At 28.4% G+C, this 248380-nt stretch overlaps 3 protein-coding genes and 1 long non-coding RNA gene across 14 annotated transcripts; 3 read left to right on the forward strand and 1 right to left on the reverse strand.

Annotated features, from left to right (window-relative positions):
* The first annotated feature begins 6823 nt into the window (after positions 1-6823).
* LOC110282984 (uncharacterized) lies at positions 6824-172057 on the forward strand. Of its 2 annotated transcripts, XM_087164083.1 has the most exons (61): positions 6906-7178; positions 7901-8017; positions 10982-11071; positions 13436-13556; positions 16404-16642; positions 22244-22333; positions 25583-25786; positions 26740-26909; positions 27369-27441; positions 31213-33268; positions 34324-34476; positions 37728-37870; positions 40674-40814; positions 49474-49513; positions 52174-52227; positions 52577-52627; positions 55586-55714; positions 59007-59060; positions 61419-61547; positions 63060-63155; positions 73589-73639; positions 78083-78211; positions 78817-78927; positions 83815-83865; positions 86156-86284; positions 92329-92469; positions 95566-95685; positions 98412-98531; positions 100577-100696; positions 102352-102471; positions 102578-102667; positions 103393-103473; positions 104502-104600; positions 105407-105505; positions 109937-110044; positions 110396-110755; positions 112915-113022; positions 115002-115109; positions 135693-135800; positions 138316-138417; positions 139265-139327; positions 140053-140157; positions 140346-140384; positions 141776-141880; positions 143535-143615; positions 153089-153138; positions 154752-154789; positions 156088-156204; positions 157810-157965; positions 159032-159162; positions 160139-160240; positions 160593-160700; positions 161096-161197; positions 162770-162877; positions 163229-163330; positions 163685-163792; positions 164145-164246; positions 164989-165028; positions 165978-166043; positions 168302-168452; positions 170185-172057. In XM_087164083.1, the coding sequence occupies exons 3-61, from the start codon at positions 10994-10996 to the stop codon at positions 170302-170304; spliced, it is 8370 nt and encodes a 2789-aa protein (XP_087020209.1). In that variant the 5' UTR covers positions 6906-7178; positions 7901-8017; positions 10982-10993; the 3' UTR covers positions 170305-172057. The 2 variants fall into 2 exon arrangements, with proteins under 2 accessions (XP_087020210.1, XP_087020209.1); XM_087164084.1 differs by lacking the exons at positions 7901-8017; positions 153089-153138; positions 154752-154789; ... (12 more) ...; positions 168302-168452; positions 170185-172057 and adding an exon at positions 147447-147583 and having other exon boundaries at positions 6824-7178.
* Positions 124830-132996, forward strand: LOC147809423 (uncharacterized). Its single transcript, XR_015433755.1, has 2 exons — positions 124830-129002; positions 132848-132996. It is a non-coding gene; the product is annotated as an uncharacterized LOC147809423 (long non-coding RNA).
* A 612-nt stretch (positions 172058-172669) lies between the features above and the next one.
* LOC107438926 (uncharacterized) lies at positions 172670-225873 on the reverse strand. Of its 7 annotated transcripts, none has more exons than XM_071185703.2 (21): positions 225728-225873; positions 222709-222811; positions 218216-218278; positions 212580-213399; positions 206692-206770; positions 204868-205008; positions 204704-204782; positions 201308-201608; positions 199704-199849; positions 198090-198522; positions 194399-194575; positions 191854-192005; positions 190009-190110; positions 187412-187467; positions 187209-187325; positions 184980-185105; positions 182409-182665; positions 179729-179879; positions 177285-177353; positions 175663-175813; positions 172670-175056 (listed from the first exon to the last, which is right to left on the reverse strand). In XM_071185703.2, exons 2-21 carry the CDS (start codon positions 222745-222747, stop codon positions 174838-174840), a joined length of 3678 nt encoding a protein of 1225 aa, XP_071041804.2. In that variant the 5' UTR covers positions 222748-222811; positions 225728-225873; the 3' UTR covers positions 172670-174837. The 7 variants fall into 7 exon arrangements, with proteins under 7 accessions (XP_071041804.2, XP_015906828.3, XP_071041803.2 ...); XM_016051342.5 differs by having other exon boundaries at positions 212310-213399; positions 225728-225856; XM_071185702.2 differs by having other exon boundaries at positions 212310-213399; positions 225793-225834.
* LOC107438928 (uncharacterized) lies at positions 225859-241977 on the forward strand. Of its 4 annotated transcripts, none has more exons than XM_087164087.1 (7): positions 225859-226088; positions 229238-229317; positions 235285-237345; positions 238123-238293; positions 238934-239119; positions 239282-239362; positions 239792-241977. In XM_087164087.1, the coding sequence occupies exons 2-7, from the start codon at positions 229258-229260 to the stop codon at positions 239948-239950; spliced, it is 2718 nt and encodes a 905-aa protein (XP_087020213.1). In that variant the 5' UTR covers positions 225859-226088; positions 229238-229257; the 3' UTR covers positions 239951-241977. The 4 variants fall into 4 exon arrangements, with proteins under 4 accessions (XP_087020213.1, XP_087020212.1, XP_087020214.1 ...); XM_087164086.1 differs by having other exon boundaries at positions 225871-226092; XM_087164088.1 differs by having other exon boundaries at positions 226087-226200.
* The last annotated feature ends 6403 nt before the right edge of the window (positions 241978-248380 follow it).

A 248380-nucleotide genomic window follows, 5' to 3' on the forward strand; every position in this document is an offset into this window, starting at 1 on the left:
GAACAGGAAGCGGAGCCTTCTAGTTTTTTAATTAATTGTTAAATTATTAGTTTTTAACATGCATACTTAAAAAAAATAAAAAAACATTTTTCAGTATTAATAAATAGTAATTAAAGACTGTCATCAGATGGAATAGAACCCACGATCTCACAGTTTTGTGTTAGATTTCATAATCAACAGCCCCAAATATACACACCTGCCTTGCGGATATTTTTCTAATATTTTTTTTAAATTTAATAAATTAAGTCGTTTGGATACCTGACATTCTAGAAAAATGCTTTCCAAATTACAATTTTTAACGTTTATAACAAGTATCTTCAGTTCATTTCGAAGTAAACCATAATTCGGCTTATCTTATTCATTTTCAGCTTATGTATATGCACCAAAAATAAATTCAAAACTAGACTGTATATAACACAAGGACTGCAAATTTAACTGTCGAATATAAAACCTTATTTAAGAATTATAATGATAAAAAGATGAAAAATCTACATTCCTACAATTAAATATTTTAAAAATAGTCTGCTTTTAGGTTATAATGTTCGTAATTTCCTTAATAAACTTTAATCATAATGTCGGGATTCCGCCGATAGACGACATTTAATCCATTAATGAAACACACTAAAGCTTTATATCAGTTAGCAATTAGTTTTAGAATTACAATTCTAGAATAATTATTTTTATTATACACTGCTGGACAATTGCTAAGGACGGATCACAAATTGCAATGTAGCATAACATTAAGCAAGACATGAGGCCTAGTAGAATTAAATTTAGTTGCCTCACTGTTCAGACATTAGAATAAAGAATATTCATTGTTCTGGAAAGTACTAAAGCTATGAAACATTTGAAAGAAAAAAAATGTTCATTTGATGCCGCGCACGGAAAAATGGAACAATGCATCTAAATGTCAGCAGGCAACTTGAAGAAAGGTGTCAGTACGGGATATGTCCACCGTGGAGTGTAATGCAACATTCTACACGTCCTATCATACTTTACACAACATTATCCTGCAGCTGTTGAGGCAATTTAGCCCATTCCTCTGTCAGTGCACGGATGAGGGTGTTCTTTTTGTTTTTCGGAGGATAGTTTCGACTAGCAAGTTGCCTTCCCAAAGCATCCCAAACATTTTCAATGGGGTTTATATCTGGAGAACGTGATGGTCATACGAGGCGTTGAATACCCTCGCTGTCTAGACAATCCTGAACAGCGAGTGTTCGATGGCATGTTGCGTTGTCGTCCATAAAAACAAATTTATCACCGACAGCACCACGGAAAAGAGGAACATGAGGAAGTAGAACTTCATCAATGTATCGTTGGCCCGTCATAGTTCCATTCGCAACCACATGTAGGCGCGTGCGGCCATTGATCATGATACCAGCCCACACCATGACACTGCATGTCGGATATCGGTCCCTTTCCTGGATATTTTCTGGGCGATAACCAGTACCACTCTCGCGCCAGATCAGTTGGCGTCTACAATCCGATGACAGACTGAACCTACTATCATCTTAGAATAGTACGCATGTCCAGTCCTGTTCAGTCCAATTGTGATGCTCACGACGCCTTTGCAAACGGGCAGTACGGTGCTGACTGGTCAATGGGGCACACACAACAGGTCTACGGGCGTATAGTCCTCCTCCCCTCAAACGTCTGGCAACAGTTTTTCGGGAGATCTGCTTTTCTGTGGCAGCAAGAAACTGATTTGCCACCTGCTGAGCTGTGGTGCGCCTGTTCCATTTTGCTGATAGGACGATATATCTGTCTTCTGCAGGCGTCGTACTTCCAACACGACCTCCCCCGTACCGCCTACTACACATTCCAGTAGTTTCAAATGATTTCCACAGCCGTGAAACAACGCTGTGAGCGATGTCGAACTCCCTGGCAACATCTGTTATTTTTCGCCCTTCTTCGATCTCTCCAATAATTCGACTACGTTTAAAATCATCTAAGTGATATCGGGAAGACATGCCGAAAATTTCAAGTTCGTCAACTAAATCTTTCCTGTAAAACTTTGACTTGAAACAACAACTCTCCATACGCGTCAAAACCTTTAAAGCTCTTATCAGCGCTATCACGTGATGAACAGACGTGGGAAAAAAATTTGCAAACGCATACCTCTTCTTATTATATCCCGCACTTATTCTAATTTTCCACATTTTGCTTCCTTTCATTTTGTGATTGCTAGGGTTGATAGTGTTATCCGTCCTTAGCAATTGTCCAGCAGTGTAGAATGAAAGGTTTTAAGAGACAAATATTTGTTAATGTTTAGTATTTATTCAAAGAAAAAACATAACACATATTGAAATCTAACGAATAGCCCCTGATAAATTTTGTGACTAAAAAATATTGAAACCTGATTGATTTCCGGATTTTAGAAACGCCTTCTAGTTTTACTATTCAATCAAATTGGTTTCGATGTCTTTCATCCCACCTGTCTCACTAGTGATTCAGCATATTTTGATATCATTTTTGTTTCGTTCTTACTTAATATTGATTTGTTTGTGACAATTATTTTTTAAACACATTTTTGCGAGAAACTTAAAAATATAATATTGAGGGCATTAACTGAAATATTATTATTATTTTTTTTTTGTATGCTTCTTTTACTTATATCATTCACAACGACAAGCAACTGTCTGCTCTAAATACTGCTATAATGTAAAATGAGATAGCCAAACAAAACGTATGGAGTTACTTAAATTCATGTTCAAAAGTATTAATTGTTTTTTTGAATTGACAATTTTAGTCATCTTTTAGGCATTTAAAACTGCAGCATATCACATGAAAGTATTAAATATATCACACAATAAAGTAAAATAAAAGAGAATCATCGGATAAATTGACATCATCGAATGATGGAACATAGTTACCTTTTAAACAAATCAAATTTTTTTTCACCTTTTAAACTGAAAATTGCTTATTTTTAAATAATTTATTAATACTCAAATTGTTGAAAAGATGATATGATAACGAAGTTTTTTATTTTATTCAAGCATTTATTTATATTTTTTTATTTATTTTTATATTATTAAACTAAATGCACATGTTTAAAATAAAAACAAAGCTGTCAAAATTTCATATATAGTTTCGAATTACAATTTTAAGAAATTGTTTCGACTTTGATTTGGAAATTTAAAAGCCTCATTAATTAAAAAAATTGAGAAGCCTTATTAACTTTAGACACATAATAACAACAAAAATCAAGGAGTTAAAAATCGAAACGAATATGATCAATAAGCAATAAAATCATAAGCTAACTAAATAAATTAATTTTGTGTACGAAATATAATATTGCAAATTAAACATATTTCATATTTAGGGGAAACATGGAAAATTTGGTCATACAGGAGTTTTAAAAAGTTTTTTTCTCGTGCTTAAACATTTGTTTATCTGATGATCATTTGATTTCAATGCCCCATTAAACAAAATCCTATGTTGTTTCTGTCTATTAGCAGTAAGTAAATTAAAATAAAATTACATTTGTTATCTCAATTTCATCCAGAACAGACCAAATCAAGAATTTTGGCAGATAGGCCAGTCAAAGAAGGAATTGAATAGTGGCCCGAAATTTAAATAAATAAACAAAAAAATTCACAATGTATATATAAAAAACTGCGCAAACCTTTCACGTTTTCCCTAACCACAACCAAAATTGATATAATAAAAACATTTGCTTACCTCCAACGTGAAAGATTTATGTCTTCTTAATATCCAACGAAAATTTGATGTAGAATTTCCAATTCACGGATTCTCTTACGATTAATTTGAAAAATAACAAAATAAAATCAACTGCAAAAATTAAGTAAATAAAACTATTAGGCTAGTTGAAATATTTAGGATGATTAAAAGAAAAAAAGCTTTTATAATAAATTAGAAAACAATTTTCTATGAAAGAAAATTTAGAATTGAACGAGGTCCAATTTAAAGGCACTATGGAAATCTCAAGACAGAGTGACCCAAAGGAATTCTAAGAAGACTCTCCCCCTATTTACAGCCCAAGAAATTTTTCTTCCTAGAAATTTATGAGCAGAAATCAGACAAAAAGGTGTTTCTGTGGATATCTGATATTTTCGAAATTAGGAAAAAAGAGCCCCGTGGCAATATAAAGAAGCTAAATACATTTTCTCACAGTGTAAGGTGAGAAGGCTATTTGACAACTCTGTAGGTGGTAGCTACGAAAGTGGGGATATTAGATTAGAGTTTGAAAAGAATCCGACAATATAAGAAAGAAAATAATATGGATAATATGGGCTTCAGAGGGCCTCAGCTCTGAATAAAACTTTAAAAAAAGAAAAAAAAGTGGGGTTTGGGGTCCCTCTTAAGTTATAAATAATAAATGAGTTAGAATTAAAAAAAAAAAAAAAAAAAAAAAAAAAAAAACAATTAATTCAATGCGATTTTAGACTTTTGGGGGCCCCATTAGAACTCGGGGCCCTGGGCCAGGGCCCACTTGGCCCATCCTTAAAAACGGCTCTGCGTACAAGCCCACGTAAGAAGTATTGTCCCATCAGCACTCTATGTACATTGCTCTGCTCATAGCCTCAATTTGGCTGTATCAAATGCATGCGAAATAACTGGCATTAGAAATTGCTTAGGGACAACTAAAACATTATACGATTTTTTAAATACGCCAAAAAGATAGTATGTCCTATCTTCAGCAATAGAGGAGATGGAAACCAGCTCTAAGAGGGAGAAAATTAAACAGCTATGTGCAACCCGTTGGATGGAAAGATACGACTCAGTAACCGCTGTGGTGGAACTTTTCGAGCCTATCGTCGAAACACTACAAAAAATATCAGAATGGAAGGATAAGGAATCAGCTACCCAGGCTAATTCTTTACTGTGCACAGTATCTAACAGCCAGTTCGTAATATCTCTTTTGTGCATTTACAAAGTTTTCACCATAACAATCCATCTCTGTAGATACCTACAAAAAACAAGCGTAGATTTGATAGAGGCAGTGAGTCTTGCAGAAGATGTCATTAAAGATCTAAAATTATTGCGTGAAAATGCCACTGAAACATTCTCTGAAATATTCAGCTCTTCTTCTCTTACGCTAACAAGCATTGGATCTTTCACTTCCATGTAAATCCCTAGAATAACGGGAAGGCAGAAAAATCTCAATAATTATCCTTCATCGACACCGGAAACCTATTTCAGAGTTAGTGTTTTTATTCCATTTATATAAAATTTTATAACACAATTAGACTTAAGATTATTATCGCATCGTGATATTTCGAAAGGATTTCAGTGTCTTCTACCTGCCGATCCTTTCATTTGCCAACCTTCAAACATAAAGGTCTTTGAAGCACTAGTGGAATTTTACGCTCAAGATTTGGATACCTGTAAAGAAAGCCTTAAGTCAGAACTAAAACTCTGGTATAAAAGATTAAAAAGGATTAGTGAAGACGGAGGTAGTGTTCCAAAAACTGCGGCGGATGCTCTTGGAATGTGCAATAAAGATATAACACCAAACATTTTCAAACTCTTAGAAATATTGGTCGTTCTACCTGTTTCAACGAATGCAAACGAAAGATCCTTTTCGACTTTACGCCGTTTGAAGACTTATTTACGCAACTCAACGAGAAATAATAGAATGAATGGATTGGCGCTCTTCAGCATTCATAGAAAATTTAACCCAGCTGTAGAAGACATTTTAAACGAACTTGCAAAAAACCCCGTCGTTTGGATATTACTGTATAAATCAATAAATTTTCAGCGTGTTTGCATACTGGTTTAATTCCCTATTTGTTGGTAAGTTATTTTTTGGTTAAATTCATTGGTTTTCTATGGAATATTCACATTTATACGATTATTATTTAGGCAGCTGTTACAGTATGAGTAGTTTTTTCTGGCTTGATTCATTCCTACTTTTTAATATAAATAAAATATTTTACCTCTTATTATAAAAAAAATTATATTCTTAAACTTAAAAAATAAAAACAAAATTTAACTAAACGATGTTGCCTAAATAAAAAGTCAAAATTGTCTAGCTGTCTAAATTAGGGAAATAATAGTGCTTTATTACATACTCGAATTTCTTTTAGTAATTTCTGAAAATTATGACCCCCCCCCCCTTGAAAAAATTCTGCGTACGCCACTGAATCTATGTATACATAGATTATCATCGATTCAATTTGGAATTCTCCGGAATTATAAAGCAGGTAAATGTTATGATTTACATAACAATAAAAAATTTACTTGTAAGTAGTTTTTGTTAAATTTGATAATTCTCTACCGAATGATTTTCTACATCGGATTAATGATTTTCTACATCGGAATGATTTTCTACAAAGACTATAAAAAAGAAAATCTTTCTTTAAAATGAAATAAATTTTCATATTTTTTTAATCGTAATTATTCTTTATTTTAGTTTACAAATCATGATTTTTTATTGAAACTTTAAATTTTTCTATAAAAATTAATGTAATTAATTTTAAAAGTAATGTAATTAATTTTGCATATTTTAATGTTTGAAGTAATATGATTCAGAAAAGCATGGAATTGGAATGTAAAGTTTAAATAGATCTTTCATATTGGATCATTAAATTTAGTAGAGTGATTTCACGGGCGAATTTAAGATAAGAAGATTTAACTCGAATTTGAAGATAAGATACATATTTTTTTTTTTCTGGTTATTCACAAATATTTTTCCGATGTGTTCGGGATGTTCCATCTCCAAAGAAAAAGTGATTCCATTTTGTTTTTGCTTGAGCAAGAAAGAATATCAAACAATTTTCATTTTTTAATTTAATGAGCTACAATAAAGATGGCAGTCATTCGCCCCTTATAGTAGAGGTCGTTGCTTTCGCGAATCGCTAAATGTAAAAAAATTAAAACAACCCACAGCGATGCTGTTGTTGTTGAGTTGAACAGAAATGAGTAGCCTTAAGCGAACAAATGAGCGACTGCAAACCTAATATAAACAAACATAAAAAAACCAAGCTTCTTCATTTTAGAAAGCGAACTATAACATATTGCTTCTTTAAATGTCATTCATTAACTGTATAAAATTTTTATTTAAAAATGCGGTGTACGGTATTCTATGTCAGAGAAAAAGACATTGTTTATATCTTTAGTATATAATTCTGACACAACTTTGGTGTGGAAATATATGTTTCGATTTTGTGACTCATTTAGAAGATATTATTGTCTCATTGCGAAAATAATATTGAGTATATTTTTTTGAAATTAATTTGCATGATTAATTGTTGTTTAACATTTTAATTATAAATTATTGGTACATAGTATACGTTAAGAAGTTTAGAATCTGTTTTTCTATGCAAATAGTTAGCAACCACATACTGATTTTACGATACTCCTCTATTAATAAGCTGATGTATATTGCAGTCTGTTCTAAGACATTTTCTGCTATATTATGTAAACATTTTAGCTTTATATATATATATATATATATCAGGCCTCGAAAAACCTCAGAAATTTTACCCGTCTCGGAGGACGACTTGTCCAACAATGTACCCGTCCTCCTTTGAAACTAACCCGTAGCTTCTAAATAAATGCAAATATAATTTTCTCTTATTTATTACAAACATTTATATAAATTGCACAATGAATTAGTAGTTACTAGGATTACATTATACAGTGATGAAAGAAATACTAGGCTGCTAATAGTAACCTAGCATTTCTTTCATGAAATGATTTAGTTCTTTTATGAAATAATTTAAATGACAAGGATCAAATTATCTGTCAATTTATCCGAGAGTACTATGTTTTTTAAATGAATCAAATATAACGTTTGCCAGTTCCACAATCAAGCCAATGATTTACAGAGGTTTCTGCTCAGAAATCTGAAAGGGGTTTTCCATTTAGGTAGATGTTCATAAATGCATTTAACGCTTCTTGTTTCAGACCAGTACATAATGTTTTTTTTTTTTAGTACGTTCATTGCTGAAAAGCCCCTTTCGACCGCTGCAGTACTCCCAGACAGAGAAAACATCAATTTCACCATGCACAGAATGTTGCTGTATTTATAGATTAGAGGTTCATTTTAGAAGTGAGGGGCTAGACTCTTGTAAGATAACACAAATTGAAAATATATCACGACCATTAACGGGAAAATGGCCGTTAAGAAATTCGTTGTCTGTTGTGAATTTTTGACCGCCGAGGATGGGCTGTTTTTCAAGCCCTGATGTGTATATATATATATAACACATATTAAAAATGCTTTAGTTTAATTCGATTTCACTTTTAGTTGGCATAATTATGGCTATTTTTGTCTTCTTTTTGCAATTCAAAATTATTGTTTTGAGGTGATTCTTTGGCCCTTTGAAAATGAATAAAAATAATTAACGTATTATGTTACTCAATAATGCTCTTAAAGAGGTAGTCATAATTACTCTCATTGAAATTTTCAGAATGTGAAAATTTAGGGTATCTTTAACCACTTGTGAGAGAATTATGACCATCAGCTAATGCACTTTCTGGAATTGTTCACATTTTACCAGACACATTAAATAATTTTTTTTCTTCTTCACTTTTATCTTTATTTAAATATAGGGGAGATAGATAGAATCCTGACTTAACTGAAGACAAACAAAGTGGACTTTGTTAGACTATATTCTTCTTCAAATTTTTCATAAAAGTTGTTGGCAATTTCTGGAATTGTGACAGATTGGTGCAATGATAGAAGATGATTGTTTATTTTAAGGATAATTGAGTGTATCACCTCATAAAGCTTGTATGTCAGTCAGTCATTGATTTAATAACCTCAAAGACACTAAAATAACTGAAAATGGATTAAGCCAGTTCTACAAGTTTTGGTTCTTATTTATTTGTAAATTTTTTTTAATATTTTTTTTTTGGTTGGCCCACTTCTTGATTTTCTGAACTAACTTTTCCACTAATTTGAAGCTAGATTCTTGATTTTCGTGTGCTAGATATGGTTTCAGCTTCTTGCTGTCTCAGTTTCCTTTTTTTTTTATTACTTTCCTGCAGGCTATTTATATGTTAAGAAGGAAGAGGCTTCTTTTATATGAATGTTCTATTCTGCTACAGAATATGCAAAGTCATTAATTTTGAGTTAACGTGAAATATGGTCATAATTTCCCTGTACTGATAAAGAAATGGAATAATTATGACCACCATATATTTTTAGGTTATAATAATAATAATTGAAAATTATAATTATAAGTAGAAAAAATATCCAAGGCTGTTCATATACATAATTTTACACTAATGAAAAAAAATTTATTTTAGGGTTAAAAATCAACATGTGCCAAAACTGTTTTATGAAGATTGTATAATTTTTCAGATTCACTTGAATATTTGTTCACTACTTTTTTAAAATTTTTTTTACATAAGAACTATTTAAAGAGTCCTGAAAAAATATAAATCATTTTCTGAAATTCTTACCTTAGATAAGCATAACTGCCAAGTCTCCTGTTTTTTGACATAGACTCCTTATATTACTACTATCTCTTGTTTACCCATATATTCTCAAATTTCTACCTATATGTCGAATAAATTTACAAAAAATGTTCACCATTAAAATACATCTCTTTTTCCTCAACAGATGGTGATATTGCCAGTACTGTTGTATGTTGAGTTTTATTATACTTTAAGTAATTATAAATAATGGTTTAAAAAAATCCTGTTTAGATTTATACATAATTGTTACTTGGGTAAATATAAGTGCCTAAATTATTTTCAATTTCTCTTTAATTTACATAATTATGCATGATGTATCAAAACTTTACTCATAGCCTAAAAAATGTTGCTAGTAAAATCTCCGTTATTTTATTTCTATGTTGGCAAGTATGGATAAGTGTTTTATCTGTTTTTTTGTTAATTTTGTTTGTTCTTATAAATTCTAGCAAAAGTGTTTCTCTTGCACCCATGCCCTTTTAAGAACAGGTCGCCTACACCAGCCCTTATGTGTATATGTACTCCCAGTTGATGCTCTATAAAATGCCCCTGATCGACTGAAGATTAACAGACATTATAATTAGAGTACATTATATTGCCAGTGCACAATACCATAAATATTTTATCATAACTAAAAAAAAAAAAGAAATACTAGACTATATTCAATAATAAAATGCCATATTTTAGTAAGATACAGGATGCCAGTTGAATAATTGATAATAATGCAACTTTTTTTTTCTTAATGTTGATGTACTTAAAAGTACCAATTAAAGTAGAACATAAGAGGAAAAAAAATATTTAAATAAATAATCGGTTCCAAATAGCCATTTTCGATAAATAATATAATATGTGTCTAAATAAATGCAAAGCTACAGATTTTAACCTGAAAGTAAACCATGTAAGGGAACTAGCATTTTGCAGAAAGAGTGAAAAAAATTTCAAATCAGAAAAGAAAAGTATAATTGATTAATTTATTATACTCTTATTTACAAAAATACAATAATTATAATTTACAAAAATCATTAAAAAATTTTTGGTAAATCATAAACTTGAATTTTCTGCCTTTTTTCTTTGTGCCCTAAGGCAGATGCTAGGTTAACCTACTGGAAGATCAGACCCTAGAACAAGGTGTGCCTAATTTAAGCATAAATGTTATTAAATTCATAGTTAACTTTGCTGAGGGTATAGTAGTGGAGAATAAGTTAAGGTTATGTTATGTAATTAATCTGTGCATTAATAAATATTTATTACAAGCAGAAAGGATAAAAAAAAAGTTTTTTTTTCTTTCTAAACATTCATTTTGTTAAAAATATTTTTTATCCAAAGAATATGTTTGATTTGTTCATATTAAAAAAATTGTTCTCTCATCTATTCACATTTATTTTTCTCTCTAGATATTCACTTAAACTATAGTTATAAGAATACTTTAAGAGCTAATTCCTTTTCTTTTGTATAAGCACTTTAAGCTTTTAAAAGAATGGATATTTAAAATAATAATAAATAGAAACAACATTTTTCTTTCATATCATTTATTTTTAAAGAATTATATCTAGTTATATACATTTGAAAAACTAATAAGTATTTCTATTTTTAGACTGGCATTAAAATGCAAGAAAGTGGAAGTTTTGAACGCTGTGTTGTTAAAGTTGAAAACATTGAAGATGACTCAACACCCAAAATACTTGTAAGTATTTTGTGTTATAATTACTATTTACAAATGTTTTCTATTACTTTGGAAAAATTATCTGTTAATTACTAAAAGAACCTTTATAATTAACATATAAATTATTTAACTTGTTTCTATTATTTTATTATTATTAACTTTTATTCGAGCAGAATATAGCTTAGTTTTATCTAAATACTTGACATTTATTTTTTTTGCACTTGTTTATCTTCTTATTTTTGCAGTCTGAAGTAATAAATGCAATCGTAATGCGTTATTTGATCCTAGCTCAAAAATTCTGCTCATCTAACCTTTTTTTACGAAAAAACAGATCAAATAATTCAATTTGATGCTGCATTTCTTCAATGTTTACTTGACTATTAATTGCTCCCAAACAGTCCTCTTTTACCTTCAAAGTTCGTTTTTTAGTGCTAAGTCCATTTTACTCCTCTAGTTCCTCATTAAAATTATATGAAGATTAGTACATGGGGCGTAGCATTTTTAAAAAGTGCTTAAAGGTGCTTATTTTTGATATTCGTTTTTTAAAAGACCTTAAAGATGCTTTTTTTATTCGGTGTTTTTAAAAAGTACTTAATTTTCCCTTTTCGAAAATGAGTTTTTTTTTTTTACCATGTATATTTTTGCCACATATTCTGCAAAAGCTTGGTTTTTACATTGTTCTATTCAACGTTTTCACAATTCATTCAAACACTGGGCATGCTGGTATACCGTTGGTCTGTAGTGTATGAAAGCGCCAATCATTTAACATGTTTGATAAAATACTTGCAAACAAATCTTGTATGATTAAGATTAGTTGTTTCAAAAGTTTGAGCTGATCTCACTGTACTTCTTTTTAAAATGATTTTAATCATATGAAAAATTAATTATAAAAATTTTAAAATAGTGAACTGAGGGGTCATTTACGAATTGATTTGTTTACTTCCATTGCTACATTCTTAGCTGCATTTGAAATTAAAAAGAAGAAAAAAACTCTTTAATTAAATATTTTAGGTTCTGATTGAAGGATATTAAGCAAATTACATTTATGAAAAATATTTTTTCAAACTAATTTATATTTTATTTAGTGTAATAATTCTTTTAAATAGTAAATTTTATTATCATTAAATTTGTGATTTGAAAAATTTGTTTCTGCTGTTTTATGTTAACATGCAAAATTCAGCTTTCTTTAAATTTTTTTTCAAAAGAAAAACATGCTGTTGCAAATATGTATGATTTTTTTGTAGTTCTAAAATTGCAAAATTTGTATCCTAAGGATTGTCTATTAACTGTACAAAGTATTAAGGTATCTTATTTATCTTCATGAATTTGTGGTTTTAAGAATTTTTAGTACTCTTGAGTTATTTTGTGATTAATATTTTAAAAAAAGTATGATTTTAGGAAATCTTCACTTAAATATGTGTCTATATTCTGCATATTGTTAGTAAATGCTTTTACAAATCTTATATGATTTAGATTTATCATTTCAAAGTTTGATTAATTTTTTAATCATTTTGTTTAAAAACAACTGAAAAAATTGACAATTTAATAAGCCAGATTCACCAATGTGGTGTACTTAGGAACCATGCTACTTCTTTTTTTTTACATATATTTTCATAAATTATTAAAATACTATTTTTCTTTTAAATTTTTTGATTAGTGAAATATTGAAATTACTCATATTGATTCTTATCTTGAAATTGAGGAAACATTTTCTAATAAGTTTTTTAATAATTTACGAGCTTTTAAATTTTTTTCTAATCTTCGTGGTTATTGTGATTGCGTCCAATTAACATTTCAATGATAAATAACAATTTAACAGGGACCATTCACTAATTTAGGTATTTAATATGATTTCATTTAGATGCTCATTATCTGTCTGACATTAAAGAAACTTTGTGATAATTAGGTACTTTCTTGAGACAAAAATTGTACAGATGTGTTGAAGTCTATAAAAGACGAGAATTGTAAATGTAAAATACTGGATAGTGTTGTAAAAGAGTTTTAAAAAAAATTTTCTTTAATCACAACTTTTCCCTTTTTTTTAATAATTTATACAATTTATGTACCAAGCCTGTGCAAAATTAATAAGTTTTAAGAATTTACTCAAGAGACAAATTTATTTCATTTTTATTCTATACATCTTTTAGTTTTTGTAAAATTTCAGATATGCTTTGGTAAACTACTTTTTTCTTTTTTTAAGTTCTCTAAGTATACTCTTTTGCATGTGCCGTATAAGTCAGGAGAGTTTAGCTATATGTAGAAGAAATGATTTAAATAGAAATCATACATAATAAGTAGCTGTTGAATAAGAAAAAAAAAACTGTTTAATATTTATGCCTTTTATGCAAACATCAGTATAATCTGCATTATTTTTTGTTTTTTTAGGTTTCAAATTTTGGAAACTTTGGAGTTCTTTTTCTCTGTCAATTCTGCAAGAATTTGATGAAACAAGTTTTAAAATGTGAGTACTGTAAAAAAGAGCTGGATTGCAGCATGCAGGAATTAGGTTAGTACAATTTTATAAATTTAAGAATCCTTCTAACTTTATCCCTGCACTATCTTAACCAAATTCTTTAAATGAAAAAAATATTTTTCTGCTGTTTGTAAAAACAGTACTGATCTTACCATTCTTTGTTTATGGTAATGTTTGCAGTGTTTGTGATGAAATTTAATATCTTGAATGATTTAATATCTATTTAATATTTCTATTTAATAATTTATCTATTTAATATGATTTAATATTTATATTTATTGATTTAATATCTATGAATTTATCTAAATAAACTGATGTAGAATCTTTGCAAAAATAAAATTACCTAATTTCAATTTAATTATCACATTAACCCGTACATGCTTATAATAAAGTTCATTTTTAAGGTTAGTTAAAGAGTTTTCTGGTTCTTTTCTCTTCTATATCTTCAAATTTGTCATAACAATTTGCTTTTTAATTTTATTACTGTAAATGCTCTCAAACTTTTCTAAATATTTTTATTTTTATTATTTGTACTCAAGTAAATAGATGATTTATACATCAATCATATAGTTTTCAAAAGGAATCTAACTATACCTTTCATTTTTATGAAGACAGAAAATATGATTCAGTATATTAATGTCGGTCTCAACTTAGTAGTTTTTAGCTTTTTAATAAATTTAAAAATTGTTGTGCATCTCCTTTTAAAATATTCTTAAAATAGTAGTTAGCATTTAAAATTTACATTAGAAATTAAAAAAATACCACAAGGTATTCAACTATTTCTTTTTTGTATAAAAAAAGAAGCTGAAATTAATTTTAAAAGTTTTATTTCATGTTTTTTGTATTTCTTCATTAAATGCAAAAATCTTAAACTTTTTTTAAAAAATTAATTAAGGAAAATTATTAGTGTGCTTCTCAAAAATAACCTCTCGTAAAAAGCAAGTTAATGAAACTTTTTGTCATTGTTACTTATATCTTGATAAACAAAATTTAGTCATATAAATATTCTGTATACGCATTTAGAAAGAGAGAATTTGACCTGCATAGTAAGTAAAAAAAAAAAAATCACTTGAGAATTTATAAAATTCAAACAATATTTTTCTGAAACATCTTACTTATTAAATACTTACTTATTAAATACTTAACTTACATATTACTTATCAAAATTATTTGTTGATTTCGGTTTTCTATATCAGCATTTTTGTCAATTTCAGTTCAATACTTTTCAGCTACAGAACTATATTTATTACAATATTATTTCTCCCTTTTCGAATATTTAGTATATTTAATATTATAATTAGTATAATTAATATTATTAGTATAATTAATATTATTAGTATAATTAATATTTATAGTATAATTAATATTAATAGTATAATTAATGTTACTCCCTGTATTTTTAGTAGATACATGGGGCATAGCATTTTAAAAAAGTGCTTAAAGGTGCTTTTTTTATTCGGTGTTTTTAAAAAGTACTTAATTTTCCCTTTTCGAAAATGAGATTTTTTTCTTTACCATGTCGATTTTTGTCATGTATTATGCAAAAGCGTGGTTTTCGCATTGTTCTATTCAACGTTTTCACAATTCATTCAAACACAATGCATGTTGGTATACCGTCGGTCAGTAGCGTATGAGCGTCGGTCAGTAGTGTCGGTCAGTAGCGTATGAAAGCGCCAATAATTTAACATGTTTGATGAAATACTTGCGAGTTCGCATGTGCGCATACTGAGCTGGATGTGGTGAGATTCTTGCACTCTCATGTGAAACTCTGCTGCATTTTGCAAGATATTCTTAATTTCAGGCTTCATTTTGAAACCTCTTGATTTGACCTCTGAAATTGAACCAAGAAATCTCTCGATCTTCTTATGGTGGCTAATATAATCAGGAAAAGAGTTCTTGGTCAGAAACTAGTTATTTTATTATGATCATGTAAAGTCTTTGAAAGTTATTTTGCATTTTGTTAATGTATATAGTGTTAAAAAATATTTTTTAGGTGCTTAAAAAGTATTTTAAAGGTGCTTATTTTTTGTTGAGAGATTTGGCTATGCACCCTGTTAAAACTTTAAATTTTTGAAAAAGTGGCTGCTTGTTTTAAAAAGTGACCACTGTTGAAAGAGTTTTTACGGTTATAATTTTAGTTTAGAAATGAATTAAGCTCTAACTGGTACTGATTCTAGATTCATTTATATAAATTAAAGTTAAAACGCATGCAAACTATTTTCTTTAATTAATACAGGGTTACAAATGGAGTATGTTTGGCTATATAATCTAATGCAAAATCAGAAATCTCTCTACCTGCATACTTAACTGAAAGCATTCAGCCAAAATACAAGAAACCAAAAGCATCCAATCATCATGTGATTAAAAATTGACCTGATCGAGTCATAGTGCGGAAAGAAAAATAATGAATGGTTTAAAACATTAATATCTTTTTGGAAGAGGGATAACTTATGCTTGTTAATAAGTATCAGGCTTTTGGAAATAATAATAGTACAAACCAGTAGTAAATATTGATTAATTTATTAGAGTAGTCTGCTCTATTTTATTAAAATTAAAACATTTACTCTTATTTGTATAAGTTAATTCTTTGGTGATTGTTTCTGTATTTAAAAAAAGTTAAGACCAAAAGTAATTTAGACCAATATATTTTGTTTTTTTCAATTATAATTCTTACAGCAATAAATAATTTTTTTTAATGAAAGTATGGAAACTGTGACATTTTAATATTTGAAGAATAAAAATACTTTTATAGACATGAAATAAAGTGCATACTCTCTAGAAATTTATCTATGTATTTTAATCACAAAATTTCTATTTTGTGAAATTATTTATTATTTAACATTTTGCATAAATTATTTATTATTTTTATTTATTTTACAGATTCTATTGCCTTCGAAGAAGTAACTTTAAAACAGAATAGATGGCTTGAATATGTTCAATTCATGAGTTCAGAGTTGCCTCCTTCATATGATTTGCAGAATGAAACATTTAATCCGCAAGATCTTCCAAAATTTTGTCGAGTAGTGAATAGGATAGAAAATGAAATATTAAAGCACTGTAGAACAATTTCAAACTTATATTTTAATTTCGAGAGAAACGAAATCCTATCAAATAGTGATGTGAGTTTACTTTTTTGATTAAGTTTTTTGAAGTTTTCTGTGCAAGTTTAATAATTCATGCCTCATAAAAACTAAATATATCTATATAGAAGAAAAGAATAACTTAACCCATTACATTTATTAAAAAAAAAAAAAATAATTGGGAAAAGCAATTTTAATTTATCATTTTATAGATGTTTTTTTATGTCATATTAGAATAGTCTCCTTTATCCATTGTGTTCATTTCAAGATCCAAAAATGGATTTGCAATATTAAAACAAAATGTGGTTTATAAGATAGTGTTTTGAACTTGGTATTGTAGGATTTTCATTGCCATCATGGTTAGAGAAAAATTCCATATTCTGTAACAATTTTTTTTTTATATATAAAAAGTGTTTAAATTTTCTTGTTTTAAAAAATACAAAGGAATTGTAGCGTTTTTTTATGTCACTTCAAAAATACTGTTATTTATTTTACATTGAGTATTAATGTAATTTGCCAATTTAAATTTATAACACATTAATATATTTATAATGAATATAAAAACTATCATCATATTCAAAGTCTTTTTAAAGTGATGATTTCTTTAAAAGAAACAATTTTAAATTTTATTTTATAACCAGCATTAAATAGTGTACCCAATTCTGAGTTTACAACTATCAATGTTCACCTCCGTGGCTTTGTAATTTTGAACCCAACCCAGATAACAAGGTGATTCCTGTAACAAGCATTGGGTCAAACTAGCCTTCTCGAAAGACTCTTAGATAGAACTATCCCACATTTGCGTTATATGGAGAAATAATCAACAAAAACCACCCTGGTTAGCCCATCAGCAAGTGGATTTTGCTTCACTAGCCTTCTTTCATTGAAGATACATATATAATGTCAGCACTGTGGTCGCTGGGTGCCGGGAACAAAATTCGTATCAATCAGCCACCGCTGTGACTCAAACTTGGGTCACCTCATTAGGAGGGTCTATCCCCTGAGTCGTCACAGCTAAAAAAAGAAAAAATCAGTTAATTTTAACCAAGCTGATTTAAATCAACAAACTTAGTGAGCGGTAAAAAGTTGAACAACCTTACATGCCAGGTTTTGGGAAAATGGGGTGTAATTTTTGTTATCTAGGTCAATGAAATATTCTTTCTAATTATAAAATTTACATACAAATTGTACAAATTTTGATTTGTGCATATTTATCCATCTGATATTGATATCTAGCCAAGTGAGGTATTGTTTGCTATATATTTTTGTGACCCAACCGATGTGAAAGAAGTGAAATTAGAATCAATAGGATAAATAGCTAAGTAGTTTTAAAGATTTTATGCTACAACATAATTCTAGTGAGAGAAGAGTTTTTCCTTCTTTTTTCTCCTATCTGAATCCTGTCATGAAAGATCATGCAACTTTTTTCCCCTTAATAAGGGGAGGTTACTTAGAAATTTGGTTTGGTTTAAAAAAAAATCAATTTTTTTAAGCAAAAGAAAAGAATTATGTAGTGTAAAAACATAAATCTCTATACCTCATGTTATTTTTTTAAATCGATTTTTCAGATTTATGCAAAAACATCAAAACTAATACTAAATTTTAACTCTGAATTGTCAGTATCTCTAACTGTATCCAATGGCTTCCTCACTTTCATGATGAATTCTGATATCATTTTTGAAAATATGGAGAATTTCTTCAAAAGTAGTTATCAAGCTATTTAGATTTAGTTATAACTGTTACTAAATAATTCAAGATCGGGAGCAATGCAAATTCTTTGAAACCAATTTTACACTTAATTTAGGAAAGCCGAAATTCAACTTTGTACCAATAAAAGTGAACTTACTGCCAATAAAGTACAAGTGTAATCTGCACTATAAGATCATTTATTTTCTGCTAAACTCAGAATTATTTCTAACAAAAATAGACTTTTTTTAAAAAAATTCGAAAATTCATCTTGGTACCAATAAAAGTAAGTCAAGTCTGTTGATATCTTATAGTATTAAAAGTATATAACTTAAAACCTATGCAAATAGAATCTGCTCAATGAGATAACTTATTTTTTTTACTTTGTTTGAAAATAACTGAATGTACTTTTTTAACCTTTTAAACATCGAATTAAGAAAAGATTAATCGTACAACTTGAAAATCGAAAAGTATGCCACGAAAGCGTATCTAAAAAGAATAAAATAAAAAAATTGAGTGGAAAAAATTTAAAATATGTTTCTAACTATGTTCCATTTTTGAATCATTAGCATTTGGCAAAGCCTTTTTTTTAAATTATTATTTTCGAAGGAAAATAACAATGAAAGAATTTAAATAAATGATCACAATTAATGAACTACAGTTATTTTGCTTATTTTTACACTACTGAAAGTAAACTTATTATTTTTTTAATTAATTAATTTATTTTTAACTTATTTAAAATGCTATTAGCATTGATTACTGAGGTAAATGTATTCCTTATTATTTGCAATGACTTGCTATGATACAAATAAATTTTGGTGTAGACACTTTTTACATTAAAAACATTCTTTATGTATTTTTTTTTTTACAAAGACAATATGTTGTCTGCACAAAATAATGACTGCCTGATAGTTCAAATGAAATTTGAAACTGGATTCTTGATTTCAGTGTATTAAATATGGTTTCAAATTTTTGCTGTCTCAGTTTTTTTATTTTTTTATTTTCCTGCAGGCTCTTTAAAGGTTAAGGAGGGAGCAGGCTTTTTTTTTATGTATGTTCTAGGCATTTTTCTGCTACAGAGCATGTAAAGACATTAATTTTGAGTAAACGTAAAATATGGTCATAATTTCCCTGCACTGATAAGGAAATGGAATAATTATGACAATCATATATTTTTAGGTTATAATAATGATAATAGAAAATAATAATGGTATAATAATAATAGGAGTAGAAAAAAAATGTCATAGGCTGTTCATATAAATAATTTTACACTGACCACCAAAATTTTATTCTAGGGTTGAAATGACTTTGAATCAATGTGTGCCAAAACTATTTTATGAAGATTGTATAATTTTTGAGATTTACTTGAATATTTGCTCGATATTTTTATCTAAGAACTATTTAAAGATTCCTGAAAAATATAACATTTTCTAAAACTCTTACTGTTAATGAGTGTTTAGTTTGTTTTTTGTTAATTTTGTTTGTTTGTTCTTATAAATTTAAGCAAAAGTGTTTCTCTTACACCCATACCCCTTTAATAACAGGGCATCACCCCTTATGTATATATACACACAGTCTACACTCTGATAAAATGTTCCTGATCTACTGAAGATTAACAGACATTATAATTTGAGTACATTATATTATCAGCGCGCAATACCGTAATATTTTATCATAACTAAAAAAATACTGGACTGATTTCAACAAAACAATGCTATATAAACAATGTTATATATTTGCAAATGTTATATATATTTTTTTAATGTTGATGTACTTAAAAGTATCAATTAAAATAGAACATTAAATGTACAATAAGCATTTAAATAAATTATCTGGTTCCAAATAGCCATTTATGATGAATAATATAATATGTGTCTAAATAAATGCAAAGTTACAGATTTTAACCTGAAAATAATCCATGCAAGAGAACTAATATTTTGCAGAAAGAGTAAAAAAATTTTAAATTAGAAAAGTATAATTGATTAATTTATTATACCCTTTTGAAAAAAAAATTACAAAAGTCATTAAAAATTGTTTTAAATTTTTTTTTGGTGAATCATAAACGTGGATTTTCTGCCTTTTTTTCTTTGGTGCCCTATGGCAGATGCTAGGTTAACCTGATGGAAGATCAAACCCTAGAATGAACAGGGTGCGCCTAATTTATGCATAAATCATAGCATAAACGTTATTTTAAAATTATGTTTAGTTTTGTTGTGAGTATAGTACGAGGGTGTTTCGAAAAGTAAAGATACACCGTACGCCAGAGGAAAAGAAAAGTTTTGTCGAGCAAGTTGGCAACGCAGGTTTTAACCTTGAACCGTTAGCTTTCTCCTCGCGGTCGTTCGGCATTTCAACGTTGATTCTGGTAGGAGTAGGTCGTGTTTAAAATGGCTGCGGCGATTCAGAATCCCGCCAAATGCGAAGTGCGCTCCGTCATACGTTTTCTTCATGCAAAAGGTCAGAGACCAGCGGATATTCACAAAGAAATTGTTTCTGTTTATGGGAACTTTATGAATAGACAAAATGTAGCGAAGTGGTGTCGTCATTTCTCTGAAGGTAGGACCGATATTCATGACGAACAAAGAACAGGTCGGCCATCTGTGATCTGTGATGCCCTTCTTCAGAGAACAGAGGAAGCAATTCGCGCGAATAGACGTCTCAAATTGAAAGAATTGCGTCAGATCATACCGGAAGTGTCAATGACAACTCTTTATGAAGTTGTGACTGTCAAGTTAGGGTACAGGAAATTGTGTGCGCGCTGGGTTCCAAAAATGTTAACAGAAGAACACAAAAAGAAAAGGATGGGCTTTGCACTCGACTTCCTCACACGCTATGCAGAAGCAGGTGATGAGTTTCTTGATCACATTGTGACAGGTGACGAGACGTGGGTTTATCACCATACACCTGAATCCAAGCAACAATCAATGCAATGGCGCCATTCGAATTCACCCAAAGCCAAGAAATTCAAAACTTCGATTTCAGCGAAAAAAATCATGGCTTCTGTTTTTTGGGACAGACAAGGCATTCTTCTGTTGGAATTTATGCCTCTCGGAACGACAATTAATGCTGCTGCATATTGCCAGACTTTGAAACGTCTTCGAAGGGCAATTCAAAACAAACGCAGGGGAATGCTGACAAATGGAGTCCGCTTGCTTCATGACAACGCTCGTCCTCACACAGCGCTCGTAACCAAAGCACTACTCAAACAATTCAAATGGCAAGTTTTGGACCATCCGCCATACAGCCCGGACCTTGCGCCAAGCGACTTCCATTTATTCCTTTACCTGAAGTCACATCTTGGTGGAAAATCGTTCCACGACGATGTTGAGATGAAAGATGAAGTTGAAATGTGGTTCCGACAACAGGCGGCAACCTTCTATGACTGTGGGATACAAAAGCTTGTGCACCGACTTAACAAATGTTTGGATAACGGGGGTGATTATGTCGAAAAATAATAAATAATCGAGTTAATGAGATGTAACTGACGTTTTCAAAATAAATGTTTTTTTTAAGGAATGCGATCCATTGTATCTTTACTTTTCGAAACGCCCTCGTATTAGAGAATAAGTTAAGGTTAGGTTATGTAATTAATCTGTGCATTAATAAATAATTATTATAAGCAAAAAGGATAAAAAAAAAGTTTTTTTTTCTTTCTACACATTCATTTTGTTAAGAATATTTTTTATCAAAATATATCTGATTTGTCCATATTAAAAAAATTGTTCTGTAATCTATTCACATTTTTCTATCTAGAAATTCTCTTAAACTATGGTTATAAGAATACTTTCAGAGCTAATTCCTTCTTTTTTTGTATAAGCACTTAAAGCTTTTAAAGGAATGCATATTTAAGATAATAATAAATAAGAATAAAATTTTTCTTCCATATCATTTATTTTTAAAAAATTATATCTATCAATATACATTTGAAAAGCTAACTAGTATTTCTATTTTTAGACTAGCATTAAAATGCAGGAAAGCGGAAGTTTTGAACGCTGTGTTGTTAAAGTTGAAAACATTGAAGATGACTCAACACCCAAAATACTTGTAAGTATTTTGTGTTATAATTACTATTTACAAATGTTTTCTATTACTTTGGAAAAATTATCTGTTAATTACTAAAAGAACCTTTATAATTAACATATAAATTATTTAACTTGTTTCTATTATTTTATTATTATTAACTTTTATTCGAGCAGAATATAGCATAGTTTTATCTAAATGCTTGACATTTATTTTTTTTGCACTTGTTTATCTTCTTATTTTTGCAGTCTGAAGTAATAAATGCAATCATAATGCGTTATTTGATCCTATCTCAAAACTACTGCTCATCTAACCTTTTTTTACTAACAGATCAAATAATTCAATTTGCTACTGCATTTCTTCAATGGTTACTTGACTATTAATTGCTCCTAAACAGTCCTCTTTTCCTTCAAAGTTCGTTCTTTAGTGCTAAGTCCATTTTAGTCCGCTTTGTACCAACGTACTAATAAAAGTGAGCTTTCTGCCAATAAAGTGCAAGTGTAATCTTCACTATTAGATCACTTATTGTCGACTAGACTCAGAATTATTAAGAGCTAAAATAGACTTTTTTAAAAAAATTACTTAGGAAATCGAAAATTCATCTTTACCAATAAAAGTAAACCAAGTCTGTTGATTTCTTATAGTATTAAAAGTATGAAACTTAAAACATATGCCAATATAATCTGCTCTATGAGATCACTTATTGTTTTTTACTTTGTATGAAAAAAACTGAATGTGCTTTTTTAACCTTTTAAACATCGAATAAAAAAAAGATTAATCGTTTCACTTGAAAATAGAAAAGTATGCTATGAAAGCATATCTAAAAGCAATAAAACAAGAAGTTTAGTGAAAAATTTTTTGAATGTGTTTTTAACAATGTTCCGATTTTGAATCATTGGCATTTTTTTAAATTATTATTTTCGAATGAAAATAACAATAAAAGAAATTAAATAAATGCTCCCAATTAATGAACTACAGTTATTTTGCTTATTTTTACACTATTGAAAGTAAAATTGTTATTTTTTTAAATTTATTTATTTATTTATCTTTTTAACTTATTTAAAATACTTATAACATTGATTATTGAGGTAAATGTATTCCTTATTATTTGCAATGACCTGCTATGATACAAATAAATTTTGGTGTAGAAACTTTTTACCTTAAAAACATTCTGTTTGTATTTTTTTTACAAAGACAATATGTTGTCAGCACAAAATAATGGCTATATGATAGTTCAAGTGAAATTTCCTTAAAAAAAAAAAAAAAAAAAAGGAACAGTAAAAGAAATGAAAGAATTTTTTTTAAGAACTTAATAAAAATTACATTGATTACTGAGGTAAATGTATTCTTTATTATTTGCAACGACCTGCTATGATCCAAATAAATATCAAGCTTTAAATATAAATAAAAAAATTTCTTTTACTTTGTTATTAAAAACTCGCGTATAAAAGTATATTTATCTTGAGTATCAAACTACATAATTGTTTATAATTAAAAGACTTGATAGTTCTAGCACCATTTTAATTTAAAATTCTTTGTTTTGTTTATCAATAGATGTAACATTATGAATGTGAATATTTATAGATGGATAAAGAGGTTGAGAATTTATATTTTTAATAGGGACCCACTTTTATTAAAAAAGGACCCAGAAATAGAGAATTCTTAGTACCTAAAGACCCGCATTTTCCTCTTGCAGATTCACTGGTAACAGTAGTTTGTAGCTCTCCCTTTGCTTATGATTCATGGCAAAATTAATGGGCACTACACAATCACCACTTCTTTGTCGGAAATGCACCCTATTTGCATTTTATGTTTCTTTAACAAAATATAGAATTATGAATATTTTATAATATTTTGAAAATTACTTTATTTCATTCTTTTTTTTAATGTTTAAGCATTTTAAAAATGTACCTTATAGTATTTACCACTCATTGAGAAATCCTTAAAAAAATGCCTTTACATATTAAGTTATTTTAATTATTTAAACATGGTGCGTAGCATTTTTGAAATATCCATAAAGGTATTTATTTTTGATTTTCGTTAATTAAAAGCCTTTAGAATTGTTTTCTTTTCATGGGCTGTTTTCAAAACGTGCTTAATTTTCGAAAAATAATTTTTTTTTCTTTACCATGTCAATGTTCACTGCATATTATGCAAAAGCGTGGTTTAAACATTGTTCTATTTAACATTTTCACAATCCATTTCGGTTTACCTTCGGTTCGTAGCGTATGATAGCACCAATTGTCAATTATGTTACATGTTTGATGAAATACTTGGGAGTCCGCGTGTGCGTATACCGAGCTGGGTGCGGTGAGATTCTTGCACTCTCAAGTGCAACTTTGCTGTATTTTGCAAAATAATCTTAATTTCAGGCTTCATTTTCCACCCTCTGAAATTGAATCAAAAAATCTCTCCATCTTCTTATGGTGGCTAATATAATCAGGAAAATAGTTCTTTGTCAGAAACTAGTTATTTTATTATGATCATGTAAAGTCTTTGACAGATATTTTTCATTTTGTTAATCTATATAGTGTTAAAAACATTTTTCGAGTGCTTAAAAAGTACTTTAAAGGTGCTTATTTTTTGTTGAAAGATTTGGCTTCATACCCTGTTAAAACTTTTAATTTTTGCTGTATGTTTTAAAAAGTGACCACTGGAGAAAATGCTACAATTGACCACTGGCCAGTAGCAAAATTCCCCTTAATTTTGCCCTATAGCTTGTGGTACTTTTACACTGTCAGAGGCTTCTGCAGAAAGATGAGAAAATTATGATTTCCATGCAGTGCTTGTGATGTAGGATATACAATTAGATATTCAATGATGGAAGTATTGTTTTGTAAAGATTCATTATTTTGTGCTTGTGTATTTGTTTTATTTTATGCTGTGATTTAATCCTTATATATTACGTAGTATATACTATAATTCGTATTATAATAATTTTATAACTGGTGATAAGTTTCTACAATAATAATGCAAAAAAATTAAAACTCAAGAAAATTTTTCTTATGTATGCCGGCATTAATTTTTTTTTAATAAATTCCCATTTTTATGCATAGATATTCTTATAATTTCAACATTGGAAAGTAATGTATAAATTATGTACTACATTTATTTCTTTGTACAGTTTTGTTATTGAATCTGAAAGTCACAAATTTGTTCATATAAAGAAATTTTGAATTAGAATAAAATTACTATTATTTTGTTGTGTAGGCAGTTTCAAATATTATAGCTCTCCTAAAAAATTTAATGTATTTTTATTTTATTTATTTACAGATAATAAGAGTCTTTAATGATTGGAATAAATTTGTATCGGGATTCGACTGTAAAAAGAAAGCATTAACCGCTTTCATTAAAGAATATATTACTGAAGATGATTTTCAGGAGGCCATACAATTGCTCTGTGATGATTTGATTTTCACCGAAGAGTTACTACAGAAATATGTATGTTTGTCCACATTAGTTAAAATCCAATGTGAGGTAAATGACTTTTTAATTACATTAATAAATTTAAGCTTTTTTCATTTTCTACTTTTTATAAATTTTGAAATGTAGAGAAATTTTTTTTCTCAATTTAAAATCAAGAATAAGCTATAGCTTTTTATTTCTTATTAATCAATTCTTCCCAAATTATGTACCATGGCATCTTGAAGTGTCACCAAATTTTATCAGGAATGCTATGATCAAGGCATAAACCCAGACATGCATAAGTGGCTCAATTTTTATTTTTATATTGTCAATAAAAACTTTTTTAATGTATCTAGTTGCCCAAATGTTCATGCTTATTAGAAATAAATAAGCCAAAGGTAGTTTTATAACATTTTAAAATTAAAATCAAATAATAGGTTGATACATTTTTTACAACTAAGCAATTACTCAAATGTGATAATTTATTACTAAGTAATTGTGAACTTAGTTAACAAGAAGAAGATAAACATATTTTATCATTGTTTGCCCTCCAAGCATTGAGCCCCTACAAAAAATAGTGCTAAAATGTATTTATATAGGTAGTATATTTTTTTACATTAGTATTAAAATTTAAATTGTAATTTTATTAATTTTTGACGAATAAGTAATTATTTAAATTCGTTTTGCTATCCGTACATTAACAGAAAAGTGTGAACTTCAAATCTATAGACTGATCTTTTGTATAGCTAGTTTTTATCTTAACGTTCTTAATCCTTACATTGACCCCTAGGCAAAATTGTGAAAAAATTTCTTTACTATAGATTATTTTCCATAGATTATTTTCCAATGATATTATTCAATATCATTGGAGGAACTGATTTTTGTGTTACAAAGCTGTTGCAGAAAATTAGGAATGCCGGAGCTAATCCCCAGAGGGTTAAATTACCAAAATGAATGGTGAACATGTTAAGTTTACTGTTTAATTTTGTTTCATTTTATTTTAAAAATTTATTCTTGATTTTTAGGCTCAAAGAAAGCTTGCTATGGAGTTTCTCTCTGACCACAAGTTTTTTGAATATATGAAAAAATATGAATGGAAAGCAAACAATCTTGAAAATTGCTTGAAGTGTTATGTTGACTTTGATCGTTATAAGTCTCATGATGTAGTAAAAAAGTTAAAATTTCTTAACAAAAGGTAATTATTTTTCATAATTATTTTTATGCATTACTTATTTATGAATTAAATTTTGTTTATTGCAAAGATTTATTTTTGGCTCTTTTATAGAGTATTAATTGACTCATTCACTCCTTTCGTATTTATAAAATTATTATTCATGAAATATTGCTTATGTAGTAGAATTTTAATTATTCATAAATTAGGCAAATGGAAACTAGTATGAGTGAAAAATCGAGCAAACACGAAAAATTTGTCATACTCAAGTGTAAAAATGTTTCTATGCTGTACTATTCACATAAATTTTTAAAGCAATCAAATACCAAAAAGTAAACATTCCTTGTGTTTAGGTTTTTTATTTTTCATGATAAAATTTGTTTTATCACACTTTCGGTTATATCACACATTCTTCTTGTCTCTCAACTAGTGTGATGTTATTCAAAGTAATTTGTTGATTCTCAATAACTTTTCTACTTTTAGGTTTTTAGAACTATCATCAAATGTGCATAATATACAAATTAAGGCAGAAGATATACCACCAAGAAAAAATTTTGTAAGTATGAAAACTATTTTACAAATATTAAAAATTTTAGAACTTTTTTTAATACTTTAAGATTTATTTCTATATAACAATTTTTTGAAATTCATTTAAAAGCATTAATTACTAGTTTCACATACAATTCAAATATTAAATTTAACGGTCTAGTGCCGTCTAGTGTATACTAGTGTAGGTTAAACTTTTTTTTAAAAATAAATATTCCGCTTTTTCTGAAAATTCAGCCGTTGAAATTAAATAATTATATTTTTTTCGATTTTCAAAAATAAACAGAAAATTCAAATTACATAGCTGCCAGCCTTTCCCCATTTCTACTTGTTTTAGCTATATTTTCTCCTCTTTTAGGCAGAGAAGATAAGATTTTCTGCATTTTCCCCACTTTCCAGATGACTTGTATTTTCTTAATTTAGACATCGTCTTTTAGTCCAAGTCCGGAATCTGCTAATATCTCGATTGCCAGATTTTAATAAACATAGAGTTTCGTATTTACCTAATTTAAAAGTTGTGCATAGCAATTCTTATTCACACGAATTAAATATCGTACATTGGTTATTCTTATTTACGAGATTTAAAATTCCGAATATCTCGATTTGTATCTACGCGTTTTTAAAATCCAATGTAGCGATTCGTATTCATGCGAGTTTAAAATCCAATGTAGCGATTCGTATTCACGCGAATTTAAAATCCAATGTCTTGATTCGTTCATTCGGTTATAATATCAAACATCGATTTTCGTATTTATACGGCATTTAAAAATAAGGCTGTGGAATTCGTATTTACACGATCTAAAAATTACGCATTATGATTCATATTTACGCGATCTAAAAATTTTGAATCGTGATTTGTATTTACAAGATTTAAAAATTCTATATCGCAGTTTGTAGTTTCTCATTTTTAAAATCATGTATATCGAGTTTCCTCTATTCACGTGATTTCAAAATCCATTATCGTTATCAACTATCGTGATTCTTGTAAGAAGTAAGTTTTTTCTTGAATTGGTTGCCATAAAGGTGACTGTTTTTCTATCGACGATTATATAGGCAGTAGCTCTATATATGATGCCTATCTATAGCACGATTAACACTATATATAGGCATCACAACATCAGCAAAACTGGAAGGGAATGTATACAAAACATACATTCTCTGCTTGTAAAAAAAAATCTGACACAGGCAGGTAAAAAAAAAAAATATAGTAATATAAAACTTTTCCAAACTGGAACACCCCTCATTCACAAGCTGCATTACAGGCAATTTGACCTTGTTAAAGTTTTTTGTTGTTGCTTGTTTTGGGAAACATGAAGCATTTGAAGCAATCGAAAATTCCAGAAAAAAATTATTACTCTAGATATAACAAGCAAAAGCATTCACTTAAAAAGGGATTCATGAAAAAAAAAGTAAACTCAGCAAAATAATCCAAAATTTAAAAAATAATGTTGCTGTTATTCTTGCTATAAAATGAAAAATAATTATCTAAACAGTTGGTGATTATCATGTAATTTTTCAAACTAAAAAAGTAATTTTTGTATGTTAAGGAGTTATTATATATTTATACTTTATAGTTATTGATATGATTCACAGGTCTCTAGCTAGATTAGATTATAATGTGAACATAGTGATTCCAATTGTAAAACTTAAATTTATTTTCTAAATAATTAAAAAAATCTCATTACTGATATTTTTGTTACAAATTATGTAACAGTATTTATTAAAAGAAATTGAATATTAAAGTATGTTCTCAGTAGTTTTATTTTGCTAAACTAGGCAGATTCTCAAGTAATAATTGTCTACTTTATGTGAACTGAAGAAGAATATAATTTCTAGTTTTATTTTTCAATTGGTATTTTTACTTTTTACTAAATATTAAGTGTCTATGTAATTATACATAGATTAATAGATAAGTACACAATTTTATGTCAACACATAGTTATTTATTATATTAAATTGTCTGGAATTTCTTATTAAACGATTGCATGAGCGTAAAATTTTTGCTCGCATGGAAATTCAACTTTTTTGCCTTATGGCCAATCTCATCCCTATGTAGTATAAGCGGCATTGCACTTTTCCTTCCTAGGCCAAATGCTCAGCAGATGATGGCTATAATGATTTCATTATTTTGATCACACTTGTTATAATTATATTTTCAATTACTTTTATTGTAATTTATTATATCATTTTCATTAGTATTATAATTATTCATTATAATTATACCTGCTTGGAAGTAAACTTAAAAAACTTCCGGTTGAGTAAGGGTTAAGTCACTTATCATCCACAAAGAGGAGGGTATTTTTTGCACTGTAGGGTATTAACTTCGAAATTAGGAGAACAAGCATGAATCAAAAGGTTTGAAGATTGATTATTGAATTTGTTATGCAAAGAATGATCATAAATAACTATATACAGGGTCTCCATAAGCATCAATCCAAGCATGAATAAAAAGGTTTGAAGATAGATTATTGAATTTGTTATGCAAAGAATGATCATAAAGAACTATAAACAGGGTCTCCATAAGCATCATTCCAAGCATGAATAAAAAGATTTGAAGATAGATTATTGAATTTGTTATGCAAAGAATGATCATAAAGAACTATAAACAGGGTCTCCATAAGCATCATTCCAAGCATGAATCAAAAGGTTTGAAGATAGATTATTGAATTTGTTCTGAGAAGAATGATCATAAAGAACTATAAACAGGGTCTCCATAAGGTTAATAGGTGGCCAAATAGCAGAACTCGCATAATACTGCCTTAGAATGATGAATTTTTGATCATTAATTTTAACTGGACATCAAGTTTTTTAAAAAAGAAACTCAATAATAAAACTTTTTTTGTGTGTGGAAAAAATATGATTACTTTTTTTCACTTTACAAAACTGAAAAAATGAGAGTAATATTTTAATATTTTCAAAGAATGATCTTTATTAGAACAGTTTTAAAAGAATATATTAGAATAGTTTTAAAAGAATAAAAGAATATAGTTATTTCCTCAAACATCAGTTTTGAAAGAAATTGTTTTATTTAATATTTTTACCTATATATAAATGAATAGTTTTAAAGGAAGTATTGTGTACCTGTACATTGTAGCGTTAATTACTTTAAAATTATCCTTCGTGTTAGTTGTTTCCTCAAAAGCCATGATTATTACTAAGATTTTTTGAACACTCAAACTATTAAACTCTATTTTTATTAAACTCTTCATTAAATATTTAAATAGGCATATTTTGTCATCTCAGTTGCATAAGATTAAATTTTTCATAAAAAAAGAAGAAAATGGGGGGGAAAAGTGTGTGCAATTAAATTTATCAAAGAAAAGGTGAAATTTCAACGATTATATTTTAAAAAATTGTTTCCATTTTGAAAAAAAACATCAACTCACTAAAACTTATAATAAAGGGGAAAATTGCAGAATCGATCAATTTACAATTTCATTGATTCGGAGGTTCGCTTCTTTGCTGGTTCTCACTGTAATAGTTGTTTAAAGCATCCGAACAGCTGTTGCTTTTTTTCCCTTCATAGTAAGATTTCCTATAAATCATGAAAAATTGAAAAGTTTTATAAAAATAAGAAAGTAAAAAAACAGTCAAAGTCTTCTCTAGAATTAACTTTTATTCTTAAATGCAATTTTCTGGGTAAAGAATTAGTATTTTGTTTTTTGCACAATAAAATTTTATTTATTATAAAATGAAAGAATTTGTTTAAAACTGTTGGGAAAAAGTTAAGATGTGAATAGTAAAATACTTTTATTTATTTAAAAAATTTCTCTTTCTGTAGTTTAAACTTGCTTCCATGCAAGACTTGGATGAAGCCTTGAGAGAAGATGTTGGTGAAGCCTTGAGATTGCAACTTCACTTCTCAGATGAAAAAATGGCTTCAGACATTTCAGGTGATGAGGGAGAGAAATCTTCAACTGAGGAGGAAGAAAGTGAAGAATTCTCTGAAACTGAGAAAAATTTAGTTGAAAACCAGAAAATTTCAAATAACAAAGATGAGGTTTCCTCTGAAATGCATGAGTTAAATACGGAGGAAGAAAGTGAAGAATTTTCTGAAACAGAGGAAAATTTAGTTGAAAACCAGAAAATTTCAAATAACAAAGATGAGGTTTCCTATGAAATGCATGAGTTAAATACGGAGGAAGAAAGTGAAGAATTTTCTGAAACTGAAGAAAATTTAGTTGAAAACCAGAAAATTTCAAATAACAAAGATGAGGTTTCCTCTGAAATGCATGAGTTAAATACGGAGGAAGAAAATGAAGATTTTTCTGAAACTGAGGAAAATTTAGTTGAAAACCAGAAAATTTCAAATAACAATGATGAAGATTCCTATGAAATGCATGAGTTAAATACGGAGGAAGAAAGTGAAGATTTTTCTGAAACTGAGGAAAATTTAGTTGAAAACCAGAAAATTTCAAATAACAAAGATGAGGTTTCCTCTGAAATGCCTGAGTTAAATACGGAGGAAGAAAATAAAGATTTTTCTGAAACTGAGGAAAATTTAGTTGAAAACCAGAAAATTTCAAATAACAAAAATGAGGTTTCCTATGAAATGCATGAGTTAAATACGGAGGAAGAAAGTGAAGAATTTTCTGAAACTGAAGAAAATTTAGTTGAAAACCAGAAAATTTCAAATTACAAAGATGAGGTTTCCTATGAAATGCATGAGTTAAATATGGAGGAAGAAAATGAAGAATTTTCTGAAACTGAAGAAAATTTAGTTGAAAACCAGAAAATTTCAAATAACAAAGATGAGGTTTCCTCTGAAATGTATGAGTTAAATATGGAAGAAAATGAAGAATTTTCTGAAACTGAAGAAAATTTAGTTGAAAACCAGAAAATTTCAGATAACAAAGATGAGGTTTCCTATGAAATGCATGAGTTAAATACGGAGGAAGAAAGTGAGGAATTTTCTAAAACAGAGGAAAATTTAGTTGAAAACCAGAAAATTTCAAATAACAAAGATGAGGTTTCCTATGAAATGCATGAGTTAAATACGGAGGAACAAAGTGAAGAATTTTCTAAAACTGAGGAAAACTTAGTTGAAAAACAGAAAATTTCAAATAACAAAGATGAGGTTTCCTCTGAAATGCATGAGTTAAATAAGGGGGAAGAAAGTGAAGAATTTTCTAAAACTGAGGAAAATTTATTTGAAAACCAGAAAATTTCAAATAACGAAGATGAGGTTTCCTATGAAATGCATGAGTTAAATACGGAGGAAGAAAGTAAAGAATTTTCTAAAACTGAGGAAAATTTAGTTGAAAAACAAAAAATTTCAAATAACAAGGATGACCTTTCCTGTGAAACGCATGAGTTAAATAAGGGGAGAGAAAGTGAAGAATTTTCTAAACTGGAGGAAAATTTAGTTGGAAACCAGAAAAGTTCAAATAACAAAGATGACCTTTCCTGTGAAATGCATGGGTTAAATAAGGAGGAAGAAAGTGAAGAATTTTCTAAAACGGAGGAAAATTTAATTGAAAGCCAGAAAATTTCAAATAAGAATGATGACGTTTCCTATGAAATGCACGAGTTAAATAAGGAAGAAGAAAATGAAGAATTTTCTGAAACTGAAGAAAATTTAATTGAAAACCAGAAATTTTCAAATAACACAGAAGACGTTACCCATGAAATGCCTGAGTTAAATGATGTTGTTGAAGTTTCAGCTGAGAATTCTGAGTTTTATGATGAAGATGAAATTAAAGATAATTATGACTGTCCGATAGAAATAAAATGTTCCAGTGTAAATTTTGTATTTTTGAAAACTTTTGTGCAAGCTGAAAATATAATTTTTACAATCAGTAGTGATGGCCTAACATTTCCAATTCAATTAGAAAATGGTAAGTATTTTTGTGTGATAAATAAATTTATTAATTTATCAGTTAAAATTTTTTTTATTGTTATATTTATTGTTATTAACTAGTAATACATTTTATATTTTTACTCTTTAAAAATTGTCTTTTAAATAATCAATCTTCTGCCAAATATTTTTAAACATAATTAAAATTTTTTTCTTTAATGAAGATTTCAGAGCACTCAAAAAGAACTACTGGATTACCTCGGCTAAGAATTAAGCAGAAAGGAAAAAAGATTCTAAAGTAGGTCTTGACCCTCTAAAGGCTATGAAATCAATAAAAAAAGGCCAAGTCATGATAATAAAACGAAACTGAATTGTAATAATAAAAGGACTGATAAAACAACAAAAATGACATTTTTCAGATTTTTAAACTTCACCTACTTAAATAACTTTTATGTTTAACTTCCGTAAAATAATCAATTTATGTAATTATGCAGAACAGTGAGTATTTTGTTTTGTATGTATAACAATAAAAGACACAAAATTGGTGATTGTTGATTTTTACAGTTATAGTGAATATCAAAAATCACATAGTAACTTCGGTAAATGTCCAAAATATATGCTAGATCTCATTTGACATTAATTTGATAATTACAATAGCCTAGTATTCCCTACACAATTGTTTTTTTTTTTAAAGTCAAGTGCTTTTGCCCAGTTTCTTAGCACTGATGATTTTTCTAATTGCAAATTAAAATATGAAATAAATATATATAATATCAAGGAATAATTTACCTTCAAATTGGGAAGAACAAATATTTCAGGCATTTACCAATTTGATTGTTGACATTCATCAGTGAAAGTCTACATTCTCCAGATTTCAACCATTCATGGTAATATGCATATTAATATCAAATCGGATGTAACAAATATTTTGGGAATTCAACAAGGTGACTTTGTGATTGTTAATATTCACCGGTGGAAGTTGACAGTCACCAGTTTCAATCTTTCTCTGTGACATACATGTATATATGTATGAGTGTTTCTTAATATGCTTTTAATTTTTGAATATTTTATTTTATTTTTCTACTTTGGATTTAGGTAGTCAAACAATTTATTGTAAATTGACACCATCATTAGTAACTGCTATTGAAAGCGACGTTGATGAGCAACCAAACAAATTAGTATTTACTGTAAATGAGGAATTTTTTAATGATTTGAAAGAAAAAGGATTCCAAAGTGATGATTTTGATGGTAAGTTATTTTTTTGAGTGATATTAAAAAAATGTTTCATATTGTCTGACTGATTGAATTTTTTTTATTTTTTGTTTATCTCTCTATAATATAAAATGACATTTATATGGTATGTGCTATTTGTGTTTGATGCTACTTAAGCATGTGTTAACAATACTAATAAAGTCTACTAATAAATACTAATAAAGTCCTATGTGCACTTTGTGCAACCAGAACTTTGAGATGGACAAATATCATTTGTTCAGTTGTTCTTCATTAAATGAAGAAGATTTATTCAGTCGATATTGGCGAGCTAGGGAGTTGATGCAATTGGTACCCAGCGACTGATTCTCGTTCATGTTTAAGTGGTTCATGTTTTGCAAGTATTTATTGTTCTTGTTATTATATTGTTCTTGTATTCTTCAATGGTCCAGTTTTTGTTTTATATGCTCCAATCTCATGCATTTTCGATGCATGGGGGCCAATGATGTAAAGTCAAGTGCTTTTGCAATAATAATAATAATAAAAAACAATAATAATAAAATATTTTATTTATATCTGCATTTAATTATTATATTTTTTATAATCTTACAATTTATCTTTTATCTTTTTTTTAATTCATATTTGTCTATTTCTTAATTTCTAGAAGATGTGCCCAGTTTCATGATTTATCAGTATTATTATAATTTTATAGCCAAGATTAGGATAAAAGTAATTAAAAGTTTTTTTGAAAATAACCATAATAATCTGTTTAAAATGAGTTTGTTTTGTTTCTTTAATTAACAAGAGTTATCAAATTTTGTTTTTTGCAACCAATCTATGATAATATTTTTTCCTACTACTTAAATGATTTTAAAGACAATAAATGAAAAACAAAAGCAATTTCATAGAAACAAGAAATTAAAAATTAAGAAAAAAATCTCATCTTTACCAGTTCCAACAAGTTATTCTGAAGCTTAATCTTGTCTCCTTAGAGAAAATTAATAAAACATAAACTTAAGTCTGAAATGTCGTGAGCAAAAATTTTAAGTGGCTCAAAGACATGATGAAAAATTAAATTCATGCATAATTTGCATAATATCTGTATAGAATTTAGGGTATCTATGTAGAAATATGTGGAAGATAGACCTTAAAATTGAGCTAATATTAGCTTCGTAAATGCTGACTATATATATTTTTGTGTCATTGTACTTCTGTTTACTGATAGCTAGTTTGGAAAGTTGGCACCTGATTTCTATTTCTGCATTCATTGGGAGTTTTGCACCTTATTTGCAATTTTTTGTCAAATGATTATAATTTTACTTTGATAAAAATTTATTTACAGCGAAAAAAAATGTAAAAAATAACAAAAATAAACTATTTTATCACTCCTAAAGTAATTTAAATTCCTAGACTCCAAAACTAATTAACAGAGAGAAGTGTTGTTGTTAACTTTAGACATAAGAGTAAATTGTTACAAAAAGATCATAATTTTTCTTGATGATAGTTTTCATTAAAATGAATTAGGGTAAACTAACCAGTGAAGGAACACTTAAGCTTCGCTTGCCTTTTAAAAAATCATATCAATTTCAAAATTCGTAATTTTAGTTAAATGACAGTGTCAACATATTTGTTACTAATTGCAAATTATGTAAAAAAATTGTAGAGAACTTACATAATATTGTTTTAAAGATTTGGAGGTTCAAATAACAAGCAGTAAGAAGACCAAGTGAAGGAACATCTCTTACCAGTGAATGAACACCCAGTATAGGAACACTTAATTTTGGTTATTTTTTAATGCTCTTTCTGAATTTATAAGCCATACAAATATTTAAAAACAAGCCTATTCTTGAAATTGTAACATATAAATACTTGGAAAAAGTTAACTTTTTTTTGTAATCATGAATTGAAAATTAAAGTGTCAAAATATTAACACATACTGTTCATTCACTGGAAAATCTATGCCCAGTAAAGGAACATGCCTGTTCCCTCACTGGTTAAAAGTTGTTTTTCGTATTTTTAACATACTTTTGATGTGGAACATCACTAAAAGTACAAGAAAATTAAAGTTTATCTTTTATTTTCATTAACTTAGAAAAAAAAACCCAGTAAAGGAACACTTGTTCCTTCACTGGTTTTTCATCGTTTGGTGATCCAGTGAATAAACACCCTCATTACTTTATTATGCTATGATGCTTAAAAAAAATAAAACGTAACTTCATAAACTATATTTTGAACTCTCTCACTGTGAAAAGTGAGAAAAATAAAACTATTACATGCAATTAATTCTAATTCAAACATATAAATACAAACACTCACCTTATAATTTTTTTCAAAGAAGCAAGGTGTTGCAGAGATAATAACAAATTCAAAAAATTTTCCAGCGAAGTCTATTTAACCAGTTAATCCAAAACATTGCTAGATGACTTCCTATTGTTTGGCAGTAAGCTATTGTTACCAATCAATCTAAAGAAAAACTTTCAAATTCTTATTTTTAATCAATATATATGAAATGTTCCATCACTGGTTGGTTTACCCTACTTGGGGCACAAAAAGCCTTTTAACATGAAAATACGTAACCTTCTTGGTGCATATCTGCAATTGACTTGGACTATCTGTGATTTCTGGTGGATACATTTTTTTGTCTATTTAACTATGCAAACCACTCTTTTTCTATTTATGGTTTCATTTAGACTTTCTGTGATGTTTAATTGTTTATTCAGATCTAAGTTAGCTGATGGTGTTAGTTGTCCATACTTCTGCAAAATATACAAACATTATATGCAGCATTTTGCACACCCTTTTCAAATCTCAACGATGTCTGGCAGGAAGCCTTTTATGAATGACATAAAATACACTCCTGTCAATATTTTTGACACTGATAATAGTTCTGTTTGTCATATTAATCTTCCAATGAATGTTTCTAAGAATTTTTCATATTTTCATCATTATGTATCTTTTACCTTTTAATTTCATAATATGAATAATAACTTTACCGTGATTAATTTTCAAAATTTACTGTTATATGATTATTCTTTCATTTCAATTTTCCAACTACCTTTTTTATGCTCCAATTCTTGTACTGAGTAAAAAATTATTCTGCAAAATGTTTTTGTTTATTAAGTCTAAAATATATATAGATATGAAATATGAAATAAAAAATCTGCAATTTTTATAAAATATTTTATTAAAAAATTGCACTGAAGGAAGGTTAAACTATTAAGACTAAATTTTATTGCTTTTATACTATCTTTTACAAATTTAATTTTGCATTTTTGTTCTTGTCTTTTCAGACTCCAATGCTAAAGAAATTTCATTTGCAATAGAGGAATGGCCAGATATTCTGACAAAACGTTTGTTAATAGTGTTCTGTCAAACTGATTCTCTTCAAGATTTAGAAAGTGAATCAATTAATTCTGATAGTAGTTCAAGAATGGTATGTATTCTTTCATATCTCATGTGCAAACTCTCCGTAACTTTTATCAGGGATGCAAAATATATCCAATCACGCAAACGAGGTTTAGAGTAATTTCAGACAGCTATGGGGAAATTTTTGTTCGAATTAATAAAAAAAATTGCTCTAAAATTTTTATTAAAAAAAAAATGCTTAACAAAATTTTTCCCATTAAAAATATCCTTGGAGTGAAAGGAAGGATGACATTTATGAATGATAAATAAGTATTTATTTTATACAATTTGAGAATATTTATGTGTTTTCTTTTTTTAATGAAAACAAATTATGTTAATTGACTTCTAGACTGTTACATCTTGTAGCTAAATTTTAAAATGTAGTATTTTGTTAAATATAGAAATCATTAAAAAAAAGATAGAGAGTCATCATTTAAAAATTAAAATATAAATTTTTAAAGTTTATTTTAACATATTTTTAAAATTTTTTTGTGCCATATTAATTTACTTTCAAATAGAAAAGGAATATTTTCTGTTATGTTAAATATGACGTAAATAACTTCATCTGTCAATTTGTTTATGTATTAGTTTTTATTCCTGAAGTTTATGAGTGGGACCTGAAAATTAGTTTTATAAATTATTACTATTGGGTTGTTCGATAATTAATGTCGTTTTTTTCATGTTTTTCAAAGTGAATTTTTTTATATTAACAACAAACACTAATCAATGATATATTGACCATTCTGTTGGATTACCTTTTGCCATCTTTCGGTAAGTTGAAAAATTCCACGTTCGAAAAAGCTTTGGTTTTTAGAAGAGAAGAAAAATTTTTTTTTAAAAAATAATGTGTTCTTGGTAAATTAGGCTCTGAAAATTTTCTGTTTTTCAGAAAAAGCTTTTTTTTTTTTAACATGTTCCAATATCCAGAAAAATGTTTGTCTCCTCATTATTATTATAAGTCCTTAAAAAAGGAATCCCTAAAAAATGAAAGTTTATTGAGAATCTTATTGCAAGGGGAGAATGATTCTTATAAAGCGATTCCGACAAACATACTATGCTTTGTAAAGTAACCTATTTTATTTATTCTTTTTTACTTAAACTTAAGGCATTAGAATTTTTATTTCAAAACCCCTTTCAATTTTTATGCATTAAGAATGTTTTCATTAAAGAATGAACAACTTATTGAAATATGTTCTGAAAATTTCGAAAATTTTTTTGCCCAATTATGTCACAGAATATGTAAGTCTGTGCCTGTAACATTGCCTGTTTTTATTTTGAAATTCTGGCTCCGATGTTTTATTCTTACCAGGAACCATAAACTAAAAAATTTCTGATTATTCAAATCCGCTTCCAGCTAATCAGCTGAAGTTCTGGCTACATTTCCACTAAGGCTCTATCAATTTTTTATATATATTTATGTGGGCTTTTGTGTTAGTCTTTTATTTGAAATTGTTATTATTAAAAAGAAAGAGCTATTTATGAAAAAGAACACAGTATTTTAATTATAAAAACGAAAATGAGTTTTTCATAATAGTATGGTTAGTATCTCATAATTATTAGATGTTGAAAAAGGAAAAGTATTTTAATTATAAAAACAAAAAGGAGTTTTTCTTAATAGTATGGTTAGTATCTCATAATTATTAGCTATTAGAAGGAAAATAAATACTGCATAACTAAATTTAACCCAAAATTAAATAAACTATATCAGTCAGACACTGGAATTTGTAGAACCATCCAGAAATAATAAGATCAAAACTATTAATTTTTTTTAATTTTAGGCCTGAAAAATTTTAAGGATTGAAAAAGAAAAGATTATTTTTAAAGAAACCTTATTAAAGATCTCTGGATTATGGGAAAATTTAGAGCTTGTAAAAAAAAAAAAAAAAAAAACAACTTAAGTATAAGAAAAGCTTAGTATTTTTTACGAGTTAATAATATGTGTTTTGGTGTATGGATTATTGTGTATTTTTTAAAAGATTGTAATTGTTTTTTTAGCAAGAAAAAGCATGAGTAGATTGGGGTGCATATCATTAAACTTGTACATGTTCACATCAATGCACAAATTGCTGTCTCAGTTCTTTGTGTTCATTTTTTGAAAATTTATTTGATTGAAAAAAAATAACACTAAGCTTCTACGATTCTATATATAATTCTTAAACATATATCAAGATCTCATAAAAGTGAATTTTGCTTGTCACTACCACTACTTATTCAATTTTGAGCAATTATATGTTTGTCCCACTTTGGTGTTTTGGTTTGAAAAAAAGTTACATATATAATTTGAAAAATCTAAATCTGTTAACCAGTGGTTTTAAAAGTAATGTATATATAAATTTTTTTTTCTTGAAAATGGACTGATCTGGATGTTGAAAAAAGCACTAATTTACCTGCAAGCTTTAATTAAGGATCCAATTTCAAAAATATACTTCATTTTACGTGTAGATTATATGAAAAAAATTTGCGTGTTTTGCTTAAAAATTTTTATTTTACCTCTTTTTTTTTCACTTAAAATCATGTTGCTTTTGAAAATGCTTATATTGAAATGTGGTTGACTTTCTTAAAAAACTCATTTAAATTATTTTTCTTTGCTTCTATTTATTCTCAATGCAATGATTTTTGTAAAAATTTGGGTTGGGACTTATGGCTTAAATAAATATTTTAGGGTTTATATTTGACTGACCTTTATTTTCAAATTTAATATGAAGATAAATTTTTTTCTTTTTAAAAAAATCTTTTTTGTAATAAATTTTAGAATAAATTACTTGATACATATTTTTGTTTAATTTTATAAGTACTTTACTGCTCATAATATTATATTTTATATTCGTTAGAGTGATGTTTCTCCTGACATCAATCAAAGTGATTCAAATGATGAAACAGGTGCAGATTTAATATTTGATCAACTGATAAACAGCGATGCTAAACTTAGTACAGATAGTAGTAGCTCATCTTCCTCTGATGCTTCATCAAAAGTATTTCTATATTACTCTTATTTTTACTGAAATAGTTATAATTATTTTATGTTTGTAATTAATTTATTTACTATTAATTACTTCTTTACCTTAATGCATAGAAATTTATTTCCTGTCCTATGGCCTTTGGACAAAATTTTGAAATTTTGCCATTTGCCAGTTGTAGCATTTTTTAACGGTGGCCGCTTTTTCAAAATTTGCACACTTTAAACGATTAAAAAAGTTGTTGATATTAGAAATATAAGGCTTTTGTTTTGAAGCTTTTTTCAAAATATCATAAATGTTGTAAGGTTTCTTTCTAAAAGGAGAAACAATTTTACAAAACAAGTTTAAAAAAAATTTTTTTCTTTCAGAATCTTGTAAAATATTCCTAGTAATTCCGTATTTATTTAAAAATAATAATGCAATACACATATGGTTGCATTTTTAATAAAAAAATGAAGACTGACAGACGAATTTTAACCCACCATTTGTTATATTTAGTCACCCTGTTGCCAGTAGTGATCATTAATTTTATCCTTTATCTATTGCTGCGATTAAATGTTATAAAATATTGCTTTTCTATTATCAATTTGAATAATAATGCTTTTTTCTAAATGTTATAGTAGACTAACATCAAAAATTGACTAAATCTCATTTTGTGTCTTCTGTAAAATGTATTTGAAAGTAATTTAAATTTCTGACCCACAAAATCCAAAAGGAGTAATTGCAAAATAGAACATTTAGTCTTAATAGTTGATTCTAGTGACGAGTTTTGCTCCTTATAAGATTTAAAATGTATGCCTGATATCTCATAGTTTACATTTGCCATTTAAAATTTACCCACACATTTTACAGATTGTTTATGTTTCTCCCTCCTATTTTGTTTCAGAGTCGAGTTTTTTCCACTTTTTGGTAAAATTTCACTTTTTTCCAATTTTTTTAAAGAGAAAAAATCTTTTTTTTATTTTTGAAAATACTTTTCTTTCAAATTCCCGAAAAGAGATTTTTTTTATTTTTCTTATACTTTTTACTATGAGTGATGTAGGTGGGATTTAAAATTATATTCTCGTGATTTAAAATCACATATTAGGATTCATATTTACGTGATTAAAAATTATGCACTGGAATTTTTATTCATACGATTTAAAATTACACATCGTGGTCTGTATTCACAAGATTTAAAATTACACATTGTGGTCTGTATTCACAAGATTTAAAATTGCACATCGTTATTCTTATTCATATGACTTCTTAAAAAATCGACCATCCATATTTTTTGTTAATCATTGATAATATTCTATGGTTATTTCAGGGCTCGAAAAAACTCAGAAATTTTACCCGTCCCAGAGGACTGCTTGTCCAACAATGTACCCGTCCTCCTTTGAATCTAACCCGTCGCTTCTAAATAAATAAAAATGTTATTTTTTCTTATTTATTACAAACATTTATATAGCTTACCCAATGAATTAGTAGCTACTAGGATTACATTATACAGTAATAAAAGAAATACTAGGTTACTAATAGTAAAACCTAGTCTTTCTTTTATGAAATAATTTATTACCTTTATGAAATAATTTAAATGACAAAGGTCAAATTATCTGGAATGTCAATTTATCCGAGGGTACTGCCTTTTTTAAAAGAATCAAATATGACATTTGCCAGTTCCACAATCAAGCCTATGATTTACAGAGGTTTCTGCACAGAAATCTGAAAGGGGTTTACCATTTAGGTGGATTTTCATAATTGCGTTTAACGCTTACGTAATGTGTTTTTTTGTAAGTTCATTGCTGAAAAGTCCCTTTCAACTGCTGCAGTACTTCCAGACGGAAAAAACATCAATCCACCATGCGCAGTATGTTGCTGTACGGGATTTCTAGATTAGAGGGTCATTTTAGAAATGAGGCGCTTGACTCTTGTAAAATAACAAAAATTGAAAGTGTATCACAAACATTAACGGGAAAATGGCCGTCCGCACGGACGTCTGATTCGAGAAATTCGCTGTCTGTGGGAAATTTTTAACCGCCGAGGACGGGCGGTTTTTTGAGCCCTGGAATATTTGCCTACTACATATACTTTTTTCTGGTTCAAATTTCATATTTTTTTTTCAAACTATTTAAACTTGTTTTGTACATATATTTTTAGATTTCTGGTTTCAGCTTTTAGTTTTTTTCAAAATTTATCTCTGTTGATAGTTAGAAATTTAAACATATAAAAAAAAATATGAATACAGAAATGTTTTAAAGCATGTTTAGTAACATACAGCTAGTTTTTGTTTCATTTTGTGAATTAAATGATAATTTTTCTGAAAGCTCTGCCTCGGCTTAAAATATTCCTTTCAATTAGAGAATATGGAACATTTTTTGTTTTTGCTAATTTTACTTGTTTTATGTTTTCAATCATTATTTCAAATATTTTTTAACTTAGTTTAAAAGAATATAATTAAGTACTTAGGTATCAATATGTTTTCATGGGAAAATAATGTACACTGGTGTTTAAAATCAATAGAATTTTTATATTTTGTTAATAATTACTGAATTAGGAGAAAGATCTAAATAAAATTTATTATAAAGCCAGGTTGATATTGCAAGTATTATAATAATTTAACAATTATAATTCACTTATTTGCATCTGTGAAGATGTTAACTTATAATACATTTTATTTGGTCTGTTTACAAGTTTTAGCCATTTATTTATTTTATAACCCACATTGAACTGCCAACCCAATTCTAAACTTACCATTATCAATATTCAACTCTGCGATTTTGTAATCTGGAAGTGGATTCATATCGACCAGATAACGATGAGAATATCAGTCAATCACCTTATTACATTAGCCAGAATGGCTCAGCCTGGGTAAATTTTTGCCTTTATTTGTTATTTTAAATTGTGAATTCTAGCTGGCTCACTTACAAAAAATTCTTATCAATCTCAGGCTTGGTGAGCTTCCAGCAAGCCTCTATTTTCATAAATGGTCTATATTTTTTTAAGATGTTTCCTAAAAATCTCTTTTATCACTGAGAAGTCTCTGACAGTTTTCCTTTTCTCTTGTAGTGTAAAAATTAATCGTTTTATCCCCTTCAAATTTTCTGATTTTATCATTAAAATTTTGATTTGTTAAAAGTCAATTTTATAGATGACCCTATGCAACTCTGCGCATGATTAAGGTTAAGTATTCAATTGAATTGAAGACACCAAACTAAATGCATGGTTGAATTAAATATATTTATAAATGCACCCATGATTTAACTCATTTCTAAAAGAGAATTTGACAGCAGCTTTCCTTTTCTAGACATACTTATTGTCCAAAAATATGTCTGTCCTCACTCTGCACCTTAAAACGTTTGCTGTTTTTCTACTCTCTAACCATTTTTGCTGTCATCCTACTATTATTACAACCTTTAAATATCTTGGTTTATGGAGATTTTAATATTTGTTCCTTGCCTAACCTATTATATAACAGTTGTTGAACAACCGTCCCAATTTTTGGGTTTATAACTACTAATGTTCGACTCCATAGTCTTGTAATTTTTAACACAATCCAGAAGACAAGGGAACTCCTGAATTAAATATTGGGCAAAATTTGCCTTTTTGGAGGACTAATTGATGGAACTAACCCGCAGTTGTGTTACACGAAGAGGAAAACCATGTAAACCTCCCACCGCAAGGGGACTCTAACCCATGATTCATCTACAGCAGGGTTGCCACAGGTTACTAAAATGCAACTATTTGCTACTATTTTCGGCCTTAGGCGACTATGGCTACTTTGTTTGCCTGAGAAGGCTTACAAAGCAACTATTTTCAGGAATAGGCGACTATTAGGAGACTTTTTTTACTCTTGGCGAAGTTTTTTTCGCAAAAGTGAACGTTACTTTTCAGAACGTTAATAAAAGAAAGCAAACTTTTATGCAATCATTTATGTCCAAACAGCCAAACATTTAAATTTCCATTGGATTTAATAAAGTACTTGTTATACATTCTCTCTGAGGGGCAGTTTTGTTATTTTTAATTGTTTTTTCCTTCCATTAACATTCATATTTTATTGTAATTCGACTTTTATTTAGGTACCTATTTTCTAATATATTTGTCTAATATATTTGTCTATCTAACCTTTTATATTTGTACAAAACTTTTTTTTATTTTTAGCATAGTTAGGACTGGGCGATAAATCGATGTATCTCGAAATATCGATTTAACGACTTGTAGTGACTTTCGTTTTAGGCTGATTGTAGTGACTTTCGTTTTAGGCAATGCATCAGAAATTTGATTTGAGCCACCGGAATTAGATTACAATCGTGATTTAACGATTTAGTATGCAAGGATCCTTGACTAAGCTAACGTTGTTACCGCACTAACGAAGACAATTTTGATTTCGTCTAGCTGCAGAGATTTTGCTATTAAGATGATGTTAGTTTTGTGATGTTGAGTGACGAAGAGCGAATTGAATCAGAACTCCCGGTTTCGTGCGAGGATCAGTGTTGTAATATAGAACACAATGCATAGTTTCTTTATGTCCATTTTTGTCTTTCGGATTTTGCGTTTTTTGAAGATTATTTTCAATGAGACTTAAGTCATTTTGCGATCGTTGTGCATTTTATTTCGTCGGAAATAATTGTCGGGTTTCTTGCAAATTATTTTCAGTGAGACTTTTGCAGCGATCGTTTCGTTCTGCATTATTTCATACCATTTTTTTCTGTCTGGGTTTAACGATTCTTGTCAATTATTTTTAGTAGACTTACTGTTACTTTGCGATTGCTGCGCAATCGCTGTTATCTTAAATTTTCGTTCTGAACTCAATAGATCAAATCATTGATTTTTTTTAATTATTGTTTTTTATTTTAAGCGATACAATTTAATAGGGGTATTTTGTATTTAACTTTGTTATTAAAAGTTAGTTTTTTTAAATTTATTAAATGTAGTTAAGTATAATAATTTGATTGTTTTTCAACCAATAAATGCTCAGTCGTTTTTAATTATAAAAAAATTAAAACGAAGCTTACCTTTATTTAGTTTGCTTTTATTTTTGAGAAAATGAAAAGAAAGATTTAAAAAAATTTGGCTATTAGTTAAAACAAAATTTTTTAATTAAATAAAAAGTTAAGTAATGTTTTGACGTTTTTAATAATTTAACATTAGTACTTAAAGTATTTTTTTGAAATTTTTATTAAAATTCTTTCAATACTTGTTTGTTTTATAATTTGTTCGATAGTTAGTATCATTTTTAAACAAATAAATCTTTAGTCGATTTTATTTTCAAAAATGAAAATAATAATAAATAAGGAAAAATATTTGTACATTTATTAAGTACAGAATTTGACCATTAGTTAATGCTACTTTTTATTATTTTAAATAAGTAAATTAAAAAGGGTCTAATGATGATTCAAAAGCATGCTTTTTTTTCTAAAGTGAACATTTCTTTGGTTTGTTTTCCACTTTCGTTTTTTTTCTTCTTTTAATTTTTAATGCATGTACGTAAAATAATTTGTTGCAGTATTATTATTTTTAAACCAATAAATCTTAAATCATTTCTAATTTAAGAAAAATGAAGTAAAGCTTGGGTTTGCTTTTGCTTTGACTTTATTAATTTAATTGAAAAAATTAAGCAATGATATTGATGTCATAGTAGAATATGTTTAGAATTAATATTTTCTTTTGTACTAGATTTATTCCTTTTTTATTTATTTTTGATTGATTTAAAGATTTCCCATCGGTAATTTTTGAACATATGCTAAATTGCGATACATCACTATAGCGTGATGTCTAACTGACGATGTATCACGATTTAAAATTTCTGACATCACCCAGTCCTAGTAATAGTTTCTGACAATTTAGGTATAATTTTAGTTATTTGGCTACTACTTTTGATAATTTTTGTTCCTGTTCAGGCAACTATTTTTATAGTTTTAGGCAACTATTTTCATGCTGGAGACTACTAAAAGAAACTATTTTTGTTCATTTTTTAATGTGGCAACCCTGTACAGGGTGCGTAGCATTTTTAAACAGTGTTTAAAGGCGCTTAGATTCGCTTTTCGTTTGTAAAAGCCCTTAAAAGTGCTTTTTTCATTGGGTGTTTTTAAAAAGTGCTTAATTTTTCTCTTTTTCAAAATGAGATTTTTCCATTACCATGTTGATTTTCGCTTCGAATTATGCAAAAAGACGCAGCCCTATTCAATATTTTTACAAATAATTCAACCCCAATCTATTCCGGCGTATTGTCAGTCCGTAGCGTATGAGAACGCCATTCTTTTTACACGATTCAAAATTTTGTAATATTTGACAATTGTAAAAAACAATGCCAAAAGTTTTTTTGTTTTGTTGACATGACGGTTAAAACAAGATAAAACCGTCAATTGTCAAAAACTTTCCAACCCTGCCTAATTATTATATTTTTTTAAAGTGCTTAAAAATATTTTTTGAGTACTTGAAAAGTGCTTAAAAGGTGCTTATTTTTTTGTGAATAATTTGGCTACGCACCCTGATCTACCACTGAGGATATTAAACGTCAGCACTGTGGTCGGTGTGAACCGGGTGCGGAATTCGTGTCGACCAGCTATCGCTGGGATTCAAACCCGGTTCACCTTATTGGAAGGCAAATGCTCTATCTCCTGACCCACAACGACTTTTGTCTAACCTATTGAGGTATGAAATCAATTACTTTAAACCTATCATGCAAGACAAAAGTTTTCCTCCCAAGATTATTGATTAAATTTTTCATCGACTGGCTTCATGTGTTCCGTGTGTTGAATTCAAACATGTTGACTCTGTTTTTTTTTCTTCCATGAATCCGCTTCCAAATTACAATTCTTTTTTACAAAGCACAGATAACATGCAATCTTTATTCCAGGCAAGAAAATTATTTCCACGAACTAAAAAAAAAAAAAAAAAAAAAAAACGTTAACTTCTCAAAAAATTGGGGGGATTTATAAAATTTCAGATGAAAGTGGTCTTTTCTTCAATTGGAAACAGAACATGCACTGAAATTTTTCCAATAGGTGCACCAAATAATTCTCTGAAGTCAAGCGCTGTAGGATTTAAGTTCCTAAGTTTGATTTTTCATTGTTCACACTATTCTCAATTTTATTACACATTTTGAACTGAATTTTTAGACCTTTCATAGAAGCAAAAACAAAAATTTAATAGTTAAAGATTTAAAAGCTGCTTCATACTTATTAAATATTTGGGAATTTACTATTCCTTTAGCTTACTAACTGTCATTTTTTAGTGTCTGTATTCTTTTAACTGAATCTTTATCTCATTAGTTAACGTAACCTCTGTCAAATTACTAATCTCTGTTTGCCTTAATCTCTGTTCCATTTTATCCTACTGATAGAAGTGTACCTTACAACACTAAAATGTGTATTGTTTTTATTTCTCAAGCATTCTTTTTACACTCTAACTTAAAATGGATTAATTGTAAGAAATTCAGTTGATATTTTTTAAAATTAAAAAAGAGAAAAATATTCAGTGTTTTCTTTCATTATTAAATTTATTTGATATTTGTATAAATATTTGCATGCGTTTTTCCAGGTCTTTAAAAAACTTATAATTTTTGATTATTAGGTCCCTAATTATCTGCTATTTTGGTTCAAATTTAGTGGCAGCCTAGTTAAATTCAACTCGTTTCAGTGAAATCGGACCTAAAAATATATGTCTTATCTTATCTCTTATTGGGATGTCTTAGAAGCCTGCATGTACTTCATAAGTTGAGATTGCCCCGATTTTGTTTTAATTGTCAGTAAATATGACCCTTAGATTATGCTAGATGCGTACAAAAAGGAGGTACTAAATTAGGATCAAAGCAACAATAAACTGACAAGCATGCTGATGGTGCAAGAGGAGAAGGGAGAATCTTTCTTTTATCATTTTGACATGGATTTTCCGGAAAGTGAAGATATTTTTTTATTTATTAATTTATTTATATAATGGCCACTAGCTAGGAGTCTACATATCAGCTCTGTCAAACGTGTCTAAAATGCTCAAAAGAGGTCAAATACAACTGTTAATCCAATTATTTCCAGGGCAATTAGGCAAAAAATAGTTTCTGTCATGCATAAATATGTATATAGACGCACATTTACGAATAACGAGGAAGTGTTATATTAATATTTTCAAATAAACATGAATTTTCTGGCACCAGTATGTAGTTTGGCACAAGTACCAATATGCAGATTTGCCAAATGAAAGTCCAGCTCTGTTGCATCCTCACCTGGCAATCTGAAAGAGCCGAAAGGCAAATAGTTCAATGATGGGAATAATCTGTGACCAGATTACCTAAACTGGATTTGTGCATAAACCATGGTGCGAGGCTAGTATATCATTTGAGATTAACTAGGAAGGAACCAAATCCCTTGTTTGTTTGTTTTATATAAAAAAAATTAGTTACCCATTTCATACCTTTATGCTTTGACAGGGTTGTGCACTAAAATGCATTTGCATGCTCATGCATATCACCATTATGCATGGTTTGTAATCTTATTTATTACTCTTTATTTAAATCATACTAGTTTTGGAGTTATTGATCAAATATGCTCTTTTAATTGCAAGTGCATATTAATCTTTTGTGATTTATGATTTTTATTTAACATTTATTCTTATTTATCCACCATGTAGAAAATTTTATCTGGCATTGTTATTTAAGCTGATTTAGAGGTTATTTACTATTTTCTTTTTCCCTTGGCAGATGTACTTCTTTCCTCCATCACCGAAAGATAATTCTAAAGGTTGGTTATTTAGATTAAATAATATTAATCATCATACCTCATATATTTTGTTTTGTTTTGCTTGTAAAATTTGGCATTTCAATTTATTTTTTTATCGACATAATATAGTATTATTTAGAATATTGTTGCTGTGTACAGATGTAATCTTTTTTAATTTGCCAATATTACTCAAGACTGTAGCGCTTCGCGCTGTCGTGCCACAGGTCCATGGTTCGATCCTCGGACCAGGCAAGGTTGACTTAGCCTTTTATCCCTTTAGTGGGTCGATAAATGAGTACCAAGCATGCTTGGGAACTAAACAGTGGGGGTTCCGCGTTCGGCTGACGACCTAACTAGAACATCTGCTCCTGCACCCCAGAGCCCAAGGTCAAGAAAACTGAGATGGTCACAGTAGGCCTTGGCCCTCTAGGTCTGTCGCACCACTGAGTTTAGTTTAGTTTTACTCAAGACTATTTGTTTTTGACTTACTATATGAACTATACTCTTTGTAAATAGAATCAAGGTCTCAAAGTAACGCCTTATCTGTACTTTTCAAATTTTTCCCCTCTCTGTTACCATGACTCCAGCAAATCATGCATATTTCTTATGAGAACTTCTTACTCAAATTTAATTGCTATTTGAAAAATAGCAAGATTTGACCAATGTGGTAACAGAGAGTGGAAAAATTTCGAGAGTGTAGAAATTGCATAACCTTGAGTCACATATTAAATTTATGAAGAGTTATAGTTTGCTAAGACCTACTTAATTTACAGAGTAAATAAAATAACGCGATGCACATATGAAAACATGAGAAAAAGGAAAACATCAAAAGAATTACTGAGCTCAAAATTACCAACGAAGAAAAATGTAATTCTTGCATCGATCAGCTTCATCTGTAAATTTCAGTTTTTCTATTCTTTATTACTTTGCTTTCTTTTTGTATTTAGATATTTTATTTTCTAACTGTCGCTGAACAGCGGACCCAAATTTGAGTTTACGATGGTCCGTAGCCTTGCAATGTTGAATCCAATCCTGAAGACAAAGGAACTCCTGGATCAAGTATTGGGAGAAATTTTCCTTTCTGGAGGACTTTTTGATGAAATTAACCTGTATTTGCATTACATGGAGAAAAAAACCTTCCACGGTTAACCTGGTGGCAAGGGTACTCTAACCCATGATCCGTCTACCACTCATGATATTTTATGTTAGAACTGTGGTCTGTGCGAGCTAGGGGAGAAATTCTTATCGGCCAGTCATCACTGGGATTTGAATGCCGGTTAACTCATTGAGAGGCGAACGCTCTATCCTCTGAACCTCCACGGCTCCTTATTTAGTTATTGCTGATTTTTTGCAATTTTCATCGATTTTATGATTTTTTTTCTTGCTGTATGTGTCTATGATTGCTGACAAATAACTCTTTTGCTAAAATTTTTTAATAAGAATCAACAGATATGAAGGATAAGTTTAAATCTATCAGTTGACTACTCTTGCTGTCAAATACTGGCAATTTTAACTTTTTGTAGCTGTATATTGGGGAATTTAAATAGTTTTTGTGAAGTTAACACTTTTGCTAATTTTAGCAAAGCTTCTATGTTTTTTTTGGCTGAAATTAAAAAAAAAGTTAGTTTTTTATAATAGTTTAAAGTAGTTAGATAGTATGATTTTTGCAAATCAAGAAAAGTGTTTAAGATTCGGAATAATTCTCTCGTCAAACTGTGTAGGATGTTGTCACATAAAACTCTATAACTATTGTTTAATAAACAGGGGTCTGTTTAGAAGAAATTTAGGTCCGTTAACGGACCCTTCACAAAATATCTTTTCATAAAAACGGACCCTTCACAAAATATTTTAACTCAAAAACGGACCCTTCACAAAATGATCTTTCTTTTAATCGGACCCTTCACAAAATATTTTAACTCAAAAACGGACCCTTCACAAAATGATCTTTCTTTTAATCGGACCCTTCACAAATATGTTTATCTTCATTATTATTTTATTAATCGAATAAACCCTTTCCAGGGCAGAAAACAAGAAAGATGGATGTAAACGAATTTAGTTTTGTCTTCGGCAGACGATTCTTCCATCATTCGTCCGAAATTAATATTCTGCTTTCAGCAGTATAGGCTAAATATCAAATATTTGTATGTTGCATCTCTAATTTAGAAGCAGCAATTGTTGTTTATTTTTTAAAATTTTTTTTTTAATTATAATTTTACAGTGTTGAGCATAATCTTGTATGTCTTTACAATTTAAAAACTCCTTGAAAAAATTTTTTTTTGCAATAACGGACCCTATTTGCACGCATTCATAAAAGCGGACCCTGGTTGAAAGAATGTGAGTAATTTTTTCACAATTTCACGAAAAACGGACCTTTCACAAAATGTCTGGACAGACCCCTGATAAAGATTGATGTCAGATGCTGAACTTAATTTTCTTCTGCGAAATTTAAAATTAAAAGTGAATTATTTTACACAAATATTTTACATTTTTATTAATGTGCATCGATTGTAATCTCTTTTATTACATGGTTGCTTCTATACTATTTTTTGTAATCTCTTATTGATTGTTTAAAATCTGTTTTATTCCATGCTTACTTCTATATATTTTATTCAGAAAGAATTGTTAAAATTCATGCATTTTGAATTAAACATAATTATTAGCCATAAAAATTTTGTTTTCAGAAGCAGAGGATGATTTTGACTTGCCAGAAGAATGTATATCAAAGCCGTTAAAAGGTAACATTATCCATTAACCATTTGTATCCGATAATTTCTAGCATATACTTATGCAGTCAAGTTCTCCGACTTTTTGAAAACAAACTTTACAAAACGACTTTACAAAATTTAAAATTGAAACTGAATTATGTTACACAAATATTTTATATTTTTATTAATATGCTTAATTTGTAATCTCTTGCATTACATGCTTGCTTCTATACTATTTTTTGTAATCTCTTATTAATTGTTTAAAATCTGTTTTATTCCATGCTTTCTTCTATACTATTTTTTATTCAGAAATAATTGTTAAAATTCATGCATTTAGAATGATATAATTAATTATTAGCCATAAAAATTTTGTTTTTAGAAGAAGAGGATGATTCTGACATGCCAGAAGAATCTATATCAGAAGAAGAAGGTAACATTAATTAAAAAGAAAAGTTAATGGGTCATTTTATTTCTGTGTCTTTATTATTTGCACAGTTCATAGTTTTCCTGATACAAAATGTTATGCCTTTATTTGTCCTGATTTTTAGTGTTTTATACTGGTATTCCTCATATTTTTTTGTTGTTGTTCAGATCTTACAGTTTCGATGAATGCATAATTTTAGAAGAATCATCTGAATTTTTTAAAAATTATTTTCACTAAAAAAGAAATAATGAAAACTAGACTACTGAAAACTAGGGAAAATTAGTGGTTCTGAAAGTGAAATCTGTAACATTTTCCAGATAAAACTGAGTCAGCATAATAGGGCATTGCTTCTTTATCTTCTCCTCAGCTGAATGGATCATTGCTCAATCAGTATTGGAACAAAAAATTTCTTAACTAACCACACCCTTTTTTTCAGAGTAGTTATATTTCTTTAGTTATATGCCTTTTTCACAGGTCAGTAGCAGGCACCTGACCCTAAGTTCATGTACAGCAGGTGTCTCACACTTAGGCTATTGAAGAAGAGAAATTTTTTTTAAAGAAATAAAATCTTTCTTCCACATTTCTTCCTTTTTTTCAATAATAGAGTTTAACCATGTTATGCAGAACTCCTAAATATGCCTAACATAAAAGATAAATACTGCTGTGAGTATTCTGTTGCAACTGCTATTTTAGAAAATATTGTAAGATGTATGTATGTTCTGGTGTGAAATATGTTTATTTAAGGTGTAAAATATGCATTTGTTACAAATAAGCTCTTATTTTGTTCTGAAAATAATCTGTGATTATTGGAATTTTTTTAGAACACTTAAAATTGTGTGTTATTTTGTTATTTTTTTTACAGTTAAAAATGTCAAGAAAACATGGAAAAAAATATAGTAAAGATTTATGAAAAGAGAGGAAGAAAAATAATAATTTTTAAAAAATTTTATTATTAAAAAGTAGAAGAAAAAGAGAAAAATAAAATAATGACAAAATATAATCTAATCATCAGCTCCCTCGATTATATCCTAAAAATTGCGATTTCTAATATTGTATTCAATAAGCCAAAGCAAAGTATATATATATATATATAATTAAAAAGCGAAGAAGCTGAGACACCCCTTTTCCGTCTGAGTAGTGAGAATTTGTTTCCTGAATGCCTTTAACTTTCCGTAATTTTTATTTAAAATAAAAATGATTTTCATTATCAAAAAATATGATATAATAAAGTCGTATTGCACTCTTTTTTTTATATTGTTGTCAATCCTTTTAACGTTTATTGTTTTATTTTTATAAATTGTGTACATAGTCGCTAAATTAGGGATCATACACTAATATTTGCTTGCATAACTTTGGGACTATATTTGTAAGCATAGTCTTTTTTGAATGCTTGTATCACTTTTTTAATTTAATAATAATAAATTTATAATTCTTGAAAATTGCAAACATATAATCGTTAATATTTAGAGATTGTCCACCAATTACTCCTTGTTCAGATTTATAGTCATTTTTCAACCTTTCAGTCATCTTATGAAAATGAAACTCAGCATTTATGTTACCAAAATTTTTTCCTTAATATTACTGATTGCTAGTTAAAAATTGATGTTAAAGATAATCTTATTAACATCTCTAAGTAGTAATTTTTTTCTTTTTTACATCTAATCGCTTTGAAGCATCGTTTTTTTTAAAATTCTTATGCATTTCATTTATTACAAAATCAAAAGTACTTTTAAAGTAATTGTTAGTTTTTTTCTTTTTATTTTAGTGAACTTTGTGTCCAGATTGCAATGTATTCAGAGGTGCCAACTGTTATGATTTATTCGTAATTATTACGATTTCATGATCAAAATGACAGTTGTATGGTTGAGTTATAAACATTACAGTTTTTGAGATTTATCGTATTTGTTGAAAAGTCTTTTTCTCCATTATCTACCAATTGTTAAGAATTTTTTTTCTTTCGAATGAATTTTATCTGATTTTTTATTTGAATAAAACTTTTTATGTGATTAAATTAAAAAAGTAAGAAATAAATTATAATTCTTATAATTGAAAATTTATTCACTTGGCACAATTTTTATAGCTTTTAAATTAGTTCAAAATTTATAAACAATTAGTAGGGCTTACAAAAATGAATAACTATTTGTATTTTCAAAAAATATCTTGGATAACACAAAATTTGTCCCATTTTTAAAAGACGTGAAATTTTTTGTTATTATTAATATCGATTCCAGTTTTTTTTAAAAAATTAATATAGGATTTAGACAAAATAATGGAAGCACTTAGATACTAGCATATTTTTTGATATTTCTCAAGGGATGTTGACACTTTTATAAAAACAAATTTTGTTTGTTTGTCGTTTTTTTTTGTGTTATAACTTAAGAAACTTTCAATGAAGTCGAACGAAACTTTTGGACTTTAAAATTGATCCTAAAATTATTGCTTTAAAATTTGGGGGAAAATGGAATTAAGTTTGGGAGTTAAGTTTACTAATGGAATTAAGTTTTTCATTGTCTTAAATAGTGTAATTTTGAATGATAAGACAAAAACTTTATAAAATTGGGTTCACATTAGCTGAAAAATAAGTATTTCCAAATAATAAAAAAAGGATGAGGTATACTTTTTGCTGTGTAAACTAAAGAAGAAAAAAGCTTGGATATAGCACAAGTAAAAGAATAGAAATAGACGCTATATAGTTTTAGCTCCATAAACGAGTTCCTTTCTTAGTGTCTAAAAAAGTAATGTCATTTTCCATCATCAAGTACATTCCTCAGCATCAAACACTAATTTACTTGGTAAACACTAATTTACTAATTATTATTACTTAATATTTTTTTTTCTTTTTTTTTTAGTTGTGTTAAAAGTGTTTTTGAAAAAATAAAATTTTACTTAAAACCTTTTGTCACATTGAAGTTGAACATTGATGTGAATCTAATATCATTAAAAAAAATTTTTTTTTCTTTCTAGATTTTGCTGAACAAATTGGAGATGAAATACAATCTGATTGGCTAACAGAAGGTAAAAATATGCATCGACAATTTGATAATATTATATCCCATAATGACAGCGATGAAAATTATTTGATTGAAAGTGATGGTAAGTTAAACTACTGGTTACATTTTACAGGGTTTGTAGCTGTCCCAATCCTGCTGGTGAAAAATATTTAGTCCTGATTTTTAGCTTTTTGTATTGAATTTTCTACAAATAAAAATGTAAAAATCAAAAAATTTATTAGTTTAAATGTGGCAACCATCAACTAATTATATCCATGGCTCAAGCAAATAGCCTTTCCCGCAGGTTTCATTATTTTAAACTGTATAAAAATTCAGACCTCCATTCAGGAAAATGGGTCAATCTTGTAGCACCAGTCGCTCCCGATATGAAAACTCTTACAGTTTGCAAATGCACAGTGTTGGATGTAGAAATATTGATCTTGTGAGTAGACGTAGCACTTGGGTGATCAACACTGTTCTTACAAATTGAAACATGGTACTTTTACTTGCATTTCACACAACAAGCCTGTTCCTTATGCGCACAGCTCTTTTTTGTGTGCCCGCGTCCAGTGCACAAAAAGCATCTATTAGTAGCTTTTAATTTCAGTATTCGTGTGTCTGTAACAGAGTTGCACTGTAGAGGAGAATGTCAGGTAGTTTCGCAAAAGGAACCGAAGGGAGAAGGTTTCTTACTTTTAGTAATTGACTTGGAATTTACATTGAAGTTTTATAAGTTGGATTTTAAGGAATAATCAAGACATAAAACCTTTAATTTTGCTTGTTGTAAGGGCCCCCTCTACTACTTTGACGAGAAAATGTATTAGTTGTGTGATATCACCTACCGAAATGTTTTGGCGTTTTGCATAAATAACCCATAGGCTACAAATGTTGTCAGGGAATGCATATATAAAATTTTAGGAGATAAAACTCTATCGTTTGCATCAATATCTTCGCTCGAAGCACTTAGAGCCTGTAACCTTCTTTTGCATTCAATATAAACTTCATTCAGTGATGTCGGCGATGGATTGCGGATTGGTGTTAAATTTTCTAGAAAAATCCAAGTGAGATTGAATAATTCTATTTTTGTCTCCATATTTGTCCATGAGTAGCTTCTTAGTGGTTTCATATGTATCTGCAATAATAATTATACCATCGACCAATCATTTTGGTTTATTTTCTAAATATCCCCTGAGAAAGATATGTATATTAATCAACGATAAATTTGGATTATCAACTACCAATGTTTTAAATTGTTCCCAGAAACATTGCCAATGTTCAATGTCGTCATGAAATGGCTCTAATTTTATTGTCAGCAGTTTTACATTTTGTTGTGGTGACATAAAATTCGCATTTTCAATCGGAAAGTTAGTAGTATTTGGTGAATCTACACTCTCATTCTTGTTTTGATCATCTCTCATAGCACGTTTGGCATGAAAAATGGCACGCTTGGTGTTATCCGTATGCTCTTGGCATTGCGCTACATCAATTTCATATTCTGCATCCGAAAGTAATACGTGTATATCATTATCCCATATTTTGATGTCGTTAAGTATTTTGGCAAGACAACTACAAGTAAATTCAATATCCGCATTTAATGTAGAATTTAAAGTGTCGTTTAGTTGGCTAACGAAGCGAGTAATATTAGCTCGAATTGTTCTACGTTTGTGCTTCCATAGCGCCATTTTGTTTGCCAAATCATTTTGCATTGAAGTCGTTCTGGTTAAGTGGAGAGGAAATAAAAATCTGATTAAGTAGAAAGGAAATACAAATAAATTTACATAAATAAATTCTCACCTCTTTAAACACAGGAACGTAAATTTTTGTTCTCAAATCCTGGTCTGTAGAAAGGTTGAGTATTTTGGCACCATAATGATAGCTTTTACAGCAATTGTATGAAAACCATTTTCTTTTATTTCCACTGACTCACAGACAAAATACAAAAACATTAATAAAAAGAAAAAGGAAAAGTCGTTTGTTTACATAGCAAACAGCCAGACTTACAATTATTTTTTAGACTAATTCTCCATTCTCGTGATTGATGTCGCAACACCTAGTATCTAAAGAAAATTCAGTTTAGCTGATTTTTCTCTTGTTTATGTAGAATTCTCTAACTCATTTTTTGTGGTGCATGAATATAAATGGTATCGACTATAAATGATTCCCTGAATTCCTCTTTTTAGCTACAAATTATATATATATATATATATATATATATATATATATATATATATATATATATATATATATATATATATATATATATATATATACACACACACACTCAAGAGCCAAAATATTATGACCACCTCTTAATAACGAGTTGGCCCACCTTTAGCCCGCAACACAGCTGCTACCCACCTTCGCATGGATGCCACAAGTCCTTGGTAGATGACCGGAGACAGATGGTACCAGATGTTTAAGCAGTGGTCACGCAAATCCGAGATATTGCGACATAGTGGTCTTTGAACTCTGAGCTGCCGTTCCATGATATCCCAAATGTGTTCTATGGGATTGAGATCCGGTGAGTTAGGTAGCCAGGACATTAACTCGAATTCAGCATCATGTTCCCGAAACCACTTCAACACAATTTAAGCCTTGTGACACGGGGCATTGTCCTGTTGAAAAATTCCATTTCCAGCTGGAAAAACAGAGGCCATGTAAGGGTGCAACTGATCCTCAATGATGTTCAGATACCCTGTAGCATTCATGGTTTGCTCTACCACAACCGCGGGTCCCAGAGACGCCCAAAAGAACATCCCCCAAAGCAAAATACCACCACCACCGGCTTGTGTATGACCCACTGTACATTGAGGGAGCAACTGTTCGCTTGAAAGACTGCATATCCTGACACGGCCATCGGCATGATGAATGACAAGTCGTGCAGTTTCAAAAATACTTGTTCCGAGCCTTCGAGCCATTACAATCAGCCCTCTATCAAATTCGCTTAGATCCGCAGCCTTTCCCATCACACACTGAAGTAAGTGAAAGAATGATTCTTCAAACTGTCCAGCAACAGTTAAATACCATTTCCACTTGATCATGTGCCTTCCAGGTCGTCCAGGAGAGTTCATTGCAAAATGTAGGGGTGGTTATAATGTTTCGGCTCTTGAGTATATATATATATGTGTGTGTGTGTAGAGAGGGACAAAATGTAGAGAAAACATGCAACTGAATAATGTTACACAAATATTTTATATTTTTATTATTGTGCATCGATTGTAATCTCTTCTATTAAATGGTTGCTTCTATACTATTTTTTGTAATCTCTTATTGATTGTTTAAAATCTGTTTTATTCCATGCTTACTTCTATACTATATTTTATTCAGAAAGAATTGTTAAAATTCATGCATTTTGAATTAAACATAATTATTAGCCATAAAAATTTTGTTTTCAGAAGAAGAGGATGATTTTGACATGCCAGAAGAATGTATATCAAAGCCGTTAAAAGGTAACATTAATTTAAAAGAAAGTGAAATATGTCGCTTTATTTCAATGTATTTATTATTTGCAGGGTTCATAGTTTTCCTGATACAAAAAGTCATACCTTTATTTGTCCTGATTTTTAGTGTTTTATACTGGTATTCCTCATATTTTTTTGTTGTCGTTTAGATCTTACAATTTCGATGAATGCATGATTTGAAAAGAATCATCTGAATTTTTAAAAAATTATTTTCACTAAAAAAGAAATAAGGAAAACTAGACTACTGAAAACTAAGGAAAATTAGTGTTTCTGAAAGTGAAATCTGTAATGTTTTCCATATAAAACTGAGTCAGCATGATACGGAATTGCTTCTTTATATTCTCCTCAGCTGAATGAATCATTGCTCAATCAGTTTTGGAACAAAAAATTTCTTAATTAACCACACCCTTTTTTTCAGAGTAGTTATATTTTTTTTGTTATATGCCTTTGTCATAGGTCAGTAGCAGGCACCTGTCCCGAAGTTCATGTACAGCAGGCATTTCACACCTAGGCTATTGAAGAAGAGAAATTTTTTTTAAAGCAATATAATCTTTCGTCCACATTTCTTCCTTTTTTCAATAATAGAGTTTAACCATGTAATGCATAACTCCTAAATATGCCTAACATAAAAGATAAATACTGCTGTGAGTATTCTGTTGTAACTACTATTTTAGAAAATATTGTAAGATGTATGTATGTTCTGGTGCGAAATATGTTTATTTAAGGTGTAAAATATGCATTTGTTACAAATAAGCTCTTATTTTGTTCTGAAAATAATCTGTGATTATTGGAATTTTTTTAGAACACTTAAAATTGTGTGTTATTTTGTTTGTTTTTTTACAGTTAAAGATGTTGAGAAAACATTGAAAAAAATATAATAAAGATTTATAAAAAGAGAAGAAGAAAAATAATAATTTTTAAAAAATTTTATTATTAAAAAGAAGAAGAAAGAGAGAAAAATAAAATAATGACAAAATATAATCTAATCATCAGCTCCCTCGATTATATCCTAAAAAATGTGATTTCTAATATTAGGTTCAATAAGCCAAAGCAAAGTATATATATATATATATATATATATATATATATATATATATATATATATATATATATATATATATATATATATATAAAATTAAAAAGAGAAGAAGCTGAGACACCCCTTTTCCGTCTGAGTAGTGAGAATTTGTTTCCTCAATGCCTTTAACTTTACATATTTTTTATTTAAAATAAAAATTTGTCTTCCATTATAGTTTTCAATGTCAAAAAATATGATAAAATAAAGTCGTATTGCACTCTTTTTTTCATATTGTTGTCAATCATTTTAATGTTTATTGTTTTATTTTTATAAATTGTGTACATAGTCGCTAAATTAGGGATCATACACTAATTTTTGCTTGTATAACTTTGGGACTATATTTGTAAGCGTAGTCTTTTTTTAATGCTTGTATCACTTTTTTAATTTTATTTAATAATAATATATTAATAATTCTTAAAAATTGCAAATATATAAAAGTTCAAATTTAGAGATTGTCCACCAATTACTCCTTGTTCAGATTTATAGTCATTTTTCAACCTTTCAGTCATCTTAAGAAAATGAAACTCAGCAGTTATGTTACCAAAATTTTTTCTTAATATAACTGATTGCTAGTTAAAAATTGATGTGAAAGATAATTTTATTAAAATCTCTAAGCAGTAATTTTTTTCTTTTTTACATCTAATCGCTTTGAAGCCTCGTTTTTTTTTTAAATTTTTATGCATTTCATTTATTACAAGATCAAAAGTACTTTTAAAGTAATTGTTAGTTTTTTTCTTTTTATTTTGGTGAACTTTGTGTCCAGATTGCAATGTATTCAGAGGTGCCAACTGTTATGATTTATTTGTAATTATTGCGATTTCATGATTAAAATGACAGTTGTATGGTTAAGTTATAAACATTACAGTTTTTGAGATTTAGCATTTCGACCTATAGTATATCCATTTCTGTACTTTCTTTTGTGCTTTATTCAAACTTTTTCTCCCTGTTGCTTTCATTTACAATTTTTTTTATTATATTCCCTTCATTAGAAAAGTCTTGATTCCGACTAAGCTTTATACGTAACTTCAATTTTTAGAATTTTTTCATGGTAAATGAAGTGGCAGTTTTTAGAAACTTTTATTTATATGTTTTACATTTTGAAAGTCAAAAATAAAATTGTTATTTATTACTTAATAATTTTTTTTTGAATTTTTAGTTGTGTTAAAAGTGTTTTTTAAAAAGTAAAATTTTAGTTAAAACCTTTTGTCACATTGAAATTGTACATTGATGTGAAAGTACTATCATTAAAAACATTTTTTTTCTTCTAGACTTAGCTGAACAAATTGGAGATGAAATACAATCTGATTGGCTAACAGGAGGCAAAAATATGCATCTACAATTTGATAATATTATATCCGATAATGACAGAGATGAAAATTATTTGATTGAAAGTGATGGTAAGTTAACTACTGGTTACATTTTACAGGGTTCGTAGCTATCCCAATCCTGCTGGTGAAAAATATTTAGCCCTGATTTTTAGCTTTTTGTATTGAATTTTCTACAAATAAAAATGTAAAAATCAAAAAATTTATTAGTTCAAATGTGGCAATCATCAACTAATTATATCTATGGCTCAAGCAAATAGCCTTAACGCAGGTTTCATTATTTTAAACTATATAAAAATTCAGATATTTTATTTAAAAAAAAAACATTTTTTTAAATTAGAAAATTATATTATTAAAAAATTATTCGTTAATTGTTATCTCATTAATTAGATCTTCTATCCAAATGAATTGAGTGTAACTGATTTTCTAATGTTTATGCAAAGAACCTTAACTAACCTCATATATTGTGGTACCTGAACATAAATAGTTTTAACTGTAAATGATCCTCTGAATTTCTCTTTTTAAACTTTAAAGGTCGTTTCAACTAAGTCCTCTTCTTAGCTGCAAGTTATATATACCTCTCTCTCTCTCTCTCTCTCTCTCTCTCTATATATATATATATATATATATATATATATATATAAGTTCAAAATGAAGAATAAAACAAAGAAAAATTATAGACATATGAAAAAAAGGGGGTGGGAAATAATAAGTAAAAAAAAAAAAAAAACAAACAATATTTTATTAAAAAAAAAAAAGTGAAATGTTTATTAAAAAACCGGAAAAAAAGCCGAAAAAAAAAAGATATAATCTTTTCTTCAGCCCACACGATTATATCCGCAAAACAGAGTGCTTTATTTATTTTTTTTATTTTTTTTTTCTTTTTATTTTATTTTATTATCTGTTTTTACATGTTATATTTACTTTTTATGATCTATTTTTACGTAGTTATTTTATAAAAAAAAAATTTTTTTTTTGAGTGCTCACACTATTGTATTAATATATTTTGCTTTGGCTTTATTGATACAATATCAGAAAGCACTCTGTTTTGCAGATATAATCGTGTGGGCTGAAGAAAAGATTATATCTTTTTTTTTTCCGGCTTTTTTTCCGGTTTTTTAATTAACATTTCACTTTTTTTTTTTTTTTTTTTTTTAAATAAAATATTGTTTGTTGTTTTTTTTTTTTACTTATTATTTCCCACCCCCTTTTTTTCATATGTCTATAATTTTTCTTTGTTTTATTCTTCATTTTGAACTTATCTAATGAGTGCTGTTTACTTGCAGCTTAAGCGCAATAAATGTTACTTATTGTTTTTCTTAACTTTCTTAGTGTTTTCTTGTATTTATTTATTTATTTATTATATATATATATATATATATATATATATATGTTTCAAAATGTAGAGAAAACATGGAACTGAATAATGTCGCACAAATATTTTATATTTTTATTTTTGTGCATCGATTGTAATCTCTTTTATTACATGGTTGCTTCTATACTATATTGTATTCTGAAGGAATTGTTAAAATTCTAGCATTTTGAATTAAACATAATTATTAGCCATGAAAATTTTGTTTTTAGAAGAAGAGGATGATTTTGACATGCCAGAAGAATCTTTATCAGAAGATTCTTTATCAGAAGAATCTTTATCAGAAGAATCTTTATCAGAAGAAGAAGGTAACATTAATTAAAAGAAAAGTTAATGGGTCATTTTATTTCTGTGTCTTTATTATTTGCAGGGTTCATAGTTTTCCTGATACAAAATGTTATGCCTTTATTTGTCCTGATTTTTAGTGTTTTATCCTGGTATTCCTAATTTTCTGTTTGTTTGTTTTGTTTTGTTAAGAGCTTACAATTTTGATGAATGGATGATTTTAAAAGAATCATATAAATTTTAAAAAAATTATTTTCACTAAAAAAGAAATAATGGAAACTAGACTACTGAAAACTAGGGAAAACTACCGGTTCTGAGAGTGAAATCTGAAACGTTTTTCAGATAAAACTGAGTTAGCATAATATGGAATTGCTTCTTCATCTTCTCCTCAGCTGAATGAATCATCGCTGAATCAGTATTGGAACAAAAATTTTCTTAATTAACCACACACTTTTTTTCAGAGTAATTATATATTTTTTGTTATATGCCTTTTTCATAGGTCAGTCGCAGGCACCTGACCCTAAGTTCATGTACAGCAGGTGTCTCACACATAGGCTGCTGAAGAAGAGCAATTATTTTTTTAAAGAAAAAAAATCTTTCTTGTTGATTTCCTTCTTTTTTTCAATAATAGAGTTTAACCATGTTATGCAGAACTCTTAAATATGCCTTACGTAAAAGTTAGATACTGCTGTGAGTATTCTGATGCAACTACTATTATAGAAAATATTCTAAGATGTATGTTATGGTGTGAAATATGTTTATTTAAGGTATAAAATCTGTATTTGTTATAAATGAGCTATTATTTTGTTCTGAAAATGATCTGTGATTATTAGAATTTTTTTAGAATACTTAAAATTGGGTGTTATTTTGGTTTTTTTTACAGTTAAAAATGTAGAGAAAACAAGAAAAAAATATACTAAAGATTTATAAAAAGAGAAAATGAAAAAAAAAAAATTTTTTTAAATTTTTTTTTTTAAAAAGAAAAAAAAAAGCGGAAAATAAAATAATGACAAGATGTAATCTAATCATCTGCTCCCACGATTATATCTTTAAAAAATGTGCTTTCTAATATTGTATTCATATAGCAAAGTATATCAATATAATAGTTTTTTCTTTATTGTGTTATATATATATATATATATATATATATATATATATATATATATATATATATATATATATATATATATATATATATATATATATATATATATGTCATGTTACGTCTTTAAAGGCTAGATAACTGAAGAGACTTATACGGCTTCTGTTAAAAAGGCATTTTATTTCGTTAGATGGAGTATTGCAAACATTATGCGTGGGATATTTACATCAGGTTTCCCCCTTTACAGGGATTGTTTGGCTTGGCCCAGCTTTATCTAGCCATTGAAAATATGAGAAAGACACGCAATTTTGCCTGTACTGAGTTTTTAAAGTGAGATTCTGAGAGGGCGTGGTTGCAAGTATCTTCTTATCTGAATGAAACGTCATTCAATTTATAAAATTTAGAGGTTTTGATTCGCTAAAAGTATCTCGCCACTCTGACGGTGGGAACTTTCTGGGACTATCTTCATTTGACGAATTATTACCCATTAACTTCAGAAAATATCTTTTATCTGGCCTTATCTGGTTCATCTTGACTTTTTATGGCTCTTTGTGAGAGACCGACTTCTACATCTTAAACTTGATAAGAAACATATGTTTTAAGCTTACCAGTTAATATAGAATGACTCGTATGAGAAATTCTATATTACATCCCCCCTCCGAAAAAATTTCATTTACTATTAAATTTAGAATCTAGGGTAAAATTATGGTTAATTACTTGCAACCCCTTCCATCAGAATTTTCAATAAAATTATAAGAAAACACACATTAAATTATCAAATAAAAATCTTCAAGCAAAACAAAAATAACAAATGTAAAGTAAAAGCTGTGTACAAGAAAACATGCATAGCTATTAAGTATAACATTATGCAATGTTTACATCAAATTATCTTCTATAGGTAATGTATCAAAATTTACGCACACATAAACATATAGCAAAAACATAAACAAAAAGATTTAGAGTCTCTAATCTTATTAAATATTTTTTTCTTCGAAAAATTCTTTTTAATAACACCACAAAATGCTGTAAGTGAAGATTCTTTTTGCTTTTTAAGTTAATATAAAGAAAACAAATTAGAAATAATAAACTTAAAAACACATACACAGAATTTCATTATTCACATATATTTCTAAAGTGAATGAAAGAAATAAGAAAAGGACACAAATGTGTCGTTACTCTAGAATTTAATATTCTAGTATCGTTAAGGGCTTGTTACTGGATACAAAGTTGTAGTCCCCAAAAGAAGGAGAACAATCTTGTATCTCAGCAATATTGATACGGAAGATCCTATCTCAAAATACACAACAATGAAAAATATTATTTGTTTTTGGCTAGATCATATGAGAAATTTCATCCCATATTTATTTTGGATTAGGGTAAACACAAAATTTTTGAGGGGTCAGATCTTCCGTGAAAAAGGGATAACATGTTCAAATGAACCATGTCCATGACAATTTCATATCCTTAAATTTGTATAATGCAAAACAAATCATATATTTGTTTTTCACTTTAATATTTACATTTTCTATTTAATAAATTTTATTCATGATTAAGCTTTAATTTCTCTGGTTCGTAATATTTTCTTAGTTTAGAAACATGTACAATTTCTGTTTTTTCTTTAGTATGACTATTCTTCTTATTTATTTCGTAATTTACACCAGACTTTTTTTGAATGATGCTATAAGGACCACTAAAAGTTGGAGAGAGTTTTCTAGTGTTAGGATATTTAAACTCTTCATACATGACTGTGTCACCTGGTGAAAAGTTTATATCTACAAATCTAGAATCGTAATAAACTTTATTTTTCTCGTGGTATCTTTTTGTGTTTTCTATAGCTATTTTCCTAGCTTCTTCAAGTGGAGGATAAATATCCTCTTTTAAAGGATTTTCATATGGAACTATGCCATTTAATAAATATGCCGGCGGGAATTCCGTAACTGAGTGAGGAGTTAAGTTATATTCCTGAACCACTTCCTTTAATAATTTAGGCCACGGTATCCTGGAAGAATTTTCATTAATTTTGCATTTTAAACGCGTGATTATTGTTTGTCCTAATCTCTCTACTTTGCCATTAGTTTCAGGCCTATGGGCTGTAGTTAAAAGTTGTTTAACTTTATGATGCTTAAGAAATTTTTTGAAATGCGAAGATGTAAAAGCTGCATTTCTATCACTTAAGAGTTTTGCAGGTATTTGATTTTGAAAGATTTGATGGAGAAAAGTGGTATAAGTCTCTGTTGTAATAGATTTTGAAGCGAATGCCCATATATATCTTGTCATATGATCAATAATTAAGGTCAAATATTTCTTTGTTGAATTATAATGATTAAGACCACCAACACTATCAATTGCAAGCAAATCAAATGGTTTATCAACAGGAGGCATTGATTGTAAAAGCCCAAATCTTTTTTGTCGGGGCTTCTTATTTAATTGACATGTGTGACAATGTTTAATAAATTTAGTGATATCAGAAGTAATGTTTCGCCAATAATATACCGGAGTTAATAAATTAATCGTTTTTTGAATACCTGGATGTCCAAATTTTTCATGAGCAATTTTGAGTAATTTTAACCGTAATGAAAAAGGTACTACAATTTTAGTAAATCCTTTTTTACGAAGGCATAATACATCATTTATTTCTACAAATTTTCCAGTTAAATTGTCACATTTTTGAGCCTCTATTATTTCATTTAATTGCAAAAGATGTGATACTTGACCTCCATCATTGTTTACATTTACATTTGAATCTGGTATTTCTCTCGAAAGCATATCTGCTTCTATATTTGTACTACCTTTTGTATATTTTACAACGTAATCATACATACTAAGGTGTAAGGACCAGCGAAATAATCTCCCTTTAAGATTTTTAACATTTTTAAGCCAAAGAAGGGCTGCATGGTCTGTATGTATTGTAAATTTCTTTCCAAAAAGGTAGTGATGAAATTTATTTAAGGAGTCCACAACAGCGAGACATTCCAGCTCAGTGATGAAATAGTTCTTTTCATAATCTTTTAATGAGCGGGAGTGGAACGCTGCGGGATACAGAACACCAGATTCATCACATTATTTAAATACAGCACCAATACCATTTGTACTGGCATCAACCAAAATATGACAATCATGAGAAGGATTAAATATTTATAATATTGGTTTACTAGTTAAAGCTGATTTAAGAGATTCAAAAGATTTCTGACATTCATCTGTCCATATCCATTTATTATCCTTTTTTAACAAATTATTTAGTGGAGCTCGAATAGCTGCATATTTATCTATAAATTTATTATAAACATTAATGGATCCTAGAAATCTTTGCAAGGTTTTTACATTTGTGGGAGGTTTTAATTTTTTAATTACTTCAATATTACTATTATTTGGTGTAACAGTGCCGTTTGTTATTTCATACCCCAAAAAGTCAATTTTTTGTTTTAGAAAGGAACATTTAGAAAATTTTAATTTAATATTTTCTTGTCTACATATATCAAAAATTTGTTTAATATGATCTAAATGTTCAGAATAGCTGTTTGAAAAAATAATTATATCGTCAAAATAATTTGCAGCGAATTTAATTTTATGTTTAATAAGGATTCTACGAATAGTTCTTTGAAAAATGCTTGGGGCGTTTTTCCAACCAAAAGGTAAACGTAACCATTCATATAACCCATTGTGTGTTGCAAATGCTAGTTTTTCTGTGTCTTCTGGGTGGATTTGTAAATGCCAATAACCACTAATGAGGTCTATAGAAGAATAATAAGAACTTTGAGCTAATTTATCAATTAGAGATTCCATGAGAGGTAACGGCTCAGCGTCCGACTTCGTCACCTGATTCAATTTTCTAAAATCTACACATAAACGCGTTTTTTTATTTTCCTCCTTTTTAAATACTAATGTTACTGGCGCAGAATATGGAGAAGAACTTTCTTTTATTATATTATGTTTTAATAACTCCTGAATTTGGTTATCGATTTCTTCCTGTTGTTTCGGAGATGTCTTATATGGCCTTAAAGAGATCGGTAAATCCGAAGTCAACCTCACCCGTTGTGGTTCTATTCTAACTTTGCCTACATCATATTTATTCTTAGCAAATATATCCTCATATTCCCTTAGATTTCTGAGTAAATCAGAATTTTTCACATTTTCTATCGATTCCGTTTTTTCGTGGATGACGTTCTGATAAATTTCGTTTCCATTACCAGAATTTATCTCAGAAACATTCGAAATCTTTAGATCTTTTTTAACTTTTTCTTTTATCTTTTCCGTACAACGACTATTTTCGTTTACGTTATTTGTCACATTTATTTCTGAAATTGTTTGTTTAATGTTCCCTTTCACAGTTTCATTCTCTTTTTGTTTACTGTTACTAACACTTGTTTGCATTGGATTTTCAGTTATTATTTGTAAAGTCAAGTCGCGATTTTCCAGAGGTGAGAAAGTGATCAGTTTTCTGTTTCTCTGGGTAACAATTTGCTTTACACAATTTATAACGATGTGAAAATTACATAAAGATTGTACCCCTAATATGGCATAGTTTAGATCGTTGTTTAGTACTAGAAACTCAGTCGATCTAACCATATTACCAATTTTTAAATTAAGAGTACACTTTTTTGCAAGCGTTAATTTTCCTTTTGTTTGGATAACATTTATCCCTTTACAACTTATAACGGGAACATTCAATTTCAATACAATATGCTCGGGTATCAAATTTATTGTTGATCCCGTATCCAAGTTTAGCATTAATTTTTGCATGCAACTCGAGTTATCTTTTTTCTCTTTTTTATCCTTTTGTACGGATTGTTCACTTTCTATGTATCCTGACACAAGTAATTGATACTTATTGGTCTTTGATTTTCCAGCTTTATTTTTACTCATAGCCGGATTATTTGAACAGAATTGCCCCCAGTGATATGCTTTTCGTATGCCTATTTTTTCGCAAAATTTACACGGTCTGGGCGGCAAATCTCGCATCTCATGTGTCGCCTGATTTTCCTCATTTTTATAATCACTTAATTGATGTTTAACTACCTTTTGCTTTAGTAATTTAGGAGTATTGTAACGTACGTCATTAATATGTATTTTATTTTTTTCTCTATCTATGCACATTTGGTCATATGTTCTTAGTTTATTTTTAAACTCATTTAAATTAGTTGACCCATATAATATAGTTTTATTTTCTACTGTATCGGGTATGCCATTAATGCAATATTTCATTAAGGATTGTTCATCCACATTATTTTGAATTGCAATTTCTTTTAATTTTAAAAAATATTCTTGCACTGATTCATGAGTAAGTTTTTTCCTTTTTCTTAAAATTTCATGAATTTCGGCTGAGTTATATGGAACAAGAAATTCCTCGATTAATAATTCTTTCAATTGAGCAAACGAATTAATATTAGGATGGTTACGAAGAAATATCAATGCATTTTCGCGTAAACACCTTTTTGCATATACAAATTTGTGTAAAGGAGATAAATTAAAAAATTTAGCCTGATCTTCAAATACTTCAAACCACCAATTAACATTTTCGTGTTTTTTGCCTTTAAAAGGGGAACAACTGTTTCAAAATCTGAAAAATCTATCCTAAGTTCAATATTTACATTTTGCGTTACATTTGAAATATTTTTTTCCACATTGGCACAAATTTCAGTATTATTAATATTATTAGAAGTTTGTATACTTTTAGAATTAACCGAATTCGGTTCCCTATATATTCCACAATTACTTTTAATATTTTCATGATTATCATTGATATTACACTCATTAATTTTTTCTTCTTTCTCATTTTCATATGTAAACTTTTTCAAAAATTTTGTGAACAATAATACAAGTAATAATAATGATAAAATAAATAATGCAAACAATAAGAGAATATTAACATAATATACCTCAATATTTTGAACCATTTTAGCTCATTATGTTTTAGAATTTTCATTTCTTACAATTTATCACATTTTTTCTTCTTTTAAAATTAACTTTAATGAAGAGCATAATTTAACGAACTACTTATAATATTCAATTAAGTAATAAGAAACAATTGAACTTCCTTTTAAAACTAAATAAAATTCTTATTTTTAGAAACTAAATGAAAATTCTTATAGAAATTGAATATTTTTCATAAAAATAACTTACCCATTTAGAAGAATAGCGTGTTTAGTTGTCATATTGCAAATTTATACTTATATATTAAAAGGTTTGACTTAAACATTTTACATGAAGACACGCGGAATATATTTACTACTTCCAGAGTTTTGAAGATAATGTTTATATTTGATTCTGAGCATTTGTAAGTCCAGATCCTCCATCCAGATGATTTCCATGATTTCGATGCAAGTGTTCTTTTAGATGTCGACACCTAGGTGAAGAACGTCACTTTGAACTGTAAAAAGATGTAATATGATTCTTCTCTTGGGGGGCTGGGGATTCTTCGGAGTTGAAATTCTCCATATGGCTTTTGATGATTCTTTGACTAATCCAGATGCGGTGGTGAACTTTAGCATGAATATTTATTGTGACAGAATCTTTTTCGATGGTTGTATTTCGACTTTCGCAGGCGATAAAGTTCCTTTTTTTTTTTTTTGTTGATTTGACGATCCACTTGCATATTTTTTATTTACTTCTTTTGCGGTGGGAACTATACGGAATTCAGCTTTCTTCATCCCATGCATCGGAACTTGTTGACATATTTGTTGTTTCTTTTCATCTTCTTCTTCGGAAGGTAAAACACATTCATTCTCTTAATCTTTTTTTTGAAGAGAAACGATGGATATGTTCTTTGCTGTTTATATCTGGGGCCATTATTACCAAACAAATTACTTGAACTGCCGGCTTGTCATGTTACGTCTTTAAAGGCTAGATAACTGAAGAGACTTATACGGCTTCTGTTAAAAAGGCATTTTATTTCGTTAGATGGAGTATTGCAAACATTATGCGTGGGATATTTACATCAGGTTTCCCCCTTTACAGGGATTGTTTGGCTTGGCCCAGCTTTATCTAGCCATTGAAAATATGAGAAAGACACGCAATTTTGCCTGTCCTGAGTTTTTAAAGTGAGATTCTGAGAGGGCGTGGTTGCAAGTATCTTCTTATCTGAATGAAACGTCATTCAATTTATAAAATTTAGAGGTTTTGATTCGCTAAAAGTATCTCGCCACTCTGACGGTGGGAACTTTCTGGGACTATCTTCATTTGACGAATTATTACCCATTAACTTCAGAAAATATCTTTTATCTGGCCTTATCTGGTTCATCTTGACTTTTTATGGCTCTTTGTGAGAGACCGACTTCTACATCTTAAACTTGATAAGAAACATATGTTTTAAGCTTACCAGTTAATATAGAATGACTCGTATGAGAAATTCTATATTACATATATATATATATATATATATATATATATATATATATATATATATATATATATATATATATATATATAACTATATATATAACTATATATATATATATATATATATATATATATATATATATATATATATATATATATATATATATATATATATATATATATATATATATAACTATATATATAACTATATATATATATATATATATATATATATATATATATATATATATATATATATATATATATATATATATATATATATAACTATATATATATATATATATATATATATATATATATATATAACTATATATATATATATATATAACTATATATATATATATATATATATAACTATATATATATATATATATATATATAACTATATATATATATATATATATATAACTATATATATATATATATATATATAACTATATATATATATATATATATATATATATAACTATATATATATATATATATATATATATAACTATATATATATATATATATAACTATATATATATATATATATATATATATATATATATATAACTATATATATATATATATATATATATATATATATATATATATATATATATATATATATATATATATATATATATATATATATATATATATTATATCCGATAATGACAGCGATGAACATTATTTGATTGAAAGTGACAGTAAGTTAAACTACCGGTTACATTTTACAGGGTTCGTAGCTGTCCCAATCCTACTGGTGAGAAATATTTTGTCCTGATTTTTAGCTTTTTGTATTGAATTTTCTACAAATAAAAATTTAAAAATCACAAAATTTGTTAGTTCAAATGTGGCACTCATCAACTAATTATATCCATGGCTCAAGCAAATAGCCTTACCCGCAGGTTTCATTATTTTAAACTATATAAAAATTCAGATATTTTATTTTAAAAAAACATTTTTTAAATTAGAAAATTATATCATTAAAAAATTATTCGTTAATTGTTATCTCGTTAATTAGATTTTCTATCCGAATGAATGTTAGTAGGTTCCATAGAAGTATTAGCTCCTTATTTACAGCTTGGAAAGTGGTAGCATTGTCATTATAGATGGTATGTGGTAATCCTCTATGACCCACAAATTTCTACAATGCTAACAGAAACTTATCTGTCTAAAGATGTGATACAAGTTCGAGATGTAAGGCTCTGTCATTGCACAGGTAAACAGTGCTATGTAAACTGAATCTGAAGGATTCAAAGTGTGAATATATGCAGGGCCGGCAAAATCTATTCCTGTGGTGAAAAATGGTGTAACTGGATTAATTATATCTGCTGGTAGAGGAGCTTCAATTTGAGTGCAGCAATTGCACATGACATCTTGCATCGTAAGCATTTATGAATCAGTTGTTTAATGTCCTGTCGGCCTCTTAGAATCCAAAAATTTGAAAGTAGCTCTGAAAGCACTATTCTGACACTTTGATGCATTTTGATATGTGTTTGATGTATTAGCAGACTTGTGAAATGATGAGATCCGTGCAGCAGAATTGGATGTTTTTGGGACTCTGATAAACTTGAAAAGTGTATTTACCTCTAATACGTATAATTTTTATTTTCAAATAGAGGATTGAATTCTGTAATGTTTGAATTCTTTGGTAGTGGCTTGGATGTTGATAAAACCTCATGTTCTAATGGAAATGACTCTTTCTGAACCATTTGTATCCGATAATTTCTCTCATATACTTCTGCAGTGTCAAGTTCTCCGACTTTTTAAAAACAAACTTTACAAAATGACTTTACAAAATTTAAAATTGAAACTGAATTATGTTACACAAATATTTTATATTTTTATTAATATGCTTAATTTGTAATCTCTTCCATTACATGGTTGCTTCTATACTATTTTTTGCAATCTCTTATTAATTGTTTGAAATCTGTTTTGTTCCATGCTTTCTTCTGTACATAACATTCTGATATAATTAATTATTAGTCATAAAAATTTTATTTTCAGAAAAAGAGGATGATTCTGACATGTCAGAAGAATCTGTATCAGAAGAAGAAGGTAACATTAATTAAAAAGAAAAGTTAATGGGCCATTTTATTTCTGTGTCTTTATTATTTGCACAGTTCATATTTTTCCTGATACAAAATGTTATGCCTTTATTTGTCCTGATTTTTAGTGTTTTATACTGGTATTCCTCATATTTTTTGGTTGTCGTTCAGATCTTACAATTTCGATGAATGCATGATTTTAAAAGAATCATCTTATTTTCACTAAAAAAGAATTAAGGAAAACTAGACTACTGAAAACTAGGGAAAACTAGCGGTTCTGAGAGTGAAGTCTGAAACGTTTTCCAGATAAAACTGAGTCAGCATAATATGGAATTTCTTCTTTATCTTCTCCTCAGCTGAATGAATTATTGCTCAATCAGTATTGGTGCAAAAATTTTCTTAACTAACCACACCCTTTTTTTCAGAGTAGTTATATTTCTTTAGTTATATACCTTTTTCACAGGTCAGTAGCAGGCACCTGACCCTAAGTTCATGTACAGCAGGTGTCTCACACTTAGGCTATTGAAGAAGAGAAATTTTTTTTAAAGAAATAAAATCTTTCTTCCACATTTCTTCCTTTTTTTCAATAATAGAGTTTAACCATGTTATGCAGAACTCCTAAATATGCCTAACATAAAAGATAAATACTGCTGTGAGTATTCTGATGCAACTACTATTCTAGAAAATATTGTAAGATGTATGTTTTGGTGTGAAATATGTTTATTTAAGGTATATAATCTGCATTTTTTATAAATGAGCTATTATTTTGTTCTAAAAATGATGTGATTGTTGGAATTTTTTTAGAATACTTAAAATTGGGTATTATTTTGGTTTCTTTTACTGTTAAAAATGTAAAGAAAACATGGAAAAAATATAATAAAGATTTACAAAAAGAGAAGAAAATTTTTTTTAAAAATTTTTATTATTAAAAAGAAGAAGAAAAAGAGAAAAATAAAATAATGAAAAAATATAATCTAATCATCAGCTCCCTCGATTATATCCTAAAAAATGTCATATCTAATATTGTATTCATATAGCCAAAGCAAAGTATATATGTATATAATTGAAAAGAAAAGAAGCTAAGTTAACCATTTTCCGCCTGAGTAGTGGGAATTCGTTTCCTCAATGCCTTTAACTTTGCATAATTTTTATTTAAAATAAAAGTTTGTATTCACTTATGGTTTTCATTATCATAAAATATGATATAATAAAGTCGTATTGCACTCTTTTTTCAGATTGCTGTCAATGCTTTTAACGTTTATTGTTTTATCTTTTTTAAATTTTATTTAATATTGAACAATTAATAATTCTTAAAAATTGCAAACATCTAAAAGTTCGAATTTAAAGATTGTCCACTTATTACTCCTCGTTCACACTTATAGTCATTTTTAAGCCTTTCAGTCATCGTATGGAAATGAAACTCAGCATTTATGCTATCAAATTTAGTTCTTTTTAATTTGGTGATCTTTGTACCCAGATTACGATGTATTCAGTTTTTCCAACTGTTATGATTTATTCATAATTATTACGATTTCATGACCAAAATTGGATTTGTTTGGTTGAGTTACAAAAACTACAATTTTTGAGATTTATCGTATTGTGTTGAAAAGTCTTTTTCTGCATTAGCTACCAATTGTTATAAAATTTTGTTCTTTGGAGTAAACATTAAAAAAAAGTAAGACTTATTGGTTACTTTTTTATTTGATAGTAATTTCATGCATAATATTATTAATATTAGGTATATACCTATATAGAATTAAGTAGTAAAGACACCGTAAAACGGCACTAATTAGAATTTTGTTTACAATCTATGTATTTTTGTACTTCTGATAGCTCGTTTAGAAGATGGCCTTTGCTTTACCTTTTTTTATCTCCTGTTTATTTTTGTGTAAATTTTTAATTTAGTTTGTGGTTCATGTATGATTTAGTTTTAAAGTACTTTTTTTGCACGTAAATAACTATAAATTATCAGTTTTTTTCACTTATTTCTATCTATAATTATATTCAGAAATCTATTTCCTACGTCCAGAAAAGTCGGGTTCCAAGTTTTATCACCATACGTAAGCATTCGTGAAATCAAAGAGTTTTTTAAAATCATTTCTGATCAACTTCTTTACTTTTTTTTAATTTTAATACATTGAGTGTTGCATTCGTCTTTTCTCTATGTTGCAGAGAATTAAAACAATATGTCGCATGAAACAAAATTTTAAAATTAGCATATGACGTTTTTTTGCCCTTCATTTCTCCTTCTTAAAAATAATCTAGTCTGTATGGTTCATTGTATAATTATTAATTTATTGTGTAATTATTAATTCATTATGTAATTTATAATTTTTATAAAATTATTTTTGAAATCTTTGAATAATTTTTATCGAGTTAAATTTCTTTACTTTTTACTAATTTATCCCTTTTTATACGAGAATAAGAGGAGAATAAGAAATCTTTTCTCCCTAAAAATCCCTTTGCGCCTCCAAAAAATTCCGCATGTTTCACTGTCCGACTAAAGAAAGAATTAATCAACAATGTCGCTCAAAAGCAAGCTTAATCGATTTTCCATTTGAGACCCTTTATGGTCTTTGGCATCATGGAGATTTGGCGAGTAATGATCTACATGAGCAGGTGTGCTTTTTCAATAGAGATCCTCCGCCTACTCCATTAATCGTTCAGGTAGGGGAGTAACTTTTTGTAGAGACCTATAAGACACCAGTATGGTTGTATGTATTGCACCATTAAAATGTCATGATATTATTCTGATTTTTTTTTTTTGTAAAGTGTTGTTCCATTTTTTTTTATTTTAAACCATTACAAAGCCTGTTTGTTGAATTATTTGGTAAACAAATAATTTGTATATATTTTTTCTAGATATTTTATTAGAAAAGAAAATTAGTTACAGGAAAATATTTAGTTTAATTTTTAAATTCTTAATTTTCATATTTAATTCAGTAATGCTAAAAGCTTTGAGTTTTTGGCCAAATTTGTACTGAAAAAGCCACTATGCACCACTTTCCTAATAATAACATGAAGAAACCTTTTCCTTTGAATCAGAGGGTTAAATTTTTTATCTGATTAAATTAAAGAAGTAAAAAATAAATCCTGATTCTTATAATTGAAAATATATTTACTTGGCACAATTTTTATAGCTTTTAAATCAGTTCAAAATTTATAAGCCATTAATAGGGCTTACAAAAATGAATAATTTATTTCACAAAATATCTTGGATAACACAAAATTATCCCATTTTTAAAAGACATGCAATTTTTGTTATTATTAATATTGATTCCAGTTTTTATTTTTAAAAATTAATATAAGAAATGGACAAAATAATGGAAACACTTCGATACTAACACATTTTTTGTTATTTCTCAAAAATTACATAGAAAATCCGTTTGTAAATTTAAAAGTGGAGTTTAGATTATTCATACATATCATTGAAGCTTAAGGCTTTTTGAGGTTTGAGGAACCGTCAACAAAAAACGAACGAAAAAAAATCTTTTTGAAAACCTTATGTCACAAAATATAGTAATAATTTTGCAAATTACGACTTTTTTTTGTTTATAATATGCAATAATTGCTCAAAATTTATTTAAGTATTTATGAGGATGTAGACACTTTTATAAAAAACAAAATATTTTTTTATCATAATTTAAAAAAACATTCAATGAAGTTGAACAAAACTTTTGGATTTTAAAATTGATCCCAAAATTATTGCTTTAAGAATTTGGGAAAAAATGGAATTAAGTTTGGGAGATTTTTCATTGCCTTAAATAGTGTAATTTTGAATGATAAAACAAAAAACTTAATAAAATTGGCTTCACAGTCGCTGAAAAATAAGTATTTACAAATAATCAAGAAAGGATAGGATATACTTTGTGCTATGTAAACTAAAGAAAAAAAAACTTGGATAAAGCACAAGTGAAAGTATAGAAATAGGCGCTCTATAGTTTTAGTTCCATTCTTAGTGTCTTAAAAACTAATGTTATTTTCCATCATCAAATACATTCCTCAGCATCAAACACCAATTTACTTAATGTTTAGGCGCAGAGGAAAGTTTTTGCTTTAGAACCGAAACTATAGTATGTCCATTTCAGTAGTTTCATTTGTGCTTTATTCAAACTTTTTCTCCCTATTGCTTTAATTTACAAAAAAAAATTTTTTATTGCCTTTATTAAAAAAATATCGATTCTGACTAAGATTTATACTTAACTTCAATTTTTATAATTTTTTCATGGTAAATGAATTGGTAGTTTTTAGAAACTTTTATTAATATGTTATACATTTTGAAAGTCAAAAATAAAATTGTTATTATTACTTAATATTTTTTTATTTTTTTGAATTTTTAGTTGTGTTAAAAGTGTTTTTGAAAAAATAAAATTTTACTTAAAACCTTTTGTCACATTGAAGTTGTACATTGATGTGAATGTACTCTCATTAAAAAAAATGTTGTTTTTTCTAGATTTTGCTGAACAAATTGGAGATGAAATACATTCTGATTGGCTAACAAAAGGCAAAAATATGCATCTACAATTCGATAATATTGTATCCAAAAATTATGGCGATGAACATTATTTGATTGAAAGTGATGGTAAGTTAAACTACCGGTTACATTTTACAGGGTTCGTAGCTGTCTCAATCCTGCTGGTGAAAAATATTTAATCCTGATTTTTAGCTTTTTGTATTGAATTTTCTACAAATAAAAATGTAAAAATCAAAAAATTTATTAGTTTAAATGTGGCAACCATCAACTAATTATGTCCATGGCTCAAGCAAATAGCCTTACCCGCTTTAACTGTAAATGATCCTCTGAATTTCTCTTTTTAAACTTTAAAGGTCGTTTCAACAAAGTCCTCTTTTTAGCTGCAAGTTATATATACCTCTCTCTCTCTGTATATATATATATATATATATATATATATATATATATATACATATATATGTTTCAAAATGTAGAGAAAACATGGAACTGAATAATGTCACACAAATATTTTATATTTTTATTATTGTGCATCGATTGTAATCTCTTTTATTACATGGTTGCTTCTATACTATTTTTTGTAATCTCTTATTGATTGTTTAAAATCTGTTTTATTCCATGCTTAATTCTATACTATATTGTATTCTGAAGGAATTGTTAAAATTCTAGCATTTTGAATTAAACATAATTATTAGCCATAAAAATTTTGTTTTCAGAAGAAGAAGATGATTTTGACATGCCAGAAGAATCTTTATCAGAAGATTCTTTATCAGAAGAATCTTTATTAGAAGAATCTTTATCAGAAGAATCTTCATCAGAAGAAGAAGGTAACATTAATTAAAAGAAAAGTTAATGGGTCATTTTATTTCTGTGTCTTTATTATTTGCAGGGTTCATAGTTTACCTGATGCAAAATGTTATGCCCAACAAATTTAACTGTTTCACATAAAATCTTATTTTAAAAGTGATAATGATGAAATAAATAATAAATATCAAACATGATTCCTTCTTGATAATATTTTTGATTAAAAATATTTTGTCCTAATTTTTAGCTTTTTGTACTAAATTTCATAAAAATAAATACATTTAAAAATAATTGATGTAAAGAATAAAAAAAAGATTTGATTTTCAATCCAACATTCAGTTTATTTGAATTAATAATGCTAATAAAAATCACAGAATTTTGTACTTAAAACTTGGTGACTATTTACTAATTATATTTTTGGTATAAACAACTAGCCTAGCCTAACCTACAGAATTCATTATTTCAATCTATATAAGAATTTAGAAATTTTGAGAAAAAGTAACTTATTAATTATAACTTATTAAGAAAATTAACTTAACTCACCAGAGTTATGATTATTTAGACTAATTCTCCATTCTCGCTACTGATATCGCAACATCCTCCCCACCCTGGTCATCCTTGAGGATTGACCAGTTGTGTAGGTCAAGTTATAGTCTTTCCACCTGCTTATAACACGCATGTTCAAATTTCCCCATCAGGTCCTTTAATTTGATTGGTAAGCCAGGCTTTCTTCCACATGTGTCTGGGTCTGACATATTCTTGTAGTAGCACAAGATCTCTTCTGAGGATGTTGAAGAAGTTATGAATATTGTGAACTTGATGATAAGAGTGCAGTTGCAGCAGATATTCTTTGGACCATCTTTTCCAAAATATATCCCACCCGTCTTGTTGTTTGTAAAGTTTCATAAGTCTTGGATTGTTATTCAGATTTGTGGGTATAGTTATTAAAATTTTCTACCTGTTAGGAGATGTGCCGGTGTCAAGGCTTCTGTGTTGTCTTCATCTCTTTTTTCATATACTAGGGGTCTGCTGTTAAGGGCTCCTTCTATCCTATAAGGACAGTGGATATATTTTCTTTGTCTAATTTTGTGCCATGCCAAGAGATTGCTCTTTAGTAGGTTCCATAGAAGTATTAGCTCCTTATTTACAGCTTGGAAAGTGGTAGCATTGTCATTATAGATGGTATGTGGTAATCCTCTATGACCCACAAATTGCTACAATGCTAACAGAAACTTATCTGTCTAAAGATCTAATACAAGTTCGAGATGTAAGGCTCTGTCATTGCACAGGTAAACAGTGCTATGTAAACTGAATCAGAAGGATTCAAAGTGTGAATATATGCAGGGCCGGCAAAATCTATTCCTGTGGTGAAAAATGGTGTAACTGGATTAATTATATCTGCTGGTAGAGGAGCTTCAATTTGAGTGCAGCAATTGCACATGACATCTTGCATCGTAAGCATTTGTGAATCAGTTGTTTGATGTCCTGTCGGCTTCGTAGAATCCAAAAATTTGAAAGTAGCTTTGAAAGCACTATTCTGACAGTTAGGTGGTGCATTTTGATACATGTTTGACATATTATCAGACTTGTGAAATGATGAGATCCATCCAGCAAATTTGGATGTTTTGGGGACTCTGATAAACTCGAAAAATATAATTTACCACCAATATGAATTAATATATTTTCAAATAGTGGGTTGAATTTTGTAATGTTTGAAATTTTTGGCAGTGGCTTGGATGTTGGTAAAGCTTTATGTTCTAATGGAAATGACTCTTTCTGAACCATCTGTATCCAGTAATTTCTAGCATTGTAAACTTCTGCAGTGTCAAGTTCTCCAACTTTCTTGTCTTAAGATCTACAGTTCGAGATAAAGCTTAGATTCCATGCAGTAGCATGTAGCAGTCTAAAGTAGGAGTTGTAGTTTGCATCTATGATGGGTTGAAAATTAGGATTGGAAATGTTTGAATTTCTTTATTCTTTTTTACCTCCAAATTGTGAGAGCAATCTTTTTTAGAATCTGGCTAGCTTTCTGTGAGTTCTGTCAGCCAATTGGGTCCGTTCCACCAGATGTTGAGATCTTACAGTGTGGATGATGGAACGCCTCTTGATAGTTTGTTCGCTGGATTGTCTTGTTCTGGGCAATGCCACCACTGTGAGGAGTCAGTGTATGAAATGATTTCTGTTACCCTGTTGCACACAAATGTTTTCTATCTGTTGGGATTACCCCAAATTCAACCAAGGCTGACTTCAGAGTCGCTCTATAATGTGGCAATGGATGGCAACAATCCAGTTTCACCGTAAAAATATTTCAGCAGCCTGGTACCAATGACAGCTGCAAAAAGCTCTAAGTGGGGAAGACTAACTTTCTTTATAGGTTCAAGTCAAGTCTATTGCGGCTGCAAACTAAATGGATACTTTATTGATTATTATGAGAAGTAACTATGTACAAAACCGTGCCATAAGCTCTCTCAGATGTAGCTCAAAACACATGAATACTAAAGGAAGCAAGCGGTGAAAATCCTATGAAACGAGGAATTTTTTTTAGAGCAAATGGCATCGAGCTGTGCTGTATGTCACATAGTAGCCAAGTTTGTCGGCAGGATTTCATCCTTGTTGATTCCAAGAAGTCAGGTATCTTGAAAGTGTATCTTTCTAATTATCGTGAATGATGTAAACAGTCCTAAGGGATCGTATAAGCTTGCAACATAGTGGAACAGTGGCGGATCCAGCGGGGGAGGTAGGTAATAGGGGTCAAATACGATTCTCCACTTTATATCATCATGCTGCTTCTTTTTCACTGCATGGTGTGGCAGATAGTACATCGTGTTTTCAGTTTCATCTGCAGATGGGCAAACTTCAACATATCCTTGTTCAATGTAATTCAACATGCATTTTTACTACTGTGTCTTCAAAGATTCATTTGATGTCAGTCTTTTTTTAAGTAATTGAAATCTGTTCTCAACAGTAGATTTGTTTATTGGTATTGTTGAAACTGTAGCTTTTCAAGTTCATGATGCGGCCCCACGATTATCAACTAATTTAAATGGGTCACGAAAGTTCTTCAAAACAGTCAAATCATGTTTAGACATTTCTCTATCCTGGGAAGTTGTGATTCCAATTGTTTCCTTGTCCCAGAAGTAATGTACACTTTCATTGATAGGTTCTTGTTGAGTGAAAGTGTTGGGGTAGTTTACAGTAGCTACATTGAAAACTGTTAAGCATGATCGAGGTCCACTCAGAATCCACCCAAAATATGATAGAACCAATGCAAGTGATTCTAACAGCATAACTGGAGCTTCTGTGTTCAGTACTTGCCAGTATAAAACAGCACCATTCAAAACTTGTATAGGTAGATTTTGTGAGTTATTGTAAAGGTCAGCTAGTTTCATTCTTTTCTGGAATGCGAACTGTGAAACAACAGTTGGAGCAGATGGATGTGACGCATATTCATTGGAACTTTCAAATGCTTCAATATTAACTGAAGACTCATTCCAAATTCTCGATGGTAGAAACTTTACTTTTTGTCTCACGTAGGAAACATTTGTTATAGATTGAAATCCATGCACTTCCAATGGTTTTGTAGAAATAACTGTTAATTTCAAACTATCAACAAGATCATTATGAATGAAACTAGACTGGCTACCTCCATTCAGGACAACAGGTCAATCTTGTATCACCAGTCGGGCTCGATATGAAAACTCTTACAGTTTGCAAATGCACAGTGTTGGGTGTAGCAATATCGATCTTGTGAGTAGACGTAGTACCTGGGTGATCAACACTGTTCTTACAAATTGAAACATGTTGCTTTTTCTTGCATTTCACACAACAAGCTTTTTCCTTACGAGCACAGCTCTGTTTTGTGTGCCCGCATCCAGTGCACAAAAAAGTCTATTCGTAGCTTTTAATTTCTGTATTCGTGTGTCTATGTCTGTAACAGAGTTGCACTGTTGAAGCTAATATCCTAAAGTTTCGCAGAAGGGTGAAGGTTTCTTAATTTTAGTAATTGGCTTGCAATTTACATTGAAGTTTTCTAAGATGGATTTTAAGACATAAAACCTTTAATCTTGCTTGTTGTAAGGGCCATCTTTACTTCTTCGACAAGAAAATTTATTAGTTGTGTGAATGAATAACCCATCGGCTACAAATATCGTCAGGGAATGCAAATAAAATTTTAGGAGATAAAACTCTACCGTTTGCGTCAATATCTTTGCCCGAAGCACATAGAGCCTGTACCCTTCTGTTGCATTCAATATAAACTTCATTCAGTGATGTCGACGATGGATTGCGGATTGGTGTTACATTTTCTAAAAAAATCCAAGTGAGATTGAATAATTCTATTTTTGTCACCATATTTGTCAATGAGTAGATTCTTAGTGGTTTCATAGGTATCTGCAATAATAATTATGCCATCAACCAATCGTTTTGGATTATCAACTACCGACGTTTTAAATTGTTCCCAGAAACATTGCCAACGTTCAATGTCGCCACGAAATGGCTCTAATTTTATTGTCGGCAATTTTACATTTTGCTGTGGTGACATAAAATTGGCATTTTGAATCGGAAAGTTAGTAACATTTGGTGAATCTACACTCTCATTCTTGTTTTGATCATCTCTCATAGCAGGATTTGCATCAAAAATGGCGCGCATATATATATATGTTCAAAAATGTAGAGAAAACATGGAACTGAATAATGTTACACAAATATTTTATATTTTTTATTATTATGCATCAATTGTAATCTCTTTCATTACATGGTTGCTATATTATTTTTTGTAATCTCTTATTGATTGTTTAAAATCTGTTTTATTCTATGTTTATTTCTATACTATATTTTATTCAGAAAGAATTGTTAAAAATCATGCATTTTGAATTAAACATAATTATTAGCCATAAAAATTTTGTTTTCAGAAGAAGAGGATGATTTTGACTTGCCAGAAGAATGTATATCAAAGCTAAAAGGTAACATTAATTTAAAAGAAAAGTTGATAGTTTACTTCTTTACTTAGTATTTTATTTCTGTGTATTTATTATTTGCAGGGTTCATAGTTTTCCTGATACAAAATGTTATGCCTTTATTTGTCCTGATTTTTAGTGTTTTATACTGGTATTCCTCATATTTTTTTGTTGTTGTTCAGGTCTTACAATTTCGATGAACGGATGATTTTTAAAGAATCTTCTGAATTTTTTTAAAATTATTTTCACTAGAAAAGAAATAAGGAAAACTGGACTACTGAAAACTAGGGAAAACTAGTGGTTCTGAGAATGAAATCTGAAACGTTTTCCAGATAAATCTAAGTCAGCATAATATGGAATTGCTTCTATATCTTCTCCTCAGCTGAATGAATCATTGCTGAATCAGTATTGGAACAAAAATTTTCTTAATTAACCACGCCCTTTTTTTCAGAGTAATTATATTTTTTTGTTAAATGCCTTTTTCATAGGTCAGTAGCAGGCACCTAACCTTAAGTTCATGTACAGCAAGTGTCTCATGCATAGGCTACTGAAGAAGAGCATTTTTTTTAAGAAATAAAATCTGTCTTCTACATTTCTTTCCTTTTTTCAATATTAGAGTTTAACCATGTTATGCAGATCTCCTAAATATGCGTAACGTAAAAGTTATATACTGCTGTGAGTATTCTGATGCAACTACTATTCTAGAAAATATTGTAAGATGTATGTTATGGTGTGAAATATGTTTAGTTAATTAAACTTTCTAATAGTAACATGAAGAAACCATTTCCTTTGAGACTGAGGGTTAAATATTTTATCTGATTAAATTAAAAAAGTAAAAAATAAATCCCGATTCTTATAATTGAAAATGTATTTACTTGGCACAATTTTTATAGCTTTTAAATTAGTTCAAAATTTAAAAACATTAATAGGGCTTACATACTAATTATAGTTTAAAAAAATATCTTGCATAACACAAAATTTATCCCATTTTTAAAAGACATGAATTTTTTTGTTGTTATTAATATTGATTCCAGTTTTTATTTTTAAAAATTAATATAGGTGTTGAACAAAATAATGGAAACACTTCGATGCTAACACATTTTTTGATATTTCTCAAAAATTACATAGAAAATCCGTTTGTAAATTTAAAAGTGGAGTTTAGATTATTCATACATATCATTGAAGCTTAAGGCTTTTTGAGGTTTGAGGAACCGTCAACAAAAAACGAACGAAAAAAAAATCTTTTTGAATACCTTATGTCAAAAAATATAGTAATAATTTTTCAAATTACGACTTGTTTTGGTTATAATATGCAATAATTGCGCAAAGTTTCATAAACCTAGCTTAAGTATTTATGGGGATGTAGACACTTTTAATAAAAAATGAATTTTTTTTTTTGTCATAACTTAAAAAACATTCAATGAAGTTGAACAAAACTTTTGGATTTTAAAATTGATCCCAAAATTATTGCTTTAAAAATTTGGGAAAAAATAAAATTAAGTTTATGAGTTAAGTTTACTATTGGAATTAAGTTTTTCAATGTCTTAAATAGTGTAGTTTTGAATGATAAGACAAAACACTTTATAAAATTGGGTTCACATTAGCTGAAAAATAAGTATTTGCAAAAAATCAAAAAAGGATAGGATGTACTTTGTGCTGTGTAAACTAAAGAAAAAAAACTTGGATAAAGCACAAGTGAAAGTATAGAAATAGATGCTCTGTAGTTTTAGTTCCATAAACGAGTTTCTTTCTTAGTGTCTAAAAACCTATTGTCATTTTCCATCATCAAATACATTCCTCAGCATCAAGCACTAATTTACTTGGTGTTTAGGCACAGAGGAAAGTTTTTGTTTACAGAACTGAAGCTATTGTATATCCATTTCTGTACTTTCATTTGTGCTTTATTCAAACTTTTTCTCCCTATTGCTTTAATTTACAAATTTTTATTGCCACCATTTAATTGCCTTCATTTAAATGCCTTCATTAATTAATTTTTATTGCCTTCGTTTAAAAAATCTTGATTCCGACTAAGATTTATTCTTAACTTCAATTTTTAGAATTGTTTCATGATAAATGAATTGGTAGTTTTTAGAAGCTTTTATTAATATGTTATACATTTTGTAAGTCAAAAATGAAATTGTTATTGTTGCTTAATATTTCTTGTGTTGTTTTGAATTTTTTCTTATGTTAAATGTGTTTTAGAACAAATAAAATTTCGCTTAAGGCATTTTGTCACATCGAAGTTGTACATTGATGTGAATATACTATCACTAAAAAAAATTATTTTTCCTTCTAGATTTTGCTGTACAAATTGGAAATGAAATACAATCTGATTGGCTAACAGAAGGCAAAAATATGCATCTACAATTCGATAATATTATATCCGATAATGACAGTGATGAAGATTATTCGATTGAAAGTGATGGTAAGTTAAACTACCGGTTACATTTTACAGGGTTCGTAGTTGTCCCAATCCTATTGGTGAAAAATATTTTGTCCTGATTTTTAGCTTTTTGTATTGAATTTTCTACAAATAAAAATGTAAAAATCCTGAAATTTGTTAGTTTAAATTTAGCAACCGTCAACTAATTATTTCAATGACTCATAGACTTTAACAAGACTTTTTCTGACCGAGTCAAGCTTCAGGGAGTTCCTCAAGTCTCAATACTCAGTCCAATGCTTTTCTCTCTATATTTAGCTAGTATAGAGAAATTTTCACCCACTGGTGTAGGAATTGGTTTGTTTGCCCGACGACATTGTTCTCTGGTGCTCTGGTACCAATTTTATTGACATGGAAAGGAACCTTAACTCTGAATTGTCAAACTTTGCTTCGGAATTTAAACTCTGTTTTAGGAATTAAACATCTACATCTATAAACCGGGAGGAAACTGTCTATCTGCCTCCGCAATCCTGACTTCTCATCGCTCTTCAAGAATGAATTAATAGCAATTGAACAAGTCTTTGAAGCTGTTCTTAATGAAAATGACTTCGAGGACCTCTGGATCCTTTCGAACACTTACAGCTCTCTCCGACACCTCCACAACTGGATTGCAATTGGAGATCAAACTAGTATTTCTATCCTTCTCAAGCTCATTTCAAAATTTATTTTCAGTGGATCCCATCTCATGTTGACATATACGGCAATGAGCAGGCAGAGGTACTGGCCAAGGAGGGCTTCAATTTTAATCCTTCCTCTTCAACTCTTACCTTCCTAGAACATCAATCCATAGTTAATTCAGAAATTTCGAAGGGGTGGAAGATTCCTCCGTGCCATCACTGGTATGAGGGCAAAGAGCCAGGTTCTTCATTCACTCTCAATTGTGACAGAGCTTCTAAAACCGCAATTTCCAGATTAGCAAGCAGCCGCACAAAAAGTCTCTCGTTTTTCAAAGGCAGGAGAATCTTCGAGGTCTGCTCCAAATGTCAAACTGAGCCGGCTTCTTCTGAACACAACCTGGACTGTAGAGGACATATACTTATCCCCCTTTCTGGTCTTCGATTTTCTTAGGGTCAACGGTCTGATGTACCTTGTCTGACTTCGTCAGGCATTGGAGGATAAACCACAACAACAACAATGGCTCATACAAATAGCCTTACCCGCAGGTTTCATTATTTTAAACTACATAAAAATTCCAATATTTTATATTAAAAAAAATTAATTATCTATTTTAAATTTTTTAAATCGCAAAAAATTATTCGCTAATTGTTATTTTGTTAATTAGATCTTCTATCCACATGAATTGAGTGTAACTGATTTTCTAATGATTATGTAAAGAATCTTAACTAACTCATTTATTGTGGGACCTGAACATAAACAGTTTTAACTGTAAATGACCCTCTGAATTCCTCTTTTCAAACTTTGACTGGTCTTCCACAGAGCACTTTTTAGCTACAAATTGTCATCTTTTTTCTGGTTGAAAAATGCTGGGAGTCCTGTAGTTATAGTTATTTCTAATTAATTATGTCCATTATTTATTTGAGACTTTGGTTGTTTTATCTTTAAAATATTTAAATAAAATGTTTTAGGAAAACAATAATACCACTTGAAAAATATGTTTCTTCTAATAATGCATTATTATATGTAATAGAACTTTTTGATTCAAGTTTTTTTCGTAACCATTCATAACATTTATAACAGTTCAATTGCATTCTCATTTCAACAAAAAAATTAAATTAAAAAATATATTTTTTCTAATAACAATACATTGAATAAATTATAACAAGGATATGCATTTATAAAAAATTGCTAGCATTAAAAAATGAAAAATGTGTAAGTAGCAAAAAAAGTAAAGAAAAACTTACAGTATTTTTAGGGGCCAATATGGATGGCTCTGAAAAATTGAGACCTCTTGTTATTAGTTCCAAATTCCAAAAGCCACGTTGCTTTGAAAACGGAAACCTTTCCCTGTGGATTACGATGCTAACAAAAAAGCGTGGATAACCGTCACCATTTGGGAGAAAACAATACGGCGTTTAGACAGGCAATTTGTGAAAAAGAAGCCAAAAGTTGTTTTTATAGCAGACAATTGCACAGCCATACCAACATCCCCCAGTTAGCCTCGATTGAGCTTGTTTTCTTGCCTCCCAATGTGACCAGCGTTCTCCAAACATTGGATCAAGGAGTTATTCAAAACCTAAAAGTGAACTATCATAAGCTCCTCCTGAAAGACTTAATCGCTGCCATCGACCAAAAAAAGGAGTTTCGCGTTACTGTCTTGGATACCATTTTCTATGTGTACGAAAGTTGGAACATGGTATCCACCACATGCATAGCAAATTGTTTTCATCATGCTGGTTTTGTGAGTTTTTTTAATATTGTGGATGATGAAACCGAAGAAGAAGACGATATTCCTCTATCTGTTTTGACGGAAGATCTGAAAAATCGTGGCCATGCCATTGAAGGGGAGGCTGAATATGGTTTGATTGATGAGAAAATTGCCACTACTTCTGAAGCTGCAATTTCTGAAATTCTGAGCAATTTCTGAGTTTCGCAAATTGTGGACAGTGAGGACAATGAAAGTGATCTGTAGTTGTAACCCAAGTGGAAGCCTTCAATGCAATAAATGTCATACGAAATTATGTTACAAACCATGAGAGAGCTGAGGTACATTTTGAAAAGTTACAAAATCTAGAAAACATTGTTCGAAAAATGAAACCAAAAATGAGACAGACCTGTATAAATGATTATTTTATATAAAGGTAAGAGATAATGTATGTATGTACACTTTGGGGGAATTTGTAAACAGCTTTATTTTAAATTAAATTTAAAAAAAAAAAATCTAACTTTCTTTAATTCTTTTCTAATTCTGTTAAAATTTATTGACTTAAATATTTAATTTATTAGCTTAAATATTAATATATTTAATTTATTGACTTAAATATTTATTTTTCACTTGTAAGACCATTTTTAAAAATCATAATGTGTACTATTTACATGCTTAGTTACAAACTGCTAATGAATCGGTTAAAAGGTCACCCCGCTTTTAAGGTCACTTTTGCGATGTCCCTTAGGGTGACCTTATATTGAGGTCTGACTGTATATATATAGTCAAACCTCGTTAATTCGACACTCTCGGGACCTCTGAAAATTGACGAATTAAGCGGAGTGACGAATAAACCGGAGTTGTATAGTTTTTCAAAAAATTGGGAAAATACTCATAATTTAACAATTATTAGATACAGCAGCGAAATTTTAATTTCTTATAATAAAAACAACATTAAAGAATTTGCATTAAAACAATTCAATTAAAACTTAGAATCAGTAGAAAGACAAACAGTATGGTTTACATACTTACTTTTATTTATTTAGGAATGAAAAAACCATCAATACGGGTTTGTTTGGTATGGGGATTACTAAGAATAATTCTTTTTTCGACTTTGTACACAGAGTTCAAATCTTCCTCAGTGCCAGATATTGAAGAAAAATATTTTCTTAGAACTTCAATGCATTGCAGAGCTTCATTTTTGGAAGGAGGAACTTCCACTTCATCCTCGCTTTCACTCTCTTCAGATGCTGGAACATGTCTTTCTCGGACTTCGTTCGCGATTTCCGAGACGGTTAGTTCTGGAGATGTCATGAGATTTTGGTCAATTCCAAGGTATGTTTCCTCATCCATCACATCTTTGTTGCTTTCTTTAAGTTGCCTGAGCAATTCAGATAAAGGGACGTCATCATCTTCATCATCATTAACATCTTCTGATGAAATTGGACTTTCAACAAATCCAGCATGCCTGAAGCGGTTTTTGATGGTTTTATCTGTCACATCAGCCCAACTCCTGTGGATGTAATTTATGCCATCTAAGAGATTTAGTTTCCATTCTCTGCCTTCATCAATGACTTTAATCCAGTCTCTTACAAGATGTTTCCGATAGTGTCTCTTGAAGCTGGAAATTATTCCTTGATCAAGGGGCTGTAAAACTGAAGTGGCATTGGGCGGCATGTAAACTAACTCCACTGATTGAAGGTTTCTTACCTCAGTATGAGCTGTGCAATTGTCCACAATAAACGCCACTTTACGATTTGTTGCATGGAATTTTTTGTCAAACTCTTTCAGAGTTTTTTCCCAAACATTGGAGGTCATCCAAGACTTTGAGTTTGTTTAATATGATACACACAAAGACTTCACATTTTTGAAGCACCTTGGTTTTGCACTTTTGCCTATGACCAGAGGCTTAAGTTTTTCGGAACCATCCAGGTTTGCCCCTAGGGTAACTCGTTGTTTGCATTTCTTCCCACCTGAGCAGTTCTTTGATTGAAAAGTCAAAGTCTTGTCAGACACAAGTCGAAAATAGAGACCTGTCTCATCAAGGTTGAATACATCACAAGGGTTATAACACTGGAGAACATCTTTTAAGAGACCGTTTTTCCATTTTCAACTGGACGCATATCAACGACCACTGCTTCTCCGCACATCTTTTTGAAGGAAAGTCCATGTCTCTCTTTGAACCGTTCAAACCAGCCGTTGCTCGCCAAGAACTCCGAAACACCCAGTTCGTTTGCTAATTGCAAAGCTTTCTCTTTCAAGATAAATCCTGAAATTGGAATGTTTTGGGCTCGGACCATTCTAAACCATTTAACAAGGGCATTTTCAACGTCTTCGAAGGTCGAAACATGCATTCTCTTTCTCTTCTCGCCATCCTGAACATGCAAAGAACTTTCAATTTTATCTTTTAAGGACCAAATGGCAATGAACGTTGTGCGAGGGACTCCTTTCCGTTTTGCAAAAGCAGCCTTAGACATTCCAGATTGCTCAAATTCTCTTATTATTTGGAGCTTTTCATCCAATGTCCAAGATTTGTATCCAACTTTACTCGCCATGGCACTGAACCAAGGACTAGAGAGACTCGAGACACCACTGCACCGCTACGCTGTACTAAGTTTTGCAGGAGAGAGAAGAAAAGGCACACATTCCAAGATGCTCGTTTTCTGCCACCTCTTTCCTCCCCCTGCCGTTACCTCCTCGTAAGGTCAGAGATAAGGAGCATTATTGCAACTCTTTCTGCAAGAGGTGGTGGAAGGAGGGGTGAGACAAAAGGGCAGGGGAAAAACGCTTCCAGTGTCCGAATTCCAAGAACCAGTTGCCTAGAGCGAATGGCAAAATTAGCCAAGTGGAAATTTCCGCAAAAGTTGACTAGAGAAAAGCAATTTCCCAGTGAAAACATTCTTTAAAGTGTCATTTTATCCGGAGTTCATAATTTCCCCATGAGGTATTAAACGGAGTTTGTTAACACTGAATCCAATGCAAATCAATCGGGACTTGAAAAAAAGCGTCGAAATAACCGGTGTGACGAATTAAGTGAGTGTCAAATTATCGAGGTCCGACTGTATATATATATATTACTTAATGATGATGTTTGAAACCTAATGGAATAAAGTTTTTTATTGTCTTAAATAGTGTAATTTTGTTAGGGTAAAACTTTGTAATGAAGTCGTTTTCGCTGTCTATAAAGGAAATATTAATAAATAATCCAAAATGAATATGATATACTTTGTGCTATGCAGGCTAAAGCAAAAAAAAAGAAAAAATTAAATGAAGCATAAATAAAAGTAAAGAACTGGATACACTATATTTTTGATTCCATAAACAAGAAACTTCCTCAGTGTCTAATCACCAAATGAATTGGTGTTCAACAGAAAATTGTAAAGAAAGCTCTATTTTTTTAAAAAAAATTTATGAACTGGAATATCTGGATTGCACTTAAGTTATGTTCTGAACTTTAATTTTTAGAATTTTTCCATGGTAAATAAAACCATACACTTCAGAGAACTCTCGTTAATATGTTATAAAATTTAGAGTCAAAAATAAAAAATGAATTTATTATTACTAAATATTTCTTTTGTTGTTTTGAATTTTTAGATACATTAGAAGTGTTTTTGAAGTAATAAGATTAAACTTAAATTCTTTGTTACTTTCAAGCCATATATTGATGCAAATGTACTATGATTTAAAAAGAAACTAATTTTTCCAGATCTTGATGAACAAAGAGAAAATGAAATGCAGTCTGATTTGCTAACAGAGGAGGAAAATATGGATCTACAATCTAAAGATAATGAATCCAGTGATGACAGCATTGCTTCACCTCCTCAACATAATCTAATTGAAAGTAATTGTAAGTTAAATTAATTGTTACATTTTACAATGTTAGTAGTTGCCTTGTTATTCCTGATGAAAAATATTTTGCCTTTCTTTGTCTGATTTTTAGTTTTTTGTCCTGAATTATGTGTGTCTATAGAATATTCCATTTTTATTAACTTAACTAATGATAAAAAAGTGATACTGACAACGAAGTTTAATGCTATAAATTGTTAATAGAGTAATTGCAATGATATAGAAATGATTAAATAATCTATAATAACTATTTGCATTGATATTATTTAAACCAGCTGTGTTAAATACAGTCTTCAAATTGATAAGAAAATTAAAGAAATTTTGAATGGGGAAGAAGCGTTGAGAGCATTTAAGATGTCATTTCAACTCCAGGGGTCTCATAACCTGTGTGGTCCATATGAAAGGATTAAAAGACACCGCTGTGCGAATTATTTCAGGAGAGCAGTATCATTTTCTCTCTTTTTTTTTTACAAGGATATAGGAAAGTGACAAGAGAAAGATTGATTCTTTAGTAGTGAAATAGCTTAACAATATTTTTAGTCATGGATAAGGCAAAAAATAAACCTTTCAAAAATGGCAAAAAGTTGTATTTTTTTCCTTGCAATTTATAGCACAAATAGTTTTTTTCTTTAATTTAGAAAAAGTAGTGTCTAGTTTGAGGAGATAGAAAATAACGTTTCAGGGCCAAAATGACTGTCCCCGTCCGGTTACGGGAGTGTCCGCTTTGTGGAGAATGTACATAATGGTTTATTCCTAGAAGATTACCGGGGAATTAAAAATATGTCCGTTTTGAGAGGCGTCCGTTTTGCAGGATTGTCCTTAACAGGAGGTTCCACTGTGTGTGTATATATATATATATATATATATATATATAGTGGTGGCCAAAAGTGTGAACACTTTTTGAAAGTTTCATGTTTTTCAACTTTGTGTGCTTGTAGAATATATTAATTTTCACTTAAATACAAACGTTTATCTATCAAATTGAAGGTAATTTAATGTAGAATTTAATAATAAATACAGTATTGCAATATCTGTATCGCAAAAAAGTTATGCAACTATAAGTAAGATCTATCTTAGATTTGCATTTTTTTAAAGTGATACTTACACAATCAATACTTAGTAGGATAACCCTTATTTTTTAAGACAGCTTCCCAGAGTCTTTTCATCAAGTGAACGAGTGTTTGGAGTTTATCTTTCGTAATCACATGGTGCCAAGAATCAATTATAGCTTCAATAAGTTGTCTTTTATTGGATGGACGTTTTTTTCGCACAAGAATTTTCAAACGTCGCCACAAATTTTCAATTTGATTGAGATCAGGGCTGTTTCCTGGCCATGGTAATATATCTATCCCTTTATTTTGAAACCATGCTTTGCATACTTTTGCTGTGTGGCAGAGCTGAATCCTGCTGAAAAATAAATGGTACGTTGTTGGAGAAGAGATCCCTGATTGAAGGTATCAATTTTGGTTTCAGGGCAGTTTCGATGTATTTTTTGGCATTCAGGATGCCATCAATCACTTGAATTCGGCCCACACCATTTGCAGACATTCATGCCCAAATCATGACATTTGTTGGATTTTTTGTAGTTGCTTCAATGCACAGGATGAAGCGCTACACCTACTCTACGCCTCACGTATTTTCTACCATTTCTTCCAAAGAGCGATAGTTTACTCTCATCACTCTAGATTACTTGCTTCCATTGATTTTCTGACCATTTAATGTGTTCTTTTGCCAACTTAACTCGTTTTTCGCGTTGCTTTTGATTTAAATATGAATTTTTCCTTGGAATTCTAGCTTGTAGTCCAAATCCTGATAACCTTCTTCTTACTTTTCTTGAAATTACTGCAATACCATCTGCATTCATTTCACATCTAATGGCATCTGATGACATTTTTCTATCTTGAAGGCATAGCCATTTAATTTTTCTATCGGTAGTAGCACTTGTGCATTTTCCCCCCGGCCTGATTTGGCATCCTGAGTACCAAAAAATACATCGAAACTGTCCTGAAACCAAAATTGATACCTTCCATCAGAGATCTCTTCCCCAACAACGCACCATTTATTTTTCAGCAGGATTCAGCTTCATGCCACACAGCAAAAGTATGCAAAGCATGCTTTCAAAATAAAGGCATAGATATATTACCATGGCCAGGAAACAGCCCTGATCTCAATCCAATTGAAAATTCGTGACGACGTTTGAAAATTCTTGTACGAAAAAAACGTCCATCCAATAAAAGACAACTAAGTGAAGCTATAATTGATTCTTGGCACCATATGATTACGAAAGATGAACTCCAAACACTCGTTCACTCGATGAAAAGACGCTGTGAAGCTGTCTTAAAAAATAAGGGTTATCCTACTAAGTATTGATTGTGTAAGTATCACTTTAAAAAAATGCAAATCTAAGATCGATCTGACTATTTGTTGCATAACCTTTTTTGTAATACAGATATTGTAATACTGTATTTATTATTAAATTCTACATTAAATTACCTTCAATTTGATATATAAACGTTTGTATTTAAGTGAAAATTAATATATTCTGCAAGCACACAAAGTTGAAAAACATGAAACTTTCAAAAAGTGTCCACACTTTTGGCCACCACTGTATATGTGTGTGTGTGTGCGTGTATGTATGTTTTATTCTTTTGTATTAAATTTCTGACAAGGATTCTCTGTGCTTATATGTACTAACGAGTCTGCACTATGAGTTATAATACGAGGGTACCAAATTGAGTTCACCACTGCTTGATCTTAGACCGCTGGTGTCAAAAAGACTTTTTTTCATTTATTATGCCATCATTTCTGAAGATAAAATCACATTATCATGAATATGTGATCATGGGGTTACAGATCCAATAAATTCATTCAACACAAAATAGCAATCCATTTAACACACTGTCTGTATTATGTAGTAAACTTTCTTCAATTTTTTTTGTTGTTGCTATGTTTATTTTTAAATATATTTCAGCATTTTTGTTCTTTTGTTGACATTTTACAGCTCTATTTTCTGTTTCTTATTAATTATATAAGAAACTAGAACAATGCTAGTTTGTTTTCTTTTTAAAAATCAACATATTTTTTTCTGGTTTCTTAGATGCACAGGAAAGTATTTTCAATCAAACTACTCAGCCTTTATCACAATACTCTGCAACAGATGATAACGAGAGCAGATCTGAAGAAAAAGAATTACCTGCTAATAAATTAGAACTTTCAGGTATCATTTTTCAGGAACAATTTTTTAGTGCAATAATTATTTCTAGATTTGGTATGTTTAATAGAAAATACTTTTATTTTAAAAGTAAGTGTGTTGAGCCTTTTAGAATAGAATTTTATTCCCCTCATGGCTTTCTAATTTTGTCAAAACTTCTTTCCTCTGTAGTAATAGCTAATGGCATGAATTATGTATTCTTTTGAAAATTCTTATGTATATAAATGCGTGTGTGACAGTTGAGCCGACCTAGTAATAAATGCAAGCTGATGCAGGTTGGAAGTGCTATGCTTTCTTTATTATGGTATATTCATATATTAAGTATCATATGCACAGCTAGATCTGTGTTTTTTTCTTTTTATGTTAAAGATTTTCAGGGAAAAATCTTTCAAGTCATATTTACCACATGTTAATATCTATATATATATATATATATATATATATATATATACATATGTTCAAAATGTAGAGAAAACATAGAAAAAATTTCAGAACAATGAAAAAAGGGGGGGAAAGAAAAATAATAATAAAAATAACAAGAAACTGGAAAAAATGAATAAAAATCCGGAAAATAAAAGATATAATCGTTTCATCAGCTCACACAATCTGCAAAAAGGAGTGCTTTCTAATATTGTGAGAAGCACTAAAAAAAATTACAACAAATAATTTACAAAAAAATTACAACAAATAATTCTCACACTATTGTATTGATATATTTTACTTTGGCTATATTGATACAATATTAGAAAGCACTCCTTTTTGCTCATATAATAGCAGGATGCGTAACGTTTGTGAAAAGTACTTAAAGGTGCTTTTTTGGGGATTTCGTTTTTAAAAGCTTTTAAAGGTGCTTTTTTCAGCTGGCGTTTTTAAAAAGTGCTTTTTTTTTCGAATAATTTTTTCTCTCCCTTCAGTGATATCTGGTGGATCCCATGCATTTCACGAAAAATGGGGAGTTTGCTACGTAATCATTCACACGGGCTTCATGTCGTACCCACGTTATGACTTGCGCATGCGCGCACACCGAACCGAAACCCGAGTGCTTTAATTCGGATAGAGAATATCAGATCCTTATGAAATGTTTTTTCTTTTTAATTTATTTTAATTTTGTTCTTGTTTATTTTATTTTACTTTGAACACTTTTTTTGACGTAGGGTGTAAGGGTACTTTTGTTCTGAGTTCAGGGTCAAGTTGAATTCACTCGGTGATGTGGGAAAGTACTTATTGTTTTGATTTACGCCCGTTTCTTTCTTCTTTTTTTTTTACGCTAAAACTGTTTATAAAAAGTTTTTGTTTTTCAATAATATCATTGATTGAATATGAATTTTTTGAGTGCTTGAAAACTTTTGTGAAGTGCTTGAAAAGTTTTTAAAAAGTGCTTATTTTTGATTCGGAGATTTGGCTACGCACCCTGAATAGTGTGAGCTGATGAAAAGATTACATCTTTTATTTTCTGGATTTTATTAATTTTTTCCCCTGTTGTCCTGTAATTTTTTCCATGTTTTCACATTTTGAACTTATTTTATGAGTTCGATTTACTTGCTGCTTATGCTAAGTAAATAAAACTTATTCTTTTTCTTAATTTTCTTCGTGTTTTTTTTCCTTTTTGTATTTATTTATTATGCTATATATATAAAGTGTTAATTATGGTTATATATTAAAAGCAATTGAAATAAATTCAGAAAGTAAGATCGTAAACATACCTGAAAACAGTTTTTATTGAAAATAATAAATGAATGATATTTTTGTTTTGTAAATTTTTTTGACTGTTAAGTCAACCAACAAAGTATGCATTGAGTCCAAAGCAGGAAAAGGATTTTCGATAGTGAATGGTACCCCAACCACCCTCTATCTCTTTCAGGTGTTAATGTGATGTGTGTGGTCATGATCAGCTTGTAACATTGAAGGAAATGAAATCAGATAGGAATGTTTTATCTGTGACTTCTTAAGAGATAAGGGAGGTAATTCTAAGAAAGGAAGCTCTTGGGGTGGTCAGCAGTGAGTCTTCTCTTGTCAGAAAAAATGGCAAAATATGATAAAATAAGATTTTTTTACATTATTTGAAAATTAATAATTAATGGTGAAAATAAGGTTGAAATTTGGAGAAAAAAATCGTTTTACAATGGTTTATTGCTTCAGACAATATCGTAATATTGAAAGGAAGCTAACATTAATTCATATGCAAGTTCTTCGAAACCACAAAACATTATCATAATAGAGGGAGTTATTGTTATATAAGATATTGTAGTAGCGAGAGTTCACTGTGTATCTATCTATCTATCTATCTATCTATCTATCTATATATATATATATATATAGTATTAAATTTCTGACAAGGATTTTCTGTGCTTATATGTACTAAAGAGTCTGTACTATGAGCTGTAATAGGAGAGTACCAAATTGAGATCACCACTACGTGTTCTTAGGCCACTGGAGTCAGAAAGGTTTTTTTTTTCATTTATTATACCCAGACTTGTGAAGGTAAAATCTCATTATCATGGATATGTATATGTGATCATGGGGTTACAAATCCACTAAATTCATTCAACACAAAATAGCAATCCATTTAACGTGCTGTCTGTATTTGTAGTAAACTTTCTGCATTTTTTTTTTTGTTGTTAAATTTATTTTTAAAAATATTTTTGTAATTTTATTAATTATATATAAAACTATGAAACAATACTAGATTGTTTTCATTTTAAAAATCAAAATATTTATTTCTGATTTCTTAGACACCCAGGAAAGCATTTTCAATCAAATTACTCAGCCCTTATTACAATACTCTGTTACGGATGATAACGAGAGCAGAGCTGAAGAAAAAGAATTACCGTCTAATAAATTAGAAGTTTCAGGTATAATTTTTCAGCAATAATTTTTAGTGCAATAATTATTTCTAGATTTTGTATGTTAAATAGAGAATACTTTATTATTTTAAAAGTGTGTGTGTTAAGCCTTTTAGAATAGAATTTCATGTCCCTCATGGCTTTCTGATTTTGTCAAAACTTCTTTCCTCTATAGCAGGGGTTTCCAACTGGCGACTCGCGGGCCGCATCTGGCCCGCGAACTAAAATATATTTGTTGTTATTTTTTTACGGACAATTTTTGTAAAAAATCTATATGAGTTTAAAATACTTTTCTTGTTAATAAAAACCTAATCTCTTCGTTTCTGTGAAATTTAACATACCAAGGGCGCAAAGAAATTTATTTCTCAGGTTTTGCACCCAAAAAAATATTTATTCGTGTAATAATCGTGTACGTTGCTCTTTTTTTCCAATTTTTTGTATTTTGTGAATATAATTTAGCATGTGCGTATCAGAAATTTTCTCGAAGATATTCTCTGATTTAACTTTTTGAAACCACTCATTTTGGACGAAAATATTTACACACACATTTGTAAATTTAAAATGTAAATATCTGTTCACTGATGGTTGCAGCAGACAAGCCTCAATTTTCTTATTGAATATTTTGTGTGCTACTATGTAAGTTTTAATACCAAACTTTTTAAAATTTTATATCTTAACAATTAGATATCTGTTGCACATTAATTGTTTATTACATTGGTGCACATTACAGTTATTGTAGCCCAAATTTTTTTATTTATTTAATATTTTTTTAAATATTATTAATAACAATTAAATATTTTTAAAAATCTTCTTATTTTAATTTGTAATTCAATACTTTTGTTTTGTACAACTTGGTAAAAGACTGACAGTAATACTTAATGTTCCTTCAAACATAAAAGAGTCCTACATGAAATTTTAATAAAGTTGCGGCCCACCATTTGATTTGTGTTTTTAATTGTGGCCCCCGGCCTCATGTAAGTTGGAAACCCCTGCTCTATAGTAATAGCTAATGGCATGAATTATGTATTCTTTTGAAAATTCTTATATATATATTAATGTGTGTATGGCAGTCGAACCGACCTAGTAATAAAGGCAAGCTGATGCAGCTTGGAAGTGCTATGCTTTCTTTATTATGATATATTTAAATGTTGAGTATCAAATGCACAGCTAGATCTATGTGCTTTTCTTTTCATGTTTTTCAGGGAAAAATCTTAAGGTGTCATATCTACCATATGTTACAAGGGAAAAATTATTAATTGTTATTGCCTTTCACTATCTAAGTCACTTAGTTTTCCAGAATCTCTGACTTCTTAAGGAAAAAACTTATGATTATTTTCTCGAAAATATCGTGATTTTCATTTTATAATCTTTTTTCTCAATAGGATGTAAATTAATAATTATGTGAAAGAGTTTACTTAAAAAAAAATGAATTCAAACAAAAACATAATGTAAAAAGTGTATATATACCCTGGTGTAAGAAGTTAAGAGAATTTACAGACTTGGTTGATTGTCTCTAGAACTATTGCACTGATTTTAATTTAATTTGATGTGTACATACATTAATACAAAGCAAAGCCAATAACCATTCAACAATTGTAATACACATGCATGATCGTGTGTAACACTCGTTGGAGTCGGAATGTATGAAACAGCCGTTGTTGCATAAACAAAAAAGAAAAAATGGGCTAATTGGGGTATGGTCCCCTCTTACTGATATACAGGCCTTGCAACATGATTTCATACTTGAAATAAAGCAGTTTATCATTTCCTGTTGCACTAGGTCCGACTTGTTCAGCAACACAGTTTTCATTCGCTGGATCGTTGGAGGGGGGGGGGTAGCGAGTTGCAATTGCATGCTTTCTGTATTTGTAGTAAACGTTCTAAATTTTTTTCTATTGCTACATTTATTTTTAAATATTTTTTAGTATTTTTCTTTTCTTAACTAATTTATGGCTCTGTCTTCTGGGTGTAATTTTATTAATCATATATATAACTAAAATAATGCTAGTTTGTTTTCATTTTAATAATCTAAATATTTATTTTTGGTTTCTTAGACACACAGGATAGTATTTTCAATGAAAATACTCAGATCCTATTACGAAACTCTGTAACGGATGATCAAAGGATCAGAGCTGAAGAAAAAGAATTACCTGCTAGTAAAGTAAACCTTTCAGGTATCATTGTTTTATAGAATCTTGTCATTATTTCTTGCTATGATGGAAAAAGACAGTTATTTCTGTTTTGGATTATCAAATAGGTGTTACATTCTGTTTGAGTGTTATTGTTTCTTGTACTTAGATATACCAGTTTTAAAGTAACTGTAAAAATGCTGTAGAGATAAAAAAATTTCAACCAGCACCTGCAATTACCTATTTTAGAAAAACTGTTTGGCTGAAATTAGACTAATTCTTTAAAATAAAACAAGACTGAGCCTGTTAAGAATTCAATGTAAACTAGATACAATTACTATAATAGTCATTAAAAATATTTTGGTGGAATTCTCCAGAGAATTACACAAACACAACTAAAGTATCTCATACAAATTAACTTCTAAAAAGCTCTGGAACTAATCTCCATGTTAAATCAGTGATTTTTTCCATCAACCAAGAGCATATGGGAAAGTCTATGATACTGGAATGCAAAGTAGGGTTAGATCAAGAAACGACCATTCTTTCTGCGTCTAAACAGGCCTTTATCCTGTATCCATTCCTGTAAGTTTTCGATAATACGAGGTAGGCTCAGTCCCGTTCACTTCATGTTATCGAGACTCTACTGTATATATATATATATATATACAGTACAGATCCCGTTATCCGGAAATCAGAAAACCGGAAAACCAAAAAACCGGAACGAAATTCGATAAATTTTCCCGTCATTTAAAAAAAAAAAATTTTTTTTCCTCATAAGATCTTAGGATTTTTCTTTCTTTTTGGAAAGATGTTTACCTTACTATCATTTTGGAAATAATCATTAGTGTATTACTTCGTTTTTTCTTCTTTTTAAGATTATTTTCAAATATTATTTTTTTTAGTTGGGTTTAACAATTAAAAAAAAACGGTTTTTTGTAGCGATTCAGAAAACCGGAAAAATCAGTTATCCGGAATAGCGATGGTCCCGATCGTTCCGGATAATCGGTTCCCTACTGTATATATATATATATATATATACAAAGAAGAATTATAAAATAAAATAGAAATTAATTTTTTTATTATTCATTCTTAGAATAAATTCTAATAGATTAAATCTTAATAGGGTGAATTATTTTTAACCTATTCAGGACCAATGAGGGGATATAGAAGCCCCTCCCAAGGCTTACATGTTGCTACAGTATATGTACCAAAGAATATGTGTGCGCATATTGACTTAATTTTTAACAAGAATTCTAAAAACAAATACCTTAATCCCTTGAACGGTGGTGAACGGTAAAAGAAGCGCTTCTACATGTCCTCAAACTCCTTGTTTATGTGTAATAAAGAGTAGTGTACTAGTTACTGGAGTCAGAATGACTTGTTTCATTTATGATACTATTGCTTGTGACTGGAGAATCGCATGATCACATTTAAGTGAGCATTGTCCAGAAAGGGTTAAAAATCCATGAAATTCCTTCAACATAAAATAATAGTCTATTTAGCATTTTTTACTTGTAATAAACTTTCTACATTTTTCCTGTTGCTACATTTCTTTTAAGTACCTTTTAGTGTTTTTCTTTTGTTAACTTTTTTATGGCTCTGTTTTTTGGGCATAATTTTATTACTTATATATATGGAACTAAAATAATATGAGTTTGTTTTTATTTTAATAATTAAAGTGTTTATTTATTTATTTTTAGATACAGAGAAAAGCGTTTCCGATGAAATTACTCAGCCCCTATTACAATACTCTGTAACTAGTGTTAACGAGAACATAACTGAAGAAAAAGCTTTACCTGCTAAAAAATTAGAATTTTCAGGTATCATTGTTTTGTGAAATCTAGTAAAAAATATCAATGTTTTTTTTTATGATCCATGTGTAATTGAAACAATTATACATAGTATAGAAGATTATTTTTTCCTTAGTTACCCAGAAACATGGCTTAGAGACGAGTATAAATTCACAAAGGAAAGGAACTAGTGAGAGTGATGAAGATGATTCTATGACTCTTTTTGGTAATGTTTTTTATCTTCCTAATCTGTTTAAAAATATTAGCAGTTATTTTATAATTCAAATGTAATTAGCAACATTGTACAAACTATGGAATATTATCTAGTTGATTATAAGGTACACTCTTTGTATACGAATAAAGCTAAACAATGTAAATAAAATGCAAATCATGCTATACAAACAGACATTCTATAGTTTCGGTTCTATAAACAAGAACTTCCTCATTGTTAAATAATTAAATGATAGAGACACTCTAGAAGAATCTTAATTGTCAAACTGAAACTATAGTATGTCTGTTTTTGTGGCATTATTTGTGACATTTTCTATAAATTTAGCTTTATTTTTTAGCTACATTTGCTGTTTCTTGGTGTAAACGAGATTTTCTGAGTTAGCTCATTTATCTTCCTTTGTATTATTTCTATCATTCTGTGTTTCAGCACTGAGTAAAGAATTTTGATTATAGAACTAAAGCAATTTATTTGTTTTTTGGTATAATTAGTGCTTTATTCACATTGTATAGTTTCATTCAAAGAACAATAATATTCTCCAATTTATAATACAGAATTATGTTGACAAGAGCTGCAGAATGCGGTTGAAGAAAATTTTTGGATTAAAATCAATTGTACATTAATTTTATTCTAATTGAGTGTGCACTGGCTTATAATTATTATTATCAACTTCAATTATTTTTTATTTTTGTATTTTTAATTTCTTAAATTTTTTTTTCTAGGTTCTGGTGATTTATTTCCTGGTGGTGATTCTGAAATTTCTTTTCAAGAAGATGTTGTATCTCAATCTCCCAAAAATTGTGGTAAAATATCTACCTATCTCTCTCTCAATATGTATTTATTTATGTATTCAGTAAGAGCGTAGATTATCCACAGATGTATATTATGGGTGCCTAGGGCACTTCTTATAACAGAAATGGATAATCTGAAAAACTCAAAGTAAGGGACAAACACAAAAAATAATTTTTAAATGTATTTATACGTGTGTATATATTTATAAATATAATAATTTTTTTTCTTCATGCTATTAAGTGAGGAATGGAAGCCATAAATAATTATTGAAGTGAAAAAATTAAACATAGTTTTCATATAAAATAATTTGGTTCCACTACCTGCAAATTTTACTTGCATTCACCTATTATTCTATTATCCAATATGCAAATTGAATGGGGTTGACTGTATTAATCAGAATTAAGTTTATGTAATTCTTAGTCCAAATATCCTTATACATAGTTCAGAGAAAGTAGCTGGGTGGCGCAGTTGGTTTGTCATCGGCCTTCTGAACCCAAGTCTGTGAGTTCGATCCCCGGCCCAGACACCAGATTTTTGGGATGCAGAAAATCCTCATCGACCGTGTCGTATGATTATGCGGCATGTAAAAGATCCCTGGAGTGCCTTATTGGCTCTTGGCATTTCCAGCAAAATTAAATTCCTAGTGCACTTTAGCGTCCAAATAGAATCGCGGTGCTGCCATCTAGTGCGTCAGAAACTAGACGTCCATATTAACATGACCAACGGTATCTCACCCATTGTGGTGGTCCTGAAAGAGTGGATACCACCTCTGGAGAAGGTCACTAGGTCTGCTCATCGGCAAGACTGATTGTGCAGCTCATTGGAAATAAAAAAAATGAAAAAAACTTCAGAGAAAAGTTTTGATTATACAAGTTTACAAAGGAAAGACACTAGCTAGTTTTTTGTAGATTCTACCTAGCACTAATTTGGCTATCATATCAAATTTTTCAATTTTATTTTAAAAATATTATCAGTTATTTTGCATTTCACATGTACTTTGCATGATTGTTCTAACTGTATAATATTATTTTTTACCTAGATATTCAGGAACATAGTTTAGAGATGAGTGATAGTGGTACAAATTTACAAGAAAAAGAAATTTTTGAGAGTTTTGAAGATAATTCTGTCACAGTTTCTGGTATATTATTTCTATTCTTTCTGATTTTGATTTAAAAAAATATCGGTTATTTTATAATTCATGTGTACTTAGCATCACTGTACAAATAATAGAATATTTTTGATGAAGATAAGGTAAACCACAATGATGATGAAGATAAGGTATACATTGTAACTACATATGAATAAAGCTAAACAACGGGAATAAAGCACAAACAAGGCCACAAAAGCAGACATACTATAGTTTTGGTACAATAAGCAAAAACTGCCTCTGTGCTGAATCATTAAGTAATAGAGACGCTGGAGAAATTTCTTGATTGTAAAACTGAAACAATAGTTTGTCTGTTTTTGTAGTATTATTTTTTATTTGTGCAACTTCAATTATTTATAACACAAAGTAAACCTTGTTTTGATTTCAATAATATATATATGTGTATGTATATATATGTATATGCATGTATATGTATATATATATATATATATATGAATGTATATATATATATATGAATGTATATATATATATATATATATATATATATATATATATATATATATATATATGAATGTATATATATACATACATACGAACGTAGGCGGATGGATAAAATAATAGGAATACTTCTACGCTAATACATTTTTCATATTTCTCAAGTTTTGATTATACAAGTTTACAAGGGAAAGAAACTGGCTAGTTTTTTGTAGATTCTACCTACCACTAATTTGGGTATATCAAATCTTTCTAATTTTATTTTAAAAATATTAGCAGTTATTTTATAATTCACATATACTTTGCATGATTGTTCAAACTATATAATATTTTTTGCCTAGATATTCAGGAACATAGTTTAGAGATGAGTGATAGTTGTACAAATTTACAAGAAAAAGAAATTTCAGAGAGTTTTGGAGATAATTCTGTCACAGTTTCTGGTATATTATTTCTATTCTTTCTGATTTTGATTTTAAAAAATATCGATTATTTTATAATTCATGTGTACTTAGCATCACTGTACAAATAATAGAACTTTTTTGATGAAGATAAGGTAAACCACAATGATGATGAAGATAAGGTATACATTGTAACTACATATGAATGAAGCTAAACAACGGGAATAAAGCACAAACAAGGCCACAAAAGCAGACATACTATAGTTTTGGTACAATAAGCCAAAACTGCCTCTGTGCTGAATCATTAAATAATAGAGATGCTGAAGAAATTTCTTGATTGTAAAACTGAAACAATAGTTTGTCTGTTTTTGTAGTATTATTTTTTCATTTTTTATTTGTACAACTTTAATTATTTATAAGACAAAGTAAACCTTGTTTTGATTTCAATAATATATATATATATATATATATATATATATATATATATATATATATATATATATATATATATATATATATATATATATATATATATATATATATATATATATACAGTGGTGGCCAAAAGTGTGGACACTTTTTGAAAGTTTCATGTTTTTCTACTTTGTGTGCTTGTAGAATATATTAATTTTCACTTAAATACAAACGTTTATATATCAAATTGAAGGTAATTTAATGTAAAATTTAATAATAAATACGGTATTACAATATCTATATTACAAAAAAAGTTATGCAACTAATAGTAAGATCTATCTTAGATTTGCATTTTTTTAAAGTGATACTTACACAATCAATACTTAGTAGGGTAACCCTTATTTTTTAAGACAGCTTCACAGCGTCTTTTCATCGAGTGAACGAGTGTTTGGAGTTTATCTTTCGTAACCACATGGTGCCAAGAATTAATTATAGCTTCAATAAGTTGTCTTTTATTGGATGGACGTTTTTTTCGTTCAAGAATTTAAAACGTCGCCACAAATTTTCAATTGGATTGAGATCAGGGTTGTTTCCTGGCCATGGTAATATATCTATGCCTTTATTTTGAAACCATGCTTTGCATACTTTTGCTGTTTGGCATGGAGCTGAATCCTGCTGAAAAATAAATGGTGCGTTGTTTGGGAAGACATCCCTGATGGAAGGTATTAATTTCGGTTTCAGGACAGTTTTGATGTATTTTTTGGCATTCAGTATGCCATCAATCACTTGAATTCGGCCTACACCATCTGCAGACATACATGCCCAAATCATGGCGTTTGTTGAGTTTTTTGTAATTGCTTCGATGCAATCAGGATGAAGTGCTTCACCTACTCTACGTCTCACGTATTTTCTACCATTACTTCCAAAGAGCGATATTTTACTCTCATCGCTCCAGATTACTTGCTTCCATTAATTTTCTGACCATTTAATGTGCTCTTTTGCCCACTTAACTCGTTTCTCGCTTTGCTTTTGATTTAAATATGGTTTTTTCCTTGGAATTCTAGCTTGTAGTCCAAATCTTGATAACCTTCTTCTTATAGTTTTTGAACTTACTGCAATACCCGCTGCATTCATTTCACATCTAATGGCATCTGATGAAATTTTTCTATCTTGTAGGCATAGCCGTATAATTTTTCTATCGGCAGTAGCACTTGTGAATTTTTTACGGCCTGATTTGGCTTTATTTTCCACTGATTTCGTTTTTTCATAACGTAAACAGAACTTTTGTACACCAGAACTTCCCCAACAATGCACCATTTATTTTTCAGCAGGATGCAGCTCCATGCCACACAGCAAAAGTATGCAAAGCATGGTTTCAAAATAAAGGCATAGATATATTACCATAGCCAGGAAAATGCCCTGATCTCAATCCAATTGAAAATTTGTGGCGACGTTTAAAAATTCATGTACGAAAAAAACGTCCATCCAATAAAAGACAACTTATTGAAGCTATAATTGATTCTTGGCACCATGTGGTTACGAAAGATAAACTCCAAACACTCGTTCACTCGATGAAAAGACGCTGTGAAGCTGTCTTGAAAAATAAGGGTTATCCTACTAAGTATTGATTGTGTAAGTATCACTTTAAAAAAATGCAAATCTAAGATAGATCTTACTATTAGTTGCATAACTTTTTTTGTAATACAGATATTGTAATACTGTACTTATTATTAAATTCTACATTAAATTACCTTCAATTTGATATATAAACGTTTGTATTTAATTAAAAATTAATATATTCTACAAGCACACAAAGTTGAAAAACATGAAACTTTCAAAATGTGTCCACACTTTTGGCCACCACTGTATATATATATATATATATATATATATATATGAATGTATATTTATACATACGTACGAACGTAGGTGGATGGATAAAATAACAGGAATACTTCTATGCTAATACATTTTTCATATTTCTCAGGAAATACTTAAAGAATCATTTCATCTTCAGAACTATGTGTCAGAAATCATGTGATTTCTCATATTTATCAATGAAGTTAAAAGCTTTTTAAGGATTTGAAGGACCAACAATAAATTGCAAACGGAAAATTATGTTTTTGAACACCCTATTCTAAGAAATGTAGCAACATATTTGTATCTTGTAATAATTACTTTGGTTATTATATGCAATAATTGCACAAAATTTTATAATCCTAACTTAAATATTTATGAAGATATAGCCATTTTTGTAAAAAAACAAATTTTTTTTTGTCGTACCTTTTCGCTGTAACTTTAATAATATTTAATAAAATCAAACAAAATTTTTAAAGCTGTTTAAAATTAATTACAAAATTTTTAATTTGAAATTTGGAAAAAATTTTTTTGAAAACTGTGCAACACATTAGTAATTAAAGTAGTTTTTTTATACTGTGCTAGAGCGAAAAGAGTTTAATATTTTTTTCTTCATAATTCTGTAGTGATTCGTATTTGGCAACTAATAAAAAAAGTTTAATTTGTATACCTTTATAATTTAAAAAGTTTCCAGCAATTTTCTAAGTAGTTTTTGTACTTTTTAGAAGAAAGCTCAGAATTATAAGAGGTTTTCCGCAAATTTTATTTTATACTATTAATCAAGGTTTATTAACAAATGATAATACCCTTCTAATGATGGTCTATACAACAAAGTGTGGAGGCATTAGAAAGTAAAACATGCGAAAGGAAAGAGATTTTTATGGCAATTATCCCTAATAATGCTGGTATCTTTCTTAATAAATCTTCTTTAATAGTGCAAAATAAACTTTGTGGAAAACCCCTTATCATTTTAGCTTTCTCTTAAAAAGTTCGAAAACTATTTAGAAAATAGAGTTAAACTTTTTAAATTTTTCAGATATTCAAATCGCAACTTATTTTTTAGTTGCCAAATACAATTCCCTACAAAATTAAGAGGAAGAAAAACTTGTATACATTTTCCCCACGCATATGCAGGATAAAACCATTTTTTTTTAATTACGCATATCTTGCGCTTTTTTAAACAAATTGTTCTGAAATTTTTAAGCAATAATTTTGAAATTAATTTTAAGTTGTTTCAAAAATTTTGTTTAGTTTTATAAAAAAAACAACTTTAAAAGCTTTCACCTTCATTGATTAGTATAAGAAATCTAATAAACTAAAGGGATGTTTTTAAAATGTTTTATAGGGAATAAAATTTCACAAATAGAGTAATACTTTTTTTTCTAATCGCTTCAACGTAAGCTCCTTTATCATTTAACGAACCATTTAGTAAAACATTTCTTTGTGAAACAATGGGTTTCGTTAAATCAAAAACTCATAAAAATCTGTAAACCTTGACTGCGTAATATTAATTACAGGCTATTTTTTAATCTTCTAACGAGAGAATACTAATCAGTGTAATAAGGGCAAATTTTTAATTGAGAAAACGCTGCAATTTCTAACATTTTATGTATTTTTTTGTTTTTGAAGATAACATGCAAAAGTATTAGAGAGACTTATTAAAATAAAATGTAAATAAATAACTGATAACAATAATTAATTTATTAAGATTTAGTCTTCAAGAAAATAAGAATTGCATTATATGTTCAAATGTTTTTCACATTCTTGAAATTAATATAATGTCTTTTGCCCCAAAACAAATTGGAAAACTGGAATCGATATCAAATCTTTTCTTTGGAATATATTTAAAAAACAAGATTCAATGCTAAATTTGCATTAATTTATTAAAAAATTAATTCATCAGCAAACTTTTAAACAAAATTAATAGGAAACTGACTAAAAATAAGGAAAAATCTAAATAATTGTAAAAAATGATGGTAATAATTATAAAAAAATGTTCTATTAATGAAAAAATGACCAAACAAGCAAATAAATACATTTATCATCATCACAATCCTTAAATATGCCTTATCATTACCCTTTTTATGCATTTTTTAGTGTCTTCAATTTTTGTTAATTTTTTAATTTGATAAAAATTTTATTTCTTTAAGTATTTTTAGAAAATTTATTAGTCAGCTAATTTTTTTAAATATTTACTTATAGTTAAAGAGAAAGGAGTGAAGAGGAAGAACGAAGGCGACTCAGATATTTTAAATTTCAATCCAGATTATTCTAAACGATTATGTGTTGAAGTTTCATCTCTTGCTTTTGGTAATTATATAAATATACAGAATTTTCTAAAAAAAAACATTTTCTAAAGCATGCACTATTGTGCAGACAAGATTAATTCAAGCATGTGATCCCTTAATATTGTTTGTTATTGATATTTATGTTATTAGTTTAAATTAATTACTGACATTTTTTACCAATTTTGAACGTAAGTTAATGTATATTCTCTAACTTAATGCAGATAAGTATAAATTCCAAAGTTATTTGTGTTACTGATACGTTTTATGTTTGAATTTTAATTTTCTTATCATTAAAATTCAAATTTTTACTTTATTATTTTTTTTATAGTTTTCGATTTCAAATTTGTTTTTGTAATGTTTCTTGTTCTTGTAGACAATGAGGTTGAAATAAGAACAAGTGATGAAGTCGAGTCACCAACTTGTCCAAAGCAGCAGGCAAAGCTACCATCTCCAACAAAACAACAGGCAAATCCATTGTCTCCAACAAAACAACAGACAAATCCATTGTCTCCTACAAAGCAACAGACAAAACCAACATCTTCAACAAAGCAGCAGACAAAGTCTCCATCTCCAACAGAACAGCATGCAAAGCCAATGTCCCCAACAAAACAATCAATAAAGTTACCTACAATAGAACAGCAAGCACCACCACCACAATCCAAAGAGCAGCCATACAATTTTCGTTCATGTAAAACTACTGAAAATAAGAATTTTGCTTCATTAGATCCTCAGGGTAATAATGAAAGTTATAATTTTCATAATTTGACACAATCAACCTTATAGTATATCATTTAAGGAACTTTTTGAAATATCTTGTTTTACAACATTTTGAAATCACACAAATTTACAAATTTAAGACCACAATAGTCTGATCTAGATTTTTAAATCATTTAAATTACTTGCTCAAAACAAACTTAAAAATTGTGTCTTGCTCAATGACTTGTAAATTTTTTTTACGAAAATTCATTATTAAATGACATGAACTAATAAAATGTAATTTATAAATTTAGACTTATTTATAAATTTAAATGTTGTGTATGTTATCAATTAGTTACAGATTAATTCATTTTTTAGAAAGCTTTAAATTTTTGTGATTTTGCTTTTTTTTAAAAATATGCGAGGTTTTATTTAACAGTACAATCTATGAATTTACAAATTTTTAGAAACTCTCGATAAGTTTTTGTTCTTTTAAAATGAATGTTAAAAAATGGGGTGAAAATTTACTGTTGATTAAAAATTAAATTAAGAGTATTATAGACAACTAGTGGGCTGCGCCCCCTGCTCGCTAACGCTCTCCAACCCCCATAAAATTGCTACGAAATCTTATATGGTTTGCTTTGCAAACCAAGCTCGCTCCGCTCGCTACTGACTTAGGTACATTGCAAATGCACAAAATTCTAAGAATTCAAAACAATCATTCAAATCCATATAACAACTTTTTTAAAAAAAAAATTACATCTTTTTAGTAAATACTAAGTCATTAAAATAAATTTGAATTCAAATAAATGATATGTAATTCGTTAAACCTATTAGAAATGTGCTATAGTATAAAATCTTAAAGCGTAACAGCATGACTGAGACTCATTTTTCAATGAATAACTAATAACAATAATAAAACAAATAAATTTGTGATATAAATTAAAAATCGTCAAATAAATTCTTAATATATAAATTCGTGAAATAAAAGCGCTTTCGACAAGATACTAAAATAGAGATCTATTGACAAAGACTACTCACTTCTGCCTAGCTTAATAGTATGAGAATGGTGAGAATGCTCTGGTCATTTCAATTTCCGTTTTTAAAAGCGCTATAAGTTGAGCCACCTCAGCTAGATTTGGCATGTGAAATTTTTAGCGGCAATCACTGGTCGATTTTCTTATGTTGCCATTCGGAGAGTTGTAATGAGGCTTTTTTTTGTCGCCGTGTAAGAGAAATATATATCGAGATTTTGTTTTTGGCTACTTACTTATTCATACCATCTATTTGAAAAATGTACTGAAATTTGTTATCTCAAAAAGTAATATTTAAGAAAGGTATTTTCCTCTAATTTATCTAATAAAGTGAAACCTTTTGGGAGCAATTATTCTCTGTTCCACAGTAAAATGGAGGTTGGTCATTCTTAAGGGTTAACTCCATTGACTTCAAAATGTTTTTGAAGGTATATGATTTATTGCAAACGATTTTATTTTTGGAGTCAGTGTCATTTTCTTGGTGTTGAAACGCCACTTGCATTGGCGTCATGAAAACAGAATCGATGAATAAAATTTAGCTTCAATAAAAATGACAGCTACTGATAGAATTATTTGTAAAAGCAAATTTACCAATTATCAATGATAGAACTATGTTAAATAATTAAACAATTATGTTTTTGTTTAAGTTTGCATTTAAATTTATATCAGGAAAATTAGTTAGTTTTTAAAAACGAGAAGAGTTTTATTTGTTTCATGATGCTTAGTTTTTTCTAAAAGAACTTTTTTTTCTAATTTAACTTTCAAGTCTAAAAGTAAATTATTAATAGCATTGACTTAAGTGTACTCTGACTGCAACATCTGAGAGAAGACTTTCGATCACAGGCATATACCTGCTGCTTAATGAAGCTAATTATAAAACAAGATGAGCAGAAATTTATGAATCGACGTTATAAAAAAAATCCGCACCCCTTCAACTGGGTAAGTTCATCCAACAATTTATTAATTTTGCAACCAGATGAGCATACCACGTATTGTAAATGTTGTTTACCAGGAAGTGTTGGTTGAGAAAATTATTTCCCAACAGTAATTTTAATCCCTCAACTCTACCTAACTCAAAATATATTTAAAAGCCAATCCAGGGATAGTAAAGAATAAATTTATTTATTTTCTTAAAGTTTATAATTTTTTTCCTTACTTACAGATCATAATGCCACTGAGAAGCAACCACATATTCTTCGATCTCATAAAGTCTTAGAAAATGAAAAATCTGCAATAGATTGTATGTCACATGAGCCTCAAGGCAAGAAAAGTAATTTTAAATATTTTTTATTTATTTTATTCTTAAAAATCAAAATATACAAGTATATATAAGTATCTTATTCTTAAAAATCAAATCATACACAGAGATGTTCCACATTCTACAGGAGATTAAATAAAGTGGTAGAAGAATTATAAACTAAACTTTACCAATACCTTAAATGTCACACTACTGGATTAACAGAACAAAGTAGCATTTTAAATGTATGTTTGAATTATTTATATATTTTGGTTGACAAAATCATTTGAACCTTAATTTATTATACCTAGTATATATATTGTAGAGTGTAGTTTCTTCCTATGATAAGTAATAAAAATGATTTGAATCTTTATTTTTCTCTGTTGCATTGATATTTTATTAATCTATAATTTTGGCCTTTTAAAATGTTGTTTTGTTGCACTTATGTCTATCAAAAATGAAGTGAAAATTATTTAACTAAACTTGCTTTGATGCACCATATAACTATGAAAATGAAGATAGTGTTCCCTACATCTCCAGTATTTACCCTTTTAGATATCGCTTACATTTAAATCTATAATCATTATCTTTGTTTCAAACTAATTTCAATGTATTTTTCTATTTTAACTTTTATCAGATTTAAACCCTTAATCTTGAAAACCTAAAGTTATCAATCAGATGTAATAGAAAAAATTTAACTAAACCGTTACACTTTTTCAGTATTCTTTTACTTATTACTTTAAATTAAAGAAATAAGTATGTAAATAAAATCGTTTATTTATATTAAATCCTTTCAAATAGTTCAAAATAGTTTATTTATCTAATAGTTTACCATAGTTCAAAATTGTTATCTTCTCATTTGATAGTCATGTTATTTATGCATTTAAAAGATAAAACCCTCACTCAGTCACTAACTCACTCACTGGCTTATCACTAATAAATTCTCCCACTTTCCATGAAGTTAAAAAGCTGAAATTTTAAGCATGTATCTCTTCATGAAATAAGTATAAAGGATAAAGTTTTGTTTAGATATTTTGTAATTAATAGGGTAATTAGTAGATAATTACCCCTTTTGACAGTAATACTAAAAGAACATGTTATTACTCGTAAGATAGAAGTCTCATATTTGGGCCATGTGTTCCTTACATACTAAATAGAAAAGCTAACAACTTATTTTGATATTTTGTAATTATCAAGGTAAATAAGGGATAATTACCCCAATTGAAAGTTAACAAAAGCTTATCACAAATGCTGAAGTTTCAAATTTTGAAAATGTACTCTTTATCATATAAAAAGAAAAATTAAATTTTCTTTTAATATTTTATAATTATCAGGGTAATTAGGGATAAATACTTTAATTATAGGAGATAATTATCCTAACAGACAGTAATTCTAAATGACACATTGCTGTTAAGATAAAAATCATCAATTTTGGACACTGTTCCTTACCAAATTATAAAGTTATACTATAAAAAATTTAATAATTTTGATATTTGATAATCAACATTGTTATCAGAGGATAATTAGCTTAATTGACAGTAATGCTTAATCTGAAAGAAGACTTTCCATCACAGGCCTATACCTGCTTCTAAATGAAACTAATTATAAAACAAGATGAGCAGATGATTATGGATCGACTTTATAAAAAAATCTACAAGTAGTCTAGAATTTCATTTTATTAATGACATTAAATCAAATGTCAGTATCATATAAATGACATTAAATAAAATTTATTTCATTAATGACAACAAATGAAATATCTGAAGCACCCCTTCAACTAGGTGAGTTCAGCCAACAATTTATTTAATTTTGCAACCAGATGAGCATACCACATATTGCAAATGCTGTTTACCAGAAAGCGTTGAGAAAATTATCTCCGAACAGTAATTTTGATCCCTCAACTCTCCTCCTAACAACACAAAATATATTTAAGGGGCAATCTCTGAAAAAGGATAATAAAAAATAAATTTATTTATTTTCCAAAAGTTTATAATTTTTTTCCTTACTTACAGATCATAACGTCACAGCGAATCAACCACATATTCTTCGATCTCATAAAATCTTAGAAAAGGAAAAATCTGCAATACACTGCATGTCACCCGTACCTCAAAGCCAGAAAAGTAATTTTAAATATTTTTTTTATTTTATTCTTAAAAATCAAAATATATAGGTAAGTATTTTATTCTTAAAAACGAAATCATACACAGAGATATTCTACAGTAGATTATATAAAGTGATAGAAGAATTATAAACTAAATTCTGCCAATACCTTAAATGTCACGCCACTGGATAAACAGAAAAAAGTAGCATTTTAAATGTATGTTTGAATTATTTATATATCTCGGTTGACAAAATCATTTGAACCTTAATTTATTATACCTAGTATATATATTGTAGAGTGTAGTTTCTTCCTACGCTAAGCAATAAAAATGATTTGAATCTTTATTTTTCTCTGATGCATTGATATTTTACTTATTTATAATTTTGGCTTTTTAAAATGTTGTTTTGTTGCACTTAACAGTGGTGGCCAAAAGTGTGGACAATTTTTTAAAGTTTCATGTTTTTCAACTTTGTGTGCTTGTAGAATATATTAATATTCACTTAAATACAAACGTTTATGTATCAAATTGAAGGTAATTTAATGTAGAATTTAATAATAAATGCAGTATTACAATATCTGTATTACAAAAAAGGTTATGCAACAAATAGTCAGATCGATCTTAGATTTGCATTTTTTTAAAGTGATACTTACACAATCAATACTTAGTAGGATAACGCTTATTTTTTAAGGCAGCTTCACAGCGTCTTTTCATCGAGTGAACGAGTGTTTGGAGTTCATCTTTCGTAATCACATGGTGCCAAGAATCAATTATAGCTTCACTTAGTTGTCTTTTATTGGATGGACGTTTTTTTCGTACAAGAATTTTCAAACGTTGCCACAAATTTTCAATTGGATTAAGATCAGGGCTGTTTCCTGGCCATGGTAATATATCTATGCCTTTATTTTGAAACCATGCTTTGCATACTTTTGCTGTGTGGCATGGAGCTGAATCTTGCTGAAAAATAAATGGTGCGTTGTTGGGGAAGAGATCCCTGATGGAAGGTGTCAATTTTGGTTTCAGGACAGTTTCGACATATTTTTTGGCATTCACAGGGGTAGAAGTCCTCCTATATTTCCTATTTTTCCTATATTTTTACAAAAAGCTAAGAAAGCCTCCTATTTTTCCTTTATTTCCTATATTTTTCAAAATTGGCCTATATTTTTTCCCTCTAATATTTTTTTTTTTACTATAGAAGACAATTTTCTAGATTTTTCTTTCCTCAAATAGTCATGATCATTTTGAAATTCACTTGTCCTCAATACTGCTTAATGACAATGGGTAAGTGAACACATAGTGTTCTCCCCCCTTCCCTATCTCTTGTTTTAGTGCTTTCTAAGCTTATACTACTTTCTATGACTTTTTTTTTCTGAGTAGATGGCAAACTAAATTATGTTAATATTTTGCTTCAAAATGTTAACTTTCAATTAGATTATTTAAGTTTTTATTTTATTATCTTTGATTAATTTGTTTTTATATTTATTGTGTTTAATTTATAAGTACAAGTAGAAGATGCCAAATCATTTGACACGATTTCGTGATGATTGGCTTGATTTAGAGGATAAAAACAATGGTCAAAAAGTTTAGGACTGGTACCAAAAAAGGTAAAGATGATTATAATGCCTACTGTAAACATCAGTAATAGTGGCAAAATTCAGCTTTTGCAGCATTCAAGCTCTAGAAAACGTAAAAAGACTTATAATGAGAAAAAGGATACTTCTCAAAAGCGTCTCGTAATTGCTGCTGGCAATAGTGTTTGTTTGGAGCCAGGAGCCAGCTCTACTGAATCAAAAAAAGTATGGACTCTTACTTCTGAAGACAAAATATTGCAATCTGAAATTATATGGACAATCCATGTTGCCCTGAACAATTATTCCTTTTTTGTCGCAGGATGCTATAAAATAAGTATTTTCATCTGTCTTCCCAGACTCAAATTTGTGCACTGGGATGACCTTATGTTCCACCAAAGTTTCTTATTCTATATCACATGGACTTGGTCCTTACTTTTTGAAGCAAATCACCAACGAATTCAAGAGAGAAAAACCTTATTACTCATTAATGTTTGACGAGACCCTTAATGAGCAAAACTTGAAACAACTTGATGTGCACATTCGATATTGGTGCTCTTGTGATGGTGGTATATCCGAGAGATACTTGGGTTCAGAATTGTTGGGGCATGCAACTGCTCTCAACATTTTTAATGCAATATAATCAATTCTAAATTCTTGTGAAATAGATTTAAAGCATATAGTGATGCTTGGGTCTGATGGGCCGAATGTTAATAAATGTGTTTTTCAACTATTCGACAAAGAAGTTACAGAGATTGGGAAGTATGGATTAATAAATGTGGGCACATGTAATTTACATGTTATTCATAATGCCCTTGGAAAAGGTTTAGCTATTGAAGAATTTGGGAATATTATTGACTTTTTGGAAAACATTTATTCATGGCTTTCCTAATTTCCTTCCAGGAAAGAGGATCTCAAAAAGGAAATTGATAATTTTGGTTGTGAATATTCTAAAGTGTTGCGATACGTGAGCAACAGATGGCTTTCTGTTGTTACTGTCTGCGAAAGAATCCTGCATCTTTTGCCTTCTTTAGAGGAGTGTTTTATAGAAGATCTACCTAAACAGAAAAGTAGTTTGGTAAAGCTTTATAGATTTCCAAGCATTAAAAAAGTCTTAGAAGATCCTTTATTATCAGCTTATTTACATTTATTTACATTTCCTTATCAGTGTTGGATCAATTTTTGATAATATTTTAAAGCTATTACATAAAAAAAAACTCATTGATTCACACTTTATACAATGAGTTAAGTGATTTGATAATAAAAATCATGCGACGCCAATCACCATTCAACTGCGGAAAATTGTTTATATAATTTTTTTTATCGAATTTTTTATAGTGTTTTATAATTAAGTTTTAAAGTTATTCATATATCATCCGTGCTTTTCAATTTAATTTAGATCTTTTTTGCCCTATTTTTTATTCCAGAAAATCCTGTATTTTTTTCCTAGAAAATCCTATATTTTTTTCAAAACAATCCTATTTTTTTCTCATTGGTCACTTCTACCCCTGCATTCAGGATGACAAATCAGGCCGGAAAAAAAGCACAAGTGCTACTACCGATAGAAAAATTAAATGGCTATCCCTTCAGGATAGAAAAATGTCATCAGATGCCATTAGATGTGAAATGAATGCAGCTGGTATTGCAGTAAGTTCAAGAACAATAAGAAGAAGGTTATCAGGATTTGGACTATAAGCTAGAATTCCAAGGACAAAACCATATTTAAATCAAAAGCAACGCGAAAAACGAGTTAAGTCGGCAAAAGAACACATTAAATGATCAGAAAATCAATGGAAGGAAGTAATCTAGAGTGATGAGAGTAAAATATCGCTCTTTGAAAGTGATGGTAGAAAATACGTGAGACGTAGAGTAGGTGAAGCGCTTCATCCTGATTGCATTGAAGCAACTACAAAAAATCCAACAAATGTCATGATTTGGACATGATGTCTGCAGATGGTGTGGACCGAATTCAAGTGATTGATGGCATCCTGAATGCCAAAAAATACATCGAAACTGCCCTGAAACCAAAATTGATACCTGCAATCAGGGATCTCTTCTCCAACGACGCACCATTTATTTTTCAGCAGGATTCAGCTCCATGCCACACAGCAAAAGTATGCAAAGCATGGTTTCAAAATAAAGGCATAGATATATTACCATGGCCAGGAAACAGCCCTGATCTTAATCCAATTGAAAATTTGTGGCGACGTTTGAAAATTCTTGTACGAAAAAAACGTCCATCCAATAAAAGACAACTAAGTGAAGCTATAATTGATTCTTGGCACCATGTGATTATGAAAGATGAACTCCAAACACTCGTTCACTCGATGAAAAGACGCTGTGAAGCTGCCTTAAAAAATAAGCGTTATCCTACTAAGTATTGATTGTGTAAGTATCACTTTCAAAAAATGCAAATCTAAGATCGATTTGACTATTTGTTGCATAACCTTTTTTGTAATACAGATATTGTAATACTGTATTTATTATTAAATTCTACATTAAATTGCCTTCAATTTGATATTTAAACGTTTGTATGTCGAGCTCGAAACATCCAGTGTTTAGTTCCCAATCATGCTTGGTACTCATTTATCAACCCACTGAAGGAATTAAAGTCTGAGTCAACCTTGTCCGGTCCGAGGATCGTACCCAGGACCTGCAGCACGAGAGCGCGAAGCGCTACCACACAGCAACCAGGCGTCTATAAAATGAACTGCTTGGAGCAATATAGGTGATAAGCCACATTTTAGCTAAATTTAAGGTTTTTATATGAAGCAGTTCTTAAATATTGTTTCTAAACAGGTACTTTTCAAGTTTCTGCTTTTTCAGCACAATATACAGAAACATCTTACCTACTTTGAAATTGTAAGAATAATATGAAACTGAACTGCCTAGATTTGAATATGTGAATTATCATATACTCCCTAAAGCCCTTCTAACATTTTCAGTTCCTGCTAATTGACATTTGACTAAACTTGATATGATAAAATAGCATTTCGAACTGAACCTAATTTTCTTCTGTCTTGAAGAGTATGAAATGCTTATTTTGTGAGCTTAAATTAATTATTGAAATATTATTTGAACACAGAAGAGACTATTTAATAAACATCTAAAGTGGCTATGCTGTTGACCAAAGGAGAGTATTATTTAAATTTTCTGTTAATTTAAATGGAATCAAACTCAATATGTAGAGTGTACTGGGACTGTCGTGACAGACTTCTATCAGATATCGGGCACATTATAGAGATTAAGAATTGTGTAGCAACCCATGACTGGAAATATCATTGTATACTACATTGAGACGCTTTCCTATTATAAATATATTATCCATGTGCCTTTCTACCAATGCTTTCATTTATCTAAAATATCTTAATTTCATGTTAATTTTATGATTCCCAATTCTTATTGTCGAAAGTTACATTCAAATAGATTCAGAAATTACTGTTATTGTCATAATTTAATGATTTCGAGTTAACTTTCATTCTATATTTGTGATAGTTACCTATTCGACACTTAAATAATTTTCTTATTTTGTTGAGTGAAATAAATTTAATTTAAAAATTAATTTTTTTATTAACACTTTAATTTTTTATTTCATTTTTAGACTTATTCTCAATTATCATTGCATGCTTACTTATTTTTTTCTATCATGACTTTAATTTTTAGTTTATTAATCTTATCAAATTTTTATGTTTTGCTTATGACCTTGTTATCTTAAATACTCACAATCTCAAATTTTTTAGCATCTCATTGAATTTGAGATATCGTCATTATACTATTTATTATGTTACACCAGACTATTTTTATTGCCTATTATTTATCAATCAGCTGTTTTCTTGTGATACTGATAAAACTTTTTTTTTCATGGCTTTTAAATTGTTTAAACTCAACTACAAAACTGCTTTATTATAATAGAATCTAACTGAAATTATTTGGAACTTGACTCTAAAGCTTTTAATATACATAAATAAAAATCACAAATTCTACTATTATTTATCAATCGGCTGTTTTCTTGTGATACAGATAAAAAAAATTTTTTACATGACTTTTAAATGTCCAAACTCAACTTCAAAGCTACTTTATTATAATAGAATCTAACTAAAATTATTTTTAACTTGAAACTAAAGTTTTAATTTTTACTGAATATAAATGAAGATTACAAATTGTAGAAGCAAAACTCAACTAGCTCTAAACAAAATTTGTGTATTTTGTAAGTCTAACAGTGAGAGAAACATGAAATTGTATCTACCCTTTTAGATATCACTTATATTTAAGTCTATAATCATTATCTTTGTTTTAAACTAATTTCAATGTATTTTTCTATTTTAACCTTTATCAGATTTAAACCCTTAATCTTGAAAACCTTAAGTTATCAATCAGATGTAAAAGATGAAAACTTATCCTAACGGTTACACTTTTTCAGTATTGCTTCACTTATTTCTTTAAATAAAAATAAGTAAATAAATAAAATAGTTTATTTACATAAAATCCTTTTAAATAGTTCAAAATAGTTTCCCATGCAGCATGAAAGGGCAAATAAACGTTAAAAATCCGTTCGTCCGTTATAAGGTTTTGGGCTTACGTTAAAATTACGTTAATTTCACGTGATGATTTTCACCATTTCTTCATTCGTTAAAACGTATACGATAAAATTACGTTAATTTCACGTGATGATTTTCACCATTTCTTCATTCGTTAAAACGCATACGTTAAAATTACGTTAATTTCACGTAATGATTTTCACCATTTCTTCATTCGTTAAAACGTATACGTTAAAATTACGTCAATTTAACGTTATCAATTTTCCCTTTAAATAATTCGTTAAAAATACGTACTTAAAATACGTTATTTTAACGTGTACATTTTATCCATTTTTTGACCGTTTTTTAAAAACGTGTTATTAACGAAAAATTGACGTTTTGTTGCATAGTTATATTTACGTAAATTGTTTGGGATTATAAACGTAAATTTAGTGGTAAAAATGTTTCAAGCAAAAAGGATGAACCTGTGAGAGCCCAAGAAAGATAATCTTTTACGTCTCACTTGAATTCGAATAAACTGAACATTGCAGATTTTCATTACAATTCATATTTAATTTTTAATACTTATAATTATTTTTGTTTTATAAATATTTGCTTGTTGATAATATTGAGTCGGCTCATTATCAGTAACTGACAAGGGAACTATGAGTTTTAATTCTTATATAACTAAACTATAATGAAAATTAAGAAATTTTCCAAAATACTGAATAAAGTAAAAATTTTCCACTACTTGACATGCAACGAACATAACGTAAAAACACATTATACTTAAATTTAAATTATCTCTGTCCAGAACAAGAGTCGTGGTGTAGTGGTTACAGCGTTCGCCTCAAGGGTACGGCGTCCTAGGTTCGAGCCTACTCTAGAGTGGGATGTTAATATGCGAATACTAATAATTATTATTATTCAAAGATCTTAATTTAAAAAATTTATTTTTTGTTATTATGTAAAAATTGATTCACTATTTTTTTATATTGCAATTATCGCTCGCCATACGAGTTTTTAAAAAATAATTTATAATATACAATATTCTAATTATTATTTTCTACTTCAATCAACATTAAATAGAAACGATTATTTTTGGTTAATTTTGTTAACATTTTTTTATTAATTTCTTACTTTGCAATAATCGCTTACCGTATATAAGTTTTTTCAAAATAATTGCTAAGAAATGTGTCTACTTTTAAATTCCATGTTCTTACTGCATGAAAGAAACATTTACTTTATTTTAAAATACTGATTTAATTTTTTTTTCCTTCCAAAAACTTCATAAATTGTAAAAATAGAATTAAAGTATTTTGAAAAATTTATCAATCTTGATTCTTTAATGTATATAATATTTATTAATGAAAAAAAATACATATCAAATAACAGGTAAAAAGATAATTCTCATAATTAGTTTTCGTAATAAAATTTAGTGTGGGAAGTTTTAAAATATTGGTTGTTATTAAAAGACGTTTTTACACACAACAACGTTTTTACAAATTTATTAAATTTTGCTTTGAATCTTGAATTTTATAATCTGGAAATTGCTTAATTATAAAATCTTAATTGCAATAAGTAAATTATTTATGAAAATCATATATAGTAAAAAATAATATAAATTTATAAAATATTAAAAATAATATAAAATAGCATAAAATATAAATAATAATTGTAAGTTTTGTTGTAATGTCAGAAAAATAATTTTTTTTATAAGAGCAAGTAATGATAATTCTTTATTTCTTTGCAAAATATTATTTATGAGTGAGTTTTTGTGTATGTGAAATTGAAGTACTTTTAAAAATAGTTAGAGCGTTAGTTCGGTTTATTTTTCCGAGCTGTCAGTTTTAGGCTTTCTTGCATTGAATAGTCTGTTTTTTTTTTTTTTTTATCATATCGGGCAATAATGTTACATAACAGGGAATTTTAGTAAAATTTACCTAGGGACACAATGCTTGGAAGGTTTTAAATAGTTAATGAAGTTAAATAAATTGTTTTTAATTATTTAGATCATATAAATAAAAAAGAAAAGGAATTAAGTAAGGAAAAGAGAAAGTTCCTCAAAAATTGAAGTTAAGACCTAAATTTTGCAATGCTAATACATAGATCCTAAAAAAAAAAAAAAAAAAAAAAAAAAAAAAAAAAAAAAAAAAAAAAAAAAAAACACCTTTAAGAAGAAAAAAAAGGTCCCGCAGTGGACTGATCGTTAAGACACGGTTCCCAACAGATCACCGAAGTCAAACATCACTGGCTGCGGTCAGTGTGCGGGTGCCACTTGGATCAGTCTGCGCAGGGACCGAGGGTGTGCGGTATTGGTCCTCGTTAAACTATGCTACCGTAAAGTGCTCGACTTCGCGCGCAGGTCGTCGGGCTACCGAAGCGGGGGTGCCATCCCCTCCGCAGAGGATCAAAATTGTGATGGCATGTCTTCGGATCATCCTCCGGGATGTTTCCCAGACCGTCGCCAATAGCCCATTGTGCAGCTCTAGTGCGACGTAAATTAACAACAACAGCAAGAAAAAAAAGAAGAGAGAAATTAAATATTTGTTTTTTTCATATTTTGACATCAGTGCGACAAATTTTTTTCTTTGTTTTTTGACCAAGATTTTTTCATTTAGGCTTAGTTCCCGGTTAATAGGGGTTTTAAGGGCCATTCTAGTCCTTGACGGGGGCGGTGCTCGATCCTCGACACCACCGAGTACATGCGATATATGTGCTATTAAAATCTGTGGAATCGAGAGGCCTGTGGTCGATCGCATTGCTGTGCCAAATGTACAGGGATCTGGAGAAAATTTCCTACCCCTTCAGATTTAAGTCTAAATGGATGATAAGCCTTATGTACAGCTCTAGTGCGACGTAACTAAAACTCCTACCTTCATTAATTCGTTGACACATTATCTGTTTACACTGTGTTATCTGGGAATAAAATTTCAACAAAATCTTTTTAATGTATACATACATTGCTTTTAAAATGAAGACAAATATCAGCAAGCGAAAAAACAGATTCATAAGAATTTACTTTTTTTTAATTTTATCTAAAGCATTGAAGAGGGAAACGGAACGTTTAACGAAAATGGATCCTTCCAGCTGAAATTAAATGTAAAATATTTAATATATTATATGAAAATAACTTGATCCACTAGAAATGTTAACAACTTGACACCCTTTTTTACCCTTATTGTTATAATCAAGTTTTCAAATGCATGATATTACCTCTTTTTTTTTTCTTTTCTCCAAATGAAATCGTGATTTAAAAGGTGCCTTTTATTTAAATGTGTATTTTTTTATGTAATAAATATTTTATGAATTTTTTCAAACTATTATTTTTAACACGGTCATCACCAACAACTAAAAATGATACCTAAATCGTGAGACCATGCCTTTATGCATGCCAATTAATGTATGTAAAATCTTCACCTACGCAGACGAGAAAAACAAAAAATAAGCACGAAATTTGAGAAATAACATGTAATCATGATATAATAATTAAAATTAACCAGAGATAAATAAATGTACATGTTGATCCCATATTATGTTAATCGATAAAACTTTTACATTGGTGGATGTAGTTAGATTAAATCTTTTTGATTTGATGGAAGACCTAACGTAGAATGTATTCTACAATATCTTTCTTACTCTCATTTCAGATTAAATGGAAATCCTACAATTTATGGTTCATTGATCAGCCTATATGATGCACAAAAAAATCAATGTATATTGTTAGTTTTACAGTTTTAAAATATAACATAATTAATGTCTCATTTAGTTAAATTACTATAGTACGATCCTCTAATTCCTAACGATTGGATATGAAGTTCCTGGTTAGAGGAAGCAAAAAAGTGTAAAGTTTTAAAATAAATAATCACGTATTTTAAATAATCTTGTATGTCTTACGAATCAGTGATCTTAATTTATAATATTTATCTTTTAATAATAAATTATTGTTATAATAATTTTACATTTCCAGAGCATAAAACAGCAATTTTTATGAATTCATGAAAATTATAAAAAGCATTAAAATCGAGTTTTTTTATGTACAAGCTATTCAAATAATATTATACTAGTAAAAATAAAATACTATTATATCTCTGTAATGAAAATAACATTACATAACAATATAATTCCATTTTTCTTTAAGTCATCAGGTAAAATAGTAATAATTTTTTAAAAAAAGCTTGACAGTTTTATTTAACTTTTTTAAAAATATTATATGAAAGTTATTCTACAATGTAGCATTTTATTCCAGGTTTAATTAGAATAATAATAAGAAAAATAAGAAGAAAAATCAAAAATAGAGAAAAAATTGATTAACAATATAGATTCAAAAGTACTCTCCACATTGCTTTCAGTTATTTGAGTTTTTGTTTTACAAGTGGATTAAACGATACTAAGTTTCAACTTTTCACTCCTTTTCCGTGGGAGCAAGTTCTACACAAGGATTGCTACCCCTACACTAGCTACCCCTACATTTATTTACATTGTTGCACGCGTGTGTTTACATACGCCGATTTCAATGGTAAGTTCTTTTATTCCTTACTTTAATTATTACTATTTTAGAATGTTAATTCATTATAATGCTTCACTGTCAAAAAAAGTAAATAATTATTGTAGTTAATTCTGCTTGAAATAAACACAAATATTCTAAGCCTATCATTTGCGAAGTTTAACAAACTATGACAAAACGTAACGATTTTGGAAAAAAGCAAGAGAATTTGTTGAATCTCATTTACTGTGCTTAATGTAAAGAGACGAAATACAGACCCGTTATATACGATTGTTATGCAGTTAAGATATTTTTAATAAAATCATGAATTTTTGGAAAGTTTTCTGATGGTACCTAAGCTTAATCAAGGAATATTAATCTGAAATACTGAGTTAAACTAGTTGCGATCTTATGTAAAAAAAAATTCTATTTTAAAGCTTTAATTATCAAAATTATTAAATTAATGCTGCATTATTTTATTCACCTGACAAATTTTGTTGCTATAATAAATAACAATTAACAAAAAGTAACAATTATAAGCATTATTCTGAAGATAATACTTAAATGTCATTAATCATGGTTGACTTTACACACCAAAATATGAGTAGAGGGGATATTTTCCTTCTGTGATTTGCTGCGCCTACTATTGTGGATTTCAAACTTGCATACATTTATAAAAGAAAACTTGTAGAGGTTTGCCAGGGGGTAGTGGCTACAAGATATACCCTGTTGAGTTTCTTCCCATGTTTTGTTTTCAGTGTGATGATAGTCACTGGAAGTTACCAAGACCTGTTGATTATTCTGCCACAGGTGATGATAAACTAATTTTCCGGAGTGGAAAAGAATTTTAGCTAGATTTATAATGTAAATTTTTCTGTTTCACTAATTTTAGGGGATATTTCCATATATTAACCTGTCACACTAACTACAATAGCCAAGCTACCAAATAGATATAAACTTGAAATTTTTTTTGAAAAAAACATGAATGTTTGCCAAATGGTTACGAGTTATATCTTTCGAGTTGGTCCCTTTCTGTGATTTTTTAACTTTCTTTCAGTTTCTCCGATACCAGAAGTTGCCAAGACGTGCTGATTATTCTGCCATTGTTCCTTTTATAGAGATCTCCCCTGATTTTATGAATCAAATAAAAGGGGATGTTTCCCTATTTGAACTAGATTGTGCCAACTAAAAATGTTGAAACAAGAAAAAAAATATATATTTTGTACTTTGCAAAAATTTAAAAAGAAGTATGTAGAAGTTTTCCTGAGGGTTGCTTCAACTTATATTCTCTGAGTTACTCCCATTCTGAGATATTTTCTTAATTTTTCGTGGACCGCTGGAAGTTTATAAATATTTATCCATAGGTAACAACATAGAAATACTCATTAAACTTTTAATTCCCTATTAGGGTTACTTCTGTATTGTGAGCAGTTATGCCAACTGCTATCGTCCAGGCACCAAATAGATTTCTAACTGCTAACTTTTTAAAAGAATATGTAAAGGTGTGCGAAAGGTAGCTACGAGTTATACTCTTCAAGTTGATCTCCGTTCGTTAATTTTTTTTAGTTCCTCCTGGTTGCTGCGTGGAAGTTGCTTAGAAGATATAGTGATTATTCACCGGCAGATCATGATACGGGCATTTTTCTTACTGTTTTGCCTACTCAGTACGAGATGGCATTTTTATTAGCAAATGAGACGAGACAAGTGTTATGTGTGAAACAGTCCTATCATATTGTTATTAATTTGAGCTGTCTTATCTACTTACCTACTATTGTCTTATAAAGTATAAAAACTATTAGTTGTTGCATTTTTAAAAAAGTTGAGTAGTGGCATTTTCTTTTAACTTTACCTTTTTAAAGAACCAAGGGTTAAACACGCTTGATTGGTGTAAATTTTACAAGAGTATAGCAGATGGTTCTTCAACCAAAATGTTGTGGAAGTATCTTAACAAGCTATTGCAAGAGAAAATCTCACATGGACAAAATAGTTTTTTGACTATTTATTTTGCAACATGATATCTTTAAAAAGAAAAAAAAACACCCAGTTGAACATTTACTGGAAATTTTTCTTCTTATTTTTGAAACAGTTTTTGAAATTTATCAGCTAAAACGATATGGAAAATAATTGCAGTAATTTTCAATATTAAATTATCTTTAGAATTATTCTTATTCAAGCTTTTATTTAAATTTACATTGCTGTTTAAAACTTTTTTAATTCTTTTATAGTCACTGTATTCTAAAAATATGCCTAGGCAGAGGTCTGTCAAGGCCAAATTTACTACCGTTTAGCAGTACCTTCACAAATTCAACTTTAGAAAAAACATTAGTTTCACAAAATACTTTTTCTTATAATTTTATTTTTGTATTCCTTAAGAAACGATAAATCCATATTTTTGTGTTGATTTTTTAATGTAGTTTTTAATTTTTCACAAATTATGTCTAAATTTTCATAAAATAGGTACCTATCAGAAAAACCTAGACAGACCCTTGCTAGGTGAAAAAGTTCAATTAAAATTTTTATTGCTAAATTTTTCTTTTAAACAATTTTTGTCTTGGTTTTTACCTAGCTTTTTACATTTCTAAAAAACTTTGTTTTTATTAACTGTATGACACAGTAATTAAGAATGTTTCTATTGTCTTTATTCTTATCTGGAAAATATTAATAATTGGAAAGACTGAGATGTAAAGCTTTAAAATTTCATTTTGAGAATTAAAATAGATTTTTCTGTTTTACATTTGTATATAATCTTTTGTTTTTTTTAGCATTTTTAAGATAACACAGCATTTTAATAACATATTTCTAATAGATTATATTTTAGTTAATGTTGCTTTATGGATACTGCTTTACAAAAAATATTATTCTTAGCATGGAAGTTTTGTTGTAACAATTATGATAATTTTTTTTTCTCTTTCTATTTTACTTCATAACTTTATTTAGTATTTCTGGTTTAGTTTTTTGTTTTCCCTTTAGCCCATTCCACTAATATAGATAAGCATGGAGTAATTTCCAATAATAAATAAACTTATTTATTCGTAAAAAATATTTATTAATGAATTTTTTTTTAAAAAAATATTGCTATAAAAATATATTCTGCATTTCACCATTTTTTTTAGCTAACATTCTGCCAAACCATTACTCCTTACTTCTCTAGTTCTGAATAATAAATGTGCCCGTATAAACAAAACAAAATATGTTTGAATTATTTCTATGTTTTTAAACGTATTAACTGAATGAATTTTCTTTTTCATAATCTATTGATGTACTTCTGAGGAAGATCTTTGAATTCAGATCTAGCTTTGAGAATGAACCTCCATCAAGTCTCATTTGAAGGTACCTGAATTAAGTATGTCTAAAGAAATAACTGTATTTGAATTGTTTCCTTTTTTCTTGTGCTTAAAAATGGGTAAAAAAATTCGTGAAATTATAAACATGATCAAATCAATTGTTAAAAATTATTTCAGATTACTTTTGCTGATATTAAAAAAAGTAATTAAACATTGTTTACATAGGCTGCCCATGCTTCAATAACAACAAATAAAAGTACTCAAAAATTTGTCTCTTAAAATGAATTATCATATATTGTAAATATATTTTCCATGTACTGTAGAATCCTAATTATTTCATGCACAATCATCAGCCTTTGCACTATTCAACTAATTTATAATAGAAGTTTCTGGTGTAAGTTTCATCGTTAGTATCAAGTAGAATGGTAAACTGTTACTGTTTTTACCACCACTATTTTTGCTGTTCCAATGTTTTATTTCACTGACACTTAAAAAAAAATGTGTTTTATCTGCATTAAATTATTCTTTTTATTCATAGTCCTCCATAAGTTCAAACAAATTCTGAAACTTCTATTTTGCTTTTGAGAATTCTTCAGCGATTATGCAGATTGATGAATCCCTCAAAGGCTAAGGCTACTCAAACCAAACATTTGGCAAACATTAAAATGAATTATAAAATGAATAAACAACATCAATTAGAAATTCTCGGGGAATTAAGATTTATGCATATTGCTCAGTATTTCAAATCTCCGTGGCAGAATCGCAGCGAAACGGCGACATTGTTGCAAAATTTTACAGATCTCTTGCAGAAAGATTTTTCTCTTGAAAAGAAGAAAATATTACTTTTCTTTTTTACAGAAATATTTGAACATGCAATATTTGAATCATGCATTTAGATAATCAGTTTTTGACACGCTCAATTTTCACCGATAGTATCATAAATCGACGTAATGTTTTGATAGTATTTTCGGCAGTTATTGATATTGATTTTCATTTGGTTCTTAACCATCTTGATATATTTAAACAATATGGAAAACACGAATCGAGCATTTGAGTATCTATTTTTTAAGGCTACCTATTTTTTTTTTTTTAAAATTCTATTGAATTTTTAGAAGTTATAGATGTTGATTTCTCCTTAAATTTTAAATCAGATATTTTTTATACGATATTATTTATTACAACCTAATTTCAAAGTGTAACACGCTTTTGAGGAGTCCAATTTACGTAATTACATCATATATTTTTTTGGGGGGGGGGGGCAATTGCTACTACGGATTTCATGATATTTAATATTTTTTTATTGTGATGATTATTTACAAAATGCGAAGAAGCTAATAAAGTGTGTGTCTTCCCACCAACAAAATGTGAGAATATCACCCATAATATTTAAAAAAAATTATTTCGTGTTAAACTAAGAAAATCATCATTATTATTTTTTGTTAACACAGCATATTTGCCATTTTAAATTAGCAACATATATGTTTGTTTGTATTAAAAGTATTTTGCAATTAGATCTTAGTGCTGGAGAGTTTAGTCGCAGATAGCTCAAAAACATTCTGCCACAAGATTTCAAATTATCCTTGTTTTAATTAAAATAAGCCAATTGTATATATGTTTATATATATATATATATATATATATATATATATATATATATATATATTTTTGTGTACATCTGCAGTTTTCTACAATTCCGCATATTAGAAATTGAACTTTCAATATTGTTAACTTTAATCAATGATTTTATATCTATGACTATACATATGATATTTTCTATTTATATGATATATCTGTCTATGATATTATCACTTTATTTTTATAAAGTTCTTTTTTTTTCAATAACTTCTGCACTATATTATTATGCTTACATTAAATGAAAAAATTTTTGATTTCATACTGTTTGAAAACATCTTTTATTTAAATATCTTATTTTTCCAAGTGAATGTTTTTGTGTTTATTATTTGGTGTTGAAGTATTAATGATTAAAATGCTTTGAAACACGATTCATTGTGTATATCAAGGTTGCAAAAAATGCTTACTTTTCTCTAAAAGAGTTAGACTGACTAGTTTTCATCAATTTATTATATTTTCTTGCATTTTACTGTATACATTTAGCATACTTATGTTCCAACTTTTTATTTTAACAAAAACTATTAAGTAAAATTTATGTTAAATGTCTAATATTGCAGAAAACTTGTAAGTTAAGTAGTTCATGCAATGGAAATTATCACTACTACAAACTATATGAATTACAGTTTGACAAAAAAATATATATTTGTTTTCACATCTGTAAATAAGTTTAAAAAAATTTTGATATATCTGCTCTATACTTGATCAAAAAAATTTTTATTTTATTTTTTTGCAAGGGTGTGGAAAGTTGGTAATTTTGTTTTGCTCATATATATATATATGCAGCATTAAAAAAGATAATTTCTAATTAGTTCCAAGCATAAAATTATTATTTTTTGAAACAATTTTAAGTTTAAGGCTGTTCCTCCGAATTGTTTTTATAGTCCAAAATTGCTATACTGCATTACTCCAAACATTCTGTCATGTTGCTACAATTAACTAACACCATTGTGTTCCTTTCATTTAATCACATTTTTCGAAGAAATATTTATTAAAATATTTCTCCAAAAACTGTGTTTTGTGTGTGAAGTTTTTTTTTTGAAATTTTTTTATCCAGTCCTTTTTAAGTGGTTTAAACAAATAAAGTTTTTACTGCCCCCAAGCAACCTGATTGTAACACACTAGGGTCAAGGAACACAGAACCTATTTTTCCCACCCTTCCTATTTTTCCCACCATTACCAAGAATTCCGTTGTGGAAATGAATTTCTATATCACCAAACAGCTTTCTAATGTATTTTGGAGTAAAGTGTTACATTTTAGCAGCGATTTTACAGAAATTAAAGAATTTTCAAAATAACCATTTTTTGTTTAAAAAAGCTTTAACAGAGGCAATTGTAAAATGTAATTCTTCACTTGAACTAAATAATATATAGTTTAACAAATTACTGAATTTGTTAAAATTACTCCTTTTGTATATTAAAGATACTGTTAGTGTTAAAAGGCATAGTATTTTTACTGTTTTAATAAATGAGAAATTAAAAATTACGTAACTGAAACTAATCGAATTGTGTTTCTGAACTACAAAGTTCTTGCAAAATATTCTGAAGAGGAATGAAAATTGCAGCCAAGGAGCAATAAAAAAATGAAAAGAATGAGAGAGGAAAATAAAATTCTGATGATAAGTAAATAAACAGAAAGTATAGGGCAGCTTTTAGGAGTACTTTACCTGACAATGGGCACATGTCGTGGCAAGTACTGCGGTTATGAGAAAAAGTAATTTCAAATAGGAGTGTTTTGTGAATAGTTTTGTCTTGATTTTAGGTCAGCGTGGGTAAACCAATTGACACCTTTATTCCTTCATTGTTCCCCTATTAGAAATGTGCTCTTACTTGTTACCACAGCAGCCAACAGCACCAGACTAAAACTCTGTAGGAGTTCTCCTCAAAGCCACACGAAAAATAATTTTATGTTTTGTTTATAACTTACTGCTGGCTTCAATGTAAGATTTAGTTAGGATAAAAAAAAATTATGAAATATTCTAATTCAGATTTGTGCTGTATATGTATGTAATTTTGTTGTGTAATATGTGACTAAAATTTGTAAAATAGATTTTCTTATATCTAAGTATTTGGATGTACTCAATCGATATATACTTAGTAGAAATTCCATGAAAATAATAAACAGTTTTAATATTTTTTTAAAAATTTTTATTTAACTGTATTTTATCTAGTCAGTATTGCTTCGTTTTAGAAATCTACTGTTGGTTGTAACAATTTAATATTATTGTCCGGTATATTTTTTTTTCATATGCTAAAATATTTATTTGTTTTCCAGGAACATTGCAGTGAAGAGGTGATAGTAACAGCGGGATGGAAGAAGTTATGAATGTTTCAGATCTGTGGCGATGTGTTATAATTGTAAATCTATATATTGTAAATATATTGTATGATAGTTGTAAAATAAATAAAACTTAATAAATCTTATTTGATTTAATGTTTTTTTCTGTATTTAAAATTATTTAGTTAACTGCTCTTCTGGATTAAAAATTTTAGTTTTATGAACATAAGACTTAGAAAAATTGTAATTTTAGTAAGTAAACAAATCAAATGGTAAATTTGGTTAATATTTTTTTTTTTACTTCGTGTGTGTGTTAAAGTAAATTTTAGTCAAATTTTTCAAGCTAAAAATTAAAATATATGCATTTAAAAAAAAATAATGAACCCAAAATCATTCTAGAAGAGTAGATAATTTCCAGCAAGCAATTTGGAAACATGGACTTCAGGACAGCAGTAGATTTCTTAATTATTAATTTAAACAAAAAAAAAATATTTTTTTCCATATGGGTTTGGAAAATCATGTAAGTATTGAGTAATTTTTTCTTCTACCAATTCTTTATATTACAAACTTTTAGGAATGAAAAATGTAAAAAATTCCTGAGGGACATGAAACTTCATAAATAAACTAGTATGCTGCTGTGAAGAGGTAGAAAGATTTGCATTCCATATTCGTTGAGTTATAATTTGAATTGTAAAAATTTACAGAAAGTGTGAGATTAAAAACAAAAGCTTTTTCTAGGATTCTAAAAAAAAAACATGAATATAGGCTATTTTCCGTTATTTTAGTTTTAGTTCGAAAAGAATTAAAAGTTTTTTTTTAAATAAAAAGTAAATGCTATATTTTTTAGTGTAATTAGTGCAGCGTAAACATTAAAATACGGAATGGTTTCTTTCCTTCTTAGTTAAAAAAAAACAAACTTAAAATATGCTATTGTTAACAATTCGGTTAAAATTACGATAAATTGAAATTAATTTAGTTAAATTTTCGCGAAAAATTTATCAATTCACCTAGCTCAAAATAAGCGTTAAAAATATTGATATATAAGCGTTAATAATGCGTAAATAAAGCTCAAAATAAGCGTTAATAATACGTAAATAGTATGGATAAAATACGTTTGTATTTTGGTTAAAATAACGTAAAATGTACGTTATTTTAATAAAAATAAGCGTTAAAAACACGTAAATATTCTTGGTGAAAATAACGAATTTATAGAACCAAAAATATACGTAAATAGTTTGGTGAAAAAAACGTAAAAAATACGTTAAAAATTGGTTACGAAATTCACCTTAGTCAAAATAACGGCAAAAATCCGTCATTTTTACGTTAAAAACAGCCCAAATATAAACGCTTTTTTACCTAATTCGAGACTACCACTCGAAACGGAAATAAAACGTTTTAAATAAACGTTTTTTTGCTCTAAACCTTGTGGCATTTTAACGTTATTTTCACGTAATTAATACTTATCTCTGCTGCATGGGTTATTTATCTAATAGTTTACTATAGTTCAATATTGCTATCTTCTCATTTGATAGTCATGTTATTTATACATATAAAAGATAAAACCCTCAGTCAGCCACTGACTAACTCACTGGCTTATCACTAATAAATTCTCCTATATCCCATGAAGTTAAAAAGCTAAAATTTTAAGCATGTATCTCTTCATGAAATAAGTATAAAGGATTAAGTTTCGTTTAGATATTTTGCAATTAATAGGGTAATTAGTAGATAATTATACCCCTTTTGACAGTAATGCTAAAAAAAACATGTTATTACTCGTAAGATAGAAGTCTCATATTTTGGCCATGTGTTCCTTACATGCTAAATAGAAAAGCTAACAACTTATTTTGATATTTTATAATTATCAGGGTGAATAAGTGATAACTACTCCAATTGAAAGGTAACAAAGGCTCTGTGCTTTTCATCATATAAAAAAAAAAAACTAAAATTATCTTTTAATAGTTCGTAATTATCAGGCTGGGCAAGGTTGACTCAGCCTTTCATCCCTTCAGTGGGCCGATAAATGAGTACCAAGCATGCTTGGGAACTAAACACTGGGGGTTTCACGTTCGGCTGACCACCTAACTGGAACATCTGCTTCTGTACAGTAGGCCGTGGCCCTCTATGGGCTGTCGTGCCGCTGAGTTAATTATCAGGGTAATTAGGGATAAATACTTTAATTATAAAAGATAATTATCCTAACAGACTGTAATTCTAAATGACACATTGCTGTTAAGATAAAAATCTCCAATTTTGGACACTGTTCCTTACCAAATTATAAAGTTATACTATAAAATATATAATTTTTATATTTGATAATTAATATTGTTATCAGGAGATAATTAGCTTAATTGACAGTAATTGTTAATCTGAGAGAAGACTTTCCATCACAGGCCTATACCTGCTTCTAAATGGAACTAATTATAAAACAAGATGAGCAGAAAATTATGAATCAACGTTATAAAAAATCTGCAAACAGTCTAGAATTTCGTTTTATTAATGACATTAAATCATATATCAGTATCATATAAATGACATTAAATAAAATTTATTTCATTAATGACAACAAATTAAATATCTGATGCACCTCTTCAACTGGGTGAGTTCAGCCAACAATTTATTTAATTTGGCAACCAGATGAGCATACCACATATTGCAAATGCTGTTTACCAGGAAGCGTCAAGAAAATTATCTCCGAACAGTAATTTCGATTCCTCAACAGTAATTTTGATCCCTCAGCTCTCCCCAACACAAAATATATTTAAGGGGCAATCTCTGAAAACGGATAATAAAAAATAAGTTTTTTTATTTTCCAAAAGTTTATAATTTTTTTCCTTACTTACAGATCATAACGTCACTGAGAATCAACCACATATTCTTCGATCGCATAAAGTCTTAGAAAAGGAAAAATCTGCAATAGAATGCATGCCACCTGTTCCTCAAAGCAAGAAAAGTAATTTTAAATATTTTTTTATTTTATTCTTAAAAATCAATATATATATATATATATATATATATATATATATATATATATATATATATATATATATATATATATATATATATATATATATATATATATATATATATATATATATATATATATATATATATATATATATATATATATATATATATATATATATAGGAGCTTATATAAAGTGGTAGAAGAATTATAAACTAAATTTTGCCAAGACTTTAAAAGCCACGCTACTGGGTAGACAGAACAAAGTAGCATTTTATATGTATGTTTGAATTATTTATATATCTTGGTTGACAAAATTATTTGAATTTTAATTTATTATACCTAGTATATATATATATACAGTGGAGCATCGTTTATACGACGATCACTTATACGACGTTTACATTTATACGACGTTTTAGTGTGGTCCCAAATCATTCCTATTCATTTTAATGTAAAAATATATCGTTTATACGACGCACAGAATCGGTTATACGTCGGTTTTTAGATTTTGTTCACGTTTATTTAATTTTTTATTTTTTCTTGTCTATTTTAAAAAAGGGTGGAATTTGCCAACATGAATGATACAGAAAAGGGTGACAACAAGAATTCTTGGATGACGACCGTAATTTTTACTAGATGACTGAAAAAACTAGACAATATTATGAAGAGGCAAAAACGTAAAATTTTGCTATTTATCGACCAATGTCCAGCGTACCCATCGATGCTAATTATTTTGGAAAATGTAAAAGCTCTCTTTTTTCCTGCAAATTGCACAAGTGCGCTTCTGCCATTAGATTTGGCCGTGATAAGAAATCTAAAATTGCATCATAGAAAGCAGTAAGTTCAACTCGCTATTCAAAGCATTGTAGAGACCAATAGCAAGAAAATATAATTAAAGGTAACATGCATTCAAATTGCTCACTGCAATTTTTCTTCTTTGGTTATTTGTTTGTTTTGCTTTGTCTAATTTAGAAATGTATGTAAATCAACACGTTAAACATTAAAATTAACTGAAAACAGAGTTAGTTTCAGTTTTAGAAGTAAAAATCGATTATACGACGTTATCGTTTATACGACGTTTTTCGGTGGTCCCTTCGGCGTCGTATAAACGATGCTCCACTGTATATATATATATATATATATATATATATATATATATATATATATATATATATATATTGTAGGGTGTAGTTTCTTTCTACTCTAAATAATAAAAATGATTTGAATCTTCATTTTTCTACGTTGCATTGATATTTTACTTATCTATGATTTTGGCCTTTTAAAATGTTGTTTTGTTGCACCTATGTCTATCAAAAATGAAGTGAAAATTATTTTACTGAAGTTGCTCTGATGCACCATGTTGCACCATATAACTATGAAAATGAAAGTAGTGTGGCAATATATTTATAAAATGAATTGCTTGGAGCAATATGGGTGACATTTTAGCTAAATTTAAGGTTTTTATATCAAGCAGTTTAATACTGTTTCTAAACAGGTACTTTTTAAGTTTAAGTAGAAACATCTAATCTCCTACTTCGAAATTGTGAAAATAATTTTAATATGAAAACTAAACTGCCCAGACTTGAATGTGTGGATTATCATTATACTCCCTGAAGCCCCTCAAACATTTTCAGTTCCTACTAAAAGCTAATTTACATTTAACTAAATTTGATATGATAAAATAGCATTTTGATCTAAACCTAATTTTCTTCTGTCTTGAAGAGTATGAAATGCTTATTTTGTGAAACATCTAAAGTGGCCAAGCTGTTGACCATAGGAGACTAATATTTACATTTTCTGTTAATTTAAATGGAATCAAACTCAATATGTAAAATGTACTGGGACTGTTTTGACAAACTTCTATCAGAGATAGAGCACATTATAAAGATTAAGAATTGCGTAGCAACCCACGACTGGAAATGTCATTGCAGTGGTCTGTCTAGGTTTTTCTGAAAGGTACCTATTTTGTGAAAATGTTGGCATAATTTGTGAAAATTAAAAATTATATCAAGAAATCAACACAAAAATATCGTTTTCGTTTCTTACGGGATACAAAAATAAAATTTTAAGAAAAAGTATTTTGTGAAACTGCCGTTTTTCCTTAAGTTGAATTTGTGAGGGTACCATTAAACCTGGACAGACCCCTGCATTGTATACCACTAAGGACGCTTCCCTATATTAGAAATATATTATTTATGTGCCTTCCAACCAATAGTTTAATTTATCTGAAATATCTTAATTTCATATTAATTTTATGATTCCCAATTCTTATTGTCAAAAGTTGCATTCAAATAGATTAAAAAATTACTGTTATTGTCATAATTTAATGATTTAGCGAGCTTGTCTAGTTAACTTTCGTTCTATATTTCTGATAATTACCTATTCGACGCTTAAATAATTTTTATATTTTCTTCAGTAAAATAAATTTTATTTAAAAATTATTTTTTTATTATTAACACTTTAATTTTTTATTTCATTTTGTAATTTTCATTTTTAATAGATGATGAAGGTAAGGTAACTGAAGGTCAGTCAATTAGTCTTCCTCAACCTGCCAGAAATGAAAATGAAGAATCCATGTCAATTGACTCTTCAAGCAATAGTGGTAACTCAAACATTAATACCTCATTGCTATCTTGATTTTAAGATGGTAATCTTGTGCATGATAACCATCTTACATGAAACTTAACATTTTAATGTTATTCTGATCTTTTTGTTCATGAAACAAATTGATGTTCTGATAGTTGCATGATTATTCTACAAGCGTTCAGCAGAGGTTAATCAAATTACATTTTTGATAAAAACTCACTGTTATTAATCTATATTATTGACGGATTGAATTAACAAATTAAGAGTTTTTTTGCATTTTTAATTACTTGCTTCATTTCTATTGGAAATCTATAGACAAAATACTTAAGGTAATATTTCTAAACCTTAAGCAAATTGGTTACTTTTAATAGGAAGAAATTTAAAAAAATTCTTTAAAACTTTTTATTCAATAGTTATTTATAAAAATTAAAATAATTTAATCTTTAACAGAAGCTTTAAAACTATTGAAGTCTATGCAGTTTCTTTCAAATAGTAATGTTATTCAATGTAATTTATAATTCCAGTTATAGTCCTGAAGTTTTTATTTATTTATTTTTTAAAGTTTGATAAATGTACTTCTCAATTAAAATAACAGCAAGAAAAATATTTATATACATAATGTAGCTTATTATAATTTTATACGCTATTGTGTACTTTATGCCTACAATATATTTTTTTAATGGAAGATAGATTTGAGTATTAAAATTTAGTTCAAAAGGGCTTGACAAAAGCAAAAATATTTTAAAAAAATATTGCATGGAAATAAAAGTTATTTAAGGATAAATAAATTATACGTAGTTTAACTCTTGTTTTAAATTTAGAGTCAAGTGCGTATAAGTGCATATATGACGATGTTTTTTCAGGGTCAGATTTAGTAGTTGTCTTTGAATCACCAAGGAAATCAAGAAATACTTCTCCTAAAAAAGGTAATAGACATTTCATTATTGCTATCTTCAAGCAATAATACAACGAAAATTAGATTTAAAGCAGTGCATGTTACCCTTATTATCTTGTTAAGTAAATGTAAGTGTGAAGTTTTATTGCAATTTAATAAGATATAACAAAATTAATGATCATATTTTCTAGCATGGGTTTATTTTTATTTAAAAATTCTTTTTTTTCCCACATAGAATATAATTCTGTTTTGATTTAATATTTCTGTTCTCTCTTGCTTATTAAAATTTATAATGACATTTTTTACTCAAAAAAATTTTTACAAATTAGAAGTAATTTTAAATTTAATATCTATCATGACCAAGATTTAGGACAAATAGGATTTTTCTTTGTTTTTTCTTTATAAATCCTGCACTTTCTTATGTGCATGAATGAATAACTTAGAATAACTTTTATCTAAAATGCCTTATTTCACATACTATGATGATTCCTCATACTATGATGATTCCTCATATTATCCTGAAATCATGAGCAGTTTTCTTAAATTAAGCAAATCAATTGAGCTGATGATAATTTAATTTTCAAACGTAGACATGTATATCAACAGCAATATGCGAACTTGTTATTTATTTTATTTATAACTTTCAAGCCATAATACTTGGCTTGTTGATGTTTGTTGTCTTACGTCACTTTCTATTCTTTATTATATTTTGTTTAAATGTTTTATGTGCCTTTCTTTTTCTTTCTTTGAATGCAGATAATGATGCTGCTATAAAACAACCACATATTTTACGCTCTCATAAAACTCCAGAAAATGAAAAACCTATTGTTGAAAGTAAACTTACCATTCAAAGTGATAAAGGTAATTTGAAATTTCATTATTCAATTTTTTCACTGCATTATTTTTTTAACTCATCTGTGATCTAGATTTTTAAAAATGTTTTTTTTTTTTTTTTTTTTGCATAAGCAGTAATGAGCTAAAATTACATGACTAAGAAATTTCACTTTTAATTAGGAAAATAAAATACTGTTATCATATATTTTTTTCAGGGTCAGATTTAGTAGTTGGTTTTGAATCACCTAAAAAAGGTAATATACATTTCATTATTGTTATCTTCAAGTAGTATTACAATGAAAATTAGACTTAATGCAGTGCATGCTATCCTTATTAACTTATTAAATACAGTGGAGCATCGTTTATACGACGCCGAAGGGACCACCGAAAAACGTCATATAAACGATAACGTCGTATAATCGATTTTTACTTCTAAAACTGAAACTAACTCTGTTTTCAGTTAATTTTAATGTTTAACGTGTTGATTTACATAAATTTCTAAATTAGACAAAGCAAAACAAACAAATAACCAGAGAAGAAAAATTGCAGTGAGCAGTTTGAATGTATGTGACCTTTAATTATATTTTCTTGCTATTAGTCTCTGCAATGCTTTGAATAGCGAGTTGAACTTACTGCTTTCTATGATGCAATTTTAGATTTCTAATCACGGCCAAATCTAATAGCTGAAGCGCACTTGCGCAATTTGCAGGAAAAAAGAGAGCTTTTACATTTTCCAAATAATTAGTATCGATGGGTGCGCTGGACATTAGTCGATGAATAGCAAAGTTTTTCGTTTTTGCCTCTTCATAATATTGTCTAGTTTTTTCAGTCTTCTAGTAAAAATTACGGTCGTCATCCAAGCATTCTTGTTGGCACCCTTTTCTGTATCATTCATGTTGGCAAATGCCGCCTTTTTTTAAAATACACAAGAAAAAATAAAAAATTAAATAAACGTGAACAAAATCTAAAAACCGACATATAACCGATTCTGTGCGTCGTATAAACGATATATTTTTACATTAAAATGAATAGGAATGATTTGGGACCACGCTAAAACGTTGTATAAATGTAAACGTCGTATAAGTGATCGTCGTATAAACGATGCTCCACTGTAAATGTATGAAGTTTTATTGTAATTTTTTAAGATACAGTAAAATTAATTATATTTTCATATTAAAATTTGTAATGACATTTTTTATTGGAAAAAAATACTTACAAATTAGAAGTAATTTTAAATTTAGTATCTGACATGTCCAAGGTTTAGGACAAATAGGATTTTTCTTTGTTCCTTCTTTATAAACCCTGCACTTTTTTATGTGCAGTGGACAAAATAAAAAACATATTACTTAGATTAACTTTTGTCCAAAATGCCTTATTTCACATACTATGATGATTCTTCATATTATCCTGAAATCATGAGCAGTGTTCTTAAATTATGCAAATCAATTGAGCAGATGATAATTTAATTTACAAAAGTAGACATGTATATCAACAGCAATATGCACACTTGTTATTTATTTTATTTATAACTTTCAGGCCATAAGACTTGACTTGTTGATGTTTGTTGTCTTACATCACTTTCTATTCTTTATTACATTTTGTTTAAATGTTTTATGTGTCTTTCTTTTTATTTCATTGAATGCAGATAATGATGCTGCTATAAAACAACCACATATTTTACGCTCTCATAAAACTCCAGAAAATGAAAAACCTATTGTTGAAAATAAACTTGCCATCCAAAGTGATAAAGGTAATTTGAAATTTCATTATTTAATTTTTTTATTGCATTATATTTTAACTCATCTATGATCTTGATTTTTTTAAATGTTGTTTTTTTTAATATTTTTTTGTGTAAGCAGTAATGAGCTAAAATTATATGACTAAAAAATTTTATTAGAAATAGCTATATACTAATTAGTCTTTGTCAAAAAATTTTATATTTTGTCAAAAGTAATGGTTTGGACGCCGCTATTTTAAGCTATGAAATTAGATTCATTGTACTCTGTATAAACAGACCTTTTTCTATTAGATGGATTAGAATTCTTAACAATCAAAATCTGGGGAATCACAGCGGAATCAGAAAATCAAAAGTTTGAATGTTGTAGCATACATTTCTTCAGGACATAAATTAAAAGTTTGGATCTTTTATTGTTAATTGTTTTTGAGTGCATCTTTTGCTTTATTTCTAGAACGCTTTGAACAAATCACAAAATCAAAAAATTTGTTCATTAATAGTATTTATTATCTTTATTATTTAATTTACTAATAGTTGGAAAAATTTTAAAATGTAAAGTATAAAAATTTGTATGTCATTTTAATCTATGTAACTTTAAATCATAAAATTCAAAATGTAAAAAGAATCCATCAAATAGTTCTTGAGAAGTAAAAATTTAAAAATGCAACCTATTTGAGCTTTTAAAATAGACAAAAAGTGAAATTAACATTCAGGGGTCTGAATTTTCGACTGTTCTCTTGACTGACGTTTGGGACCATATTCCTCCTTTATGTTGAGCATCAAAATTTCAAATCCATTAAAAGAAAGACATGTTTATGTAAAGAAAGTATGTTTCCTTAATGGTTGAAAAAAACAAAAAAACGAAAACTTTTTTTGTTGGTTGAAGGACAAATCTATTTTTATTCATAATTTAAATTTTGAAATATTGTATTGAAATCTTAATGATTTGATGATAATGATTCAGCTAATAGTTTAAACGTCTAAAACAGACACAAAAATATACATTCTCTGAATAAACATGATCTTTGTTGGCTTTTGATCTCTCAAATTAAACCCAGCAATTTAGTTAGCAGACAAATCAAAATTTTGACCCTTTTACTGCTACTAATGCTTTTTGTCATATCCTTGAAATATATCTCTGAAACTAATTGATCAAATCAAAATATTTTTGTGCCAAATTCTTTAACAGTTTTACCAAAAGATAATTTTCTGTAAAAATTAATTTTGAATAATTATCTATTAATAACAGTTAAAAAAAAAGTTTTATTTTTTCAGCATCTTGCACAATGCAATTTTTTAATGTAAAACTGAATAGTTTTTGAGCTGAATATATTTTGACTGATTGAATAGTTTTAAGAAAGTATAAACACTTTAAAGAAATGTTTTTTTAAAATTTGTAATATCAAAAACTATACAACTCATTTTGACCAGTTTGCTGATTAAACTAAGTAGCTGAACCATATTTTCTAGAATATGATTATCTCCCACAATGTAGAAGTCAAAATTCAAAATCTCATTTTCCCCAAGAAATTTTGTAATTTAGATTATCATTTGAACTCCTTTATTGACTTTGCTTCAAGGGATTCTTAAATTTCACCAGGTGTGTTGTTTGTGTGTAAAAAACTAATCACTTGGCCACATATTCAGAATTTTACATATTTTTTTACAGGATCTGATTTGGAAGTTTTGTATGAATCACCAAGAAAGCAATCAAGCACTCAACCACTGAAAGAGACTTTATCCAAAAAAGGTAATGGGAATTTCATATTTATTGATAATTTTAAACATTTTACCTTTATAGCAAGTTTAACTTAAAGTAATGCTTATTTTACTTATGTGTTACATAATTTTAAAATATTATTTAAAATTATTATACAATTGACTGTCTCGAGGAGCCTTTATATAATTTCAAGTATTTTGATATTCAAAATCATAAAATCAAAAACCAGGATAATATGTAGGTATAAACTGATATTACTAAAGTTTTGTTTCTTACATGTTTGTATGATATTGTAGTAAATTTGTTATTAAAATGTTCAGTACAATGTATGCTAACATTTAAAAAAAAATATATACTAGTCATTCTTTGATGGACAATAAAACAAATTAACAACCTTGTTGAAATCAAACTGGGCACTTATTTGCTATTATTAATTATGCGAGCCTGTGAATTTTATTTGGGGAAGGGGGGAGTTTAACCAAAATTAAACAAACTTTAACTGTTATATATTTCTTTAATTTAAAGGAATAGACAGATCTTAAACAGTCAACAGTAGCTTTTGAAACAAATAGTACATTTAAGGCTATACTACTAATAATAAAAACTATACTAATGCATGTTAATTGTTAATAAAATTAAAATAAATTAATTATATTTATAGTTCCGTTTCATATTTCTGCATTCTTTTCAGAAGAAAAATTAGTCTAAAATAATTAATTGCTCTCCCTTTTACCATTCCTTAAAAGACTAGTTTTGATTACATATTTTTTTATTATTATTATTTGTCTGGCACCTGAAAAAGAGGCTGATTTTTCTGAATGTACGATATAACGAGGAACTATTACATCTCAGTAAAAATCCAGCTCACTTCTTAATATATAGTATTAGTATCTTAAATATTGATACCTGATATATTTGAGGTTGTTTTTAAATATTATCTATTATTTTCTGTTTGCCAAGTAAGTAAAAGAATAAGATATGCATTCTATTTTTATAAGTTCTGAATTTCAATAACAATCATCATTATCGTATATCATGTGATTTAAAAGAAAAAAACTTTTATTGTCAACTTAATATGTTATGTGTGCTTTTTAATGTACTTGAAAATGGAGTACCTAATTTATCCAAATGTACTATATATAAAGAGACTATTACTGCTCAATAAAAGTCCAGCTTACTTCTTAAACTTATATATATGTATATTGATTATTGATGTATTTGAGGTAAATCTTAAATAATTTCTATTATTGTTTGTTTAACAAGTCGATGAAAGAATAAATGTTCATTCTGCCTTTGTAAGTACTGAATTTCAATAAATATTTATCATTATTGTGTATCTTGTGATTAAATAAATCATTTATTGACCGCTTAATATGTTATGTTTACTTTTTAATCTACCGTACACCCTGAATAACTTTTGATCTAATGATTGGATCTTTACATTCTAAGACTCAATCTTAATATTTCAGGGGGGTAACTTCAAATATGATAATTAATTGGCGCAGATATTTTAAGTTGCAAAATCATACACAAAAACGAACTTTCTCTGAGTAAACATGCATTTTTTTCTTCAAAGGATTCAGATAAGCCAGGATAGCCTAGTTTGTACGGCACTTGGTCCATGTCCAAAAGGTTGTGGTTTCGATCCCCGCCACCCGAAGACTTCTCGTGTTGTTAATAGTGACTGATGCACCTTGAATCTGTCAAGTCACTGTATGTTCACGTAACAAATCATACCTCTGGGATTACTGATCTAGGAGTTCCTTGTCTTCTGGATTAGTTCAAAATTACAAGGCTACGGAGTTGAACTTTAGTAGTGTAAAACCAATATTGGGTTAGCTGTTCAACGACGGTTATAAAATGTAAAATAAAAAGGATTAAGATGTCTGACTTTCAAAATGTAGGAGGTAGCCTCAATCTGGGAAATATGGTCCGCCTAGTTTGGTTGAGAGGGATTCAAAGTTTGGACCCCTTAATGTTAATTCGCTTTAAAAAAACTTTTTAAGCAAATGGAAAAATTTTTGCGCATAATTATAAAATTCATTTGTCCAAAGATAATTTTGTGTAAAAAATGTATTATAGTAAATATTTTTTAATTTATTTAATAATGGTAGAAAAAATTTTGAATTGTAAGCTAAACATTTTTTACATACCTTAAAATGATGTAAAAATTTATAATCCTTAGAAAAAATTTCGACCATTTTTAAATAAAATAATTTTTTAATTCACTTAAAAAGTTCTCTAGATAGGGCGAAATAATAAAAAAATATTAACATTAATGCTCTCCTAACCAAACTATGGGGACCATATTTTCCAGATCGCGGCTACCCCCTATTGTGGGAATCTGAAATCCAAATCTGTTGAGAAAAAGGTATGTTTATTCAGAGAAAGTATGCTTTTGTGTCTGATTTCGCTAGTTAAAACATCGTCTGTTCTAATTAATTAGCATACTTGAGGTCCCCCAACCATTCAGATCGAGTCGTAGAAGGTAAGCATCCAATCATTGGATAAAAAGTTATTCAAGGTGGTTCCTTTTTACACCTTAATATAGAATAATTTATCAGAATGTGCGATATAACAAGGAACTATTACAGGTCAATAGAAATCCAGCTTACTTCTAAAGCTTAGAAATATTTTTTTTTCTTATTCAATTAATGTTTAATGTTCAACTTACTTCTGGTCAAAGTTACACATTTAAGAAGAAAAAGTTTGTATTTATATTTTCTTTCTAAAAGTCATGATGTACGACCATTTCAACCTGAGAAGAGTGCAGAGCATGAGAAGGTACTTATCAATTTTTTTCTCACTATCTTAAAAATATTTTCTCTCTTTCATAATTTTTTAATTGATTATTTAATTTAGAAAAGTTCTACAGAATTTTTCTAATTCACAATAGCAGTAGTAGTAATAAAAATCCAACATGTTTCTAGTAAATTATTTTTGTTTCAAAACCTAAATTTTTGAAACATGGTTAAATTAACAACAGTTATGTTTGTTAATTTTAGTTTATTTTAGTGGTTCATTGAAAAATGTTGAAAAACATTTCTCTATTTAAGTGTGTAGTAAAAGAAGATCATTATTTTTTATTATGAGGAGAACAACTAAAACTACCTTAGTACTTAGTTACTGATAGAAAGCAAAATTGGATTTATTATCTAGCATTGGATTTATTATCAGGCATATGGAAACCAACCCTGTTATGAACTATATAATTATTAATTTATGCATAGAAACTTGAATAATCTATTTTTATGCCTTGAATAATCTACCTTTGGCTATTAAAATCATCCATAATAATGAATAATTATTAGGTTCATCATTCTTATTATCCACTTTTATCAATAGTACTAATAATTGAAATAAGTGTTAATGATCCAATAAGTATTTTCAGAAATGGAAGCAATAGTAGTCGAATAAACTACACCTATAATAAATTATTTGATGGGAAAAAAAGAAAACTATCAGATTCTTTGAAAGATGTCTGGCTAATCAATGTTCTATTCAGTTGTATTTCATAGAAAATTTCATAAAATAAAAATTTACAGAAACGAAATTTTTCTTTTCTTAATTAACTGCTTAAGAGCTATTATTACAACTGTTTACTGCAACACGCATTTCATTCTAAGATAGTTGACACAAGCATAACCATACAATTTTTTTTTTATACATTAACTTGCTCATTTTTCAAAAGAAATTTCTGTTTGAACTGCCATTGTCTATTATAAATATTTATATATAATATGTTCTTTAAACTTATCATTATTTATCATAAGTTTATCCAATTATTCTTTTTATTGAAATTGTGTTTTTTATTTTTGTTCCAACAGAAATTGATGTCATTTTTTTTTGTTTTTGTTTTAGGAGACTAGGATACAATTAATATTCTTTATTTGAAGGATAGATGAAAAGCTATTATACAACTGTATAATTTTGAATTATTCTTAATGCATTTTGAATTCGACTCCTTCAAGCAGATGAAGTCATTATTTTGAAACTTTTTATGTATATTTTTTTTCCTATCTATTTATTCTGTTATTGATTTTTATTTGTGATTACTCTTAAATTAAATATTTATATAAATCTCTGAACTATTAAGGAGCTTAACACCAGAACAAGATAAGCCTCTATTTTTAAATCGTTGGGGAGAGTTATGTAGTTTATAAAAAGACAATAGGTAAACATAGTTTTCGCCCCTCTCTGTGTTGAGTTGTTGGTAATTGAAATGTTCGTCTATGACCGAATTTTCTATGAGCTTATATTCAATAAAGTATATGAGCTTATTCGATATTTGATTTAAAAAAATTTTTTAACTTGCTCTTAGGAAAGTATTAATATTATTACTATTAGTAAGTTAATGTCAACTATAAATTATATTAATTTCTTTTTTTATGCATGATTTGTGTTAAGAATAACTTACTTAAATTACATTTTATATTGTAACATAATAGTTGAAGAAAGAATTTTTTAAAAATACAAGGTGTTTATAAAGTCCCGGACCCATTTCGATGTTTAATAGCTCATAAAATAATAAAGATAGATTAAAATTAATAACATAAATGTTTAGATAGACTCAAAAAGTTTCATGACCCTTGTCAATGAATCTTCCATCCATCTTTCAGGAAAATGGTCATTCAAAGAACTACGAATGATGATACCCTAATGAGGTGGTGCACCATCTTGTTGCAAAAAGACAGGTGGCTTAAGCTCTTCTAGTTGTGGAAATACGAAGTTTTCCAACATGTCTAAGTATACGACTGATGAGACAGGAAGTTGGATTGAGCGAGAAGGTCCAATTCCTTGGCCACCCAGATCACCTGATATAACACCGCTGGCCTTTTTTTCTTTGGGGATTTATAAAGGACAATGTTTACAGGAGGATCGTGTCAAACATTGATGACCTAAAAGCCAGAATTACAACCGCAATAGCCTCTGTGGATGCCGACATGCTTGCCGCTACCTGGCGTGAAATTGACTATCGATTTGATATTCTCCGTGCGACGAATGGGGCACATGTGGAAGTTCATTGACAAGGGTCATGAAGCTTTTTGAGTCTATCTAACCATTTATATTATTAATTTCAATCTATCTTTATTATTTTATGAGTTATTAAGCATCATAATTTATCTGGAACTTTATAAACACCCTGTATATTTGAACAAAATATTGAAATTCTGCAAAACCATTATAAGAAGAGAGCTAGATATCTATATCCCACATGGACAGTCTACCTATAGCATCTTAAACCTCAAAAACTGCATTTTAACTATTGTACCTAATTTTTAACACAGCCCTGTTTATTTCTCAGAAAAAATTTATTGAATATTTATGCAAAATTCTTGCTCTAATCATAACAGCCTAGCTATTCACTGTCAAAAGTGACTGAAAAGGAAAAAGAATTAGCATTTAGGCTTACCTTGCTCTTGCTGTGGGCCGCTTAATTACATTGTACATAAATATAAATATTATTCTTAATGACCTACATTCTTCTGTGTATGAACTCAAATGATGAGTGGTATTTTCATGCTGCTTGGCAGTAAAGCTCAATTATGACAAGTCCGTTATTATGACAAGTTTGTAATTCAAGATCAAAATGTAGATATTAAAGTTATAAAAAATATTGTATAATTAAAGATCTGCTGTTGCAATATTTTTTTTTACTCTTTTATGAGAGCCATAAAAGAAAGACAAAATGAAATACATTTTTATTTATTTATGGTATCTATGTATAAAAAGAAAAAAATAAACAACTTTTTAGCTTTATGTTTATATGTAAACAAGCAATGACCCTTTTAACATCTTTCTTACAAAAGAAAATTTCTGATTTTTTTGGTATCCTGCTGCCTTTTTTAAAAGAAAGAGCCGAAAATTACAACTATCCTGCTATCGCAAAAAAATTTTTTATTTGAGAGAAATAATTTTTTTACTGCTAAAGTGAATCATATTTTATGAAAAAAAGCGAGAATGAAACACTTTTTTTATTCATGGTATCAATCCAAAAAAAAGGTACTAACAAAGGTCATTTAACTTTTTTATGTGGGCAACCAATGGCCATGTTATCTTCCTTCTTACATAAAATACCTCCTGCAATTTTTTTTAGTATCCAATTGCTCACTTTAAAAGAAAAGAGATGTCCCAGTGTTGATTGATAATAAATTATCATGGAGGAGACACGTAAAAGAGTGCAAAAAGAGAAGATTATAGGCTTGGTCTCAAGACTCTGGTATTACTTAGGGATCCTCACCTGATGTTCTGACCATTGTTTATGAATTCTATGTGAGACCTGTTCTAAACTATGGTAAAAAATTACTGGCCGCGGCTCCTGCTAGTCATTCCGACTAAGCTGTCAAGGTCCATAAAATAAAGCACTGAGATTTATTACCTCTGTAGCCTGCTCCACAAGTATCACTGCCTTAGGAATTCAAACTGGCTTTGAGGGTCTGAGGATATTTCTGAAGAGACAACTATCAAAACATTTGAAAAATGTAGGAGACTGCCTTTGCTGCACTGACAGAGATTTGTTCCGACTTAAAGAAAACTAAAGGGACAGAAGTCTTTCTTCCATAATGCGCAAGACATTATGTCTTACCAACAGTTGCGTTCAAAAGAGGACCCCCCCTGACTTTTAGAATTCAAACTATAAATCTCTCACTTAATGCTCAAACCAAGAAAAAAGATTACTATCCTTCCTCTTTTTCATGCCTATGCACTTGAAGTCATTGCAAATAGATTCATAAAAGATTTTTGGCTCCATAATTATACTAATGGCTGTTTTCATGAAGATTCTTTATTTGGAGCAGGTTTCTATTGTGAGAATTTGTTTGGAAGCTCATGTATAATTAGTATAAGAAGCTGAGATAGAAACAATCAAGCAGTCAACTACCCATCTGTAATACATCTTTTAAGCCATGCAGTGTTCCTTGTTCATTCACAATCAGTTATCCTTTCACTAACTTTGCTCTTTTAAAGTAGCTAGTTTTTTTTTATTGCTATTTTTACATTATATGTTATGTATTTGTTTATAACGACAAGATGATTATAATTCCTCTTGCTATTATGAATTGTTGTTATAATGAACAGTGTGGATGAATATTGTGTTTTTTATTTTTCAAAAAGAAAAGTGTGCTCTTATAGAACTGAAAAGTCTCATTGAAATTTGTAGTAAATATGAAACGTTAATATTCCATTTATATTCTTCCTAAAAAATTATAGTTTTTGTAAACTACATATTATTTTGGTGAGAAAGTTGATCTATTGTGTATATTTTGTCAATTATATCAATATTTCTACTATTAGTTTTAGTATCTTTTTTTAATCTTGTTCTTTCATAATTGTATTAATTTTTTATAGTAATTTTATTTTATTTAATTAAAACTTTTATATTTGCTACTACTCTAAGCTATATTACTAAGCTATATTACATTACTCTAAGCTATATTTATATTTTCTAGCCTATTGATCTATTGGCTTGCGAAAAATTAATATTTTTTAATAAAGCTATATATATAATAATTAATTGTAGTAAATGTAGTATTTTTTGCCGTATGAAGCAGCATATAAACATTGTTGGTTTAAAAATTCTCCGTAATAAAATAGTCTTAATTATTTTCCATATGCATTATTTTATATATTTTTTATTTTATGTGCTTTTCTTCTTTTGCTTCTTTTTTGCAGTATCATACTAAAAATATAAATTTTTTTTATTATTCATTGTCTAAATGAACTCCTGAAAATTTCTCTTAAATATAAAAAAGTTTAAGAAAATTTATTTATATATATTCACAGCCAAAAAAATTTTTTATTACATTGCTTCTCATTTAGAATATTTTTGTTTATCTTTCGTTTCCAAAAAAAGAATGAGTTTTTTTGTATGTGCGGGGTAAAATTCATGAGACATGAATGTAAACAAAAAATTAACTGAATAGCTGAGAAGGAAAATGTATTGTCAACATATTCATGAGAATGACTAGATTATTAGTGAAAGTTTCCATGTAGAGCTCTTGCATGACTAGAAAAAATAAGGACTGGACCTAATGAAGTACAGAGTCTTTTTAAAAAAATAAATGTAAACTTAGTTGAAGAATTTAACGTAATTTTATGTTTAAAAGATTGGATAAATTGTTCATAGGGAACATGTTAAAATGAGTATTATGGTTTTTGTTCCAATCTCTAAAACTATTTGATTTATTTTTAAATAAAAACTACCCAGTGTTTAAACTATGCAGCAGATTTTAAATTAAAAGATATGCCTCATTAAAATGTAACTGTGTAATTATAGTAAAGTAAAACATTCTCACAATAGCTCTTTGTGGGTGTAGGAATCATTGAAGTTTATGCCCCAAAATTTCATGCCCAACGGCATGAAATTTTGACAGTGTGGCATCATTGCTTCTTGATTGCTTTTACTTTTCTGAAGCTGATTGGACCTCGAGCTACCACCAGGGATTGAACCACAGTTCTACACAATAACAGCCGTGTGGTTTAACCACTATGTGATCACGGCTATATGTAATATTAATATTAAACATAATTGACTAGTCTAAATAAAATTTGCAAACTTTCTTGGAAAAACATTGTCCTTTAATTAGTAATAATATAAACAATGAACTTGTGTTATGTTTACAAATCGAATATGAATAAATATTTTTAAAATTAATTTTAAATATTTGAAGCTATCAATCATTGAAAAAAAGAAGTATGCATACTATACTAATGTATTCTGTATTTATAAATTACTAATAAAACTTACTGTAGTTTTTTTTCCTTCAAAAAAAATACAGAAGCTTGTATATAATATTTTATTTCAATACTGTATTGTAAATCATTGTTACTATAAGCAATAATTTTTAACATGTTGATATATTGTTTCTACAAATATACAATACTTTATAAATGCTTTATTAACTTTTCTGATGATATTAAATTAATGTACTATTCAGTGTATTTTTAGCTTTTGTATAGTTAGATCAGTCTTGCTTATTGATTAAGTAGTGCTATTATTCTTTTACTCTGGAATAAAGATTCTTAAACTACTGGTCACGTAGAAAAAAATCTCATTAACTGCCATTCACCCAAATTTATCATTTCACATAAGGGCAAATATGTTCTAGATATTTCCTAACAAGAAAACAATTTTCTCTATGTTTATTTACTGTAATGCTAACAAGGATATGCTTTTTTGGATGGTAACCCTTCAAATTTGACTTGACAGCCATGTTACTGTTGAATCGCAAGCACAGATCTTTGTTTAATGGCACTCAAAGTTATTTGAAGCTGGCTTCTTTCAGGCCTTTAGTAACAAAGTTTCTGCTTAGCGTGCAAGTTATTCATTGCCATCATAAAACATACTGGTTTTTGCCTATGAATAATGCTTTTTAAAAAAATGGATAAGGATAGTTTTAAAATGAATAATGTCTCTTAAATAACTTTTGTAACCTGTATACTATTTATTCTTCATTTTAGTAGTATTTGTGTTATTATTTTACAATTTATTTTTTATTTTTCAGTGGGTAAGCAGAAACAATCCTCTCCGGAAAAGCAGTCACCACCGTGGGAAGTAGGAAATATTTTTAATTTTTATTTATGTGAATTGCTTAATTTTGCTTTTCTTCTTGCATGTAAACATTCCCAAGTTTAAAGCATTTGAAAAAATTTATATTTTTGAAAACGAGCTGTTGAATTGTTTTAATACAAAATAATGTTTAAAATTGGTTGTTTTTCAGTGTAAATAATACTCCAGTGTTTTCAATATAACGCGAGAATCTCGCATATTTTTTTCTTTTCTCGCATTAAAAAATGATGACCGCGAGAAATTCGCGCATTCTATAAATCAATTTCAAAATTGGAGAATTTCTCGCATTTTCGAAAGAACTTCGAATTACGCCATTTAGAATAAAATCTGTTTCACTTTTCTTCCTGGATCTTTCATTATTTTCAACATCTGCCTCATTATCTAGCATCCCTATTTAACAGTATTGTTCAGAACCTTTTCGAACAACAGAACACAACCACGGAACCCCTTTCAGAACACATTTCTTTGAGAAAGGGTGAGAAATTCTCACTGTTAGTCTCACCGTTCCAAGTTATCTGCTGGATCGCTGAAGCATGGAGTGAATTCACCATAATAAAGTCATGGAAGAAAATTATTGATGAACTAGAGGTGTAATGAACAGTGATCTGGCCGAACACCGAATATTTGGCTGCCATATAGCGAGTTTTTTAAAAAAAAATCATTAATAAATAGTTTTTTTTATATATAAATAAATTTAGTCATAATTGAAAAATAATAAATACTTAGTTATATGTATGGGGTATAAAAAAAAACTGACTAACAGCTATTTAAAAAAATGCGTTATAAATTTGGGAAAAAAAAGAAATAGGAAAAAAAATCCTCTTAATTCTTAAAACGAAAATTTAATACTAAAAATAATATTTTCCTCAGTAAAAATTTTTCCATGAAACATTAAAAAAGATAAAAACGCCTATAAAAAAGATTATATACAAAAGCAAAGCAGAAAAAATATAAGCTGATTTTAATTTTTGAAAAAAAGTTTTAAAGCTTAACATTTAAGTTTTCCAATTACCGTATTTTCAAGAAAAAGTGATGATTAAAGTCCAATGTATATCTTCTTAGCTGCTGCATCATAATAAAAACGTCTACATAAGTTTTTTTTGAAAAAAAGCTAGATAGAAACTAAAACGAAAATGGAGGATTTAAATATGTATAAATTCTCAATTTGTCTTTTTCTCATAGCTATATTTTTCGAAAAATAGTGACCATAAAAGAATATTGTTAATTAGAAACGCTCTTTAAAAAATGCTGAAAAGAAGAAAACTTTTTAAAAGAAGAAAGAAACGGAAAAATATTGTTCTTAATTCTGAAATATAACTTCAAGGTTGAGAATTGCAATTTTTTATGTTACCATTTATCTATCTTTGTGTACAAGAAAAAGGGACAGTAAAAAAACAATGTGTATGAGAAATGTTCAAAAAAGGGTTTTTTGTTGAATTCACTCTATATTCTCTCTCTTTAGTACAAAAATTAAAGTATTGCAAATTTATGTTACTGTATTTTAAAACTTTAATCTTTTTAACTGGAGTATATTGTTTCATTTGCTTAGTTGTGTTTTTATAAAATCTTTAGTAAGTTGATATCTTCTTTTTTTGCAGGTAGTATTGACAAAAAAGTGTCAAGTTTCATTGAAAGGGTTTGTAACATCTACATTTATTGATTATTATATAATTATCTTTGTATCTGAAAAGGTTATAAAGTTGAGCTCTACTTTTTTTTAAAATTGAGAAGTAATAAATCTATATGTAGTAGCTAGTGATTTTAACAGTATACTGTTATATAACATGCATATAACAGTATACTGTTATATGCATTTCCCTTTTAAATCTTCAAATAAATTGCTGGTATTATGTTACTCAAACCGAAGTTTCTAAAATCTAACTATTCTCTGTTTTTAAATTCTTAATTGTAAAAGTAAAACAAATTTTTCACATTATATGTTGAGGCAAATTTTCTAGGCACTGAAAACTGATAAATGTATTAAATTTTCAGTATGAGCCAATAACACATTAATTAAATATTAAAATCATTGTTAGAAATTGCATTATTGTATATTATAAAAAATGCTTAAAGGTGCTTATTTTTGATTTTCGTTTTTTAAAAGCCCTTAAAGGTGCTTATTTTCGATTTTCGTTTTTTAAAAGCCCTTAAATGTGCTTTTTTCATGGGGTGTTTTTAAAAAGTGCTTAATTTTCCCTTTTCGAAAATGACCTTTTTTTTTAACCATGTCAATTTTCGCCACATATTGTGCTAAAGCGTGCTTTTCACATTGTTTTATTCAACGTTTTCACAATTCATTCAACTACGATCTATTTCAGCCTATGGTCGGTCCAAAGCGTATGAAAGCGCCAATAATTGTACAGGTTTGAGGAAATACTTGCGAGTCCGCATGTGCGTATAGTGAGCTGGGTTCGGTGAGATTGTTGCACTCTCATGTGCAACTCTGCTGCATTTTGCAAGATATTTTCGATTTCAAAATATTATTAGTAGTGCAAATATTTTTAGTAGTTTAATACAGTGCTTGAAAATTTTTTTTTGAGTGCTTAAAAAGTACTTAAAAGGTGCTTATATTTTGTTGAAAGATTTGACTACGCACCCTGTGGAATCAAACATTATTAATAATAATTTTTTATTTCTTTTTATAAAAGAATAAAAAGAACAATAAAAATCTACAGTAAGGGTATTGTAGAATAAGGATTCATCTTACCTATCTTTTGTCATTTATTTTATAAAATTAGATTAGAAAAAAAAATATTTTACTTATTTCAATTTTTTATGTGCACTTTTTAGATCAAAATTTTCTGAAATAATAAAATAAAAATGTATATTTGTGTGTATGAAGATTTCAAAAGTCAGAAGAGCAACAAAAATAAATATTATTTTTTCTATTTGTTGAAACTTAGCATTAACTGAACGACTATTTATTTATTTCAGTTTTACTTTTAAAGTCTGGCTTGACAAACAAAGGTCTTTTGAGCTAAATGATAGAGATTTAGCTTCTTTATCTCCTACTCGCTGGTTAAGAGGAAACATTATTGATTTTTACCTTCAGTAAGTTAGATATAGTTTTTAATTTAATATTGTGGTTAGAATATTTCTTAGGCACAATATTGGTGATATCTACTAATTTTATTATTTGAATAATTTAAACAAAAATATTAGTGATTGTAGTGATTGAAAGGAATTAAAAAATAATACATTAGGTGACAGTATCATGTCAAAAAATGTCAAAACAAGAGAATTTCAGTGAGAGGTTATAGCAAAGTTAGAGACAAAAACCATAAGAAATTTTATGAACTCTGGGCATAAAACATGACATCTGTATCTACTTAATCTCAAATATATTAATAAGTCAAAAATTTGCTCTTAAGTTTCAAAATTTTGTATTATTATTATGTTACTTAAGTTTCAAACTTTTGTATTATTACTATGTTACTTAAGATGTTCTTATGGTCAAATAATAATGTTTTTTTTTATTATTATAGTTTAAATTCTGACAAAAAAGAAACTAAATATGTAATAACACAACTAAATAAATGAAATACATTTAAAGTTTTTTAAATAGTGAAGTAATTATAGAACCTTAGGTAATTACTGTTCTCCTTAAATATATATTTTAAGTAGGCACAGTAATTACAAAACAGTAATTTTTGTCCAACAGATCAAAAACTATTTCATTTCTTAAATAATTTTTCAAAAATTGAGTTATAGACCCTTAGTGTTCTCTTTATGTACATTTCAAGTAGGCCCAGAAATTGCAAAACTATAATTTTTGCCAAACAGATGAAAAACTATTTAATTTTTTTACTAAACTGTCTATACTCAATAAAAGTAATTTTTTATATTTTGTACAAACCAAAATTCTTTTATTTGCTAGCAATTTTGTAGAAAAAAAATTTTGAAGCAATAATTACATTCAATAAAGTCACCCACAGATTTTTTAAGGTGCAATTAAACTTATTGACCTTTAAAGAATTGTTACTGCAATCAAACTCTACTGTTCTCTAGAAAAGAGTATCCTTTTTTAACATGGGAGTTATAGTCTATTCAACTAGAGTCATCTATAGTGCCAATACATTGACTTTTTTCATACTTAGGACAATAATTACTCAAAAGTTGGGGTCACATACAAAATTGTGTAAAGAACAAAAAATACAAACTATTCTAAGAATAATGACTATACAAATTCAAGTAGACATTCAGAATATGCATGCATTTATCTCTTGTAACACTTTTATAATATAGTGAAATACATAAAAAAAATTCAGTAATGTGTATGAGGGGGACATGGAACAGTTAATGACATTTTATCTGTATTTTATTTTTATAAAAATGTAATTTATATGCAAAATGTATCTGATGCATATTTTTTTTGACTTCTTGTGAGTATTTTCAGCAAAACATACCATTAATGACAATTCATATTTTAATGAGAAATTTTTTTTAAGGATTCATAAGTTAATGAATTAAGAAATAACCCTTAGGAATCAAAATTTAAGAACTCTCTCTGAATACATAATTCAATTATCAATCATTAGATATTGTCAATCATAGAGTTCTAGATCATTATCAAAAGATTAATTTTTCCCATTAGTTTTATCTTCTTCAATATTGTTTTTTTCGCTGCTTAAATTATGGATACTTATCTGTTTTTAGATATATAATTATGAAATCAAACTATCAAGAAAAAACTCATTTGTTCTCTACTGATTTCTATTCACTTCTATCAAGAAAGGAAAAAAATGATGAAGCTCTGGTACAATCTGTTACAAGAAGTAAAGCGGCGGCAGCAGCAGCAAAGCCTAGTGACAGGTAAATTGCATAAAATGAAATATATAATTTTATATCAAATCTTTAATAAAAATTATTCAATCTATTGTATATAGCTCTTTTTTTTCTCATAATTATATTTGAAGGCAAAAAAAAAGCTTGAAATTTTTGAAATTTCTCAAAAAATTATCATTTTTTAGTTGCATACTCTGCCTTTCTACTATTTTTACAAACTATAAACTTAGAGCCATGGTGGCTTAATCCCAGCTATGGCTGGTTGATATGAATTCTGCAGACCTCTTGCTCCAATCACAGTGCTGATGTAAAATATTCCCAGTGATAGATGGATTATGGGTCAAAGTCCCCATGATGCCGGGCTTAGTGTGGGAGGTTTGGATGGTTTCTCTCTCCATGTAACGCAAATGCCGGTTAGTTCCATCAAGAAAATTAGTTTCTCTCAATGCTTGATTCAGGAATTTCCTTGTCTTCTGGGTTGAGTTCTAAATTACTAGGCTACGGAGTTGAACGTTATAATTGTAAACTCAGAATTAGGTCAGCTGTTTAATCCCGGTTATAAAACAAAAACTTTATAATAAAAAAAACACTGAAAGGTAAGATTATTTACAAGAATAAACACTATTTTTGATTTTTTATAAATATTTTTGACAAACAAACAGAAATAATAAAGTTTTTTTCTTTCACTTAGTTCCTTCAGCAATGTGATCACAAATGCATAATTGTCCCTTAACGGCTCAGTTTCAAATAGCAACGGAGCCTTTCTTATACCGGTAGTGGTTGTGCACGTATGATTTTATAACGATACTTTCATATTACAAGCCGTATTAGTATGTATGGTTACTCCTTAGTACCTATACTCTTGGAGTATACCAGATTGGGGAAGCGCTTTCTCATTTTGCTGGTTCTGAAGGAGTTAATGTCTCATTCTCTTTCATGCATACTAATTTGGAAAGTTAACTTAAAAGTAAGATTATTTATATATAAACTATAGAAATCTTTTTACTTTCAAGTAGTAAATAACAGTAAATTTTTTTATAAATATTTTCATAATTTCAATAATAAATTATCTTATTTGTCTTACTACTTTTAGGCGTCCATGGACAAAAAACATTGATATCTTTTCACAGGACTTTATAATAATTCCAGCAAACATTGAAAATGTACATTGGATATTAATTATTATCACCTTTCTGAAAAATGTTTGTTTAGAAGAGCTAAAAAGTATGTATTTCTATTAATAAATATAATTCATAGCAAAATAGATAGTAGTATTATAAGAATAATTTGTTTTGGTATTAGTCTAAGGACTCACAATATTCTGAAGTTTTTAAATATTTTACTGAAAAATCAAGGTAAGCATCTTAATTATGAATTCAGACAAAATAAATTACAGCATCAGAAACTAGAATATTTTTAAAATTTCAGTAGACCTAACAAATGTTTAACATTTTAAAAATACTATTAAGTACTTACAATTAACATATCTGTATATTCTATACATGTATACAATATGTTATATTTAACATTTGTGGTACAAAAAGTAGGAAAGAATATCTAACTATTAATTTTAAAGCATTAAACGATCTTAATTACATTTGAACATGCAATCCAGTACAGTCAGTTGTATGTTTATGAGTTTAATTGCATTTTTTAATTGTGGTGTAGCTTTAATTATCTTATGTCAATCCTAAATTCAATACATTTCTGAAGTTTCCTTTCTTTTTCCTTTAAACTTGTTCATTTTGATGAAATTTATTTTCAGTTGCAGTGGTAAAAAATAATTTGTAAAACTTATCTAAGCAAAGCTCATAATATGAGTTTTGAGAAAATGTTTAAAATCTCCTATGTATTACAAACTTATTTTCAAATTAATGGAATTATGTACCAATCTCAGTGGGTAGTGGAAATCTGTCAAAGCAAGTTTATTTTTCCTGTTATAAAAATAAAAAAACATAAAATGTGGTAAATTTTTTTTAAAAGAGAAAATTCAGGATTTTAAAGTTTGAATTCACAAGGATAAAGTGTTCTTTTAGTGTTTTCCCTCTATTAAAATTATATTTTCACACAGTTTTAAGACCTGGTTAACTTACCTAGAACTATCTATACTGTATCTAACTAACTCAGCTTAGTATTGAATTTTAAATGGAAACTTTTTATGTAATCATGAAAATGTTTAAATTTTTTCCTTTAAATATAGGCAATGATGCTTCTGAAAAACCATCTCATATTCTGCGTTCTCGTACATCTTCTGAAAATGAAAAATCTGCATCAGTGTCAAGGGCCAGTCGAAGTGATAGAGGTAATTTAAGTTTTCATACATTGGATTAATACTTTACTCTTTTGTGAGTTTTGCACTTTAAAAATTTTTTTTCAGTTCTTTTTATATATAAAAAAAAACATTAAATAGAATTTTTTTTTAAAATCAGAAAATCAGGATTTTGAAGTTTGGATTGACAAGGATAAATGGTTCTTTTAGTGTTTTCCATCAATCATAATTATATTTTTACATAGTTTTTAAGACCTGATTAACTTACCTAGAATAGGCTAGAACCATTTCTACTGTATCTAACTAACTCAGATTAGTATTGAATTTTAAATGGAAAATTTTTATGTAATCGGGAAAATGTTTAAATTTTTTCCTTTAAATATAGCCAATGATGCTTCTGAAAAGCCACCACATATTCTGCGTTCTCGTACATCTTCTGAAAATGAAAAATCTGCATCGGAGCGTAGGTCACTGGCCACTCGAAGTAATAGAGGTAATTTAAGTTTTCATATATTGCATTAATACTTTATCCTTTTGTGAGTTTTGCACTTTAAAAATGTTTTACAGTTCTTTTTAAATTAAAAACAAAAAACATTAAATTAAATTTTCATTAAATCAGAAAATACTGGATTTTGAAGCTTGGATTGACATTAATACTTTACCCTTTTGTGAGTTTTGCACTTTAAAAATGTTTTACAGTTTTTAAATTAAAAACAAAAAACATAAATTAAATTTTTATTAAATCAGAAAATTCTGGATTTTGAAGCTTGGATTGACTTGGATAAATTGTTTTTTTAGTGTTTTCCATATATCATAATTATATTGAATTTTAAATGGAAACTTTTTATGTAATCATGAAAATGTTTAAATTTTTTCCTTTAAATATAGGCAATGATGCTTCTGAAAAACCATCTCATATTCTGCGTTCTCGTACATCTTCTGAAAATGAAAAATCTGCATCACTGTCAAGGGCCAGTCGAAGTGATAGAGGTAATTTAAGTTTTCATATACCGTAAACCGGGGCGAGTCTACCCATTTTTTCAGTTTCTCAACTTTCAAGTGGTCAAACTTTTGTAAATATTAAAAAAAAGGCTTTTGATAGGTGTTTCGGAATCGCTATTTATCCCACTTTAAAGCTGTGAAATCAATTTTAGAAAATATTAACAGTTACGCTGTTACTATATATTTTTATAGAACTGCTGACAAATGTCTGGTATGGGGCGAGTCTACCCATTCTACTAAAATGAATGTTAACATTGTAAATAATCAAATTTTACTATTAAATTGTTATTTTAGTTACTATATAGGATATTTATGAAGTAAAACTCATAACTTTATTATATATTCCATTTTTTTATTCATAAAATAACACAAATTGAGTATTTGATCGATTATCACATTTTGATCACAGTTTTGTTTTTATAATCATTAACATTATAAAATAAAAAAAATTTCTGATTATTGTTGATAAAAATAAATTAAAATTAATATAAATTTACAATTAAATAATTAATAAATAATAATAATTAAAGATTATTAGCAAAATCGAAATTCAAACATTGGGAATCATGAAAAATCGAACCATCTGTAATAATAAATAATAATTTATTTAACTTGCATTAAATAAAAAAAGTTAATTTTGTAATATAAAAATTGAAAAAATAGGTAAAATAAACGTATTTTATATTTACATTTATATTTAACATATAAATTTTCTTATTAATGATAAATTTATCAATGCATAATTAAAATAATGTACTCAAATTCATTTAAAACTACTTAGTTTTAATATAAACAAAGTCTAAATTATATAATTATGCTTTGTTAAAACTAAATACGAATGGGTCGACTCGCCACGCGAATTCCGGCTTTTTGTTAACAACAGCAAAACTTACATTCTTTTTGTTTTTTTTTTCATATAAAATTAATGTAATCTTAGTCTTAGATAAGTTTATCACTTAACCAAAGTGAAAATAGTAATAATAATAATATACTACTTACGGAGCACCAACTAAAAGTTTGCTGATTTTCAATACAAATCTCTCAAAAGACATTTGAACAGGTCGGTTAAAAAGACACCAAATAAATAAAAACGGATCAATCTACTACAGCGCCATCTTCCTGAGAGTCTGAACTAAGTACTCCGTCGGTAAAAATTTTTTTATTTGCAATTTAAAATAGTGAAAATTAAATAAAACTAAAATGGGTAGACTCGCCCCGGTTTACGGTATTACATTGATACTTTACCCTTTTGTGAGTTTTGCACTTTAAAAATGTTTTATAGTTCTTTTTAAATTAAAAACAAAAAACATTAATTTAATTTTTTTTTAAATCAAAAAATTCTGGATTTTGAAGTTTGGATTCACAAGAATAAAGTGTTCTTATAATGTTTTCCATCTATCATAATTATATTTTCACATAGATTTTAAGACCTGATTAGCTTACCTAGAATAGACTAGAACTATCTATACTGTATCTAACTAACTCAGATTAGTATTGAATTTTCAATGGAAACTTTTTATGTAATCGGGAAAATGTTTAAATTTTTTCCTTCAAATATAGCCAATGATGCTTCTGAAAAGCCACCACATATTCTGCGTTCTCGTACATCTTCTGAAAATGAAAAATCTGCATCGGAGCGTAGGTCACGGGCCACTCGAAGTGATAGAGGTAATTTAAGTTTTCATATATTGCATTAATACTTTACCCTTTTGTGAGTTTTGCACTTTAAAAATGTTTTACAGTTCTTTTTATGTATCAAAAAACAAGGCATCAAATTAATTTTTTTTCAAATCAGAAAATTCTGGATTTTGAAGTTTGGATTGACAAGGATAAGTTGTTTTTTAGTGTTTTCCATCTATCATAATTATATTTTCCCATAGCTTTTAAGAACTGATTGACTTACGTAGAATCAGCTAGAACCATTTCTACTGTATTTAACTAACTCAGCTTAGTATTGAATTTTAAATGGAAACTTTTGATGTAATCATGAAAATGTTTAAATTTTTCCTTTAAATATAGGCAATGTTACTTCTGAAGAGTCATCTCATATTCTGCGTTCTCGTTCATCTTCTGAAAGTGAAAAATCTACATCGGTGTCAGTGACCACTCGAAGTGGTAGAGGTAATTTAAGTTTTCATATATTGCATTAATACTTTACTCTTTTGTGAGTTTTGCACTTTAAAAATGTTTTACAGTTCTTTTTAAATTAAAAACAAAAAGCATTTATTTAATTTTTTTTTTTAAATCAAAAAATTCTGGATTTTGAAGTTTGGATTCACAAGAATAAAGTGTTCTTATAATGTTTTCCATCTATCATAATTATATTTTCGCATGGATTTTAAGACCTGATTAGCTTACCTAGAATAGACTAGAACTATCTATACTGTATCTAACTAACTCAGATTAGTATTGAATTTTAAATGGAAACTTTATATGTAATTGGGAAAATGTTTAAATTTTTTCCTTTAAATATAGCCAATGATGCTTCTGAAAAGCCGCCACATGTTCTGCATTCTTGTACATCTTCTGAAAATGAAAAATCTGCATCGGAGCGTAGGTCACGGGCCACTCAAAGTGATAGAGGTAATTTAAGTTTTCATATATTGCATTAATACTTTACCCTTTTGTGAGTTTTGCACTTTAAAAATGTTTTACAGTTCTTTTTATGTATCAAGAAACAAGGCATCAAATTAATTTTTTTTCAAATCAGAAAATTCTGGATTTTGAAGTTTGGATTGACAAGGATAAGTTGTTTTTTAGTGTTTTCCATCTATCATAATTATATTTTCCCATAGCTTTTAAGAACTGATTAACTTACGTAGAATCAGCTAGAACCATTTCTACTGTATTTAACTAACTCAGCTTAGTATTGAATTTTAAATGGAAACTTTTGATGTAATCATGAAAATGTTTAAATTTTTTCCTTTAAATATAGGCAATGATACTTCTGAAGAGTCATCTCATATTCTACGTTCTCGTTCATCATCTGAAAATGAAAAATCTACATCGGTGTCAGTGACCACACGAAGCGATAGAGGTAATTTAAGTTTTCATATATTGCATTAATACTTTACACTTTTGTGAATTTTGCATTTAAAAAAATGTTTTACAGTTCTTTTTATATATCAAAAAAAAAACATTAAACTTAATTTTTTTTTAAATCAGAAAATTCTGGATTTTGAAGTTTGGATTCACAAGGATAAATCATATGTTCTCTCTGCAGTGAGTCCATGTCAACCATGTGATTTGTGTTTGCAATGTCTAACTAACTGGATAAGAATCCTTTGAATGTTTAATTCTTTTTTTTTTTTTTGGTATATCCAGCCCGAGAATGTTTAGGCACATTACTTCTTTGGTTAATATGTTCTTAGTTTTTATTAACTAAATAAATATTCTACCTTTTTTTTAAAATTTATTTTACTTTCTGTGATGATGTGAAATTTTTCTTTACCTTGACCAAATTCTATGCAATTTACTTCTAATGTAAGAATTTCCAGCAAACCACAAAAAAACTGAAGTTATTTACAATATTTCATCAGTCAAACATGGATTTGTAACAATGTTGCAAAACTATTTTTTAATTGTATTCCATGTTGCAAAAAGTAATTAAATTGAAATTTTGTCATTGATGTTTTAAAAAATGTTTTTATTTCTACTTGCCATGTCTTTGTTTTTGCTGTAACATTCTAGGAATTATTTTTTGCTGAATGTGCAACTATAAAGAAAAATATTTATTTTTATTATTTATACAGAAGTTTTAACATAACTTATTTTTCTAGGTAACAGAAGCTCTAGTGAAACAAAATCTAAAACAAAAGTGTAAGCTTTTTTTTATTTAAAAAAGTATTTGATTTTTAATAATAAAAAATTGCTAAAATGTATGCTGTTTTATGATCCATTTTTTTTATAAAACTATCCATATTTTATAGGATTTATTTATCTGCCGTTCATACTGCAGATAAACATAACTATCTAACCAACAGCTATCAAGTTATCAGAGACAAGAATTGAATTGCCTACGCTATATTTAAAATTTTGTAAAATAGTCTAATTATATTCCAACAAAATTCTTTTAACTAATAAGAAGGATACATAATATTTCACAACTGTTATATACTTTATTTTCAACTTGCATACTTTGAGGTAGTAAAAATTAAACAATTAGTCAACAATAACTAAAATTAATCAATTTTAAATGATTTATCTTAGTTATAGTTTTTAATAAAAAAGTTATACTTAATTGAAAACATTTGAAATTTTGCATTTTCTACGGTTTCATAGTAAAAGTTGAATGCACAAGTACTCTTAAAATTTATTTTTAAAGAAATAACTAGTTTTTCAAGATGGGACGAACTTATCTAATAAAATATTGGAAATTAAGGGCTGTTGATAAAATAGTAGCGGATTCCTTACAGTGATGAAGATAAAAACTAAATAAATATTAGAAAAATAAAAACTAAAAGTTCCTTTTTAAAATTTAAAAATATTAATAAATAAATTAGCAAGTTTTTAGAACACCAAGGGGAATTAATCTCACAAAATTCTGAAAAAAAAAATACAGGTTGTATCTTGAATTGAAAGCGTTTGCATAAAGTAATTTTTTGATACTCTTTTTAACTAATAATATTTAATCAAAATTTCATAAATTATACTATTATTCATAATGTTTTATTTTTTCTTGCATTATAATAATGTAGGAATATTTTAAAACAGTAACAGGTACAAAGTGACTTTTAAATTTAATGTTTTTTTCTTCTTTATTTTCTAGACCAAAAATTTTTGTCTATGATTCTCTTAAATCTGACAATAAGCAAGTAGTTACTAGAATAAGAAAGTGAGTATTTACTTTGCATTGATCAAAATTATGACAATAATGTACTAATAATTTTGCTATTGAATTGTGTCTGATATCCCATATCAGTGTTTCTTATTCTCTGTTTACAACTGTCAGCAGCATGCTACGTATTTAATTTTGGGTGATCTGTATCTTTCTTACACTGTTCATTATTTTTTCACATGTTATAAATTTCGAAGGAGACAGAAAAGAACAAAATTTGTTTAGTATAGAGCTCTGATGGCTCAGCAGTTAAGACACTGTACTGTCATTGTGCAGAACTGGGTTTCGATCCCCAGTGGCGACTTGAAGCCCACCCAGCCGTTGATCGATTGGTTCCAGCTTGTCTGGGAAGAAAACCGGCCTGTGCGCAGTACTGACCACATTGGTCATAAAACTGTGGAGTCCAGGGCTCGAAGAACCACTTGTCCGCCCGTCCTCGGCTGTCAAAAATTCCCCGCGGACAACAAATTTCTCGAATCCAGCGTCCGTGCGGACGGCCATTTTCCCGTTAATGTTCGTGATACATTTTCAATTTTTTTTAATCTTACAAGAGTCTAGCGCCTCACTTCTAAAATGACCCTCTAATCTCGAAATACAGCAACATGCTGCGCATGGTGGAATTGATGTTTTCTCTCTCTGGAAGTACTGCAGCGGTTGAAAGGGGCTTTTTAGCAATGAACTTAAAAAAAACACATTACTTACTGATCCTAAACAACAAGCGTTAAGCGCATTTATGAACATCTACCTAAGTGGAAAACCTCTTTCCAATTTCTGTGCAGAAACCTCTGTAAATCATTGGCTTTATTGTGGAACTGGCAAACGTCATATTTGATTCATTTAAAAAACGCAGTACCATCGGATAAATTGACATAATTGACAGATAACTTAACTTTTGTTATTTAAATTATTTCATCAAAGAAATAAATTATTTCATAATAGAAATACTAGGTTTAACTATTAGTAACCTAGTATTTCTTTTATTACTGTATAATGTAATCCTAGTATTTGTAATCCTAGTAACTACTAATTCATTGTGCAATTTAAATAAATGTTTGTAATAAATAAGAGAAAATTATATTTTTATTTATTTAGAAGCGACGGGTTAGTTTCAAAGTAGGACGGGTACATTGTTGGACAAGCCATCCTCGGGGACGGGTAAATTTCCTGAGTTTCTTCAAGCCCTGGTGGAGTCTTAAACTCCATGAACTCTCTGGCCAACAACTAGCTGTTGCGAGAATGCTTTAGGGGGGTGTAGGGCTGTGTAGGGGGTCAGGGAACTGGCCTTGCATCAGAAAGGCATGGCTGTTCTCTCATTCTCTGTCCTTACTGTAGGAGCAACATGGCCCACCTAATATGGTTTCCCTTAAATTGTGGCCTACAAATCTGCCCTAATACGCCTGAATTGACGAAATGTCAACCCAGGAGGGCATTGAAAACAACAAAAAAGTTAATTACTAAAAATTATGTACATGTATGGTTAATTTTTTGTCATACTCCTTGTGAAGATCTAGCAATTTTTCATATCAGTGAACTAGGTCTCTATTCACTCTTTAAAATCTTTTCCAACAGTAATTGTAATTAGTTATTGAGATTCGACTTAAATAATTCTAACATCTATTACAATTATCTGTTATAAAAATTTTACATTTTAGTGAAACTTCCATCCTTATTCAATGATATTGTTTTGCTTATAATATCTTATATTTGACGTTACAAGTGAAAATCAAAGTTTTCTGATGAAAAATTGCTTGATATTTATAAGATATGGTCTGGATTTTCATTGAAATTTTCCGGATATACCTGGAAAAGTCAGGGAATTTTTATCCTGAAATTGAATGGGAACCCTGAATAAATGTCGGAAATTTGTATTTTGTTTTAAATAATTATAGTACCCACCTATTTCCATTTTAATTAAATTGCACTGCCCTTATTTATGAAAAACTTTTTGGTTAAATTGTACTGAAATGACAAAACTAGCTGCTTCCGTTATAATCAGAGTACAAAATATATTCTCAATGTTATTTTCTTTCTTTCTGAAAAGCATTACTAAGAAATACTTTTTTTACATTTCATATCTAAATTAATGTTAAAATTGAAAATTTAATGTTTTTTTTTTTTATTTCTCAGAAAATTGAATGTGTTTAAAAAAAATTTTAAATTTTCCAAAATATTTTTTGTAGCTAAATAGTAAGAGTTAATTTTAATGTTTCAAATCCTATGTACATTTGTTTAATAACGATTTGTTTTGTTATTAGTTTTTTACAAGAAGAATGGGAATTCAAGAAAAAGGGAATAAAATCCTTTGATGAAAAAGTTCTTCCTCTTGGTCCTGAGAATAGTGCTGAGCAACTTGATAATCATAGTTGTGGATTATATGTGTTTTATTTTCTAGAAAAATTTTTCAAGGTAAGTATCTTTTCTAAGTATTAAAAAAAAATATCTATAAATGACTTGGGGATATATAAGTTACATTTTCAAGTTGTTCAGGAGAACCTTAATGTAAAAAAACACCATGATTCCCTTGTAAGAAATAAGATGTTTTTGTACCTTGTACTTCCATCTAGATTTAAATTCAGCAACTTCTAAAATATGAATATCAAAATAATACTTTCAAATAGAAGTAAAAAACATGCTCTTTATAAATAGTGTAGCTGCTCACTCTATTTCCCCAAGATTTTCTTATGCTCTATGAATATAAATTTGGGAGTTTTTAGGAATTTATTCTTATAAAAAAATTATTTTTGTTCTTTCATTATATTCTTTTTGTTTCTTTCATTTTGTTCTTTCATAATACAAAGCCATTTCATACAATCTCTTTTAGGGTTGATTTAGATTATGCTGAACTTATAAAATTAATTTAATAAGTGCTGTCTTATAAAATTAATTATGATAAGTGCTGTCTGTTATATAAAATTATATCTTAGACAACAAATCGAATTGTTAGGAATTTAGTGCAAAAGTTTTCCTAATTGGGACATCATAAATTTAAATAAGGAAGCTGGTAGAGTGAGTTAAGGCCTGGTTACAAAACGTCAGCTTGAAGCGAGCGCTAACCCCTGATTGGTCAATTTGTGAGTTAGACAGCATACGTCATCAAACGCTCAGCATCAGTCTTTTTGCATAATTCGTAGAGAAAAATCAACATGGTAAAGGAAAATTCTCTTTTTGAAAAAGGGAAAATTAAGCACTTTTTAAAAACACCCAATGAAAAAACCACCTTTATGGGCTTTTAAAAAACGAAAATAAGCACTTTTTAAAAACGCTACACACCCTATATTAAATTTTAACTGTCTATTTGAGGATTAAGCAGTAGCCAGATTCTTTCAAATTTAATAACGCTGGGTTGGCTTTAGTTTTGGTTATATATAATCAATTGATAACTCCCCAAATTTTGGATCTCTTCCCATGCTTCCAAAATCGCCGTTAGCAACTATGCATTTACTGGAAATTTAATTTTCTTGGTGTTGAAATTGGAGTGTTTTTGGATGTCCAATGGCCCCTCAGTTCGATCTTTGAAAGTTTTGCAAAATTGTTATAAAAAAGAAATGATCTAAGACAAAACTGTCTTTGTCTCTGTAAGGAAAAGATTAATATTTTGTTTTGTTTATATAATCTGTTTTTGAAGTCATAATTATGGCTGTATTTTTTCATTTTAAAAATGCTCCTTAATAGGCAAGATGTTTTTCGTTGTTTGATCTTATCTCTGCAGTATCAATGCAATAACTATGTATAAATGAAATTTTCACTATGACCATCTGCCATGATAAATCCCTTATGTTAACAACTATTTTTTTGATAGCTTTTTAGTTACATGGTAGAGGGGTATATTTAACAATTATTATGCGTAAAGATATTTTTTTAAAATTATATTTAAAAAAAAAACTTTTTTCAGAAAAAAACTAGCAAATATAATAAAATGTATGCCCCAAAATGGAATTTTGACACCATGATGGGAATAATTTTGTGACGTAACACCTAGAGAGAATGTGGTTTTTTTAAGTTTTTGATTTGAACACTAAATGAAAAAAAAGAAAGATTTAAAAAAATTGAATTAGTTTTTAATTGTAATTGAAATAGTTACTAACTTAACATTTTTCCTTGCAGCTAAAATGTATTTATATCTTCTTTTTTTTTCTAGAAAAAAATGTTTGAGTCTAATGAAGAATTAACAATTGATGAACATTTCCGACCAGCCCTTAAAAGAAAAGAAGTCTTTGAAGCCATTTTAAAATTGAAAAAAACAATAGCTCCTGTTTAAAAAAAAAAGCCATTTCATTTGTTTAACTTGTCAAGTCTATAAGACTTCTCTTTGACTTATTAAAGACATTTAACAATCGGAATTTTGACGTTTATATGAGAATCAAGTTAGAATTCATATTGTGTGTATCTAGCTAACCTCCAATGATTCTAATTTCCCAAATATTAATTTTCCTTGTGACAATGTATGCACTGAATTCGTCTATAATTTCAGTTCACTTCATCATATACATATTTTTTATACTACCGATATATTTTATTTATATATTATATAATTATAATGAACAGTATCATTGTGGAATCTAAATTTTGACAATTTTTTAATTAACTTATTTGTTGCATATTTCTTATTCATTGCATTTACTTACTTTTTTTATATCTTATAATATATCTCTGTTAAAAAATTTTACAATGTCAACTACTAGTTTCAAACAGCTACGACAGATAACAGTTTTCAGTGGTAAGGTCACTGTAAAAATTGTTAGTGTGTGTAAAAAAAAAGGCTTTAAGGTAAAAACTTTGCTTGACATTTGTGTTAACCTCAGTACGCTGTGAAATTGTCCCAATATTTTCTTTTAAATGAATATTGTCAAGTTTTGAATTAAAAATCAAATTTTTTTTTTTTTCAAATTTTGTATCACATATTAAAAGTTAATAACTTACTCAAGAATCACTCTTATTGCATTGCTACAGTATTTTAAACATTTTTTGTATAAAAGTACGAAGAAAAAAATAAAGTATATAGACATTTTGTTTTTCAAATTTTGTGTACCGTGACTATGATTTAATTTTTTTTTAACAAAATGATGTTTACTTGACAAAGTGGCTCATATGTTTTCACACTCTTATAACTTCTGTTTTGTGCATCCATCAGTTTTATTAATTTTGGAATCATCAAAAAAAATTTTATTAAATTATTTTTATTTGGGATAATTTGCGATTTTTTTTAAAGTGAAGAAACAAATTTCATCACCTTAATTTTACTTCCTTATACTGAAAATCCCCCCTTTTTTTTTAACATACTGAGAGAGAAAAAATCAAGAGGTATTTTTTTTTTTAACTAAAAAAAAATAATAAAATGTAAATTTTAGCCAAATGTACGTTTTTGCTTTTCTAAACATTTGAATAACCTCCTTAAATTTTGTTTGCACATAATGCTCAAAAAGATGCTTTTCAATGTAGATATATATCAAGAGGGTGATATACTACTTTATATGAACCCTACATAACATTTTATGCTTTGATTATCATTTAAAATTATTATAACGGCTTTCAAAGCATAAAGTGTTATCACTTATTTTTGTATACATTTCTTATGAAATATCAGTATTGACTGAATCTTTTTTTTTATTTAGTTTATAGAAAAATTCTCACACTATGGTTTATTGATCGATAGTTAATGGAAATAAATTATTTATATTTAGTTGTCTAATAATAAGCTATTAATGTGAGAAAAATACATTTCGACCTAAAAACTAATCTAGTTCATTCATTTTTATGTATCGAGAGAATTAAATCCAAAATTGCAAAAGAAGATAACTTCCAGATTCAATTAAAGTTTGGATTTTAGTTATGCTTATTAACTGTTTGAATGTTAAACATCAAGTTTGCATCAATATTATTGTGTGGAATAGTAATATTTATCTGATTTTTCTAAATTTTTGCATACAATAAATACATTTTTTAACATGAAACTTGTATGAATTTTCCTTTAGATATGTATTATTGTATAATAAAAAATTTTTTTATTTTTATATATTTTCTGTCTTTACTTAGTGCATATTACAATTCACGATCACAACGCTTGAATACGCCCTCTAGCAGGTAAATACGAAGCAAAATACAGAAGAACTTTAAAAAACAACCTAGAACATTTGTAAATCATTCCGAAACAGAACACATCCAACATTTGAAGAACAATTTCTAAATTTTTTCCTTTCCATTATCAAGAACAAATATCTAAATAGTTTGCACAAAGATAGATAACAAAGTTTCTGGTATCTAAATACAACAAACTTTGCCAGGCATGAATGAGAAGAAACAAAAGTAGATTTATGTCATTCATGCCTGGCGAAGTTTGTCGTGTTTAGATATTACAACATACATACATTATTAGATATTTGTTGTATTACAAACTTTGTCAGGCATGAATGAGAAGAAACAAAAGTAGACTTTTGTTTCATATCATTCACATCTAGCAAGTCTTGGAATTATTTTATATTTTTGTACTAATGCATATAGACTGCAATAGAATGACTAAATCCTTCTGATATAAAATAATAATATAAGTGAATATTTATAAGCACTTTTTTCAAAATTAAGATTCAAATTTTAGGCAAACTACCTGCAAAATAATTTTAAAAAAATCAAGGCTGAACTAAAATTTTATTTTCTGTATATGAGTGCTCATACAATAAACAAGTACAACTGGGCATACAAATGTTTGTTTTTTTATTTTCTGTTTGCCTTCAGAAAATAATTAACACAGATGTGTCGTAAACTTTCTTCATATAACGGTTTTTGGAGCCACTTAAAAAATAGTGTAAAATCCGTTACTAAGTTGGCTTAGCTTTATGTTCATAAAATCTTTGATTTTAATATTAATTCATTTTAATCAGTTTAGATAGCAGTAAAATGTTTCCCCTGAATCAGATTTCAAATTAATCTGAATTGTGGAAAAAAATCTCAAAGTTGAAGGAACGCTAAAAATTTCGAGATAACAAATTCAGAGCGAAATATGTTTGAAAGAGTAGAAAAATATATTCCAAAATAGTACTCTAAAAAGTGGAGTCAGGAAACATAAGAAATAACTACTAATAATTCTGTATGTAAATAATAGTTGATGGTAAGTCTAAATACAGCAATAATTTTTAAAAGTAAGAGAAAAATTGTACATTAAAGAGAAAAGTATTGGTTTACAATGAACTTGCATTGTTGTTTTTTCACCCAAAAATTCATTTTCTATAACAAAAAAATATTCGACATAACGAGGTATTGAGAAGAAACTCTTCGACACAGGAATTCAAATTAACATGAACTAGTTATGTAATGCCAAGAGGAAAAATATTTTTTCGCACATATTAAGGTTTTTGAGATATAGTAGCTCGAGATATTTAAAGTATACTGTATATATATATTCCAATTAAGTTGCATCAGCATTTTTCATTTGTCCTGTAGCAAAAAAATTAAACAAAATTACTTTTAATAACTTTTATTTTTTTAACATAAAAAATGCATTGATATTCAAAACATCAAACCACAATTATAAACATGTAATGATACATAATAATCACTTAATAAGTTAAATCACTTCAATAGTGACTAACAGCCTATTCAGAATCTAGTTCAGATTCTAAAAATAATGACTCTCACTGTATGAAAGCTATATATCATCAAGCTAATTAGCAAAACTCTTTAAAGAAGTATTGTCCTCTACAGTAAAGGAAAAACTTCCTAAAAATTAGCAATGTGGTTTTTAGGACTAAAGTCATTAATATGGTTGGTATATTTTAATAAATATAATGTATAATAAATATATGATTCTACATTAAGAAAAAAATGGAGTTTCCTTGCTAATTAGCATGACAATACACAAGTAACTCTTAGACTCAATTTTCCCCAAGATTATAAAAATTTAAAACATCGTGCAACAATTTTCAAGAAACTATATAGTTCAACAGTCACATATAAAAATCAAAGATCTTGGTATCTTCCCCCAAAAATATATAATACAAATAAAAAATTAATTAGGTAATTAACGAAATCAAATAACTTTTGAAGCTTGCAAAATTTAGCGAGGTAAATTTTAATAATTTATACAGGGTTTCCACATTACTTCAGAAATGAAACCCTGTCTGTCCATGTGTTAGTTATGCAATACAATTTTTTGAGGAAAAAAAATATATTTATATGTGAAACATTGGATTTTATGAGAAACAAAGTAAAAAAAAAAAATGGAATAAAAACTACAGTGCAGCAATATGGAATAATTGTAATTGATCTTAATGACTGTTTACTGCTGTTGCCACTATGTCAAAAATTTAGTCATTATTTTAGTGAGGGGAAAAGGCATTTTATTGCTTCTGAGAAGAAATCAAATTCTTAAGGGAATTCCAGGTTTTTACCGACCAATGAGAACCCTGGTTACAGCGATATCTGAAATTATTAAAATATAACGAACATTTACACAGTTGAAATTTGGGATTTATTTATTATTGTCCTTTAAAAAATAGATAATTGTAGCAAATCAAGCACTGATAAAGGTGAAAAGAAATTTTACCTTTGGAGAAAATCGTGGTTTCACAATTTTTACCCCCAATACAATTACCTTAGTGATTATTTTATAGTACATAACAGAGACATGAAAATCATAAAACAAAGGCTTCGTTATTTACAACTTATTTTAGTACAGATATAAAATATCTCCTTGTTGAAGAGTTTTGAATTATGAGTTATTCACAGTGTTTCATGCAAGCTCTCTCCTTGCAATAGAGAAAAAGTTGAAAGTTCATCTAATGTCATAGTTTCTAATTCATCATCTATTATTATCTGTTTGTGTAGATGAAACTATGGGAGAAGCAGAGGGTTGGATTATTTTCTTAATAGTAACACCACTTAAGTTAGTTTGTTTAGTTTGATATTTTTTCTGAAGATTTAATATAAGTTCTTTCAATTCTTGACGTTTCTTGGATATTTTTGTATCAGTAAACCAGCTTGTTACATCCATAGGATTACCAAAATGTGTTATGGGATTCTAAAAGAAAAACAAAAAAATTTTTTGATTAATTATGCAAAAAAATTTTTTTTTCAATAAAAACAGACATTAAAATCCTTTTAGATAGTTATAACATATACTTCAATTAGTTTAAAAATAGAGAGGTCTGACAAATAAAAATTTTAGAATACTGAAAAATGAATACATAACATAATAATAATGTAATATGTACCCAAGCAAACAATTAATGAACAGAGTAAAGAGTCTATCTCAATAGGGATTTTTTTTTCGATTTCTAGGTATTTTCGGAAATTCATTTGTTTTGTTTTGTTTTTTTTAAAAAAACAGAAAGTTTTGATTAAGCCAGTAGATTCTGAGAAACTGGCAAAATATAGTAGAGTTGGCAGCTATGTTAGTACCTTAAGTTTTAGATAGCTACAGCTGCTATTTTTCTTAATAAATATTAGAAGTGGTTCACTACAAATAATAATTTCTACAAGATCAAAGAAAGTGCCATAATATTAGTGAATCTCAAAAATAATGGATTGGGTCACTAAGACTGAGGATTATTTTCTTTTTACATAGAATGACAAAAGGTATAAAATATTTAATACATCAGAAGCAAGATAATTAAAATATAAGTACCTCAAAAAAGCTCTCAACATATTGCAGAACATATAAACCACAATCACTAAAATTAGTTTGTTGAGGGCATTTTACTATAAAACCTTGCATTGTACTCTTATCAAATACTTTCCTGGTTCCTTTTCTCATTTTCCACTCCATTTCCAAGTATCTAAAAATGTAAAATTCATAGCATTCAAAAGCAGGTTTAAAAAATAGCATTATTATGAGTAGGACTGGATAATGTTAAGATTCTGTCATTGCAAAGTATTGTCCCTCTAACATCGCAATGTCTTATTTCACATTTGGTATTGTGTAATTTTGAATTATTGCACTTTTTAACTAATGATTCTGGTAATAAACTCAATCCTAAGTTACCTATCAGAAGAAGTGTCAGAAATGTTATAAATTAGTCTAGTTACAAACAATAAATTATATTTTCAAAAAAAAAAAAAATTCGATAAACCACAGGGATACAATAATAACACAATTTATAGAATTTTTTAAGACCTCAATATTATCAAAAGTATTAACATTAAAAAAATAAACTGGGCAGCTCATCACTAGCCTAGATGGGGGAAAAAATACAGTAAAAGAAAATTTGAAGAAAGGTGGCGAAGCTTTTTGGTAGTTGAAAAAAAGGAAGGTCAAAACAATGATGGCTCGATTATGAGGAATCAGATTTTAGCGTTTAAGCAGATCCAGGACATCCTAGGTTTTCCTGAAAAAATCTTCAATAGAAGTATGAATCACTTTGGTCTATTTTGCCAAATATTATGAATGTTTATAAATTACTATAAAAAGTTTTTTTTTGTTTTCGTTTAATGCATAAAAATACAAGTTTCCTGATACATAGAACAGTTATTTTTTTTTTGGGCTTCAGTTATCATTAATATGACTGAACGCACTTCATAGAAAAAAACAGGGCTCGAAAAAACTCAGAAATTTTACCCGTTCCTGAGGACGGCTTGTCCAACAATGTACCGGTCCTCCTTTGAAACTAACCCGTAGCTTCTAAATAAATAAAAATATAATTTTCTCTTATTTATTACAAACATTTATATAAATTGCGCAATGAATTAGTAGTTACTAAGATTACAAATACTAGGATTACATAATACAGTAATAAAAGAAATACTAGGTTACTAATAGTAACCTAGTATTTCTTTTATTAAATAATTTAAATGACAAAGGTCAAGTTATCTGGAATGTCAATTTATCCGAGGGTACTGAGTTTTTTAAATGAATCAAATATGACGTTCGCCAGTTCACCAATCAAGACAATGATTTACAGAGGTTTCTGCACAGAAATCTGAAAGGGGTTTTCCATTTATGTTGATGTTCATAATTAACGGGATTTCTAGATTTGAGGGTCATTTTAGAAGTGAGGCGCTAGACTCTTGCAAGATAACAAAAATTGAAAATGTATCATGAACATTAACGGGAAAATCGCCGTCCGCGCGGACATCGGATTCGAGAAATTCGTTGTCCGTGGGGAATTTTTGACCGCCGAGGAAGGACGGACAGGTGGTTTTTCGAGCCCTGGAAAAAAATAAGTAGTTAAAGATAGCTAAAGTTTGAGCTCAAAAACAAATTATCAAGTAATCCATAATAAAAATTAGTATAGTAAAAAAATTGCTTACTCTCTTAAAGTTGAAGCGATCCTCCACCTATTTGGTCCGCTTAATGAATCAAAAATTAAAATGCAAGGTCTGAAAAATAAGTAAATAATTTATAAGATATTCTTCATTTCATTTTCTATATTCAATCATAAGCATGTCAAGGATTAATAAAATTTCTTATTTATATCAAAAAAAATTCTTTTTTTCTTTTAACCTTTGATCTGAGCAACCTGTAATCTTTCATCTTATTCCCTTAAACCATTACTTAAACAGTTTTCCATATACTTTTTTTTTTAACTGGTATTTTTAATTCTGAAATAAAATAAACAAGAAAGATAATAGCAATATTATGATAATGTAAAGATATTAGCTCCTGAACGGAAAAAAAAATTTAGTTATCAATATAACTTTCCTTTAAAACAATTAAGTAAAAAGTGAATAAAAGAAAAACTTGGAAGATCAGCACATACTAAAGGAATAATTTTTCAACAAAATTAAATTTTGTAAAATTCGATAATTGTAGTTTTGTGGGCAACACAGCAGCCACTTTTAATTTACAAATTTAACAGATAATAATTTCCAAACTAAGTTCTAAAACAGCGCAGCAGTCAAAGTAAATTTTACAAAACAACTAATAACTTTCAAACTAATTATCAAATGATCATTTTGTTAAGTACATATCTTAATTAAGTATACATCTAAGCAAATAAATATCTTAAAATTTACATTGGTAGGCAATATTTTTAGCTAACTGCAATCTGGATACATTTTCAAGTTTTAAAAAATAACTAGAATTTAAATTGATAACTTCAATAATAGCATTCAATAAACTGCATAGTAGAATTTTAATTGTTAAAACAGTTTTGTATTTTTATTAAACACACAAAACATTGTTTTATAACCTCAATAAAATATGGGTTGCATAGCATTAAAAATTGCACCCTGAAGAAGAAGCAATATTTAATATATTATTCAACAATATAATTATCATAAAGATACATAGTTAGTAAAATTATTGAGTCAAATTTATGCGTATTATTTATATAAAATGACAACACACTTATAATTAAATGTGAATTGATCAAGAGACAAAAAGCTTATTATAAATTATATTTCTGTTCCAATTGAAACATCTTTATAAAGTGTGTAAATTTAATTTATTTTAAAAAAGCGTATTTATTTTAATTTTTTTCAGTGGATCATTTAAAAGCGGAAATAACTGCTTCAAGCTTCAAATTGAGATCAGAAAACTAAAACAATGTATAATTAGGTAAGACACTCTAGAGACTACTCAAGAATTTTGGGAAAATTGTGTTTACACTGATTTCTCCTGTTGTATTAAAATATAAGTATACGGTTATGTAATAAATCCTTTAAAAAATATTTATGGGGAAACTAGGAAAACATAATTGAGGATACTTATTTAATAGGAAGTACATGCAGGGCTGCCACTGGATGAAAACAAGAAAAATAGTTGCTTTAGTTGCATCATATACGAAAAAAAAGTCTCCTAAACAGTCTCCAAGATATATAAAATAGTTGCTAACATCATATCCTCCTCTAACATAATTTTAATTATTTGTGCTGTAGTAGCATAAAATTCAAATAACATGCAGTTAGATACTCATATTTTTATAAAAAATGTACATTTATTTCTGGATTTGCCAACAATATATTCTTTCACACTACGCATAAAAACAGGGAGTTTTATTTTTATCTGTTACAGAACAGTTGAATTTGAAACTTGAATTTCCTTTCTCGGTTCTAATTTGCAGCTGCTTAGTTTAGACATTAAAAATAATAATAATAATAATAAATATTGCAATTTAATTCTGTTTTATTTTGTTTATTTTTCATAACTGACATATTTCCAAATTTTAATGCTTATCAAAAAAATTACGATCACAATTCGACAAAACGAATATCACATGTACCTTTTTTTCTATTCTAAATAGCTCTAAAAAAAATTAACAACACATTTTGTGTAATTAAAGACAATTTTTCTAATTTTGCTACTTAGTTCAAATTAAAAGAGGGGGGAAAACTTAATCCTCAGAGATATTACATTAGCTTTCTGAAGCAGGAAGAGCAAATTCCAATTCCATCAGTCTGATAGGTTAAATATGTTTGTCATGCTTTTGACATCAAACAGTGAGAAATAATAAAGTTAGGATAAAACGAAAGGGCGGCAAAAAAAAGTGGTGGAAGGGGGAAACTCCTGAAGCTATTCTTTATTTTAGTCACTTTGGCTTAAAAAAGTTGCCGATTTTACGCAAATCATTGCAAATTATTTGTTTTTACTCATATTTCTACTAAAAAAGTCGCCATAGTTGCTATTGCTTTAAAATAGTCGTTTTAGTCACCTTTTTAGTCTCCAATGGCAGCCCTGTACATGTAAAAATGCGAATACCCAGAACATTTTGTTTAATGTTTTAAGAGGGGGTAAATTAAAATTTCACACTAACGTTTCTTTTCTTCGACCACCTTCATAATATGTAACATTATTATTAGGACTCCTTTCGGGAAGCTCTGATGAATCATCTTCATCTGAATCAGGAGGCTCCTCCACCTCATATGAAGAATCATTATTTACAATATCAGCTTGGGTTTGGGAATCTATAAAATAAATAATTGACAACTCTTAAAGCAATAAAAAAAATACAAAGCAAATAGTATAAAACATAGTCTTTTTTTTAACTATACCTGTTATACTTTGTACAAGTCATGAAAACAAATTACACAGATATTAGTTTGGCAAGGTTTTGGTCACAACAGGTAAAAAACCATGTTTTTTACAGTCTTGTTAAAAACATAGACTTATCCATTCTAAGTTCTTGATACTTAGTTGTAGACAAAAAATATCAAGTGTGATTCAAATTTCATTTGTAGAAATATGAACAGATAAATAATCGGAATTTTAAAAAATCCATAGCACTCATAGTTAAAAATTGAAAAAACTATGCCGGAAATTGAAGAAGAAAAAAAAAGAAGGGTTGAAATTGTTGCATTAGAAGTAAATAAACAAGTAATTTGAGTTTTGCAATTGTGATGTAAGTCATTGGAGTTTCTTTTCAATTGTATAAAAAAAAATTGTGATTTTTTTTAAAAATGGAAAATTACTAGCTATGACATGCATGGATTACCGATGATATTGGTGCTAACTGAATAGATTTAGAAAAAAACGAGTAAAAAGTTGTAGCAATAATTACTGAAAAAAATAATCAAAACACTTCATATATTTACGATGTAATAAGCACTAGTTGTGAGTGATTTAGTGAAGACTCAAAATTGTGATTGAAAATTTTCAAATGTGTAAACAACAAAAATATTGGATCAATTTTATTTCAACCAAATCAAGGAAAATAAAGAAACAAAGGAAAGAAAAATATACCACATGGATTATTTTCGACAAATCTGAATTTGTTACAAAATCTCCACTAACAGTAAAATTTTATTAAAATGTACGATACTGAATGCCTTATGAAAATAAAAAACAAAGAAAGAACGTGATTTTGAGAGCAAACTAAGCTATAAACTTTTGCGATTTCAGATTATTATTTTTTAATATTGTCTAATTGAGATTCTAGTTGAAGCCAGTAATTATCCAATTTTTTTAATTCTCAAATAGGAATAGAAAAATCAGAAGCATTTCTCTCCCCCTTGATATGCGAGAAAAGCATTTTTTGAAACTAGTTCTGCAGAGTAAAAAATATCTTTTGAAAATTTCGGCAGAAAGGAAAACCAAAATGTTTTATTTTTCATTATTAACAAATGAAAATATAAAAATCGCATTTCTTTCCTGTCCTATGCGCAAGAAAGACATTGTTTGAATGTAATTCTGGATGGGGAAAAAAATTATTCAAAAATTTCTGGATAAAAGAACAATTTTTTTACTCCATTATTCTTAATTTTTCATTATTCTCAAATTAGAAGAGAAAAATCACAAGCATTTCATTCTGATCACGTATTTCGAATATAATTCTGAGAAGAAGAAAAAAAATCTTTCGAAAATTTCTCCAGAAAAGAAATTTAAAATTTCTTACTTCCAAAGGAAAAATCTTTCTGCAAAAACTCTATCATTTTGCGGCAATGTCGCTGTGATTCTGGCACAGTATTATTAATGCTATCTAGAGCTTAACTTGGGTTTCAACATTTTGCTAAAATATTAATTGTAATCAGAAGTAAAACACATGCATCATAATCTTATTTCTCTTTAAGCTGTGCAATTTTATTTCTCCTCCCCTCCAGTTAAACATGAATTGGCAAGCAGACACAGAAGCTAGCGTACTAAAAAGAATTCTGCCCCCTGCTCGAACGCCATTCAAAACGAATGAATTAAAAAACATGTGCAGTTGCAATACTTGACCACAAGTCATTATTCCATTTACTTAGCTGACACTATGTTCAAATGGGGAATAGCAAAATTGATAGATGATCTTAAAATTTTTTTAAAAAAAAAAGTAGGAAATGACAGCAAAGAAAGGAGGGGTGCCGAAATATAAGGAAAAGTAGGAGGTCAGTGGTCCCTGCACTAGAGATACGTATTGATCCTTTTGAGGTGTGGTGTTCTTACCACGACCACTGGAACGCTTTTGCATTGCATTTACAGATTCAGCGGCCTTTTCAATCGGGAGATGACACTTTTTGACACTCGCATTACTGTGGCCACAGTGGTGACTCTTTAAGCTGCTTCCAGTTATCTAACAGCTCGTCCCAATCGTAAGCACTTAAATGATGTCTTACTGATATTTTGCACTTAATTATTGCAACACCATCTCAAATTTCACAGAAATAAAATCAACAACCTAAGGAGTTATATTGGTTAAACACCTAACAGCATGAGTTTTCGAATGAATGAAGAGATTGTATACACTGCCCTTTATACAGATAAAGGGCCCTGCTTTACCACGCTGCCTTAACTTGATTTTACGGTTATTGGTGGGCTGTCAGGAACACTACTTTTGATAAATCAGTTGTTCCTTAGCAATTGTCAAGCAGTGCAGTTTTAGTCTTCACATTTAGAAAGTAATTGTAGTTAGCTACATAAGTAATGTAGTTTTTTCAGACCTCTGATCTGGAAATACAATAAATAAGCACAAAAGTGAAATGATACATTTGAAAATTTGTTTGAAATTTATAATATACCTTCAGTAATACTAGTTTCTTCTTTAATTATTACTTTATTCGTCACATGGTCATTCGACGAAGTAACTATATCGGTTGCTTTGGCAGTTTTAGGCTCTGCTTTTTCCACTGGTGGATCTGGAATATGACCAGGATAACAAATAAAAGCTAAAAACCAATGATTATGTTGGTTCACAGGTATGACAATATAATCTTTAGAAAAGATGTCCACATGTTTTGTCCATGTCTTCACTTGATTATGCCTTCTTACTTGCATGCTAAAAATAAGTGAATAAATAAGAACTGGATAAATAAAATATTGATAAGTTTATAACTGTATACCTATAAAGCGATTTAAATTACCTAAATAATGAACATTTTTAAAGAACCTTAGATGCAAATCACATATTAAATTTCTTAACCAGATGCAACAAAAAGATATATAAAATCTAAATTTTATATTAAATTATATAATGACCAATAAATAATAAGGTTAAATTCATTTACCAAAAAAATAGCCAAGTTATTTCAAGAGTAAATACTAAGAAAAAGTCTGGCAAACTTATTATCAAATTCATAAGGGCATTAAATTAAACAATTGTTTACTCTCTGCGTCAATAAAGATTAAGAATTAACTTTAGCTTTAACAGCTAACTTTAAGGAGGTGGGATGAACGATTATAGGGGAAGTGAAAGAGCAAATAGTTTTCAATAAACAGTTGTGAGAAATCTGTTGCAATTACGAGTAATAAGACATCTAGAAAGGTAAAAATTTATTTATTTTTCCGTTCAAATGTAAATTCAATACAAGTAACTATAGAATACATAATATTGAGAGCATAATCGATGCTTACATTGTCTATAAATGTGAAACAATTATTGAAATGTTGGTCAATAAAAGAAGAACTTTGATATTCACTTCAAAGTAATGCACATACTCAAGGAGCTGAGAGGATTATAGCTAAGCCATCAATCATTCCATAAAATTTACTATTAAAAGTGAAGGTGAACTGCTCTTATATTTTAAGTAATATATTTTAAAAATATATATTACAATATTCAATTTTATTTTTTAAAAAAAGCCATAATTTTTGGTTATAGATAACATAACACTTGATTTTTTTTTTCTTCTTACAAACATGTTAAATATAAGTAAAAAGAGATTTTGATAATTTGGAGAAGAGTGATGAGAATGAAGTACCAGCAGTTGATTTGTTTGAAATTATAAAAATTGCACTTCATTATTAACTTTAAGTTCTTTGATGCATAAGACAGCAAGGTAAAACTTGCAGCCAAGTTTTCATCTTTAATAGTTCTTGCCTTTCCAACATGAAAAATTATTTTAATTGAACATTAGAAAATAAATATCTTATCTTTCTAACAGCTTAATGCTTTTTAAGTAATACTACTCAAGCTTACAGCAACACCCTACAATCCTCATTTAACTTATAACAGTGTTAAGCTTCCCTCTTCAACAATTGCTGTGTGCTTATTATTATTTTCACTTTAATTAATAGTGTTAAAAGGAGCTAGGAAGTAAAGGGGACGTTCTTGAAAAGTCCGTCAGCAATTGGAATAGACTTTTCACAAAAACTGTCACTAATATTGTCAATTTAATAAAGGGTAGAAATGTATTGAAATTTTCGCCTTTTCTCAGATAAGAAATGCAAACATTGGGTATGCATATCAAGAAAAAACTGGAAATCTGATTTCTAAATACTTTTCCTTTTTTGGCAGATATACACCTCATCTTAAGGCCTGAAACTACAAGGCAAGAAACAAAATATTTTCCACCTCTATCAAAATATTAAAAACTAAAAATATTTGGGAAAAAAAAAAGAACTTTTATAGCAAATTACTTGAAAGCAATTACAGCACACTTCCCCTCTAGGAAGCAAAAACAGTTGAAAGAAGAAGAAAAAACATCTCACATTTTAGCACGTTTAATAAAATATTAAATATTGAAAAAGAATTTTGACAGATTCAAAGATTTTTAATGCCTTGCAGTCTACAGATGGAAATTTGCGATCTCCAGGTAAACGGTAAATAAACTTTAAAACTAAAAAGTGTGATATGCCTAAAATTTTCCGGTAGAACCTTTACCTAAACAGCTTGAACTCTTTCTGGTAGTAGATATGCTTACAAAATTGCCTTTGTTGCTTTCCGACAAATAAAACCAAAAATAAAAAAAACCAATTGGAAGTACTTCACTGGAATCGAATCTGACACTTTTAACTGAATTCACTGGGATTGACTTTACTTTATCAGGAACCAAACTTTATCAGGAAAGCAGTGCATCATACTGACTTTACAAATGTAAAATTAAATGGTATACTAAACTTTTCCCTCACTTCATAGCATTTCTCTGCCCACAATTTCTTGCCTTGAGAAACTAAACTTGAGTAACTAAAAGTTGAACGACACTGACTAGATGTGAGAAAAATAATGTAGCATATGTTTACAAATAAAAACTTAGTAAATTACTTCTTACAAATTTGTAACATAAAACAAAATTACAATAAAGAAATAAATCCAGATAATACAATTTTTGATAAAGAAAAAGTTGAAAAAATAAACAATTCAAAGTACATACGTTTTCGGTCCATCATCTCCCGGTCTTATCCTATCAGGTTTTTGTGTCAATCGTGGATAAAAGAATGAACTAAATATGTGAGTTTTTTCTCTATCACGAGGTGACAGTTTTTCATAAAATACATATCTGGAAAAAAAATTCTTATTAATATCAAATAAAAATATCTTTGATGTAATTCATATAATTTATTGAGTTTACAAAATTGAAATATACTAATTTAAACAACTTATAAACTAGTTTATGAAAAAAATGTACTTTTAAAAAATATAATTGATACATTGAAAAGATTATTAACCAATAACAAGAATATACTACATACTATTACAAAAAAATGTATTCAATGATAATACAATTTCTGGAATCATAATTTTTTATTTATTTACTCTAATTTATTTATTTACTATATTTATTATTATTTTAAAACTCTGAAAAAAAATAGGCTTTTAAAATAAACTCAGGTTTTGTAACGATTCAAAATAAAAAATAAAAATTAGCACATTTATGTTATGGTTTGTAATCAGGACATTTTAAATATTTAGATGCTAGATTATTTTGATGAAGGAGAAACGGACAGCTAAAAAAAATAGCGTAATCCACACCAAATTTTTATTTTGAGCAACAACTGTGGATTTCTTTGAACTTTAAAAAAAAAAACACTTATTCAAAAACGATTAATATTTGTTAGTGTGTCGAAAATTAGAAATTTACCTACGAATTTAATGACTATTTTCACAACTTATAAAAATAATTATGATCACCAAAAGGATTCACTACAATCTGAAAGTAGAGAGCAATAAAATGTTACTTTATATTTTAGAAAATGAAGAAAAAAAGTAATAAGTAAAAACTAGGGATTTCTATTTTAAACAAAAGTTTTGCAAAATTAAGAACATTGAGGAAAAAAGAAACATTTTTTTTACAGAATGAAAATTCATCACTAAGATGAAAGAGTACACTCCTGTCCCTTCGCTAAGATCAGTGATTAACTTTCAATTTGTCACTGTTACAATGACATAATGAAATGCTTATAAAGAAACAAAAGCAACACACAATGTTGTGTCTATCAATCAACTTATCCATAGATCCATAGACCAATTTATGGCCTGGTAATTGGAGACTACTTGTCTAAACAATTAATCCTTACTGATTTTAGATTAATTACAATCATTTATATACAAGATATTAAACGATTTTCATTTACATACAAGAGTTATACATTACATTACAATAATTGAGCAGTGAATTCACTTTAATAACAGAGTTTTACTCATGTTACTATTTTAGTAGTAATATTTATTAAGGAGCAAGTAATGAAATTTTTTCCTGTGACATAGTGTTTTCCGACATTACTTTATACATAATTTGGAAACTGCTACAGTACCTGCAAGTTTTTTTACCATGAACACCAGAAAGCAATACTGTTTTTGAAAGTTAACAGACGAATGCTTTTAAAAGATGTTAACTAAATTACAAATTTTATGAAAGAATGATACATTTTTAAAGAAGACTGGAAGTTTTTTGTACAAATATTTGTACAGATTAAAAATTTCAAACAATGACTACTCAGAGTAATATCTTAAAAAAATTCTTAAAATTGCTCACACTTATATATTTTTTCAAAAAATATTTTCATTTTTTTTTGTTTTGCTAAAAAGAAATGTATAATAAACTATATATTCAGTATACCTTACTTTTCTAAATTTTTAGAACAAAGTTTGACATTTTCAGCTTTAGCAGTGAATGTCACTTCTTTTTTACTTAATGATCATGAATGTTTTGTGTTGAATATTCATGCATCTCTTATGTTGTATTTTGTTCTTTATCTTATGAATTGCTAAAAATAGCGAATTGGGCAAGCTTGAGATGGGAATTTAGAATTGAGGACACTAGTTCAACATGAGGCCTAGCAGCATAGACATTCTCTCTTTTATCTGATCTCCTCTAAAGCTCATTTATAAATATTAAGTGCTAATCTAGATTGATAAGAATTTAAAAATTGATTTATTATTCATACAAATTCTCAAGTTGTCCCAAAAATTAAAATTGTGTTAAAATTAAAGGTTATATGATGGTTTTCTTATGTACTTTAACATGCACACAAAAAATCCATAGTATGAACCAAATTGTGCAGCAAATTTTATCTTTATTTTATAAATATGAGATACAATTTCAAAGCAAGTTATAAAAACCTAATTTAAAAAATAATTAAGGGTAAAAATATATACTAACTTTAAATAAAAATCTAAAATAGCATCATTTAAAAATTCTCCTTCTTCTAGAGTAGCCAAATCAGCAGTATTTATTGCTATGCCACCAGTTTGAGGTGGTGGTGGATATGTTAGAATTCTAAAATATAAAAAAAAATAAGTAAGATACATAATTTATTTGAACCAGAAATTAAAAATAAAAAAAAAAATCTCAAATATATTTACTTCACAACAGGTGCTGGAGGTCCTGGTTTGACAGTCACTTTAGTAATTGACAATGCCTGCACAGATTAAGAGAAAAATTGATAATTAAAAATTGAAGCAATAAAAAACCAAATATATGTTTGGCAATTAAGTTATCTTGAAAATTTAAACTAATAATTTTTAACTCAGCAATATTAATAACTCAGCAATATTAATAAAATCAGTATTAATAACTCAGCAATATTAATATTAATAAATTAATAAAATTTATTAGATTAACAAAACAATTCTTAGTATTAGTCAATTGTAACTACCAAACATCATCACAATCAGGGATATCAGATTTTAGCCAAGCCAAGTCAGTTTTTTGTTCTTTTTTTGTTTAAACCACTTAAAAAGAAATCCAGCTGAAATTAAAAACTCCTGCTTTTATTCGAACCAATTTTTTTCAAAAACAGTAATAATATAAAAGAAATATAAAATTCTAAATTTATAACAACATTGATGTAATTGTATGTTATGAACCAGGGATCTGTTCAGGCCGAATTTACTACCATTTAACGGTACCTTCACAAATTCAACTTTAGGAAAAACGATAGTTTCACAAATTCAACTTTAGAAAAAACAGTTGCTTCAGAAAATACTTTTTCTTAAAATTTTATTTTTGCATACCTTAAGAAATGATAAATCCATATTTTTGTGTTGATTTTTAAATATAATATTTAATTTTTCACAAATTACGTCTGAATTTTTACAATATAGGTACCTCTCAGAAAAACCTAGACCAACCCCTGGGAACAATTTGGAACAGCAATTTTCAATTTTCGAAATAGTTTGAAGCAACAGCTTTAATCTTAGAAGCGTTAAGAGCTTTCATTTTACTCTGCTTAGAATACAACTTATTTAATATAGTATAAATATATAATTAATACAATATCAGCTATCATTACTAATAGTCCAAATTTGTAAACAAAATATAATTATTTCAAACAAATCCTGTAAGAAAATACCTAATTTACAGAAAATTTTAATTAATTTAAAAAAATGATCTTTCTGAATGAATTTAAAGTATAATTATGATGAATTAAAAAATGATTGAAATAGGTTTAGAACAATTTCAGACAAGCAAATACGATTTGGAGTAGCAATTATATTATTGAAATTAATAATATTTTATCTATTTATGGAATAAATGACTTTAAGAGAAAGTAAAATTATTACTTAATATCATATGTTACTTTATTATTTTACTGAAAAGACATCAATAAAAATTTAAACACATGTACGTTAATTTTGAATAATAAAATATACTAAAAAGCCAAAGACTGGCTTTTTAAGAGAAAGCCGTTTTTTTAATAAAAGACTATCTTTTTGTTTATAAAAACCAGCCAGCCTGGCCTTTTTCAGAATAGCAGGCTTCTTTGCCACCCGGATTAAAATATTTGGTATGAACAACTGCCCTATCTATAAGTGGCATTTTTTCCTACATTTTGTCAAAATTGGTCGCCATAGTAGTCTTTTCTTCAAAATAGTGGCATTTTTAGTTTCCAATGGCAGTCTTCAAACACAAATCCTTTCTTTTTGCTGACCTGTTAGTGTGATTTTCTTGTAAATATATGTGACTTTGTCATGCATCTTTTTTTCAGCAGTTACAGCAATGGATTTCATTTTTTTAAAAATTAATGTGATGACAACTTAAAACAGAAAGTGCTTCTGTTATTATGAATTAGCAATGTGTATATTACTTTTAAAAATATCTGCAGAGATATTAATACTAGGGTGGCTTGTCACAGAAAGCTAGAGAAAATTCTGCCACAGGGTTTATGTTAAATAGAAGGAACATAAGGAAGTTTATAAATGTCCTGAAGCAATATAAATTTGTGGATGATTAGACATAATTTTTTAAATATCTAAAACAGCAGAGTTTAAAACTATTTCACTTTAAGAATCAAATACTAGATGTACGTTATAAATCTACGATGTACATTGAGTTGTGTCAGTCTAAGCATGCCAAAAAACTAGCAATATCAGTCCAATGCAAGTATGCTCGAGTTTTGCTTCCTACGTTAAAAGCTTACCGTTCTATGAAACATTGCATAGTCTTAATAAGTTAACATTCAAACAGCTATTTATCACTACTTTGCTTTATCTGTATACTATCAAATAGCCAATCTTAAATGCCAATTTTGTCTTTTTACATTAGAAAACAAAATATAGAAAGTATTAAACCTTAACCATGGTACTGTTTTTGTAAGAAAACAAATTAAATAAACTACTGGTTATAAAATTAATGAACTTAAAAAATTTTCCAGCAATTACTTATTATACAGCAGTCACATAATTAAAAGTTTGCCATAATTCAATTTTTAAGTCATGTATTTTTTCCCCCTACTGGGTTTATTCCCATTTAAAAATTTATCAAAAGTGTCATAATACTGAAATGCTGAGCATGCATATGTGAATTAAATATAACAAAGCTAAACACAATTTACTCAACATGCATAAAAGAAATGCAACTATTAATAAACAACACCGTCCATGATAGTTATCAATGAAAAAAATAAACAATAATAACAATGGAAACAAAAATTATTGAATACAACAAAAAATAAACCTACCTGTGAAGATAAACCCGGGGGAAGTCCAGCAACAGTGATTGCAGCTTGTGAAGATGGTGAAGAAGAAACATGTGAATCTTGCGTGATTTTAACAACATTTGTCTGAAATAGAAAGTATTTTAACTGCTCAGTTTCGTTTTTATATTGTATTTAAGACTAACATATAGTAAAAATTTAAATGATACATAACAAATTTGATTTTGTAAATAAATGCTTGGTCAGTGAAGAAATTGATATAAAGCCTCAATAGAAACAAAAGGTTATATACAGTAACAATCTTTCTGTAAACAGGGATGTGAGTAGTCAGAAAGCAAAAAATATATGTATAATATGTAGAAACTATAATGCCAATATCCAAAAATTTAACAAGTGCAATTTTTAAACCTTAAAACCATGTGATTACAAATTCCGATGATTAATTTAAAATTGTATGAATATGAATCACATGCACGATTTTAAAATTGTGTGAATAAGTATTGCAATATTTGATTTTAAATCACATGAATATGAAACTCGATATTGGATTTCAAAGATGCAAAAATACAAATAATTTTTAGATCACATAAATACAAATCACAATGCATAATTTTGAAATCGCGTGAATATAAATCCCACAATGTCTAATTTTTAAATCATACATAAATACGAAAATCGATGTTTTATAGTAAAACCGAATCACGACATTGGAGTTTAAATTTGCTTGAATATGAATCCCTACATAGGATTTTAAAAACATGTAAATACAAATCAAAATATATTGGACTTTTCAACCTCGTAAATAAGAATCGCAATGTACAATATTTAAATCTCGTGAATAAGAATCGCAACATGCAACTTTTAAATCAGGTTAATATGAAAATCGATGTTTGACAATAAAATCGTGTTGATAAGAATCAAGAAAAGTAGTTGTTCTAGTTCATTCAGGTCGCACTAGAGCTGCACAGTGGGCTATTGGCGACAATCTGGGAATTATCCAAGGATAATCCGAAGACATTCCATCACAATTTTGATCCTCTGCAGAGGGGATGGCACCCCCACTCTGGTAGCCTGACGACCTGCACAATCAGTCAAACACTTTATGGTAGAACAGTTTAACGAGGTCCAATACCGCACACCCTCGGTGCCTAAGCAGACTGATCCAAGTGGTCACCCACTCGCACACTGACCGCAGCCAGTGATGCTTGACTGCGGCGATCTGCAGGGAGCTGTGTCTTAACGATCAGTCCACTGCGGGACTAATCGAGAAGAGAAGCAGCGATGTCTGAATTACGAAAATATGAGCTATCTGGCGGGCAGGTAAAAGTGCGGAAAATAGCTAAAATAAGAAAAAACGTGGAAGGGTGGCAGCTACGTAGTTTGAATTTTCTGTTTATCTTTGAAAATTTTAAATATAATAATTTTATTTCAACGGCTGAATTTTCAGAAAAAGCGGAATATTTATTTAAAAAAACTTAAACTTTTAGAGAATCATAGTTTTTATTTTTTTTAAATTTTTATAAAAAGGCTGAAATTCGAGAGACAAAAGCAGAAAAATCTCATCCCTGTTTAAAGCACAATCACTAGAAACAAAAATAAAGATTCAATTAATATCAATTAATTACATCAGAAAAGCACTATATGACAAAGAGCTACCCACCTGCTTATATGCTAACAAAATATTTAAACATTATTAATATTACAAGAAATACACATATTTGTTCAAGCATAGAAAATGGCAATGAACTATTATAACTATTTATTTCCCCTATCAATTTTTAAAATAATGCAGCTAATAAATAATGTTACTACATAAAGAAAGACTAACCATAAAAATGAAAGAAAAAAAAGTCATGCATTTGTTCTTACAACATTAGGAGTAGATTTCACTAATATTTCATTAGCTTCTTTTTGATCAATTTCTTGCATTTTGTTTTTGCCAGGAAAAATTTGGCGCATAAAAGTACGTTGATCATCAGTCAAAGAATCGATGAGGAAAGTAAGCTTATTTTTCTTAAAATCTAAGGAGAGAAAAAAATGCATAATTAAAAATAGCAGGAATTCAGCATGCACATCCTTATTCAATGCAAGCTTTAAGAAGCTCATAAAAGAAGTTATACTAAAAACAAATAGAATTATTCTATTAACAAGCCTGCATAATTCAAATAGCAGAATCTATATTTGAGCGACACAAAGTCTTTTAATTAAAAAAAATAATTCATGACAACAAGTTTAAATTCTTCATGCTCGTAATTTGCTTTTCCCTTTACAGCTAATAGTTTTTAAAGGAAATTTTAAGCCGGTATTATACCGCTACATTTTGTCACAAAATGAAGACAATAAAAATCTTCAGAAAAAAAAAGAAATATTTTTAATTAAGTAAAACCTTACTTTACAGTTAAGCCTCACACAGCGGACAATTTTCAAAGCCCTTGAAGTGAAAACCAACAGCATCCTGCATCTAAATAAGCCATTTTAAATTTTTTTGAGGTCCATATTTCATTTTCTGTTGCTATTATTGAACATAAATTTTCCATAGATTTGATTGATATTTGATTAGGAACAAAATTAGGGAGTACGGAAAGGGACTTATTTTTGTGCCTGACATGGAAAAAAAGACTAAAATTTCTTACATCTTTTTACCGCAGTTAATAAAATTATTCAGAGTTTGGAGTTTCATACAGCATGATAATAGCAAGAACTCTACCAACTATCTCTTTTAAAGAGCTCAACTTTAGCCAAAAGCTACATTAGGAATTGAGTTTAAAAACCATTCTTAATAATTATGCTCAGCTCTCAAGACATTAATTTAGATTTTTATCTTCTTATACCTTATTCTCAGTGTATTTTCCTGTATCAATTTGCTTTCAAATCAAACAAAAATTCATTATACAAAGTGTGATTGAATTTAAAGAGATTTCAAAAGTGTTTTCAAGAGTGTAAGGTAAGTTTTAATTATTTTAAATACATAAGAACAGACAGTTAACATAAAAGCATTTAGTTTTCAAACTGAAAATTATTTTTTATTTTTATTTTCAACAACATCTTTAATATGTCATTCTCCCTCTTTATGTATTTTATTTTATAACCAGCATTGAACAGCTGACCCAATTCTGAGTTTACAACTACTATTGTTTAAGTAAGTAACCATCTAATTTTGAACCCAACCCAGAAGACAAGGAAAGTCATGGATTGAGCATTGGGACTAACTAGCCTTCGTCCAGGACTTTTGATAGATCCAATACGCATTTGCATTACACTAAGATGAAAACTATGAAAATCTTGCATGATTAGCCTGGCTGCAAGGGGATTCTAACCAAAGATTCGTCTACCACTGAGGATATTTTAAATCTGCACTGCAGCAAGCTGGAAGCAGAATTCATAGCAACAAGTCAATCCTGGGATTCGTACCTGGTACACCTCATACTGAGAGAAAAGCTCTATCCCCTGAGCCACCACGACTGCTCCATATGTATTTGAAAATTTCTCTGCTAACCAGGCTCATAACCTGTTGTAGCATCTCCACAAGAAAAAAATGCCATTACATGATAAGCACATTGTGCTCCTGCCCACGACTATTGGACAGGAGCACAATTCCATTTTCACTTAAATTAAAAGTTTTTGACAAGATTCAAAAACATTCATCGCTAAAAGTGCTGTTACAAAATCGCCCAAATTCACAACCATACCTTAAGACCATTACTGGGCTAATAATTTTAATTTAGTTAAGCTAAAATATATTAGTACAAATTTTGAACGCATCTGTAACATTCTAACAGTCAAACTACCTTTTATATGATTAACAAAAATTATTTAGATATTAATGCAATTATTGAAAAAAAAAATTCGTGTTTTCATTAATTTCCCTTTTATTAAAATAATTCTTAAAATAAGTTACTTTTCACAGTTATTCAATATCTTTTTAAAGCTTTATATAAAATATTATTTTACTGACATTCTAAACCAACACGCGTATCCGTTAACAATACTGTTTAGAAATTTTAAACGGTTTTCTTTTTCAAATTAAAAGTTTTTTTTTTTAATTAAAAGAATTCATATACGTCATAAAATATGAATAATTTTTATAATTGATTTTAGTTCATAAAACATCAAAAAATTTTAATTATACAAAACATTAAAAAAACAAATTAAAGAAAAAATAATAATATATAAAATAAGTTACAAGAAAATACCCCAGCTTTATTGTTTTATTTGTTAAATTTTATGTTTACATAGTAGGAGCAGTAGAAGCAACTTATTAACCCTGATTCTTAGAACGTCTTTGAGAACTGGTAATTAAGAACTTAAACAATCAAAAATGTTTGGGGAAAAAAATAAGTGATAAATATAATGATAACAATAAAACTTCAGGTAAATAATTTACAAATGCAATAAACAAAAAACCAAACATTACCATTTGATTTGGGCAAAAAAAGTTCACTATGAGACTTGTTCATATGTAAAGTTCTTCTGACATATTCTCCAAAACTTTCAGTCGTTAATACAAATATGATTGGTAGACACTTTCCAAAGTGAATCAACATATTTCCTACATCTGTAGCCATTAGCATTATTTGAACAAATGTTTTGTCTATAATAAAACCAAATAAAAAAATATTAAAAATTGAATAACAAGTTAAAAAAATTTTTAAAGTGAAATGAATACTTATATTAAGATATTTTTTAACGATATTACTAACAGAAAATTTATAACCTAAGGGGAAATTTGCATCTTCATAATGTATAATTGATTCAATAAACAGTTCAATGGCACTAGAACTTGATTTAGATAGGCTAAACTAGACATTAGGTAAAACAACTTATCATAATATGCACTCACAATAACAATATTAAAAAGAGCCAGAAATTATGTCTACAGTAAAGAAGAAACCAACAAAATAAAAAAAAGGAACTGTCATCATGATATCTCTGAGTTTACAGAAACTGAACCACAAAAGAAGAAAAATATTTTGAAAACAAATTTTAACACTTTAAGTTACTAAACAAATGCCATTAACAAATTATGAACTTTTTTTCACATTAGTTTATTTTAATCACAAATACTAAACAAATGTATATTCAATAGCAATTACCAAAATAATGATTGCTAAATCTTTTTAGAATGAAATCATAGTTTAAATACTGATTTTGATAAAATAAAAGGTCTTTTTTCCAATTTTTTAAATAGAAAATCTGATTTTATTGAAAAAAATTTATAAATGACCAAGCAAAGGAAAAAGTGAAAACATTGTGACATTTACAATATGAGAACTAAATAAATATGTATTTGTTCCTGAATGCCTTTAGAAAAAAAGACATTAGAATTTTACTATTTTAAAAACCTTTAATTTCATATTTTACTGTAATGGCTTCAAATCAAATTTAAACCTGAAATTTACTGCTATTTAAAACTAGTTTGACAAATTGGAGAGTTTCAATCAATCACAGTTTAAATCAATTTCAAATAAAGAGAATCAAAAAATTTGGATAAGTATCAAAACTGAATGAATCACTAAATCCATTCAGTGACTTAATTCTAAATCAGTACTTAATACACAAGAGCCTACTAAATTGCATTAACTACGGAATAAAATTAAACTAATAGCATTGGTACTATTAAAAAATATTATCAAAAAATAAAAACTACAAGACAATGGGATAAATGCTCAAAATCATTTTTAAATGGTTACTTTGTTTCAACTGTGCAGTTGCAATAAAATTTGTTAAAATAATTATAGTCAGTAAACAATCTGAATCAAATGCATATTGCATATAAAGTGCAATACTAAAAGATTTGTAATAAAATGTATTCTTCTGTTAGTGATGCTGCATGTGTTCAATGTAGAGGAAAGTTTTTCTATGACACTTCTTGCCACAAAATTTCAATAATTAATCAACAATCTGAATCTTTTTTTGTATTCATATTTTTTAGAGCATTTTAGGAATTTAATACCAGAATCGTGATTTATCTAATCTAAATGTGTTTAGCAAAATCTTTCAACAAAAAATAAGCACTTTTTAAGCACTAAAAATATTTTTAAGCACAATATACACTAACAAATTGCAAAATAATTTTTTAAGACTTTATATGATCATGATAATTTAATTAGTTTCTGACAAAGAATTCATTTGTTGATTATATTAGCCATCACAAAAAGATAGAGAGATTTTTCGATTCGATTTCAGGGGGTGGGAAAATGAAGCTTGAAATTGAGAATATCTTACAAAATGCAGCAGAGTTGCACATGAGATTGCAAGAATCTCACCAAACCCAGTTCAGTATGGGTACATGCGGATCTGCAAGTATTTGATCAAGCATGTAAACTAATCGGCGTTTTCATATGCTACGGACTGATGGTACGGTAAAATGCATTGTGAAAACGTTAAATAGAACAATGTGAAAACCATGCTTTTGCATAATGCGTGCCGAAAATCGACATGGTAAAGGAAAAAAATCTCATTTTTTTTAGAGGGAAAATTAAGCAATTTTTAATAAAACCCAATAAAAAAAGCACCTGTAAGGGCTTTTGAAATACGGAAATAAGCACCTTTAAGCACTTTTTAAAAACGCTATGCATCATTTTATATAGCTCAAAAATCTAACATTTAAATTTAATTTCTTAAGCATGAAGAACCAAAGTAAATGACAAAAAACACAACGAAACACTAAATTAAGCAGATAATGCTTTCAAGAAAGAAGCCAGTTGATTTGTCATCTCACAAAAGTGTGATACTAAAATCTGAATACAGTGAAACCTGTGTGAGTTAATCCTTTAATGGTCAACTTAAAAGAGTAGAATAAGTTTTTGTTTTTTTATTCCATTTAAAAGCATATCATTTTTATACATTTTTTAATAATCCAAATATACTTAACTCATATCAAATATTATACTAATCGAAACATAAGAAATGTAATTTTATTTTATTCGATAAATTTAATATTAAACTTATTAATTTAATAAAATAACACAAATTTTTTGTTAAGAGTTATACCAGTTATATACTTACTATTATTTCTTAAAATATCAAAGAACATGGGCAACTTATAAACTTAAGATTACAATAATTTTGACACCTTGAAATTTATTTTATAATACTTTTTAGTTAAAGTTAATCACTAATATACCTCATATGGTCAACTCGCAAAAAGAATACAAAACGTAATAGAAGATTCTGCTACCTTATCAAGATTCTAGACTAGCATTAATATTTCTAGAAAAATTTGCTCACTCATTTTTTTTATTGCCAGATAAATTCAGTTTTCGATAAGAGGTCAACTTGACAAGTATTACTGGACTCACTTTAATAAATTCCTATTTCTCCCTCTTTGCCATTAAAAAAAATGTAATACACACATTTCAGAACTTTTTCAGATACAACGGACCACATTGAATTGCACAACTGCACAGAGAGAGACAGATTTTGTCTCATGTCATATAATATTAATTCTACTCCGAATACAGATAATAGCTTATAAACAAAGTTTCACCCACTTCTAGTATAGTTTTTAAGAAATAAAACAAATGTTAAATTTCTTTAGAATCTTTTGTACACTTAGAATGTTAACTCTTGTTAGGGAATTATTTTTCTTTATTTAAAATAGCAAAGCAATATTTTAATATTAACTATGATTTTTAAACTGTTTTTCCATGCTCTGAGCGAAATTTTTTAGAGATTGGTTTTAAATAAATAAAAAGAAATAGGTACGTCTTAAATTCGTTGAATTTTTCAGGCATTACAAAATTAAGAAATGAACAAAGTATTAGGGACATCAAAAGTATGAAGTATTAAGATCATAAAAAAAAAAATTAAAAAAAATTTAAAAAAAAAAACAGAATTATGGGTAGCATATATAATTAATATACTTACGTATTAAAAGATAATTTTTTTTTTTTGTTTGATGAAAATTCTGAACAATTTGGTATCTATATCTATTAGATGGCATAGTTTCAGGAAAAATTAAAAACTTTGAAAACAAAAATAATTTAGGGTAGAAAAGCTGTGAATCTTATAAACATTAAAAATCTTTTTTTCTTTCTTTTTTTTGCAGATAAAAAATATAAATTTATATGAGCATTACAATAACATTGGTAAATGAAACTTACTATCAGTGATAAGTGGAGCTAAGAAATATAAACTTCTGTCAGTTATTGTTACATGAAGAGAGTTCGTGTGTTCTTCAGGGTGAATTTTATAAGAACCGATCCTAATACTTCTACATTTCAAAACAATTTTCTTGGGCAATAAAGACTGCATTTTATTAAATTGGGGCATAAATCTCTCTTCCTCATCAGGAGGGATTTCTTCTTCTTCCTCCTCTTCCAATTCCTCATCTTCTTCATCGAATTCGGGTTGTTCTATTCCTACCTCGTCCATCAATTCCTCTTCTGATTCCATCTCATGTTCCATTTCTTCATCTTCCTGCTCCTCATCTTCTTCTCCCTCTTCCATGTCATGATTCAATCCATGTTTTGATACAAATCGGGTTCCTATTCTGGTTACTCCGGGATATTGCGGGTCATCGAATTCTGGATTCTCCTAAACAGGAGGAAAACAATATGGTATACTGATACAAAGTACCCTTTTCTATAAAAACTACTATTCCTTTAAAACTACTCCCATGCTGTTTACTACTTGTTAAATAAAAGTTTCATAAAATGAAAAATTAAACTTTAGTATGCTACTTATTCACGTAAAATTAATAAAAATAATTGTGATTTCTGACATTAATTTATCAACTAGTAAATAAAAAGCTAAAAACAGTTTAAATATGTAATAAAAAATGCTTGAATAAATTGATTTGATAATAATCTGCAAAAATTAATTTAGAATGGTTTCATTTCAGAATCAAAAAAGAGGCAAGTTTTCATTTAATTGGTATTGTATTCCTGACCAAAATGTAGATAAAGTTTAATACTCTAATTATTTAGCATATTTATAGTATATATTTATAATATGATGGCCGACGCTAAGGTTTTAAATTATTAGCCAAACATCAAAAGTATTTGCAAATGCAAATTTTAATTTTCCATGATTAATTTTTTTCCCATAGAATACTATTTTATGGTAGTTTGTTTCAGGCTTATATTATTTGAACCCAATTCTAAATGGTTATGCAGCGCATCTACCGAAAATTACTGTAATCAAATAAAAAACACTGATTTGTTTTGAAAAATTCATTTTTTTGTAATTTTACGGATCGAGTTAAATATACGCTTGTCTTTCCAATGGAAAAAATAATTCGTTAAAACACAATTTATTGGCCAAATTCACGATTTTTTTCATTCACATTTGGCGAGGTGACGAATGCTTAATGCGGGCTTTGAATATATATTTACTCATGCCAAAATAAAACATAAGAATTCATAAGTGTGATCTTCTCATTATTAAAATGACATAATATACTAGTATTTTAACTATAAAAAAAATTATCAGGAATAAGTTTCTATGTGAAAGTACCTGAATCTTATTTTTCGCCACAGCAATGTGATTCGAAGTGAAAGAAAACATTTGGTTATACAAGTTTTGGTTAATAACTAATTGGCATTGATTTTAATTCTTAAGATATTAAATTATTTAGAATTTTTATAGTATAAATATTAATACTTCACCTTAATTTAGTTTATTAAAAAAAAAAATTTTAAAAACTATCTAATAACTTTCATTTCGTGTAAATTTTAAAATTTTCTTGGTAATATTTAAAACATTAAACATCATACTTCTTGCATCATATCTGAATTGCTGGAATGTTCAGATTCAGGATTTTCTTCTAGATCATGAGAATATAATATCTGCCTATTAATATCATCTGGAATGGACTCAAATGGTAAAGCTTCTTCTTCATCTGAAGATAATGTGTAGCAAACTGCCATGAAAGAAAAAAAAATATGTTGTAACACAAGTTTATAGACTAGAGAATTTTTAAAAATGGCAATAGATTTAGAAAATGCTGCAATAATGATAAAATATTTTGAATCCCTTGAATATAGTGAATTTGTTCAAATGGGAAATATAGGAGTAACATATGCAAGATAAGATTTAACTAAACTAATTTAATGTCAAAATATTGAGCAAGTTGCACAATATTTTGAAACAAAATTCATTTAATTAATGAAAATTTTTAACATGCATATCATTAATTACAACACGTTACACTTTTATCATGCAAAGTTTTTACACTTTTAAAAAAGGAAAAAATTGACAAGAAAAAAAAAGAAGCTAAGAGAAATAAAATAAATTTTTTCAACTACTTTTTAATTTTAAGGTGCCAATTTTAGACAAAACACATTTAGAAGCAAATAAATTTGAAGTTGTAAGCAATACAAACTACTTTAAAAATATGTGTGCACAATACTTAAGTCTGTTGCGCCTTTAGTTTGTTTTATGTTTAGAATTAAAAGAAAAAACCATCATTTTGATCTCAAAAACTGTTTTCTGAATGACAAACATGTAAAAACTTGTTTAAACCATTAAAAACTGCCAAAAACTTCAAATGAATGCTAAGAATTAGAAAATCTATTAAAGAAAGAAAAGTTTGAATAATCCAAGTAATCCGCGAAAACATGACTCTTAAAAACAAGTTAGACAGTCTGTATACATGTGTTAGGCCAAATTTTCTAAATTTGAGATATTTTATGAGATGCCTTATCAATTTATTCCAATATATAAATGATTCTAACAAAATTAAAAAATAAATATTAACATTTCTCCCACAAACATCAAAAATACCAATAAAAGTTTGCTGGGAATCTATCTAAACCGTTCCTTTTAAATTCCACCTACTCATGAAAAAAGACAAAATATTTTCATGTATTCTGCAATGAAATAATTCTAACACTGTGTCAATTTATTGCTTTTTGTTTACATACAATGAGTAATAACACTACTAAGAATTCAGTAGTAAGTGAGTCTTTGAACTCAACGAACATATCGCAATAGAGCTCCCAAACTCTTTGTCTTAAAACAAATTTAGCAGTTTTTTTGTACAAATATGACAGAAACGCCAATATATTTTATTGCTTTAATAACTAGTCAGCTTACCAGTGCCAAACAATTATTATAATAAATTCAAGTTATGATAAAATTTTATTTTTAAGTTAGAAAAAATTAGCCTCACTTAGCTTTATCCTTTTTCTTAAAGGATGAGGCTAAGCCCCCTCAGGAATAAAGAATCAGAGTTTAACTGAAAATAATTCAACAGAGAATAAATTAAAAAATTGTTTTATACAATCAGTAAGAAACTAATATTTATGGAAGTAATAAGTAAAAGAATAGTTAATCAAAAACAAAACTACAATTATTGAAGTCAAATTTAAAAACATACCTGGCTCAACGTAACGCCTTTTAGGTCGACCCCGTCTCGGAGATACTTTAACAAGTTGTTGAGTCTGTTGAAATTTGAAATTTTGATTTGGACTAATGTGGTAAACAACATTCATCGTTTTTTGAATATTTGTTGTCACATTCTGTGTCACAACAATTGAAGCTGAATCTGCTTGTGCATTTTTAAGATGATATCTAACAGGTGTGGAAGTAAATACTTCATGACAAGAATCACAAGAAGTCATGTTATAAGAACACTGGCTACATGATGGACATATTACAATTATATTCTGATTAGACTCCTGTAAAAGTTACAAATTAAAAGAAATAAATTAATAGTTACTACAATAAAAAATATATCACACAATTTAAAAACTAACAGCTAAATTAAAATCAGCTCAGAAAGATTTTGAGTCAGATAAAAAACGATAATCAATAATGTATATAACTTAGCGCTGGCCAGCCTCTAAAGGTATACAAGAAAAATATATGTGCATTACCCGCAAAGTTGGAAATCTTGAAATAGCATTCCCTGCAATGACGAATTTTTAAAAAAAATCGGCTGAATCACAAGGTATTTCTTACATGGATGTTTTTTCTAATCAGATATTATAAATAATATCCAAGTAAGACAGCATAAGTAAAATTTATGCTCCAAAAAAAATTTATTAATTAAACAACGAAAATGTACTTTTTCTTTCATCATCAACTATTTTTTTAAAGGACACAAAATGTGATTTTTTTTTTTTTTATGATTTACACATGCCAAATCATACACTCATACTTCTCCTAAAGAGCATTTGTCTTTGTATATAAAGTCTTGGTAATGTACAGATAATCTTTCATACATTATACACAATGTCAACATTTCTATATTACTGGTGACATACATAAAACAATAATCATTAGATTTACAGCTGTATTCTCATAAAACAGGCGCAAAAAATTATAACAAATGTGTCTTAAATGCAGTTGCTTCTGAATTTTGGCAAACTTCCCATTGTCTGATTTTTCTTCTTGTTATTATTATAGCCGATTCCCATTTGTCTTGGAAATCAGATTTTGAATTTCATACAAACTATTTATTTGTCTATGCTTATTTGTATTACAAAAATATTTCTTTTTACTTAAAAAAAAACTTAAAACAGGAAGAAAAAAAGGAATTATGAAAATGCAAAATTTAAAGAATTAAAAAAATATTTCATAATTTCCTATTCATTAAGCTATTCAGTTTAATAAAACTTATTTTGCATTATGATAATGGTGAAGAGGTTTGTAGCTTATCTTAAAATCAATTGAATAATGATTAATTTAAGTATTATTTAAAACTAGCCAAATTAATTTTGCAGACTAAGCTCAAATATTAATTTAGATATTACTTATGATTCATATAAACATTTTTTTTTTTTAAAAAATCAGTTGTGACTTAACTTTAATAATTCATAAAATCACAGAGAATTATCAATGCTAAGTTACTTTCCATGCAGTCTCTCTTAAAAAGAAATTCAAAGTATAATACTAGAGTCACCAGAATTAGCTCATAAATCATTTAAAAAGTATTTCTATTAAAACTCTAACCACAGAATAGTGTTTCACTTCAAATGCAATTTTTTAAAGTACCACCTCTAGGCCTATATATCACTAGTCTGTTTTGGACAGAACTTTAAGATAATATTTTACAATTATACAAGTTTTAACACTTTAGTACTTCTCAACTGCATACAACTTTACTTTCATATTTTCTTATTGATGATATATTAGCTGCTTTTGACAATTTGAACGAAATGCACTTCTCCTCTTTATCGTAATACACAACACAAGCTAGATCCCTTTCAATAAGTCAATTGTCTTCAATGATAAAATTTTAAGACAAATATACAGTATTTTATTAAATTTCTAATTCACAGAATGAAAATTTAAGTTAACTTTTTAAATTCTCTTTGCAACAATAATCTTTCTGACTGGAGAATAAATGTTAGATATACATATATGCCCAGAAGCAGAATTTTTAAGCTAATTTGAAGCTTCATCTTCATAAATCAAAATTCGTCTGTGATCTAAATACAATAAAATGGAGACTATTATTGTAAATATAAGGTTCAACAAAACTTGAATTTGCCAATTATAGATAAAAACTGAATACAAGAAATGTATGGTTTTTCCAGACTGTAATTGGAAAGTGTTGGTTTACTTAAACATTCATATAGTGAAATTTGCACATGTAGATAAGATAAATACAGTAGAGAACGGATTATCCGGAACGATCGGAACCATCGCGATTCCGGATAACTTTTTTTTCCGGTTTTCTGAATCGCTACAAAATGTCGCTTTTTTAATGTTTATAAAACGAAACTAAAAAATTTTTTTGAAATAGTTTTAGAAATAATAAAAAATTATAAATAATAATACACCTAAGTTTAAATAAGGAAAGAAATTATGAAATAAAAATTATATACAGGCTTACATATGTCATTATTAACATTAATAACATACATAAGCTATTTGTGCTTATGTGAGATTCGTCTACAAACGGCTTTTGATCCATCCTCTAAATCAGTTCTTTCGTCAACTTGATACGCCGTACGCTCTAAATAACAAAATAGGCTCAAAATCTTGCAAGAAAAAAAAATCTTTTTAATGGAAGAAAATTAATTTCCGGTTCCGAATTTCATTCCGGTTATCTGGTTCTCCGATTTCCGGATAAGAGGTTCTGCACAGTAAAAAAAAAAAGTCTATACAAAAATTTATGCTTTTTCACAATTAATTTGAAACTTATACAAAACTTATACTTAAAAGGAAAAAACTTAAAACTTCCAAATATTAATTCAAAGAAAATAGCAAACCAAATTATTTAAGATTCAACACTGAAGAAATAGAATTTTTAAGTTTAGGTACAAAATAAATAATTATTAATTTAAATCACGTGAATACATTTTAACTGATTCAAACTATAATTCACTAATTGCACTATATTAAAAACTTTTTCCCAAATTTCAGTTCTTGCAACTGCATTATCAAAACACGGCACCTGCCTGATTAGTTGATTTATGTTCCAGATTTTGAAAATGAGAAAAATGATTTCTTATCGTTCATTAGTGAGGAGTGAAAAGAAAAATCTTAACTTGTTCACTTGATATCTATATAATTCAGCGACTCCATTAGCTTTGAAAATGGAAAAAAAGAAAGACATAGCCTAGTTAGCAACTTTCTTATTTATTTTTGAAACTCGAGATAAAAACATTATCTACAGATAGTGTGATATTCTTCAGTACTTGCTGCCATGTGCTTGTTCCTGCTACCGAGTATACAAAAAAAAAAAGAGAGAGAGAGCTTCTATTATTAGGATGTGTTTATTCCAGGAAGATTAAAAACATTTATAAAAATCAACTCAACTTACAACAGGCTTTTTAGTAGAGGTACTTGCACTTGGAGTTGATGTTTGAACAGGAGTTATTGTTAAGCCAGGTGTAATAGATCTAAAAAAAATAGATATAAATTAAAATCATAAAAAAAAAGAATATTTCTTTCATAAATAGTAAACAATATATAAGATAAACAAACCTTAAGTTAAAAACTTTTTTTTCTTTTACAGGACTCTCATCTGAACTTAAAGCGTTTATGTCAGATTGACTGCCACTTTGATCAGACACACTTGAAGAAGCTATTTTAATATATTTTCTTGTGTTGGCTGATACTGGAGTGCTGCAAAAAACAAATTTTCAATTCAAATTAAAAAAAGGTAATTAATTTTATAAATATCAAATTATATCTTCAGGAACATAGCTTTTTTTTAAATACGTTTTTATATATCTTTACAAATAGTATTATTGAGAAAGACTCACAGCATGTTCCCTTACCTTTTTTGGAGGTCAACTTTCAAATTGCATTAAAACTTGAGATACATTTTTGTAATTAGCATATAAAAGTGTAATTTTCACAATGTTAATGAAAAAAAAAATGCTTTTTTTTAAATCATATTTTTTATGTATTTATTTTTGAATTTTCCTTTCTTTTTTTTTAACCTTTATCAATTAAAATTGATACAGTGCATTGCTAATACTGATATCATCTAAAAACAATATTATAACTAAACTACTTACAATTTCTAACTAAAATGCTATACATTATATTATTAACATAAAACTAATCACTGAACATATAAAATCATAGTTTAACTAGTCCAATACTCTCACGAATTTGATAAAAATCCAATTTTTCAGCTAGATATCAAATAGAAAATAAATTAATTTAGATCAGGAAATACAAAAAAAATTGGTTATTCTAAATTACTCTAAGCAGAACAAGTCTTTTGTCAATATTAAAATGCACAAATTTCATATTTAATAAGCTTTAAAAGAAATTGAAAGAGACATAAGCTTAAATTAAATAAGCATAACTGGATATTATTTAATTGTGTACATTAAACAAATTATTTTAAATAGATCATTCCATTTGAAATGGTCCTAGATAAAAAGGAACAAAAATTTTGAAGGGACTAAAAAATTTATCTTATTATTATTTATTTATTTTTAACAAGTAAATGACGAAAAAAGAAACTAAAAGACTGGGAATGACTCTAACCCAAATGTGTGATAGAAACTCTACAACAACTATCATCAACAGACTTGCAAGTGGACGCACAAAATGCTTATGAAAACAGCCTTTAAAACATGCACCCATTGCCATGGCCATCAGGCTTTTGCCTGCAGCATATTCAAGATTCCTTAAGCCTTGCTTGAGAGTATTTCATTCCCAACCCACTTTTCTTGAGTTAGACTTCTTGAAAATTAAAATCCTATGGATCCTTACTGATAAGGGGTTTTTATAGTTTTTTCTCTCCATGTAACACAAATGCAGATGAGTTGCTTTAAAAAGTCCTCCACAAAGGGTAGTTTATCCCAATGCTTGATCCATGAGTTTCCTTGTCTTTTGGGTTGGGTTCATAATTACAAGCACTGATAAACTCTAAATTAGGTCAGCTGTTCAATGTCAGTTATAAAATAAAACTCACTGATAAGCAACAACAGAAAAAAATTTTAAGATAAAACAAAATATCGAATCTTAAAATAAATAGTATTTTAGGCCCTAACAGACTTTAAAAATAAAAATAATTAGATCAGGAAACATAAACAAGAAGTTTATTTTCCTTTCTAGATGTAAATTAGAACTATCATATTCATAGAATTGAATAAGACGACGTCAATTACAACAGGCTACTAACAATAATAAGATGCTCTCCTGTACAATAAAACACCTGGTTGCCATTAGTAATCAGAACATACTGAATATTTCAAGAGGGTCAACTGATTTAGCTTACCCTTGCAGTTTTAGACAACTTATCACCTAAAAAATTAAAATATTAAGAATAATATTTTTAAATTTTACCTCGTGGCAGCTGCCACTCGTTTAACAGAAGTTTTAGGCATAATATTTACACCAGTTGATTGAGCTTCAGATGAGTTTTCTAAAAAGGAAAAAAAAAGAATTAGAAGTTTATCAAATTTTGATCCATCACAGTCAGAATTTAATTCATAATTAAAATATTAGTAGTTAAATTACAAGAAATTTACAGATTAATTACATTATTAGCAACACAATGCTTTTTTCGTAAAGTTATGTGAAATAACACTTTTTTGCAAGTAATATGTTAGTTACGTAATTGTTATAAGTTGTAATAGTTTTTATGATTAAGTTTTATCAATTTTTGACCATCTTACTTTGTGCTAATAATGAAAATGGTTTAAGATGTCAATATGAAGAAAAGTCACAATATCATACAATGAAGAAGCATTTTTGGTGTAATTTTTTATTGTTTGAAAAACTACTTCAACACTGCATTGTTTGGACTTAAAATATGCAAAAAATTATTGATTTTTAATAATTTCACCTACATAGAAAATTATACTAACTGACAATTTTTTTAAAAGTTTAATAGCCTTTTATATAATTGAGCTTTTTTTTTTGTTAAGAAGCTCAGACAATTCATTATAACAAGGTAGCATATATAAATCAAAACCTTTGCTTTGCACTAACTTTGTTTTAAAGAGAACAGAATTTTTATTTGAATTAATTCTGCTGAGTGTGCAATATGAAAAGAAAAAAATGGAACGTCCGAACAACTAATTTAACGATGGAATTTTCATATACAAATATTCAACCTAATACAGGGTGCGTCGCCAAATCTTTGAATAAAAAATAAGCACTTTTTAAAAACTTTTCAAGCACTTTACAAAAATTTTCAAGCACTCAAAAAATTCATATTCGTTAAGCGTTAAAAAAATAACAAGCGTTAAAAAAATAACAGCGTTAAAAAAATAGCGTTAAAAAATAACAAACGTTTAGCGTTAAAAAAATAACAAAAAGAAACGGGCGTAAATCGAAACAATCAGCACTTTCCCACATCACCGAGTGAATTCAACTTGACCCTGAACTCAGAACAAAAGTACCCTTACCCCCTACGTCAAAAAAAGTGTTAGAAGTAAAATAAAATAAACAAGAACAAAATTAAAATAAATTAAAAAGAAAAACATTTCATAAGGATCTGATATTCTCTATCCGAATTGGAACACTCGGGTTTCGGTTTCAAATGTGCGCGCATGTGCAAGTCATAACGCGGGTACGACCTATGGGTACGACATGAAGTCCGCGTGAATGATTACGAAGCAAACTCCCCATTGTTCGAGAAATGCATGGGATCCACCAGATATCACTGAAGGGAGAAAAAAAAATATTCGGAAAAAAAGCACTTTTTAAAAACGCCAGCTGAAAAAAGCACATTTAAAAGCTTTTAAAAACGAAATCCCCAAAAAAGCACCTTTAAGTACTTTTTACAAACGCTACGCACCCTGTAATAACAAAGGGACTTTATGACCTGGGATAGATTACTTAGTGCAGGTATTACCAGTTTAGATTGTTTCTGAAACTTATTCATTCTTGGATACATTGTTCAAAAATTTTAACGACATTTAAACAAATTTTGTTTTCTAACAACCAAACTGTAACTTCTGATTCTAATGGAGAAAAAAATAAAAATAAGGATTTGTTACTGTCCAGAAAAAATGCCCTAAGCATCAGGATTGATGAAATTTTCGAAACTTGTGGTGGTTGCAGAAACTGAAGAAATGTTAAATGATATTGATGATAGAAAATGAAACAGAACAATAATCCGCTTCAACAGCAGAAAACCTCAAAACTTTTGAAACAAGACACTTTCTGCTTTCACAATAATTTACAAATTTTGGGCTTATAAATATATGTGTTACTTCATCTTTTTTTTTTTTTTTTTTCTATAGCGAAGATTTTTTTACAGTGGATACAATTCTTTATACCTAATGTAAATTTATTAATTTTCAGGCGAATTACTCCTTTATTACTTTTGATGTTTTTTCGAGTCATTATTATGTGTTAATCTGCATTCATTGTTTTTCTGTATCATTCTCATTTCTAATGAATGGTCCCATGGGACATAATCTATCGTGATTCTACTGTAGTCCAATCTATTATTTACTATTTAAGTACATATAGAAATATTAATCTTTGAATATACGCATTATTCATGCTTATATTTAATACATATAAAATAAGTACTGACCAATTGTATCCATTTCTTAATTGAAATTTGCTGATAATTTAATCAGCAATAACAAAATTAAGATTATCATTTACATTTTTCATGAATTTAATAATTAAACTAAAATATTGATACTTCTGTGCAAGACTATTATACACAGTGTTGTCTATTCTGCATTTGCTTTATTACTCTTACTTAATTATAATTACTTTTTAGAAAGTTATTAAGCATTTATTATTTGAATAAAAACAAAATTAACTTGCTAGTGACAAAGTACATAATATAATTTTATCTTAATCTCATCAACTTATTAAAAAAGACTAGCTAACATTCCCCTGCTTTTAAAATATTTTTAAACATGAATGTAAAGTCAAAAAAAAAATTTCAGTTATAAGGTAGATTTCATCATCACATTAATATCACTTATACATCAACCATCCGGCTATTGCAAAAATATTAACCATTTAAATTTTATTGCCGATTGAAATGAAGTATAAACAAGTTTCGAGAACTATATTTTAATATGTACTTCATTCAGTCTTATTTCAATTTATTTCAGCAGCATCATTAGGGTTACAAGTTTGTCACAGGAAAAAAAGGATAAAAAAAATCACAAGAGATTTGCATGGAATTTTCAAAATGTCATAGGAAAACATATTATATATATATATATATATATATATATATATATTTAAATTATAGATTCACACACAATACATGCTCTGATTGGCAAACTAAATGCAATTAATAAAATTAATAAAAGTGTGTAAAAGAGGTGAATTTTTTTTTCTTTAAATTTTAGGCACTATAGTTTTATTCAAATCAAATATTACACATTTATGAATAATTCTTGTTTACGTTTTATCATGCATCACTAATTTTTCTTCTTTTTTTTAAACTTTGGAAACAATCGCTTATGCTAATCGCTAGTTGTAGACACTTACAAAATCAAATTGCCACTTTAGTTAGATAACGCTCTCTCAATCATTAATTTGTTTATCTATAAACATTGGAATGCATAAAAACGTCATTTTTTTATTGACAAATTCTTTTAAATATATTATCAATTTTACATTATCAATATAAAAACTTTTAAAAAACACTAATTGTTTTTAAAATGTAGGTGATATTTTTTTTAAAAAAAACTATAACTTTAAACAATTTTTTCGCAAATAGTAGCATTACAGAAAATTAGCGCAATCAAGAAAAAGTTTATAATTAGTGGAAACTCATGACAAATTTGCATTCCTAATCATTATTAATAACTGATAAATGGTGATTCTTATATTCTATTCAGCAATTAAACTATTGTACTATTTTGGTTTTACACAAAATAAAAGCAATAAAAAATATGTAGTAAAGATGCTTTAAAAAAGATGTAGATGGAGTAAATTAGAATTATGAAATGAAATTTGGATTTCTATATGTTTTATGTATGTAACTAAGTAATTTATCGATATAAAAGTGAGTAAAAAGTCAGAGAAATTGCTAGTCAAATTGCTTGATTAAAAACATTTTTACCTTCTTTTAAATAAAAATTTTAGATTGTTCAATGAGACTGCAATAGTCAACTGTTCCTTATTACATATTATTTTAATAAAGCAGAGTTAGATACTTCTTTTAAGCATATTCACCAAGAAAGAATACACTGATTAAATCCCCATAACAAAATTATACCGTCAATACTTTTGAAAATTGTTTAGAAATTAAAGCTTATGACTTCTAAAAATGTTATGAGGTATGTTTGTTATATGTCTATATTTTTGTATGAAATATATATATGAAAACAAAAGAGCATGTTTAAAATACAGCTTTAGAGAACAGACATCACTCAGTAATTGTAGAATAACTGAGCTGATTAACTTTTTTCTACCAGTTGCTAGAATAATTAGGATAATTCTACATCCTTGCTTCAATTCCACATTTAAAGTTTAGTTAACATAAATATTGAAATAACTAGTTACTGTTACAATTAAACAGATAATATATTGTTATAGGGACAAGATTCTTAATAAAGTTTTTATCCACCTCTACAAAGAAAAAAACTTATGCTTTAAAATTTTACATTATAGTAAAATTTTAAAGCATAATTATTGATTACCAACCAAATTTAATTTTTCATTCAAAAATATACTAAATGTGCCTAAACTAGGATATAAATTAAAAAAAGATTGAACATATTAAATAAAATTATGTTACAATAATAAATTTAAAAAATAACATGAAAAATAAAATTATGTTAATTCCATGACAAACAGAAATGTTATATAGATACATATGCCAACAAGGCTTTGAACCTGGATATTTCAGAAAGGGTCTAAAGATATATTGCATAGATTTCATAGTTAAATTAATAACGCAATTACTAAGTAACATAATAATTTAATAATCAACAAAAAAGATTAAATAACATTCTTTCCACATTCTTATTAGAAAAGTTTACAAATATTACTATTTAAGATTACTACTTCCTCATTCTTCCCGTGGCAGAATCAAAGCACCACGGCGACATTGTCGAAGAACCTTGCAGAGTTCTTGCAGAAAGATTTCTCGTTAGAAAAGGAATATGAAACAATACAAACAATATGAAAAATTGCAATCGTGCATTTGAGTATTTACTTTTTAAGGCAGTAATACCATCGAATTTTTAGCAGTTATTGCTATTGATTTTCGCCATAGATTTGAAATCAGATATTTCATATACAATATTATTTTTCGCAACCTAATCTCGAAACGAAACACGCACCTGAGGAGTCCGATTCGCGCAAGTTCGTTGTCGACCTTTTTTTTTGGCAACGGATTTCATGATTTTAATTAATTTTTTTATTGTGATGACTTACAAAATGCGACAAAGAAAATAATTAATGCGTTCCCCCCTCCAAAAAATTCGAGAATGTCACCTTTAATATTAGAATAAAAATTTATTAAATGCTCAATTAAAAAATATAATAGTTTTTGTTTTTTGTTAAGACGGCGCTTTTGTTATTTTAAATTGGTAACAAATATGTTTGTAATTATTAAAAATATCTTGTAGAAAGACATTAGTGCTAGGGACATTTGTCGTAGATAGCTTAAACACATTCTGCCACAGGGCTCATTCTTAAATTCTGTTTTATAAATTTAATGTTATTTTTTTACAAAAGAAGAATTAAAATGGCACAATTTTGAAGACAGAAATAATTTTAAAAAAAATTTCAGAAATAAATTTAAAACAGATGTTTAAATTAAACATTTTCATGAAAATATAGTTTCTAAAGCACAATAATTAAATTAAGTTCTGACTTAACAGAATATGGAACTAAATATTCCTAACAACTTAAAGCAAATTTATTTTATAAGACTTTTAAAGTTTAGAATTTCTTAAAAGGAACTAATTAATAATGAGGAACTAAAAGGCTGATTTTTTATATGAAAAATTTACAATACTATTTACCAATATGGATAGGTTTTTGAAGAAGTTCAGGTGGCAATTCCGAAATTTTTACACTCTGATTAACTGGTTTGTTCTCAGATTTTAGAGGTATGATAATTTTTTTTGGTTGAAAAGATTGACTTTCTGATGTGGCAGCATTTGGAGTCACCTTTGTGACTTTATATATTGATTTTTCATCATTTTTTACCAATGTTGATGCAACACGAAAAGGATTATGTAAAGAATGCTCTGATATTGCATTTACAGAAGATTTGTTAACTATTGGTTTACCATTATTGCTATTAGCACTAACTCGAACTGCACTGGGTTGAAACTGAGAAATAGCCCTTGGTTGAGTTATCACTTTAACATTCTGATGACCTTTAGGTGCACTAGCAGTTTTAATATCACTTTGCTTAACAGGAATTATTTTACACTGATTAGGAGTTTTTATTTCTGTCACCAATAGCTGATTTCTTCCAATACTCTTATCAAGTACTGGTGTAGAATTGCTTTGGCTTAATAGTCTTCCGGGATTACTATTTGTTTTACCTTCTAAAGGTGGAGAGGCAACTACCAATCTGCTTTGGTTTGAATTAGTTTTACTGTCAGTTGTTACATTTTGATTTTGAGTTCGAGGGTGAATTATTGAAGTTTTAGATTCAACAGGAATGTTTCGGTTAGGCTTAACATCAAGAGCCCCACTGAAGGTTAACATATTTCTATTACTTTGTGCCTTGTTTTCAGGGACTGAAGCATTTTGCGGATGGCGAACATTAGATTGGTTCTTTTCAGTTTGAGCATTGCGATTTGAAGCAGAAAATTGACATTTATTTTCAACTGAATTTGGATTGTTCAATTTTTGTGATGACTGTAACTTCATTTCTGAAGTTGAAGAGACAGGTGATAATTTATTGTTGGCTCCAGTCTGTGCAGTCTGATTTGCTAATGAAGCAGACTGGGTAGTTGATCTAGTTTCTACAGTTGCATTGGAAATTTGTCTGACTTGAGAAACAGTAGGTTTGTTTTCAGTTGAACTTGCAGAACGTGAATTAATAGGAAGAGTTTCACTAACAACTGCTATTTGTTTAGGTCTCATTTCTTTAGATCCCTAAAAGAAAAAAGGAACAGTGTTAAATCCAATCACCAAAAAGGAAAATATTAAAATAGAGATAAGAATATCAAGAATACTGAAATAGATTAAGAAAAGTACAACCAGCAAGAAAATGAAACAAGAAGTTCAAAAATCAAAGATTATCATAATTATGATTTTAAAAAAAATGATGATTAAAGCATGTAGGACTTTCGACAAAAGAAAAAGACCTTGAAAAACTCAACGAATAAAGTATAAACAAGAAATTGCTTTTCCTCTTTATTCCATTGAAGGTGTAACAAAGCATTGTTAAATATCAATGAAACTTCCAGGCAATATAATGATTTGAGAACTTTACAAACAATGAAAGTTATCAAAAACAATTTATTACAAGAAAAACTACCAATTTTAGGAGCTACCTAAATTTATTTCTCAACTTCTACAAATTTATTCGTATGCGAACTTAGTTACAAAAAAAACTATGAAAAACAAAAAAAGGTTAGAATCTCTGAAAACTAATTCACCAAACCAAACCAAAGACTTAAAACTTCATGCTTTGAAACAAGAATGATACAAAAAGCAATAGAAATATTTCAGAAGTTTTGCAATATGTGGGTTTAACAAGCCATAATTTTTTTCTCAGAATATAAAAAAATTGCATCAATTATTGTTCTGTGGCATTCATAATAATTATACGCAAGTATAACTGCTTAAATTAAATGTTTTGATGAATATCAGAAACACTTCCATTTTTGTAACAGAATTAAGTCTTTTGCTGCATTAAGTGTCCCTTTGGTCACTGTTAACTATTGATCACATATCTTTTAAAATGATGATTGTTGTATATAAATTATTAGTGATGTGCAGGTTAAAATTAGAATTTGGTGCAATTTTTGTAGTAAGAACAAGTTCTAGCAGCATAGAACAGTAAAAATTCTCTAATCTAGCAATTTTTAACACTTAATCATAAAATGTTTCAAGCATAGTTGTAAATACGAAGAAAGAAATTAGAACTATTTATTCCACTCTTTAAAGTAATTTATAAAACCATTTTTTATTCAAATTTTATTGTTTTTAATTTAAACCTATTAGTTTATACTTTAAATAAGTTAATTGGGGTCTTTATAGATTTAAATAAAAGCATAGATTTATACTTAACAGAAACATTGGAAATGGAAAGATGTTAAATACTATATTGAATTGAATTGAAAAAAAAATGTGTTGCAAATAAAACAAATGAAGAAAACCTTTAAAAAAAATCATATTACAAATGTAAATTAGTGAATGAAAGGCCCGAGTTAAGAATTTATCACTACGCCAAATGCCATAAAATTGTGAATTCAGTGAAAAAAATTGTGTTTTGGTGAATGATTTTTTCTATCGAAAAGAAAAATATATACTCCACTTGTCCCCGATATTTAAAAAAAAAGGTCAGAGGGAATTTTTCTGAACAACTCCTGTATTTTTATTCGATTACAGTAAATTTTTTTTTTTTACATATGTCGCATAATCAATTAAAATTATATCAAGTCCAGATAATGTAAGCAACAAGAGAGATTATGTGAACATGAGACAAACTATAATAAAATACAGATTACATCATCCGTGGTCGGACCACATATTGTGTGATGAAATTTATGTGTCGATAAAACAGATTAAATGGCACCAAATGTCATATTATCATCCAACAATTTTTATAAAAAATATGTTTTCTTGTGACAATAACATATACAGTAAAATGAGAATAACAATGTTGCTTTCGGTTTAGCCTTATAATTACTGCTCTAGTCTAAGAAGTAATCAAAAATTAACCCCCAACCTATTTTTCCCCCTCAAAGACGATAAAACATCTACATTTTTCCCCCTCTTCCACACTCATTGTATATTTACTGCTCTCCCCAACTGCAATATGACTCTTAATTTAAATTTGCATTTTATAAAATAATTGAATTTCAAGTAAATTTGATTTTTGTTTATAAGTTTTCTATGGGAAAAGATTATTCATAAATTTTTTTTAAAAAATTTGTCTTTGGCTAATACTTTTGATATTTGGCTAATTTACTGGCTAATAATATGAAGTCCTTAGAGAGGGCTTTATAATGGTCCACATTTAAAAAATTTTTTGATCATTGAAACATTCTTTGAATGCAATTATTTTAAGGGCTCAAAAATGTAAAATTATAAAGATGGAAATTTTTTTTTAAAAAATTATTAAATAGACAATATTTTCTTAATTTTAAGTCATTAATAAATATTCTGTTAAAAATTCAATTTGGTTTAAAACTTCTTCAATCAAATGATTAAGAAAGAGTTCTATAACTTCAAAATGAAATAAAAAAAGGGAGTATTGCATCTAACAAAATTTTCATAAAATATTAATTGCATCTAAAAAAATTTATAAAGTATCGATTGCACCTAAAAAAATTTAATAAAATTAAATAAGAACATATTCTTAATTTATAATCTTTAGGAATTCTGTGTTTACAGAAATATAAATTTTGATTGCGCTTCAAAATCAAATGATAAAGAGTTTAATTAAATTTCTTTAAATAAGAAATATAAATATTAAAATTTTATTATTCGATTCCTAACTTTAAATAGCTAGATATGAAACCAAGTTACATGCTAGTTTAAATATTCAATCATGCGAGAACTTACATGCCGTCAACGGAAACAGGATTGGTTAGGTCGGACTTCATAGTTTTTTTTTTTTCAAAAAACCTACTTAAAAAAACAAATTTGTCCACAATTTTAGATTTTATAGAAAAAAGACATTTTCCATTGATAAACAAAGCAAAAAGAATTATAAAAGTTACATTGTTTAAAGAACAATTTATCTAAAAAAACAAAGGTTTCCTACAGACTACTATTCTTCAATCTCTTTTAAATCTTTTTTTAGGAAACACTGAATCAGAGCTCATTCTAGGCAGGGTAAGCAGGGCGCAGCACCATGCTGCCCTTTTAGTCAAAAGAATCCATCCTGTTGCCCCTGATGTAATAGACTCCATTTCCTTTTTGCCCTTTCCTTCCTCAACCCTTCTTTATTTTCAACTCTTTTTATATAGTTACATTGCTGACAATACATAGATTTATATGGGGGAGGAAAAATAGTGCACGTGTCTTTGAAAGTTTGCAGTTACTTCACTATCGTTAAATCATAATTATTATTAATCATTTTAATTATTAAATCATAACTAGAGACACTTAAAAACATAAATTTATTATTTTATTAATATATGCATGCATTTTAAATAAATTACTAAGCTAATTAGCTCATTAACTCGACACAGTTCATTCATGCATTATATGTTTTGTGTAGATAAAATAAATTAATTTTCAATAAGAAATGCAATAAAATTGCTCACATTTTAATTCATATTGCTCATAATTGATTTCAAAGAATTGTTATTATCTCTTTTTTTCCCCATTTAATATGGTACAGAAAATAGATTTTACTTATGTATATTATTAGTAAAGCATTGACCTAAAAGTTTCTGTATATTATAATTGTACAAAGCCAAGTAAATGTTTAGCTTTCTTTATTATTATATATATGTATACTCCAAAATATCAGAGTTACAGTGTTAAAAATATGTTACAGTGTAACTGACCATAATTTCTTTATAACAGGGTTGGCAAGGTTTAGGACAAAATGGATTAATCCACGGTTTAAGCCCTGGTTTAAACCGTCCTGTCCAAAACCCTTTTACTCAAATTATGTCACAATTTTATCTGAACAATATTTAAGAGGTAAAATAAACATAGAACTAATAACATATTGATAATTAAATATACCAGAGAATATTTGTTTTTAAAAGTATAATGTTTTATTAATATTGTTTGACTCTTCAGTTTAAACAAAGGAAGATTAATCAGTAATCAAGTTCAATTGGTCCTCTCATTCAATAGTACATAACTGAAGTTTCGCCTAGCCATATAGGTTAAAATATTAGGAACTAAGTGCTCGGTTCGTCATAAACAGGTTTATTTATCTGTAGTACTATTCAAGAATACTTTTACTTCATTGATGTTCAATTCTTTTAGCATACTGGTGATACATCACCAGTGTCAGTAGCTGAAACTGATGTTATGCCCTTCAAAACTGTTATAATACATTTTTCAGTTATTTTGTATTTTCAATTTAAACTAATATATTTATATTTAAAAAACATTTCTTTTTAAAATAGATGTCTTTTTTATCATCCTGTGATGCAGAAATTATAACATTTTTTAAAAAAAATATTGTGAAAAATAAAAGGTTAATTTTTGAACAAATTTAGTATTTTTTTTAAGAAAAATTATTATTTTTTAATATTGCCATATTTATCCTTATGCAAAAATATTATTTATCACTATTAAAAGCATATTTATATTTAAAGGATTAGTTATTCATTTCTGTTGTTCAATGAATTGTGGAGCTTCAAAAATTATAAACCTTTTCCTATTATATTATATTATTTTCTTTTAATAAGTTATAGTAAATTGTATAAAAAATATCAAATATTTATTGATACATGTAATTATTATGTGTACAATGGTTACACCTATAGAATTTTTACCTTTTACCAAAGTTCAAGGTTTTGGACACTTTAAGACAGTTTAACCCAGTTTAGGACAGTAAAACCCACGTGTCCTGTCCAAAACCAGTTTAGGACGTCCAAAACCCCAACCCTGCTTTATAATGTTCCAAAAGATAGGCTGTTGAGAAACTCATTAATACTTAGTATTATGTATTAAAACTTAGAACAAGTTTTGCCTTGTATATCATCTGTTAATAAAAAATTTTAATCTTTTTTAAAACTCTTTAATAAGATAAACATAAAAATAAACATACAGTTTCCACTGCAGCAGGTTTTGGAGAATCAGCACTAATAATGGATATTGACAAGCCTTGTTTCTGAAAAAGTTAGAAATGGTTTAATTTTTGTACAAGAATTCCACAAAGAAATTAATTCATAGTAAAATAATACAATTTACAAGTACAACAAAATATCGTTTCTCTATATCATATAACAAAGCAGGAGAAAAATCAGGATGATAAGTGGTGCTAAACCATATCAGAATTTCAAATATTGCAATATTATTCAGAGATTATCAATATTTTAGAATACAGTAAAACCTCATTAAGTCGTCACCCTGATAAGTCGTCACTCCGCTTAAGTCGTCGTTTTCCTGTGGTCCCGACTAAGCCTCATAGACAATAATGTAAAATAACCCTCTTTTACCCGTCATCGAATTTAACTCTACTCCGGATAATTCGTCACCCCAAAAAAATGGCAAACCTATCTTTTTTAATGGCAAACCTATCTGTTATCATTTCAGACCCGCCCCTTTCACTTTAAGTATCTCCGGGAATTTCGGACCACCCACGAAGTTCGCTCTACAGCTGTGAGCATTCCTTTCCTTTTAGGGGATTTGGATTCTTGGAATTTTGCATGCCAATCGTTCAAAGTTCTCACTTCTTGCTCTGACTCAGTCGAGTGTAGACGTTTTTCTTTATTGTACGTACTTCAGTCGGACTTCATTTCATAGCGAGTTAGCCCCGCTATAAGGGCCATTTTATTTTCTTACAAAATTGTGATTTGAATACGTTTCAAAATGCCGGGAAAACGAAAACTTACCTCGTTATCTCTTAAAGAAAAAAAGGACTTAATTGCACTTTTTGAAAAGTCAAATGTTTCGAAAACAGCTTTTGCCAAAGAACACAATATTCCAAGAACTACTTTAAGTGATATTCTATCATCAAAGCAAACCATTGAAGAAGCAGACTGCAAAGACAATAGAAAGAGAATGAGGAAATCAAAGTTTGACGAGATCGAGGAGATTTTAGTTCGATGGTTAAAGCATGCAAGATCGCAAAATGTGCCTATTTCTTCCGTCATTCTTAAAGAAAAAGCGATGGAAATTGCTAAGGAGTTGAACATAGAAGATTTCCATTGCAGCAATGGTTGGCTGGAGCGTTTCAAGGACAGAAATAGTCTTTCTTTTAAAACGATTTGTGGGGAAGCCGCAGCTGTTGATGGTAATGCTATAGAAAATTGGAGGAACAGTGTTCTCAAGGACATTTTATCCAGGTTTGATGCCTCGAATGTTTTTAATCTAGATGAAACGGGCTTATTTTATCGTCTTTTGCCTGATAAAACTATCGTTTAAGGGCGAAAAATGCACCACTGGAAAAGCCAGCAAGCAACGTCTAACACTTTTGCTGGGAGCGAATATGAATGGAAATGAAAAGCTTAAACCACTAGTGATAGGCAAGAGCAAAAGGCCACGTTGTTTCAAAAACGTTAAATCTCTGCCAGTTGAATATGAAGCAAATTCAAATGCATGGATGACTACAATGATTTGGGAATGTCATATCCGTAAATTGGATTCCCAGTTTTCGCGCCAAAAGAGAAAAGTTGCCCTTATTGTCGATAATTGCACAGCCCATAGTCAACCCGAAAGCTTAAAAGCTATTGAAATCGTTTTCCTTCCTCCAAATGTTACTGCACTTCTTCAGCCATTAGATCAAGGGATAATTCGGGACTTCAAAAGAAAGTACAAAAAAATGCTAGTAAAAGACCTGATAAAAGCATTGGATAAAAATGAAAAGTTTGAAGTTTCCGTTTTAGACGCGATCAATTATGTGCATAGAAGTTGGAGCTCAGTTTCTACGCAAACTGTTTTTAATTGCTTCAGACACGCGGGATTTGTAGCCAATGCAGAATCCGAAGATATCCTCTGTGAAGAAGTCGACCCCGAGCCCTTAGAAAATTTGCTGCAAGTTGTTAATGAAAAAGGTTGCAGTGTCAATGACGTAAATGCATTTGTCGATATTGACAATGACATCGCTATTTGTTCACAAGCGACTGTAAAAGATTTAACTTCAGAATTTTTAGATGAAAAACAACACAGTTCCAGCGAGGATAGTGATGATGAGAATTCGTGTGGAATTCCGCCCAGCAAGACTGAAACATTAGAAGCGTTAGAGAAAGTTAGACGATATTTAACATCAATTGAGAGCACAACAGAGGAAGAATTCAAGGCGCTGATGATATTGGAAAAGAAGGTTAACAGCAATCAACAATTCCTGCATCAATCCACTATGTTAAGCTATTTTAATGCTCAGAAATAAAAATAAAAAGTGGTAACTATACAAAAGTATTTGTATTCCTTTTCTACACATTTATTTGCATGTGCATTATATTCTAAAAATCTAATTTTTCTCAACGAATCCTATTGCAGTCCATTAAAAAATTTCAATGTTATTTTAGTTTTTTTAAAGAAATTTCTAACTCCACTTAAGTCGTCACCCCGCTTAAGTCGTCGAAAATGTTCGGTACCTTGAGTGACGACTTAACGAGGTTTTACTGTATATCCAAACATTTTCAATACAACTAAATTTACATATTTTTTATATTAGATAATGTTTCCTTGCCCAGCTGGAAAAAAAAAAAGATTCTTTTCTAAAACAGTTTTAATAATCATGATTTTAAAAATAAATGAGTAATTCTGAAAGCTTAACAATATATAAATTAAAAGAGATTTAAAAAAAAACATAGTTTTTGATTTAATATACAAATAAAACTATAAATTTTTATGCATGAAATGAATATTATTTTTGAGTTAATCCTGATTACTTATCTATATCCAGAAAAACAAAAGAAAAATTACATAAGAAAAAATTATAAAAATAAATATTAATATTTTAGCGATGTGAGATTTTGAATTTATTCCAGTTACCTTGCCTTTACTATTTCTGCTCATAATTCAATCTTTTAAATAAATATTGTTTCTACAAAAAAACAAATTAAAATATGCTAATACATTGTATAATTCTAAATATTGTTTTATGTAATACGACAAAAATGCTTATTCAAAAAACAATAATTAAAAATTAAGAAAACATGGCATGCAAATGCAAAAAAAAAAAAAAACTAATTATTCTGCCTCTATTACTTTTATTATCTCACTGAAAAACCAATGTTTTTAGAATGAAAATTTTTATTTTATAGTTATCTCATTAATTACAAGCTTGCATATAACTCTTAACTTATCTTGCTATGAAATTTAAATATCTATTGTCGAAAGTTGGAATATATTTTATAGTATAAATTATATACTATATATAGTATATATACTTTTATAAATATATTATAGAATATTTTATAGTAAATATTAGTTTTTATTCAGGCTGGATTAAGGAAGGGTTGCGGCCCCACACATTTTTAGGAAATAAAACTGATTTTTGATTTTTTTTACATTCATTACATTAACTACATTCCATATTTCCAGTAAAATTTTACAACCAGAAAACGGAGATTTGGTCATGTTAGTTTAATGCATAGTCTGTCGACGTTTTAAGTAAATTTTATATCACTAAACTAAAAAAATCATTAATATGCCCTCTCCTAACATTTTAATGACTATCATATTCTGCTTCAGGTTACATGAAAACAAATGTAATGAAAAGAAAAGCTATGGTGTCAGATGCAAAAATAATTATTAATTTTCAATAAAAAAAAAATTTTAAATCAAAATAGACTATACAAATGAGATTTAGAAACCTGCTTTTAAACAGAAGAAAAAATTTTATTATGCTAAATTTTAGAGGTACAATACAATTAATTACATATTTGAAGTAGAACATTAAAAGTACATCTTGTGACTTTTTTTGTAAACCAAAATGTCAAATATTTCTACACATTTGTGTAAAATAACTGGTTTTGATACAGTTTACTTTAATTAATACTTATTCCATTTTCTATTATTAGAGTGAATTTTTTAAAAGAACTGTACTCGTTAGAGATTCACTTAATGTGATTAAAAATTACAAATGATGTAGCCCTTCGTTTAACAGCCTATAGCCAATTGAAAACTGAAATTAATAAGTTGAAAATTAATATTTCTAAAAAATTTCAGTTTTTGACCTTGAAAACAATGCAGTTTGTTTAAAAATATTAAATTTAAAATTTTAGTCATTTGGTTGACCATATCATGGAATTGACCATGCATAAAATTTAGTTATGAACAGATCATAGACAGTTAGTAGAGAGTTTTCGATATAAGAGTTTAGGTGAATATTCCTTAAACATAGTTTTTACTATTGTGAATAAATATTTGCAAATCTTAGTTTATGGAAATTTAACATTATCGGTATTTTATTTTTTAATTGAATAGCAAAAAATAAAACAGAAAATTACATTATAAGTGGTAAAAAGTTAACAAATTTAACAACAAATAAACATAAAAAGTAATAACTTTACACAATGTCTGTAGAAAGCACGAAAAATTAAATGCAATGTGCTTACATATAATTCAATAAAAAACTGTAAAATGGAATACCTGAATTTGCTTTAATGTTTCAGCAGTTGATCTCGGCATATTGGAATTTGAGGTAGGTTAGTTCAAAAAATTTTTTCAAAAGGGAAACATTTTGTTTTACACTCTAAAAAAATAAACGTAAATATATTTATTAATAGGCTATTATAAACTTATCTACATTTCAAACTTTTTAAACACTCTATAAAAGATCGTTGAGTATCTACTGTTCGAACTAATTGGATGGTGTTTTTCTACAAAAAAGAATGCTATCGTCTCCTCCTTAAGCAAGTTTTACAGCAACTAAATTTATAGTCTTCAGGTTTTGATTGTAGCAACCTTTCTACGATTTTTAAGAATTAATGCCAAAGCATGCCCATTAAGACATCAAATACAATGCTGACAAAAACAGATATTGGACAGTCAGGCCAACTGAAATAAAAGTTTTTTAGTCTAAATATAACTACAATATTTTGTTTCTTAAAAGTAACATCAAAATTACTAGAAAAGATATATTTTTGATATTAAAAATCTTATAATCATATGACCTATAGCAAACTGAAGTTAATTTCTGAATTCTATTTTCTTTGTTCACAATATACCAGCTGTCAAAAAATATTCTCCTTTAAATTAAGGTTAAATGAATAGGAATTTGCTAATTAAATAGAAATATGGGATTATATTCAAATGGTTGCATTGTAAACAACATCCATTGACATAACAATAAAAAATATATATCATTATTGCTTAGCTTTTTAACTATAGCACTGAATTTTTTAATGAATTAATTAAAAGCCAATTATGATGCTGAAGTAGTTTCACAGGGGTCTGTCTAGGTTTTTCTGAGAGGTACCTATTTTGTGAAAATTTAGACATAATTTGTGAAAAATTAAAAATTAAATTAAAAAATCAACACAAAAATATGGATTTATCGTTTCTTAAGGGATACAAAAATAAAATTTTAAGAAAAAGTATTTTGTGAAACTACCGTTTTTCCTAAAATTGAATTTGTGAAACTACCGTTTTTCCTAAAGTTGAATTTGTGAAGGTACCGCTAAACGGTAGTAAATTCGGCTTGGACAGACCCCTGTTTCAGGAATCTTAACGAAAATGAATCACAAGAAATACAAAAGTTATATGCAGTATAAAGATATTTACAATAAAAAATTCATTTATGTTACTTTATTCACATTTTGCTTTACATCGCACAAAGTATAGCCCTATAAGAAGTTTGACATTTAACTCCTACAAAATAATCTCAGAAATGTAACCAGTTTTGTACTACAATGTAATTAGGAGTTTTCCTAAAGTTGAATTTGTGAAGGTACCGCTAAACGGTAGTAAATTCGGCTTGGACAGACCCCTGTTTCAGGAATCTTAACGAAAATGAATCACAAGAAATACAAAAGTTATATGCAGTATAAAGATATTTACAATAAAAAATTCATTTATGTTACTTTATTCACATTTTGCTTTACATCGCACAAAGTATAGCCCTATAAGAAGTTTGACATTTAACTCCTACAAAATAATCTCAGAAATGTAACCAGTTTTGTACTACAATGTAATTAGGATTATTGATTATACTTTAAAATATAATGTTATGAGCTCGTTTTGCACTCTATACAACTTCAGATATAGAGTCAGAAGGTTTTTGTGACATATGATAAGTTTTGAGAATTTTTCCTTTTAAAAATTATAAATTTTTGTAATCATTTGAACAGTACAATTTACATCTTAAAACCACTTTTCTGCATTGTTTTTGTTGTTTACTGATAAGCAAATGTTATCAATATGTTTATATTTAAAATTATGAAGTAAAAATCAGCAATTTTTTTTTCTTTGTTAACCAGTGACAACACAGTATTACACACAGCTACAAAAAAAAAATTCCTCACAATAATTATTTAATCAAAAAAAATACATAATTTAATTTAGAAATATGTGGTCTAATAAATCAGAATATATAACTTTTTGATTAACTTCTCAATTTAAGCATTTCATAAATAGATAAGCATTTGCTGCACTTTTAATGTGTATTCATAAATATTATTGATTCTACAATCAGTTTAGACACAATAGCATATCCTAAATCCTAGGGATAATTTTTTTTTTTTAATTACTTGCAACTTTTTAGCTAAGGCTTCAAAGGGTGGGAAAGTAAGGAAGTTTCTTAAAAAAAACTTTTCCGACTTATTTTTAACAATTCTAACGTACTACATAAAAAAATTTGGTAAATTGTAGAACATACTGGCTGGTGTGATTATTTGTAAATGTTATCTTTAGCAAAGTATTAGCTTCAAATACACATGAAATCGAATTGATAACTAATTACCAACTTCTCATTTAGCTTTCGGTAAAAGCTATAATTATTAAAAATAGAATTTTGATTAATTTCAAGTGTTTGTTACTAAAATAATCATCTCAAAACACCTAACAGATTGGTGACAGTACAATGGTGAAGGAATATGATCTGTAACGCCATTAATCTAACGTTATACTCTTCATAAAATAATAAGGCAATAATAGAATGCACTGATTAAACTACAACAATTCATCATAACACAAGTACAGATATTTTGTCCACTAAGAAGTCAATTAAAATGTAGGTGTCAGATCATTATTTATCATCACAAAATTCTAAGAACTCTAATCACTACAATAATTATAGAAAAACGTAAAGCATAAAATATCGAGATAACATTAAGCTGTTTTTTTTTTTTCTAAACAAAAGCGAACCTTGATAAAACTATAATGAATTTTATACTTGTTTACGTAGAACATCCAATGAATTCAGATTAAACTTTATGAAAAATAGGAGACATAAAATCCAAAGCTTAAAATTCAGAAGATAACATTTTATTTATTATGTTGATAGATACATGAGCAATGATAATCTATATTTTTAGTATTATTTATCATCTTAACACCGCGTATCCGAAACGCTTCGAAATGTGATTATAGCCCAGCCATTTTAAATCAATGTATTGTTGCCAATATGTGAAAAAATTAACAAAATAAAGAAAAATTAATTAACACCAACCCTGACAATACGAATTTCACATTAATAGAATTTAAAATTAGATCATAAAAAATAAAACAATTAACTTTTTCTGAGTTGATAGAACGCACTGGATTTTCAGTAAAATTTTGTTAAGATTTGATGAAGATTTCAGCAGCGCCCTCTATAGTTTATATCAATTTCAAATTTGCACATCCTTAGAAAAATTAATTTAATAATTTATAATCATTTTAATTCGTTTATTACAGAATGCTTCTTTAAATTTTTTTAAATCCCTAAGAAAAACAGTTCTTTAAATATAAAGAATTATATACTTGGCGCAACTGTCGCTGAGGCTAGGCCAGTTTGAAAATATCAAAATATCGAGATTCGTAAAGCTTATGTATGTGAGTAAATAAAGATATTTTTTATATTAATGTATTGTTAAAACAAAAATATTTCGTTATTATACGTTTTTAGAATTTTATAAGAACTTATTATATATTAATCTTGCTGTAATTGGTTATATTATTCAATAATATATAAAATTCAACGAAATTATCTACTGAATATCCAATTAAGCCTAAATATTAGATATACATCACAAGCGCTTTATTATGAAATTAAATTTAATTTTTTAAAGTTTTTATGAAATGTTAATATTTTCTGTTACATAGTAAGGGGTATATAAAGTTTAATTTGCATGTGTTAACTCCAGAATTGTGCTTGGAAAAAAAAATTTTAAACCTCTGAAAGTCTATACGTTAGAAAATGGCGATATTTAAAATTATTTAAAATATGGATTGTTATTTAAACCATGCTTGAAATAGTCTAAATATTTTAAGAATTTTAGAATTTTTTAACTTTAATAGAAAAAATTTGTGATATTCCTCTTATGTTTAAATTAATAAAATCTGTTAATCTTGTTTCTGCTTCTTGGCGACATTTGGCGCTGAAATTTGGCATTGTATTTTAACCATTGCTGAGGAGTCTGTACTTGAAATGTCCGACTCCTATTAATTCTGTAATAAAATTTTAGCAGGGAGCCAAACCCTAAGAAGGAATATTATTGCTAAATTAGTTTAATTTAAAATTATAAAAATCAATTTTTTTATATTCTTAGAATTGAGGAATTTTATTTAAAGAAATACTTGTTAAAGTGTAATTGAACAGTTGAGTTTAACAAGTATATTTGCGCAAAATATTAAAACTACGCAAAAATCGTTTCAAATATCTATAATGCAAGAAATCTTATTGCAAGAAAATTAAGTAGATATATTCATAAACTTTGAAACTTTTAAAAATGATGCATATAATTCCCTTGTTGAAAATTAATAACTTAGTTGAATAAATTAGGTTTTTTAAATTAATGAATCAAGGTAAATATTTTTGTTATAAAATATATAATTGAAAGGAAGGATTTGTAAATATATGTGTACAAACAAACAAATTTATTTTTAACATTATTTCAAAAGTTTTATAAATATTTCATTAGTAAATTGTGAATCAGGATACATATTTTTGTAAGTCAAAAACAATTTGGCTATTTAAACATGTTGAACTGTGTTAAGAAAAAGTGCAACTAATTTCTTATATATACTATATGAATTTATTATTAAAAAAAACTGTAAATCAGCTATTCATATGAAGTTCATACCAACATGAAATGAAAACAGAGTTAGAATATCTTTTAAAAAATCTTTTTTTTTTCTGGGCAAGAAGAAACTATTAACAAAATTGAATGTGAAATATGTGTGTATAATGGTGGCTATTAAAAGAAAAATTGAAAATTAAAGCAAACAAAATTTATCGTAGTACAAAGAAAGTTTCCACAAATTTCTTTTTAAAAAACTTATCCCAAAAAATAGCATTTATTTTGAATATAGATTTATGTTTATTTTTCTAAATATGTAGATTTAAATCTAGGTAAATTATATGCACTTACAATATTTATAGTTTACTAAATATTCTGGTTAAAGATAAAATTATCTAAAAATGGAGGAAAATGTTTTTTTAAATATTAATAAAAACAAATTTGAATTGCGTTTAAATTTTTCTCCGATAGTTAAATTTTTATTGTAATATAAATTAATGTATTTCTTATGTAATTTTTGATATTTTATTTCAAATTGATTTTTCTTAATAAAAACTAATAAACTGATTCTTTACCCTTAATTTATAATATTAATAAATCCTAAATACTCTAATACTATCAAATTGTGATTAAAAGAAATACTTAGCTATAACATGTGACACTATTGAAATTACTATTAATAACTAATACAGTTGTTAGAATAAATTTTATTGTTAGATGTTATGTTATTATGTGATAATGGCTTTATTGTGTCTATTTTCTACGCTATGCAGCTCAGTATCAGTCAATATAGTTTCGAGTTCTAGCCTTATTCATACTAAACTGAAAAATGTACATTGAGTACAAAAGGCTTCAAAGCTTTTTTTTTTTTGTGTGTGTGTGTTTCCTAACTTAGGATTACTTAATTATAGGAAAAGGAGGATTTAAAATGAGAATAAATTAAAATTGATTTCATATATGATGAATAAAATGATTAAGTATTTTTTTTTTTCATCAGGCTGATTGCTTTTGTATTTTTATTTTCAATAATTTAACAAATTAATAGATTGAGTCAATTTCAATTTTACATGTTTTTATTTATAATTATTTAATATTTTCTACGCCAAAATTTAAGTTTTGGGTGGTAATTATCAGAACAAAAAGAGCTTAGTATCAAAATAATTTAGGAACCTAATTGATTGATCACTTGTAATTTTATGTTTATTTGAAAATACTTCTTATTTATAACAGCTAATAATTATCCTTACACCAAAATTTTGGGGTTTTGACTTGATGAATGAAACCATGATTAAAACCGAATAAAACTGTCTGTTGTCAAAAACTTGCCAACCCTGAACTATACTCAATTAAGTTTCCTCTTCAAATATATACAGTCGGACCCCGATTTAACGAATTCATCGGGACCGGAAATTTTATTCGTTAAATCGGGGTCATTCGTAAAATCGGAGTTCAAAAAAAATTGTTTTTTTGTACATATGTATTATTAAAAATTGTTTGTTATAAACGACTATCAAAGATTAGAAAGGAATTTCCTGTTTGACTCATAGCCCACGTGACAAACTAAAAAATGACCTTGCAAGTGTAATATGTCTTATTAACTCAACCCACCTCCCCAAGACGAATTTTGTTTTTCCCTGTTGCGGTCTTTTCTTTTGTTTGAGACGAATATGCACTTTTTCTATTTTATTCCTCCCAGGAAAGATTTTTTTCCCTTTAGAATCTGCCAATTACAAAAAAATGCAATATTTTTTTGATCAAAATTAATGAAAAATATTTTTTCCGGATGCTGAAATAATTCGTTAATTCGAGGTTAATTATTCGTTAGTTAGGGGTTTTTGACTCTGTTTTTGCTGGGGTTGAAAAAAAATTCGTTAAATCGCGAAATTCGTTAAATAGGGGTTCGTTAAATCGGGGTCCAACTGTATCTGTATATATTTTCTTTTTTTTTTTTTTTTTAGGTTTGAAAGAAATATCTAACATGCCGAGGAAAACTAGTCAGAGTGCAAAAAAAGATGTTGCTGTATCAAAAAATGAAGGAGTATGTTTTTTTTTTTTTTTCCTTTTTATCTAATTATATGTGTGGATTTCATGTTACATTTAACAGTTTTTAATTTACTCAGGATAGAAGTGCACAACCTTCGACCCGCCTACTGTATATGTGAAATATTTTTTTTTTTTTTTTTTTTTAAGCAAAATAATTTTGAGAATTTTATATTGTACATTTGAGTTATCGTGTTTTGATGTACTCAATTTGCATCAATTCTACGGTAAATCTATGCTATTTCCCAATCGCTTTCCTAACAGTTATTGCTGCAATTTGGCATGGTTTTAAAAAACCCAATATTTTTATTACGACGTGTGAATTTGAGTAATCACTTTTTGATACCCTTCATCTTTGTCAATTTCAATAATCGAAACTTTACTTGGATTTATGAAAATCCGAGTAAAATTTTGATTATTATTGTATAAAAAAATTTTCATTTAACTATTAATTTTATGTGGGTTTTTTTAAATCCCGATAAATCTAAATGTTTTTTTTTATAAAGGCCATTATTGCCATGCTTTTCCATATAATTTTTAAAATCTTTATTTTTACTATGAATTGCACATCTAATAATTTGTTTTTGTCGTATGTCTAGGTTATTTTTCAATCATTTTTTCAGCAGTTACTGGGGGGAAACGCCAATTTTTAAACTGTTCACAGTTTGCAGTTTATTTTGTTTTAAATTTTTTGTAGCTTATGTGATTTTATTTAGTGAAACCTAAAAAGAAAAATTTTCCAATTTAAAATTCATAAAATTTAATGCCTAATAAATATTTAATCTTATTTCATACTAAAATGGAACAATACGGCTTAAAGAAAAGCCAAAAATTAAATCAAACTTATTTTAATTTTTGGTTTTTCTTTAAGCCGTATTGTTAAATAAGCATGTATTCTTTTTTTTGTTTTTGTCACACTTTCATTCTGTGAGCATTATTTTTTTATTAATATTTTGTTAGAATTCATATTTTTCCCCCTCAATATATATACACTCTATAACAAAAAAATCGATGCACCAAGAAGGAGTTGTCCGACTGAAACGAAAATCTGTGGATAGGAAGACAATGTACAAAATAGTAAATGATTAAAATTTCAGAACAATTGAATAATTTATTGCAGAGTTAGAGTAACAGGTTCATTAAGGTGTTGACCCTTCTCTAACCTGTATACAAGCTGCGACACGGCATGGCATAGACCGATAAAGCTCCCGGGTGGTCTCTTGCGGTATTTCCTGCCAAATTCGATCCAATTGTCGAACGAGGCCATCAACATTCCGTGCCAAATGCAATCACCTTCCCATCATATCCCAGACATGCTCGATGGGAGAGAGATCTGGTGATCTGGCAGGCCAGGAAAGAGTTTGACAAGCTTGCAGACAGTTCATAGCAACACGTGCCGTATGTGGTCTGGTATTGTTCTGCTGGAAAACCAGCCCAGTGCGCGGTAGCAAAACAGGTCTTAGGATGTCGTCGACGTACCGCTATGCAGTAAGTGTAGGGGAGAGGGGGGCACCTTTCAACAGTTTTTGCTTAAGAATTATTTTCGAAGTTTTATTGCTTTCAAAATCTAAGTTCTAATTTTTATTTACTAATTTGATATTTGAGGTAACCTCTCAATTTTTTCCAAAGGTCTAAACCAAAGACAAAATACCTAATTTTACATATTTAGTGAACCATGTATTTTGTTGAAATCTACCCCTCCTGGGGGGCAGTTTTCAACGGGTGGTGGGGCACATTTCAACAACTGAAGAGAACGTAACAAAATCATACATTTTGGAAAATTAACTTTACTCATAAAATAATAATAATGAATGAACATATTGGATTGGTTTAGATTTTTTCTACATTATTTGGTCTTTAATAAAATCAAAGTTTATGGAGAATGTCATGAAAAATACAGCTCGAGCTGTTACGTAGCTTAAACTTGGTTGAGGCAGTTTCATTTTAATGTCATTTCTTTCTATACTACTAATGTCCTCTATACTACTAATTCTAGAAAATAAAACATTGATTATCATGCTTCCTCGCTCTCCAGAAACTACCTGCCTCACCAGACCAGCTCCTAGCTTGGCAACAACATTCGGAGCTGGAACAAATGTTAAAACTCCAGTTTTATCCAAGTTATATATTTGATCCACTGTAAAATGACCAGAATTAAGAGCTCTCTCATAATTGTTGACAGATTCTTGAACATTTTCTTTATTTAAAGCTATAGCTCTTGCAAAGCTGGTGTTTTCCAGTTTTCTTAAAGTAAGCTGTGGGTGACACTTCATAAAACCTTTAACCCAGTCAATTCGACGTTTCATTTTTGTCCCAGCTACTAGGAATTTTGGAGTTGAAACACTTTGCGTTATCATAGGAAAGTTTTCGAACTTGTCTGTAAGTTAGACTATAATTGAGAATTGAACATGTAATTATGTATTCACAATGCAGGGTTTCTTGCTGGACATCAAAAACTTGTTGGCTTGTGTATTTAGAACTGTAGCATTTTGTGTGTTAGTAGTTGTACATTGTTTGGTTTCACCAACCAAACAATTATTTGACTTTCTTTTTTTTTAATTAATAAAATAAAGCTGAAAAGTCTATTCCAAATAAGTCTGCTGCTGCTGTTAAACATGCACCATTTCTGACTGCTTACATTGTTTTTTCAACGTTTTCTTCACTAACTTCTGGTTTAGAGAGTTTTTTTTTTTTTTATATGTTCGCAACATTTTTATAAATTGTAAGAAGGTAAAATATCAGAATTGAGAATTTTATTAAATATAATGTTACACCCTAAACTTTTCAATTTTCTTAAAATTAAATTATTTTCATTCCAAATTAAATTTTCTTGAATATTTTTACAAAATTTTAAAATAATTATTTTATTGATGCTTTTAATGAATTCTTTGTAAATAAATTCTATTTTCAATAACAATGCAACAAACTGAATCTTGATTTTAAGCTTTTAAAAAAATTTCAATTAAATGAAATGAAATTTTTTTTACAAACATGCTTCCTTGAACACATTCACATGTTTTTCAAAATATTTAGAATAATGCCTTACAGAAAAAGTTGAGTATTTAAAATATAACAACCGCAATTAATGGGCTTTTTGCTGACTAATGACTTCTGCAAGATTACTTAACAAAAAAATAATAAGCCTGGGACACCTTTTAACACTGTTGAAATGTGCCCCCTAAGCTCTGTTGAAATCTGCCCCTGGTACAGACATTTTGGTTAAAGTATTATCAACCACTTTAGAAAAATACTTTTTACTAATAAATGATACAGTTAGAAGCAGAATTAAATAAGCTAGCAGATGAATAAATATCACTTACTTTATTAAAAGATTACTGGTCGATAAACAGTTTTAAAATCAAAATTGTCTTTTTACTTTTGGAATGTTAAAACATGTTCCACAGAGTAACACAACAGTGGTAAAAAGAAAGTGCTTAAAACTAAATGTCAACAGTTATGCATGGTTAAAGCTTATTGTCTGGCATATTGGTGAATCATTAAGCAATATTAGAAGGCAGAAATTCTAGTTGTTGAAAGGTGCCCCATGTTGAAATGTGCCCCCCTCTCCCCTACCTCTAATTACGACCAAAGGAGTCCAGCTGTCAAAGGAAATGCCACCCCAGACCATAATGCCTTGTTGAGGGCTGGTGTGGCGTGCAATAGTGAAGGCAGGATCCCCCCTCTGCCCTGTGCGTCTCCAAACACGTCTTCGATGATCATCAGGGCACAGTTGGAAGCAAGATTCGTCGCTAAAGACTATACGTCCCCAGTCGGCATCATTCCTGCCATATCTGTTCAAAACATTCATGCATACGAAATTTCAAAGCAATCGGATGATTGCTTCTTGGTGCGTCGAATTTTTTGTTATAGAGTGTGTATGTGTGTGTGTATATATATATGTGTGTGTGTGTTTTAGAAAAGGTATCAGTTTTTTTTTTTTTTTTTTTTTTCATTTTTAAATGAATTTTAATAATTAAACGCTTTAATTTTGTGCTTAGAACATTGAAGTCTATTTGAAAATTATCATATTTGCCACCAACATGACTAAATGTGCATGTTTGCCCTTAGTTGGTCACGCTACTGTGCAAGTGACCCCTCACTCAAAAAGGTTGTACACCCCTAAGGCAGGACACACACTAAGGAGGCAAGTGATAATTAAAAACATATGAGAAGCAGATCTGCATACATTAGCATGAGTGCATCACCTCTGTGTTTCCTCTTGCTTGATTCATCATTGTGTAACCTACCTAACTCAGGAGGTGTACTCTATTGTTTATCAACCCCTTCTCAGATTTTATAATTCCTTTTTGATTGCTTTGTTTCCTTATTAAATACTAATCAGTGATTCTGCTAGGCTTTGAAAACTATAGTGATAGTGATTAGGCTGAGGACGAATAGTGATTAGGCTGAATACTGAATATAACAACAGCATTTTATATAAAAAAAATTAAAAAATCATTAATAAAAGCTTTATATAGATATAAGTTTAGTCATTATTGAAAAATAAACAAAACTTAGCTGTATTTATCATAGGGTAAAGGAAAAAAGAAACTTTAATAGAAATGTTTAAGATGATAAAGATAATTAGAAATATCTAAGATAAAAAACTAACAGCTATTAAAGCAAAAAAAGAAAACTTTAATGCGAAAAATATTTTCCAGAAAAAAAACTATCTATAAAACATTAAAAGTCATAATATCTATCAGAAATGCTTTTAAAAATGCAGTGCTTTCATAAAAATGCCTATTTGAAGAAAAAAAAATTATATACAAAAGCAAAACAGAAAACAAAAATTTATCTTAATTTTTTAATGAAAATTTCACGCTAAACATTTGTTTGTTTTTTTAACTACCATATTTTCAAGAAAAGGTGAAGATTAAAGTCTAATAGAAACTCTCTTAACTGAAGTGTCATAATAAAAATATAAGTTTTTCAAAAAAGAAATCTAGATAAAAACCAAAACAAGAAATTTTCTTAATTTTGAAGCAAAAAATTTAACACTGAAATTCTCAATTTAACTTTTTCACATTGCGTTATCTATAGAAAAAAAGTTACCATGAAATAATAATTTTCATTATAAATGCTCTTTAAAAAATGCTGCCATGATAAAAAGCTGATAAAAGGAAACTTATTAAAAAAGGAGAGAGGGAGAAAAATAAAAAGCAGAAAAATATTATTCTTAGTTCTTTAACATTGAGAATCACAGTTTTCTATGTTACCAGTTATCTGTCTTAACATACAAGAAAAAAGTGTTAATAAAATAATAAAGTCTATTAGAAACTCTCCGTTAACATGCTATGCTATAGTTAAAAAAGAAATATAAGAACTAGGAAATAAATAGCTTGTTAATGAACCATGAGTTTCGTAAAAGTCATGGTTCAGTGTAAAGTAATCTAATTTTAATTCTTCAAATTTTGCTTTTTCCATGTGTCTTTCAGAACATAAATTAACAAATATGTGTAAAAACTGTTTCTAATAATGTATAGTAATAAATTTGATTTTTTATTTCTTCATTAAATCTATTAAAATTTGTCTAAATATAATTTTCCAAATAATACTTTGCCGAATTTTTGTCTAAAAGGCTAAACAGCCAATAATAGCCTAATATCCATTACATCCTTAATTTTTAAGATAAAAAGAGCTGCAAATCTGGAAATACTAGAATATTTCATGCTTCTAAGCTCTAGATTTGCAGTTTTAATTGTATGTTGATATTGAAAACTTATTAATTATAATTTTGTAAATTGCCTGTTTGTGTTTGATTCTTAAATTATGACTGAGACTTGAAACTATTCATTCAACTATTCAAGACAACTATTCATTAAATCTATTTTAAAAAAATGAGATAAGATTCTATAGATAAAGCATACTAATAATCTGTAATGTTTTTAGTGTTTCGTTATTTATTATGGCTAAAAAAAAATATTGAATTCTGATAATTTAATTCAAATTGTTAATATTTCAGATAGCTCCTAGGAGGTCTGGCCGAGCAGTTACAACAAAACAGGAAACTACTTCGGTAAAAGATGCTTCAAGGTCTCGGCGTAGCTCTACGGCTGCACAAACTGTTGCATCTGTTGCAGATTCTAAATCTCCTAGAGTAAGGAGTAACAGGAGAGAAAGCTCTTCACCATCAGACTCTCGTTCTAGAAGTGGCTTAGAATCTCCTGCCACTAGAGTCAAATCAACTAGGCGTAGCACAGGACGCATTAACTACAAAGAAAGTGATGGAGAAGAAGAAACCCCAACGCCAAAGTATGACGAGAATTTCGAGAGCGGAGAAGAATTTGAAGAAACTGATTCTGATGAAAAATCAAAACCTCGGGGAAAGGGCAAACAAACTAAAGTATCTCCGAAGCTGCAGGAATCACTAAAGACTGAGAGGGGAACTCGTGGTCGTCGAGGCCGGCCAAGTAAGAAAAAAGCTGAAGAGGTTAAAACACTTGAATTATCTGATGATAGCATGGAGCCTGAAATTGTTGAAACTAAACCAGCTAAACCGGAAATAAAAGAATCTACTCGAACTAGTCGTGGAAGAAAATCTAAAACTGAGGTTGTTGATGTGGAATCTGAAGCTAAACCAAAACCATCAAGAAGAAGTGCAAGATCCTCATCAAATAAGGAAGAAACACCCAAGAAAAGACCTTCTCGAAGCATTCAAGCGAAACGATACACGGAAGACGATGAGGAAGATATTGAAGAAATTGGTGGTTCTAAAGCTGAAGAAGAAATTGATGATAAAGTTGATGGTACACGAAAGCGTAAAAGAGAATCCTCTCCAGAAGAAACTAACAAACGAGTGAAGGAAGATGAGAATGAAACAACAGAAAAGAATATAGAAGAAGAGAAAGATACAGAAGAACCTGTTGAAGAAAAAATTGTTTCAGAAAAGCAAGCTGAAGAACCTATGGAAGTTGAAGAATGTGATTCTGGTATTGTTTCCCAAGATGACTCTAAAAGTCAAGAAAAAGAGGACATATCTGTTTCTGCGGATGATAAAATAACTCTTGATAGTAAAAAAGAAATTGAAAATGTATCAGAAATAAAGGATGTTACAGATAACAAAGATTCATCTTGCTTAGAGAAAACTGCTGAAATTTCAACTTCTGAAACCAAACAAGAAATTGAATCGTCTACTGCCCGTGATTCAAAACAATCTGAGGAAATAAAGGAGGATGTTAAGGATAATATTCCTAATCAAGTTATTCCAGAGAAGGAATGTGAAAATCAAACTGCTGCTACTATCAACGACCAAGCGTCAGATAAACCACAGCCAATGGACTCTACATCTGAGTCAGAACAATTGCCTGTTTCTAACAAAGTACCAGAAACTAACTCAGAATCTTCAAAATTAGACACAGAAAAAGAAGATTTAAAAAACACTGAAAGTCATGCCAATGACATTTCTGAGTCCAAAAATTGTGAATCTAAGATTGAATCATCTGTTATAAATGTGGCAACTGAAAACATAGTTCCTGCAGCAAATGCTCATTCTGTAACTGATAACTCAGATTCTTCTTTAAATGGGACAGAAAATCTTAGTAACTCTGTTAATCCGATTTCTGTCTCAGAAGTTCCCAGCATTAATGTAGAACAATCTGACAGTGTTGTTCCAAAAGCAAATGGTGCACATGATGTGCATGAAAGCACAAATTCAATTCAAGGGCAATGTATTTTGCCTGGACGTAAATATACTTTAAACTCGAAATTAAGCGAAAATATTCGTCAATCTGTAAAAAATAAAGCATTTGGATTTTTATCATACAATTTAGGGTCCGAGTATAATGTACAAAAAGAAAAACTCCTGCATGAACTTCATCAACTCAATTCACAAATTATTTGCTTACAGCAAGTCCCTAAACCTTTTTATTCATCTGTTTTAGAGCCTAGTCTGGATGCTCTTGGTTACAAGGGTGTTTTCTGTCAACCTGAAGATAGTTTAAGAGGAATGGCCACATTTTTCAAAACATCACAATTTCGACTTAATGAACAAGCTGAGATTTCTTTAAGACAACTTGTTGACAAAGTAAGTTGATTATTAGTATTATTCATTAATAAAATATCCTGGCATCAACAATAATTTCAAATAGATCATATTTAATGGGGAAATATTAATCGAGAAAAATAAATTTTTACCGGAAAAGATACTGAAATATCTATCATCTATAGTGATTTTGCTTACATGCTATAATGCGAAATATAAGTTATAACTCATCCTCTGGGATATGTAATTCGCCAGCAAAAAAAATAAAAAACCCTAACCAGCCTGCAGATCTTTATGTAGGCAAAATCAAAACCAAATTTTAAATAATAAATATGTACATATATAATAAATGTATACATAAATAAATTACTTTTTTCGTTATTATTAACTAAAGGAGAAAATTAAAATTATTCTTAGTACCAAACCACGTTGTTGCTTTTTCTTGGTGCAGATGTTTGATCAGTCCGCAAGCAGTCCTAATTAAAAGCCTTGATAGTTCAAATATTTCTCTTCTTTATTTTGTTTATCAATAAATAAATTAATATTATGAAAATGAGCATTAATAAATGGATAAAGAGGTTAAAAAGTCATAATTTGAATTGGAACCTACTTTTAATAAAAAGGGGATCCAAAAATATTAAAGTCCTATTCCTAGAACCATAGGTATGCAAGTCTAGCTGGATCACTGAATAAATCTTTCCGTTTTCTTTAATTACCGGATTTCTTTAATAAATCTGCTTGATTTATTCATATATTTGGAAATCTTTTGTTCAAATAAAAGTTCTTAAATGCGTATTTAATGTTGTTTAAATGCTTTAGGAATTGGAAACATCTGCATTGGAACCCTCCAGTAAAGCTGCTGTAAAATCATACATCAAACGTTGTGGCAATGCTCTTCTAACTCACTTTGCTTCTGTCATTGGAACTCAAACAGTGAATGTTCTTAATGTACAGATTCCACCATCGGATCTTAGTGCTCATGCTTTACAGGTAATTTTTATACTACTATATTATAGGCTTTAGTAATAATATTAGACCATGTATAATTTATTCATTTAAAAATTGTTTCTTAATTTAACTAGGTATTTCTGGTAAAGTTCTGTTTTTCACAGAATGAAGTTTTTTCAAAAAAATGAAATCTCCCTTCATGGTTTTAAATTCATATAATTTTAAGCTTCCAGTTTTTTTCCCCTTTTTTTTAAATAATCAGAAAAAAAATTCTTTTTATTTTTCATTTATTTTTTTAAAAAAATCTATAGATTGTGCCAAATGTATGCCTTACTGTTCTCCATGTAAAATTATTTAAAAGGTATAGTCATCTTTGTCTCATTATTTAGAGAATATTGTTCAACAACGGTAGATATTTTTTTGAATTTAAAATAATTTGTGGTCGAGACACAAGAAATATTGTGTTTGACCTTAGTTTGTTCTTTAATCTACTTTCAATGTTTTTGTACAGAAGATCAGATTTTAATAAAATCAGACATCCAAACTCCTTTTAAAAGGAATATTTAAATGAAATTAAAAAGTTATCTTTTTTTATAGAAAACAAAATTTAATGTAATGAATTAGTTAAAAACCAATGTAATACAAAATTCCTATTTTTATATTAAAATATATATTTATTTAGGTGTCTTCATTGGCTAGAGAAGTCATTAGAATCAATGGTGGAACTAACAAACCTCTCTTAATTGGAGGAGAATTTAACATATCTGAAAATGATGCATCCTATCAACTACTTAGGGATGGATATCTCAGCAATGACATGATTGATGAGCTTCAACGAAGAAAAGATATTGCTGTACCTGAAAAAGAAGTATGTTATATTTATTGTATTGAATATAGTATGGGCTGCAGTCGATAAAAAAAAAAAATTTTAAATAACAATCTGTATTTTAGATTATTTTAAAATCAATCAATATTGTAAAAAAATTAAATATCACCTTACTTTTATTTATATATATTTTTTTTCTTCTAGAATTCTTCGTTGGTTGATTTACTTTGGAAGTCTTTCCAACACCCGTCCTCAAGTTTGTGTAGCTGCTATTCATCTGTGTTGGTAAGACATCTCAAATTTATTTTCGTTAAATGTAAACTAGACTTTTAAACATGATTACAGACAAAAATAAAATGCTGAAGTGCATAATAAAGAAGTTTATATTATCAATTAATAGTTATTTTCAACAAAAATTTTATATGTGATGTTTTTAATTGTAAATATTTGATAAAAGATTATCAATGTATAAAACAAGCTAATGTTAAAAACTTTTCATGTATGATAGTTATTTCTTTGTTGATTTATAAATCTGAAATTATTTTCTTAAGAATTGCATTTGAATAATTTTAACTTTCTTTTATAGATAAAAAACCACAAATTTTATTTGAATTGAAATAATATTCAAAAGTTACCGAATTAAAAATTATTATTATTTTTTTTTTTTTATATATTTTGAGACTAAAACTATATAATTGAATCTTTTCCCCTTAGGGTCATGAGCTGCTTATTCCAGAACTTAAAAGAACATCATCTGACCTGTTGTGGTACAGCTCTGATAGTCTACACACTGTTGGCATTGTTGATGTCGATTCAAATAAACTTGGTGATCGTCATTTCTCTTTGAAAGCTGATGTGGCTTTTTCAATTTGAAAAATATGTTCATTGTCTCTGTTTTACTAAAAAAAAAATGAAAACATGTAATGCTATTGTTCTTTTTTTTCTTTTGAAATATATATATATATATATATATATATTAAATTTGTAGTTTTTTGAAAACCTTTTATAAAATGTAAATGGAACCCTATCATGTTTATGTTGAACTCGCCATTATCTATCATGTTTTTAGAGGAAGTTGGATTTAAAATTGGCCATGACGAAGCCACTATTGTCAAAGGAAAAGCCATCTACATTATGAAAATTTTTTTATCATAATTGTACTTGGTGTTATCTTGACTAATTTTCAAAAAATGAAATGTTTTATTGTTGACAACAATTTTGGTATTTCTTGTGCCATTTCTTTACCACATTTCTTTATGTGTTTACTTGTTAAACCAACTTTTTAATTCCTTCGATATGCATCCTTCTCTATCGCAGCATTTTGGCATTAATCATATGAACATATGTCATACCTGTAATCTGTGCATTTTGTGAATTGTCTTTTTCTAGTTATAGTTATGAATACACATTTAGGTATAGCGCATGTGCATTAAAAATGTAAATTTACTAAAGGTTGCATAATTTTTCGAGCACTCTGAAGTGAAGTGTTCGGATTTTAAAATGAATTACAATACACATACATACCATTGTTTCTGCATATACATCTTACTATTTTAGATATAATACATCTTCAAATCTTTTATGTGAATGTCAGTGACATGGGGAAAAGGTATATCGAAATGAATTTGAGTTTGTATATAATACAGAAATTTGTTTTATGCATTTTTATGTTTGGATGAAATAATCAAATGTTTTGTTATTTAATAATTTCAATATTTTTAACACTTTTCTTAGAAAAATTTAAATAATTGACCTTTTTCTTTTCATATAAAGAAAACAAGTAATTGCACAACTTTTCATTATCAATTCATTTTAAAAAAGCATTAAAATTGTTAGTATTTTTAACTTTTTTTGTAAAGAGCAGATATGTGTTGCAATTACCAATTAATATTTTTTTTTCGACTTCATAATGTTTCTATTAATTGTTGTGCTATACCTTATGCAGCAAGATTGTGAATACTTACAGAAATGTATATATGCTTGTCAAATAATTTTAGTTTGTCATTATTGATATGAGTTTAAAACCTCATTGATTGGATTGCAATTTCTCTTTGCCTTTAAATATTAACTATGTTTCTTGATACTTTTGATTTTAATATTTGCTCTGTTACTGTGCTTCTACATTATATTAGTGTTGTGGCTATGTATATATTTTTATTGAAATGCTTATGAGTTACTTACTCTGATATAATTGTTTAAAATGTTTTATTTGGTTTAAAATAATTCTCTTATCAATAGCTTTTATTTTTAAAAAAAAATTATTTTATATTGGCTAACTCATGATTTTGTTACATAGTTATCAGATTTAAATCGTGTATGAGTCAAAATTCCTGTTGTTTAACAGGAAGAAGGAAACTATGCATTAAATAAGTTTTTATCTCTTTGATCATGGGTTAAAACATTTTTTCAAAAACACAAATTTTCTAATAATGATGAGCGCTGAATTTTTTGTTAAATAACATCTAGAGAAATATTAATTAAAGTGAACCATAAATTTGTAGTAGTGGTTAGAATAGTTCATACTTTTAATAAAAAATATAAAAATTGTTACATTTTAAAAAATAATATTGGAAGAAAATGATTTTTTAGTGAAAGAACAAACCCATTTTAATTCATAAATCCTATTTTATGCATAGAATTTCGAAAAATATTTACTTCAAATTCTTTTTCTTTTGTTATTCTTTATTAATGTTATAGCTACGAAGTTTTTCTCTGTTATTCTTTACATTTTTATTTCCATCTTTCATTGCAAAATATTTAGTTGGGGATTTAAAATTTTATTTGTCTAATAGATACAGATGTAACTTAAATGTTTCCTGTTAATTTTATTTTGTAGAAATTTTACACTCAAATTATAAACGAAGTGTTTCAAAAGCATTAAAGATGTGAAACTAAATGTATGTATGTGTGTTCATTTGTTTCTAATCTCCTGTTATGCATTAAAATTTAAATGTCGTTACTCTGGTCATCCAATTGTGCATGCTATAAAAGGAACCGGATGTTTAATTTTATCTGAAACCTTCATTTAAAAAAATGCTCCTATAGTTAAAGTTAAAAGCATACAAACTTTACATAATATGCATAGATAGTACTTGTAATTATTCCCACAAAGCATTTTAGGTTATTTTATTAAATTGTATAAAAAGACTAAGCTAAACTAATTAATAATCTCTTCAAAAAAAATTTTATTTTGGTACAAATTTAATTTTTTGAAAAGTGCATTTTATTACTTTTAAAATTTGTTAAGCTAATTAGTTTTTGCGATATTTATATCTCATGTCTTAAAAGTTTGCCAGTATTAACTTATTTATTTTTCTTTTGTAATTTTAAATAGCTTTTTGTGTTGTCATGGGTCTGTCAAGGTTTTTCTGAGAGGTACCTATTTTGCAAAAATTTAGACATAATTTGTGAAAATTAACAATTATATAAAAAAAGGCAACACAAAAATATGGATTTATCGTTTCTTACGGGATACAAAAATAAAATTTTAAGAAAATGTATTTTGTGAAACTACCGTTCTTCCTAATGTTGAATTTGTAAAGGTATTGCTAAACAGTAGTAAATTTGGCCTGGACAGACCCCTGTCTGCGTCTTATAATTTTCATACTGAATGTATACAAAGTCTGTTGCTAAATCAAAAGTGTCAGTGTTTTGAAGATATTGAAGGTTGCATCCAGTAATTTTAATTTGTTCATCAGTTGTGCATTTGTTGAGTCAACGATCCCTCAGTTTTCTTTGTCCAAGGCCTCAAAATGTCCTGTAACAAATCTAGAAATTGTCCAGTTTTAGCATTGGCAATATAACATTAATAGCTAATGAGTTTGAATTCTTGCAATTTAACAATATTTTGCATCAAATTTTTTACCAAAATTACAATTGATTAAAAAATAAGTATGTGTTATAAAAAAAATTTTAGTCTCTAATTATCTTGAGGCTCGTAAAAAATATGACTTCGGGGTCCTAAATCTCAGTCGCAATATTAAATAATGCGTTTTTGAGAATAATATGCTATTTTTATAACTGCTGAAGTTTTCATCTGTTATTCTTGACCGTTGTGTCAATTTTAAAGTTATAAAAGTCTGTTATATAAAAAAAAATTTGTCTCTAATTATCTTGAGATTCACAAATAATATGACTATGGGGTCCTAAGTCTCTGTCGCAATGTTAAATAATGCGTTTTTGCAAATAATATGCTATTTTTATAACTGCTGTTAAGTTTCATCTGTTACTCTTGACCATTATATTATTTATTTATTTAATTTTTTTATCGCTATTTCAAATTTTCCTTTACTTACGTATATTTTACATGCAACGAAAAATAAAATATCCAGTCAGCCACTCTAACGTGACGAGCTACATGAGACTTGGGTGTTGACCAGGTCTGCTTCAGAGCTACCTTCTCGTGCTTGAATACGAAAGTCCTCCCACCCCTTCGTTATTTGTTAACTTAGATTTCTATTTAAACAGGGTTGCCAACTTTCTATGCCTTTTTGTAAAAATTTATTCTATTGGTAGCATTGTTTATATATTAACTTATTTTCCACCCTTCTGCATACTTCCAATAAATGATTTAAAAGTTCATATGCAACGCCATTTTGTTCCAGCTCTTTAGGTAGTGAAGCTTTTGAAATGTTGGCAAAAATTCTGAAAGCTTTGGTTTTTAAATTTCTACCTCTATAAAATATGTTTCAAAAAACGTAGTTGTTAACAGGCCTGTCATAGTAATCTAGTTTTAGGATTAAATTCAAACAAAACATCGAATTTAGCATAGAAAATATAAATTTTCGTTTTAATTTTTCCAAGTAAAGCATTTTTTAGATTTATTTTGATTGCAATGCGGTCCATATACTATTTACAAAGCTGCACCAAAAGTTCCCTAAAAAATTTTTTAAAAAAATCGGTGAAATAATTTTTCGCTGGATACATTTAAAATTGGCTGTCTTTATCTAGAAAGACGCTTGCCAACTATTTTCTTTCTATTTTTTATGCTAGGAACGCTAAAGTAGAATTTCAGAAAACTGATACGCAATATAAGTAGCTTATACAAAAATGCCAAATATATCAAACTCTCAATTTTGAATTTTCTGTCGCTTGCGTTGATTTTTTCTATTGCTCTGCAGTATTAACTCAAAATAAAGGCAATGATGCCTAGTAAAAAGTAACTTTATAGTATAGTTAGTCAAATTAATTTAGTATTCATTTGTCTAAATATCAGTATATAAGTTTCTCCTCTTTTTAACCCCTTCCATCGACAAAGAATATAGAGGCCTCCCTCCACATTCTTTGCCATCGAAACCCTCAATAAAAATTATGTGAGATTTTTCATGAAAAAATAACGCTTTCTTGGCAAAACCAATCATTTTTTCTTCTACTAAATTTGACTACACTATTTAAAGGTAGACGAGGATCATGGAAGTTGATGCTTCACAATTTTATGACTATAGGCATGATCGTTTCAATGCAGTCATTATTGCGCGCAACGAACAGCTTGCGTAACATAACTATATTATTGTTTTTATGAATAGTTTTAATTTTACTGCAACTGGATAGGCTTCAAACTGTCACTGAACTACCTTCAGAAAATTAATATTTTTATTCACAAGATTGTAATATTTTTTCTTTTTTAAAATAATCACTAAAAAACTTACATTTTTGTTTCTGAAGACAGTGTCACGTAATATCTTTGTCGTAAAAATGTGCACGATGTCGTATAAAATAATCATGAATCAATTCAATAAATAAATTAAATTTTCGAAATGAGGTATTAAGAATTCGATATTCTTTATGCTCCCAAGATCGAAGATCAAACTATTGTGAGCTTCTTATCAATGCATTATCTTTTCCAAAAACACCTTCATAGAATGGAACTTTTTCAACAAGAACCAATATGCAAGGATGTGGAATCAGCGTATCACATTTTATATTAGTGCAATGACCTTCCACGATTTACCACTTTATGCACTCTCCATCCTAAAGAGCTATACATCAGCTCTATTAACACGTTGACTGTCGCGTCACCCGTATTGGGGTCAAAGTTAAAGTGACCACACGTCCCGCTTTTTGGTGGACTGTCCCGCGTCCCGCCGATTTTTAAAAATGTCCCGCTTTTTAGAGAATATCTGCATTTCTTATTTTAAATGTACTGTAAAAACAAATTCCTATTATTTATTAAGTATTATGGTGAATATAAAGAAATAAAAAATACATAAAATGCGTGCAGAGTAAACTAAATTAGGCAATGTACCAAGTTAGATTTACTCGGTGGTGTGCGATCATTGTCTTTACGTCTCGGATTAATTCAGATATGTGCGGACTGCCGTTAGACAGTGCGGTTTGTTGTTTTCAATTTGACGTTCGGTTTGACTCATTATTTGATTGACGAAGGTTGAGCAATAGTCGCCATAAAGTAACGGCCAATAAGATAAAAGCCTTTGTAATAATTTTTTTATTTATTTCTAGTATTTACCCACAAAATAAAAGATGAGTAAAAAAAGAGGATGCAAATTCAATGAAGAGCTAAGCAAAGAATTTCCATTTATTAAAAGTACCAAAATAGACCATATGGTACGGTGTGATAAACGCAATGCTGAATTTTTGGTCTCACATGGTGGAAAAAACGATATTACTAAACATCTAGCGACAAAGAGGCACAAAAGATTTTTTAATAATGCCGCTTCCTCATCTAAAATGAAACAGTTTTTTCGCAGTGCTAGCTTTAACAACGTGGAAAAACAGCTAGCATTAGCGGAAGAGCTATTTGCTTTCCGCACCTTAAACCACAATCAAAGTTTCAGATCAATGAATTATACGTCGCAAGTGATCAAAACATTTTTTTTTTTTTTTTAATGGCGGGCACTTGGAGCTATTGTCCATTGGCCACAGAAAGTGCCAGAACTGCTACTTCTCTTTTCGTTACCCAGTGGGCACCTGTGGCGAAGCCACGGCGGTGGAACAGTGTCGCCCACGTCACACTACCACAACCCGTTGTGATCAAAACATTATACGATAAAAAATATGCATGTGCAAGGACAAAAACCGAAGCAATTATTTGTAATGTTTTTTCACCATATTCGTTTTCACAATTGCAGAAAGAATTAGAAAAATGCTCATTTATATCCATATATTCTGATGCTACCAACCACAAAGATTTAAAATTATTTCCCACAGGTGTTAGATTTTTTGATCCAGAAACAGGAATTAAAATGAGAATATTAGATTTTGTTTCATTGTCTGATGAAACTTCACAAATAATTTTTGATTTAATAAGTACTATTTTAAAAAAGAATAATTTAAACAATAAAAATATTGCCCATTGTGCTGATAACATTAACGTAAATTTTGGTGGAGAAGCTAGAAGAGGCATCAATAACGTTTTTACGAAACTTAACGAACATTTGAAGAAAAACAATATTGGAGTAGAGTGTGCAGCGCACATTCCATACCTATACTATTCAAACAGCATCTGACTTACTTCCAGTTCATGTTGAAAATATTTTTGCAAACATTTATTCGTATTTTTATATATATATTGTGCGTGTTGAAATTTTGACTAAATTGTAATTCTCATTTCATCCCATTTGTCCCGCTTTGTCTCAATAAAAATGTGGTCACTTTAGTCAAAGTATATATAAGTGTTCTTATATATTCTTTGTTGGGGTAACGCTTACTTGAGAAAAATATTCGTATGTATTTGAAAAGATTTTCTGCGGGAAATAACTATTGAATTGCTGCAAAGGTAATTCAAAAATGATTTTTTAAGAAAGTTATTGTGAGTCTCGTAAAAGCTTTCTTCTTCAGTGCTATTTGACTCACTAAGAAATAAATTTTTCAACGAATTAGGGTAAAGATTTTAAATTATATTCCTCGTTACTCGGCAAAGATTAGAGAAACAGATGCGAAGCAACAGACACAAATAAACAGACATGATACCATGGAGACAAACGGAGCGAGATATTAATCTTGTGACCACCAGAGACTCGCATTATTAAAATTATCGGCGGGAGTATTTTAACAGAATACGATTCATAATGCGATACTAGTGGCTTGAAGGAGATTTCACTATAAACACGCGCAGCAATCAGCGTGTTAAGGGACTTGCCAGACTTCATAAACAAAGTAGGCGGCCCAAGAAATTGGAACTTGGAGGAATAGGGTTTGAAGCATTTGGCACAAATGGCCAAATTAAAATCAAACTAATTGTATATCCCCAGCCCCAGCAGTAGTTTATTAATAGTGAAAAATCATTTAATTAAATCCATAAAATAATTCGTTTTGCAGTGTAAAATCTTATTTTAAACATATAAAAAAATAAACAGAACATTAAATAACACTACAGCATCTTTTATGGAATGGTGGAGATATATACTTAAGAATTTGTCTTGGTTTTATTTTAAATTTAAAAGGAAAAAGCTTTTCTGTTATTGACGAGGATTGTTTTTACATAATAGAGAAAATAAATTGAACCTGGACTCAAAAATCATTCATGTATTTATAATTAAAATATTTTGGAGCATTGGATAATAATTAATGCAGCAAATTCCATTAAGGGGTAACACACCTTTATGAGTTAGCTACTTTTTCATTTTTACAAAGCTCTAACAACAAGTTTTCGGGATTGGGAAATTTTTTTTATTTTCTCAGTATGAACTAATCCATGGTTTTATTGAAACGAAGAAATGAAGCATATAGCAGTGGTGTAAATAACATCCCCACGGTGCACTACCCAGAAATTTATACATTATATGAGCCGCTCAGAAGCCAATGCGGTTAAGTCCATTTTTCGATATTTTCTGATTTTTGGAAATTTTGATGAAATAAATAATAATCTTCTTAGTTATTAAAGGATTTACTCGTTGGTTACTTTTTTCTAGGTTAGACAGCCCTTTTTTTAATAGCTTCTGAATATATTGTATAATAATTTCAGAAGCCATTGTGAATAAGTCCACCTTTTATCAGTATTTTTTTACATAAATTTCTTATCTTTTTCAGCTGCCAAAAGGTATAAGTCCTAAAATTTTTAAGATGCTGTCATTATTTCAATAAATACTTACGTTTTTATTTAGACATCCTGTAATTATTTTGTTTTTTTGCAGAGTTTACACCTCGAAAAAAGACTTTATACACTTTTCTAATTAAATTAATAAACCAAGAATTTTAAAAACTAATGTATCAAGAAACATTAATTTTCTCAATATTTGTGTTTTGGACTTAACCGCATTGGCTTCTGAGCGACTCATATAACACTACACTTGTAACTCACCAGCTCTTGACGTACGGCCCGCGGTCGCACCTGAAGATTAAAAC

This window comes from Parasteatoda tepidariorum, chromosome 5, assembly GCF_982258835.1.
Source record: "Parasteatoda tepidariorum strain Cologne lab strain chromosome 5, Ptep-v5.0, whole genome shotgun sequence".
Lineage (NCBI taxonomy): Eukaryota > Metazoa > Arthropoda > Arachnida > Araneae > Theridiidae > Parasteatoda > Parasteatoda tepidariorum.

Coding starts and splice junctions, on each gene's coding strand:
- LOC110282984 (XM_087164083.1), top strand. CDS start 10,994: ATGCAAGAAAGTGGAAGTTTTGAACGCTGTGTTGTTAAAGTTGAAAAC. Junction 52,628..55,585: donor ATCTATATCAGAAGAAGAAG/GTAACATTAATT, acceptor TTTTCTTTCTAG/ATTTTGCTGAACAAATTGGA. Junction 157,966..159,031: donor GCAGCAAAGCCTAGTGACAG/GTAAATTGCATA, acceptor TACTACTTTTAG/GCGTCCATGGACAAAAAACA.
- LOC107438926 (XM_016051342.5), bottom strand. CDS start 222,747: ATGCCGAGATCAACTGCTGAAACATTAAAGCAAATTCAG. Junction 179,880..182,408: donor AGAAACTAGTATTACTGAAG/GTATATTATAAA, acceptor TTTATTTTATAG/ATTCCCAAACCCAAGCTGAT. Junction 175,057..175,662: donor ATGTTGAGAGCTTTTTTGAG/GTACTTATATTT, acceptor TTTTTCTTTTAG/AATCCCATAACACATTTTGG.
- LOC107438928 (XM_087164085.1), top strand. Junction 229,318..235,284: donor CTGTATCAAAAAATGAAGGA/GTATGTTTTTTT, acceptor TTAATATTTCAG/ATAGCTCCTAGGAGGTCTGG. Junction 239,363..239,791: donor GCTGCTATTCATCTGTGTTG/GTAAGACATCTC, acceptor TTTTCCCCTTAG/GGTCATGAGCTGCTTATTCC.